Consider the following 279,911-nt stretch of genomic DNA (forward strand, 5'->3'; position numbering starts at 1 on the left):
GTATTAAGACATGAATTCATTCAACACAATCTTTTGAAAGTTTAAAGTTTATCAGTCTATGAAATACAATCTGGAGTTAACCTCTCACAAGTGACACAGACGCGCGCACACACACTTAAACAAAGATGCAAAGATGTTTACCGTCTCTTTAAAAAAAAAAAGTTATTGAAAAAGAATAATAGATATTGTAGTTCTGTCCAAAGATCCACATCATTTTAGAGCTCCCCACGTTTGATCTGCCTCACTCCCAGCTACAGCAGCTGATCCATTCATACGTCATTGATTAGAAGTAGGCTATGAGAGAGGAGTGCCTCATTAGAGTATTATCTATCATCTATTTATTGATAGTTCAGAAAGGCAGTTTCTGGGATTTCATTACAGCACAACAAGAACAAGCATCCCAACAGGTGATTGTGTTAAACTGACAGAGAGAAGCAGTTATTTCTTGTGATTACAAAAAAAGTAAAAGTACAGAACGCTTCCGTTACAAGCGACGCACAAACTAGCCTACATTCAGTCTGCCAAAGGCCACTGAACAACCGCCTCCTGCGAGTCACACTGCGATGGACAGCCACCGTTTGTTCAAATGCTTGTATTGCTTCTTTAAGAGAGATGTCACTCTCCGACAGGGCAACCGTCACTCAGGACAATGTTGTACACCTTCCGCGCTCCACCTCCTCCTCGGCGGTGCCTCCTTTACTCTGATGGCAAACTTAGTGCTGAGTTACATGAATTCAGCAGTGAAATGCGTTCATGCTTACAGGCTGACGCAAAGGTTCTCGAAACATATGTGTTGTGAGGTTCAGGTCTTTTAATGGCTCTTGGCACAAAATGATATAGCACTTTTACATCTGAGGGTGCTTTTAGGACAACCGGAGCCACTCATCTGTGGAACAAACACCCGATTACAGGCTTCATATTTGGAAGGGACAATCAACCTCCTGCATTAACTCACCCAGAAACTGCAGACAAATATTTATCACATGGCTTTGAAATCAATTTTATTCAACTGGTGAGATAAGGGTCTTTTTAAAATACACACATCTGTTTTTAACAAGTCAAATAATGTCCCTGAAATGCTATCCAGAAAAACAACTGTCAACACAAATCAGGCCATCAGGATCATTAATCAAGTATGATGCAACGGCATTTTACATTACGTTGTATTATTATGTTCATTATTATTTAACTGCAAATGAAGTAGTTCGATGTGCCACCAGAGTCGAGGTAGAAATACAGTTAAGTATTCCGAGTAAATTTAATATTATGCAACGCAAGTATGTGTGTTAAAGGAGAACTCCACTGATTTGACACATCAAAGTCTGTTTACAGGTCTTGTGGAGTACTACTGCATATGTGAAAAAAGCTGCACGAAGCCTTTTGTGGCTCCAGAGGGGGCTGCTGGAAGTCTGCCTTGAGTGATGTCACTTAAGGCAGCGTTGGTTGAGGCTGAAGGCGGCAAGTCTGAAAGAAAAGCTGGAGGTGTGGAGTTACAATCAGCTGCTACTAGCATAACACAGCCGAAACTCTGACTGAACCCTCAGCGGTTGAGTTGCATTGTGGGTAATGTAGGACATGGGTCCGACCATGTTACAGACCATGGAGTTCCCCTTTACTGACTTTCATACCAGGTGACAAAGATGCACAAAGCTTGAATTTGTCGAGCGATGATAATTGATTAATTGTCTTTGCATTCCCTAATTTCCACTAATCGATCGATGCACTTTTCACTGAAATGCTGCCTTTTTTGATTCACAATCCCAAAGCCAACGGCCAATAACCTCACAAGGGCCACTGCGCCCTTCACATCACAGCTGCGCCACGCGTGATGATCCCTGTCGTCACCAGAGCACATTAACAACCTGTCAACCCGACGGAGGCAATTTACACCCGAGGCCAGACCAAACAGCAATCTGTGACTCACCACCGGTGCCTGAATCACAGCCACAGTTGACTCTTCTGGTAACAAGAAGACAGACATTATTTTTCTGTTAAGATACCGGAAATAATTGACACTGTCCACAGCTGTCTCAGCGAACTATTCGATTCACTACGTCCACCTACTTAGACTGATTAGATACTGACGAATTCCACGACTGCTAAGTGAATGAGGGGAAAAAACAACTCCGTCTCTCTGTTTCACTCACTTACAGCTTTGATCTCTCTCTCCTAAAATACATTGTGCTTTGAGTAATAGAGCAGTACACATTTTTTATATAAATACAAATCTGTCTTATAGATGTACATTCACTTTCATTTCTCAATATAGACTAATTTACATATTTTATAAAATAGGCTCCTCAGAATATGTCAAGCTAATTTCCCCACTACAAGATCGCACAATCACCATCGTTAAAGAATAAGCGCATACCTCATCTTTGCTGCAAGAACCTACATTTTTCTGAGCAGACGTCACACACAGAGCTGTGCAAAGGTACTAAGTTTTCTCTACAAACACGTGTCATACGTATGGCTTTTCTCTATGCTGGCTCCCACTGTCAGTAGATCCTTTACACGTTACGCTGGATTAATGGGACATGTATTAACTTCTTCGTTATTGCCACTTTCTGAATGGATTATTGTCCGTTGATCGTTTTAGTTTATATATGTGGTGCCAAAAAAGCATTTCAAGTCCATCTACAGGATATTCTGGATTTGACTTAAGTGCACTTAACTGGCACACGATGTAAATCATAATGTGGGAGCAAATATAGCTGTGCCTCTTCTTCATGAGATTTCAAGTAAGAGACGGTGGGGGGGGGGGGCTCATAACCCATCCTTAAACCTCTCTCCTTCCCAACTCCAAGGCACTGCTTAAACTGTAAACATGGCAGATTGATAAAAAATTATGGTTTGACCATAAAAAGCATGAGTGCCAGAGCTCCTGGTGGATTGTAACTGTGTCATTTGAAAAGCAGGTCATGGCACGTAACAGATATTTAAGAATAAAAACACACTCGCTAAAGGGGAAAACAACTTCGATACAGTACTATATACTCTATTTCAATGGCTTACATGCACACCAAAGTATCTGCTCGAGATATATCTGTAAATGTATGTTTACTGAAGTGAAAGTGCTTTCCATGCCCATTTACAGTTTGTTTTATAATCTCACCATAGAATTAACAATCTATTTATATAATCTTTGATGAAACGCTCTCTGCCCTGACATATACTGCATTCTTTATAGATTTCTTTTTGTCTGTATAAAACATATTCCTCCTTCGCTCCTTACCCCCTTAAAGGCGACTTTCAGCAGACTGCCCCACTGATCACGAGCCAAGATTCCTTTCATCACATCCAGCAGCTTTTCATACTTGCAGCAGTTTCACAAAAGATTTACTGATGCACTCTCTTAACATTAACATGTGAGCGCTGGTGGTCTTATCAGTGCGCACTAAACTGGGCAATATCAGTGTTTCCTATGTGCACTGTGTGATGTCTGTTTTGCTTATTATTTATTAACTCCTGCATTTTTTTTTTACTTTTCTTACTTTTACACGACCCCTATGCTGCTGTGATACTGCAAATTCCCCTACTGTGGGATTAATAAAGGATTATCTTATTTATCAGCAGCTGAACTAAGGAGGAGTGAAGAAAAAGCATCTTGTCTTCTCTTGTTAATGACAAAGTGCTGTGGCAGCACAGTGTTGTTGTAACCAAGTGAATCATGTGCTGACCTACCCATGGCTGGCAGAAAATCACCGAGCTACTTCCTGAAAACGCTGCCTCATACTTATACCGTATTGCCTGGTGTATGAGAGCAGACAGTATCTCCCTTGTGCAGCAGTCTAAAAAAAAGCAGACAGCAAATTCCCCTAAAAAAGGGGAAAACCTCTCTACTGCTGACAGACACACAGAGTGAACAACTACAGGGGAGCTAATAAAGCATGATAGTCTAATATTAGTGAGACGTCAGCTGAGTTTTTGGATGCGCACACTGAAAGGAACATTGGTTAGTGATCAAAAGGGAGAGTTTCCTCTCAAATCCCTATCGTCGTCTTTTAAGCTCCACTCCCCTTTGGCCTTGATTAATAAACCCTCGTTGCAGAATATGCTGTGAACTTTGGCAGAATGTATAGATATAAAATATATTAAGTCTCGTGTGTTCCAGCCGTGTTCTCCAAAGTGCCTGGTGAGATGGAGCCCTCCGTGGTATTGCAGAGTCACCCCCACATTAAATCTTTCCACTGGCCTAAGACAAATATGAACACTAAGAGCTGTTCTACTGCAATCCCCTGGACAAACACTTCTCACAAAAAGATCCACACTAGCGAAATAGTCGAAGAACTGAAATATAATACAGTAAGAGTAGATCACTGTGGCAGGAGGGTGAAAGGCCCCCGAAAGTGATCTCCCTTAATCACTATGATCTCAGAGACACCCTCCTTCCACGTTTCTCCAACGTCCTCATATATTGTCATCCTACTCCCTAACACTACCAGCCACATACATGAAGTCCCCTCTTCAAACAAAGACTCCACAAGAATAGCATATATTGCAATATAACAGCAATATAGTTACAGTAAAATTAAGGATACCAGTAGGCTAATACCAATACAGAATCACTACATATAAATAACAAATTTTTGTATTTCGTAAATCTATGAAAAACAAAAAATTTAGGTACAAGCCTGATGGTTTCACTTAAACCATAGAAAATAAAGGCAAAGCAGGAGATTTCACAGTACTGATTATGTGTACTGTACATTGATGAGACTTTTGATTGGTTTTTATCATTTATTTCTTTTTTCACTGAAATTTATTTCGCCTATGAAGCGTTCAAGGCTTACTTGCCGAGATTAAGAGCTGCAACATCATTCAGGCCAGGAAAGGTTAGTCAAAGCAGACTGTCTACTACAGAGAACTAAAAATATTTAAACAAGCTACTTTGTCCTGACTTCAGAGTCCCATTGTATTATGTTTTGTATTAAATCCTTCTTTTAAGCCTCCCTGAAATCACGGGAGCCCCAAAACAATGGGGGGGTCCACATGCCACTGCAGATGGAGGTTCCACCACTTTATCATGTGGCGTTCAGGTGGCAACACACTGAATGGAGGTTATATTAGAGGCCTGCAAATGAATCAGATCTAAGTGTAAGGTGCTACGTATTTACAGCTTCATTTCAACATACAGTATAGGTAAATAATGCCTTCTTCAAAACCAACTGTAGAACCATCAAGGAATGTTTTTCACATACTTCACAATTAGGAACTAAATAATCACGACTGAACACAGGTCCACTAAGTAAAGTAAATCAAGACAAGAATATATACAGTACAAATTAATAGATGGTATCAACATTTGACTCTCATCAGTGATTTTTCGTGATGATTCAAGGGAGAATGTTATCAGGGGGCCTCGGTAGAAACTGTGTCTTAAGGAGTATAGGCTGGAATGAATTTAGAGATCGTGTTTGTGTGCCTATGAGAGTTTGTGTTTGTGTGTGTGTGTGTGTGTGTGTGTGTGTGTGTGTGTGTCTCTCTGAAGCATGAGTGTATGAGTGAGAGCGAGCTGGAGAGAAAGATAGAGAGCTGTTCACATTTGTGTGCATGCGTTTTGTGAGAATTTCAGATGCACTTCCTGACCAGAGCAGCTGTTCCTTCACCAGTTCATGATGCAGTTTCTGTTCAAGGTCATGAAGTACACCTGGCTGCTACCTCCAGAGCGCACTGAAGCAAAGAACACCTGCGAAACAACATGGGCACAAAGGAAATGTCAATAGCGTCTTTACATTCAGTTGCTGTTAGTGGCATGGCTGTCCCACGCGTTGAGTGTCTGCACTCTCTCACCTTGTCATTTCTCTCACAAAGGAACTTCAGCCTCTGAGCTCTTTTGTGCATGAAGACACCATCCAGATGGCCAGTCTCCACAGAACGGATCTCAATGGCCTTTTCTCCCCATCCCATGATCTGATTGGAGCAGATATGAGCTGCAAAGCAAAGTGTAATATTAGAATTGGCAAGCTGATTACAGTTTATATGCATGACGCATCCACTATTATCTCCTTTGGATTCAACCCGCACCAACAGATGTGGGCATCTCTCCCCACTGCAGGACCACGTCCTTGATGATGCGTCCATAGGTGTTGACATAGACACCCTCGTCCTCGTAGCACAGCAGCATCTCCATGCCGTCTGAGCTGGGCAGGAACACAATCGCGTGCGGTGTCACGTGACTCTGGATCTGTTGGCATGAAAACAGCAGGGATGAGGTCCTGTAGGCCACACGTCTGACAAAACACTGCTGTCTGACAGCTGCGCTACTTACATGTACGGGGATATAAATGTCATAGTTGTTTCCAGAGTCCACGTCAATGGCATGGAAGCCGGCACAAGAGCCGTAGATGACCTTCAACCTTTGACCTTCCTCCACTGTTAGATCGACCAGAACAGGCCTGTGTGGCAGGTCTGCAAAAGACTGGTGAAAAAGGAGTAGGGGAGTTTCGGGAGCAGAAAGCGAGTGTGAGAAGATAATCAACTTGAACGCTCGTCTAGTTGACTGATCTCGCATAACTAATCCAGCTCACAGGAAAGGGGAGACTTACCTTGAAGGCCATGAATTTGTGATAGGGTTTAGGCGCCCAAGCATACACTTCCACCGCATTCTTCAAAGCAATCACCAGGAACTTAATCCTCTCATATTTCACTAGACAGAACAACCACAAGGCCATCTGACATTAGATACTTGTTATCAATAATTCACTTGGCCAGATGCATTTATGAGAATTTGTGTGGAGTAGAATAGACAGCAGTGATAAACAGCCATCATCTGTCACTCACCTACTTTGTAGTGCACACAGCCCTCCATCTCACCCACAGTGGTCCAGCCCTGCTTCTTCTCCACCTCGGGGTCATTGTGGAGGATCTTGTTCCTCAGCCAGGCCAGGTAGTAGACACGCACCTTGTTTTTCTTGCCTTCATAGACACAATGGGGGATCAATTGCAAAGGACCTTAATTTCAGTAATTATTTAAAAGGTGCTTTGAATCATCTTTTGACCTTATCAAGCTTTTCAGACAATACAACTCTCATTAATTCCAGATGGAAATTTGTTAGATTTAACTATCTAATAACTATCTGTATTCATTTAAATTTAATATTCATGTTTCCTTGTTTTAGTACTCCTGCTGGCTTGACACCCTGATAAAAAGGAGGTATGTGAAGTGCAAAGTCAAAATGCAGTGCAAAATAATCACTCTGCAGGCCTGAGCACAATTTGGCATGTAGTAATTGGAATCCCATTAAAGACAGTAGTATTATGCCAAAAGCACAGACTGCTTTAACCAACTGTAGTGAGAGCAGGCTGGCGATGAGCAGCAGTAATGACCTGATATGGTGATGAGCAGGTTGAGGCCCTCTAGGACGTCCATCTGTTGGAACCGGCGGGAGTTGATGAGGGGGTAAACCTTGCCCTGACCACTACGGTCCAGCAGCTTCAAACCGTTCTCTGTGCCCACCAACAGGTTCACACCTGGGGACACACACAGGCACAAATATCATAACCTGCAGCAACTTTGATGCCAGTTCATTTTATTTGGTTGAGAAATTCAAAAAAAGATAGCTTTAATGAGTATGTGATGTAACTGCGTGTGGCATCACCCACTGACTACTGTTACCTAAAACCTATTTGTAGAAGGGCAAAGGGGACTTTACAGGTCATATTTTTGGGTTCATCCCACTTTTTAACAACGCATGCAGTTGGGCACAAAAAAGCATAACTTTCAGTTTAACTTTTTCCCCACAAGTGATCACTGGGGCAAAAACAGCATTTGGGACTGTGGTCTCTGAGGCTGGGGCTGGAAGGAATTGATTTGATAAAAATAGCTTTGATAATGAAAGCACAGACATTATGTTCTCTCATGATGAGTTATTCATGTCATACTGAGGCTAATTGGTACACCAGTGGCCTCAAATCTAATTTCAATGTTACAGGTTTTCAGTTTTGGTCATATTTGTAACCAGAGTCCTTCTGGAGCAGACATATTACTTCTATGTCAGGATGTTGAGCCAGAGATAAAACGTGTTAAAATAGGTATCTAATCTTGCTTTGTTTTTATATATTTTTTTTGCATTTACATTCAAGAATTGAATGTGTTCTCACCCCAGAGAGCAGCACACAGGATCTCAGAGTTGAACCTCTTCTTGTACTTGCGGATCTCAGGTGTGTCATTGGGGGGCCGTGTGTTGGTGGGATTGACATTCACCATGGATCCTTTCCTCACCTCCATCTTCAGCTGTTCAAACCTGGAGCCTAGACAGAGGCAGCAATGGAAGGTTTGGATTCAGACACAAATCTCCCATTCATCCTTTTTAAAGGGAAATACAGTTTATTACTAAGTTACATTTGTATAGAATTTATGTTGTAGTGTAGTAGAAAATATCCTCTGAGTCTCAAGCAAAAACTGCATTATTTAATTTCCCAAGGTATTTATTGCACAAGAAATACAGTGAAAGGCTAAAATACTGAATACTTTTGCAATCAGCTGCAGCTCACTTGAAGTTCATGTTGCTGCAGGATTGAAAAGCTTCTGACTCACCAGTGACAGACATGTTATCCCCTGTACTTCCTGGTGACTGGTACATGCCCAGATCCACAAAGGTGGTGAAGGAGGACTTGCCAGATGCTTTAACCAAACCTCTGGACTGATACTGGTGGAGCAGAGAGGGTGTATGAGTTGTACAGTGTTGTTTAAGTCAACACTTACTGTGTGGAGATTTCAGTTTGTCAGACAAAATGTAAAAAACTAATATTTTCTGTGCCCATGTGGTATTAAAACAGCAGTTCTAAGATCTGTATTTTTGATGATAGTTCACTAACAAGCTGAACTGACTGTCATGAAATTAACTGCGTTATGGGTGGGCTGTTTGGCTGGAATGATGGCAAATAAGGAACACATAAAAATAAACCAGGGATTTAGGACTGATATACTTAGCATCAGTAAAACTCACATCATAAACAGAGTCCTTCCCAGGGGAGGAGTGAGTGGCTGAATCAGTGGGGGAGTGAGAGGGTTGAACCACATCTGGCAAGTTAGTGTACCCATTATGGCTCCGCTTCTCTGGGGTCTTTCAGGTAAAAGAAAAACACACACGCATGCATGCGCACACGCACACACCTCCATGTATTACATAACGTCAATGACAGACATGGATGTAGGCTAATCTTCTGCACCAATAGCCAGGACATGACCTCGCTGGACTTGACTTTTTAAAGTGGTCAGTACTGTTACCACAGTAACCACAACAAGTGAAGTAAAAGCTGTGATCAAACTTGCTTTAAAAAGTCAAGTTCATGTTCTTAACACTGGGAGAAGCAGCCAGTTGTCGTGTCTTTTACGCCGCCGATGTGACACTGTTAATTTACATGCAGCAGGATTCTGTTGTGTTCAGTTAACATTGTCTAAATGACTCCATATTGCCTAACTAGTCCAGGTTCCAGCTGCCATGCACAACCACATGTCAGTGGATACCCCCCAGCCTCATAACTTACACAAAAAACTGAACATGCAAGAGTTGTAATGTTTCACTGCCACATTAAGAATAAAGGGGAAACAAAAAATAAAGCACTTATCATATGATACTGACAATCTGAAATACTAGTTTTGATACTGACTGGTGCTCTATGAAAAGACCTATTTACAGGTTGTAAACATTCAGATTAAAAACTGAAAGCAGATCACCATTTACTGTAAATGTCTGTTTTTACTCGTACTCATCATATTGCAAAAATGTATATCAAATGAACTTTATATGCAAATACATGATGTTCCTTAAGAAAGACTGATGAATTTCCTGAAGAAATTTAAATCCTCTAGTTTGAGTCAGTTAGAAACATATTTTACACACACAGTGGTAAATGGGAGGAATCTCATTTGCACAATGGTATGAAACATGGCCTCCTGAAGATGATGTTAATTGTCCTATCAGGTGTGTGACATAAATGTAGGACTGCCACTGTTCTAATATGATGCAGCTAAATTTCTGTGTTCTCAGAAAGACAAGTTTGAATACTTGCCTTAAAAACAGAGGGCAGATTTACTGTATGTGTAAATGCAACCAAAATCCCCCTTTTTTATTTACTGTATGATTGTCATTTTACTCATCATGCCAAATAAATTAACAACACATCTTTTTTTTTTTTTAGCAATGTAACTGTAGCTTGGCACAAATGTTTGACACTTATTGCATATTCAAATCCACACACACACAAAACTATTGCACTTCAGTGAAGGTGACACTTCCCACATTCAACTAATCATGAGCCACTTGCAAGATGTATGCTGTCTGTCACTGAATCATATTGCCGTCTCCCCAAAAATCTCAAACATTTCTGCTAACCTTACGCAGACATGAAAACTATATTCAGGTGCAGCATTACTGACACACACACATTTACAGAGGATCAGTGACTGTACAATCGGCTTGCAAACGTTCTCATGGTCAACTTTGGGCTGAGTTCCTGTTAGCTATCCAGCAGCACGACTTTTTTATTGGCAACGGATATGCAGCACTGAAGCTGTGGCTATATAAGTGGCAGTGTATTGTATGTCTGCTTAATTTCTACCTGAGTGCTTGTTGAATATTCATGGAAAGCGTTGAATCTACTTTGAGTGTGTAAAAGTAAAACCTGGGTTATCGTTGACATTTTAGACGTCATCATTTTTTCTGCTATCAAACTTCATTATGGATGCATGACAAATGGCTCCACATAACGTCATGTCTTCTCCATTTGGTCAGTTATAACACCAAACAACAACACAGTAATATTCTTTGATATGTTTTGCTTTGATTTCTCCATCAAGTCACAATGCATTTTAAGCATCATTACATATACAGATGACTCACCCTCTGCACCAGCATGGTCTGATCCCCATAGCCTCCAGCTTGCTCTGCCTCTCCCCCCTCGCCTTCATCTTCGTGAACCACCATAGTGTTGACTGAGTCGGTGTCTGCATCCCTGTGACTGAAATCGATAGGAATAGAAGTCAAGGATAACGTAGCACCTTAAGCTTGACAATGGAAAAGAGAAGAGCAAAAAAATACAGTTTTACATGAAATACTGAGTATTTTATTTAGAATGAAAATGACAAAAAAACAATTCTTTGCTTCCTGAACTGTTAGTATTTGTAGGTGTTAGTGTTACCGATCTGTGGGGCTTTCTTCCTCCTCTGCTCCCTCACCACTCTCACTCTCCTCACTGCTTTCACTGCTCTCTGAAGAGGAGGAGTAATCATTGGCCTTGACTGGGGGCCTCGGCTGCTCCTCAGCACGCTCCTTGGCAAAGAGGCCATGGTCCTACACACACATGCACCACCGTTTACTTACTTTTCACTTAAAAAAAAAAATTGTAAAGATAAGTTAAACTATTAAAGAAAAGCAAATAACACAATGATCATATATGCAATACTGATATTAAGGAATTTCCAAACACAGCTGAACATAAGGGGTGATGAGGTGGATGGGCCGAGAAACTGTCCAAATGTTCAGACTCAAAACTACCAGTACTCTCAGAATTAAGAGCCTGTCACCTGATGATAGTTAGGCATGATTTTGCAGCATGGTTACAAGGCCTCTGTTGAGTGTATGATGTCCACATAGTAACAGAATATATGCAAACACATTAAAAAGGGCTTCACAGAAAGCGTGTATTTCATTCAAAGACAAAATATGATTTACCCACCGGAAAAAAAAAACCATACAGCATGCAATTGTCTCTGTACTGCAGTAAATGGATGCAGAGAAAGATCATGCAAGAAGACTGAGCACTGTACAACACACAAAGACACAGTGATACTAACCTCCCCTATAGCTCGCTTGTAACTCTGCATTTTTAAGGTAAAGTCAACAAACAGGGATTTGAGAAGAGGAGAAACATGAGGGGAAACAGTGTACACTGCATTAAGTGTAAAGGAAAGGTAAAGTGAAGAGAAAACCCCCAGTTAGTACATTATATGTCAGTTTAAGAACAGGTGTGCTTGAGATCAAACTGAACATACAGCAAGTTATTTCATAACTTCTTATATCTGAGCAATATTACGTGTTGCATGCAGCCTTTCAGCAATGTTAAAATCAGTATTATAAGTCGGGAATATTGGAAAGACAGCCAATATAATGTCTGTTTGAAAGAGCCACTTACAGCAGGGCGCCCAGGGCGGGAGGAGGTGCGAGACTCCCCTGGCTTATGACGACTATCATGGGAGAGAATGGGTGAATCCATTTTGGAGGAACCTGCAAATAACAATGTTGTAGGGTGTACTTGTAATTCTGAAATCAGACTTGATGCAAAGGCAGTCTGCAGAGAAATAGCACTGGGGAGGCAGGGACTCACTGAGGATGCGATGCCTCTCTAGAGAGCCAGTCTGGGGCAGATTGGATATGATGTTCATACTGTCTCCTCTCTCCCAGCGATCATTGCGGCTGAGATCTGGATTGCTGCCATGAGGATACATTAAGGAGTTATCCCAAGTCATCATCAAAATCTAGCACCATTTAGGAGGCACTAATTTAAAGAAATATCTGATCGAATCATTTGGCAGTCTTCAGTACCTGGCTCTTACTGGATGCCTGATGCCAGAGGTCAGGTTGGTGTTGAGAGCTGTGGCAATAGACGCTGTCCTCTGGGGAATCTGAGGAAAGCAATATCATAGTCTTACATTTATGAGTAGATTGCAAAAACAGTAGTGAGCGAGTGACCACAGATGTTTTTTTTTTATTCCCTAATACCACCCAAGATTTGCCTGTTGTCGGGTAGATCAAGCAGCCTTTAATGCATCCAAGATATTTTCCCATAAACCACCTCTGTTTACAAAGTGTCATTCAGCTAAAATGGCACTTGTGGGAGTCTTGGTAAAAACAAATGCAAGGTGGGGTTATGCTTGGGGTTTGCACAATGAATGAATGAATGAATGAACCAGCAACTAGATCTCACCTTGGGTGGGAGTTCCACATCTGGCAGGCGGATCCAGGGGCCACGATCCTCTCTGATTTGGTGTGCCTGTGGGGCCGGGGTTTCAGAAGTGGGGTCTGAGTTTTGACGCACCAGCTCTCTAGAGTGGATGGGGCGGGGTGTGGGGGTAAGGGAAGGATCCTGGGTGGGGAAGGCGGACATGGTCTTAGTGGGCTGGTCACAGAGGGACTGGGAGCGAGGGACAGGGGCAGCATAAGGCTTCAGTGGAACCAAGTGAGCCATCTGGAACTGCAGAAGACAGGAGCAGTACACCAGGAGGAAGGAGCAGCCAAGTGGAAGGAAGAAAGTGCAAGACAGTTGGAGAAGCAGACCGAGGTGGAGAAGAATGCAAGGTTGTGTTTGTAATTCCAAGGTGATTTTTAAGGTTTTTTTTAAGTGATTACAAGGGGGCAGAGAGGGAAAGGAGGGAGAAGAAGGAAAGAAGCCATAAATAAAGTAGCATATACAATAAAGGGTGAAGCAGATAAAGAATTAGGGGCAGAAAGACATGAGCAGTTGTTTTTTCTGTTCTTTTTTTTTTTTTAAATCAACTCATTTTTAAACACTGGCAAACACCCACCTTTCCTTGACCCCCCTGTGGTTCAACAGGCCTCTGCATTGGTGGAGTCTGAGCAGACTGGACCACTCCTGATTGGCTGATTGAGTCAGAGCGTGACTGGATGGCAGTGTCAGAGACAGTGGTGCAGATCTTGGGTGAGCCCTGTCTGTTTAGCTTACTCCGCTCCTCCACCTTAAAGAAGGATGACAGTGAAAGAGGGTTTAGTCTGTAGGCTGACTGTGGTGTGCAACCCTTCAAATGTAGGTAACACTGTTACCTCACGGGCCCAAGTAGGTTTGTTGTTGGGCTCCAGGTTTTTGTTGTAGTGGTAGAGCTGGGGTTTCTTTTCTTGCTGCTGCTGCTGCAGAGACACCAGGTAGGCATGCTCCTGCTGCAGCTGCCTCTGCAGCCGCTCTGACTGACGCTGTTCCTCCAGCTGCTTCCGCTTATACTCCTAAGCAAAGAAACACACTGCACTCAAACCGATGCTTGCCTCAGACTGGACAACAGACAGATCAGGCAGGTCATAACTGAACCAACACATCTGCAAAACAGCAAGTCTGCATTCACTGAAACTACAGGCAAAGGTTTGCATATTTAGCTGAACAATACTGATTTCATCCACTGAGATAATACATGTTTTGGGAAGATTTTATCATCTCTCATGTACTCCTATTTTTAGTGCAGCAGTCAATTACCAACCCACATCAAAAGAATATTGATCCCGTCTGTAACTACACCTTTTTTGTGCTGTTTATTAAACACAGCATCAGAGTGAGTCAGTTAACTTATTGCTTTTTCATTGTGAGTCGTAGGCACAGGTCTCCCAGCCCTTTGATGGCCACTATGTTAATTAGAAAACAAGGAATTGCAGAAAATGAAAAGAGATTCATCCATGAGTCACTCATGTACACTTAAATTCAGATTACCTCTCACTGGAGCAGAGATTAGACTCTGAAAGAGTTACATACTTCTGTTAAATTGTCCTTCTTAACTGCTTATATTGCAAATCGCTATGGCACACAAAGCAAAGCACTAGCAATCTTCACTATGATGCTCACATATGGCCCACATGGTCTGGGTGGAGAGCGAACGTGTGAGACTGTGGATACAAATGAGCAAAATATGGTTTCTCGAAAATAAACCACTGTGAGGATGCCTCACCCAGGTGCTTCTCTGTGTGGGAGGGAACTTCAGAGTAGACTGAGGACACAATGGAGGGATTACAGTACAGTACATTGCTCAGAGGGACCTTGAGTAAGCTCCCCTGTAAAAGGAGATAAAGCCTTCCTGCCTTGCTGCCACCATGACCCTGACACAGATATGCAGCTACTGTACAATATGGATGTATTCAATTTTAGGGAAAAGGTGTTTTGGTTTTTTCAAAAGGAGGAATCCTCGACACATGCAAAACAGTTTTGAGTCTTGTTTTGTCTGAGGCCAGGCCAGAGATTACAAATATTTTCAGGTAAAATATGAGACCATAGCATTCCCACATTCCCTCCAGAGGGATAATACGGAGGATATCTCAAGGAATATCCCAGTTCCCTTTTTTTTTTTGTTCCTGTTCATACTTCATGACCATATGGTGTGTAGACTTCTATTCACAACTAATTACAAAGCTGTCCAGCAGTCCCTTTTTATTCAAGCCTTTTGTTCGATGTTATCAGATTTTTAGTGGTGGTTTAGTTTAGCTGACTGCTACCATCTTGGTTACATCTAATGGAGGGCACTACAGGGAAGACTTTTACTGTGAAACAGCAGCAGAAACAGTTAAGCTTGCATTAACGTATTTGGTTAAAATAACGGGGGACGAATGGAGTTCATTACACACAGGTGCATTACAGTTGGACACATGACAAAATTGCATTAAATCTCAATTATCTTGGGGTGCTTGTGGGAGTCAAAAAAAAGTATTCATAGACATTGGTTGTTTTAAAATTGCTCCTTTTGCAATGAGTGTGCATAGAAAAATGTTTTCAGTGGCCTGTGTACGCCAAATGATCCTGTAATACCAACTGTGGCTACTTCACTAGAATAGCCTGACATCACTGTTCCTAAGAGTTTGCTGCACACATCATCTCTGTTCATTGTTACTGACAGTGACCCCCTAAAACTGCTCCACAGACACTGCCCTGTGACTGTGCTCCGGTCCCTACGAAGATATGCACATACACAGGGATTACGTGTATGAGCAGATATATGAAAAACTAAAGTCTGAATAGCCTTATGCATGCAGGAGTAAGGATTGGGCTCTTTCTCCCTCCAAAAAACAGGAACAAAGAGCTAATGTTATGGCCCAATCCAAATTGACAGAAACTCCTGTTCTTCACAGGAGTTAGCCCAAACAAAGATGTCTGAGGTTCCCTGATGTCTTCCCATCAGTGTAAGCAAGATACATTTGCACTAATATACTGTAGTCTGCCCAAAACTGCCCCCAAAATCTAGGTCAGCGCATGCCTTTACAAGGCATACAATATTGTGGGAGATGCACCCACATTCTGCAAAATGTAGAGCATATCTACATCAAGGAGCTGTATATCCACAACCTGGATCTGTTTTACTTTGTTACAAATACAAGTAGAGCTGTTAGAATCTGATTGTTCATCTCAGCTGTTTTTTCCTCCACCTAAAAGCATCCACCCCAAAGCAGACATGTAACACTGCAGTGTCTGTTTTTCTGACGAAAACAGAAACAAGCCACACTGTTATGGGGACAGGCAGTATTTTCCTTTACTGATGCAGTATTACTGACAGGACAGTGAAACATCTGCAGTCAAAACAAGCAATGACAGAAGACTAGTATTGAGGACTGGTTACCATAAGCAGTGCTTGCTCCTGAAGCAACTGCTGCTGAAGGATTTCTAACTGGCGTTGCTCCTCTTCTAACTTGTGTCTGATAAACTCCTGGGGAAAGGTAAGAAGGGAGGAATGATGGGCATTAAGGAGGGAAGAGGAAAATGAAAGTGTAAGAGGACGGGGTACATGACAGGGGCAGATAACAGTTATGTAATGTAATTTCAGTAAAACAGAAAACACAAAAGCAAAACTATGTGTTGCCCTGATAAAAATCAACAACTCTAACACTGAATTTATGCAACAAAACATGCACTGTTCTTGATCAGACACTGGAAGAGACGAATCAAAGTTAACCATTCAAACAACACATCACTGTCCACCACCACATACAGATTGTGCTAAATTACTACCTTAAGAATAATTAAAATATTTAGCAGTACACTGTGATCATTGCATGGTACCATACTAATATAAAATCAGTATCTGGCACAACAAGGTGATGGTGCTATGATGCCAGACTCTTGTGTTCCTGAGGGTAGACTGGAAACAGAGCATAAGAGACACAGAGAGCTCACCCACAGAAAACTCATCTCTGAATAAATACACTAATTTAGACCCTTGCTGCTATGGCAACCTACTCGTGGAATTTCACCACCAGAGCAACTTGCACAGTGTTGCCGGTGGACACACCCACACTTCACACTGATTGGCTGATTACAGCCCCATGTCTCCTGTGGTTGGTTACCTGCTCCCTCTCAGCCAGCCTTCTATCTTCCTCCCGTCTCATATCGTCAAGTCTCCGATGGGGACCTTTTTCTTGCTGCCTCACCATCTCTCGCTCCTTTCTCTGTTGCTGGGAGAGAAGGGTGACAGGAAAAAGAGAAATGAGCACAGAGGCTATGTTTGCACTGGGGAATTTATAATGGATAGCCTGCTTATGAGCAAACCCTCCCCTGTTTTTTGTACAAAGAGCTGGGAAAAAAAAGAAATAAAGGGAGCAGGAGTGCAGGGTAGAGAATAGCGGCTGTGAGTCATTCTCACAAACACGCACAAGTACACGCACCTATTGCATCCTAATCATCTTCCGAGTGTGTGGCTTTGATTAAAACTCAAACTGATCACAGTTATTCATTTTCGGCATGGACCAGTGTTTAATCTGCTTGTTTAGGGGACATTGAAACGACATGGTTTGTGTTCATAGCAAAATGAGAACCTCCCACTTGGTAGTGACACAAAACACTCGGAGCTCTTTTGAGCTCACTCAATTGTTGTTGGCACTTTACAGTAGAACAGAAGAGGCAGAGAAGATAGAGGAGGAGGTAGAGGTATATTAGGGGAGCTCAGTCTTACCACAGTTAAATACCTTACCAATGCCGCACAATGCTTATAATAACAACAGCAATATAGAGTGTAATTATGTGTGCCTCATTCAAATCCCACATAACTCCTCAAACATTTGACAGCCGCACTTTCTCAGCCCATCAAAGAGCTGAGTTAGATGGGTATGTCTTTCAAAATCTTCAGCAGTGCACATAACCTTTATTTAAACAATGTCTAAAAGCATGCTGTAAAGTGTTACCTCAAGCCTAACAATTAGACCATAAACACAAAGTGGCTTGTTGGTAAACTGTGCAATATGTGCTTGATGCATGTGGTAAGATGACACGTAAAATGACAACAGTCATCTGGCTCCACCAGCCAAATACTAATTGCTAGTAGATGCTAATGGATACAGAGTGTGAGGCAGAGCCTTCCACAAGGCTTTTTCCCCAACTATTTGTCACTATGATGACACTCTCTTGTCAGCTCTATATGGGACAGAACTTCAAAGCAACTACATTTGCCTTCTGGAAGAAGATGACACGCTGCTACACACTCAGGGTTATGTCAAATATTTGCAAAATTTCAAGTATATATCAAGACTTTCAACTACAACAATATTTAACAATACTTGTACTGTGCAAGCATCTTAATCACTAATGTCATTGACAATATATATTACTCCAAACAGTGGTGTCCAAACACTGTTTACAGCATTATATCCAGACACTGTACAAACCAACATGTGGAGTAAAGATTGTTGTGGATAGAAAGGCTGTTAGTGAAGCTAATAAAAGATGACAAAATGAAATAAAAAAGGATAGGCTGATTATATTTCATATGTCTCTACATGTACTTGATATCTGTGAATGTCATTTCTTGGCTAAACTGTTGAGCTTGTTCACTGTCCTACTTCAATTCTTGTAGAGTGGAAGCCTTAAAAAAGACAGCTTGTAAGAAATAGTATGCATATTGTTTCTATGCATTGTGGAAGTCAAATAAACACATGCAGACTCCAGGGCTGGCTCACAGCCTCATAACAGGCAGATTAGTGGCTTTAGTGCAGAGAAAATCTGAATCTTGAGCCACTAATACAACTCACTAATCTCCGTACTACGTAAGGGCGAAACTACCTTTTCACAGTTACCAGGCATTTTACAAACTTCCTACTCACAAAACATCTCACTCTCGGTGAAATTTGCAGAATTAAAAACTAACACTTGTGTTGCTAGGAGCTGGACTTTCTTTCACTTTGAATAATCTCACTCTATTCCCCACTGTTTATCTATTTATTTAACTATGGATGTTAGTGAACGAAATGTTGAAAAGGGACTGGTGAAGGTGACCTGAGTCTTTGTTGAGGACTTGCAACTAGTTCTTTCGGTCATGGAGGCTTTGACTTGGATAGGTTAAGTGTACTGATGTGTTTTACACGAAGTGCACAGGCCTCATTTACAAATGTCAAAATCTAAGCTATTTTGACATTATTACTCTTAAATGTTGTTTGATTTTATTATGTAAAATGTACTTTATTGTTCATAGATATACAATCAGGCTATTACATAACAAAGATTTAGTAGGGCCCACAAAGACAAATATAAAAGACAAATATGCTGTGCACATATGACCAAAGCAAACAGTGGCCAACCAAATACTGAGCTGAAGACTGGAGACTTGATAAGGGGCAAACAAAACGGCAAAAGCAAGTAGTTGAGAGACTGAAGGACAGGACAAGAACAGACACATCACAGACAAGCAGCCGATTATATTAGCTGCTTGGTGCACTTTGGCTTTGAAATTAAAATGTACTCAATATTGGGTGCAGTATTGTAATAATGCTATGAATATTAGTGTTAAGTGTTGTATGAAAAACATCACAAAAACCACTAGACAGAAAGAAAATTATAATGAAAGCAGGAAAAATATCTTGAATTTCCTTAAAAGGAATAGTGTGACATGTTGATACCAGTCTCATGTCATTCTTCATCTACTTCTCGCACTTGTCATAATATCAAACTATTCGATGAAAAAATACCATTTCCCTGCTCGATTATTACCTCTTCAAGTCGGCGACGCTGTTCCTTCTGCTCTTCGATGCGCTTCTGTCGGTCATGCAACAGTTGCCTCTTGTGTTCTTCAGGGTCCCTGCGCTGAGCAGCCAGTTGGGCCTGCTGCCTCTTGTGAGCCTCCGAGCGCTCCTTGTTCTCCTGCTGCAGACGCTGGAAGTCCCGCCTCAGGGTGGACTCACCGGGCACATTGAGGATCGAACTGATGGTGAGGGAGATGATTTTGGAGACAATCACTCACACAGTGAACCCAAGTCAAAGATTCATCCAACTTGGACAGAGATGACACATCGCAATTACCTTGACTCTCTATCATCTCCGCGGTTTTCATCCTCTTCATCACTGCCGCTGTACTCATACTCTGTCTCTTCTATAGGCAAAATCAGAGTAACGAGAAGTCAAACATTAGATGAAATAACATTGTGTCATACTAAGCCACAGTATACTGCTGGTGACTGTTTGTGAACAGACAGTGTAGGCTGGTTCACACCCCTTTCGGCTCTTTCCATCTTATTTGCTTACCTTTCTCTCCCCTTTTCTTGCGCGTGCGGTCAATATGGTCTTTCAGCTGGATTCGGACCTGACGCTCGGTGGGCTGGTCCCTGATGAAAGAATGCTTGAGCAGCTGCTCTGTGGATGGTCGGCTGGGATATGTCTTCACGAGACAGCCCTCTATAAAGTCAATGAATTTTTTGGACCTGGGAGGAACAGAGAGGTCAGAGGATGATAAACTAGTGAAGGCGAACAGGAGAGTGGGGAGGCCTGGAACAGTCGTCATTGCCCAGAATCCTGATCCACCAATTATGAGAGGGATTCAAGTGGGACGGGGTCATCCTTTAGCCCCTTTCACATGTACAGCATTTCCTGAGCAGGATTTGTGTGTGTGACGTCCGTAGGAATCTTCTTTTATGAAGATTTTTTAACTAAAGCCACTGAAGTTCCCACTCCGCAATGTCTTTACAGAAATGGTTTGGTTGACAGGGGAGCTAGTAGCTGAGATTAACCAGTTAACAGAATGAACATTAGGTTAACAGTCTGAGAAAATACTTTACTACCAGCTGCTACCTTCCTCTCATTTAATGTCTCTGAAAAAATGTGAGCACAGCATGATTACTAACAAAATACATTTTAATGGCCTTTAATCAAGGGTGTGCAGCAAAAATCCAAAACACTTGTTTCAAAATGTGCCTTTGTGTACCAAGCAGCATTCTTTCCACTCGGTGCTGTTCTCATTAAGCGTATTTATATGCACTTAACCTGGTTATTGCTGCTCTGCAGTAACCTGTTTTCTCAAACATTAAGTAAACAGAGCAACCATGTTACCACAGGGCATGTAAATGTACTCTGCAGCCATGACTTGATTTTTCCTACTTGGGGATATCTCTGGTGTGTTTGTTGGATCTACTTACTGCAGAACTTATTTCAGTTTAACACAAAGAGATAATTGTCAAATGCTTGTCTGATCCACTACTGACAAATATTTTCACGTAATTTGAGGGAAAGACACTGGAACAGAATTTATCTACTGTGTAATGAACAGCACAGTTAAGACACTGAAGGAATTCAATAAAAGGTATGAAGTGTATTTTCTGGCCAAATGGAAGTTATCACTATATTTATTGTATGATTCCAGTGAATAATTTCCAGTGAGAAACATGCTGTCTTCTCTTAGGGACTATTCTTCCAGAGGAGTACAGAGGACTGATAGAGAACTTCGTCACATGGTGCGACAACAATCACCTGAAGCTCAATATCAGCAGAACCAGTGAGCCTGTGCTGGACTACAACGCTTCAAATATGGATGTTGCTGCAAAAAGGCTAAAGATTGTAAAACGTGGATGCTTCACACACATCTTCACCCCGGCAGCACAGAAGATCTAAACAATCAGCACAGTTTGAAGGTAGACACCCAAGATTAGTGTCACCAGTTCAGTATCTGACCAAATGTGAAATATGGTCACAACCTCTCCTTCTGTTCCTGAGTTATGGTGTTCAATAACAGCCAGAAAAGTGTTGTTGCAGAACATTATGTCACTATGAATTTGACAACTGACCTTCATCATGACTTCATTATTTTATCGTACGAGTCATTTATGCAAATTTTGTCACAATTAGTGTTTCAATTCTTGAGTTATGATCAAAAATGTGTTGACCTTTCACTGCCAAATTCTGATCAGCTTATCCTCGAGTCCGATTGGATGTTTGTGCCAAATTTGAAGAAACTCCCTCAAGGCGTTCGTGGCATATGGCGTTCACAAGAATGGATTGGACAGACAGATGGACAACCTGAAAACATAATGTCTCTGGCCATTGCTGCTGCTATTATGGAGGCATAATAATGTCAATGTTTTTTTCAATGTACTGTTAGTAGTTTTGAATGAAGAAAATTAAGAAAAAAAGGTCTTTGGGGAAGTAAATGCTTCCTTAGCCCTCAGCTGGCTTGAGGGACGTGTTGGTGTCTATATTTGATTCACAGCAGCTGGCAGGTTGCCAGAGTGCCTGTGCCACACCGCAGGAAACGAGTGACAAAGTGAGCAAACTTGTGCTGTAGCTACACGACATGGGCTGACAGTGTGTTGTTAGTAGTATTGAAGAGTAAGGACCACACCAGCATCGAACTGGGCCCAAGTGACATTTGCAAGTACATTTACATCCTGTTTAATATGCTGCAGCTATGCAGCTAATTAGCTATCAAGCCTGCAAACTAACATTAGCAGTGCACTTTTCACCAGTGAATGTTTTTTTGGTGGCAGGACAAGATGTGTGTTTGTGTTCGTAGGTTTGTTATCTGACATAGAACACTAATTTTACTGTTTTATGCACGATTTGATTGGCTGTATCAAAATAAAGTTTTCATCTATGCAGATGGCATTCTGTCAAATTAATGCAAAACTAGGGGGCGCCATCATGAAACCAAAAAAGATTTTTATGGAAATTTCTCTCTTTTGATGTCAAATTTTGCAGAGCAGATATGTAGGCGTGTTGTAGCAATCAAAAAAAAAAAAAAAACACTTTTTAATTTCAGTTGGACTTAAAAATCTGCAACTTTCTCTTCAACTTGCCTTTGAAAACATGTTTAAGTTTGGAGGCTTTAATGTGTGAAGGCAGCTCATAAAGTGTCTCAGATATATGTAAAGAAGACATGGAAGGACATAGCAGGATGGTTGACAACTCACCATTTTTTGGATTTAAGTTTCGGAGGGGGATTCCTGGGAATCAGGAAGAGGGCTCTCATCGGGTGCATATCACACAAGGCTACAGAAACAAAGGAGATGGTGAGAGTTGTTACGTATTATTAAATCCTCCTACCCATGCTGAGAGCTGCAGGATAAAGAAGGAAAAAGGAACATCCAAATAAATTTCATGTTAAACACAATATCATATATTCCCACACATGGTAGTTTGTAATACTATCTAGCATTACACAAATTCTTTGTATCCTCAAACATGGTTACTGCTGCTGTTATCCAATATTTCCTGGTGCCCCAGGCTTATTGTTACATTGAATGTAAGAGCAAGGCCTGTGAGTCATTGTGTTCCCAGCGTAGGTAGGCAGCTAAACCTGACTGGTTAGCTTTACACTTTGACAGTAAATAGGCTTTTGTAACACAGTCTTTTGGACATATGCAACGTGACTGAGACAGCCAGACAAGAAGGAAATTTCATTTCAGCATTTTAAGGACTACGTTAAAAACAGAGGAATCACAGGTATACTGATAATGTGTGCTTCACATAACATGCACGCTTAACATGTATTATACATAGTAATAATGCAAAATCGGTATTTATTTAGGAGGTCTGAGAGGCTTATTTTCATTTAAAGGGAATGGATCACCCACTGGCAGGATGCTGGCAGAGCAACCATGTTACCACAGCGCATGTAAATATACTCTCCAGCCATGACCTGGTTTTTCCTACTCGGGGATATCTTTGGTGTGTTTGTTGGATTTGGCTATCTAGTTATTGCAGAACTTATTTCAGTTCAATACAAAGAGATAATAGTCAAATGCTTGTCTGATCCACTACTGATAACGGGAGCACACAGAGTTACATACTGTTGGCTCGTTTAGTGTTTTATTAAATGCTTTGAGTGAATTGTTCTGTTTGTCTAGACTTTTAGCTAAATTAGTCCAAAAGATTGACTTCACCTTACTGACAGCTCTTTGTTTTCTTTTAAGTATTCATGCACAAACAGAAGAGGTATAGACAGTGTCTCTAACCCAGCGAGTGAACAGAATGCTCACAAGTGTGTGAAATGCTTCATAATTCATATGTTCAAACACAACTCAACAGTAAGCACACTGCGCAACCACAAACAAGACCATACAGCAAGGTAGGACATACGCTTCCTTCTATTTCCATCTAACACAAAACATCAAAAACAGTGTTGCACACACATCTTTGGCCAACAAATGCCATTTTGAGGAAAATCTATCCGTACACTTCCTCACACTCATTCTACATAAGAAACACTGTGTGTTGAACAATTAAAAAAGCAAGCTGAAACATGCTAAAAAAAAATCTGGTTAGCTGAGTCTGAGGTTTTGTGTGACACACTGAAAAGTAAACAATGTTGTGGCATGCCCTGTGAGGCAAATGAATACATTACTGTATCTGGAATAATGATGCATCTCAATGAAATGGAGACGTATATCACATATACATTTTGTAAGTCCTGCACTTTCATATTCTGTAGATAAACCGACCATAGTCCATCTGTCACATCTTCCCCAGTTCAGTCATGGAGGACAAAAGGGAACTTTCAGTAATCTAAAAAACTTGTAGAATGGTCAAATATCATTCATATCAATCATTTTCATTACGGAGATAAAGAATACGGAACATAAGAGAGATAAGAACTGAGGCTGCAAATGATCATGATTTTCATCACTGATTAATAAACAAATTTTAAAAAATGCTAAAACATTTATCATGTAGTTAATGACAAAGACCCATCTTGAGTTATCCGAGACTTATGTGGTGTCTTGACACTGTTTACTTTGTTTAGCAAAACATACATACATTTCTCATACTTGAACAGATTTTTTTTAAAGATTAACTGATTAATGCAACTGTCACGACAAAAAGCTCAACCAAACAAAAACTACACTCCACTTGAACGTTCAGCTTAAAGAGCCCCTCTAGACTTTCTTTTTTGAGACTTTTAAGTTAAACTAGTGGACACAAGATGTCTACTCTCAGCGTATACTCAATGGAGGCTTAAAGTTTCCACATTGCGCTGCAAGTGTCATGTTGGACTGGCTGCTTTCAGAACCAGTTCATTGTAATTGTAGGTCAACGCCTCAAACCACAGATTTAAGGTGAGGACAAAGAAACTTTCCTCCTACAGCAGATGAATGTTAAAACAGCCTTCTAGTCTCAAACTCTGCAGATATATTATTCTGCACAGTCAAGTACTAAAAAGTGAAAGTTCTGAAATATTTCAGTGAAGGAGGAATTTCAATTTGACTTTTATTCAACAGAGCTCACTTTGTCCCCAGCTCAAGAATTAGCCACAGGCAGCTTCAGGCAGAGTGAAGACACATTTTGTAACAATGCAGAGCTCATAAAACAATAGCACCATATTGCAAGTGTTTTTTGCTATTACTTTAATATCCAATGCAATACTAAGCAAACCTATGGTAAATAGTGCAAGTCATCTTTCTGCAGGTAGGGTTATAATAGTGGCAGTATAATAACCATCAACAGGTTTAAAGTAGCAGGATACCAGGCCAGAACTTACTCACGTTGATCCACTGTTTTCCATGGATTTTCTTTACCACAGCTCAAGTGATTTATTTTGCAAACATTTTTGCTGTTCCTCTTCAGTGAAATTTTCTTAGCCTCTTAGTCAGGTTTGACACCAAATCTCAAGGCAGACACATCTCCTCGCTAAGCAGACCAGAGAGACCTGTGCAATCAGCCTCCACACACCAACTGCCAGCTCACGACTACACTACCTTGATTAGAGTGAGTCAGCTGTCCATCCGAAGGCACAGACAACAAGGCCCCATATGCAACACAGCTCATTCATGAGGTCTTTTAGAATGGGCTTTGAGACGATGAGAAATTATCTATTGCTGAGGACATAGAAAGCATTATATAACCAAGAACAGGTTAAAAAAATAAAAGGCGCACTTACGAGGAGCTCCCTCCGCCATCTCAATGGCTGTGATCCCCAAAGACCAGATATCACTCTGCAAAAAACACAAGAGACCAGGTCAGTCTCCATCTTTCATATGCTCTCACAGCATAGTGCTCACACACAAATAAAGTGCTGCCGTTACCCTGTAGTCATAGGTGGAGTCCGGGTTCTCATCACAGGCAATAACCTCAGGTGCCATCCAGTAAGGCGTGCCAATGAAGGTGTTCCTACGCCCAACAGTCCTATCCAACTGAGCACTCACTCCAAAATCAACTGAATGTGGACAAAGGAATCAGAATAAAAGAAATGATTTGAGACGATGAGGGATTGCAAGTAGATACTTTTGCAAAACACTGGCCAAAAACTCCAAGCATTCAACATACCAAGTTTGACCTCTGCATTCTCTGTTAGCAGCACGTTCTGGCCCTTGATGTCTCTGTGGATAACTTTATGGGCATGGAGGTGAGAAAGGCCCTGCGCACAGACAGAGCAGACAAAATTGGTCAGTAAGGAGTGACCTTTGCTGTATACTTGCTTTGACTGGTGTGGCTCCAATTTCTCACCCTTAGGATCTCTCTGCAGATGTAAGCAATCCAGTCCTCCTTTAGAGAGCTGCCCTTAGTGTTTTTCACCAGGTCGGTCACTGACCCCGCCCCACAAAACTCCATCACCAGCTACATACAGACAAACATGAACTCAGTCAGCACAATTAATGAAGCACGCTGCTGCAAAAAGATCAGACCAGGTAAAAGGATGGACAGACCCAAAGTTGGTCATCATGTCCTGGTGGACTCTTCTTGACAAAGGCACCATAGTACGTGGCGATGTTGCGGTGGTGGCTGTATTTTTTCAGCATGTTGATTTCTGCTTTGATCTCCTCTTCTTCCTCCTCTGTAACATCCATCACCTTGATAGCAGCCAGCTGGCCCGTCTTCACGTGACGGCCCTGATTCAAGAACAATTTGGATCATTGTAGCAGTCGTCAGCAAGTTTAAAAAGGACCTCAGACTCCATGTTTCTGGAACTCTTTGAATTGCAGCCATTAAGTGTGGATAACTGTTTCATCACATAATTTCACCGTTTTATTTTACATTTTGTTCAGCAGAAGTCCTTTATCTTTTTTCACAGCTACTTTAAACTTTTCAAACTGACATCTGAAAATTTACTGACATGGCAGTAAGATAAATCTGCTGTAATCTGAGAAATGAAATCACAGAACATTTAACAGAGAGCAGGCACTAGAGCCTGCTCAGTTTCACAGTAACTCATTGCACAACTGACAACTTGCGTGCTGAACCCTCCAATCTCCAATAAAAGTCCTACATCATTCAGATGTGACACAGGCACCACGTCTCACCTTGTACACCTGCCCATATGTCCCATTGCCGACAACCTCAACCAGCTCGAAGATTCCTGCTGGATCCTGTGGGAGACACAGTAGATTTAGAAATCATACAACATGCAGACACAGCGGGGTCAGATACAACAGGACATTCATGTTGTCTGCCTTGGTGAGCCACATCAGCCAAATATGGTCAAGACACAAAAAGCTCCAACAAAAACAGAATTTCAAAAAACTCAAATTTATTTTGCCTTTTTTATTTTTTAGAGATTTAGGAGCAAAATTAAAGAGACCACACCCAAAGCACAGCACATTTATTTTGGTTTAAAGTGGGTGAAGGCTGCTTTGTTCTTTTTTGAATCCTACACATCCACACTACAATGCCGACCCTTAGTGGAAGTCGTATTTCATGTTGTTACACTCATGTTTCTTCAGTTAAGAGTGGCCCCTCACTACTAAAATCCTACTAAGCTGCACCTGTTCCAGTAACTGCTGCAATCTGGCTTCAATTATGTTGGCACAAAGGCTGAATTAAAACAGGTCTGAACATAAAAAACACTGTTGAGGACAAAAAATAAAACCAGGCCAACATAATTTAAAGTAGTTTTGCAGTCATTTTAATTTCCCATCATAACCAAGACCTCAAGAATTTTTGATTTAATAAACTCCGTACTTCGTATGACAGAGTTGCATGCAGAATTATTTACCTGTGCAACAGAAGTGTATCTATATTAAAATGAGTACAGCTATAGATCTATAGACTCCATCAAGAACACTTACATAAATACACAAAAAACGCAATCTGGTCTCAGTAGAATAGAAATCACACATAAAAACACCCGCAATGGTTTCTGCTGTGTACACTAAAACCAATTCAAATCCAACATTTCAATTCCATTTTTCCATATAAATCATCTGAACTCACCCACTCATACACTCACTATCCACCCACAAGACTTTACACGCAGGAAACACACAAGCAGATACACTAAATATTGATAGTAGATTAGATAAATGGAAAAATGGATTCTGAACACGTGGACAGGACTTCTGGCCTTTTCCTGATTTGGTCAATCAAAGTTTCAAAGCCCTGAACACATATTTCAATAATAATGAGTAGGTTGCTTTGACTTAATTATGCAACCCCCTCCCCCAAGAGACAAGGGAAAATGACAAGCAGTTCCACTTTCATGCAATTTCAATATGGCTTTAAGATGTGTGGGTGGTGAGACTGCTGCTTTGGGTTTAGAATGTACAGCATGACCTATCCTGCTTTCATCTGTTTCCAATGATGGGTTTTCTGCCTTCAACAAGGAGGGGAAAATTCCTGCAAATGCACATAGCTCATATGATGATATAAACATACTGGCCAGATTTCGAGGCATGCTATGAACAGGGACACAAAAGAGGGGGGACCATGACGTCAAATAGGAGGCAAGAGAATGACGGTATGAAGAAAATAATGTAATGATAGAGTGGGTGGCAAGGCAGGGGCGGTAGATTCACCCACGTCCAGTGCAGAGAGTGGGATGAGAGGAATGAAGTGATAGAAGGGGAAGGGTACAGTTATGCTCGAGGAGTAGCACCACCAGCACAGCATCAGCAGTCATAACAAATTGTCGGCAGTGATTTCAGAAAAGGCGAGGAGGCAGTAAAACTACTGGAGGAGAAATCTGCAGGCTGCCTGCTTAAATCATAATAGTGGCAGCTCTGATACATCTCGTCGATATCATGCTGCCATGTTAATGTGTAAACTCAATATATTAGAGAACCTCAGGGAACAATGAAATGAATTTTCCCTAATGTCAAGTTGCATCCAACTTGCCTGTCAGTTCAACAACGTATGAATACTAAAAGAGGTCCGTGGGGAAGCTGACCACACATTTCCTGCAGGGGTGTCAACTTGGCTGACAGAGGAAGTGTTTTTTAGAAAGCTTGTCCTATCTGTGGTTACACAGCTGCAACAATTGTCAATTGTCAGTTGTCAATTACTCAAACACTTTGCACTCCCCAAATACCACGGGGAGAAGGTTTCCTAATCAACTTCAAGAGTTTTTAAATGCCTCCCCAAATAATTGCATTTTGAGCTACGCAATCTTTTATGAACAATAAATCTTAATGTTGGAAGCAATGTCTTTTTTAAAATTAACAAACTGATCCCAACTCGTTTCTCAGCAACCTCACACAATTTGCACATCACAGTTTGGGATGAACAATGTTTAGATTTGTTAATGCACAAGGAGTGCCACTGTTGGACTATGCCACCATTATGGGCCTGGTGTCAGTAAACAAAACCATATGTTCTGTTCAGTGTCTGAACCGAATTGGCTATATTGCATCCATCCAAAATTGTACTGTCAAATATTGGAGAAAGGTCTGGATGCCATCAGTTGTTTTTGTTTGTTTTTCTTTTCTTTTGACATTTCTGCACAGATGATTTATTGTGTCCTGTGTACAGCGGACTGCTAAGTAATGCTGAAGTCCTTCTGTGCTCTGTAGGAAGCATGTTTCATGAAAAATGCTATGATTGAGCCACTTTAAGGTTACCTGTTGAGATTCTGTCCTCTAGTGGTGCTATGGAGCTGTTTTTCTATGAGTGGGTCCCATCTTGTTTATCTTGGGAACATGTAAAAGGACGCACATGCATGCACATGCGTAGGTGACATGTTACACAGTCCTGCCAGTGGTTAGACACCATTCCACTTATCAACAGGTGATGGAAACACCAAAGACATGCTGCAATGTGCCAAAGGGAAGGGAAGAAGAAGACTGCCAGCTAGTAAACACGGATGTACACAACACTGGATTAAAATCAGAGAATTGCCTTTGCAAATGTTTTATGAAGAAGGAAATGTGTTCAATGCATTTGTTAGTGCTCGACGATACACATAATGTGTTCTGTTGTATAACATTGAACATACACATAACTTTTGTCTGTTTGTAAGAAAACTCAAAGGGGCCCCTTTAAGTGGTCAGTTCACCCATTCATGATTATAGTTTCACACACTCTACTGGTAGCTGCCAATGCTGATTTTAGCATTGAAACTTTAGTACAATGTCAGTTAATAGGTTTCACTGGTCAAACTCAATGGTTTTATATATATATATATATATATATAGATTAATCATAAAGATCTGGGATTTTTAAAAATGAGATGAGATTCACAGGTGAACCCCTTTTAAGTCAGGGAAAGAGGTAACACAGACCCAACAAACCAGGCTTTGGATAAACTATTCCTGATCTCCTGTTAAGCCCCATAAATCTGTTAAAGCTACACCAAAGTGCTGCCGAGTTTCCTGATATTTTCGGAGGGCACAGGGAATTTGACTTTTCCTATTACATATTTTTTGGAATAGCTTGCATTTTCTGATGTGTTTTTAATTTTAACAGCAGTTTTTTAAGATGTGATTTCCTCAACAAAATTTATTTTGATGTTTCTGTTTTTGTGTTGTTTTTTTCCCATGGAGAGATCACCCAAAGGCAAAGTCACAGTTTTAACACTGGCATCAGGACCTCATATTACTAGAGGCACATTGTGAGTAACCTTTTGGTCATTTTGAATCGAGACAAGAGATTTAAAATGAGCACCTAAAATAAAAGAGGCACCTCAGAGGGGGAGACGGGGCTACAATCTATTCAAAAAAGCAGGGACTGAATGCATAAAATATTTCTTTACAATGGTAATAGGGGTCTGTCTTCAGGGGATTTACTGCTGCAAAAAAAATTAGACATTTTTGACACCTGCCTTTGAGATGGAGAGATACACCAAGGGGAAATATAAGAGCAGCGATCTTAATTCAGAAACTGCATCCAGCAATTGGGAACAGTGGAAAGCAGGTTTGTTTTTTCTATTTGACTTGAATCCCTGCCTGGCTAAGTGATCCTAATGTTAGAGGAGGGTGGTCAAAAAGCCAGGTAGGTTGTTAAGACTGAGGCCTTCAAGGTGGACCACAGAAAACACCAGGGAAGTAAGTCCAGACAAAGTCTGGTTTGTTGTCTGCTATAAATATACAACACCAGATCCACAATACGCAAGGTTAGGTTCATTCGCCATTCCACTTGGGATGAATATGAGGCCCCAGTATGAAAAAGCACCTCTAAAATGACAATAATTTACACAACAGGGATCCTTTGTGCAGGCAATGTCAGATGTTATTACTGGTAGATGAAAATAGAAAACAGCCTAATCGTTAAACCATGTAAATTTTCATCATGGCTTCTGTATGCAATGAAAAAATAACTACATGACAATCACAAAGTGTATCAGGTGCTGAGTGTTACAGCCCTGGAGACAGGAGCAGCCATGATTTTATGTTTTTAATTATGAACAAACCAATCTCGAAAAGTTGCCAAGGCTGAAGATTTTGGTTCTTTATTAGATGGAGAAATCAGAAAATGTCTTTGATTGGAATCTGTGATACTGACACAGTACAGCTGCCTGTAGAAATACCAGGCCAGAGGATGTTTTTCCCACCTCAACTTTGTTGCGTGGGTGTTAAATGGTCGTGCTTGTGTCAGAGGGAAACTGACACTTCAGTTCATATGCCAACATCGAAGGAGTCCGTCTGCCATAATTTTACATGAATAAAGTGCAGCACACTTATCTTGTAATCACAATACTCACCCTCAGAGCTGCGAGGTCTATGTCATCCAGGCTTCGTGTGGGGGCGTTTTCAGACATAGCTGGCGAAACTTAGGTTAGCTAACAAGTTAGCCAGTTATTTGATCAGAAGTACTCCGGGAAAATTTAAGTAGCAGCAAAAAAACGAGCTCGAAAGGGCTTGTCTATAGAGAAAATAGAGCAAACGGGCGATCCACTAAGCTGAAACTGTGGCGGAACAACGCGGTAGCACTTCAGGTTAGCAAACACATCGCAGATAGAGCTGCCACAGACGCACCCAGCTGGCTAGCTCACGTCAACTCTGGCCGAGAGATATGTTACCCGCAGTAGTTTTACAGAAACGCCGGTTGCAATTGCGGACCAAAACACATTCAACTTAAAATAGATTTCAACAAACTGTGAACGTCACCGTTAGCCGGCCATCGGTACCGCTCTGACAACTGGCAGGTTTTCAATGCGATGCACCTCCACTGTTGTTGAACACCTTGCTGCGTTCATTTTGACAAGACGCCGCGTCTCTGCTGCTGAACAACATCCCAGCGAATGTTTTCTGAATAAAATAATGCGTGTCGCAGAAAAAAAAACTACCAGATATTGCTGGTGTGCCACTGACACATTTCTTGTTCGGCGGAGAAAGTAGAAAATAACATTTACGGCTTAGCAACGCTGTGGTTGTTTTTATAGAGAACGCAACGTCTGATGTGATGGCGTCCGGGTCCGTCCGCACCGCACCAGAACCGACCGTCAGGCTGTCATTATTTGCCTTTAGTACATGTCCTCCCAGAATATTACTATAAAATAAGTGCGGAAATTGAAAATAATGGACTCGTTTGAAATGCAATTCTTTGCGAATGCAGTTGTTAAACTTGTTAACACGACTTAAAATATTCCTCAATTTTGGGCCAGAGCGCACGGTAATCCGAATACCGAGTCAGGTGCGCGTGATCAATAACGTTAACTGGCTAGCTAACGCGGCTAAGCTAGCGCGCTAAATAGTCTTTTCCAGAATAAACTTTCCGTCTTCATCCATTTTCTGTGTTGACAGTCGCGCCTAGCACTGCCAACCTTCCGGGGAAAACACAGGCAGACAGACAGGCACTATGTTCTCGCCAGCCACCGTAATACTTGTAAGCCGGGGCCCTCGACTATTTAAACTTAAGCGATGCTTTCGTTGTCCGGTGTCCAGATTGTAAGAAGTTGCAGTCGTAGTCCAACGCTACAGACACGGAGCAATTTCAAAGTGCAGCTAACAGCCAAACTTGTTATTTCGCCATGTTTTGCTTCCCAAGTCTCCCTCCCTCTCCCAGCCTTGTTGTAGTCTTGCGGGGTTGTACTGACGATTGGCTGCACATAACACTCCTCAAGTGTTTTCGCCTCTTGGAGGGCTACGGTGCTTCATCAGGGACAAATTACCTGAAAAATTACAGTGGCCCTCAAAGCGCGCGACCGCCTGTGTGTGAGCAGACAGCTGAGGTCATCCTCAGACATACCTGTCCTGCACTGACCTTCGTGGTCACACACACACCCCAGAAATGAGCTAAATTGTGCTGGATGACAAAAACACACTGCACATTCGTCGAGTGTCTTTTGTCATGTAACTTAGGTGACATCATCTCAGTTTGAAGTGTTTCCTTGGTTTTGCTCTGATGTGTCTGCCATCCTAACAGCTTCATGAAGGCTCTTGTTCTCTTTCCATTTAGGCAGACCTACCTTATCTCCAACAGATCATAATGCTTGTCAATAATGCATGATTCGCTTCCAAAGCTGTTCACCAAGCGCTCAAGAGAACAATCTGATATGTCATACGAACACAGACTCTATAATGGAAATAACCTGGGTGTCCTGCTTTAGTTCAGCCTTCACATAGAAAATGAACTTTAATTCATTTTTGCCTGAAATCATGTAGATTTCCTGTGAACTGTTCAGTCTCTATGTCCACTAAGTCTCCAGTTTGTTTGATGATAATAAATACATTATCCAAGCATACACAGATGGCAAAGAATGCTGCTGGAATTTACAAGAGCAGCGTCAACAGTGGTTTACAGAGGCATTGGTTTTCTCTCCCAAAATGTCTGTAGATGATATCGGTAGTTTCTGGGTCTAGGGATAGAAAACACGTGGTCTATAGAATCATGAAAAACTTGATTATCTACTGATATTAAAAACAGACATGCCATTACAGAAAACATATCCTTACATTCAATTTAAGTATTAAATTCCCCTTAAGCATGTTTAGATATTTACCTAAATTTATTAAAAGTACACATATACTGTGTATTCTTATATTCAAACAGCACATGGCAACAAGTTTTGGCTGACTAACATTTCTTATATCAAAATAAAAGTAGATATAGAATTTGAAACTCCTTTAAAAAAACAAGTTTATTGGGAGAACAAGAAAAGTAACATACCTTAATAAGTATAAGCTGGTCAAAACTGTTCTTAAGTGACTGAGTTAGAATATTTGTCATCTCTCTACCCCTGAGTGTTAGTAACTTATACATCAGAAACTTTAAGGTAACGACCTCGATCTACAGACAAAGGTTTTCACATGGTTAGGACTGTTAGGGATGATAAGGTTAAAAACATATATATTAGTAATAAATACATAAAAATGTACTGATAAAGCTGGTTATTAGTCTAATAAAAATAAAATCCATGATAGAAACAGTATAAAGTCACTTGTCAGTACATCACAGAAAGACATCTTCAAGCAAAAAGAAGCCATTTTGTGCTGTACAAGAGAGCAAAAAACCCAGCTTTTAGTGTGCAAGGGCTCATAGGGGCTTTTTAATATTTTCCAAGGCAAAGTGTGAATAGTTTTGAAGCCAGCAATGCTCCATTTCTAAACACAGATGTTTTACGAGCTCCTCTGTGAAAGGTGCTTCATGTAGAGCAGGGCGGCCTTCATGTGGGACACTCGTCATCTGTCACATTCCCAGACAAGTTTGCACTGAAACCACCTCAGTAGTGTTGACTTGTGGGCATGTCTCAAAAAGCTTATGAAGCAATGTGTACAACTTCACTGGCTCTGTCATACGTGGGCTGAGCAAGTTTCCACTTTTTTGGATTATGAACTGGACTACGGTAACGTCACAAACCTCACGTGCTGCCTATTGTCTGTGACTCTGCTGGTTGTTTTCTAAGAACTTTCATGATACAGGTGCTTTACAGAAACACCGATCAAACCTGGCATGGCTGTGTGACGTGAGAAACCTTCAAGCACAGAAAAATACTCTCAATAACATTGTTTTGCCTCAGTGTTCAATCTCAGTTTACAAAACTTTCATATTTCCCCCTCCAAACTCCTTTTCTGTCACGCATGTCGTACAGCTAAGGACACAAGCCAAGTCTTGTTTTTCTACACAAGGAATGCAGTACCTAATCGAAGTTGTTGAACTATTACATTATATTTCCAAGTCAGTAGTTGCCCATCTAGATTCACTACCAATGCTACATATTTGTCCAACAAAAGACTTTTCTAGACTGCTCAATAGTGGTCACTCAGGTCCTCATGGCTCAGTACAGGCTTCAGGAGAATAACTGACTTGAATTTATATCAAACAAAGCCTCAAATTCTTTGCGGCATGAATTAAAGCCACATTATATCACGACTCGGCTACAGTGTTATGGCTAAATCTAACGCACCTAAACAAATGCCACGTAATTTAATATAGGGTAGATATGTTAAGACACTTTATGGCACCTGGACACGGAATTACTGAGGCCACATGGAAATAGCTGAAAAATGCAATTGTCAAGCAATCTGTGTCTCTGCTTCACGCAGCTTTCTCAAAGCCAAGCGGATAGCAGAATGTTCTGTTCTCGACTGCCGACAACACGGTGAAATAATAATTCACTTGGTTGTCATGGTGACTGGAAAAAAAAAAAAAGCAACAATTAACCGTAAATCAACCTAACACCCTTTAATTATCTTGTCCTCCTTTTCTTTCCCTCACAGCTTTCCCACCTGATCACTTATCCAAAACTATTAAAATGACTTTGCTTCCACAGAAACCGTCTGTCCTCCTTCACCATATTACCTTCTATTTTCCGGCACACCATCCTGATTTAGTAAGTTATCCCTCTTATCAGTACTCTCTCTTTTCTGCCCCATCCAGCCTTTATTTCAGCTACGATCCAGTCATCTCTTTATATCCGTCACCATAACAACCACAAATGTTCTGACAGATTTGCTGGCACTGCAGTGAGAGGTGAAGCCTCAGAGGGAGAGAGGGAGAGCGAGCATGAGAGAGAGAGAGAGAGAGAGAGAGAGAGAGAGAGAGAGAGAGAGAGAGAGAGAGAGAGAGAGACAGAGAGAGTGCCACCCACCCACCCAAAAACCTTGCACCAATAACTGTACACTATGTTCCCAGATCATGTGAGATGCTTGATTTCCAATACAACCTCGCAATCCTCTCCTGACTCATACATTCATTTTGTTTCGCAGACGCCGCCATCGTGAACAAACTGGCCAGGACAGGTTCATCGAACAGATAATCATCACACAATCTACATTTCAGCGGTTACGTTCAGACTCGCCCATTGTCAGTCGGAAGACAGTATATAAAAAACATCAATGACAAACAAATTAATTGTGTTAAAGTCATGTCTTTGTGCCTTATCACTGAAGTGCCAGTGCTGCAACTACTTCAGCACACTGTGCTGGACATTAGGTGAGCTGGAACTACAAGGAGGCGTGCGGTGTGCCGCAGCCATTTAGCTGTTACGTAGTGGTCTGATCTGGGCTCAGCTGCAGCTATGTCCACAGCCCTACAGGAGCCATGCCTTCTTTAGTGCCCAGTGGAGGCAGCAGGTTCTCTTCACACAGGAACCTCAGGGGGAAGTGGACCAGCAACCCTCGCACGGCCTTCAGCTCCTCTTTGGCCTGCTCGGGGTCCGTGTCGCAGAGGCGATCCTCGCCGGAGTACTCCTTCAACCCTCGCATGTTGTGGACAGTGTTATAGGGCAGGCATTTGAAGACCTGCATCACAGCAGGACAGCAGCGCGGACAAAGCCAACGAGCACACAGGAGAGGCGAGACAGCCGTTAGTCACGATAAGGTCTGAATGAATGTCGTGATTTATGATACATCAGCTGTGGTTTCATTTATACCTTGTCATAAATTTTGGCGTTCAGTTTAGCAGCTGCATTCCACGCCAAGAAGAAGAATTCATCGCTGATTGGATCATCAACATTGATAGTGGGGTCTGAAGAAGCTCCGACAAGAACCCTGGAAGGGAAAATAGGTAATGACCAAAAATTCAGTAAACACAGTAACACAAAGGTTCTGTTAATGTAGACTGTCACACTGTGGCACAACAATGAACTTGTATTGTTTTTTCAGAGAGAGAATTATGACTAGTTTTGGTCAAAATTGTTTTCTGAGATGATTTTCTTCTAAAGCAGGAAATATATAGGCCATATCTCACCTGCCGCCAGTTTGCCATTTTGCAGCTGACAATTCCCAGAGCGTAGAAAACTAAGCTAGTCTTGATGTTTTTCATGACGCACAGGTGGCTGATAAACTCCCTTTAAAACTGTATCACACCTAGAGGTACAGTAGTAACCGTTCATGGTCATACACTGACAGACTGGACCTGCATGTTTTTCCCGACCTGAAACACTCTTTGCGCAGAGCGAGTGTAAGGGGTCCTGCCTGGTACTCCTCCCCTCCCATGATGGATGGCACCCGCTCTTCATCTTCCACAAACACTGCCATCTCGCTATCTCTACTGCCCAGCATGCTGCGGTCGTTGATGTTGGCTGATCCTGGAGCACACATGGAAAGTACACACATTCACAATCTGTCTTTTCAGAGTAATCATTCTTATGGAGTCAGTATCCAGCAGATGAAGCAACTGTGATATAACCAATGACGTACAAAGTATTCGACAGAATTAATGCTGCTTTTCAGGTGTTCTCTAGTTCAGTACATTCAGTACAAATGTTACAGACTTATACTCTGCATGATATGAAATCTGCCCATGATTTATGTTTCACCATTTAAAACTAGTTTAACATGAAAGAAATGTGCTAAAAACCCTAAGACTTACTGATGAGCAATCGCTGTTACAGCAAATTGGGTCACAAATGCAGTGCGTTTCCTGTGAATGCCACAAAATAAAGGCCATCCAGAGTTTTGTCAGCTGAACGCTTTTAACGTGAATGAGCAGCAGTAGGAAATGTTAGGTTTGCATTGGCAGTAAGCGAGTTCAGCTCCATTACGCCATCAGCAGAGTGAACGGTCAACAGTAAGGCTGGACCGCATGCGTGCATCATTTCCTGTGAGTCCCTTGTGTGTGGGACTGGCGGACTCCTTCACTGCTATCTTGTGAGGTAATTACACAATCAGTAAATACACTGAATAACTTCCTGAAAAATCTGAAAACAGCTAGTATCAAAAATGTGGTTTGAGTTCATGAAAATCTTATGGATTCTAACTTTGATGCTACTGAAATAGTTCAATTAATGACAGAATCTCAAAATGAGATCCTTATTATTTGTGCTTTTCAATACTTACATGTTCTTCATTACTTGACCTTGTTATTCCAGGGCCACTGTGCTCTTCATCTTCAAATCTATGCTCTTCATTTTTATACGTAAATGTCCATATATATTTCAACAGAAGTCAGCACTACTGTCAAGCATGTCTGAGTCTTGTGGAAGGAGATTAGATATTTTGTCATGGAGCTCCATGATGACTCAAGGCGACTCACCAATGATATAGCAGCGGTCATCGGCAATGAGGGTCTTGCTGTGAACGTAGATGAGCTCTGTGACAAGCGACTGGGAGAGCTGGGCGTGTGTCCTCAGGCCGCAGAGTGTGATGTACTCTGTCCACTTGTCCTCAACTGGGAGGGAGGGGGCAAACCAGAATAGCATCATTAACAAGAGATTGAAGGTTTATGAAGAAACTCACGTAGACATTTAGATTCTTAAAATGGATGTGAAAAGAAGGCGAACAAGCAAAGGATGAAAATGGAGCCCGGCGGGCGAATACCTAGCACCAGTAGCTTCAGTTTAAAGGAGCAACACGAGGAGAAAGAAAGACACACGCATTAGAGCAGAAGGAGGTGGTTTAATGTTTCGTCAGGTGGATTTTTTAATTGAAATGAAAGCAGATGCTGAGAACTCACCTTCACTGAGTCTTGACAGGATAGAGTGCTCTCCTCTGCACATGGTCCTGGGACAATTATTAAAGGATCATAATAAGGCAGTGAATCATAGAAAAGAGCGAAACAATAAACTTGGTAAACATGATGTTGTCAGTGGCATTACACAGAGCGTTCAAAACAAACAAATCTGATGGATGAATGCAAAGAGAGAGACCTTTTAGCACAAACAGGAGTGAGGGACAGACCTGCAGAAAATCTATATCGACTTAACACTTCATGATTGGAAACATGTCTGAGCCAGCGTAAAGTTCAGAGGTTGGTCGTTGTCAAGCTGAATTGATCTCAGTGCAAAATGATAATGGGAGGAAAAGGCTCTCACCTGTAAGTGAAGTGCAGAATAGCCTGGATGGCATTTCCACCTCCTGCGCTGATGTCTCCCTCAAATCCAGGAAGCAGAGGAACCACCACAAACACCCTGTACTTCTTCTGCTCTCTGCAATGAGACATAATTTAATGTAACGGACCATTCTTTTCACTCACATTTCTATTCTATGTTATGATTTGTGGAGCATGTTTTAATCCACTTTGAGTACAGATTTCACCAAAGGGTGCTTTGTAACTTCAAGTTTCAATAATGTGTGTACACAAAAAGAATGAAGCTCCACATAAATCTGGCGACAACACTCAGAGCAGACCTGTGTGCGCGCAAGATTCGATTCACGATTGCATCGCCGATCCCATTATGGACAGTCTTTCCATCGGCACAGCTGATGAAGAACTGGTTCTGAGGGCAGAGAGAAGGCAGATGGTGGCTCGGCATGAGGCGAGGACTAAAACAGGTAGGCAGGTAGCTGGCAAGGAAGGGGTCGAGCTGTGACCACATTCAGACTCATGAAACCTCACCATTAGACACACGACGGCTACAGAATCTCAGTGAAATGTGAAAAAAATGTGTCAAATGGCATGTAAGTAAGTAAGAATCACACACATGATGAATAAAGAGAGGCCAATGCACGTGTCAAATTAAACAAATATACTGTATCTTTCAAATCTCCTACCTTTCTACAAAACAGAAACCATTCTTAGGTGTGGCTAATAAAAGGATTTGAGGTTCCAATGCTATCACTATGAAGACTTTGGGAGCCCAACGCAAAGCAGGCTTAACTGATTTCAACAGGATTTGTCTGTTTACATGTTGAGATGTAAAAATCAGTCATTAAAAAGCATAGACAGGCTGCAACTGAGCCAGGTCTACTCTAAGAGGCCATATTTGTCTGTAACTAGCTGTGGCGTTCCTGCATTACTTCGATGTAGATGTAGTGCTCGCTGTTCTCGATGGTGTGGATGTAGGCGTTGAGGATGGAGTTCTCACACGTTCCCGTAGACCAACGATCGGCAGAGCGCAGCACCTGAAGAAAATGATACGTATGGTGCGTCATTTCACCACTTTTCAAATGAAATATCCTTCAGTTTTGCCTTTATTACACTAATAAACCATGTAATACTAAACATTCCTGGCAAAATACGTAACAATCAAAGTGAAAATGGAGAAAAACACGCTCTGGTATTATTTTTTGAAAGGCTTAACAATTGAAACTTTTATTTAACTAAACTATGCAATCAGTCCATTAACTCTTGTTAACTGATCCTAATTTGCTGTCACCAAATAATTACAGTGCAGTACAGAGAACAGAAGTATTATCACTTCATATACACGCAGTATTTTCTGAGTTCTTTTTAAAGCTTCCGCTGCATTTTATAATTGCAGTAACACGGACACGAGAAACCGCTGCCATCATCTTTGCAGTGCTTTTAGTTAGATGTGCATTAACGGACAGGGAAGCCTGTGTAAGCTCTACGGCTCTAACGCACAGTGTGACGACTGAGGCGCTGTCCCTGAAACCTGAATAAGGCATCAACAAAGCCTGATAGGAAAGCTAGGGCACAATAGGGAGCAAGGGTTAGGGTTACAAGGCCACCACCCACAATAGAATAAGAAAACACGCACAGCAAAACCTTTTGTTACCCAACACGCACTGCCTGAACACTTCAATGCCGTAGCATATGATGTTGAATGAGAGTGGACCGCATTTCCCATAAAGCCTGTTGCAAATATAATGCTTCCACTTGTGCTCCCTCCCTGTCTTTGGCAGTGCATTTGTTTTCTCTGGCTTTACTAAACAGGATAAACATGTTGGAAGTGATTTTTTTTCCTCCACAGGCTCTACTCTTGTTCTACCATCTGCCATTGTAAAAAAAATTCTGGATACTTCAGCTGCACTTCAAAAGCCAGAACAGTGTCTCTTTGTTGTATTGGAAAGAAATCCGTCTGATTTCCTGCTAGATCTGACTTGGTGTCACACGACGTAAAGCACAGAGCAGAAGTCAGCAGGGACCTTCAGTCTTCCTGACAATGGTCTTGTTTGTTTAGGTAGTTACAATTCACTGATTTCTCTAAATTAATATGGAGATGACCAGCAGTACGGCTTCTTTTAGAAATGCAAGATGTGTGAATTTACTGAAGAGCATTTTTAAAGATCCACAAACACTATGCTAGTTGTCATCATGTGTGTAAAGGGTTGATTCTCTATGCAGGACAGGTTTCTGGCTGGCTCTAGCATGAAGCGGCTCTCTGGCACTCTCTTCAATGTTTGGTGAGCTTGTTTCACAACTGGTCACTGTTCTCCGGCAGAGCTGCCACCCACGGTGAAAAGAAAGAAAGTCTGATTTATCTGGAACACTAGCATCACGTGGGAACAGTCTTAGTATAAGAGACTGCACGTACAGTATGTGCGGAGGCGAACAAGCACTACGTTTCCCAAATAAATGCATCTGGCGGTGTTGTGAGTTCCGCGTACGAGGTGAAATAAAAATGTGCCGTGACAAGACGAGCACTGCAGCTGACAATAATTAGAGGAAAACACAACTTCTGAACTTTCATCTGGCTCAAAGACATGTTTCCAATCACGAAGAATTGTAGATTTCCCTCTGGCCACTGTCACTGAGTCCCATTTGCACTAAAATGATGTGGATCACAGGTTTCATGCCAGCGAGAGCTTTTCATAGCACCATAGGCCGTGAACTGGTTGTAAGATTCACATACCCATTTTTTGTTTTTCTCCTGGCATAGAACACAACTTTCTGCACAGGTGCTGCACAGCTAGTGACTCAGTCTTTGCTGAATGTGTGTGCTAAATACCTGCACTTTGGCGTTTGTGGTCCCAGGCACAGTGAACGAGAACGAGTCAGCGGTACAGTGAGACTTGGGGAGAAGGTAAGGGTAGAACTCGTCCTTGTACTTGTTTTTGAAGATCTAGAGAAGACAAAACAAATGAATGAAAGCCAGATTTTTGACCTTCCTGTTAGCCATGTCATACAGAGACCTTGTGGAAAAGTTAAATTGAGTTTATTTTGCACACAACACAAGCTCTATTTTAGCTCTATGCAATGACTAGAAGAACAAATCTTTTTTGCTTTGCTTACACTTCTGAATAACGGCTTTGGATAGATACAGTATCTTGTCTATCTCTTGCCCCAGACTCTAAAAAGATGAGATACTCAGGCCAAAACTATGACAATAAACCCCGGTAGCTTTAAAAAGACATTTCATTTGAGTGTGACCTTGGTGAAGTTCCAGCGCTGGATGAAGTGGCGGGCTACATCTCTGGCAGCACTGCCATGAACAGCGGCAGACAGATCCCGCCACGGCATGCGAGGAACTTGAGTACGGTCGATGTTATCTGGAAAAATATAAAAAGCAATCCTTTCAGCTCCACGTACAGAGGGCTCTCTCAGTGTATCTGTGTGTGTGTGTGTGTGTGTGTGTGTGTGTGTGTGTGTGTGAGTGTGATACTGAAGGAGACTGAGATAAAACACCTTCAAACGGTTTGTCCAGCTGGACCCAGTCTTTCCTGATAAAGTTGCTGTAGTCTTTGCCCAGCCAAAGTTTAGTGTTGCCAGTCAGATCGACAGGGACCTGCTCTGCTGGGTTATCTGCTTCAGATGGTTTTGGACCATCAACTACCCCATTTTCCTGGTTAACAGAGACATCTGTTAGCTTCTGCAGACACTGTGACATATTCAAAGCACACTGGTTCATCAACTACTGTAAACATATTCATGCATGATAAGTGGCAATCAACAAGCTATAAAGTTGCACGTTCTTACTCCTGTTTCTCCTTTAGGCTCCTCCTCAGTTACACCGTTGGCCATCTCTGTCAAACCCAGGTCAGTTAGCCGGTACTGGCTGTCATCCCACCTCCCGAAGGCCAGGTCAATCCCCCCAACAAAGGCAACTGATTGGTCAATGGCCACCATCTTTTCATGGTGAGCCCACAGGAACACCACAGATGACACGTGGTCAGGGTGTCGCATTACCTGATCAACACAAGGGGGTAAAAGCGATGTTAAAACCTGAGATGAGGCCTCTGTTAATGTGTGCCCAGGTAGCCCGTATAAAGAAATCTGAGGAGATGTGACAGACCTTGATGTTTGGATGCATATTCATCAGAGTCCTCTTGCTGTGCTCACTATTGATGCCGAGTGCTAGCTCCACCTCTTTGTACAACAGAACGCACACTTTGACTCCTTGTTCCTGCAGGAAAAGGTTGAAAGATTGAAAGAGAGGCCACTCCATTTTAAAAAAATGATGAGCACAGATAATGTGAAATTTTAATTTCGATTCATGCAAATTGCATAAAAGAGAGGAACAAGACAGAGAGAGGCATTACTGCTTTGCGTTTGAGGATCTCATCCAGGCGCCAGTAGTTATCAGTTGCTGGTCTCTTTAGGAACACTTCAGGGCTGAGCCTGAGAGAAAAGACACACAACGCTCACCATCTATCTTCACATTAGAAATACACTTTATATGTAGCTTAAATATATAAATGGAACAACCCTTTGTTTGGTAAACTGAAGCCTTTTCATCACTAAATTACACTTACCACCAATCCGTGATGAAGATTTCCTCCTTGGCTTGTTCAAGAGCATCAGCCAGGTCTGCAAAGTAGCCACTTCCATTCACATACCTGCAAACAACAATAACGAAATAACAATAACAATAACAATAACGAAAATTTCTGAAGACAGAAAGCTGTAAATCTCAGGTAGACGGTGAATCTGACCACTTAGTGAGCGTGTTCTCCCGCGGCGGCGCGAACCCCTCAAAGCGTTGCACTTTGAGAAAGTCACAGGTTTCTGCCAGCCGGTTGATTTCATGACTCCACCAATGAGCCTGCCTATAGCTGCTGCATTTGATGATAAGACACCTGAACAAATAGAAACAGGCCATGCATGTATCACGAACACAACATAACTGCAGGCATGAATATATGCAATAACTGGAGCCGTCGGTGTGTGGGCAAACACACGGCTGACCTACCGGGTGAAGTTCTCGATGCAGACTCCGTATTTGGTGTCAGTGTAAGCACGGCCCACTTTCACTTTGAACTCTGGGTCAAACAGCAGCACAAAGTTGATTCTGCCATTGTCTCGGTTCATATACATCAGGAAGGAGTCTTTCACCACCAGCCAGCGGCGAGACCAGCGAAAGCAGAACTGATGATGGCCAATGCAGTTCAGGCCTTGGATCCGGTGGCCCCCCGACCTCTTGAAGATCGGTCCCTCCCTGAGACAAGTTGGCACATGTTGCACAATAAATCTCTATCATGCACTTAGTCATGACTTACTCCACTTTTTCTCGCGTCACACGTTCTAAAGAAGTTTGCTTACAAGCCTTTGGGTCCGAGATCGGTGACGAAGGAGAGAGCACCGACGGAGAGGAACTCCAGCTGAAACAAAAGCAGATGAGAAAATGTTATCATGCCACATGACTTCCACTTTGTATGAGTGTCTTTGTTTTAAAACTATTACCATGCTGTGGTCGTTCCTGCAGAACACGTTCTCCAGCAGACCATTCAGGTACTCCTCAAGGTATTTCTGCAACAGAAAAATATAAAAGTTAGAACATTTTTGACATACAACAGTCTGAAGGTGCGAAGTCATATGCAAGTCTATGGGACTGCCTGAAACTGACTGCAAGCCTTTTATTGCTTCATACCATTTTACTGGAGGTCCTTCTGGTCCGTTCGGTCCCGTGCAGGCTGGGCATTTCCTCTGACATGGCTCTCAGCTGCTGCCTGTCCTTTGCAAACCTTTGAGACGAATTTGAATATTCAAAATACTGAATTCTGACAATACAAACACCATCACTCGCATTTTTCAGAGCGAGAGGTTTATTTGCACGATGAACACACACAGACTGGAACACCGACCTTCCCAGAGGCAGCAAGTGAACCATCATCTTGTGCTTGTAAAGGTCTCGATGCAGCTCCTGGAAGTGCTTGTACTTCCTCTTCACTGTCCAGTGGAAGTGGCCGTGTGTTAGCCGCACTGTGTACAGGGTGCCTACATGGACCTGGGGCGGCATTATTGAAATGATATTCATGCAATGTGAGAAAAATCTAATACTGAGAAAAACCAAATGACAAAAGAACATATTCACTGGATTTTAAAATGATTCATTTACTTTATGTTGTGACTTAATCACCGTTATTCTTATTTCACTAGCGACTGAATAAACCTTTTTTTTTTAAACAACTGGGTCTTATTTTCATCATTTTCTGCACATTGGTAGTTTGGACAATATGATTAACATGTGGAACTGCTTAGAACACAATCACACAGGGAGAATTCTGAGCGTCTAACTCCCCTGACATGCATGTCTTTGGACTGTGTGAGGAAAAATGGAGCATATGGATACAAAGACAGAGGACGAATACTCAAACTGACTGAATTTTCTCAGCTGTTTTCAATTATTGTACATTCTCTGATGAGTTACTTAAAAAAAACATGCAACATCTGGTGCTTCTCTAATTCCATGCTGGATGATATATTGTACCATTACACCTTATCTTTTGCTTTTCAATGTAAATACTCATGTAGAAGCATAAAACTTCACGGACAGAAGGCTATGCTGGTGTGGATGTGTTATAGTTACACAGTGGGCTCCTGATAACTCAAATATTTTGTGAAATGAGGCTCCTACCTTCAGAGGCCCCAGCAGTAAAGCCAAGCATCTCTGAAACACCCACTTCCTCAAACACTCTCAACACTATACTCACTTAAAATTATATCCAACGCCAAGCAACTCACCGTGTCATGTCCAGCCTGCCTCTCTATCTGAACAACAGTGAGTTCAAACACACTTGATGGGGGAGCTGAATCAAGTTTGAGCTGCATGTTTTACACCTCTCACAGATTTCGTATGACATAATGCCATTATACTAAAGCGCAGTCCAGTTTAAGGTCAGGGTGTGTTCAGCAAGGCTCGAAAATAACTGTGACTTCAGATACTGAAAAGTGATCATGGGTTGGTCACAAGTTGTCTAAGGGACATTAAATTGTAGTAAACGCTTTAACGGTCATAAAAAGTAACTCATTAAAGTGAAATGTTTCATAGAAAGCTTTGGAAATATTGGAACATTTTTAACAACACTAAAAGAGAAAATGTCAATGATTTTCTGTGTATAATAAAAAAAGACAAACTTGACAGATGTACCTTTGAGCGAGTAGTGTATTTCTCTGTGTTGTCCACTCTGCATGTAATGGGGATACCAGGCATTAAATAGGGTATACCCTGCTCTTTCATGTCAGGAAGATGATGCACCACAAGGAAAGGACGACCCTCTGTGATTCAGAAGATTAGAACATTTCAATGAAATTCATATGACACAGCCATTAGCGTTTCAGCTCACACCTTAAGTTTAACATATGTGGAAAAGGACTGGTCTTCTCACCACTGCTGGACATGAGGCCATCGATCTCGTCTGGACTCAGAACGTGGAGGTCGTGCTGAAAGCGCCTTCTGCCCAGGTTCTGGGCTGTGGAGCTTTGAGCCACTGGCTCGATCACATCCTCTGGACTGGCCATCGCACTGTTGTTGCAAGTGCCTGCTGCCCTGGTGCAAAGACAAAGAAGAGGGAGTTTTACAATTGCAGCGCACAGTTTGTGCCACTACGCCACATCCATACATAATGTACACTACAGTGGCATGCGTGAAAAAACTACCAATCCTACAAATGTGAAACTGACACAGACCGACTCTTCACACAGACTTCACTTTTACTATCTGAAGGGATGTATTTGTGAACCATTTGCTTGTAAGAATCATTTGATTGAGGGAACGTAGTGGTACTTTTAGTGGTATCAGAACTACTGCTGCTACTAGTAGTTAATGCAGGACTAGCTGCAGTAGTACATTAGCTGTGGTAGTAATAGCAGTAGCTGCAGTGTCAGATGCATTTAGCTGCACTGAGTAGCAGCAGAAACACTGATAAAAGCAGTACCAGTATGAGCAAGAATCAGATGTAATAAAGACACAGATGCAGTTAGAGTATGTGAGGAAGCTGAAGAGAAGTAATCTGACAGCACACGCATGTTTCTGAAGCGAATCTAATCCTGGAGGAGAGCGATATCATGATCACACGAGAAGACTCATTCAAGTACGACTCAGTGTCAGAACAGACACCTACAGACTCTATAATGTTCAAGGTGCACAGTTAAAATTCCTAAAACAGTGAGCATTCCTACACTGCAGGCATCCTGAGGTGTTTACCTGTCATTCAGACCATAGACATTGCGACATACGAGAAGTCTGGAACGCGTCGACGAGTAAGAGAAAGGGTGTGTGCGTGTGAACCCTTTACAGTGTGCGGGCAGATACCTGTGTTTTTGAATGGATGAACGTTTGCTGGGAAACAAGGCAAACGAGGGGGAGGGTGTGTGTGTGACGGAGGGAGAGAGAGAGAGAGAGGGAGGGAGAGAGAGAGAGAGAGTGTTCGGGAATGAAGACAAACCATCTAAACCACATCTCAAATTTAGTGCACCCAGCAACAGTTTTAGATTCAGTTAGAAAACAATCAAGCAAATTTCAACGTTCAACAAAGCCTGAAACTATGAAGCCATTAGCTGCACATGACACCGCACTCTGTCATTTTGCTTAACTTCATAATGAGTTTAGGGTGAAGACACGTGACACCTGGCAGCAATAACAGCCAGCCAGTGCATTCAAAAAACGTGCTATGGAAAAAAAGCCTGTTTCCCATCTGCCCACAGCATGCAGCAGAACTGCACAAGAGCCTGAATAAGCAGGGGTGATACTCAACACTGGGTGGGTGCATCACCTGTGCTCTACTAGCCAAAGGCTATTGGCAGCATCTAAAGATTTGAGGAGTGGCAAGTAGGACAAGTGAGAAATGACTGTAATAAAACTATAATCACACCTTCTGGGATCATTCATCTCACTAAAAATGCTTTTTTGTTAAAGGTACACCTAACAGTTTTATTGTAGCACCCTGTGGTGACCAGAAAGTTTCCACCCACTGGGAAATATCTGGACTTTGAGACACTGCTATGGTATCTGATTTTAACATGAACACAATCACATGGGAGAGGGTGTGACCACACCCACACACCCACACACACATCACACTTTTTAGGCCATTCAACCATGTAAGTTGATAATAAATCCCGTCATTTAGATTTACTTCCAGACTTCAGATGAAAATCTACTCATCACTCAGCAGGCGTAGTTTGCATAAACACTGATCAATCAAATTGATTAGTGGCCACAGCAGTTTGAGACATTAACCCATCAAGTGTTGGCTTGACTTTGACGATTTGCTTGCTTTTTGTTTGTTTGATGGAGTGAAACTTTGTCGACACTATGTACCCAGGTTTCCTGCTTGTGGAATACTACACTACACCCACACAGAGTCCCCGAACACATGAGCCAACTTGGCCTGAAAGGAGAACTATTACTGAAAGCCAAGCCAAAACTTACACACTAAATAGCATATGAGCATAAATCTGTGAGTGTGTATCAACGGCGCTGGATCAGTTATCACTTAATGTTGCCAACAGCAGTGACGGACAGAGACACGAGAGATTTAAAGCTTCCTGTATGAAATCAGGGGATTTCTGACTAACAGCTGTTTTATCGAAAAAGACACCTGGCTGACACCAGGGGAATGCAGGCGTTCATGAAAGACACTGAGAGGGATCAAGGAACACACAGCCTAAACCAGTTTTCATTGGGATTGTCTGTTCTTTATACAAACAAAGACTTACACCACCAGGTCATTAAGGTGCTATAATCACATGAAAATACGACACATACGGGCTTTAAAGAGCAACTTGACACCAGCTGGAGATCTTGCTGTCACTGCTGATGATGCAGGGGTGCAGGTCACCCTTACATCACTGCTGGGTTACAGGTGAAACTGAGCACCTCAACGCAACGCACATAACACTTTAACAAGAAGACGACAATAAAACAAAGCTATTCAGCTTGGTCGAGTTACTCTTTAATGAAAGCCTTTGCTGCATAAAGCATTATGTTTCCATGCGTCTGACAATCACAAAGCAGGCTCAAGTTTAATATTTATTAAGCATTTCTTGACTAGGCTTTGCACATATCTGAACATGATCTGATTTATTAATTACTCAAAGTGGAGTACATTATCATCCTAAATGATAAAATGTTAATAAGCTAAAGAGCTAAGTCCCCCCTCAGACATGCCTGATTACTCTCTGTTTGCACATTCTTGTAGGGGCAGCAAGGTACATGCACCGCAATAGGATTATCCTGACCTGCACAAATGTTCGGAGCTCCAGGGGAAAGTTTTGCACTATTTACCTGAACTTTTACAAACAGTATAACCATGGGGCCTTTAACGAGCACAACACATGGCACCCAGCCCTGAAACGTGCAATCAAACCACAGGATCTGAATATGTGTCAGAAATTCCTACATGACTAAAACAACAGTGCTGAGTCGACTGTGGCCTGCGCTGATGCCCATCGGATTTCCCCAAAATCTGCACAAGTGTCGCCTAAAATAGAGATTCTTCGAGGCTGATTCACCATCTCGCCACATTTTAACCCCTTAACAACAAGATGACAATAGACTCGCAAGCGTCGTAACGTGTTTTTAGAAAAGTAAAAACACACTTTTGCCCGCTTTTACAGAGTTGATGAGAGTTTTCATATAGCTACTGCTCCATCCAAACACATTTTCCCCAGTTTCCACCACATGATCCACTTTCTTCACTTTGTCTTGTGAAGTCTTTTCAACACTCCGGATATCAAGGTTATTGTGCCTGTGGAGGTGGAAAAAGCTGAAGGCTCCCGTCTCCACCCAATCCCTGGTTTCCTACAGCGCCACATAACACCGCGAAACTCCACCTGAACGGACAAAACTACGCCACAAACGTCACCTGGCGAACCTGACGACGCTTTTTTACACATTTACCCGACAGTCTGCTCACATTCCTGCCCGGCTGCTGCAAAAACTGCAGCTGGACCGTCTGCAAGCGGCAACGCTGCGCCGAGTCAACGCAGAGGACAGAAATATGCGTCCAAGTGAGGCCCAGAGAGACACTTACTGAGTTCAACCAGCCCCGCGGCTCAGCACACGGCGATTCCACACGCAGGACACGAAGACAACACACACATTCAGGCTAAAAGTACTGTTTCATCGTATCCCGGCTGCTGTTTTCTCAGCTGAGGGTTCATTTGTATTCCCCGTAGGTGATGCACGCTTTAGTCCCTCCCATTGGGTGTCCAGCGGGACAGTGTGGAGGCAAAAAAGGAAAAGGAAATGTCTTAAAATGTGGCAGCTTTGTCACAAGAGGCAGGTCATGGCTAGCGTACATTGAACTCTCGTATGTATGTGTGTTTTAATCAGATTTTTTAAATCAAAATCACAGGGTGTTGGGTGTTAGGACGTTGTGTTTTCCATTTGTGCATCTGTGTAGAAATCAGACAATCAGGCAGGATGAAGTGGACTGTTCGTGTCGTCAAGTCTGCGCTGCGACGGGACGGATCATGGACTTTTTGGAGGACAGGACAAGTCCAGACTGGGTGCCATCAGGATAAACACATAGTAGACACACAGGAATGTAGGTAGATGAGGAGGAGAGGGGAGGAACGTGTGTGACGCCCTACTCAAAGCGGATCGCGTGCATAACACGGGATTTCCGGTTAGCAATTTCAAAATAAATGCGAAAATCTCACCGGGAAATTTCATCTAAATATCAAACTCAATACTGTCGTGAATTTTTACGAGTAGTGCTGTATTTTGTAGAGGGTAATTTTCACGAACACTATCGACAATCTTCGAATACCAAAACTAAAAACGACACAGCCATTTGGTGTTTTTAATGTTATACATAAGATGACACAGCGGAAGTACATATCGCGTCAGGTACCGGCTTGTTTAACTGTCCTGACACCTCTGTCTGCCTTAGTAACAAGGTTTATAAGAACTGCTTTTTCCGGAAAGGACATCATCTCTACGAAACGTTTAACGATTAGAGTTATGGTTTATTCATCCGCGTACATGTAATGCGAAACTACAGGCAGGTGAAGCAAATGCAAAACGCCTTAAATCTGGGTGGTGATTTGCATGTCACTATGGTATCACTGGCAATACAAAACAGCTCCAGCCACACCCTTAACAAGAAATAAAAATTATTTAGAAATGCTTCACAAAACGGATGAAGTTTTAAGAGGACTGGCCGAGTAAAGGATCGGAAAACCAGACATTAGTCTGCATCACTTGCCTGCTTAATTTTTTGGACATTATACATATAATGTAATCCTCCTGACTCTATGTTTCTATTATTGTTACAACATTGTGGTCATTGTTGGTACCTACCTGCCCTTCTTACATATCCCAGAAATGGTGCGTTCGAGTGTTTTTCCTCTGGCTCTTAATGAGCCTGTAAGATCTATGATCTATGATCTAAATTCCATATGAGGCTTTACAAATAAACTTGTTTATTTTGTTGTGACGCTGGTTGCGGTGGACTAGTAAAATAAACAGCACATGTAAGTAAATACTTACAAGATGTAAGTAAATACTGAACAGTCTGATAACATGATGAGCGTGATAAGAAGGAAATAAGCCCTGCCTCCTTTGTTGTAGTAGTTCTTTACACCACGTGGAGGCGCTCAACCACCACACTTACGCCAAAAGTCCAGCCAGGAATAAATCATTTGCTGGAGATAATTAACCTCATATTTGAATACACTGAGAATGAAATACATTTGTTATGTATCTATGTGACAAAAATAATATAATCTTGTTACATATTGAAACGTATTCATATGCCTTTGTTTTTCATATGAACATATGAATCACATTAGATAGAACAGGTGCATCTTATCATGACTTTACATGTGATCAGTTTTTCTTTTGCCAACTGTTTCTGTAAGTTTCCTTATATATTTGAGGAGATTTGCATTATATTTGTTTACACTTGAGCAGCTCCTTCAGCACAAGACTTTTACATCCCCAGTGCAGGAAGGAGCGCTACCGCAGGTCATTCCTGCCCACAGCCATTAGACTGTATAACAGTGCACAATAACATCAACTCAAATGCAAGTTGTACTGATCACATCTCACATTTTTCCTGTTTTCATGTGCAATCATCATTTTTAAATGAGTAGTACGTATAAATAAATAAGTGTACGTATTGTATATATTGTAAATTACCATAGGGTATATAACACTTGTGCAATATTTTTCTTGTCTTCTTGTTCTCTGACTTCTTGCACTCTGTCTTGTTGCTGCTGTAACATGTGAATTTCCCCCCATTGTGGGATAATTAAAGTCTATCTTATCTTATCTTATCTTATCTTATATTATCTTCCAGCTGAGCCTACTTGTTTCTCAGGTTTCGCACAACTCACACTTTGAAATAAATGAAATGAAAAACTAAACAAGTCACGATGCACAAAGTCAAATATTTATTTAAAAAACATGGCACAACGAATCAAGACCATATCCCTCAGAGCCATCTACTTCTGATAAATAAGAGTTTCTAATAAATAAGTCATAGTAGGAAGAATTAGTCTTTGATTCAGAGTTGGCTGCTTCAGTTAAATGCACAGGTTCTTTACATAAGACATAGTACATGCAGGGAACATTTAGCAGATACGTTTGCAGTGTGAAACACACATGGATGATTCTTCTAAGCTAATGTAAGATGGGCAGCTTTAGCACACCATGTGTAAATAAAGTTAATGAGCCTTCTTTATTGCCATATCTGAATGTATTTTCACACAGTGCTTTCAGCTGCATGTAATTCATCATGATGCCACAGTCGTTTCTATTTGAAAAGTTTTCCGCTGCAACTCTCTCAGTGTGGCGTGGAACTGCCTTCACCTGAAGTCTGAACTTGCTTCAACTCTTTTCTACCACAAAATAAGACAAATAATATGATTGTATGATTTATGATGGTGATGATTTAAAACCACTTTCTTAACTAGACCTGATCAACCCTCTTAACGTATACCGTATATCCACTAAGATGCAGAACTTAGAGCCAAGTTGCAAGTTTCAATACTCACCCTCAGCTGCCTGACAAATGTCCACAAAGAAAAGTCTGACACGTGAAAATGAGCACAGAGAGATTTGTTGTTAAGTCTCTGGTATTAAAGCCCTGCTAACTCAACCCTGAATCTGAGCCTCAGACTCAATGAGCAAGACCGCTCAGCTGTATAGACAGCATGAGCCACACTGACTCTTGGAAATGTTTCATCAGAGCAAAAAGTAGCTTTTTGTTTTTTTAACTCGGCACAAATTTTTTGGTCTGTCCAGGAAATGGAAACTCAGGTGCCCGGTTGAAGTGTCCTGTCAAGAAGATCCCCACTGTGCCGAAAATGAAGAGGAGAATGGCAGCCCAGAAGCACACCTTGTCAATCATCTTCCCAATCAGGACCCAGCTTTCAATTTCCTTTAAGTGAAATGAGATCAAAGAGCTAAGACAACCTAAAAACATGGACAGTAAAACATGTAATAAAAAGACATGTCCAAAACAGTGATATTGTAAGTAAAAAAAGGCTTAAAGTAACACTCACAGAGCCAATGTTATTTTGCTGCCTTGTACTCTCAGCAATGAAGTTGCAGGCATCCACACATTGCTTGATCTCAGGTGCAGCTTGGGCCAAACTCTTGTACAGGTTGGCTGTGCTGCTGACATCTATATTATCCTCTAGAGCGAAGGAGACACTGATAGTTAGACAACAGTATGCCACTGCAAAAGGTGTTGGACAACATACAATATGTCTGTAATACATATACGAGTGGCTAATATAAGTGATACGAATAAATGTGATGCAAATTCCACTGAAAAAAATTTAATCAGTTCATCCTTGAGACATTTGTGTCAAATTTGGAGGAATTCCCTCGAGGCGTTCCTGAGATATCGCTGACGTGGAGGCATAAAAACATTGATGTGTTCAGAGATTAGACTGGGGCTCAATGGCTGGTGAGATTTCAGAGCTGCGTCATAGTTTTAAAAATAGACATCTTACCAATTGCATTCTTGAGACCATGCCTCTCTCTCTGTTTGTCAAACATCATTTCACTGCGGGGTTGTTTCAGTACATATTCCTCTGCTCTCTGCATGAGGCCAAAGGAGCTGCGCCGTCGCTCCCTTATTCCGTTCATCTCTGTTGTCATGTCACTGTCATCCACCAGTGGAGACATGCCTAAAAAGCGAGGGACCATTTCCAGGAACATCTGCAGAGGTAGCAGAAGAAAATAATAGTTAGTCTTGTTGACATAAAACATCTCTTGAACAGGCACATTTGACTTGACTGCACTGGATGTACTTACATGTTTGATGGAATAGGACATGGTATGAGTGCTGGGGCTGCGCAGGGAGAAGTTCAGCACTACAATTTGATTGGTGGCAATGAGAGTAGTGACACACATAACGAAGATAAGGTACCTGAGGAAGACGTTAGACAAGATGTGTGTTGAGCAGAAGACTCAGACTTTACAGATTAAAGACAACAACCCAGCAGGGGTCAGCAGAGAACACATGCTGACTCACTTGCCGATGAGAGGGACAGAAAGAGATGTCTCAGGGACCTTCTGAGCAATAAGAAAGAGGAAGACAGTCTGAGCCAGCAAGACAGAGATGGCCACAGTCAACTTCTGTCCCCCCGCTGTTGAGGAGACAACAGAGACTTCAGAGACAGACCACCACACTATGCAGCAGGAAATGCTACATTATGCTATGCTACATACAAAGTAAACTCAGAAAGACTTTTTATAAACAGTAGTTATAACCTAATATAATAGCATCTGGCTTCAGTTAAGGATGACACAATACAGTGAAGCCAAATCCAGGCCTTAGACCCTCCTCTGCTGAGCTCCATTTTAATGCTTATAAGTCCAGTGTAAAAGTAACTAAAATGAATTTGTGATTTGTTCTATGTTTCATTATGAGACTTGTTATAACGTCCTCATAATAATGCTCCATTTGAAACAATAATAATGTGTGAAATAACAGCTGTAGGGAATGGCTTCGCAGACCTTGTGCAGGTAGAAAGTAGGCCAATACCACCAGTGAGGAGATGAGGGAGCAGGGCAGGATGACGTTGATGATGTAGAAAAGCGGCTTCCTTTGAATGATCAGGTTGAACATGATTTCTTGATACTCCAGGTCATCTGGGGAATACCGCGTGTTGATCATCTTCCTGGCTGGACGATGAACGATGGCCCACTCGCCATTCTCTGAGGAGCGAAAACATAACAAGGGGGAGATGAATTGTGCGCTTTGAATATTGGGGCATTGAATGCGGATGTACTGTACCTGTGAAAGCCTCAGGGTCGATGTCCACCCACTCAATAGTTTCGCCTGTTTCTCCAACAGCCAAGATGAGATCTACTTCATTGGCACTGTACGTCTGGGATCTAGGAGTCATGGCAGTGAAGATAGAATAGAACAGAAAATAGTAGTTACCTGGATGTAACTCCATTTCTATGAACGTGTGCCTAGCCTTCTAATGGGTTTCGCTAGTGGTTCACCCCATCCAGGCACCACCTCAGACAGATCTCTGCACTGGGCGGTGAAGCAAAGATCTGTCTCAGGGTGCTGACGTGGAGCCTGAATGGGGTAAATAACTAGCAAAGCCCAATAGAGTTGGAGGCACATAGGAAATAGAACAAACAAATAAATCAGCAATTATATATAGTGCATATATTTTGGTATGATAATGACCTGAAGGCTAGCGTGCAGTTTTGATAATCAAATGGGAAGTAGGTGATCTCAATGGCACAAGTGCTGCGATAGATAGCAGGAGGCAGCCAATACATCCAACCATTGGAGCTGATCAAGACATTGGCATAGTACGCCACGTCAAACTTGCCATCGATGCTGCAGAGAACACAAAAAAAAGCATGATGACACTGCAGACAGGGAAAAATGCTGTATTTCAATCTTAGTTATGATCTTACTTGTTCTCAAGGACAATGTCAGGAAGCCAAACAGTGTTGCATGGGACACGGATAATATCAATGCCGTGATATTCCGATGTGTCCCAGGCAAGACGATAATCAGTCCATTGCTGTAGATGACATTTGAGAGAAAGGTCATCAGTGACGTAAAAACGTAGACACAACTGAGGGATAGAAAAGTGAAAAGGACTGAGTCCTGCAGGCAAAATGAACCTGAACACCACCAGTCTATAAAGTATGAGTATGAGGGAACACTCACAATCTCAATCCACACATTGGTCGTAAGAGTCTCCTCCTTTTCATTCTGTGATATAAGAGAAGAACTGTATGAATATTTCAGCTGTAGGTTGTTGAACATGCACTGCTAAGTTACTAATCCATTAACCCAACAGCCATTATTGTGTTTATGTGGCCGGAAAGATTGATGACTAACGCCACTGTCCTGCGGGAGTGATGGTGAACTTGTGGTCATGCTCCTGTTTTAAAATCACGTGAAGGCCTATTTGCTGTTTGGAGTCATTGCAGCCAGGCTTTGTTGCAACAAGTAGGAAGATTGAGCGCTCACCAGAGAGATAAGATTAGTGAGGGTCAGCTTGATCTGAACCTCCACCTTGTCTTCAGGATGAACCACTGGGCGAATATTCTTATTGTAGCCTCGGAACAAGTCTTTGATCAGATGTGTCTCCTCGTTACACGCAACTGCATGAAAGAATAAACAAGAAATGAGTGAGTTTTTGTGCATAGGTGCTGCAATTACTTAAGATTAATATTTCTTAACAAGAGGGGGAGAAACTAAGCCATGTATGTGATAAATAAAAAGTTGGGTATCACTATAAGGCGCATGAATAGGACCAGCAACTTATAGCAGCTAATGTTAGCCAATGGCCGCAAACTTTAGATTAATATCACTGTTTTGCTAACATTATTCGGCCAGTTTGCTGACTGTTGATTCTTGTCTACGTGAACTACTTTTCGACTGTGTTCCAGCATTTATCTTGCAATCATCCCCTGTGGTCACTGTGTTGAGCAAACGTTACTGTGTGTCAGTGTGGGGGTGGCTTGGCATCAGCCGCGGGCAGCAGAGAGGGCTCAAGGGCTCGCAGGAAGGTTGACGCACCAGCGAGTATTTGGGCTGTTTGTGAGTTTGCCAGATTGTTAGTCAGTTTAATGTCCTTAAACTCCACAGTGACGTTGGGCCCAGGAGGAGGTGGAGGAGGCAGTTGCCAGAGGAAAGGGGGTTACAATTTAACATTTTTACAGTTTTAGTTGAGAATTTAGAGTACGACAGGCAGGTCAGTTTGGGCCAGACAATGTAAATATGTGCATATCAGTACTCTGAAACATGAACACACTGTAATGATTAATATTGTCGTTACAGTTCCGTCCTGTCCATAGCTTACTGAATAGCTACTTTGGACATAATTGAGTAGAAAAATATCTGTAACAATCCACAGTGGGCAAACCTCTAAGATGGCTTGACTTTATGTGATCAACAACAACCAACCTTTACCTAATTTTCCACATATTGTCTGGTAAACAGGCGAGCATGGTACACTGTAACCAACATCACCTCATATTATTCAGAAAACTTTTCAGTTTTTTTGCGAGGTTATTCTTTCTCAAGACAGTGTTGTGTTTATTGATTTCATCTACATGTACATTTTTGAATAAACTGCTGTGGAATTTCAAAATGCTTTCCAGAATGTTTTGTAGAAATATGACTTGTGTGTTTTATAGAGCCAATATGAAGAACACCAATAACCATGCCGACAACTCTACTTACTAGCAATGGTGTCATCACACCATACTCAGCTACACTTTATTTCAGTATAAACTTCAAGAGAGACAAAGAGAGAGGGAGGCAGAGGTTATTTCCGACCCACTGCCTCTTCCCTCCCAGCTGTCACTATCCATAGCTCAGATTACACAGCAGCTGGGAAACTCTAACATAGGACTTTAAGTCACACTCAGGTCATCAACAATAATCATCAATATCATCGTTAGGCAAAAATGGTGACAGTAACATACTACGAAGCAGTGCAGTACGATCAGTTCATTTCTTGGTCTGCCTGGTCCAATCAGGTACTAATATGTCGCGTAGCTTTGAGCTGTAATTGTTATTCTCCCCTGGGACAACCTGCGTAGAGGGCCGTGTAATGACAGTGGTGAGATGTCTCACCTCCCAAGGCTTTGTCAGTTGTTAATTATGTATTCTCAAATATTACACTCCAATTTCATCATGGAGGAAAACAAATGCTAATAGAGAGATTATAGACATTGCTTAGAAAGTATAAATAGATCTTAGAGAACGGAGGTCTTAAATTTTTGAAATGGAGACAGCAAATTCACAGCATGGCCATCTAAAATATGCTATCACAAATAACTGTAAGGCTCTAATATTCCTGTCTGTCTGTGGTAGATAACAATAAATACATAGTGACCCGACGATACCCCGCTTACTGTACCTTTTTTGGTATAACTACAATAACATTACATTAGAATGACACTCCATGATTTTTGCATCCATCTGCAAAACAGGCAGTCCAGTGATTGTCAGCTGCAGGTAATGCTGATGTTGCATACATTTACATTTCAAGCAGAATTCAAGCAAAATAAACAAGAGTAAAGAGCAAGTAATGTTGTTCTACAGCAGCACAGAGAGAAACACACTGACTTTTAAAGTGTGCCATGTGAGTTGCTCAGTGTGTGATGTAATTCTACATGTTCTACTGTTCAGTCAGCCAGCTCACATGGATAAGTGGTATTACTGTGGGAATACAAAGTACAGTTAATGTCTGCTGTCCATGTTCTGACCTTACGACTTTCTGCAGCTGACAAGCCTGCTCAGAGAGAGACAGGAGAGTGATGATGGGAAACTAGACCGCGAGAGGATGTGGGCTCTGATCAAAGTGGTTGGAGATCTTAAAACCTTGGTAGATTAACTAATTGTAACTGAGAAAATGCTGCTTTTTTATGATTTGGCTGAAGTGACCTCTTAAGGTGACCAGAAAGCAAGCAGCTCAACCGGTCAGATCAACACGGCCACACAGGTAAACATTGCAACATCATTGTTTTGACTGGGGGAAAGGCAAGCCGTGCTTAACCTGGTTGACTGTGCCCCACTGTCCAATGTACGCTCCTATTCACGTGACCGTTTCAAACATTAGACGGAGAGGGATTTTAAATTGATCTCCCAAGAGGAAGAAAGTGCCTGGTCCGTCTTCCTGCAGGCATCCTTTCTTTCAGTCTGTCCTTTGCATTACATTCACCACCAGTTGATGAACATCTGATCAATTCCAATTTATTTGTATGACTTACTTTTGCTTTGTTGTGATAATGTTTTAGTTCATTTCACCCAGCCACACCTTAATCATTACTGGGACCGATTGCTTCAAGTCGAAGTTGAAGTGTAAAGACACAAAATGGCTGACAACGGCTTCAACCCTAGTTCATCACAAGTGCTTCTTCATCTAATAGTAATAAACATCCTGTTTGCAAATGACACCCCAATCCAACAGCACTGTTCCCAAACTCCATGTGATATTCAAGTAACATAGTAAATGCGCCAGACCAATCATATGAAGAGTCTACATTTCAGGATGAGTCTTGTCCATGCCAGCACCTCGTCACGGAGGAATTTTTTAACTACTCTAGTGACCTCTGCCAAGGAGATAGACTCAAGAGGCATTTGTCCACAACTGTTGAGAGCAACTTGTCATACCTCTGTCTCCTGAGTGACCAAATGGATTTCCAGTCTCCTTTAAGGACCCTAAATCATATTTCTTTTAAACGTCCATCATATTATAGGCTTTTACTTCTGCTTCTTAGGCAGCTGTAGCCTCTCAGGCCTGCTGTTGCCTTCCTGTTGCAGAACCCTATCTGTGTCAACCTGAACAGCTTTATACACTGCTCTCATGACAAAGCACAGGTCATCTTCTGCATTTCTTTATGCTGACTTACTTTGTTTTGCCCTGATAAATGGCATCAACTCTACTAAAACTAATTCTAAATCATGCTGCACGCTACAGAACAGATGATCCTTGTTAGCATCAGTATCAACAAAAGTCTACTTACTGTATATGAGCAGAAATAAAGCCCACAAATGCTTTCAAGTACACAGATGTGCACAAAAGCCAGATCAGACAATGATTCTATTTATAGCCACTTTACAGCTTTATATACAGTACATATACTATATATTGTAGATATGCTGTATGTGTGCTTGCAGATATGCTGTCAACAGAAAGAAAAAAAAAAAAATGAAATTGGTTAAAATGTCCATCATCTCACCCAGATTGACCATTACAACAGTGTCTACATAAAGTATATAAAGTTTTATCTGGCATGCCAATTAATGTTGTAAGAGTCTTGGAGCTGGCGCCTCAATGATTTTATGCCTGCGCATGATGAGATTATTTTGACAGATACGAAGGCAGCCAGCCGGTCGATGAGGATGTGCCAAAAGGTGGCCACTGTGGCACTTACCCTGAACCAGTAAAGTCCCAAGAATAGTTAGAACTCCAAAAAATATCCCAAAACTGCGTGCCGCCATCGTGTTCCACGACCTGTCCACTGCACAGCACAGCTCTATACTGAAATATTAAGTTTGAGAGAGAAAGAGGGCAAGAGTAAAGACAGAGAGCAAGAGCTCTAAATACCCCCACCAAAACACCCCGACTGTTGCCCAGCCCGGCTGTCGCTATCCATGGCTCAGATTACACAGCAGCTGGGAAGCACTATACCAGGACTTCAAGTCACACTCCGGTCACCCACAATAACCATCATCATGATCATTAGGCAACAAATATCTGTGGGGATGCCAGATCGACACATGAAGGTATTTCTCCTAGAAAATGTATGCAAGAGTGAAACCTCATGCTGTTTATCTCCCATATGGTATACCTCTCTAATATTCCTATAAGTCATTATAGACAATAATACATGATATTTGTGATATGTTGGATTAGTGTGGTTGTTTCTGTTGAAGGGAAAATCACTAATGACACATTTTCAGAGTGATGCCAACTTTCTGTATTGTATTGTCCTGCATTTGTGTATGACTCATGTTTTGATCAAATATATGGCTCTGTACCTGTGTGTGGACGTATTGCTCATATTATGGGGACTTGCCTCCTTAAGGGGACAAAATACATAATGTAAATCCTTAAATTTTAAGGCGAAGACTTGGGTTAAGGTTAGGGTAAGGTTAAGGGTTAGGCCAGTAGTGGTTGTGGTTATGGTAAGTCTCCGGGAAATGAATGTAAGTCTATGTAATGTCCCCAGAAGTGATGAACACCAAGTGTGTGTGTGTGTGTGTGTGTGTGCGCGCACGTGAAACAGAATAACCAGAGACACATACAGCCACGGGTGCAGCAAGGTGTGCAGGCCTGCTCTCCCCCTGCTCTGTGTCCAGGGTATTAATGCATACAGTCAGGCGTCCCCACGTCACCAGCTGGACTCCAGCAGTGTCTGCAGTTCACAGTGTGTTGGGGTCAGAGGGCTGCAGGCAGACAATGCTCATAAACCTCATGGAGACAGAGACTTTTATCTGCATCGACATTTATCAGATAATTTCTTCCCACAGAAGTGAATCATGCTACAAACGCAGCTCTAAATGGTATAGACCAGACTGTGAGGACCTTTTACTCATTCCAAGTCCAGGGACTAAATTTGCTATTATAATTAGTGCTGTGAGTAATTTAAGTAGTGTCACTGTGCAGCAACAAGGACAACAGTCTGATTTTTGGAATGTGCCATGTGAGTTGGACAGTATGTGATGTACTTCTAAATATACATTTAGGGAAACAGAGATGAGCTTCTTTAAGGTAACTGGAGCCTCCACAAGGCAGATTATGTGTCTCACACTTGCTTAGAGCTTAGAGACAGAAGATCTGTCCAGCCTCAAAGACAGTCACTTCCCAGGGCAGAGCAGCACAGTGCTGGAGCAAAACTGTATGTATTTCAGATGTAGCTAAACATGAGAAAAAGAAACCATCCAGCAATATGTTCAGTTTGGATGAGTGTCTCCTCAAGACGATCAGTGCAGCATTTGCTTTGGTAGCTTCGTCAGTACAGTCAAAGTAAAGATTTCTTCTCTCTACTTCGACCAATTACATCCATCAATCCTTTAAAATAACTGACACGAAGGCCTGTCAGTGCAAAATATCAGACAGTCATGTGTAACTGTTTCTATAACAAGTGCTATAAATATAGCCACATCCAGCGAAGCAGGGGGTTCGAACTATTGTAGAGTTAATGCGGGTGGACCATGGACTGTATTTGAGAATGCAATGACAACATTTTTTAAATCGGCAGAGCCTGTGGTGAATCCATGGATCGAGTTACAATAACAGTTAAACTCAGATCAGTACTTAAAATGAAACAATCTCACAATGTAAATCTCTGCTTAGGTATGTACAGGAAATGTTGAATACTTGTTGCTAATAGAGAGTTGAAAGGTTGTACTATGGGGGGTCACACCGAAAAACCATCATGCATTATTCTTTTTCATTTGCTTTTGAACGTCTCCTCTGTTGCTGTTACATTCGATTATCTTGCTCTGGAGATGTCTGTTCTAGATTTGAATTTTATGGGCTGCTTTCAGTATGACTTAAACAAATTGGATTACAAGGGTATTCCTGGTACTTAAATGTTTTGACTGTGCAGATGGAAAATCTAGTGTGGTGGTATTTGACAGTGACAAAATACCTCTTTCCCGCTCTGCTGAACTTCCATACATAAACACACTCATGCAGTGTGAAGTGATACTCTATGTTTCAGTCTACTAGCATAACTATTTTACAAGATATGTAATTAATCAGAACACTGAGTAAGAGAGGACCAGCTGTGTGGAGTCAGTCAGTTCAAGTCTTCTGAAAGGGTCACATGTTTTCAGAGGGATTCAGTCTCCCTTTTTCAGTCGCTGCCTATTCCAGATGGGATCATCCATTGGCTGTACAGCGCATAAAGCCCCATGACTGGCTCCTCCCAACCAAGTCATTAATGCTCCTGCTTTCACTACTTTCCCGCTCCTCCACTACAAAATACCATTGTTAAGTCCCTCTCCACAAGCGCACATGTGGTTTGGCTTGAATGTGGAGTTCAATGTCTACTCACCTCCCCCCACAGAAGCAGCAGCAGCGGCAGCAGGAAACCCAGTGATAGGAACCAATCACTGGGTTTTTCCCTGATAGTGAGAATCACGGGAACAGCCTGTGCTGCATCGTCCTCCTGGTTTACTGGCACATCACAGACTTTAGACGTCAGTAATCCAGTGAATTCATGGAAAAAATTGCATTTAGGAGTCCAAAATTCCTATTAGTTGTAGAATATGAATCAGCTTTTGTATAAGACATAGTGACAAGAGAGAGGAAATTATTATTATTATTATTATTATTATTATTATTATTATTATTATTATTATTATATCTAATAGAGACTTGCTTCGTTTGCTCCCACTCTGATTTATCCAACTCTTTGTCATATCTAGCATTAGATTAGCACGCATGGACATCTTTGTGCAGTCTCAGCAAGGATAAGCTTTGTTAGACTTTGTTATTCATTGACAAACATGGATTTGGTATCTCTGTTCAGAGACTGTGTTGTTCCACAAATCAGTCAGTATGGAGGATTGCTCAAGGTTGTTCTGACTTTAACGTGTACATACATAAAGGGTGAGAGTCGTACATTTCACATCATACTCTCATTCTAACATGTCTTCAGAAATGTGTGTCAGCACTGCTCCAGTGTGTGGTGGTTGTGGTGGTGCTTCTAATGGTGTGTGTGAATGAGAGAGAGAGAGAGAGAGAGAGAGAGAGAGAGAGGAAGAAGGTGGGAGGAGGGTGGGTGGGCGGTGGTGGGAGGAGGGTAGGTGGCAGTGAGGGAAGAAGTGTTTACTCGAACTGACCAGGAATATAGCGCATATCTAGAAGATGAATCTGGAGGAAGGGGGTTATTGGCGGACAAGCTGCGTCGGCTCTGCTTTATCAGTCAGTGGCTGCGCTCAGCTGATCTCTGGACCCTCAGATTGAGCAACCCAACAAGAGACAGGCAGCTTCCAAATCAGTCAGAAACAAAGGCAGGATAGAGGAGAGCCGTGAATCTAGGAAAGTCAGTGAAAGACAAATAAAGAAAAGGCCACGGCGGGCTGAGTTGTAACAGTGTGACAGGTCAGAACAGCAGGCGTGAAGCAGAGCTAAACATTGATAGAGGGTCTTTGAGGTGTAATGGTTGAGAGAACTTTTTTATTTAGGGTTTGGGGGGAGAGTATGAAAGATTTGGGAGGACAGGGGGCGGTCAGAGGCAGGGGTCTAGTAGGGAGTAATTGTGGTGACAGCCAGTGCAAGGAGACAAGGACTCATGTGAGACACAGAGGAATTAAAATATAGACACAAAGAGAAGGAACAGAGAGGGACCGGCAGACCCAAAGCTGGAATTCAGGATGGGTGTTAAGAGCAAGGCTGCTGTAGCTATCGTAGTCCTGCTGCTGTTCCTGGGCTCCCTGTGGCTGCGTGAGTATTTCTGAGTGTGTGGGTGTGTGTGTGCACGTTGTACTATTAATCTATACAATCCCTCCCTTGTTTGAAAAGCATATGTTTCAGATCAGGAATGTGTCAGATGGTGTGGTTGCTGCAGAATCAAGCATGGTGGTCACACTACTTTCTGCTCACTCTTTTCACTCAAACTAACAACATGATAGGAAGTAGTCTATGTGTGATTTGACATATTATCTGAATGTAAGATGACAAAATGCCTTATTCTTAATCTGAGCTACTTTCACTCATGTCAGTTGAACAGTTGTCTTAAACAGAGTTGAGAATTTTTACACATGATGTTATTTTCCAGACAAAGGAATCTTTGTCTATTTGAGTGAGTCTCCCAAAATATTCAACTGCATCTTTCTTTATCTTAAAATTATAGTTTGACAGTCTAAAATGCGGCACATAAGAAGAAGCAAATAGTTCCCTGCACTGTAAGAAAATAACTTAAACGGTTCCTTTCCATTTCAAACTGGAAAGCAGTGAAACAATGTTCCACTGCGACCATGTGATCTTTTTCTCCAGCTTGGATTAAATTCTAAGATTTGAGAGACATGAGTCAGAGTGCAAAGTGAGCTGAAAGGAACAAGCAGCTCTGCCTCCACATGCAGGAGGAGCTCAGTTAGGAAACTTGCATTTAAATCTTAGTTTTGTTGTGGCAAGACTTCACATCCCTCTTATACACAATAATGAAAAAGAAAAGAAAAACACATAATACACTTTCCCCCTTGACATTTTTGGCAACATCTACAGTGGGTTAGAGCTACATACTGTATCTGACAGCAGTTAGACAGGCTCTGAGCTGAACTTGAACACTCAGTGAGGCTACCTGACAGTGACGTTGTGAGTAAGTGCTGCAGTCACACACCACATTTGCTGCTTTTGTGGCTTTTGCCTATAAGGAGGTGACTAACGTGTGGTCTGGAGGTCTGCAGGGGCCTCTGAGGGAATTCCAGGAAGTCCGAAATAAGATGAATAGTTTGACTTCAGTAAGCTGACCTCACTCAGACATGTGCCACAGTTGAACTGAACAAAGCATGCTGGGAAATTCTCATAGCTGCAACTTATCCCGCTGTGTCGTATGACAGTGGCGTGTGTATGGATCTCGTGGCCCAATGGGTTCGAAAAAGGCACAAAAGTGATTTCAGCAACCCGCACACATGATGCGCGCTGATGACGTCAGCGTTTGAGACAATCGGTTGAGTTCACAGGGTTTGCTTTGTCACAGGCTGGAATAGGTCGTAAAGGAGTAAAACTCACAATGTGCTGTCAAAAGACGGCTATTTGTCGGCTTAATGCGTGTCTTTGTGCTATTTGCTGTACAGAATGATCTTAAACCTCATGGAATTAATCAAGAATGCAGCACAAATTGAGTCAGCCTTCATAATCAGTTTCTCGTGTTAGCAACAGGAAAACACATATCTGTCACAAATGAGCCATTATGAAAGATGAAATTCTCTCAAATTAAAGCTATACACAATTGTTTTTTCTAACAAAAATATCAAATGACATTGCGAAAGCAGTTGAAGCTACTTAGAGTGACCACCTGAATCTGCAGCTCCCCTCAGCTTTATGGAGCTTAATTGTGAGTTTCAAGTCTTCTTTTAGCTGTTTTCAGTCACAACAGGACGGATCTCTAAAAACCCACCGCACACACTTGGTAGAGATGAAAAAAAGAGACTAAATATTGGAATTAAATTCTTCAGATGGACAGAGACTCAAAATGTGTAAATAAGGAACCGCTCATTAACAAGTTCACCATATCAACTTAAAAGGTGATGATATGTCAACGTGTTCACAACTTGTTTCTGCTGCCCCCAAGTGGCACAAAAAATCTGTTATTTCAGGTTTAATGTGTCCCACTGACCCATAATGCAAACCTGTACATATTTCAAAGTGTTATTAAGATGAGTTCAATGCACCAGTGCAGCTCAGAATGTCCTTGGGTTTGGAGCAGTATTATCAGAAAAAAAAATCTGTTTTCATGGGAAAGTCTCCGCAGACAAAAACTAACTGTTCTCCTGTTTCTCATTACAATGTCTCACTGCAGAGGGAGGTTTGGATTACCAGTGGGATGCTTGTTTAAAAGGTTATAACCAGCAGAATACGGTGAGTGCACAAGCAAATAACAAAGCAGTTCATCACGTACTCCATTTCCTCCGTGAGGTTGATTTTGTGAAGCAGATGGCCAATTTGAATGCGGTGAATCACTTCCGCGTTCTTTCTTTGTCCCCTGTCAATCGCCCCACACACTCACACACCTCCCATCCCCCCACTGTCAGCATCACCAGCTGCACAACAGCAGTGCGGTCGATGGGGCCGCCGAGGTCCCGCTGGTCCTGGAGGGGTGCCCTGGTCAGACCTTCCAGGTGTCACGACTGGTCTCCCACCTGCTGGCTGCACCGGCCTACACCTCCGACGTGCTGCTGCAGCCGTACCTGTCCAGCTGGGACGAGCTTGTGAGGTGAGATCATCAGATAAAGCAGGAGGACAGTGATAGTGATGAATTTACAGGCATTAGAAAGTATAAAGTGATTGGTGGTTTATGGTCTGATCTGGACTCTGTAAGATGACTCATCCTGATCTGTGTTACTCCTCCAGGTTTATGGAAGCTCTGGGTCCAATGGTGGGACTGATATCTAAAGAGATACAAAGCAAGACCTCTGTAATCCGCCAACTGGCCCTGTTGGCAGAAAAGAACCCTGAAGCAGAACTGGACCCAGATGTCCTCTCAGTAAACACTGAGAGCCCAGAGGCTGGGACAGAGAGTAATGTGAAGCCCACACAACACACTGGTGCCTACCATTCTGTGCGCTCCATGATCTCGGTGGAGCTGAACCGAGGGGTGGTGGACTTCAACCACCACACAGAGTCTGGATGCCGGACTCTTCTGCGTCTGCATCGCGCTCTGCTTTGGCTGAAGCTCTTCCTGGAGAAGCTGGCTGAGACACCGGTGACCGGCCGGCTCAGGAGCCCCTCAGAGCTGTGTCGCGAGGCCTACCAGAGCACCCTGGCCAACTACCACACCTGGTTCGTCCGCAGGGCTGCAGAGCTGGCCTTCATCGCCATGCCAGAGCGGACCTTCTTCTTCAGGCTGGTGTGCGTGGAGAACCAGGAGGAGCTGAGCGCAGTGCTGAACAAGGCGGTTCAGGCTATTGGAGAGGTTTATGACAGGACGCAGAAAGCCCTTGAAGAAAATGGCATGCTGGATTTGCCATAGAGAAGGGGACTATGAGGCTGGACACGCAGCCTCTCACATGTTTTGCACTGTCCTCATGATATTCCCGGGCACCACACTTAAAGCTACAAACAAGGTGTAAACTTCTCAAGGAAATCTATATGGACATTATTTTTTTTAGCTAAAATTCACGGGTGCTGTATTTTTCCTCTCAACCAAAGTGCTGTGTCAACAATCAACTAATACTGAAAGTTGGCTTGCTTTCTGAAGACATTCCTAATCATATTTTATGAGATCATGTGCCAACTTGTTAACACATTTATAGGGCAGCTGATAATGCATTGAGGCTGGCCAAACACAGACTGTGAATTATTTAAGCAGTTGGACACAATAACATGAACACTGCACATCCATTGCAACAACCTTCCAGTAAAAGCAGCATTAGTGAATCTTGTCATGTTCTTAAGAGAGTGTCACACTACACCAGATTGCATTGTTCATGTTTTTGTGCCCCACTCATGTGATTGATATATATATATATCTATATATTTTACATTCAAAATTCCATTGCAAATGACTGCTGTTATAATTGTAGTTATTGCTCAGTGATTTAGTATGCTACCTCAAACGGCCTGGGTCTAAATGCCTTGTAGAGCTAAAATCTGGGACCAATCTATCCTGACTGAAAACTCATTTCACAAAAAAATCAATATGTGCTGAACAAAGGACAACATGGTGCCTCAGAGTAACTGTGGTGTGAGAGTGGAGTATTAATTTCTCAGTTTTACACTGTAAGTTTTGTATCATGTTCAGATTGATTAAATCTCTCTAAAAACAGAGAATCTACTTGTGTATTTTCTGACGTACTCTTTCAGAAATGTGAGAACTTTGACATTCAAATGCCACTGAATTATTGTGTACTTTGATCCAGCACCCAGTAGAGGACCCAATTCCCTGCAACAGACTAATCTCTACTTTCATAACATCACGATGGATATAACCTGCTCTGTGTGACTCTCCCCTGGACACACTTTGTGGAAATGAACAGGCTTTTGAAGTCAAGGACAAAAGGTACATCTCTTTGTGTGGAAGAAAATTTTAGATGTTATGACTTAAATATTAGAAAAAGTCCTGATCTGAGGTGTATCAAAGGGTTGCAGATAATTCTGGATTAGAATATAGAGAATGTGTGCAACAGAGAGAATAGCAAGTGTGCAAGTATCAGACACCGGCACTACTCTTGATCAGACTATTTTAAACCCACAAATACCTCTAATGCTATGTAATCCTGGCTTTCTCCCCTTTCCTGCCCTGTGCTCTCTCTTTCTGAGGAGGAGGCAGCAAAGGAAGGAGAGCTAGGGACAGAGCCTGAAGCCACAGAGTGAGCAGGAGACAGGAGCTGGTTGAAGGTCAGCAAGCGGAAGCACACTTCAGCTGTAATCTCGTCAAGCAGTCGGCGGCAGACTGTATGAAAGCAACTCTCAAAGGAAACCAGCATCTACACATTTCTGAGCTTGGGCCGATCAATATTTCTGATTATGCGCAACTGTTGTGTTGTATTTAGAATCCAGCCAGGACTTTAATCTGTGACCTTTGGCCTGTGATGTGTTCAGGAGGGTGACGTGTCGGGGTGATATTTCCTCTCAATGCTCTATTGAAAATAAAGCGCAGAGATCCTCAGTGGTTCACTTCACACATAAGAGCCTAAGACTATCATGCCCCTTTTTTTTTTTATCTGTTTTAACCTTTCACTTATTACCCTGTACTGTTATATGGGGACAGGTTAACACTGGCGCTGTAGGCTGCGAGGATTACAGACAATGAGATTACATTAGATTATAACCAGCCGATGCTACTTTTGACGCTGGCTGTCTTCTTTCTCCGTCTCCTACAAAGGCCTTAACACATTAGACTACATTCACAACAGGCCATGATGAAAGGATCCACACTGGGATCATGGCAATGAATAATAAATCCCTTCTCTCATCCTATAATGACACCAGACAAATAAATTGAAAGAAGTGAGTCTGAGTTCCCTTCAATGACATTTATTTATTTCTCTATCTTGGTTTGCAGTAAACATGAGCAAAAATATACATACAGTAAGAGCATAAAATAAAGATCATCCAGAATAGAATTATCATCCCTTTGGGTGAGAGTATCTCAACAACTTTCATGGATTTCTTTCTTGACCTATCCTTTGACCATGGTCTTAGGCAATAGTAGGATTTAAGACGAGGGGGCTCGGTGGGGGTATGAGGTTTGCTGAGATGTTTCCTCATTTGAAAGCTAACACACTCTCTCTCTGACGTTTGCACTGGGCCTTGTTTTAGTTTAGTCCTCAATCGTTTCTGAAGGTTTTGAGCTTGAAAGTTCTCTGAAAGCTGCTCACTCAGACGTATTCACTGCATTACCGATTTACTTTTAATGACTTCATTCAGACACAGCAGAGCCCGGTGTTCAGAGAACTTTCACCCCAAGCTTCACAAGCCCAATTTAAGAACGTGGAAAGGACTCATACAAGAACAAAAAAAATGTCTCTCAATAAAAAACAAAAACCTGTCCGACCAAGCTGTTAACATTTTGCCATTCGTTGAGTTAAATGATGAAAACCTGCCAGATCGCTCCCATGACATGATACAATCCAGGCTTATACATTCTCTACTCTTTACAACAAAATAGCAATAAAAATACTCTTTTATAAACAAAACACTACTTTTCATACTCTTCCATCATGGTGATGCACTCCGGCAAATTTGCCTGAATGCAATTATCCATACGCTCTTCCCTTTTTCTTTCTTGCTCTTGATGATACACGTTGCACCGACTTTGTTGCAGCCTTTCCAATAAATACATCATACAGCCACAGAGGAAATAAATATATTGCTTTTTGAGGACATCTCCAAATTATCACAGAAAAAAAAGAAAACAGATAAATGGAGATAATAGGAAAAAACATTCTGACACTGGGGGAGCAACACTGTCTGTCCACCAGGAGGCACTGTTATTTTGAAGTGACACATGTTCCTTTTGTGCGTATTATTATTATATAAGAGTATGCCTTCTCACAACACTGGGTGTTTAGCATGAGATCCTTACTCTGCTGCTGAGGATGTGTCAGTGCTGCACAAAGAAATAAAACTGAAACTGTCATGGAGATCTTTGGTTGAAGAGCTAATCTTCACATGCACATGAGTCAAACAAGAATGTCCAATTAAAGGATGAAGCAACACATTCTATTCAGCTATGTTGTGATTTAAAGGGGCTTTGATTGATTTAGTAATGACTGGGGGAAAACAGGATTGGACGGATTGAGGGGAAAACTGAGAAATGAATGAAGCTCGCTTTATCCATTTTGAGCACGCTGACAGTGAATCAGCCGTTTGACACAAGGAGGAGGAGCGACAAAGTAGGGTAAAGAAGTTCAGCGTGCCTGCTCTGGATTAGTTGACCAGATTAAGAGATTACAGTGAAATTAAGTAACTGTTGCGGAAATGCCAGGAGACATGCATGTGAACTGGTTAGCGGACTGTCAAAAAGAAAAAGAAAAAGCAAAGAAAGCCTCAAATGACTGTTGGTGGCTGTCAGAGCACATCCTTGATTATTAATAATCCCTCGTTAAGAAATCAGAAAATCAAATTAGATCTAATTGTCTTTCTTTATCACGTCTGGATCAGATAATGGGGTCCTTTGGACCAGGGCGAGATATTTGCGAGCACATTGAGAAACGCGGTGGAACCGAGCCAGACCTTAAACATGAGCGAACAGCGGCTTGTGTTCCACATTTGCTGCGATGACATGGCAGGATCACAGCTGCTTTGGTACAGTTTTGTAGCTAACGTGTCCGGTTTTAACCTCGCAGATTTCTCCAGCTAAATATCTGCAGGTGTTTCTGACAGCGTCGTGTGTGCTGCACAATGACAGCAAGCCAACAGCTCCAGCACCAAATTCAGGCCTGATCTGTGATTTGTTTTTCGAGAGAGTGGTTGTTCAAACTGGTTGTCAAGTTACTGCAGTGACGTTGCCTTCAGACTGATTCGGTGGAGAATACAACAACAAAGAACTAATTAAATGAAAAAATATCATTTTCTATGTGGTTGAGGAAGCAGATGTCCTGTTCCATTTCCTAAAGGCCTATAAAACAAAACTCCGACGCACTAACGACTCACATATATTCAAGACTCTAGTCACCTTTAAAATAATATGTTTACTGTACATTTTGATATCCTGGATGAGTATTTTAGAGGATGATAATGGATATGAATGCAACAAAGGGAACAAACACAAACTTTCTACGTCATTTTTCCTCCAAAAATGTACAGTAATTAAATCAACTCACCAAAAAAAAAAGCACACTTCCAGTGCAAATCAATACAAAACATGAAAACAGCATCTATTTCTGATACATGAGATAGATGCAACACACGCAAAAAAAACCTCTAAATATCTATGCGTAAATTAGTTACAAATTGAGAAAATGGCTGTTGGTTTAACTTGAGGAATGAAATGACACAGAGAGAGGGAGCGTAACGCTGTTGCGCAGCAGGAGGATCGTTTTTGCTGTTTTCATTTGATATCCAGACGGATGTTTGGGAACCTGGAAGCTAAAATTCCTTTCAGCCGCTGACAGACTGAGAGCTTTGAGGGCAAATTATATCATGTTGTGCTGTCTGAAACATGACTGTTTTACTGTCGCCTGTCGTAATTCATCTGGCATTCCAAATGTGAATCGCTTTCTAAGCTGCCCTCAGGTCAAACAGCCAGTGTGAATATCAAATGATCATTTCATGTATGGTCCCTCTTGACTGAAGAACAGACCCAAGCATTCATAATCTACGCCACTTAATGAATATTGCACATTGCATGCAACTTCCCGACCTACAGTATGAAATGGGAGCAGTGAATGGAACACACACGCAAACGCGCACACACACACATGCACACACTCTTAAAGGTTTTGCCCTCTGCTGCTGGAGATGGCTATGTTACTGCACGTTATTGAAACACACAAACTAGCTGTGCGTGAGGTTTAGTAGATTAGAGTGGGGTCCCTCCTGGTGGCCAGTGGCTTAACATAACCTTACTTCACACTTAGCAGAGAGGTGGGACACAGGGGCCTCCTGCCCTCATAGCACACTAAAGACAATACACACATGCAAAATGGCGTCATCTCTGCATCCATCCATCAAGATATATGCAAGTCTGTTGGATTATTCTTTTAAGTGCAACAAAATAGACGTACTGATATAAGGTTATGATACCGTATAAATACTGGAGATATACACATTTTGTATTGTAACTTGTGTATATTCATATATAGAGGGATTCTCTATAAGGAGGCAGCAGGAGGGGAGCAGCAATAACGTGGTAATGTTGCTGATCCTTGCAAACTTTGAAAACACATGTTCACATCCTTTACATCCCCTAGTTTGTCATGCAGTATAAATAGACGTCACCTCAAACTAATTTACAGAAAAGAAATTTGTCCCAAAGCTCACAGACAGAAATAATGACAGGATTGCCACCCTTTTACTCTTGCCTCATCTCATCACACGACTAGACAAACAATTTCCCCCCAAATATCTGGGGGTTGTAAACAATTCCTACAAAGGGTGTGAATGCTGAGATTTGTTTCTGTGTATGTGCAATGTTGCAGAGAATGAAGGTTTTGAGGAGAGGAAAAGGTAAACCTAGTTATGAGTGTTGATCCTCAGCTTGAAAGACACTCTTCCAGCAAACTTGTCCCTTTCACTTCCGATGGGAATGTTGTTGGCGTTGATCTTGCACTCGATGTTGACATCTTGATTGGCAGTAACATTAAGGAACTTGACGGCAACCAAAGGCTGAGAGTAGTTCACCTGCAAAAACAGATCCAGGGACGTCTTAACACGGAAGCTTATGTATTCTGCCAGGTACGTCTTGTATAAACTGTCTGGAGATGTATTACGCAAGCTGCTCGCTTATTAACAGCAATGCTTACCAATTGAAGTCACACTTGGATTTAAGAGACAGCCTTACCTGAGCTTTCTTGCCATAATAAGGGTAATACATAAGGTTGAAAGTGCCATTTGGAGGGAAGTACACCAGTTCTCCAATTTTGTCAGAGTCTTCTCTCTGAGGGGGTGAAACAACTTCATCAGTTACAGTCTGAAAGATCCCTTCATATGTGTAGTAGGAGAGGAGGAGGTGAGCATCATTAATCTCCTTCTTTTCTCTAAATCTCATTTCCTAACATGCCTACACTCTACTTCAGGAACTATTTAAGGAAAAATACCTCACCTTGATGCACACGCAGTAAATAAACATATAACTACAATCTACGCAATGATTACACATGTTTAGACATAATCTTAAGTCTAAAGACACAGATTCTGCTCTCTTCTTACCCATTCATTTTTGCCAACTTTGTATCTCTGAGAGTGGGCAAAGTAATGGAACACAGAGGGAAAAAGAACAAAGAGGAGGCCGGCAACAAAGACAGGTGGTGTAAGTGACAAAGTGACATGTAATAGAGATCTGATAGATGAAACAATACAAACGCAGACATCAAAGGGAAAGGAGATGAGCGATAGGTGGCATATTGCAGATTAGAGTGAGACACAATGGCTATGAATGGGCTGAAATCCAAACTGTTATGCTGAGCCTTTCATTATGGAAGACAAAAAGGGATTACCTTTGCACCACAGGTGACATAGGGAGCCTGTCCATTCTTTCCTGGCAGCATCCCAATCACCTGGTGAGGCACAGAAGACAAAACATCTCCAGCAGCATTCCCATGTCTCTCTCATTCAAACACAGGAGTGGAAAAAAAAAATCAGCTTTAAAATTGCTATAAAATATCCCAGAAATCAGCGATAAATCAGATAATCTTGATGCTGGCTTTCTTTTTTTTTTTTTTTTTTTTTCGCTGGGATAATCTTTCCCTCATTCCCAACCAGTTTCATTTTCTCAGTCACTCCATGTCTCCTAGCAACACCATCCCCTTCCCTCTTTCTCTTTCATACCCGATTCAGCTTGATGATGATGCACGGCTTGCCCTCCTGGTATCCATAGTAACGGTCACCCATTCCAGAGCAGTCCTCCAGAATGGTGCGGTTGAACTGACAGGAACGCTTCGGGTTGTTCTTCACGTCGCCGCTGTCCTCCTGCAGGAAGTACTGGTCTGGGGTGCACTCGTCGTTTTTCTGGGCCTGCACGGAGTTGTTGTAGGCTGCAGGGGTGAGAGCGTTGGGGGTTTAGTTTGTTTGCAAGGGCTTATGACTCAACTAAAACCCTGGCGCAGGGCAATCTCCTACCCGCTGACTGTAAAGGAATTATCTCTTATTAGGTAAAAACAATTCATTCTCGATGGTAGGATAATCCCCAGCAGTAAGCTTTTTTAGTCACTGTACAAGAGAGCCAGACTTACGTGCCAGGAACCTGTCCAGGGCCTGAGCGTACATGTCCCAGCTCTCGGTGTTCTGGATGTTATAGACAATCTCATAGGTCTCGTCTGCTTTGGGTCTAATCACCATGCCTGTGAGTGACAGAGAGAGCAGGGAGTTCAAGACGCCGCGGCACAGAGCGTGACCAGCGTTCAGCAGCTTGTGTCATTAGTCACTGCACCTGGTGTGGAGAGCCTGTCCTGCCAGGTGGGTTTGTGGTCGTCCAGGGTCTGCAGCATGACGTACATGGTGAGTGCGAACAAGCCGGCCAGGAAGATGTAGAAAATTACATAGAAGAGAAGAATAAGACCTGCAGGCAAAGGAGAGAGAAGAGAATCAAGTGTGTGTAACACAAATGAGAAAAAGAGTGCGGTCACAGAGGTTCTACATCAAATTATTCAGTTTGATAGACCTTATGTACATTTTAAAGAGACATTTTGAAGGGAAATTATGCAAATGTAAAACATTAAGCAGATATTTCTGATTTCATGTAACACTGTACACATGAAACTGAAAAACTGAAAAACTGAAATGCTAGAAATAAACAGGCCTCACAAATCCTGTGTTCATATTTGAAGGCATGATCAAGCCGATGTGGCTAGTTGGTAGCTACTGACCAAAACAGCTAAGCTAACTAGTGCCCCTGCTAAAACCAAGAAGACATTTTTTTTTTCTTCAAATTGTTAGCTTATTGCATGATTTTAGAAAAGCTGCTTTACACATAATATCATGTTTTCACTCATATTAACATACTTGGTTTATCGTCTATATTCATATCTGTAGCTGAGAAACAAAGTCTTCATTTCACTTTCATTCAATCAGTTCAGTTCAATTGCATTTTTAAACCCATACGAAAAGGGCCGTTGCAGTAACTAGCATGCACTGTCTCACAACAAATGGCAATGTATTGAAATAAAAATTAATTGAGAACACAGTTTAACTAAGCAGCACACAAACAAGCATGCTGTTATTTCCACATGCTCTTGCCAGAGAAGCAGTACAGGCAACACCCCTGCCCTTATGATTCGACTTGATCAAACAATGTGGATATTTAAAAAATCTCAGTACTGAACATGATGTTATGGGGAGGTTCTCAGTTCTGCATCATGTCTGAAGATAACATAATTTCACCTGTGTTTACATGTAAACAGATGCATGAGCTTAGTGCAGACCCAGTCTTAACGATTTTCACCCTTTTTTTTTCCTTTGCAATGATTGCTGTATCCAGACTTCCGCGGCATTGAGCTGGTGGCTGTGCATTACAATAGAAGGCTTTTGATTTATGCATGAAGGCTACATTTGACAGACATCTGCACCCTTAGTTAAGTACAATCCATTTCATAATTACCATGATGCACAAACATGCTTTTAAGTATGAATAATCTTACATCTGAATTGATGATGGAATCACTTTTGATAAAATGCTGTGGCTGTGTTATGTCTGTGTGACCACTTTCTGACCAAACATGTTCACGGGAGGCCAGTTAATCCTCATTAAACTCATTCCATCTGCAACATCTGCCTCTTTGTCTCACTCACTCATGAACAACCCTCCATTAAACACTTAAAATACCATTAACTGCACAACATGGTCCAAATATGGTTACTTTTATCAATTAATGGGCAAAACATACACCATATGTTTACTTTTCTCACATTCTTGCACTCATTTGACTCCATCAGAACTGTGGTCTGTCTCTAAGCCTGAAATGGCCTTAATTAAACAGGACTGAATGGCCACTCTCTGAGCAATTTCATTAAAGAGTTGCCCTGTCCACAGAGGGAGAGGGACGATGACAGAGGGGGATACAGGAGGAGGGAGAACCAGGACCCCTGGAGACTAGGCCACAGGGTCAGGAGATTACAGGCCATCATAGAGTAGCTCTACTTCATTAACAGTGTAAGAACACCACAGTGATGGTGATACATTGGACAGCGAGTAGAGCTGCGACTAATGATTATTTTTCTCCTTCATATATGTTTTCTTTCAGATAAATGTAAAATTTTGGCTTTTGTGAAGCCAATATTGCTTATTAATTTTCTTGTTTTTAATTAACATTACCACGAAAAAAAAAACAAAAAAAAACGTTCCACTGTCACTGTTGCATTAGATTCAGTGCACAGATGTTCGATGAAGAGTGTCAGTCAACACACGTGGAATTATCAAATACCTTTGAAGCAGCTGTTTGCTCCCACCTCGGGCATTCCTGTCTACATCGAGAGCAGGAAAACAAAAATAGCATTTTCTCTGACACATCCCTCATTTTAATCAACACCTGAGGCCTGCACTGGGTAGCAACTGAGTGCCCTGACCCTGCGCCTCTGCTGGATGGCCCCCAGCATGGAGCTCTTCCACTCTGTCAGCAGTGCTGATAGCGCTGCATCTGCCTCCCCACACAGCCAGGCTTATAACAAAATGTCAAGGGGAAGCTGCTCTACGGGGGGGCGACTACAGAGGGGTCTCCTGAAGATTTAGAGCTTTACTGTGTGTTTGTGCGTGTGTGTGTGTGTTTTGCATGTGGAGTTCCTAGAGTTCCTTCCTTCCTATGGGAGGTGAAATGAATGAATGGTTGAGTGAGATGGCAGAGAGCATCCCGTCTGTTGCATGGAAAAGGTCCAAGCTGAGTCATTAAATATATACAGAGTCAGCTCTCTGGGCCCCGGACCAAGCCGGAGGCACTACAGCAAGAGAGGCATCAGAGATAAGATGCGACAAAACAAAGTGCTTAAGTGTTTTTTTTCTGTCATCCAGAGGGGTTGACGTGCTAACCACGAATATGACACCACCCGGGGGACACTGGCTGCGCACACGTGCACGCAGGTTGGAGCGTGCAGGCAGGGTGGCTTCCCCCCCGGCAAAGAGGGTGTTAGGTATACAGCGTGCCCTCTCAGCTCGCGCCGATGATGGACGGTGAAGCATCTCTCTTTCACCCTTCGTTTTGTTTGTGGACGGCAGTTGAAAGCGAAGAACAAAAGGCCAGGGTGGGATGGTCCAGCATCCTGTTCTTTCTTCAGCCATAATGGCAGGAGGTGTCGCTTTTCTTTCAGAATTAATTAGGAGGACACGCTGCAAAATTGCTTTGTAAACTGGTGATCAAACAGACCTCTAAGCTAAAAATGAAATGTTCTAGAGGACAAAAAAAAATCAATATCTTGGAGCTGTGGTTCTTTTAATCAAACCATTAATTATCTTGTATATGATCTGCAATCTTACACTAAGACCAGCATCGTGGTTTTGTTTCCTGTTCGGCCCTTTGAGGCTGTTTTCCGATGTTTCAGTCAGAGCCTTTTGTTGTTTTTTTGGAAGTGGGAGGTGCAGGACACTTAATTAGTCCTATTTTAAATAGAGGCGGTTGTTGGACCTTGTTTGCCTGGTGTCAGCTGGTGGCAATGTAACATCAAAATTGCAGGACTGTTCTACTTTGTCAAGGCTATTTCCATATCATTACAGCTCTTTGCACAAAGCAGAACACACAGGGAAGTGTTCTGTGTTTCATCCTCAAAGAAGCCTTTGATCTAATGCTCTGAACATACATTATTCTGCATAATTATAAGTGTGAACAACAAATTTGCTTTCTAAAGAGATTGGAAACCTGACTAGGGTGTTTTCTCAGCACATGCTGACATAAGTGGGTATAGGAAATGGATGGCTGGACTGTAGATCAGTGTGTGCGTCATTAGGAGAATGAGAAAGTGCGAAGGTGAAATGCCAAGTTTAGCAGACCTACATGTAGTGACAAACTCCAGAAATAGCCTAATTAACAAGCCTTAGAGAGCACAGCTTAAAAAGGCCACCAGACCTTAAAGCACCTGGGACGCATTGAGCTGGATTAAGTCGTACACTGCGGGGGGATTCAGGCAAAGGAAGATACAGTCAATGATTCCCTACTCTGCACGAAAAGCACAATGTCCATTCATGAAACATAAAATCACAGAAATACCACTAGAAATAAAATCACTTTCAGCATTATTCCAACCACAAACACTGCTGCCACTGAGATCACATCCTGGAGAAAAGATCAAAAACAATCCAAGTTCCTGAAAGTGATTTACTTCTCTGCATCCTATGCGCTGAATTGATACCTTCCTTATCAGCCAATGAAGCCATTAGATTAGGATTAAATCCCTCACTGATTTACACTCACTGGGAGGGGCCGGGTTGGAGGTGATACAAATAGCATTTGGCCCTCGGCTTTACCCAGATTAAAACGCTCCAATGTCATTAGAACAGAGCCATATGCGCCCTATCATTTCATGAATCTTTGAAATAGTTGCAGGCTGGTTGTGTGGCAGAAGCGAGGACCATATATGGCATTACTCCTGTTACACAGAGGCTGGGATTGGATTTTCCTTCAAAATCTCAGTGGGGAAATGCCTGAAAATGAATGACATCATGTTGAACGCTCATTAGATTAAGCTGCAGGCAAAAAACCCCATTTCTGCTTAACTTCGGTAGCCCCTCTCCCTGTGAGGAGTCTTCTCTGCAGCAGAATTCATCCTCCAGCTCTCTAAAGCTCTCTGCACACACAGGAGCTGATGACATGCACCTTGCAACAGAGTGGAACCTGTTTCAGCAATGCTGCAGTAATCTGGCTAATTCAAATGTAAAGTAAGACCATATGCCTCCACCTGTATGCAAAGCGCACTGCGGAGGGAAAGCGGTGCCATAAATTAATAAATAAATAATCATTAAAAAATAAATAAAGAGGCCGGGGGAATTTTCCCCGGCCGGCTTCCACAGGAGCGGTGCCGCATTCACATTTTAGCAGCACACAGTAATGGACCTTTCATCTCATCACCTGAACACTGACCATCAGGTTAAAACTGATCATCATAGTTACACACGAAGGATGCTCCTGACGCACCATGTCGAACCTTTAGGAAAGCTTTAGGAGACTATGACAGAGACCTGTTACGGAGCCCAGGGACCGCGTTTGCTGCATTGCTGTGGCTGGACGGCTACTCACCCCAGCTGCTCGCCGTCCTGCCCAGAAACTCCCTCGTCCTCGGGTTCCATATAAACTCCTTCCACTCGCCTTTTTCTCCATCCTTTGCCATTTTGTCATACAAGTTCGGACCCCAAGCCTCTAATAAACGCGCCCTGATGCAATGCGCGCCCGGCTGGAACAATTAGCCAGACAGCAGAGAGGGGGAGAGGGGTGAGGGAGAGAGAGAGAGAGAGAGAGAGAGAGAGAGAGAGAGAGAGAGAGAGAGAGAGACCTACTGTACCTCAGCTGCTATGGGAAGAAGAGAGCAATTAAACAAGTCTACTCAGACGCACAAATGAATTAGAATTAAAGTTAAGACACTTGCTTATCTAATATCTGCAGAATGGCAGGTAAGAGGCAGCGACCCTCCACTCAGCACAGACCTAATAAGTGCCCTCCCCCCCAGCTCTTGTCTGCATGCCGCAGAGTATTGATGAGTGGTGCAGAAATCTAGTGATACTGCGGTAAAGCGCTCCCTCCGCCTCCCTCTCTACATCCCCCCTCCCCACCAACCACCTCCTCCCCCTCCTCCTCCTCCTCCTCCTTCATCCCCAGCAGAGCTGCTCCCGCCTCCTCTTCCAGGATGGCCAATCGCCTGCGCCACGTTCTCCCTCCCGACGCGTGACAGACGCCGAGCACAGCAAACCGCGCGCTGGCTGAGGGCAGGCTTTAATTGGCTGTGAGGCCCGGATCGTCACGTCCCTGAAGAAAAACCCACATGTTATATGACTGAAAATCCCAAAGGACTCTTAAGCATCTGTGTTTAAATTATCCTCATATTCATTGTGAACGCATGTCGTAGATATTGTAAAGAGTTTCATTTCTTCCTGTTTTATAGTCACATTAATTAATTGGAAATAATGAGAAATAGACTCTTCAGATGATAATATAGATAACTATCTATATATAAAGTTTGACCTCAACATGTTAGACTGTAATGTGTTTTTTCTAAAACTCATATTTTGCAAATTGTGAGGTAAATCTGTGCTTTATTTACCGCATTTGACACACTATACAATTGTTCGCTTGTGCCATAATGAAGCAGTGTCTGTAATATTAAGCATGCAGCAGCCACAGCAGCAGCAGCAGCAGCAGCAGAGCGCCCTCACATGGACACTGAGCGTGCTGCAACAGCTGCTGCAGAAGTGCAGTGGGAACATAATGTCCACTTCCCCACCATTTCCACTGAAAAAAAAGAAAAAAAAAAAAAAAAAAAGGTGAGGCATGAAAACATGCGACAGTCCTGTTTGTTGTGTAAAGTTCATTATATAAAATTTATTTTTAATGACAATATCAATGCAAATATAGCACTACAGTGATTTCCAAGGTACACCGTATCTTACCATATCAATATAGTATGGCACTCATATAATGGCCACTGTTTTAGAAGACACACAAAACCAACAGCTTCTGTAAACTATGTTGGAAATGATACCTAGGGTTCCATATCAGTCTGTGAAAAGGAATTATAGTAAGGTGAGTACTTGGTATCTGAAATTAAATTGGGCACAATAATCAGTATCATTGGAACATTTTCAGTGTAAGGAATCTCTGCATGCATTGCACTTGCCCATTTCCTTCACCCTGATCTGTGTTTGTTTGAAAATGGACTCAGTAAGCTTGAAAAACCTCGACCCTCAAACACGAGCAGGTGGACCTAAAAACAAAAGGCCAAGCAGTGACTCTCAAACATTTAAATAGGTCTTCTTTTCACTGGGTGTACTGTACTGTACAGCTTGGTGCTAACTATCATAAAAACAACAACGACCAAGAGACATTCAAGTGCCTTAATACTATTACAGAAGGGCTCACTCTTCAAGGTACAAAACTTCATTTCACGTGGCTTTCAGAAATAAAACAAATATGTAACAATAACCACTATATTAATAATGTTTGTCATGGTAACACCGTGTAGTTGAATGAACAACACCAGTAGTTCAAGATAGCAGCAAAGTATTCAAAATGTCAAGACAACGAGCCATTGAAATCTGTACACAAATAAAAATGAATGTAGAAAATAAAGGCATAAATAAAACAATAACACAGCTTAAAGGGAGTCTTGCATAAATTTAAATAAACAACTGTTGGACTGTGCCTTTCTTTAGAGGGCTTACCGTTTATTAGTAGAACTATAAGTAATGCATGGACTGGCTGCAGCAGATAAAGTACTTAATTCTTTTAGAAAAAACAAGTGAACAAAGTTTATGTTTATACAGTATATGCTACATAATATGTATTGATTACAAGTATGAAAATGGAAATAATTGCTACATTTTCAATACAGTTGTACATATCTATTTACAGTACATTAGGGTTTAATTTCTCTGAAGCGTATACCATGTTTTGTGCAGATTGTTCCAGCATTCTGTTTGAGGTGATCAATACTCACAGTCTTATCAGTTGCACCATATTGTACAGTCTGTGTTGATGGGTGTCAGTGCTTGATTTTCTGTGTGGTGGAACAATCACTAATGTGCAACTGTGGATAAGCATGAGTGATGAAGTTTTTGTACCACTGATCTGTATCTATATTTGGCTGGACTGCACAGTATGTGCCATCGTTCTGTCACGCCACCTTTTCGAATGACACCCCAAGCGATATATTCATCTTTTTTTTTATACAACCACATGTTATCATAGTGAAGATCTGCTGTATGTAAAAGTCGGACATGATCATCTCTACACATATTCTTTTACAATACTGTATGTCTATCGTGACATGCAGAGAATGACACAGTAAATATGACTTATTCAAGTCTTAGATATGTATGTTAGGCTAGTTGACACAAGTTTTAATTATGTTGCTCCAGCACTGGGAGCATATTGCTATAAAATTGCAGAAACGTTGAGAAAGTAAATAGATTTACATTACAAATATGCAAACAGATACAGTAGGTAGCTTTTACTCCTCAGTGATGATTATTTGCATCCACAATGACAATCTATTGATACCAAGACATCTCATATGCAGTCACAATTTCAAGAAACACTTCAATAACTTATCAATGAGTCTTGCCTTTTCTCATCCACAGAGTGGCTTCTATGTGTGTTGGACAACTGTGTGTTGGAGAAAATACATGATTCCTTTATGTCTCAAGTAGTCAGGAAGAAATTTGGCAACACCAATCTCAGAAAACATCCCACTCATTATTGTTAAGTTGGTGTCTTCATTTTGTAGCAATAGTACTGGCGTTTTGTGGCAAAAAATCATTGGCAATTAGAACACATCAAAAAGGACATAGTACAGAGCAAGTACAAATCACCCGGGTAAGAGATTAATTTAGTCTGATTGTAACACTTCTTTATCTTCACCTCTTATCAACCCTTTTTTTTAACCCCCACCCCCCTCCCACCCCCACCCAAGACAAGGTCAAAGTCTCCAATTACCCTCATTACTGTTCTCAGATCAGTTTATCACACAAGAAAAGCAGATTTCTCTCTACTAAACCCATTTTTACACCTGTCTTTTATTAATTGTCCAACCATGTCGAACTCCTCTGTGTGTTTAGTCTCTCTTCAGTGCTGTACTTGCTGGCCTGTCTTTCCACCTCAGATAGCCGTGTCCCATACGACGGCCTGTGGCCTCTGACAGGGTGGCGTGCCAGTCTTACGAGGCTCAGGTGTCCGTCTCCAGCTAGGGAGGATGGGCATGCTGTCCTGCTTGCACAGGCTTTTGTCAGGGCGCCTGTGGGCCTTGATCTCTTTGCACAGGCAGCGTTTACGCTCAATGACTTCCAGCAGCTTGCCATCTCTCTGGGTCTGCGTTGCGGATGGGGTGGTGCCCCCGCTGACAGGAGGCTGTCCCTGTGCCAGCTGGGCGAGCTGCTGGAACTGCAACTGCAGGTGGTGCTGTTGCTGAAGCTGCTGGAGCTGCTGCTTTAACTGTAGCTGCTGCTGGTGGAGCTGGAGCTGCTGCTGCTGCCGGGACACACTGGGACTGCTGGGACTGCAGGGCGCTTGAGGCTGGGCCAGACCATGCAGCTAAACACATTGGAAAAAGTCAAGTCAGTTGATTTATGTAGCATTTTTTTGTATTATCCTGTCTCACTTTCTAAATAACCTGCATGATCACTGCAGTGCTGTCAGCAGTGGCAGCCAGTCATAGCCCACACTGAATGAAACTGCAGTTCCTCTGAGCTGCCACCAGGATGCGGCGCTGCTTCATCTATTACAAGTTGAGGGAGGGTCAACCAGCCGCATGAAGACAGTCTCTGCAGCACACTCAAACTGCGTCAGCACTTGCTATGCAGCCAGAATCTGGGCAAAATGTGCTGCGAGAAGACTGCAGCTCATCACTCCAAAACATAGTACAGCATGTTCTCTCATCCACCGCTCTCTCTCATTTCCTGATTACATATGAGCCTACGTCATATACCTTTGTGGCTGTTATTCTTTAGAGGCAGGCCAGAACCTTATTCTGCTCAGTGGGCATATCTAGGAGCTATAAATAGATCTGCTGGAGCACTGTCTCTAGCAGAAGGGGAAGTAATAATGAGAACAATATTAATGTTCACTCCCAAATCTACCATGAATGAAGTTAATAGAGTGTATAGTTATAAGGCTGGGTGTTATATATTCACCTGATTCAGGGCTTCTCGTGCTGGTAGGCTGCTCTGTCTCTGGACATCTCCTCCACCCACCTGTCTCACTCCGGCAGCAGAGGAGGAGCGGCCCAGCCGCCCCACTTCTGGAAGGAAACAAACATTACACCGTGCGCCTGCTAATGAGAACACTGGAATGTAACTTTTCATTTTAACACGCAGAGCTGTGACTATCTAAATAGGCTCATGTGAGCTGAGACAGAGCTTTTTGTACATTGTGTGCTCATTATATTTTAAGCTTCTAGACTATTACAAAGTAAGTTTATACATATGAACAATGAATATTGGAGCATAACATTTTTAGTCACACTAATATTAAGGTATGCCTACACAGACATTTGTCGCTTATCGCTGTTTCGCCCTTTCAATGCTCGTCTGTCAGCTGGATATCTAACATTATCTTCTAAACAGATTTCCATAAAATTGAATGAACAGGAACATGTAATTTAATTTTGGGAGCGATCCTAATCTGTAAATTTTGCTATTCAATGATTATTGTTTATCTAAATTTAATCACAATATGATCTCGATTCGATTTTCTGCAGAAATATTTGCACATTTAAAAAAATAACACTGAAGTGACAGAAGTGATGTAACTGAATGAAACTGAAATCTAACTGTTCAGCATCGGTGGGCTACGCTCTCCCTGTCTGCTTTATACTTTCATGTAATATCACTTTACTTTGTTTGCGGCAGTATAAACTGCACCCTGTCTGTAAATGTGCTTAGCAAAAGAAATTCAATTATAAAATGTTAAACAACCAGGTTTGAGACAATGCGCATTGTAAACACCATGAAATGGGACCAGGGCTCATGAATGTATGCGTGCAGGGATGTGTGCCTTCTGTTACTGGCTGTGCTTCAAGGAGAGTATTCTCAAGGTAAGCAGTGTCTCTGTTTCTGGGGAAAGGCCTTGAGTGCCGATGCAGAGAGACTGACAAAGAGACAACAAGCATCGAGGCTAATTTCAGTACAAGAGGATGTGATGGAGGGCAGGAGGTAGTCTCTGCTAGTATGTTTCTCCACTGGAACAAAATAGTAACTTAAGGGGAAAATATCCATCCTTTCCTAAATTCTGGGTTTTTAAAGTTGCATTTGATGTCAAACAAAGGCAAAAAACAAACAAAAAAAACAAAACAGCAAGCTGTCCACGACATCACAACAGAGCCAGCGGAGGAATCCCCATGTAAATCCAATGCTATAGTTCTTTTCTAAATGGGATGTTGTTGTTAGAGAGTATGACTAAAAGATTATGAACACTAAGCGTTTGCCTACCTCCGTTGCGACAGGCAGGGAAAGTCTGGCAAGGAAGAGGCAGACCAACTCTGGGCAGGGCTCTGAAACCCGGGCTGCTATCCACACCGGCCAAGGACTCACTGTGACCCAGAGCCCTGCTGGTGGCACCGCTGAAGTGGACTGGGATGCCTGAGTGGCCTCCTCGTGACCCCATGCCGGGGTCCTCCTTATCCATCCTTAACAAGGCATCAGCACTGCCATTCCACGCACGCCCTTCGTCCTCTGAGACCAGAGAGAGAACAGAATGAGTGTTTCAAAGAGTGTTCAAGTTTAAATACCTTCAAAAGCCTGATTTTTTTTAAACACAGCATCTGCAAATTCAAATTGACCTCTGACTTACTCTCTGTCTCTCTGCTCCCATGGCTGAAGGACAATTTCCTCTGCATAGGCCAGTAAGATCCCTCATCTGCAGCTAAGCTGGCACTGCTGTCCCAGGGCATGAAGCCAACTTTGGTCTGGAGGGACACAGACCCTCCGTTACTCTTGGATGCCCCCTCACCTACACCAGTGAGACTTGAGGGCTGCTGTAGAGACGGCGTCTGAGAGCTTCCTCTTAAACTCTCGTAAGCTGGCGGTCTCCGGAAACCACCGGAGGGGTAGGTCCACAGCAAGGGGCTGTCTGAGGAGGGGGGCTTGTATGCTGGCAGGCCGTGAGGAGTGTGAGAGCGAAGATGGGGCCGAGAATGAGGGCGCTGGGATGAGGATAATGGCGTAGGGGTTGAGCTGGTGCTGCTTTGACATGTTTGGCTGCTAGTGGAGTGACCGTGATCCATCTGTAGGGAGTACGGCCCTCCATCCCGATCCCGATCCCGATCTCGATCCCGATCCCGATCTCTTTCTCTGTCTCTGTCTCTGTCCCTTTCCCTGTCCCTATCCCTGTGCTTCTCCCTGTGTCTGTCGCTGTCCCTGTCTCTATCACTGTCCTTGTCTTTCTCCCTGTCTCTCCTACTATCCCTATCCTTCTCTCTATCCCGGTCCCTGTCCCTGTCCCTATCCTTGTCCTTATCCTTGTCTCTGTCCCTGTCCTTATCCCTCTCTCCTTTATCAGACTTCAAGAGGAAGCTAACAGACTTTCCTTCCCTGCCCGTACTTGAGGTCTGGGTCTGGACTGTGGAGGTCTGGGAACAGCTCTTGTTTGGAGCAGGGGAGTCTCCTCTTTCTGGCTTACGATAGTGGTGGTAGTGCGAGGGGCGATGGTGAGGGTGGTGGTGGTGATGGGAGAAAGGGGAGGTTGATTTGGAGGAGGGAGGCAGAGGTGTGGAGTGGCTCCTGGCTCTCAGTCCAGGTGCTGGGCCTAACTGAGAGTCTCTGCTGTGTTTGTCCTGCTGGGTTACACTTCCTCCTGATGACTCCTTGGAGCCTGACAGGGATACAGGAACATTAGAGGAGGTTGAGGAGGAGGTGCTGGCTTGAGTTGTCACGCTGGATGTTTGAGCTCCCATTTTAGTCGAGGTGGACGCCTTGTTTTGCACCCCGACCCCGCTGGAGGCTGCTGCTGGCTGAGGGAAGGCAAGCAGTGGGGGCCGGTGCTGCAGAAGATTGGGGAAAGGGGCGGGGATCTTGGTGTTGGACTCGGGCTCAGATTTACTCCCTTGCAGCAGGTAGGGAGTAGGAGCTCGTGGAGTATGTGGACTGGCGGATAGGACCTGGGGGACAGGGGTGGAGGATGCGGACGAAGGCAGAGGAGACGAATGAGAGATGGACACGGTAGCTTTGGGTTTGGAATAGGAAGGAGAGGAAGAGGAGGGGCGGGGCAGAGAGGAGGAGCTGCTGGAGGAGGAGGGGGTGGCATGAAAGTGTTTAGAGTTTCTCAGTTTCTCGTGTTTTGGAGGGAGGTGTCTCTGGGACTCTCTGTCCTCTTGCAGCGGGTATTTCATCTCCTCATAGATGGCCTCGCTCTGGTCTGAGTCAGAGTCAGGCGTGGTGGCCACAGGGGTGACGGGGTGGGGGGTGGCTGTCTGACTGTCTCTGGTGAACACTTGGCCCACCATCTCTATATATACTGGCTCATCCTCCCCGTCTCCTGTCTGAATCTGAGAGTCTGCTGCCTGGAAAGGCAAGGATGTAGCAGAGGGAGGCACGCGTGGAGGAAGAGGGTCAAAGGAAAGCTGGGTGCTGGGACTTCTCTTGGGCTTTAAAGGAGGCACCTTCTTTGCTCCAATCTCTCCAGAGTCAGACTTCTTCATGGCTGTTGGAGAGAAAAAAATGCATGTCAAGAAAAAAAAGATCATTCTTATCTGCAGAAAAGTGCGCCTGAAAACACATTTCTTACCATTTTTCTTCTCTGAGTGTTTGGACTGCGAGTGAGTGGACGGAGGAGGCGGCGTCTCGGGAAGTCCTCGGCTGTCAGCGGATGAGGAGCTGAGGCGGGTGCTGGGGTGACGTTTGGGTTTGGCCGGGGGACAGCGGCTGCCATGTTGGGATTGGGTGTCGGAGTAATCTCCATTCTCCAGACTCGTATCCCCGGCACCGACGGCGTGGCAGGACTGCGAGCGTGGCGCCATGGCAGAGGCACAAGAGTGAGGGGACAGGTCCTGGGAGGCCGGCATGGTCATGAAACCCATCCGGAAGTGCCGGCGGAATGAAGCCAAGTCTCTGACTTTGCCAACGGTGGCTGAGGGGTCGTTTTGGGTGGAGCTGCAGTTTAGGAATGGGGTTGGGAAGGTGTAGATGGGAGAAAAATGTTGAAACATAAAGGAATCATAGTTAAGTGCAAAACATTCATGTACTAGCCTTTATATTGACCTCCCTCTTTCCTCACTCTCTCTTTGGTCTTCAAACATCGCTTTTGCAATAAAGAAATGCCTGCAGGGCTTTCACTGCAAAAAGGAAAGCCCCGGAGGCTCCTCCATCTTTCGCATTCACATATCTTTCCATCTGATTTCCTCCACCTCAAACACATTCAATTAGGAAATCAATTCCCCTGTCAAAAACACTCGGCGTGTACACTGTGCTGCTGGAATTCCCCGATTCTTTATATCCTCAACCCACATCTGTAGTCTGCTCTCGTGATCGCCAGAAGCCTTTAATCTGTTGCCATGGGAACAAGTTTTGATTTTCATGCATTTGATAGTTTTTTTTCTTTGAAATCATCAATGATATGAGCTCCCACAACAATAAACAAAACTGACAAAGGGAATAATCTGACAAAACATTGCAGTGTTTCACCAAACCGAACAGTAGCTGGGACTGCATTCTTTTGGCTGATTGTGATATATTTGCTGGGCATGTAAAGAGAACTATATACCTTTTATTCCATTAATAGTACTGGAGTCAGATGCTTATTATGAGCTGTCATTATACTACTGGATACAAAAATGTATGAACTTGTTTGCAGTTTACAAAAAGCGAAATAACTTATTCCATAACTCCATTTTGAAAGGTACTATCCCAGACCCTTAAATTAGGCAAATTTATTCTAAATTAATGAGGCAACCAGAATAAAATCAAATGTGCTGACCATCACAGTTCAAGCATCATTGTCAAGAATATGTTTGAGTAAAGGGTTGACGCCCTGCTGGGTTCACCGAAGGCTTACAAAATGGCTTCTGATAACCCACTTCTCTGCTTTAGAGATATGTGCTGCAATGGTGTGGTGTCCTCTCCAGGGGTGTTGTGCTGCTTCACCCCACAGCAACACAAGACAAATCCCTGGCCTTTAAGCTGACTCCGATCGAACAAGGTTGACTTACTTTTCCCTGTGCAACTGACTTTTCATTAACAAAGCTACTGTAAAGTTACCGTCCTTACAGAAAATGTCAGAGGGAGAAAAAAGCGTTCACGTCTGCAGTGGAAATAGCATCAAAATGAGTAAAAGGATATTGGAATTTACTGCAGCGATGCAGGAAGAAGCCCCCAGCTTCTTCAGGGCGATTCTTATTCCACGTTTGTGTTGATCATATCTCAGCCACAGGGAGCACATCTGGATATCCACATCTGTGTCTACACGTTCGAGGCTGCAAGAGATTATCTTTCTGTGTGTGTAATTAAATCGCTCAAATGCACGATTATTCGGTGTGTAGGAGATTCATCATAATGCATAATGGTGACATATGACAACGGGTCACGCAGCGCTCTCTTAGATCATTTGCAGTCCCTGTGAGGCAGCGAACCACAGAAGAAGACAACTGGAGCTTACAATTTGCAGTCAGCATTGCAAGTGGGGAACACAGAGGCTCCTATTTTCCTCCTGTCAAATCACTGCATGTGAGGCGGCGTTCGTGCGTGCCTGTATATGTGTTTTTATGTGTGTGGTATAGCAACAGAGTGCGTTTGCATCTGTACAAGAATGTTTCTGCCCTTGAATGGCTTTGGAGACACACTTGTGAGTCCTCACAATCGACATAGTTACTACATGGCCAAATTTAGCCCAGAACAGAGGTTGAGCAGCTCCTCCTGGTCGCCTGAAGTGCTCTGTTTGTTGTTTTCTCACTTCTTAGGGCAGAAGAAGCTCTCAGCATCTTCAAACCAAGACCAAAGACGCAGCTGTTCAAAAAAAGATCTGGACTCTCACCTTTTTATTCAAGTCTCATCCTTGTTACTTTACATCGGGTCCCTAATCCATCGTAACCAGCACTTAAAAGAGTAGTTTGACATTTTAGGAAATACGCTTTCTTTCCAACAGTTGATGATAAGATTGATAGCACTCTCATGTCTCTCTGAAACTAGAGCCAGCAGCCGATGAGCTCAGCTTAGCAGTAAGACTGAAAAGAGGGGAACTGTTAGCCTGGCTCTGTCTGAAGGCAACAAAATCTGTCTACCAGCATCTCTAAAGCTTTTATCTGTGCAAAAACAGGAGGGGAAAAAAATGGCAATTTATGGTTTTATGGGGGGACAAGTGACTCCCCAGAGTCATAATGACGACAGTAGTAATAATAATAATAATAATGCACTCAGTTGAATGCAGAACTCCACCAGGTGTGTCTGGCTGAAACAGAGGAAGGTGAAATATCTGAGCTAATAGTTGGTGAAGCACCAACTCCAACACCACCACAACTGCATGTCTTTTGTATAGTATACTTCAGTTTTCATCTATTGTATGCCAAGTTTTTATTTCCAAAGTTTTTCATTGCAAAGCCCAACCTTCTCAATTTAAACAATGTTACCTTAAAGATGATGATAACGCTAACAAAAACGAGGATTTATTCATCTTGTATCGCCTACCTTCAGTGGATCATAACATATTGGGTTGGGAAATAATCTGCAGATGCTATGGTTCAAGATGAGCCCAATGTTTTGTATGGATGTCACCTTTCAAACCACGACAAAAGCTAAAATGTGGCCTGGTAAAACTTGTTTTTACGCAGTAGCTGGAAACACCTTTTGCTATGCCGTAATGCATATTGGAAAACGGCAAATGCAGCAGAGTGAAGCAGAATAAACCAACAGTAAAATACACACGACTTTCAACTACTGCAAATCACTGCAACCACAAGAGGCCCTTGAGCATACAGTCAAACAGAAGGCTGATGGGTTCAGCAATATGCAAGATTAGCTGCAGATAGATACACACACACACACACACACACACACACACACACACACACACACACACACACAATAAAATTCATGACCTCCTATCTCTTTATCTTTAAACTCACATGACTTGCAGCAGATGAAGGTTACATATTCATCTGAATAAGCAGTGGAAAGAAGCAGGGAGAACCGCACATCATGGTCCCCACCAGCCAAAACACACAAGTTCACCTGATGCTCCTCTTCAGCCTTCTGAACAACAACTTTGGTAGATTTATCTTTAGACAGACTCTTGAACACCACCTCCTCCTCAGAGTAGCAGATATTCCCAAAAGCTTTTAAGACTGTGGTGATAAAGCTTTTGCTGAAAGAAATCCAGTTTAGATCATTCTGCCCCTAGCAGCAACCGTCCTATTTCTAATTTACCTTTTTGGGGCAAAGTTTAAGAGTGGGTTATGTTTAAACAGCTGAAGGAGACCTGAGATCTGTAAGAACATCATCTTTGAGAACATCCAGCCTGGTCCGACGACAAAGCGGAGCAGTGAAGTCGTCTGCTGTGCAAAGTTTCAGAAGGGTTAAGGTCGAGCTGCTGACATTGAGTGTGTCGCTGTCCTCATTCTGTTGGACCTCACTGACATATTTGACACAGTACACGACACTTTAATTGATTGCCTTAAGTTATGGGTTGGCTCTAGCATGGTTTTAAACTGATCTGGAAGAATCAGGATGAAAATGACATAAAAAGCGAACCCGCCTGGCGCTTTGACTCAAAGCAATAAAGCACAAGCTTTGCCTATTGATTCTTCTAACAGTATTATTGTCATATTGTGTACCAGCATGTGACACACAGTTGTAGGTGCCCCTGAAGCGACCGACAGCCCAAATAAGTTTTCCTTTCATGATTGCATCTCCGCAACGAATAACCACACAGATAATAAGTTCTCGAAGCTTCCACAACAGGACAACACTTGTCTTTGTCTGCCTGAAACTCTTAACTTTTTTTTTATTTACGAAACAAAGGCTGTTTGTCTCTATTCATATGAAGCCTGAATGAACTCAAATCATTCAGAAAAGGTTTTCGAAGTGCTTCCAATCATGTGATCACGACGTTTTGGTTTGTATAACAACAAATAACGCTCTTCTGCGGGAAACAGGGATGTGAACCTTTGACTGAATGTCAGTTTGTCTAAATGCACTGTAGCTGACAATCCAGTGATTCACAGTATCAGACCAATGATTTGATACGATTAGATGTTTTCTTAGATTTCAGTTTTTGAGAAAATGAAGTAACATCTAGACACTCCCAAACATTCATCAACATCTGTTTAACATTGTCCCATATTGTATCCACATGAATAACGGTCACGTTGAGACAGACGTACCCAATCAGGCATCAATAAATTCTTGTTTCCACAGTGGAGAAATGTTCTGCTCCTGGTGTTGAAAACGGAAGCCATGACTCTTGGCCTCAAGACAGGAAGGAGCTGTGCTGTCTCCTCGCATTAAAAACATTTCCAAAGCTGTGTTGTTTTTCTTTATAAATATTAATACCAAACTCAGAGACAGTATTGTTTCCTACATTTAATCATTCAGTGCGTTTTATTACTTCACCTCCACCCTGTAAAGCCAACATGGCCTCCTCTTAAACACAGAGCAGACTGCAAGTCATTGACCTAAACCTCCATGCTCAGCTTCGGACTCACTTACCTACAGAGAACCAAGAGAGACTAATGATCATAAAACAATTTATAAATTGCATTCCGACATTCTCAGGAAAAAATATTCTTTATAGCATAAATTTGCCAAAACAACACCTCAAAGTCAGTAATACCAGACTTGAAATGCAAATAAACGGTTTAATGCAAGCTGAAAAAATGATCCTCTTACTTCTTACTGAATTATATGATTGTTATATTTGTGTGTTCCACCATTTATTTACCTTTAATTAGCTATACTGTCAACTTAATCTACATCCAGAATTTGGTTTATATGCTACAGCCCTCTGTGTTTTTATTTGTCTTTCATTCCTCTTAGTCAGATTGCCGAATTGAATATTAATTAGTGAACTGCTTTGAAGGTCCAGTGAGTAGGATTTAGTAGTGGTGAGGTTGCAGATTGCAACCAAATGAATATCTCGGACATCTCGGAGAACCTACTGCAGCCACATAAAAGCAGAGCGCCCTTCAGGGCTACTGTAGAAACATGGTGGCACGACATGGTGGGCTCCGTAGAAGCCGCTCTCTCTCTAGATATTTAGCGCTCCTCAGGAAACAAAAATTGATTCTTATATAAACATACTTATGAATTATATTACAATGTTCCATTTCTGCTGATAGATCCCTCTAAGTCTCACACAGTGGACCTTTAAAGGGATTTGCAGGGTTTGTTTCGTCCTCCATATATCTTCATGCACACTGGAGGCACTAGACTATACCCACAGCAGCCCATTCACACTGGCCTCATAATTCTGTGCAAGAATTAATAAAACCTCAGCTGGCAGCAAGGTTTTCTTCCACCAGTCGCCACTACTGGGAATAGTCTGTCTGCCTGTATTGGCGCCATTAGAAAGAGTCTCTATTTTTAAAACTCATATTGAAACTCACCTATTTACCGTTCTGTATCTCCAAAGCCGTCTGTGCTTTATAAATGTGATTTCTCTCCTGAGGGCCTGGAGATCTCAAACTGTCTGCCAGTGCCCTTCATACCACTTCCTTTGTCCCTCCACCCTCCCTCACACCCACCAGCTCTGCAGTCGATGCCGGTCCTGCCTCGAGTCCATTTGGTTTCCATCCCGTGGTCCCTGTGCGGTTTCATCCCTGACCCTGCCCTGTTCCTAATCATCACTGGTCATGTCCTGCTTCTCACCTCTGCTGCTCTGACTCTGCTTTCATCGCTCATCATGTCCTGCTGTCCCACTTGCTGCCCTACACCTCCGCTGGCTTGATGCTGGCATGACGTTGATCTCTGCTGCCAACACGAGGGCCTCCAATTACTGCTGTGAGTCAGAGCGCGGTGGACGGCGCTTCTAAACAAACTGAACTGTTGACTTTGATGTTCTCCCTCTCCTCTACCACACAAACAGCCCCGTACACAGCGTGCAATCTGGATTATGGGTGACTCACATTTGAACATCTCTCCTCTGTTGCCGAAACACACAGTCAGAAACAGGAGATCGCTCGCTGATGGGCATGCACACACTTTTCAAGACAATACTGTCACCAAACTGCGACGATGTTGTGTTCTTGACCTGTTTTAAAGAGTGCTTGAGTTAATTCTATCATAATCTAATTTGGTTGTTTTGATGCTCGAGTGTCTTTCAGCGGGTCTTTGTAAAATGCAGTTTCAATAAATTAGATTTCATTTTACCCTAAAATCACATAAAAATGTTTATCCCACATTTAATTACATTATCATCATTATTAATAATAATAATATTGACCAGCACTTGGTCTGTGTTGTGATTTATTATGATTACTTTTCCCTTCTGTTGGAAGACGTCCAAACGCAGAAGCTGGACCTGATACATCAGCAGCTAACTGTGCTGTAATGGTGGAGAAATTGGAGCCCTGAACACACACTGCACCCTGTTTAACAACAACTCTTCAATCCAACTGAAAGAGTGCTGGCAAGGCGCGGTGGAAGGACTCTTTACTTAAGTAAAAGTCCCAATACAACACGCTCCATTGCTAGTAAAAGTCTTACATTAAAAATCCTACTTCAGTAAAAGTACAGAGGCAGTACTAGCAGACTGTACTTTCAAGTCTTCAGGTCAGGCCCCTGCAGAGGGTTACAGTATACATCTGAGGGGTTGTGATTTGATTAATGGGGTAAGACTGAAATTATATATTTTTTTCTCTTATCTCTAATCTTTTCATTTTGGGCCCAAAACAATAATTTAAATTGAACCATCTGAGAAGTTTAGTGGTGAGTCCTTTATTTGGTGGAACTGCTTACAACTCTGAAACACCACAAAGAGACACCACACAGAGACTTTTTTTGTAAGGTGCCACAAGCTGAAAAGATTGGAAACCACTGGTTAAATCCTCAACAATGAACAGGATTCTGTAAGCTTTTTCTAATGTGAAATCTTAATTTGAAAAGTAACTGTAGCTGTCAGATAAATGTAGTGCAGCAAAAAGGACAATATTTCCCTCTGAGCTGTAGTGGAGTAGAAGTAAAAAGTGGCATGAATTGGAAATACTTAAGTAAGTACAAGTATATCAAAAAATGTATTTCAGAACAGTACTTGAGTAAATGTACTGAGCTTCAAGGCCTGCACGTCATATCATTACTACATATTCCATAAAGACTCATTACAGGGAACGTTTTCTAATCCTTTCCTCTTTGTGGGTGTGTGTGTGTGTGTGTGTGTGTGTGTGTGTGTGTGTGTGTGATAAATACTTTACCAAGTTTAATTTTTGAATTCTTTTTGGTTTATAGGAAAACTGGATTTTGTCATGGACGTGATTGGCCCACAGTCACATGGTACGCTGCTGTGAATGAAAACAAATGCCCTGACTGAAGCTTAAAGGCTTGAACCTCTGATGAAAGGATGTCATGTACGGACACAATAATCACACACGCATGGAGATACACGAGGCAACAACTCTATTTAATTTTCTTTTCATCGGTTTTGGCCTCCATCTGCCCTCTGACACTGTGGCTGACACTATAGTAGTTTATCTCATCTACAGACCATATTAACTTCATTATGAAGCTCCACTATGCAAATTCATCCAAGACTTCTCAGGCGAACCCCTCCAACTTCATGAACTGTGCTTGGAATTAAGATTTAGAAATTAAACTCATTCACGCCGCCTAAGAGGTTTATATCCCCATTGAACTGAACCCTAATGTAATCCCATATATGCAGAGCTCCTGTGAGCCGATCCTCTCACCTCTTTTTACTTCCCTCTTGGTCCCTCTGCCTCCAGTCCAAACGGCTCTTACGATACAGCAGGTTCATGTCGCTGCGGGGTCGCTCCTCCTCGCAGCCTATCACAGCGCAGTGTAGCCGCTTGCTTCGCCTCTCTATGTCACGCAGGAAATGCTCGACTGCCACATCCTGGGCAGAGCCGGAGCTCATGGTATAGAAGAAGACTCTGGAGAAGGGGACGTATGTGACAGGCAGCCTCCTCCAACTCACCTAAACAAGAAGAAACAAGGGCAATGTTTGAACTCATTAATCATTAAAAAACAGCTCCCCAGCCTACTTGCAGCTGACAAGATTAACAGTGATTACTTTGTGATGTGGTGACGCACGAGGAAACCAAAAAATCAAACCTAAATTACTGGCAGAACTTTAGGGGAGCCATTGCTTATCATGTTCACTGTGTCATAGCGAACAATCCTGCCCATTACTCCAACTGGCAGCCTTCAGAGCAGAGACACAGTGATGCATGATGATGGAGGTTGCAGTTTTGTTTACCACAACCTCTAGCGTATCACATGAAAACTATTTATATTTTCATTATCCAGTTATGAATATTTGAGTAAGCATGGTAACTCAGCTGCAGAGCGTCTCTGGCTGCAGGCCCTGGGATGGCCTAGCTAAGCCTGTCTGCTAGCCAGACAGTAATGTGGTTTGTCATATGTAGCGCATGCACAGCTTCCTACTCACGCTCACCCCATGAGAAGTCAGGCTTGTTGTGGGGCAGATATCTGAGGGCCCAACAGTGTTTTCACGCTGGAGAATGGGAGTGTGCAACGCAATTGGCTAAGAAAAGCGCAGCTGTCAGCTGATGCATGTTTGCAGCGTTTTTGAATCATAAATAGAAACAGAGATTGAACGTTTTTTTATTGGTGGACAGTGGAGCACTATCATTGGTGCTTTGGGCATCAGTTTGTTTTGAGTTGAACAGCATTGTAGAAGCAGGATTTTACTATTGTAGTTAGTTGATTTTTAACTATTCTGTACAAGACTGCAACTAATGACTTTCCATTATGGATTCGTCTGCTGATTATTTTACCAATTAATCGATTACAGAATTCTTACCCAGAATCCAAAGCAACACCTCCACAAAGTTGTTTTGTCCACTCAACAGTCCAAGTATTAACAAGATGATGATAAAATAAAAATGATTAAACAATTCTGCATACGCTGTTTATAACCGAGCATATTTTATAAGCTCTTCACATGTTTTGTGTGTAAAAATCTTAGTTTGTAAAGTAGCTAGTGACTAAAACCGTCAGATAAATGTAGTGGAGTAAAAAGTACAAGATTTCAATATAGTGGTGTAGAAACAGAAAGTTACCTCAGATTTGCACTGAAATACAGCCCTGGAGTAAATGCACATAGTTACAGTCCACCACTGGTTTGCAACATAGTTTGTTAGTAACTTTAATGGTCTGTATATGTTGACAGATTTTCTGTCTCATAAAACAGAAAAAGGTGAAATATTCTAAAACTTATTATGCTGTCTACTTGATTCTATTTAAAATCACAATGCTGCAATCAAACTGCACGTGAATCCAGTTTAATGAGCTCTAAATTATGCTTTTATTCTCCTTGACTAAGGACGCAATCAGCATAAAAAGGGCATAAAAAATGCACAACATTTACACTTTCCAACAGTGGAGCTCTTCCAATTTTGTACACATTCAGGAGCGCTCAAACCACATTTACCATCAATTGCACAGCAGCTTTACTGTTAGAACAATATCTCAACTATATCCCACTATAAAAGACAAAAAAAGCCACAGTGGGAGCATCAGGCACTGTCACCTGGACGAGGCGGCATGTTGAGCTGTGTAGCTGTGTGTGATTCTTTTGTCACGGCGCAGTGTGTCATCCAGTGTGTCAGCGTGGCTTCTGCTATTCTTGTATCCCACAGCCCTGACCACAACCTCGACCGCTGCTGCTGCCATGCTTGCTGACTCAATGTTAATTAGGTTAGGGAGCTGCGACTGTAGGTTGGGCTTTTGTTAACTGGAGCTTTGATTTGGGTTTCTAGGATCTGGCAGCTGAGCAGGCAGCCCTGCAATTGCCGCATTACATGCTGTGGGTTGGTGCACAATTAGCCAAGTAAAAGAACCAAGGGACCTTCGTGTTACATCTACCGGCAGGTTTGTCGAACGAAACTAGGCTACAAACACCATTTTTACCGGCAGACACAAAACATGCAGCACACTCATATAGGTTGACTGTGATCAATCCCTGGAGTCAGTTTAAATCCCAGATAAATTCAGAGCATTTACGCAGCAAAGTTGTTTCAGGAGCATCTGTAGGGTCAGGAGTCGCTTGAATTCCTCTCATTAGAACCTGGAGGCAGATGGAGCCATGATTCATGTGGCTGGATCTGCATGCAACGCTGCAGACTACTCACTCATGCACATAAGCAAACAGATCACACACACACACTCAAATCCGCCACACATGCTAAACACACACATACACACGGGGTGTGAAGCGGTAAATGCAAATGCTCAGCAGCTGATTTGTGTGTAGGTTATTGATGAAGGGGAATTTCGAGAGTAAGCAACAGAAAATTTGTAAATGCCAAAGATTTGGAGTATCATCTCTTGGTGTAAGACAGAGCAAAGTTATGAGTGAAATATTATGCATTCAAGGACCTTGCTTTCCTCCGTCTAAAACAGTCTTTCACTGCCACTTATTTCACACTTCTGGAACGCTTTGTGCTGCAGCCCGCTGCCATTCAGCCTCCACCTCAGCAAGTGGTCCTGTGGTGCTGCTGCTGCACCTCACTGCGAGTGAGGCAGTAACACTGCTGAGTGGAGGGACAAATCACAGCACTGGCCCGGGTCTTTACATGGGGCAATATTTCTGCGTGACATATTCAAAACACACATTTAATTACTCTGGAGTTTACTGTGTTTTACAGACATCCACCAAAAAAAAACTGTGATTTGAAACAAGAATATTGCTACAAATATCAACCTGCCTCCTTTTTTTTGATAACAGAAAATTCATATGATGTATTTGCCTTTGCAGAGCTGCTTGAATAGAAGCAATTAGACTGAGAGGGCAGATAGAACATCTTGTTCATTATACACATCATCTTCTTTCTTCTATACAGGCAGTCCTCAGACTAACATGCTCTCATACGTAACAGGATGTCCAGATTTGCATCCCTTCAAGGCTGAATTAAACAGCAAGCAAGCACAATTTAACTTTGTAACGTAGTATGTGAGAGAGCGCAGGAAAGAAACCAGTAGGATTTTGGATGTCCACAGATGTTCATAGGTTCTATATTTCTGAAAACACAAAATACTGTACATATGCTTGAGTTTATGCATTTCTGTGCACGTCGCTGTACAGTATGACAACTTGAAACTGCAGCCACATGGTACCCCACAGTCACAGCACTCGACCGGACACAGAGATGCAGTTCAGCCACAGAAACAAACGGGGAGAGAGGACGAGAGGGGCGGCGAGGAAGCAGTGCGAGAGGACAGAGCGAAACGTTCGGGAGAAGAATGAGCAGCTTGAGATGCACACAGCCAGAGAGGAGGAGAGATCGAGGCAGCGGGAGAGAGACGGGGGGGGGGGGGGGCGCGGTGAAAAATGGGGGAAGCCAATAAATGGAGAGTCACTGAGGGATCAACCGGGCTGAAGATAAATATGATTAGGCAGGAAAACGGGAGACAGACTGATGGAAGGGAATGTCGAGGAAGGAATATGAGAGAGGAAGGAATAAGCAAATGGAGGCAAGTGCAAGGAGGACAGAATAGGAAAACAGTGAAAGGCAGCCAGACTACAAGAATGGGGGAGGGAGGTGAAATCAAGCCTCTCACACGAGTCGCTGTGTGTGGTCTCCTAGCAACACTGTCAGCCATGCATCTCTTCCTTAGCTACTGAATATGCACAAAGCAGGACGTCAGCCTTGTCATACGTGATGATCCCGGGGTTAAACTTCATTTGTACCTGATCCTCCAGTAACAATATATCTCATGTACCTTGAAGAGAGATAGCATCAGTTTCCAGCAGCAACCATAAAACCTTGCTGCTAACATTCAGGACGTGCTGAGCTGCACACTGCACACAGGCTGCTGCTGAGCCAAAAGCAGTCTATCCAAGATAGGAAATCTGGCAAATGAACTCAAAGGAATAATGTGACATTTTGCTAATGAAGGTTTGAAAATGCTTTCCAGGTAGATGTGACTTCTTCTCTCAGCTGAATCCCTCCTCTCACTTCAGCTGCATGCCCCGATATGAGAAGCCAAATATCAAGCATGGAAATCAGGCGTGGATGTTTGCAGTATAGTAACATTTCATCACCTGTCAAAGCCAGCCAAAAAGAGGGCACTGAAGTGAAATAGATATTTACATGAGCTTGGAGAGTATCTGCACCAGCTGATAATAAAAAAAAATAAGAAGATCTGCAGACAGTTTATACGACCGAGTCACGTCTCTAAAGCAATATTTAGTAAAATGAGAATATGAAGCTACAGGCAGTACTGTTAGCTTAGCTTAGCACAAACACTGGAAATGGGAGGAAACAGCTAGCCTGGCTCTGTCCAAAGCGACAAAATCCATATATTTACCAGCACCTCTAAAACTCATGAATTAACATTTTATATCTTGTTTGTGTAATCACACAAAACCTGAAGTGGTGAGGCCGTGGTGACTATTTCTTGGCCAGGTGCACGGTGAAAGGAAGGCTTTGTTTTTTGTGCTGATTAAACAAATGAGATATAAAGTGTTAATTAGTGTTAATTAGGGAGCTTTAGAGGTGCTGGCAGGTGGATCTTCTTACCTCCTATGCAGAGCCAGACTGGTTCCCCGTGTTATTCGTGCTGCGCTAAGCTAACAGGCTCTACCTTCAAATTTAGCATACAGACAGTGAGTACTGTCAATCATCTCATCTGACTCTGAGCAAGAAGGAGAATAAGCATATTTCTCAAAACACTTCCTTTAAACACTTTATTTAATTTCTAGCTAAATGAATTAATGTTTTAATTTTGTCATTTAAACAATTCACAATTAAATAATGGAGAGCCTGCTGCTCTCTGACAAAGTGACAAAGACAAATTCACTCTCCAAAAGTGAACATTGTGCTGACATGCTTGCAAAATATTAATGGCCAGATGTCACACACTGTCTGTTCACAGACACTCAACTTGCAATGAGAGATACTCTCTGAAACATTTAGTTAGACAGATACTTCATGCTGAATCCCAACATTAAGGGTATATTATGCAGGATTTTCTTAAAAAAAACAAAACAAAACAATGCACAGACTCATACAAAAGTGGTCCCTCTCAATCATCACTTATGACCAACTAGAAATGTGTGGCTGCGACCCTTTCCTCTGTATTATCTTCTCTTTTTGCTGTGGTCGGGACATTTCTGGGCTGCATCCTTTGGGCAATGGGTGAGGTCGGGACATTATCAAAAGGTAGCACCCATGTGCCAGACCATAAGTAGCAAGAAACATAGGGGAAGCTAACCACAGCTGAACAACGGACCACTGGCACACTCAAAGCTAACAATCTACTTCATCTTCATCACCAATGTAGTATAGAGTTCGCCTGTTGTCAGTAGTGGTGTCATGATCCACGTATCAACTTACATCTCTTAAAGGACACACAAGTTGCTGCTGTCAGTTGTAGAAAACAAATTATAATCAATGACACGGTTCCTTGTTTGAATCTCCACTTTTCTTCCCATACATTATATTGTCCAAACACTATGTTGTGTTGTGTCTCTTCTGGGGTGTAAAGAAACACCTGCCCATGTGAACAGCTGTAAGAAGAATGATCATTTACCTCAACTTAGTAAAACATACCGTTCCCACATGTGATTCCTCCCAAAGAGAAGGTAAACTGTTTAAAGGTGTCTGGTTCTGTCATACACACAGGACGGTGCAGTCCTCTGACAGCTATAGTGCATGTCTGCTTTTAGACCTAACAGATATATCTGCTTTCAGACCAAAGTCTTTGAAAAGCTTGAACTCTACCAGGCTGACCTGTAGGATAGAAACCCTTTAAAGCATTAGCTATTGCTCTGTGGGCTTGTAGACACTAGTTAAACTAAACAGCATAAGCCTCGGTAACACCAAACAGTAACCTGGCTGAGGTAAAACCTGCCCCCCCCACCACCACCACACCGTCGAGTGCCTGACAGTCCAAGAAAGCAGGCTGATGCTACTGTTGGTTTGACCTGCCTTCTGTTTGTAACTGTTACTATGGGAGTCCTCCCTTCCCTCTTTGGTCCTGTTTTCTTCATTATCGCCTGCTCTACTAAAAACTGTGGACATGCTGGATATCATGATTTGCCAGGCTCAAAGGCATCGTGTGAATTATATATGGAGGGGAAAAAAACTGTGACTCTTTTTTTTTTGCACATTTAGTCCAATTTATATGTATTTGAAGTGTGTCTGTGGTAAGAGGAAAAGGAGATTATTCAAATAATTCCCTGACTGTGCATCACTAAACCAGAAGCCACGACTTTCACCTTTGGGTTATATGGGGCTCCTGCTGCCAGAGCATGCCTCAACTTCTCTTCATGCACTGCTGTTGTGTGCTGAATGCTCTACAATATTGCATTGTGCAGTGAAATGCCTGTGGCTGATGAGAATGGACAGGAGGAGGAGGAGGAGGAGGAGGAGGAGGAGGAGGAGGAGGAGGAGGAGGAGGCTGATGTATCACTCCAGGCCAGGGATAGAAGGCACATGAGAGGCGGAGAGGAATTTTGTTGAATTTTCCTCTGTACCTCATTCTGATGTTTTGGACGTAGGACAAATAATAACCTCAGTATTTTATAAGTATGGTCACATGGAATAAATCAAACCTTGAAGGCGTGTTTTTTTTGTTTTTTTTTAACAAAATAACACAGTAAAAGGCAGAAGGAAAAAAAAAATCAGAGGTCAAAAACCCAAACACACTCACTTAAATATACATCCACAAGACACTTGGTGCTCTTTGGATTCTCCTCCTTAGCGTTGTACAAACTGAGTGACTGCTAAATTTTTCATGGACTGCAACCAAAAATAACCTACAAAAAAGCACCCCCACCCCACCCCACCCCCCCACCCTGTGCTACCAGGACACAGCCTTGAACCACAACAAATGTGCAGAGATGCTCAATGTTTGTCTCAACCTTTCTATCTATTCTGCCGACAAATGCGCCTTTTATTGTCGGCGTCTGCGTGCATAAGTAAACATGGGCACAATGAGTGGATCATGCGTGGTTTGAAATGAGAAGAACTGCAGTTACAGAGTGTAACCTGTGATCAAGTGAATGAAAGAAAAAAAATCAAAGAACAGAACACTTATCATTAGCTTTCTGGTCAAAAAGAGACAGGTAGTGAACGACCTTCCAGTCTCTGTTTCCTGCCTCGGCTTACCCTTCCCTTCATCATCTTCTGCTGGAATCTGCAGTGACCAAGGTGACCCACTGCACTTAGCATACATGAACACTTAGCAGGCTTCCAGATCCACAAGCCTTTATACAAGAGTGGACACATTTTCAGTCTGTGTTGTTTATGTTCTGTCACACAGGGCTCAAAATATGGTGGAAATACGACAAGATATCACCGGCAAAAGGAGCACTCAGGGCAGACTTTGCCCTGAGAATGACACGTGGAGAGAGGCAAGGGGAAGAAGTGAAGCCAATGTGCTGGGATGCTCAGGGTGAGTGAAGCCCTGTCACTGGATGTGTTATGATGAAAGAGTGCAAAATCACTGTGTTTTCATTTTCACATCATATGCAAAGTCTCTATTTCGTTTGCTCTTTGTATTTGGATGTTGAAACTCAGACTGTGAGGTATAGTGCAGGGGGGGAAGGAGTGAGAATTGGAAAAAAAAAAAAACAAAAAAAACCCCTCCACGCTCACGCTCGTGCACGACGGGAAGAGCTCCTCTCTGCAGCTGCACACGCTTCACTGAGCCAGCATCCCTCTCTAACCGAGATCTGACTTATTTTAGATGTGGATTACCCAGCAATATTGCCTGCCTCCCTGTTAGTTTGTTCAGTTCAAAGCCTTTTTCTTTCTTAGATATTTATGAGAAAAACTGATCGTAAAAAAAAAAAAATCCAGACTGTCTGTCAGATATAAGTGCAGCTGCTGTGATGTACTATTAAGTAGGACTGCGTGTTCAACACTAAATCTTTACACAGTGCATGATGTTCTTACCTCTTATGGAAGTGAGAAATGTCTCATCTGCTTTGATAAACCTCTGCACAGACTGTGGACAACACGCATGGTCTCTGTGAGCGGAGTCAAACCTGGCTGCACCAAAGCTGTGCCTGTTTTTTACGATCCAGAGCAGACAGATTTAACTACATGGGCTTACTGAGTACTGATTTTGCAGTTTTGATTTATTTGATACATGTGCAGAAAAAAAGCTAAAAACATCATAGCCTGCAGCGCAGTAGGTTGTCCCTGCCCCAACATGACAAACCTCATAAACTATTCAGCAACAATTAAGCAAAACCCACCGACTAGCCCCAAGCAAAACAGGAATCAGCTGAACATCACTGTAAACTAGACATATGATTTGCCTCACAGCAGCTTGCAGTGGACTTGACTCATACCTTACCTTTTCAAATTGCCTGCAGAGGCTGAAGAACGAAAAGTGGACGTGGAGACTCGGGTAAACTCGGTTCAAAATCAATTCACAAATTATGGAAAGAAAAATCGAACGGAAACACACACATACATGAAAACATCAGATTTGTCCTGTGTTGATAATAACATCATAAACCTGTTGCTGCACTCGCTGAGCTGCCTTTCTTCTGACTGAAAGATGGAGCGGCACCAGCGTTGGTGTGATTAGCGAAGCCAGGTAGGCCACAAGTGGTCTTCCAACATTTGAATCATCCTACTCCTTGTGTTCAAAATCCCCCGATAAGCGAGTCACAGCGTAGGTTGCGTAGGATAAGCACACACACACACACACACACACACACACACACACACACACACACACACACACACACACACACACAAACACACACATGCCCACACACAGCTCACCCACTCATTCATCTCATTACAAACAAGTCATGTCCCTTATGGCTCGGCTATTTGCTCCCCACAGTGTTCAACAGCATGACAGTAACTCAGAAGAGGACATTTTGATAGTGTAAAAAAATGCACTGGTTTGAGAACATAAAGAGTTTGCGTGACAAAGTGAATTTCTGGTAAAGCATCCACACTGCTGCCTCCAAAGGGTTTTTTTTTTTTTTTTTTTTTATCAGGCTCTTTTGAGAGTTGTTGAAAATCAGTAAGTTAGACATGTCTAAGAGCATTTCAAGGGTCTGTACCACAAGCTGAAAGGCAAGAAAAGTGGTAAAACGTACAGGTTCATTGGCCTTACATGTGTGATTGGCAGGTTTTCAGCTCAGGGTTTCACTTGAGCAGTTCCTATTCCTGTTATTCCTGCTGTTCACTGCACTGACAGTTATGAAATGAAAAGGCACTAACTGGGACAAATGGCAGCTGATAGCAGATAATGCACCGCAGGGTGTCTGATTCAGGCAGTGTTTTCTTATATTGCACCCCTGCGGTGGGGTGGGACACGTGGCCAAAATAGCAGACGGAAAAATATCCCTGACTTTAACAAGATGATCATGAGTGGCAAGTGTGGAGACTTGCTTTGGCCCAAGTGGCTCCCATCCAGAAACAGGAGTGTAACGCTTGTACAGTCTCACCTCTGCAAAATCAGATGCAACCGCGTAATTGTTTTTGATAAACCAGTGTCTCCGCATGTTGCTCTGAGGCTTAATTTGCCAGTAATTGTGCACAAAAAATGGCAATTTTGAAATGTTTCAGGGAGATTTTCAACCTAATTTCACCAACATTGCAACTTGTTACAAGGCTAATAATACAACCCTGATCTCAAAAAAGTTGGGACGTTGTGTGAAACTTAAATCCTAATCCTAATCCTTTTCAACCTATATTCAATTAAAAACAGTATAAAGACAATATATCTAAATGGTTTTCCTCATCAACTTCATTGATTTTCGTAAATATGTGTTTATTCTGGGTTTTAATGCAACAACGCGTTTCAAACAAGCTGGGACAGGAACAGCTAAAGACTGGGAAAGTGGTGGAATGCTCCAAAAACACCTGTTTGGAACATTCCACAGGTAAACAGGTTGATTGGTAACAGGTGATAGTATCATGATTGGGTATGAAAAGGGGCATCCTGGAAAGGCTCAGTCGCTCACAAGCAAGGATGGAGCGAGGTTCACCTCTTTGTGAACACATGATTGTATAGAGGAAATTAATACATGATGTTTTACACAGCATGCCTGCTTTTTTGGAATCAGGGTTGTAAAAAAATTGCAATTAAAATAATTGCTAAACAGAAATTGGATAGATGGGCCTCCAAACGATGTTATAAAGACTTTTAAATTGCCTTCTGATCTACATGAGCTGCATTAGTTTTGGCTCCCAAATGAGTCTTGGTGCTTTTTAAGCCTCCAACATCTCTGTATACTAGGTCAGTGAGTAAAATGTGCTCCTGTTTCTGCCACCTAGCCAAGCAGCTGGGATTCTTCTCAGTACAAATGAAGATTGCTCTGACATTTACAACACATACTTAAGTTATCCTGCATTCAGATTTGCATTTCTGAAGTCACTGTGTACACTCACCCATTTCGCACTCTGTCGCTGAACCCTGAGTTTCTGCTGGTTTACGGTGACCTTTAGGTACGTCACAGACAATGAATTACCACTGCAAGATACTTCTACAACCATTATGTGCCACATCAGTCTCACGGTGACATGTTAAGACAACTGTGTTTGTGGAACATCAAATATATCTCACTGTTTGTGACACACAGCTGGCAGAAAAATACCATGTTACTGCCTTGTAATGATTTTTCAAGGTCTTTTGAAGGTCTCTGGCATAACTGCTGCACATTAATGAGAATAGGGTCATTAACACAATATTGTGGACCACATTGGTTCATCTATGCATGCCTAAACATGCATAATTCAAAATAAAGCTACAACGTGCTCCTCTGGTAATTCAAAATCTTAGAAATGATCGTCCTCACATAATGACGCTGAAATTACTTCGCTACGGGCTTCTTGAGAAAAAACAAAAACATAAACGGCACACAAACATATGTTAACATTTTTGCCTTCTGTCCCATATTGCATGTTCATCCATGTGGAACACAAAGCATAGATACAGATAAATGGAGATTAACATGGCTTGAGACTGGGACCTCTGTGCCAACAAGAGAGGAGTAACTGTTGGCTCCTAACTTTATTTATTTTGCGTGGTACCATGCAAATGGCTTTGAAAGGTTTAATGAGAAGAAAACAGAAGGGAAATGAACAAAGATGAGTTGCCTCAAGGAAATCATTACCACACATCATTACTCTTGACTACACACTGCAATGAAGACCGGATGCTGTAAGATGCTTACAGTCCAGAAAGAAAGCATTTAAAGGGAGCATTTAATTTGAATTTCGGCTGGTTAATTTGGCCAGAAACATCCCAGACATCCTCCAGTCAGACAAGGGACACGCATGTATGACCTTTCGAAGTGTGGAGCACCCAGCCAACCGACATCCAACAACGCGGCTGTAGAGGGAGCTCCCAAATAAAGCACCAAGAAGTCAGCGGTCATTTGTAGAGCACAGTAATCTCCTCGTCCCTCAGTGGCTGCAGTGGATATGAGTCCATTTAAATTTTGCCGTGATTTTTTTCTTTTTCTTCAGGCTCTGCCCTCCCCGCGCATCACATAAAAAAAAGAAAGCTATCAGACAAAAAATGACAACCATTTCCACAGGAGAGCAGGCAATCTGTATGCCTTTATGTTATCTATTTAGAGAGAGGGAATTCAGAGTGGGAGGCACAGCTGAAAAAGTCTAATGGGATTCAACTCCCCTCTTTACTGGACAGTCTACGAGTAAAGAGCCAGGAAAGATGGAAGAGAGGGGGATGACATCTACCAATGTCCAAGGCAGGATTTGTACCCAGGACATTGCTGGTAAATGGCGTGCCCTTTAATCAAGAAGCCACCAGAGAGAACCTTCACACCTTTCGACCTATTTATAACTCAGCACTGTGACAGACTCAAGTGCATGAAAAAGTTGATTTAATCCATAAGAAACACAGGGATTAATGCAGAAGCTGGTGGGAACTGGGGATGTGATACCGATTTGAAATTGAACAAACCAAATTGTGGATAACTGGATTCAACAGCACATCATTCTGATTAACTCATGTTCATATACAAAGCTAACGCAATACAGAAAAGGTAGTTTAGGTAATTAGATCAACTTGACCTACATTAGGAAGCACCTTAAGATTAAAGGGGAGCTCTACCAAACAGTTGTGTGATGTCGTCTGTGGCTCTCTAAGGAGCTCTGACATGTCTGAGAAAACAACCCTGATGATGTCATACTGATGTCACCAATGCAAACTGGGGGCAAGAGTTTTACCAGGAAGGGACTGTCAGGATTTATCTGCCTCTGCTTTGTCATTTTCATCAGTTTTCCTATAATGTGTCTCTTGCAAGTCTCCCAATATTGTGGAGGTGTAGTTTAAAAAAAAAAAAAAAAAAAAATCTTACTTAGCCCTTTGCAACCATTGAATGAAATATTCTCAGCTTTTTGAAACCAAAACATAAAGCAGCTTTATTAACTCCCTTTCGAAAAATTGGAAAAGTTATATGTTTTGTTTACAAGGAAATTTAATCACAAGATAAAATAAAGTGCCACCCCTCAAAGACGCCTGCCACTTCATCAATACATCAACCAGCCTGCTCATTTCAAAGAGTCATAGCACTTACCCAGCCTCCTTAATTATATACAATTTCAAGATATCGTCCAACCTCTACACACATGAAGAGCAATAATGCAAACTTTACGGCTCCCCATCACAGCACACATCTAAACACACATACGATCATTAGTATGATTGGAGTTACACTGATACCAGCACAGAATTTTAAACCCAAACAGCCATGTTATATTTTTTAAAAGAGGGCCCAAAGTGACATCTTCAAATGTCACATTTTTAAAACCAAAAGTCCAAAACGCAAGTTATTCAGTTTACTCTTATACATACCAAACAAAAGCAACAAATTCTCCAAAATGCTGCTTTTTTTCCCACTATCTTTGCTTGAAAAATGACTGAAACTATTATGTGATTATCAAAATAGTTCCTGATTATTTTTCTGTCAATCAACAAATTGATTAAGCGACTAATCCCTTCAGCTCTTGTGGGCCGTTCAATCACTTTTACTGGAGTGTTATTTACTCAGCATGACAGTACAGCGGGGAAGTAAAGCAGAGTGATGGGAGGGAAAACTGTGGCAAGATTCAATCCAGAACCACAAGGGACAAACTTTAACCGCCTCTGAGCTCATCTTTTCTACTCATAGTAAACAAAGCAAATTACTTTTCGGACCAAATGAACCTGAAATTTCTCCACTGTGATGATTACAGGACGGATGTAAACCGAACATCCGCAAGGCCAGAAGCAGAGTTTCTAAACAGTCGTCCTCCGTTATTTCTGATGCCGTCTCTCTCTGACAGAGCTGAGAGAATCAAGATGGTGAAAGCACAGATGGAAGAAGCACATGCTCTCCCTTTAAAAAAAAAAAAAAAAGAAAGACATAACAATGCACACTAAAGCCAGCTGAACGTGTCTACAGTGGTATTGATTTAAAAATACCTGCACGACTGGCCAGTAGTGGCCATTTCTATTACTTTTACCAACCTATTGACCTGCTGCGGCTCAAAGTCTGGGGAAACAACCTGTTTGGGCGCTCCTGGAAATCCACGAAAAAAAGCAAAAATCCATTACTGCTCATCCAGACAGGGGTATCCACTCGAGTAGAGCAATGGGCTTAAAATGTCAGCATCTGCCACGTCTGTCGCACATCCATCAGTCCCTCTCCTCCGTGGCCCTGTGTGGGCCTTCCCTCGCACTCTCGGTATATTTGCGTATTCAATCTTGCAAACTGAATTTCTCATCACTGCCGGTCAGAGCAACTGAATCATCCGCTTCCTGGAGAAAAGCTCAAATATGGTCAGAATCCTTTCTCCTTTACTGAAGACACTGGTCACTTTTTATTCTCTCTGCCAATACATCACAACAGCAAGCTCTGCCCAATAACATTAAGTCATAACCAAATTCTGTGGTTGTTCCTCGTAGATTTTAAAAGCTCTACATTCTGGTTAAGCAGGATAAATCCTCAAGGACTAAAGGTTGCCAATCAAATGTATTCCATTTATTCCCACACTGCACAGCCCAAACCGCCTCATAGAGCTGCTGTTTCCCAACTTAATCCCATTTCTGAACTGAATTTGGGATCACCAGGTGAGTGACGGCAGTTAGCGAAAGCTCATGCGAGCCCTGCTTTTCTTCTGCATTCAAGACACGCTGCACAGTATGTGTGGCTCACAGCCTGCACTCGATGACCCCAAAGTCGCAGCTGCTCTCACCCATCCCTGCTCTCCTCTATCTGTACCAACACAAAACCAACCAGCGCAAGAGACAGTCACATATCAGATCCTGTTCATCTGGATCTGTTAGCCTAAGCAACAAGCCACGTATAGGAGGGCTTTTGTCATATTCAACGCCAAGGTCAATCGAGACAGGATGGCAATTAGTTTCATTCTATATTTCAGTTCAATTCTGGGCAGAGAGTGAAGAGCCATGCCAGTGAATCATCCCTACAGACAAATCATATTTTTTCTAGATTCAAATAGGAAAGCCTGGAATATTCAGCAGGATTTGTGATATCCGCTTACATGCTCATGCTGTATTTGTTTTGTAACAGAGAGCTGGCTAACTGACATGAATGCCTCTGTCAAAATAAAATGTCCACTCAGTATTGATAGGACATTTCCTGCCAACTCAAGCAGCCTTCCCTGATTCTTCCAGGTAATATTGGAGGAGACATTAAAGCCAGTCGGCTGAAGACGCAGCTGGACCAAACGCTGTCATTTTAGCAGCCTGAATACTACTGTTTATTGAAATTTCTTAGAGCATGTGGTGGAGAGGTGAAGAAGAAAGCTCTCAGTGTGAGTGATGCTCGTTTTGAGTGGCTGTCACGCCCGGAGAAAAAACGATGGGGGGGGGGGGGGGGGGTGGCAACAAAAAAATACTGTTGACTAACCTTAATTTCACGTTGGATTCACAACTCCTCGACTCTCATAAAGGATCTAAGGTGGGATACTGCGGCAGTTTACTGGGTATCATCTGGTGGGTTCTCCTTTAAAACACATAGACACACATCTGATGAACTCGCTCCCCTCATCCAGACGCCTGCCTCTCCCGCACCTCAAAGACGCGCCAACACATCCTCACCTGGCTGCGCGCACACAGCACAGAGTAACTACCGCCCATTCAAAGACACACACACACACACACACACACACACACACACCATACAACCCCTTATCCGTAAACATGCAGATGTTTTCCATCATGGCCTTACAGAACGAGGCTCCTAACACTGACGCTGCCGTGGTGTAGGTATCTGATGAGCGCCGTGCATGCTCCAGCATCACCAGTCAGCTGATGGAGGCTTGTTTTTGGGTGAAATATTTATAAGGTCTTGTCACGACTGAACTTAAACACGGGCTGTGGGCTCCGCTGCGAGGCGGTCCGGCCATATCTTTCCATCTCTTTTGTGTTTTGGGGCTAAAACCCAGGCCTGAAATTCACCGTCGCGGGCTGCGAGGCTTCAAGGTTGAATAATTTGGCTTGTGGACGCGCGGCGGCTCAACTGTCAACCTCGCATTTCTCGAAATTTACGCGTAAAATGCCATCAGGCCCGACGTCTCCTCCGCAATACAGCATCGTATTTTTCTGCTGCTAATTAGGCAGCCTGTGCGTTTTGACCATGACAGCTGGTTATATAGGCTAGATGATGTCAGCAACTGATGCGGTGATTTATGGAGCAAAACATAATATTAGGCTGATGAAGGTGCGAAACCTACCTTAGTAACTGGGTAGCCTATGGCTGGCGCAGAGGCAGACTATGCCGATATCCAGTTGCCCAGGCTCGTAAAAATCAGACAACAACAACACCACGCCGGTTGTTGATGACACAGCTGTCTTGGTAGACAGGAGGGAAGGAAAAAACCGCTCTCCCCAGATGTGTCAATTGACGTGGAAATGAAAAATCAGTTATTCAGACGCATATCACCGGGATGACGCCTTTTCTTGACGTGAAAGGTCTTCCATTTTTATAATAAACAGCGCACTGTACTACCGAGGCTCGGCGTAGCCTGGCCGGCGTGAGACCTGATTGAAAACCGTGATGCAATTCAATGCGACGTTACAAAATGTTCCTCTGCAAACGCTCAGGTAAAACGCCATCCTTGTGTGTTTAAAAAAAAAAAGCCTCCTACGCGACCTCCACGGGGGGAAAAAAACTGCTTTCGTTTGAGGCATGGACAGGAAAAAAAAAAAAAAAAAAACGTCAACAGAAAAATGCGCAGATATCGGCGCGCTGTGGTGGTTCACGCGCTGGGCATCCTCGCGGTGTGTTTGCATCCATATTAATATTCATAGAGTACTTCCTGACAGCAGAGCAGCGGTTGTTTTTAGCGGGGGGGGGGGGGGGGGGGGGCATCCGACGTGGCTTTGAGTCCGAGGCTCCTGTCTTCTTGCTCTTATCGGCCCCGAAATGAAATTTCCCTTCACGACTCATATTTAACATTAGATTCAGCAGCAGACTCATTATACATCCGGATGGTTTCTGGATAAAGTACAGGGATTTTTTTTTTTCTTCCCAACTTTAATAAACTACATTTGTGCATCAAGAATAGCAGGATAGACACAAACAAAGCAAAACATGTCATATATGAGAATATTAAAGGAGGGTTATGGTGATGTAATAGGGGATAAAATACTATTAAGTATAAAATGCGCTCGAAATAAAGCCATGAGTAGCAGAGACATAAAGTAGGCTAAGCCGTCGGAGGAATACTGGTATGACATTTTGTCTGGACTGTGTCTGGATGACCAGTCATTCCAATTACAGCCAAAGGGAAGAAATAAAATAGGATCTTATCGAGAAAAGGACACTGTTGAGTCTATGTAAAGGAAAACAGGCTTACATGATGTGTTTTCGTTTCTACTGCTGAGGGGTGCAGATAATTGTAACTATACATAAGCATGCAAATGTGGTGTTTTTTCAGAGTGTGTGTGTGTGTGTGTGTGTGTGTGGTGGTGGTGGGGGGGGGGGGTCACATGACCAACTAGCCAACACATGGCCCGTGTGAGGCTGACACGCCCCCAGAAGGCTATGGGAGATTGTATGGGTGAGGACAGCTGAGAGACTGAGAGAGAGCCAAGCAGGAGAGCCTCAGGCCTGTCATCATGGAGGGTACTATCGGAGGAATCTTTGAACTGCCACGGGTACAGCTCAGAGTGTGACCACTGCATCCAAAGTCCACATGTGAATATTTCTCCACAGACTGCTCAGAGGGATTTACAACTGATCAGTGAATCGTCAGTATACAGTATGTGGCACTGCAGAGGTGTCTGGAGCAGCTGGATTCAAAAGATCGAACGGTGGACCCAAATATCCCACCTGGTGAGAGCGGCCACTGAGGGATGTGTAATACATAATCACTAATGGACAGTCCATACTAGGATGTTTACTGTCACCACACAATGTTTACTATGATTATTTAGTGTTAAAGCTGTAGGGTATAAACAGCCATAGTCCAGTCTCTTACACTAGCCTAATTATCACAGTGTATTTTCCCAAAGGAACTGTCTCCATATTCTAAAATAAATCAGAATTTACTAAAGTCACAGCTGATGGCATTTCATTTTAAAGTTGTTTTGTTAGTAAACAAATAGATCTCCCATGAGCCATTGGCAGCACCTCTGCATACTAAGACTCACATGAGGTCAAATGTTGGAATGCACACACCCATAGTCCAACCACACAGGTGCTTTCACTAGTTTCACAGCTCTCAGCAAAGCTCCACCCAAACTGAACCTGACCGGAGAGCTAACCAGACACGGTAGCTGAAAACACCTGTGCCGGTGTGCAGGGCCTTTAATAAAACAGAACCTTTTCACAGAAGACACTTGTGAAAGCAGGACAAGCACAGGACTAAATATCAACATCAACAAGTGTCCAAGTGAGTTCTGTCCTTCCTCTGGTTCAGGCTGCAGAATCCATTCACTTACAGCACGGTTTGCTTTGTGAAACATGTGCAGGAAGTGTTGAGTTTCATGCAGCTTAACACAGAGAAGCATATCAAAATGATCGAATTGTATCAGTGAGCAAGAATGATATTTCTGTTTAAGTATTTCTGGTAAGAAGAGAAAGTCTGACTCACACTTTGTCCTCATGAAAGTACAGCATGTATTGTTTCAGCACAGCTAAAACAGCTTATGGGAAAAAATAAAATGGGAAGTTTGTGAGAGATCGTTGGGAGTTAAATAGGGAAGTCTACTTTTTGCATTTTACACTTCAGACATCCAACATTAGAGGAAAGCAACAGGGCCGTGGCTGTAATCTTGTTCCAGATCCCTTCAAGCTGAATAAAAGCAGCCGAACAGAGTGATGCGTGTCTTTAATGGACACCAGAGTGACCAAAAGCAAAAGAAACGCACCACACATGATCCAATCATGACGTCATGGCATGTCCTCCAGAGGACGCTGCACAGGTCCAACACACCAAGTAACTATAAAACTTTATCATGTTTATCTCTGACTCTGCTTGCTTGTGTGTCAAAGTATTGGGGGAGTGGATTTGTTATCAGCAGCTTTACACGATCTGGTCAAAGTGCATCCTGCATTCTGCACTTTACCTGAACTGGTGAATCGACATCCATTCAAATTAAGTCTGGAACAAACTCGAATAAGGTAAAGTATTATGTTTTTATGCTCAGCAGTAGAACTGTTCTAGGTTGTTTTTATGACTTTTAGCCAAAGGTGTAGCACAAGCTTGGTGCAAACTTGAAAATCCTGCTGTCTCGGTTTGCCTGTCGGCTTGCTCATCAGGCTGCTGCTGCATGCCTTGCAAGTTTTCAAGTCAATGACTTCCCAAAAGGAAGGAAGATCACAAACTGAAAGGCTGATTACTGGTAGAATGTGACTTCTGTCATAGAATACATCCACTCTAAATGTTGTCATCTCAGATGAAGGATTAAGCAACTTTAGTCTTTTCTACAGGCATTAAGTACGTAACATATATACCTATAGACTTTAAAGAATTCTTGATTGCTAAAATTCAATGGTATGGCCTCCAGTTTGCAGGAATGACCACAGAAAAAACTCAGACGAAGGAGTTTATAGAGACATTAAGTATTCTGCAATGGGTGCTAACCTTTCTCATCGTAGGTAAGTTCCCATGACACTTATCATTCATCTCACCATCATGAACATGACACAAGAGTATATATGATGATGATTTTTGCTGAAGCTACATTAGCTCACCTGTTTATTCTCAAGCCTTTCACTGCATCTGTAAATGCCCCAGTATGCACTGACATCTGAGCTAATTTAAGACTCTTGTATTGTCCAACACGGCACAATACACATCCCTCTGCAGGAGTGGCCTGTATTATCTTGACGGTGTATCTTATGTTTACCTCGCTGTGGCCGCTTCCCACTCTGTACTTCATATGGCTGGTGACGGACTGGCAAACCCCTGAAAGAGGTAAAGTGAATGACATCATTCAAGTATCCTTGACAGTGGAATCCTGTACAAATACACTGTACGTCTAAACTACATGTATACTAAGTGTAAGCGGGGTCTGTAGTGTGTTCACACTGGAGGAGTGACATAGGAGTTTATTTTAATGAAGTCAGTATGTACAGTGAATGACGAATTGCATTGTGGGAGAATAGTGCCCAGGGTTTGTTAGTGTGTATAATGACTGTTGTGACTTTCCAGTTTGAGCACACTGCATACTCAAAACCTTCCTAGGATTAGATGTGTAATATGCGAAAACATTGCACTGCAACAATGAGTATATCACGCATACTGTATACAGTTAGTGTGTAGTGTCTGATGTCTCCATCAGGGGGCAGGAGGAAAATGTCCGTGAGGAGGTGGAGGGTATGGGAGCACCTCAGGGATTTTTTTCCAATGAAAGTAAGTTCCACTTTGTATCTTTTAACACCTGCATTGCATTCAGTGTTCTCTCCCTCTGATCTGATGAAATTTGATCGGAACACATGCATGTGAAAGTGATTTAATGTGATGTTTTTTTTCCTCCCAGTTAAGTGTTTTTTGGAATCTCTCCTTCAGTGATCTACAGTCAAAGTGGGATTGGTTTTATGGTTAACAGCAGAGACTGATCAACAACTCCATCGTCTTGTGTCACTTTTCTTGCTCAGTTGGTGAAGACAGCCGAGCTGAATCCCAAGAAGAACTACATCTTGGGTTGTCACCCGCACGGTATCATGAGCACTGGAGCTTTTACCTGCTTCAGCACAGAAAGCTGCGGCTTCACCGAGTTGTTTCCTGGGGTGCGGTCCACCCTGGTAATACTGGCAGGACTTTTCCGGATACCATTCTATAGGGATTACCTAATGAGTGCAGGTATTTACTTAAAACATCTATTGATATTAACTATATCTAACACTTCAGCCTTCGTGTTCAGCCTTTAAACAAAACCACTGCCTCAGTCAGTTGAACTGAATTGTTGTTGCCATCTACTTTGTCTGATCAGGTCTTCTTCCAGTCAGTAAACCAAGCATTTCCCACCTCCTCTCACAGAGTGGCAAGGGTAATGCAGTGGTGATTGTGATAGGGGGCGCTGCTGAGTCTCTGGCATCCTCTCCTGGAGAGAACACAGTGGTTGTCAGGCAGAGAAAAGGGTTTGTCAGGTTGGCCCTTGAGTTTGGGTGAGAATCCTCTTAAAAACACAAAGGAAATAACAGTCAGCAGTGGGTTTCAATGTGGCCAGCAGCCCACCACTGGACACACCGACATAACCTCTGATGATCTTCCACAGGGCTGATCTGGTGCCTGTTTACTCATTCGGGGAGAATGAGCTCTTTCGGCAGGTAATTTTCTCAGAAGGTGGTCTGGGTCGGAGATTACAGGACCTGTTCAAAAAGATTATGGGTTTCGCCCCGTGTCTATTTGTTGGTGAGCGCATGTTATTCATACCCTACAGGACTCCAATCACCACTGTTGGTGAGTATTCCATTATTCTGTGTACAAGCCTAACCTGCTGCACTAAGCCCATTTTATTTTAACACTCTGCATCTTCCAGTGGGAAGTCCAATCTCCGTGCCAAAGTGTGCCACACCCACTGAGGAGGAGGTCGACCACTATCACAGACTCTACATGGAGGGCCTGTCCAAGTTATTCCATGAACACAAGGTCAGCTGTGGACTCGCTGAAAGTCACAAGCTTCGGATCATTTAGACACTTGTCTTCCACACGAACTGTGCAGCTGCGTTTCTTTACTGCTTTTAATGGGGCTTCAACCCTGCTGGTTTTGTCCTTCACACTGTAAGCTCTAACCATATTTGAATTTATTTAACATGAATATGTGCCTTAAATAATTAAGCTGTGACATTATGCGCGAATGTTCGCAGAGCAGAGAAAACATCGTCTTGGTATGCTGTATTTTCAACAATGACATCACATCAGGATTTGCATATTTCTAAAGTGATTACATTTATCTGTAGAGACATGACAGCATTTGAATTAAATTGCACTGCTTTTGTCAAAATGTGTTTGCATGCTTACACTTTCATGAACTGTGCAAATGAGATCCCAATGGGAATGAGAGTATGCTGTGGTACCTGTGATTTACAGATATGACCAGGGCTAAATCACAATGACAGCATTTACATTTGACTTGTAATGGGAGTATTTGTACATGGTGTTAGTTATTTTTAATGAAAACAATGTTAACTATTTCTTGGACCACTGCAAGGCTTCTGCAGAGCTCTAGTCAGCAGATGTGACCAATGAGAAGGCCAGCAGACAAGCACATGTAATTCAATGGTTTACCCAGCAGAGGGCAACCACTCTTCAACATCTGCACAACACATCAGGGTATCCGTCAAAAGTGGAAATGAACTTAAAAAAAAAAAAAAAAAAAGACTGTTTTCAATCTATGAACAAAACGTAATTGTGCAAACACTATCAGACTCGCTCACTGACCACAGTTTGATGCTGACGTTGATGCAGCCCTGACCACAGACAGATACAGTGAGGTGTTTGGGACAAATCTCCTCATCAGTATCTTGTCCTCTAAAGTCTGACCGGCTGCTCCTCTGTATCATTCGGCTGCTCTGATCTGATCTTCAAGTCACACAATTTGATTATATTCGATAAATCATTCAACACAAATGAATTTAGTTGGATAACAACTTTACTGAGGAAACGCTTCACAGCAGCAGTTTGTTCTTGTTGCACAATAATTACAAATCCAATATTTCAGAGAAGAAATCATCTAATCTACTCCAGAAAGCAAGCAGAACACAACATTGGTAGAAAGTGAAGACAGAAGTCAATGCTCTAAAAGAAGTCCATGTCATCAGGTGCATCCAGGTCACGGTACTCAATGATGTTGCGTGGATCACCTCGTGACATTCTGAGAGGTTTGAGTGTGCGTGGAAGGAAAGAAAAACCCAGGAGAGAAGAAGAGAAATGAGCACAAAAAGAGGTTCAGAACTATTCAATGGCAAAAAATAGGCCGTCTCTGAGCAAAATAAAGGTTACACGTACAGTGGTCTCACCTGATGTTGCGTGGCTTCCCCAGGTAGCCACCTTGTCCCCGGAAGTTGTCATAGTTGCCTCTGCCACCTCCGTATTGGTTGGGGGGGTAAGGAGGTCCACCTGTGGAAAAGGAGGAGTCAAAATCAACACAAAGGCAGTGGCTGACGGACAAGTACATTTCCACTATTAGCACTAAAAAAAAAAAGTCAGGAGTACAGTGGGAGACCATACCACCATAGCCCATCAGTGGTGGACGAGGCTGCCCGAAGCCCATTGGACCCTGAGGACCTTGCGGAGGAAAGGGCATGCTGGGAGAAAGCAAACCTGTAGGACAAAAACAAATGTTCATATTGTTGTGGGTAAAATATGACTTTGTTATTTAAGTCTCGGTGCAGCGCAGTGACCCAGTTCCTTTACTCAGCCGGTCATTTGTTAAAGAGCTCAAGTCCTTTATTATGAATATTTGAGCTGATCAGAAATGATCTGCTGACCTTGACCTGGGCCTGGAAGAGGAGGAAGCTTCATCTCTGGCAGCGATGGTCTCTTGGCGTCCATGAGGAAATTGTTAAAGAACGACACTTCCTTTTTCACTTCTTCAATTTTGTCCCCATGTTTGTTGAGGATGTGCTTCCGTACGAACTCCGGGCCCTTGAAATGAATTCGAAATGCAGAAGACCAGAGCGTCACAATAAGAACGAGCAGTGACAGAGTGAATGACGAAGCACTAATGCAGATCACATAACGTGTCCTCTGACAGCTTTTCACAAACACTGTCCTGAATTTTTTGTCTTCCGAGTGCTCACCTTAAATTTCTTGCCACTTAGAGGGCAGAGCCATTTGTCCTTTCCCAGCTCTTGAGTGTTGGCAGACACAAACTTCTCCACCTCCTCCTCAGGATCCTTGCGACCCATCTTCACCGCCTCGTCCTCAGATAGGATTTCTTTTAAGCTAAACAAAGGACTCAGCTTCTCCTCCATCATCTTCTGCCACTGTTGCACTGTTCAACAATAGCAAAAAAAAGTGTGGAAAGGGTGTGATAAAGGCTATGAGAATGATTCAAAGCCAGTTCCTATGCACTCATTATGGGCATGAACTGATGCAGCCACCTGTGTCTAGTTATAAAAATTGTATTTTTACTACAACTGCATCTATGTTCAAACATTATATTACAAACAACTTTAATATTTAAGCTAGCTAAGCTTTGCATCAAAGCTACTTTCTCTCCTCCGCTCGTCCATGTCATATAGCACAAACGAGGCAAACGCACTGACCTTCTCCATGTGTGATGCGGTTTGGAGGGATGGGTCCACGTACATGGATCATGCCACAGCGATTGGGCATTTCATCCTCACTGGGGTATTCACAGGTGTTGTAGTAGTCAATTGAATGCACAATACGCAGATACAAGACAAGACGATCCAGAACCTGGAACGAGAGAGATGGCGAAGAAACTACTAAATTAGCCAGTTTTAGCCAGCCAGCTGAACGACAGGCAGAATGGATTACGGTAGTAAAGTAACAAGTAACAAAATCATTTGTACTAATCGTTGCAAAAGTCAGACCTTGGCTAGTTTGTCGTCCTTCTCCACAGTGGTCTCTGCAGGGTTTCCCTCCTTTGCACTCTCCTCAGGGTCCATCCCACTCCCAGAGCCCAGGAGCTCCTCCTCCTCAGCACTCACCTCCTCTATCAGGTAATCTGTGATATTCTTCAAGATGGGGTTCTGAGCGGGCAACTTGTCAAATCACAAACCACACATTAATTAATAAATTCAGTCAAAGCAGGACAAGTTGCTTTAAATTGTTCAAATGCATGAACTTGACAGATGAGAGCTGCACCTCTGTGCTCTGCCCCTCTTCCTGGAACTTGATGCTCCACAGGTCTCCTTTTTCATCCAAGGCATGGATGAGCTTGGCAGCCAGCTTGATGTCATTGCGGAGCACCTGCTTGTGCTGAGTGATGCCATTAACATTACGCACCCTCCGGGCCAGGTCCCTGTTCACCCCTGGTGCCAGTTCACAGTCTCGCAACTGTGAAGGGAAGAGAGTAAAACAGAATTTTAACGGCCTCATTTACTATTCAGGACATTATACAAGCAATAGCCGCACGTCTTCAATGAGAACAGCAAGTCAGCAACACATTATGCTTTACACATGCAGTAATTCACTGACACAAAACAGGCTAACTGAACACATAAATAATGAAACAGATAACCTGCTGCATTATCTTCGGCTCCATTATTTTGACACATAACACTCTGTAACACATTCTATGCTGCATTTTACAATAGCTTGAAAACAGGAGGGTCAACAGTGGAGAGTGGCACACTTACACGAATGTTCTGAAGGTTCCAACAAACTTCTTTGATGTTGATGCTACGGTCAAATGTCACCCAGCAACGTCTGAAAAACCTGCAGCAGCACAGGGTTCATTCCAACATTACTGTGCATCCACGTGTACTGTTCTTACTTCACACGACGTGTGACTACATGAATCCACAAGAATGTGGGCTCTTTCAACCAACCTGCGCTCTGGATGAGGGTCAGACAAGCAAACACGCAGAAAACCAGGGTATCGCCGGCAAAGCTGAGAGAGAAGAGCACAGCAGGATGTTGAGTGTAAACCATGAAAGGAATGACTGTGGTGATTCTACATGTCCACCGGTGTTCAACTCACAGCTATAATCTCAGCCTTGGAAATGGTGGGAGCGATGCTCCTCATGAAAAGAGAGCAGGTCCTGTGGAGAGGCCGCGGTCTGGGAGAGTCGTCTTTGGGCTTCTTTTCCTCTTTCTTGTCCTCTTCAGCGTTCTCCTTTGGTTTCCCCTCTTCGTCGTTAGAACAGCAAAGTGATGGGAACAATCTGAGTTACAAATACTGCGAATTGGGGACTGTACAGTGTTTCTGAAGACAAAAATCAGACATTTGATTCCTCACCTTCACCCTCCTCTTCCTCCTCATCCTTGTCCTCCTCCTCATCCTTCTTCACAGGTTTGTCTGAGCAGTTGGAATTTGAGTCTGAATCAGAGTCGGAGTCACTCTCTGAGGCGCTGCCTTCGTCATCGCTGTCTCCACTGCGCTTCCTCTTTCTTCTCGGCTGATAAATAAGAATGAGAACATCGAGGGCTTTCAGGATCTTTCCCGTCTCCAGTTAGCCAAATGTCAATAATGGAGGCAACACTTACTTTCTTGGGTTCAGGCATTTCTTCTTTGGCAGCTTCTTTCCCTGCCTCTTCTTTCACATCCTCCCCTTCAGTCGCAGCAGCTCTTTCTGTGCTGGCAGAGTCACTCTCCTCCTGTGGCACAGCGCACTCTCATCACCACCGCACTGTGAAATCTCTACAGCTCGGCAAACACCGACAGAGAACAAAACGTACCTTCTCGTTTTTGTCTTTGTCTGCTGAAGGTTTGCGATCACTGTCCAAGGCTTTGAGGTCTTCTCTCTTGGGAGGTTCGGGGCCCCCTGACACAGACGTCAACTTCTCCCTTTCCTCCTCCTCTTCAGACGGCAGGTCCAAGATGCGAAGATCATGATCCGTCCCTCCCTCCATCTTTATCACAGCTGAGGGCGAGTACAACAAAATATGGTTCAGCATTCTCCAGCATGCCAAAAATAGCAGGTTGTCCAACTGCATACGGACAGTTTGCAGTACGCAAGCGAGCATGCTTTTCTGGTTATTCTGACCCACAATCCCCTGCACAGCAAACAATACCTCACATCAACCAAGCAGCAAAGAGCAGAGTTCATACAAAGTCTTGGCATCTGTCCAAAATCACATACTTTTTCTTTTTACTTCAAATGTTGTGCTACAGAATGCGATGAGCGAGTGGGTCAAAGTTCAAGGCACAATGTTCTGTGTGGTGTAGTAGTATGTCCCAGTTACATGCACACTGCATGCAACAGGAAGTACTTTGTATAGGCAGAAGGTATCCAGTGTCTTTTCTTTAGCTACTATCCATGTGTGCTTATTTTGACAATGAAAAAGAGAAATACAATGCACAGAAAAGAAACACGAAGACTAACTCCAAATACAGACAGTACTCTTCAAATCATTTTTGGCATCTCACCTGCATCCAGAACCTTGATGATGGCTGGGGTCTGCTCAATGTCCAGGGAGACATTATCAAACCAGCTGTTCTCCATCAGGAACAAGAAGACATTCAGACGGTTGTGCAGGGCACTCTGGGCCTCTGCTTTAAGTCGACTGGCCTCATCTGGGTGATACTTGGACCTGAACCTGTGCCCAGAGTTGGGGGTCCACAAAAAAGCAGGGAAGGAATGATGGGGGTTGGGATGAACGGGATGTAAAAGTTAGAGAACAAATACATATTATATGTCTATGTTGCAACTGTGGTGTCATTCAATGGCACTGGAAAATATGATTTGCATATTACAATTTATTTTTACCACATTTTCAACAAAAGGATATTTTTCTTTTCCAGATGGTTTGTTGGGAATAGTTCAAAATGCCAAATTCAGTCAGTGGAATTTAAGTATCTGCACATACTATCATCATTAAGATTATATTTCTGTAATGTGTATAGTCCTTGTGTTAGGTCAGTCAGTGTGTGCATGGTTTGACTTTGTGATTATTGTAGCCAATTATTGTACAATATTAGAAAGGTTGAGATTAACTCACCAAAAAAATAAAGAAAAAAAAAAAAACAACAGAGAGATTATAAAATGAAGCAATCACATATTGAGAATTTCACATTAAAAATGTTAATCATTGAGTGGACTACAGTTACCTTTTCTTCTGCCACTTTATTAACAAATAAATACAGAGAGGGGGTCTCTTCTGTGAAAACGCGCTCCACTTCACCCCAATGGTGTGTCTGTATACACACAAATTCGGTTTTGGGATTCGATTTGATCCGAATATAAAAAGAAAATAGTGTAGAAAAAGGATAAAACAAGAAAAAAAAATCTCCGTGCGCGGAAGACTGCTTGACTGTCTATCTAAGATCCCTGATACTGTGTGTCTAAGAGCAACTGCATTGTGCGCAGTGCATACCCTTGCTGTCTAAGACCGATTCTTGCTGATGAGTTCCACTTTTCTCATCTTCAAAAAAAACGTTGTCAACGTGGTAGTGGGAATGAAGAGGGGAAAAAAAAAATTGGTTATACCAAAACAGAACAAGTTTGCATGATACCTGTGAAATAAGGGTAATAAGCATTAACAGGCATTATACAACTGTGAATCTTGGAATGGTTAAAACGCAAAGTAAGAAAATCAACCCAAATGATGACGATGACATTTTAGTGAAAGCTTAAGCAGAATCATAAAAAAAAATAAAATGTCTATCTTTCAGTTATGGGATTGTGAACAGAGGTGTGCTTTTACTGATTTACTGCACAACATAATGAAGAAGGCAGGTATACTTGCTAAGTCACAACATAGGTTTTATTTACACCTATGGGACCGCCTGCCCAAACTCCTACAACACATTCAGAAACCAAAACAATAAAATGTGCACTAAGGATGAATTTGGGTTGATTTTCTTGTTTAATAAATAACAAGTAGTGTAACAAAAGTCATTAGTAACAAACTCTGATTGTGGGCCTGCTCCTAATACATGGGTGGAACTGGGTTCGATGAGATAAGATGTAAATTATTAATCCCCCGCTGGGGAAATTAGAGTGTTACAGACAGCAAGCAATTGGGAATAAAAATTGGGAATAAAAAAAAAAAACTCAATTTTTTTGCCAAAAGTTACTTGGCGAGCACTTGAGACATGTTAAAAAGCTTAAACAGAGGTATTATATTATATTATATTATATTATATTATATTATATTATATAGTCATAAAATAAATATGACTACCTTAAAGTACCATGATACACCCACCATAGGACCAGGCCAAACCTAACCTAGCAAGTATATCTTAAATAATGATAATGAAATAAAAGCCAAAGGAGAGGAGCTGTAAAAAAAAAAAAGGTGATGACATTTACAGATTAAATGACTACAATAGTCCAATGAAAAGAATGACTACAGTGCAGCTACATTAAAACTAACTAATATTCATGATTAGGTTTCTATAAGTAGAGGCAACTGAGATCGTACCACTCTTCATCTTTATGAGCCAAAAAGAAGTCCTGCATCTGCTGTCGGCGGAAGTCAATCTTGTACTCATTGTATCGTTTGACCGCCTCAGTCTCATCCACAGAATCATCTAAGGACAGCAGGAACTCCTTAAAGCTCTTCATTATGGGAGGGGGTGGACCCAGATCCATGTCATGGATGTTGCCGAGCCTAACGAAAAAGAGACAGGTTGGATGGCGTTTCGGGTGGTCAGTTATATCGAATAGTTGCAGGAATTGTTGAAAAGTTAATAGTGAATCCTTAAAACAACATCTGACTTCAAAACTCAGGCTCAACTCAACCCTGATTCCATCTCTCACCTTGCCTGAATGGGGATGCCATGATGAGGCTGCATGAGGTGCAAGTCAGGGTGGCCCCAATGCTGCGGCGGGCCATAGCTGGGCCCTCCTCCACCACCATAACCCAAGTCATATCCTCCACGGTAAGGGTCTCCACCATGGTCATCCCTGCCAGAAACAGATAAAAGATCTTAAGCAACGGCAGGTAGCAGTTGCAAAAGACTGTGTTGCTGTTAAACTCACCAGTCTCTTCTCATGCGTTTCTGCTGGGGACTCATGTCGTGCCTCGGTGGGGTGAATCTCTCCCTGCGTCCTCTGTCATAATCCCGGTACTCTCCGCGGCTACGCCGTTCCCTGCCCCTGTCCCACTCCCTGGGAAATTGATTACAGGTAACAGGAAAGGAACATGCAAATGAAACAGATATTAATCTCCAACCTCAGATATACTCTGTTGCACTTTGTTGGAGATGAGGTTGCTGCATTGTTATTGACTGAAACCTGTTTGTGGCCGACAGTGCTGAGCTTCCCCACATCCATGTCTTACCTGTCGTTCCAGTCATCTCTGCGTCTGTCTTCTCTCTCTCTTGAACGGTCGTAGTCACTTCTCTCCCGCCTGAATTTGTCCCTTCTCCTGCGATCGTACTCGTCATCGCTGTCTCCCATCTCCATGAAAAAAGAAAAGCAAGTTCAAGTCACGACGTGGTGCGGAAGGATTATGCATAGCCTGACTGTGAGCGTAGTCATTTAAATGTATGCTAATTTACGTAGTCAGGCTAAACTGGCTAATAATACTTCCATATTGTCATTTCATGGAGTCTGCATGTAGCCAAGCTAGTGCACTTTAATTAACACTTATTTGTGCTGATTGATCTGATACTGCAAACGTGGAAAGTAGTTCTAAGGACAGAAACAATGGCTACAAGAGGAGGTTACAAGGAGAGCGTTAACGTTACTGAGATGACCTGCTAGAGAGACGGCTATCTTAGATTTTAATATGCTAAATAGTTAGGTCTTCGTCTCTTACAGAAGTTACTGGTGGCATATGATTTGTATATCCGAATCACCAAAGAATTTCGAGATAAAAGGTAGACTAATGTGAGGAAAAAGCGTGCCTTCTCTGGTCGATTTTTGTTGTGGTGTTTGTTAGCTAATGTTAGCGAGGGCTGCAGTTAGCTAATCGGCTACGCTAGCTAGCTAGCTACAAATGACTATTCCAGTCCGTCGTATGCAAGAGACCCTTGGTTTTCCACATCAAATGTAATCTCCTTCTTGCTAGTTTGCCCTCCATCGATACGGTACAATACAAACGACCACTTAGATACCTTAGCAATTATTTGCTTGGATGATCCCCGTGCTCCTCTTCTCCTCCTTCTTCTTCTTCCGCTTCTTCTTCTTCTTCTTCTTGATGTTTCTATGTGGCGGGAGGCATACAACAAAATGGTGCATTACTGCCACCAATTGGTATGAAGCGCGCATCAATTTTACCACCACCGCGTCCCTCCCCCTGCTTGTCCACCACCTCAAGGGCTGTGCCCTGTGACTCTGTGCCGAATTAAAGTGAGGGTAAAATACGCCTATTCATTGCGCCTGATAAACACCAACGGGCCGCGTTGTGTACAAACTGCAGCTCGGAAAAGATAACGCGCATAAACAGGAGTACACGTGCGCGTGCACGGCATGGGACTCACACTCGCCTGCAGCAGCCTCTGCAGGGAGCAGTGCAGACAATATATGGGAGAGATGGCAGTCCACATACGGAACACACAGTTTTTTAAATATATATTTTCTGTATGAAAATAGCATTAAATGTTAATAATCACTTATCTTCAGATTTTACAGCACATATTCTATTCAATAAATATAGTTTGTTTATACCTCATTCTGTTCTGTATAGGTCTACCTATTCTTAGACAGATGGAGCAAGCTGTTTAAAAGGAGGGAGATTTTGTAGTGGGAGCACTGTGGTGTCAGGGGTGACTGTGTGGCAAAGGCAAATGGTTTACACGGCTCTAGGAGGACCCCTACCAGAATTTTACTGAAGGCCCCACAGCGAGGTCAGGGCCGACTCTGTTATGGCTGCACCCCATCAAATGGAAATATTGCGGATGTTCATTATCTTATATCTTATCTTCATCACTGACATTTCTGTCACTACAGCTAAAGACTGCATGGGCCTTGACTTAGCCCTTGTTTTTAATGTGTAGCATTCATGTCTCTTTCAGATTACTTGTTGACAGCAGATGAGTGGTACTGTAGAACAAATGCAAGAAAAAAAGTCACAGTGAAAGGATTTGATATTCCAACAATATTTTAATAGATTAACTGTCATGCTGTTTTATTTGAATTTCTTTATCCAATAAACTAAGTATGTCCTTTTCTTGTGCTTTTCTTTGTCCTTCCTCTGAACCGTAACTGGTGCCTCATATAATCCAGGATGACACGTGGCCACACACGAGTAGTTGTTTCATCCTCCATGATAAATGAAGCGTCCACTTGTTGTTGGAAGGTATGGCCGTCCCTGGATCCAAATTCAAAGTCTCCTGCGGGTCCACCAGTGGCTTCCAAAGGACTGGAGATGAGCTGCGGCGGGTAAGAACTACCCAAAAAACGCTGGGAACATGTAAGCAATGATTATTTGCTCTTGATTTTACACAATGTTATTAACATACCGTTTAAAAATATAAAGGGCAATACTTCACAATTTGATGGACAAAAAAAAAAAACTTAGAGTAACTTAGAGTTGTAGGAAATGTGCTATACAAGCAAAGTTTGGTTCAGTTATTGATTTATTCATTGATTATGATACATTGCATTTTGATTTTCCATTAAATTTAATAGCATAAAGTAAACTATAAAATAATTCAAACACTATTTTCACTATCAACTTTCTTTGACAAAAAGACAAATCATATTTCAAATGTTAAACAGGGGATTCACATTTTGAAAAATTCTAACAAACACAGGAAATACAAATTATATAAATGTATACAATTTGTTGTTAATATACATTTAATCATTATGTTTGAATTTTCTGTGATGAAAGTCAGGTAGCAAATGCAAAATAAACTGATTTTTTTAGCATACAAGTATTATTTTATTATCATAAAAGAAACTATAAATTTGTTTCTTACCGCATTGTGGTCTTGAGGAGTTTCTCTAGAATCCAGCAGCACAAATACAGAGACAGTCAAGAACAGCAGGAAGGACGATCTGTACACAGAGGAGGACGACAGCAGTGATCCCCGCATGTTTCCTGACGCCGGCCAGTGGTCCAGAGAAAGGTCAAACGGTTCCAGTGTTTTTAAGCGCGGCACAGCGAAAGCAAGCTTGAGCTTCCTTATCAAGAATGACCCTTTACGGCCTCTTTTGCTTTCAGGATTCATTTATGTGATGTCACGTCACAGCCCGTGTCCATATGTCTCTGTGCCTCTATATTCATTTCTCATCTCGCACAGAACAAACGTAAAGAAACACATGAGCCCATAATAGTCCCATACATGCCATAATCCAGCCTCAGCACACACTGCTACCGCCTATCTTGCTGTTAAAAGGTTTATTCAGCTCAAATATGAATTGTCTTTTCTTCCAAGCGGCAGGTGATGTGATTAAAGGCACATGAATGGAGAAACTGAAAAGACACAGAGCTTGTTAGGAAGGACTGAAAGGAATCGGTCAACTGCCGGAAGTCTTAATGACCCACCATTACTCCTAAAGGTAGGCAGCTTCTTAAGGCCCATGTTAGCTAAACCAAAGTATGGATAACTTATAAACTACCACCGATGGTATTGATATATTTGTTCATTTAGTAAAAAACCAAAAACATATTTAGAATAATATGAGAGGGGATCAAATATCTAAAGCTTAATCAGGATTTGTCAATCTGAACATAGTGCAGTCTCACGGGGTGATGCAGTACGTTTTGTGTTACATGGAGAGTTGTCATTGTGCCACAGTGTTTTTCAAATGATGTATTCACCGATGAGAGTAACAGAACCTAAAAGAGGCTCAGCAGGGCGTCCCTGTTCTGGGCTAATTAGTTACTATGAAGCTCATGCCAGTAGGATCAAAGGCCGCGCATTAATTACAAGAACATTTTTTTTTAGGGGAGCCATGCTTTTACAGAAGCTTAGTCATTTCATTACTATTAATGAAACCACCTTTAACGTATGGCTCAGCACACAGGGAGCAGAAGGTGAGGAAGACAGCCCCTTCAGCTGTCAGCTCACGAGACAGGCGTCCAGTTCTGTTTGTCCACAGCTGTCCTCACCTAAAACTATAAGAATGGTTTCAAAGTACAGTGATGCCTCGCTGAAGCCTCGTCATCTCAGCTGTGCATTCATTCATTCATTCATTAAGATTCGTGATATGGAGTCATCATGTTTCTACAGCTGGCTGCTTGTCACTGTTGCATTTTACTACCATCTGCTGGATTTGAACATGTATAGCATTGAGACCAAATGTCCCATCTTGCAACATTAACAAAAAGGAAAAATAAGTCGTGCATCTGGCCCGTGATTTGGATCCGCTCTAAACTTTAATGGGCTCTTCCTTGGCCTGTTCTGCAAGCTTTAATCAATTTTCATGAAAATTGGGCCAGTAGTTTTTCCGTAACCCTGCTAATGCAACAAAAAAGATGATATTACATGTTATTGATTTCAGCTTTAATATTTGGTAGCAAACTGCTTTATATTGGCTTATATAGGCCATTGCAAGGAAAGGCTGTTACTTATTTTTCTTGTGTCATCTAAACAAAAACAGTGGCACCACAGTCCCATTTCAATATCATTTAATCTTCCACAAATCAGACATTAAATGCAGCTTTCCACACACTGTGTTTAGACATCCTAAGGATTCTCAAACCTGCTTTACACATGGAAATTATACTTGACACTGAACATTTATTATTTAAATGTGATAAACTAGGCACATTCTAAAAGAAGGAAAAATGGATAATTCGGGGATTATAGATTTTTTTCCATTTGTTTCAGTTAACAGCCTCTAAAATTGAGACATATAGAGCAAAGAAAAGTACAGTACAAAAAACCTTTGAAGCATACTGTCAATTGGAAAAAAGCTGTTCTATTTACAATACAGACTATATTGCCAACAAGTCCCAATCAAACTTTAATAGTGTGGAGTCTTTTAATCATCATCATCAGTCAAATGTAAAGGTGGAATGTACTGACTTCACAGTCCTACCGAGTCCCCTCTTTTACAGTCCAACACCAAAATGCAACTCCTCAGACACAGAATGCATTTGATATCATGTGCAGTTGTGGTGTTTGGGGGGGGGGGGGCGCACATTCGGCCCCCTCTCTGATGTGGTGCAGATATAAGTTAGGTTTCAAGTCGAGGTTATACAGTAGGACATGTTATTTCAGCTGATAAAACATTTTTAAAATCATCTGGAGCTCACGTTTGTATTATAGAGGAGAGTAGCTTTAAAGTTACACACCCTGTGAGATTATTACACACTAAAAAACAACAATTCCAGTTGTGACTTTCTGATATTAGATCAAGGTTAACACTGTGCATTTATTTATTTGGAGCAGTGAAACAGTTTGGCTGAAACAACTTCCTAAGGTTTCTATTTGTACTGCTCTTTATATAAATCAACAGCGTGGACCCTGCCCAGCTCCTTTTACAAATAGACCATATCTCGTGTGACAGTCGCCGAGCTTGTCCAAATTTTCAGGTGCAAATCAAGCATGTGTCAGCTGACCGTCTGTATCATCACTAGCACTGAACACGAGGAAACGCAGGCGCTCTCTTTCTTGTTCACCGCCATAAAAAATGAATACGGCCAGGGGGCGAGACCGAAGCTCTCTAACCAGCAATATCACATACAGCTAGACAAGAGGAAAAGAAAAGGAGTGTGAATTCTGTCCCTTCAATTTCCAAACATTTAATATAACATGTACATCAAGGCCGACGTAAGGCAATGCTCTTTTTTTTTTTCATAAAAACATCTCCAGGGTCCCACGATTCAACATGTAATCATTCTGTTGTGTATAAAAATGGAAAAACGTCCATTAAATATTCATGAATCTATAGCTGACCATTTCAAAAGAAAAAAAAACAAAAAGCTAAAACAATTCATAAGACCAAACGCCATTAATTCTCCCTATGTTATTCATCTAAAACACCAACTGACCTGTAATTTGCTGCTATGAACCTGAGTTTGTTCAACTTGACAAACTGGATAAAGCTAAAAGTATTTCTCTTAAACTGACCGCACAGTATAATCAGTAACAATTTAGAAGCAGCAGAAGTGGATAACATCTTGGCAATAGTCTATTATAGCGCAATTTATGGTGGAATTTGAGAAAAATCTGACATTTCAAAGAACTGAAATATAGCTTTAAAAAACAGGAAGAGAACAAAGGGGATTAAAAAATAAAATGAAGACAAACACTTCCCTCCACTTGAGCATCCTCGTTAGGAAACGATTCAAAGGTGGGAAGAAGGACTGTCAGGTATAAAACAATTATGATTAAGACAACAGAGAGTCTTCAAACTGCACTAAGGTTACTTAAACTTTACATACCTTGAAGATCCAATTTAAGTGTGAGCGTAGAATTTATTCTGTTTAGCAACACAGGCTTCATCTACCAGAGTCACACTCTTACTTATACAGCACATTAGATCACCGAGACATTTAAGTGGCCCATTCATTGTGTGCAGCACTAGTGGTTAGGTCATGTGGCGTGGTCAAGTTATGAAATACATAAAATAAGAAGGTCTACGGACAAATATAGGTGCACTGAAGTGACTCTGTGCGTAGAAGTGGGCTGATGCTCAGTGATGAATTGGGGTGAAGCCGATTAATGCAAGTGCTGCATGTGCTTTGACACCAACAAGTAGACCTCCTCTGGTTACTGGGTAAAAGATTCTGTGACAACGTCTAGCTAACCACAAATCTGAAGGTGTTTTAAAGTACGGTGCGATAACAGTACGTCCGATGACACAAAGTAATCTCGTTGCAGCTAAGTTCCAGTCATCAGATCTCCACTCTATCCCTACCAATGAGCTGAGCAGTGTCGTCATCAGTGTGGTGCCTGTCCTCTCCTGCGTCATCAGCTTCTGAGTCCGTGTCCTCCTGGGGGGAGTGGTAGCCTTCATAGCACAGAATGGGCGAGTCGCAGCGAGCGGGGGAGACGAGGCACTGGGCAGTAGTGGTGGTGGTGGCTGAGTAGGCCCCCGGGCTCCCTGAGGGGGACCCCGGGTTGGAGGGCCGGAGCAGAGGAGTGCGCTCCGTGTCTCCTTCACCCTCTGTCCCTTCTTCCTCCCCGCGTCCTCCGGTTTCCTCCTCGGACTCGGACTCCGAGTGCTCTGGGTTGTTCCGGGTGACGCGCTGTTTGCACACCGGACACGTCTTCTTGGTCTGAGTGAGCCACGGATCCACACACTTGCAGTGGTAGGCTGAAAAGCAGAAAAGAGGAATTTAGAGGCTTTGGGTTTGTAATTTGCTTTGCTGTAATGGGAAGCTGGTGAGGGATCATGACTTTGGCTGATCTGTCTACATTGACCCAGTTCAAGGGTGGGGGTTAACAACAATAAGTGCGGCGCAGGAGAAACTGGCAATTTCAAGTTTGGAGGAAAAAGGACAATTTTGCATATGAATATTTTGATCACTAGGAGTACTGAAGATACAAATACTGACCTGCAAGAAAGGGTACATTCATGTACGTCGTATTCAAATAGTATAAAAGCTTGTTGCGGCATGTTATGTGGCTCAATAGATGTCATTTTCCACAATGTTTAATAATATACAAATTTCCTAATAACACAAAATATTTACCATGTGAACAAGGTAAAACTCGCAGTTTGTCTCCCTCTTCATACTCATCCAGACAGATGGCACAAACATCATAGTCATCCCCTGAAATGAAGAAGAGGTACCGACTTAAAATCATTCAAAATTACGAGAAATATTAACAACATATTACACTAATTTATAGTCTACAAATGAGTATCATTCCTGTTCTATTCACCTGTTTTCTACGAAAAGCTCCACAGATGAAGAAACTTTATAGACCTCAATAACCCGACGCACCAGATGGTTTGTTACCTTGTTATATTGTAAATCCAGCTGCCTCGCAAGGTAAGGTTCTTAATATTCTTTAAAGCAAAGTATTACAGTAACAGAAAAACTAATTTTTTTTTTTTTTTTACCTTTACGGAACCGGTGGGTTGGAATCCGCTTCAGCTGCTCCTTAGACAAACGATTTTTCCTCAGTCTCTTTCTGTACTGCACACAGCGTATAATCTGAACGATACAAAAAGACAATGTTACTGACGCCATGAGAATCAAACTTACACTCAACGTGCACGGATGGGTTTGCTTTTTGTGTTCACTTACAACCCCACCGCTCATAAGTATGAAGCTGATTTAGAAAGCAGCTTTTCATGGCCTTAAACTTAATTAAAAAGATGTGTCTACTGAATAAATAGAGCCTCTCAGGAGGAAAATTAGCTGCCCTAAGCTGTGCTGAAATACCATTAGGTCACTGTTTTACAATACAAAGAGGCATATTTAAGGCTTGCTTCTGCTGCCCATGGTCCAATAGCCTATGATTGGAACCTGAATGACAGTATAAATGCATTACATGGAATTTCCCTTTCAATTTCAATGACTTCAAAAAGCTATATTAAAGAATGTTCAATGTGCTGAATTAAGACCCAAGGAGGCATCACATCTAAAGCATACTTACCAAGACAATACACATCACAAGAATGATCATGCCAACCACTCCAGTGAAGGGGATAAGGTAGTATGAGAGAGGAAAAGCAAACTCCGGCTTGAGGATCACATAGGCCCTGCAGGCCAAGGAAGGAAACAATGCATCAGATTACCAACACTATCGCAAGTACCAGCTCTGAAAAAGTCAATATGTTTTGGGCTGTGCAAATCTAATGACGACTGCTAAAAGGTTGGTTTGGTCTAGACTGTCAAGTTTAAAAGATATTTCTAAAAACGTTTACCCTTGTTCTGGAATGATGAAATTCCTGAGAATTTGGGAGGCGTAGTAGCTGGTGAATACAGAGGGGATCTCAATCTCCTCTGCAATAGTGTCTGCAACATGAAGGGAAAACAACACACGGTTTCAATTTGAGGTATTTTAGGAGGACGGTATGAATGTTTAAAGTTTGACATAGTGTAAATTTTAGAATGGAAAATTACCGTTGCTGTAGTTCATATTGAGCAGAGTGTCTGAATACATGTTGTGAACGATTGCAGCACTGTATCCAGCTTGCTGTGCATGCAACACCTGAAAACCCATTCCTCACATTAGACCAGTTTGCTTCACAGACATGTTCACATATTCAACATCACTCAAACATGACTGACCTTTACATCAAAATTGCACTCATAGCGTCTGATGAGGGCGATGAATTTGGTGGTGTTGGCATCATAAGATGGTGGCAGTGGAGGAGGAGGGTCGATCGCTGTACAGCCATTAAGCGGACGGGACACGACCAACACTCCCTTTCACACAAAGGAGAAAAAAATGTCATTAGGAAGCTCTGTGGTTTTTCTGTTTGCACTCCATTCTCCAATAATCTGCTCACCATTAGTCCTTCTTTAGGAAGTGGGGCGCCAAACAAGGCAGGCAGGTCCTCAAACAACATGGAGGTCATATTGCTATAATGCTGCCAAAACAATACATAAATAAGAATGACATAATCTCCGCAGGTGAATTTGAGGGATCTGATTTAGTTACAGCTCCAAGATTACTTACAGCATAGATATAGGCATGTGTGGGTGAGGGAACCAGGACGAAGCAAAAAAACACGATGAGGACAGACCATCGAGATCCGGTGCACCACACACCAAACTGAACCATCGTTGGTCACTTACAGTTGCACTAAACTGTGAAAAAGATATGAGAGTCAGATGTCATAATCAGGAATGAGCAGTCAGCTTCATGTAGTTGTCTGCAGTTGGTAGAAAATATCACAGAAGCGGTCCTGATGTCCTGCAGAAAAGTTACTCAACTGGTTTTTCTTGGTGCTCACGTTTTACTGTTTTCTCTTAAAATGAAGTCTGTAAACAATCACATGGTCTCTAAATCCTTGTAAATCTTTAGCTTAATTCTGTTTTCTCCTTAGAATTTGCTATTGTTGTTGTTCCCATTATTTCAACATCTAAATCTTCTTCTTCCCACATTTATGTTGAGTTTCTCAACTCAAACGAACAAAATCAATACAGACGTGGGTGTGCAACAAAACTCTTCAGATCATTTTCACACATTCAGAACAAGCAACATGCTTCAAATATTCCTGCTCAGACTGAAAAACAACTTCCAAATTCATAATATTTCTTTGTTTATCTCTCCAGTTGTACTGTGACGAAACCGTTAACAAAAGCGTCTATTCACATTTCAGCGCATCTCAATAACAAATCAACCACACTAACAATTCAGCTCAGTACTTCAGCATTCCTGTACTCCCCTGTAAAAAGATCTCAGGACAACCAGGGGTTGGGGCGGGCCAGATCTAAAGATTGTCCACATAGATGAATGCTCAAAAACTCAGTTGACTACGTCTGCATCTACACGTGTCAGTTTGATTTTAAATATCACAAAGCATCATTAACACAGAGTTTACATTTGGAGGCCCTCACGTAGCTATAAATAGAGTCAAGAAACTTCTTGACCCGAGATCAGTTTAGCACTGCTGTTAATGTGTGCACGTAACTAACTTATTTGTGTACAGATAATCAGGTTTAACAGGCCAGCAGCATTAGGATAAGGTAAAAGAAGCGCGATGCTTATGTTATCTGTGCTAGTCGGCAAGATGTCAACACAACAGTCAAGTACACGTTCACGTGCCCTCAGAACTCTATAGGCTACTTTATGGCACTGGTTAACAAGAGTGGGGCTCGTGTACTGCCTCTTTTTTCCACTTAAATAAAAACAGACTAAATCAAGTGTCCAGTATGATTAATCAACGTGGCTCCATCTACAAAAGAATGTGCTGCTATCGCAATGCTAAACCTGGTCAAAATGTAGCTCGCTGAGTCAATGCCTGAGACACCTTATTTCGCTAACGTTACTCCTTATTCCCGGCAGGCAATTAATTTGTTAGGGACAGTGAAGAACTGTGACTAGCTGGACTGTCATTAGAATATAACTACATTAGTCATAACGTCATTTTTTTGTTGCTATTAATACAAAAAATAATAACTAAAAGATACCAAGAGTCATCGGGGTATTGTTACTTTGTGTTGTTAGCTACATGCCGTAGTATCCTGCTAATATCGACACAGCGAAGGTTGTAACGGTAATCTAAAGTTTATCAGTTGTCTCACTTGAGTTTCTCAGGTCACCGTGTAAAAACGATTAACTTTTCGTGACTATGTCTCGCTACTTTCTCGACAATCCTTTAATGCCAGCAGAAAACGACAAAGACAGGAAGGATTAACGTTAGCTGACATTTGGCTACTGTTAGCAGTTACATACCAGTAAACGTTAAGTCGTCCCCGTGACAGATTACTGTATGTCTTCTTTGTAGTCCGTGTACATCGTATCATACACTGCTACTGGTGTATTAACCAATAATATGTTTGTCCACCGTTAAAGAGAAACTTTTCCGGTATGTTCGGTTTCCCAAAGTTGCGTTAGCTTGCTGCTAGGTTTGTTTGTTATTGCTTCTTGCTCCCTGGTTCTTCTTCCTGTTATGATTGCAGATCGACTCACCATCATCGCGACCCACAGCGCCACAAGCGACCACAAGGACAAACAACAGGCTGCAGAATTCATGCTCGCTACAGAAAACCAATCACTGTGCAGGCTCTTGGCTTTCCATCGCTCATTGATGATCACCTGTGGTTTGAATGAATCTGAAATGGTAAATCTAATGGGCACAAATTGGCTCTAAAAAGTCTGTGATTGTGATATAGTATAGAGTGATAACAATAAATATGTATGAAGAATAGATTCCATGTTTAGAATTTCAGGCTGCATGTCATAGAAATAGGACACAGACGCAGACCAGTTTCACTGCATTCAGATGCATAGATTCCAATCAGTCAGGCACCTTTGTACAGACCACAGGTCACATGAACAAACTCCCTGTTACTTTGGCATGCCAGTTGCAAGAGTTTGACCTGCAGCTACTGCTAACTTTCCCAGCCATCAGTTAGGAGTGCTCCATGTGAAAAGACATAGGACTCAGCTCTTCAGTCATCAGGCCACAACTTATTCAACACTGCCCCCTCAAGTGGTAGGAAGACTGTACTGTAGAAAAGAAGAAAAAGAAAAGAAAAAGGACTCCTGCAGTAAGGGAGTCATCAAGAAACCACAGCTGGACAAACCTTTGGAGGAAAATCTACAGCTGTGCTATAAAATGTGTCTATACATGAGATTTCAGTATGTTGTGGGCTGATGGAGATGAAGGAAGCAATGACATTTCTTTGTCCAGCAAATAGAAGTTGAGGATGCCGACTTTTCCCCCCCTGTGATGCCACCACACACTGAAGTCTAGTTATAGGAGTCAGATAGCCTGTTGAGTAATCCCTTCACTGTCGATGTCAAAGCCTAACCCTCACTGCAAGGTGTCTGTGATGCCTGCTGCAGTGGTTATATTTTCATGGGGTGCATGATGAGTCAGTGTCCTATCCCTCATATGATTCTCTGCACAGTCTTTCATTCCAAAGAAAAATAGCTATTTCCTCAGCACAAGGTCCCCATAAGAAAACAAGACCAAATGTTTTACGACAAGGAATCCTTGATTCAGATTGCGAACGCTTGGGAGCATGAATGTGTGCATACAGTCAGCTGAATACACCATTGTTATCATTTTAGTGGCCCATGACTTTGGGCCTCAAAAACAGACATTTCCAAACAAAGCACTGAGTGACATCTTCTGCCCTACATGTGTAGGAAGACTTAAACCCTCCAATTACCCTGAATGGGGAAACTGCTACATAGATAATAATATTTCCCTTGTGCTTTATTGAAAGAACAGTGTCTTTCTTGTAGCAAAGTGTACAATACAGAAAAACAGTGTGCTGCAATCTACCAGGTATGTCAACATGCACCATTGGCTAATTTTAATTGCCTTTGGCTAATTACTACATCTGGGAGTCAGACCCCCTTGTGGCTCCCAAAGCTGTATGCACAGACCCTGACCCACAGGGTTCCACAGTACCATCACACAATCATGTCACAAAAAAATGTAAGAATGAATATGTAAACATAATGAAAACGAATCTAACACCTGAATTTGATTTCAAGCAATTAATTTGCCAGCATGCAGCAGCATAGGGTGCATATCGTCTGCTGAATCAAAAGAAGGATTAAAGGATCTGAAGCTGAAGATCTGTACAATGTTTGTTGTCTCTAATAGTGATGTTTGAATTATGAATATGCATTTATGGTAATGATCTCTGGAAAAATATGTGATTATGTTAAACAAATAAAAATGTGATGTCAACTTAGAAAAACTCATTAACAGTAAGTTTTCATCTCCCCCTTCCTGCAGTCCTATTCGAGCCTTTAGCTGCAGCCATCTTTAACAATGTGACTCACCGTACAGCTCGTATAGATATTTAGGGTTGCTTCTTCTCTTATTGGCCCCTTTGGAAATGCAGCTACAATAGTGTATGATGCACAATACTGACATGTCCAGGATATTAGTCAAGTTGGAGAACAGCAGCAAACATCGGCCTTTTAATATCCCTCTGTTTCCACTAATGCTGTTTGTCCTTTTGTTTGTTCTGTTTTTCTAATAGAGTTAAAATGGATAACATGAGGTAAAAATAACACGTCAAGCCAACCTCTCCTTTTTCTGCAGCTGTTTTTACTAATTGCATTTTCTTAAAAGTCCAGAATGCAGATGCGACAGGTGAATGAGCCTTTATTGGAATCTTTGATGACATACAGTAAATAGCACAGTGGAGACTCTGTTCTCTATGCCATGTGTCTATCACGCATGCAGCTTTAGGGCAGACCAGCAAAATACATTTGAGTTTTCTTCACCTTATAATTTTACATTTTTAATACATTACTCTTAAGCTGAAGAAGCAAAATTGTGATTTCAATGAGACCACTCTGGATTCCAGCTTGTACAATGGAAAATGAATGGATTCCAAGGTGAAATTCAGAGTGAACTCAACCAAAATAATTCTGTCTTTGGTTTAAGAATGTGAATTTATGAACTGATGATGAATTATGAGAACCAAACACTGGTCCTTTTGCACGGTAGAGAGTGTAGTGCACTCTGTGTCATGGGCCTGTAACGCATTCAGCTCTGGCTCTCCACTTATTTTTCCTTGTACATAAGAGTACAATGCCCTTGCATTCTTCCGTCAACAAACATGCATCTCATGAAATTAAATTAAATTAGATGCAATTTGCCATACAAGTGGCAGGCTTTCTGCCCAGCAACATGTTCAGCGTGTACAAACACAACTTATGAAAGACTAAGGGCTGTTAACCAAGTAGAAAATGTATGATTTTCAATAAAAATCCATTGTTACATGTAAAAAATACAAACAAGCAAGAAAGTTTTTAGTATTTTTTTAATTAATCTCCATTTTAGCGGTATTAAATTTATTAAAAAGAAAAAAAAGAAAAGACACTAAAAGCAGTTCATTTAACATTTGAAAGGTCTTCTGTCTGTCTCATCATAGAGTGGCTGAACCTCACATGCATGTCTATCTCATGACGTTCAGCTCTCATAGAAAGTGAGACACACAGCATCTGAGAATAAACAGGAAACCATGTATTAGCAAATTAACATAAGCAATATATTCACATACTGTGTCTGGACATCAAAACTTACAAGAAGCCTTTTCCACAGCCCAGAGGTCCAAAGAACAGTTCTGTTGGGAGGCAAACCTTCCTACACACTCCACTTAGACTGGGGCAAGACCAGGGGAACGATGCAGCCTCATTCTCCACAACTGTAAAGATGGCAAATATTGTAGCTAAGTTCAATGTCAAATTTTTGCCGTGAAATGATAAAACCTGTAATTCTAAGCTCTAGAAGGAAAAATCGTCCAGTTTTGAGGTGAAAAAACACGCAGAGATATTATATCAAGACTCACCATTAAGCAGTAGGACAACCAAGAGCGCCAAAGCAACCACACGGTAACAAGCCATCCCTGCGTCTGATACTGATGCTCCAAAATGAGGATTTGGCCCGAGTGTGTTTATATTTTGGTCAGAGGGGAGGAGAGAAGATAATATAAAGCAGCGCACTGGTCACTAGGTTTTGTATTATGGAATTATAAGAATCCTTGAGAGGACGTTTCTTAATCACATTTGAGAAACCTGCATCAGTGTGCCCAACTCGTGACCGAGTATAGTCATGAGACAAGAGGTAAACATGGCCAAGAAACGTGGTTTTTCCTCTGATTTAAAACACATGCACATCCTTAACCCTCGTTGCTTTCTGACACTGAGGGCATGAGCACAGAGGCCAGCATTTTCCATGCTAGGCAGAAAACTGCATTAGCATTTTAATTCCAGGTTCAGCATGGAAACCTTTCCCAGAATAAATAAATTACCATCTTTAAGACAAATGATTGAAGGCTTGAATAACTGATTTGATAATACTGAGTGGTTGCCAGATGTCAAGAAGGAGTGTCTTATCTCAGATGAGCCTGTCAGAGGAAAACATGGAGGATGAAGGGAAAAACAAATGCAAAAAAGTTAGCAGAGAACGACTTTCAGTGAGACTGTGATGGACAATGTTTGTCCTCATGAAGTCGACAGTGTCTGTCTGCATGCACATGTTAAACCAAATGAATTGAAATAAACACAGAGCTATGAGAAGTGCACCATTGGTTAGCCTGGGGTTAGATGGGGGCTCCTTTGAGGGGCCTGTCGCAACCAAAAGCAGATGACACGGTTTAGGTCACTGTAAGCTTATATAGTTGACCATTACTAAAAAGCCACGCATTTGAGTAGATTTAATTTATGAATAAGTCTAATTCTGAGCCACAGTCACTGCCTCAGTGTTGAGAAGCAGATAAATCATATTAATAAACCAAATGCAGTTTACTACTGCTTTCACTTACATTGTTGTTGTTTAGGGCCACCACTAAAGTAGAGGAGCTGAATCTGACTGGAGATTCACATGTGAAATACTGGTCAAGTTTACATTATCTATAATATAGGTTGAGCCCAGGTGTGATTGGTTGACAGGCCCATCTGTCCCACCCCTGCAAAGCACCGTTCAGTTCATCTATCTTAACTTTGCCCTCTGCACTACCTGCCCCTAACGCACCACTGGCCACTTCACTGTACTCCTAATGAATGATTCGCTTCTTCTCATAGAAAATGAATAGAAAGCAGCACTTCTGTTCAGCCATATTTGGTGTTTTTCTACCCTTATGCATGCGGTTAGAAATTACAGCTGTTGGCTCAAGTTAATTTGAATTCATACATTAGATGTCAAACAAAATAAAGCTATTTTAAATGTAAATGAAGTGTGATTGGGTGGTGTGCATAAACTAGTTTGCAGAGATCCACAGAAATAAATGCCTGAACAAATGATTGCTGTGCTTTGCTTTGGCTCAAAGGTCATGATCCTTCAGACACGGTTTCATCAGTGTTGCATCAGTGTTCTCCAAAGGGAAGTCATTACTGTTTATCTCTCATTTCTTGTCTCTATTCTCAAGGTGCTGTCCAGAGAGGACTTACCTGTGGCAAAACAGTGGTGGCTAATTGCTTTCTAGAGGAATGGAAACACAAAGTGGACTAATGGCCTCTAATGAGTGTGTTTATCCAGTTACGGCTTGCGTCATCAGTCCTGAAAATCTTTCAACACAGTAGCAGTGCTTGCTAGTGACCCCATACTGCACCTTGACACAGAAAATAGATTTTTCAGACATTTTGTGGCATTGGAATAAACAATGAATAGTTTCCTCATTTATTTGATGAGCAGAAGTCACACAGAGAAGTTTCAAATGTGAGAGACATCGTAACATTCAGGAAAATTTGGGGATGAATAAAGTATCTATCTATCTATCTATCTATCTGCTCTTTCAAAAAACAAAAGACATTTAAGACCCAAACTGTTGCATGGCATGCATTTTTAATTTCCCTTTGCTATTTGGGCTGATTGGGACCTGATAAGTGTAAAAACAAAGAATTATCAGTATATATATATATATATACACACACACACACACACACACACACACACACACACATATATATATATAATTATTATTATTATTATCATTCGCAGTATGATGTCCTCGTATGTGGACACCAGGCCCTTGTAGAGCAAAACTGTTGTCTAGACCACAATACTAGGTCTAGACAACCCAAATTGTGATGTCCAAAGGTTAAACATCATCTTTTTCACCACACTTTCCCTTTCTTCTATGAGCCTTTGTAGCTTACAGACACATATCCATGTGGTCATACCTGTTCTGGGTAGCTCCTCGTGATCCGAGAATTGAATTACATCAATGGATGAATTCACCACCCATGATACGTTTATAGCAGCTGCACTATCCTTTCACGAAGCTAATTGTCTGGCCCTAAGAACTTTTGATGCAAGTCGATGCTTTCTGACTTCCCTCTCACGCAGGCAGGGGCAGGACTTGCGGACAGGCAACATATTTACAACAACGATTATTGATAGGCCTGGGCTTTCAGGGACCACTGTTGGTCCCTGGACCTCACTTTGAGAACCACTAATCTATTTTTTCAGTATTCATCTCAAATGTCCCAGAAATTGTGCATTTATGTGTGCAAAAACCAATTTTTTGCGGTGTTTAGGGAAAATGAGCTGCATTGATTGGTTGTATGTGTGCTTTCACGTGTTTTGGAGAAAGCACAGCCTAAAGGCCTAATTTTTGCCTTTAGTTTTTCTGGATCTGCAGGTCAGTGGTCAGTTTTGAATCCTTCAGACCTTTAGGAAAATCGTGCTCAGTCAACACACCAGCCCAACACACACGCACACACAATGTTCAGGTGTCTGTAACCACCTATGAACCACTAAAGGCACGTCTGAATGAAATGTACAGTCTGAACTGCAGCTCCTATTAAGCATATTAGACTTTAGATCGTTAAGATCTATCATATTAGTCATATGTGCTGCCCTTTGCAAAGAAGGTCAGTCTGTTTTGTCTTTTCTTCACATGTTTGCGATTGTGATGGAGTTCAAGAGAAGTAACACACTTTGGTAACCATGGTAACAAAACTAGTCCACCTTGAGAAACATTAAAGGGCGACACAAGCTTGGGAGGCGCACTCTGCTGCATGGAGAGAAGGACGACCACTCAGGTAACTGAACTCCACAAGAGTTTCTGAATGTGTGTTTCTGTACTCTGAGCCTGTCGTTAATTGGTTTATAGCTGAGCAACCTTTGCCTGCAACTAAGACTCAAATGCTTTGCATTTGCATGCATGTTTGGCATGGTCTACTCATTAGTACTTTCTTTTTACTTCTCTTTTTAGCGCCATCAAAGCATTGCATTTCCTATTTCTGTGTGATTCTCCTGAGCTTATTTCGAAATGTGTACCGTATAATGCAGTCAAAGTCTTTTTCTTTTCAGGATTGAACTGAAGGATGGACAACACAACAGCACTAACATTTACAATGACTGCATATGCTGCTATGGAAAACTACAAACATGGGATGTTTACCGTATTCCTCCTGCTGTATCTTACTACTATCACTTTGAACTCACTGCTCATCACTGTCATACACCAAAACAAAGAGTTGCATCAACCTATGAATGTGTTCATGTGCATGTTATCCATCAATGAAATATATGGCAGCACTGCATTGTTACCTGCAATTATGTCTGTGCTCCTATCCGAGACATATGAGATACCTGTGGAGTGGTGTATGGCTCAAGTCTTTTTCCTACACACATATGCAAGTGCTGAGTTTTGTGTTTTAGCCGTTATGGGATACGACAGATATGCTGCTATCTGTGACCCACTACATTACCACAGCATCATGTCCAATTCAAAGACAGCGAAGCTTGTTGCACTAGCAGCTCTGTACCCGTTTATTTTGTTTGGCTGTTATTACTCTCTAACCTTACAGCTGAGCTTCTGTAGAAAAACTATGCCAAAATTATACTGCGTGAACATGGAGCTGGTCAAAAATTCATGTTCAAATACACTGTACATAAATATTGTGGGACTTGTACTTATTCTGCTTTTTATGGTGCCTCAGTTAGTGATGATTGTTTTCTCTTATGCCCAAATTGCAAGAGTGTGTCAGAAGTTATCAAGAGAGTCCAAGGGCAATGCTCTGAAAACATGCATCCCGCATTTATTGTCTTTGCTAAACTACACCATTGGTTCTTTATTTGAGATTATCCAATCTAGATTCAACATGAATCATGTGGCTGTTGAAGCACGTATCTTCCTGTCTTTATACTTCGTCATCATTCCACCAATTACCAACCCAGTGCTGTATGGACTTGGTACTCAGACAGTAAGAGTTCATATCCTGAAAATGTTTATTCGGTACAAGATCCTACCAGCAAAGTTAATGAAGCCAGTGACTGCATCTTAAAAGACACTTGTTTCTTTTACACTGCAGTGACATTCACAATCATTGTGTTTCAGACACTGTGCTCAGGGCAAGACTCTTTTTTCTCTGATACTTAGATTGTATTGTATTCAAGTTCATGTGACAATAATATTTTTCAGTACCACTGCTCTTTATGAAGTGGCCATCTTGATTCCCTGAACCTTTGCTGCCCTTTTTTCCTGCCACTGAGTCTTCACCTGCACTTGAATATGATTTACTGTTGTAATGTAATGATATTAAATGTGTTTGTGTTAAGTCACATTTAAGGTAGCAAAACTTCTCAGTTTCAAGAATAAGTATGAAAGATGTAGAATATATGATATTTTCTGTACAGGACTGAATTCTCTTTTTTGTATTTAGCAATAAGGCATGATTGTGGTTTTTAGTCATTATCTACTGCACGTCTTTGTGTTTGCGTAATATTGCAAATGTGACTTGCCTTCAAATATCAGAAATTCGGATGCTCAGTGATTCTGATTCTGAGAAAGTGATTACCTTCCATCAAAGACGCACGCTGACAAAACAAAAAAAGGTTTTTAGGAGGATCATGATGTAATTGGTAAAAGGCACTTTGGCAAAATTTGACAGTTGTAGTTACACATAGCGTCAGTGAGACCTTCGCGAGTTTCTATCCATCCTCTCAGGTTTTTGTGTATCCTTCCCTTCTGCACTTTTCACATCTATAAAGTTTAAAATCATATTGTGAAAGGTTTTAAAACCTTTAATAGAGACAGAAAGTTTCAGACCAAATGCACAAAGTTGGAATCACCAATTCATCACATGTCCTCTTAATTTTTATTTCACCTGATGTTTGCTTGTCATTTGCTGCACTGTATTTGTTACATTTGTTCAGACAACATAATTGTGCCCTGTGCCTTATATAAAAGAAAATATTTTCAACTTTTTGCATTCATTATGTTATCACTAAACCCAGCACACGAATAAGTGCATGAATATACTTTATGTGTTTATATGATCAAAACTGTATTTTGCATTTTATACATTTTTTGCTGTTGAACTAAGATCACCTGTAACATCCCAGTTGAATGAGATCTTGATCTGGCAAACAATATATAATAATAAATACTTTAAATCACTTTTATGCAGTTTTAGTGTCACTGGCTGCCAAGATTCAACCATTTTGCTGCCGCCATAACATTTTTAGCAAGGCAAGGAGTTTATTTATGCTTTATTTATATACATTCATACTTCATATGTACCTTTACTACTTTAACTGTCGTGTAGTTGCATCATAAAGACTAATTTGCATCATCTTAAATTCAAAGCCTGAAAACACCTGCCATCAAGCATTATGGTGCAGTTTAACACAGGCTCATGCACTGTCAGTATCAGCTACAGCTAAGTTACCACTTACATGTCTTTTTTCTGAACACATAACAGTCTGCAGTAACCTTTGCATCATCTGTCTCAGATCACGTATCACACTAACAAACCAAAGGGGAAGCTCATGTACGTTTCCTGACTAGCATCTAAAGCTGTTCATGTTCTAAAATAACGAATGAAGCAAAAATGAACTGAGTGTAAATCCAAAATGTCATTCAGTTGAAATTCAACAGACTCACTCCACATGTGCATTGAAATAAATGATAGAAAGAGTGTTGGAGGAGTGGAAAAAAACAAAAACACACATTGTCAGATTACTTACAAGGCCAGGTAGTCACCCAGATTCAATTAATCCACTTCAAATATGACACATGTGGATAATACCTGTGCTACGTTGACAGGATCTGCCAAGAGGTTATCAACCTGAGAAGCAGGCGACGCATCTCAAATGTCTGCGATCGGGTCAGAGTGTCCTGCAGCACACTACATCAGTCACATCATGTCAGGGCCAAAACTTGAAATGAGTGGGTTATACTTCAAATACAGAGTTCACTGCAAGCCACTAAGGCTATGCTGAATGGATGTGTCAGTAGTTAGTGGTAGTTTGTAGGGTGTGTGCATGTAGGCCTAAACATGTTTAACAAAGCTGGACACATTTTGTGCTTTTTGCCTCTGCCGTGAACAGATGCTGCGCAAAGAGACTAAAGTTTTTTAACTGAGATCAAACAGCTGTCAGTATGGATGGTCTGTGTTAAAAGATATTAAAAATACATTTTGTACAGAAGCACAAGGAGAAGAAGAACAAGAGTTGTTGCTGACACTTTTTGGTGTAAGTTGAGAAAAACACTTGTTTCAACACTGTTAAACATGTATGTCACTATTTTGAATTCTTTATCATTGTTTTGTGAATTAGCAAGGGTAACCAGGAAATAGATACATGGATAAATATGCTCATTAGTGGTCAGAGTTTAACATCCCTTTGGAAGCAATTAGGAACCGCTTCATAATGAGAGGGAGACCATACCTGACGTGTAAACAATACCTGGAGAATATAGGGTCTTGGCGTAACTGTGATGAAAGTGTAAACACAGGTTATCATCAATATTGTTGTCAGAAAAGAGTGATCGAAAGGGGATTCGTTAAAAAAAGGCTCATTTTTCTGTAGGAGTGATCAACAGTTCGAATTTCCTTCTGCTTAATGTATGACCTCTTTGGAGGGGCTGCAGCTGTGCACTGGCTGTAGGAAACACAATCATGCTCAAGATCAAATATTCTAATAACTGTTGTTCAAAAACTAAAAGTACAATTAGTGCAAAAGTACAAAAAGTGTAAAATACAAATGTCTTTACTGTGTATTTGGGGTGCTGTGGTGTTTCTGCACGAGACAAATTAAAAATTAAGTTTACTGAACACACTCTGGTCAGTGGCACACATACAATTGTATCATCATACAGCCGTGCTACCCATCACTGTTGCACACACTCTATGGTGTCATACCAAGGTTGTTTCTGCTTTCATCAGCGCTGTAGACAAAAACAAATCGGTTCAGGAAGTCTCTGAGTACGCCACTGACAAGAGCCTGAAATATACCAGGTGCATTTGTGAGTCCAAAAGGCATTAGTAAATACTCAAAATGTCCAAGGGGAGAGTTGAAGGCTGTTTTCCATTCATCCCCTTCTTGGATTTGGACCAGATGGTATGCTTTGCAGAGATCCATCTTAGTGAAGATGGTAGCACCCCTGAAGAGGCTCAAAAGCAGAGTTAATGAGTGCAAATGGATATTTGTTCTTAATCATGACATAATTTAAGCCCCAAAAGTCTGTGCAGGGAGGAAGACTTTTGTCCTTCTTGGCCACAATAAAGAACCCAGCTCCTACAGGGGATGATGAAGGGTGTATTAAACTGGCTGCTAAGGACTCATGACAATGTATTTTTCCATGCTTGCTCTTTCAGGATGTGATAACAGGTAAAGGGGCTCCAGGAAGCAAATTAATTGCAGTCATAGGCCCAACTGTGGCCCAGTGATGACACTTGAGAGGTATAGCAGTTCAGGTCAGGGTGTTCAGTCCTGGGAGAGAACGAAAGGTCAGCAGGAGGATGCACGGCTGACTGGAGACGTGTGGAATGACACAGGGGAGACCATTCAATTATGCTACCCCTGGTCCAGTCAATGTGTGGGTTGTGGTGTTTTAACCAGCTTTAACTGACCATAATGTAGATGAGATTCAGCCTCTAAGGCTTAAAGGAAAAATGCCTCATTCCTGTCAGCCTTCCTGTGTGTTTGGTGAAAATATCATCATCAACTTTGCAGCCATTAAATGGCAACGTCAAGGTACTTCAAGATATATTTCTCAATGAAACTGTTGTTTATCAGTCAGTTGGTGATGTTTATGTTGGTTCTGTTCAATCATATTTCAATATACTAGATCAAATTGATTTCACCTGCAATATACACTTTGCCAAATTATTGGAACTAACATTATCATCTCCAGTAGCATAGGCAATGTGTGAGGTTTTGATATTTGTTTGCATTGCAGAAATCAAACAAGCTCATGTTGCAACGCTCTCACCCTGTGGAAATGCAGGACTTGACATACGAATCCTGTGAAATCATTGGTCAGACCACATGACTTCATTTAACAGGGGAAGTGTAAAGAGTATTAAATCTGCTCAGTGCAGCTAAATGCAGGTTTTGGGGGAGGGGGGGGGGCTGTACACAAAGGTAACGGTAACATTTATTTCCCCCTTAGGTTGTACAATATATTCTGGATTTCTCAAATGCTTTAAGGTACATTTGTGTCAGCATGAGGAATTTCTCTGAAGTGACGTCTTTTTATCTAGCAGATTACTATGGAATGGAGGACCTGAAGCCACTGTACTTCTGTGTGTTCCTGATTGTATACATAGCCATAGTTGCTGAAAATGTCACGCTAATCGGGGTGGTCTATCGTGAAAAATCTCTGCATGAGCCAATGTATATGTTGCTGTGTAACTTGGCTGTGAACAGTCTGTTCGGAAGCACTGCTTTGCTGCCAGCAATGCTGGGTAACATACTGTCCCGCTCCTATGAGATATCTCTACCGTTCTGCCAGACACAGATCTATGCTATACACACATATGCCATCATTGAATTCACAATTCTAGCAGCGATGAGTTACGACAGGTATGTGGCTGTTTGCTATCCACTGCACTATCATGCAATCATGTCACAGAGAGTGGCTAAGCTTATTGTTTTTACGTGGCTCTACCCCATGCTGGCATTTCTCATTGTTCTAATTTTCACTCTTCAGCTGCAGTTTTGTGAGAAAACCATAGAAAAGGTGTACTGTTTGAATTACTTACTGGTGAAACTTGCCTGTACAGATACATATATTGTTAGTATAGTTGGCCTTCTATCTGTGCCTCTGTATACACTTCCACAGATTATCATGATCTTTTATTCATATACACACATCCTGAGAATATGTGTTTTGTCGTTCAGTAAATCCAACCTCAAAGCCCTCCGGACTTGTACCCCCCACCTGCTTGCAATTACTAACTATGCTATCGGGTGCTTTTTTGAAATAGCACAAAGTCGATTCAATATTGGTTACCTGCCTTACCAAACCAAGTTGTTTTTATCTCTGTACTTTTTGATTTTTCCACCCATTCTTAATCCAGCAATCTACGGTTTGAGTATTCAAGTCATAAGGGTGCAACTGTTTAAGCTTTTCACCAGAAAAAGCAGGCAAGTAGCAGATAACTAAGTCACGAGGGCTGTCGCTATTGTGCATTCAAAGTGAGTCTTGCATGGTGCCATGAAGACTGATGCCTCTGGAAACACATGACTTACAGAATCTCCTGTCTCTCTGTGTTGTTTAATCACATTTGCTTAAATGCAGCCAGAGCAGCCAGGACCGAGACAAACATTTGTTGTGCTGAATTCATGTCTTGCCATATGGAATTCCTGAAGCATTAGCAGGCTGAAGCTCAGGCTTTGTGCACCTAACATGGTTTCAGTCAGTTTGTCTGTGCCTCTCCGAATCTGCAGGAATGTTGTAAAGACATATTTTTCAATCTTCACTGCATTCAGTTTGGTTTGCTGACTGAAACGTGTCACTGGAACTTTAAAACACACCTTTGCCTTCTTCTCTTCGTCCCACCTGCTCTGCAATCTCTAATATGACCACTGCTGGCTTCAGTTGTACTGGATGTTTGAGTGTTTTCAGTCGCAAATAAACACAAAAATGACTAATGCTGTTATTTGAGCAACATTTCATGTTTTCAAATAGTGCTTCGGTAGCGCAGTGTTTTGGTTAAGTGAATGTTGACTGGACTTATATGCTCTGTTTGTCCTTCCTGTTCAGTTAATACTGAGTGCCACGATGAGCTGAGCATATGAATGAACTTGTAGTCTGTTTTTGCAGTGACTGAAAGCTCAAATATGTAATTCAATAAACATGCAGATTCCAGTGTGCAACTGAAGCTCTTTTTGTAACATTTGTTGTGATTGATAAAGCATAAATATTCAATTTTGTCTAATCTTGTCATTTATAGAAGTAGGGACAATTAAAAAAAAAAAAAACATTTGATGAGGTTTTCTTGATATGAACAAACATTTGAATCTGTGCATGCATGTGAAAGCTTTACTTTGAGGGAAAAGAGATTCACTGCTGATTAATTCATGTCTATGGCAGCATATAGTCAGAATACAGGACTGATGTAATCATTTACTTACAATTAAAATGATAATAGCAATGATATTATTGAACATTAGTTGTGTAGTTGTTCTATTGATGAAACATCTACTACTCTATTTTCAAAAGGTGGCATCCAAATCTGCACTTTTAGCAGAATTCTTTCATTAGTCCTTGTTCATATAGGATCTAGGATCTGACTCTGACATCCAACTGAGGTCAATAAATATGCAGAATAACTCCTACCTTACAATATACAGTATAACACAACATGAGATGGCAATATAAAGGTCATTAATAGGGTGTAACATCTGTATATAAATGACACTGTGGCAGTGAAAACTGGCTAATTCAATGTGCTGTGTGTTGCTCTCTGTCCATTTGTGTTCACAGAGATAAAGAGTTGATCAAAACAGTGAAGTGGCTACACAAAAAAATAAAGACACTGTAAGACACGACACCGTTGCAATAATCAGGACAATGTGTCTGCAACTATCTAACTAACTGCTTTCCTGAATGACTGCAAGCAGCTGCAAAATGAATCTTTTCTTTGTGCAAGTCAGCTATTTTTGATCAACAAAGTCACGTGTAACAACATGGTTATGTACCCACAAAGGGCGTGATTTGGCATAAATGCGGCTACACCCTGCATCCTCTCACTGAATCCTCCCACCCACATATTCCTGCCTCGAATCATTGGCTGTCATCCAGGAAATCACAGAACAATAGTTCACTTCTCTGCATATCTGAAAGGACTAATTCAAAGGCGATTTTGTGCTGGATTTGCTGTTTTAGTCTTGAAGACAGCTTTAAACGTCTTAGAGGGAGAGGTCATCATACTGTGCAGGGATATAAAAATGGATCCTGGGCTGAGAAGGTGAATCGTGTGTTCTCTGTGAGTTAATAATATATGTGGGGAACACACAATGCGGTCGAACTGTCATTATTTTTGTATCTGGAGTGAGCCTTACCTTTCAGGACTCCGGCAAGTTCTCCACACTTTCACAACATCCGCCTGCATCTTAAATGGACAGTGGTGACAAAGATTTCTTCCTAACATGTTTACTATCTAAAGCATATTATGAGATTCCACTTTGGATATTTGTGTACGGGCTCACACTGCAGATGGGGCACTAATTTCCTGTGTTGATCCTCTTCTGTGTTATTCTTAATTATCATATCCTACAGAATAAGAACGCCTGAGGTTTCATATACGCTGAGTGCATGTGTTTCCATTTGCATCTCATCCTCTGAGTCAACCTTTGCCTAAAAATAGTCATCTTAAATGAGAAAGAAAACATCTAACAATGGCTCTTAGGTGTGCCCATGCCATACTTTATTCCATAGAAAAGTAATGTAGCTACAGTGTGGCACACTTGTGCAATGTCAGTCACTTTCCAATGGCATGGTAATGTGTTTTAGTTATACAAAGCATGCTTGTACATTAAACACTTAATAAATACAGTTATCCCTCTTCTTGTGGCGAACACTTAAAAAAATCAACTTCTTAGAAACACAATGTGGTGGTGGGCCGGGAGGGGGGGCGGGAGGGGGTCGACACCAGTGTTCTCCAGACCGAACGCACTTAGAAATACAAAACTGTTTTACAATTAGGTAGACGGCATGCATACAAAAATAGACGACTATTCTGATCATTCCTTGGTAATTTACAATACTAGTTCATTATTGCCAAGCGTTATATGTTTGTGCCCCTGTTTTGAGGAATAGCTTGCTTTCTGTATCGTCTCTCGTCTCTCTTGGAAAAGTACAATGTACATTCACAATCACTGAGGCACAGCACTTGATTTACAATTTGTATAAGTACCCCAAAACATTGTGTAGTCACTGCTGTAATAATGTTGTAATAATATATATGTGTGTGTGTGTGTACATATATATATATATATGCTTAACACCCTGTACACTCATAGAACAAACATACCCTTTAATCACACACACATGCATAACAAATTGTTGTGTACATCCAAGATAGCTTTGCTTTTAATTCCTCCATCGAGCCTGACTGAGCGGCTGTACACAACTCCAGCATAATGTTCAAAACGATTCAACAGAAGCGCGGGGAGGTGGCCATGCACGTGAGCGATGAATTACAAAGCCCTCAGACAAGTCTTGGACACAAAGTGCTGAAACCCTGTCATAAACCCTGTGAGTTATTTGTTCAAGCCAGACATCTCTTTAGCCTTTTGTAACAACCCTCGTCTTTAAAAGAGAGCGATCGGGTGGAGAGGGACACCAAGTCTTTGTGCTCCTGCACGGTGGGCGAGGTTGAAGGAGCAATAAAAGGAAAGCAGATGTAGAGCCGAGCAGGTCGTAGCAGGTTTTTGGTGCCTTTAATCTCCAGCAGAAGGATGCCGGCTGTGGGAGGCACAGGCAGAGGCGATACGTTTGAGGTTTAATCAACACACTGATCCTCACCCTAAAAATCCCAATGACCGGTTTGTGTCTTGAAGGGGGACATTCTGCAAGGAGATCAATGTATTAGTAATTAACCAATAAATAACACACGTATGGCAAGACATAAATGCTCAGAACATGTTTTACCTTAAGTGAGCTATGGAGGATCCGGAGGCGATGAAGCTTGTCATTGAGTAGGGGGTCATTGACTCGGCGGACAAATGAGCGCTTGTACTCAAGGCGGCTGGATGATCTGTGGTCACCCGAGGTGGACAGACTGGTCTGCTCCAGAGCCCGGTACAAATCTCCCAGAGAGTCTGCCTGGATCCTGCAGTCCTGCACATGGCCTGGCAAGAAGGACAAGCAATCATCAGCAAAGACTTTGTATAAAACTGAACTCAAGGATGAGATTTCTTAATGATTTCACAGCAAAATAGAAGTAAACAAGCCTGCATACAGATAACTCTTCTAAATTACTTCCTCTTTTCAACTGATTGAACTTCAGAGATATAAACTCAAACAACATCACTTTAGCAGTGAATCTCACACCACGGCACCATACGAAACTGCAGGCAGCCTCTCTCTGCCCACACGTTCACACAAGCCGATTGTGTGCTACCTGCCCAGCATGAAATGGCAGAGAGCCGACGCCACTGTAACGAGCAGCTGGCGACAGGATTCAAAAATATAGCACAGTGACAGCAAGGTCAGCAGATTAGCTTCGGCAACCAGGACATTTCTCTGGAAAGAGACGTTGCTGTTGAGTTTTTCAAATGTACAGCATTTGTTTCCTGGTGTGAACATCACGCTTTACTGATTTGAGGGCCACATGCAAAGACTGAGATGAGGCTCGGACTACGTGCTGCACACTGTATGGTGCAGGAAGTATACAGATCGAGTATCAATAATATCCCATTACAAGTAAAAGTGCATTGAAATTATATTTGACATTTTTCTTATTTGATTAATCCGTTATCAATTAATTGACTTTTCAGCTGATTTTTGATATTTTTGGGTGGTTAAATCTACAATATTGCATCACATTTTAGAAGCTCTTCATATGTTCTTCAAAAATCTTAATGGGTAATGTGACTAGTAACTATAACTGTAAACTGTAGTGAAGTAAAATGTACAATATTTCCCTCTGAACTGTTAAAGTAGAAGTAGCATAACATGGAACAGTTTTAAATATCATATGAAAGGCTTTACTAAAGTAAACAGTTTTACTGTCTTCAGACATTTCTGCTCTTTTTAACACTTCACTCTGTGGCACGTGTCTGTGCTACTGCATTTCTGCATTTTCTTCAGGGAAAACTGGCCTCAAAGCTGCAACACTGGCTGCACAGCTCATACATCATCCTTCTGAGCTACCAGGTCCCTCCTTGTCTCCTGTTTACACACACTGCCCTCTGTTGGCATGATCTTAACACTACACTGGTGCTCTGAATCTGTTGGTCGTCACTCTATTTTGTGTTTTGGAAGCAGGGTGGTGCGTTCTGAAGCTTTGGGGCTGTGCTTTGAAACATATCATCCTTTATTCGCCGCCTGTTTTGTGTTTCTTGCTCCTCTTTACAGGCAGTGGTGGAGAGAGCGAATGGTAGAGAACTAGACAAATGAGGACAAGAGGAGAGGACCCTTAGGCGCGTTTCTTTATCCTGTTCAGAAGTCAACGCTAACATGGACTGAAAGGATTCCTCCTCGCTTTGCCATTCAAACAGTGCCGGGAGGCACAATGACATCTCAATCGGACAAGAAAGAGAGAGAGAGGAAAAGAGAGAAAGAGTGAGAGTGTGTGTGTGTGTGTGTGTGAGAGAGAGTGGACTGCCGACTTCAATCCTTATCAAAAAAGACACTAAATTTCATCTCATTTAGACAACGGTCCTGGAGGTCTCTGAGGGACGGCAATTGGCCTGGCTTCAGATTCAATCCAATAAGGCAGTGATAAAGTGTATTCAACCTCTGACCTTTGCTGGCTCTGACGGCCTGTTAGCAGCTTTGATCAAATAAACGACGAGAAATAAGTGCACTTGCTGAACACTATGCAGATGAAAAGACTGATCTGCTTGTAACAGTGAGCAGGGACTCACTGCACTTTGGGATTTCAGGATAATCTCAGTGATACTGTGGAGTGAGCGATACCTTGGTCTCCTCTAATAGTCTGCTGCAGTGCTCTCCAACCTGTCTTGTCCCACATACCCCGACAGCCCCATCAGATCAGCTCAAAAATCCATTAATTGATTATATAAAGGGATATTGCTCAGCTTTTTTTTTCCCCACAAAAGACATAGTGCTCCAGGATTTGGTCCTTAAGTCATAATTGTTCCAGCGACACTTGAAGTGACAGACGCTGGACTTTTCAACACTTTATCCTTTCTTCTATTTTGACTTCTCTGATCACTAAACTAGTCTCCCACAGTCTAAATCTCAGCAGCGTGTGGTGTTAAGGTGCTACAAGTTGGTGAGAAGCATGTCCTGCGCAGCTTTTTTTTTTTTTTTTTTTTTTTTACTAAATGTCACTCAATTTCTAATTCTATTTCTTGTGCTTATTTTCCTTCCAAGGGTTTTGTTGTCGTTGCTGTTGTTGTTTTTCGTTTTAACCAAATCATAATTAAACATTTTTCAATTTAGCTGAGCTGCTTCACATTCTTTCCAAGTACCCTCCAGTAACTGCAAGAGCACCCCCTGAGGGTCGAGTGTGTGTGTGAGATGAAGGGTTGTAACTAATTGCTCTTACGATGATTTTTCTGTTGGTTATGTTTTGCAATTCATCAATGTATCCTGTAGTCAGAAAACGGTGAAAAAAGTCACCCTTTCCCAAAGCAACCACATTTTCGATAAATGACTTAATGGTAGACAGACTGTCTAAGTCTGCTGTAACATGCCGCATTCTCTGAATGTCCATGTTTGTGGTACATGTGAAGAGATGTCTCACCGGTGTCTCTGGCCCGGTCCAGGTGGTAGTGCTGGGGCTCTCTCTGATCCGACACAGTGGTGGCAGCCAGGATGGCGTGGAGCCCGCTGTCCCTGGGCAGCGTGAAGCTGCGGAGTTTCCCTCCGGCCTCTGAATCGATACTGGCCCTGAGGGGCAGGGCCCTGTACTGTTCCTGCAGCAGGCTGCGCTGTGCGGGCAGGGTGGACTGCCTGCGGTACTCCATGGCCAGTTGGTCTCGGTCCTCAGATAGCAGGGTCTCCTCCACGGGAAACGTCTGGAGGTAGTGCATCCTCGAGTTGCTCTCCATCTGGTCATGCCAGGAGTTTCGGTGGCTGCTCGTCTTCTGCCCGGGGGAGATGCCGTTGTTGCTGCCGCTACCGTCCAGAGGCTCAGAGTGGAACTCCTCATGAGAGGAGCGGGACTGGAATGTGTCAGAGGAGGAGAGATGGCCACGTTTTGGTTCCAGGTAGGGACTCACCTACACACAAACACACGGTTAGAGTAAAACAGGTCTGGCTCTTGGGTTGATATCTATGTATTAAACTACAGGTTGCCAGACTCACTGAGGACGCTCGGGGATAAGTGTCATAAGGAGGCGGAGGACTGTCCTGTTTGGACATTGAGGGCATCTCCATGTCCTCATGATCACTCTCACTCCAGTAATCTGTCATGAACAAACAGATTAAGGCATGTTTTTTTTTCCTATAGCAGAGTCAAAACCAAACCGTTTTATCACCTTTTATTTAAAAGCGGTTACACTACGCTACACCTGCATCACAATCTGCACCTGGATTTAGATGAACTGAGGCTCATCGTGGCTCATGAGACTTTCAAATGATACACATGCACACTTTATGATAGATTCAGCTTCTGAACTGCTGCGTCGGGTCATGGATGAGTGTTTTGAAAGGTGTTGCTGCAGTGTTGGTGTGGTGTAGGTGTGATGTAAGTCCAGGTTTGACAACTGTTGAGGCTGAGTGTGAAGACGGATGAATCTTAAATGTGATAACTTCCTGTTGAATCTTCTGGAGGTGTTAAGGGTCCAATTTAGCAGCATGCCTGGAAAGGATGAAGCCCCCTCTTCATAAAACTAGTGCAAACCCAATCTCACCCGCCCACCACTGAAGGTTTCTATGTAAGCTCCTCAAAATAGCACAAGGGTTAGTTACATTATTTCCTGTGCATTTATAAGAAGCCAAAGAACACCGGAATATGAAAATAATAAGCACGCCTTCAGCCCCCAAAATTAGCATTAATGTTCAGTACAAAGCAGAGATGATTGAATCAGATGTGAAGTGGAACTGAAACTGGGGAGAAGCGTTAAAAAGCCTCTACCACTGATCTAGAAATAAGATCTATTTATTGAATTCTCTCCATCAGGAGTTGCTCTTCCAGGTAACTGCATCACATCACACAAGGTGAGCCAAGGCTCTAATTTAAGCAATTCAATCCCATATTTAATTTCCTTATAACCCCTCTAACAAAGACAATCAACTAACAGCAAAGAGGAGACTATATCGATCAAACCTGAAGCCGAAAAACAGTGAGAGCTTATCTGCCAATGGAAAGAGTCATGACAAAAAGTAGTTTCCAAACTCCTCACTGAAAGCAAGTGTGCAAAAGCAAAGAAGAGATATGTGTATGTATATATATATGTGTGTGTGTATGTGTGTGTGTATATAGGGAACAGTGCTTTCTAGAGATGCATTAACAAGAAAAAAATGAGCAAATAAACAGATGGCCAAAATAATTATCCCTGCATTCATCATTACTTAGTTATATATGATTCTGCAGTCTAAAAGCAACAGCGTGATGTCTCACTGCTTAATGTCAACACTTTTATATAACTGTTGACCAGCGACCTGCAACAGACGAAGAATCCTTTGCAGCATCATGAACAAAGTCCGTGACTAATCTCACCTCGATCCTGGCGAATTTTCTCCTGCTCGGAGTAGCCTGCCACCGCCATACTGAGACGACTCAGCCACCTGTGGGGGAGAATAACAGTCATGACGCACAGCAGCTTGCCAGCCAATAAAACACTGTGCGTTTATGTGTGCATGCGTCTCCCTGTTTGACCACTCGCCTTACAAAACTGCTCTGTTTCAAGGAGAGTGGGCAGTCCCGTAGGGGGATTCAGTTTCCGGCCAGCAGGGGTTTAAATGTGGCCGCAGATGTGGGACTGGGGGAGTTTACAGCCTGACTATCACAGCCTCATTAACTCACCGGGACATGTCGTCTACATTTTCCGCTGCAAAGTAGAAGGTCTTTATCTTGGGATGGCAAGCCTTGAAAGCGCTGAAAGGGAACCAGGGGTATATTTAGTCACATGTAAGCACAAGAACAGGGACATATAGCACACATTAACATATGAATACAGAGGACTGCTGAGATAAGAAGCACAGATCACACATACGGTAATTCACACTGACACATAAACAGCAAGACTTTGCATCATAAGATAAACTGTTCTGCTTATTATTTGGAGCTGTATGTGAGTCTGAGTCAGTTTCATTAAATGTGCGTGTGAACACTATCCTGCTCCCAGAAACTGAGTGGCATGATTAAGACAGATATACAAAGGTAAAGCTGGAATTATGGAGTACAATGCCCTCATAGTCATTTTCAAAACCCCCAACTTTGCTGGGATTTAACCAATTGGTGAACAACATACCCATCAACAACTCATGCTAACAGGTACTTGCCACAGAGTACTGAAAACTACAGTAAAGCAGCAAATTCATGATCTGTAAGTTATTTGGTTTCTCTTAAATTGAATAATCAACATTAGGCTTCCTTAAACCAGATCAGAATCAAATGAAAAGAAAACTCCACAGGCAACCTTTCACTCAGCCTTTGGGCCACTGGTGTGCAGTTAGAGACAGTAGTGTCCACTGCTTAAGTAGAGTAAAGTTGCCATTCTTTGCTTAAGATGGAAAACATAGAAATAAAAAATGACCTAGTCCAACAGACAAGCTTCCCTGCTCTCCTTATGTCTAAACAGTGCTGTTGCTGCTCCTACTCTCAGATTATCATATCCTATATCCTATACAAAAGAATAATAAAGCCATACATGTATGTCATAAAATGTTGCTTCTCAATTGTGCAAGTGCGTATTGTTTGTGAGGTATCCTCTGTAAATTGTCCAGTTTGCATGGTCAGTCCCCTAAACTGGTCAATAAATATGTTTTTTCTGCCAAGAACCAGTTTACATCTGCAGTATCTCTGCACCCATAATACAGGATTGTGTCTTAACATGCAACATGAGTCGAAATGGAAAAGCAACACAAATCTAAGGAGCTTGATTCTTGGTGTCTAAGTGAAAATCACTCACAACTTCCTTCTGCATTCAGTGGCGCGATCAATCTTAAACTCTGGGAGGCTGACAAAGCCCTCTGCCTTCTCATCCTGTGAGGAGCAAAAGCACAGTTAAGCCACATAATGAATAAAGGCTTTAGGTGTGAATTGCTCTTTTGCATCAAAAAAAAACAACAACAAAAAAAAAATCACCATATTCACCTCCTCATTCATGTACCAATACAGACACGTGTCTTTCAGGATGAACCAGTACTTCTTCCACTTCTGCGAAAAATAGGTTTTCGCATCCTTCTTTTTCCACAGCCAGCCCTCACAGTCCCCCTGACCCAAGTCCCTGCAGGAAATCCGCCTCTTGCTGATTGAAGACATAGGACTTCCAGCTGCAGGCGCCAGCAGGGAGCAGAACAGACGAGTGGGTCAGAAAACACTCCTCGCGAAACACCTGCTCATGCTTGGGTTTAAGTGCTTGTGAGCGCTCGAGTAAAAGTCCTCAACCACATGCTCTCACCTTTACTCTTCTTCTTTGACCTTGACAGCAGCGAGGATCGTTCAAACACCTGCAACGTAAAAAAAAATGACAATGACGACATGCAGAGGACGCCAGTGCTGCTGCTTCTCCGCTAGTTTGCAATGAAAAACTCAAATCATGACAGAAACATGGCACTGACATGGTAGAGGGAGGCAGAGTCAGAGCTGGATGTGGACAGGGAGACTTCCATCTGGAGGGCGGGGACGAGCGTGTAATGGGTGGGGCTGCTTCCTCGCTCAGCCTTCCTCCTGTTCTGACTCAGGCTGCGTCCCAGCAGGAAGTCTTCCCCTGGGGTTTTATCTTCACTCGCGAAACGCAGCAGGGAATTCTCTGCAGGGACACAACACAGGCAAACTCAGCACTGCGCACACTTTATGAAATGAAACTTAAAAAAAATCTATCAAATGCTCTGCACAGTTCCACACAACGCATCTGAATTAGAAGACGCTGCACCATTTTAGTAAGCTTATTTGTCAGCTAGCATATTCGAATGAGTTTCCATCCAAACTGTGGACTTTTAGTTGCTACAACAGTCACAACAATGATCAAACGTTTTGTAATCTACTGTAAAACCAGTCAGCTTCCTGTGATTGAACCATCTCTCCCTCTGAGATCAGTGAATGCTGCCATTTCAAAGGGCTACCTATTTGAAAGGAATTAAAAATCTACAAACGAAGGCTGTTGTCAGGCAGAAGCCCTCAAAACTTCCAATACTGTCTCCTCCTGTAGATAAATATAGCACCATCACTTTTTCTGAAAAGCCCAAAGGAGCAACATATCAGCACCATCCCCAGAGGAAACAAACACATCACTCAAGTCTTTCTTTGAGACTGAAATAAAGCAATTCAGTCTCCTCCCACTCCATTTACCACCTAGCTCAACAGTCGCCAACAAAATGTGAAAATCTCTGGATATATTTCGACAGTTGCCAAAGCAACAGTGTACTTTTTATATCCAAACAGAGAGAAACAGCAAAGCAGAGAGCGAGAATAACAGGGAGAGAGGGATGAAGGGGAAAAAAACGGAGCAGTGATAGATTATGAGCATATGGAGGAGATAGAGGCAGGAACTGATATCCAGCATGTTATCAGTTTTGACAGAGCCGCTCATCCTTCCACTTTTTGGCTCGGAGATCTGAGAGGGTGAAGATATCATGAGATATCCACCCACTCACCTCACCTCCCTCTGTCCCTCTCTGTCTCCCTCCTTTCTCTGCCTCCCTTTCTTTTTCTCTCTCCCACTGCCTCCCACTCACCTCTCCTGCTCTCTCTCTTCAGCTTGGCCAGGTCTTCGTTGTCTCCCACCCAGTTGTATTCTACCGGCATTGAGATGGGCCTGAGCCTGCCTGGAGCAAGGAGGCGCAGGGAACGTCAATATCACACAGCTGCCCACACACACAAACACACACATCAAAACACTGCAGACGTCTCGAAAACATCTCGAGAGCATGCAGACGTCACATTCGCAGGGCTTTGAGCTCTTGGCTCTCACGATTACAGCAGCGGGTCGTCAGAGGAGGCCGAGGTCTTACCATAGGTGGGAGTGCTCCCCCTGCGGACCGATGACACCTCCTGGTTCTGGTCGTACTCGTAACAGTACAGTATAGCATCTTCCTCCACCAGAGGAAAACGCCCCCGGCACTCTTGGTCCAGGTAGGAGTTTGGTGACTCAGATCTATCTGCGACATGGACGTCCGATTGAGGGTCGTCATCTGGCAGATTTCCCTTGTCATCTCTGTGGAAATTGGAAAAAAGAGGAAATAAATTTAGTGTCGGTGAAAATCTTGGCTAACATGAGAGAAAAGTAGAAGAAAATGTTCTGTATATTACCTTTAGAAAGAGCCACATTTATAAGGATAAAGGATGAGGATGATATATTTGTTGCTGTCAATAAATCCCATTAAAAGTCCAAAACAAACAATGCATTAGTCCAACTCTCAATACTTTCTCACTTCTCACATCTATCTTTGGCTCTGAGCCCTAAGCCCATTAATTCCTACATAGAAGGCATAAATAGACAAAAATAAAAACAGGTCACCAATATATATTTTTAAAAGGGCTAAATTATTTCCTGAAACAGCTGCATACTGTAGGGTTTAACTCAAAAAGGAGATAATTTATTGGGGACTATTTTCAGCTGTGGATTAATACACATTTCTAGTGAGAGCTCAGAGCAGCCGTTCTGTGTACGTGGTGTCTGTGTATTGATTCAAGACAAAGTACAGTGTCCATTCAGGGTGATGATGAATATGTCACCCAGTGTTGCAATGACTCACTGATGTATTTATAATAGTTTTCCATCAACAATGCAGCTCTATGGCAAAGAGGAATAACACTTGTTAATTGATGCTGTCGCAATAGAATTTAAAATTTTGATTCAATACCAATATGAAAAAAATATACTCGATACCTGATGATGATTGATGTGTAGCAAAAGAAAAAAAAGAAGAAGAAGCAAAAAAGCCCTTGGCACACAAAAGGATTCATTTTATCCTTTATTTTATTAACAGCCTCTGCAGTGGTAGTACACAAAAATTCAGTGCCAACACATACCAACACGTGTGCAATAATGTTCATAATAATGGTTGAGGATCAATTGATTTTGGTGTTTTCAAGGGTCAGAGGGTCAGAGGGGTCAGAAAAACAGGAATATTACCAGACTTATTGTGGAAGTTTTAGTTTTACTGCTTTTAGTTAAAAATTTTCATTCAAACCTAAGAGTCAGCCAGGCTACGGGCTCTGCACAGCAATGCACTGTGGAGTTAAATGCAAACATCAGCAAGCTAACATGCTCACAGCCACAATATTAACATGTCGATGTTACACAGGTACAATGTTTGCAGTGTTCATCAGCTTCGTTAACATGTTGGCATGCTGTTCATTACTCTGTTATTAGGACTAAACACAAGGTGCAGCTGAGGCTGATGGGAATGCATGACCTGATTGTGTCTGGACAAAAGTCGGGATAGCCAGAGTCAGTAGGATTCATCTTCTGTGGACCCTGAATGTCTGCATAAAAATTCACAGCAATCCATCCAATAGCTGTTGATATATTTCAGCCTGGACTAAAAAGCTACTGGTGGTGAAAAACTCGACGGGGTACCTTTAATGTCTGATAAACCGAGCAATACATGTGAACATCTGTGTGTTTCACGTGTAAGTGTGTGTTCACCTGGGGGTGTAGGGTTCTGCTGGAGGAGGGGGGATGTAGAGGTCCTGCAGGGCACAGCTACTCCTCCTGGATGGAGTGCTTAAAGTGCTGGTGGGTGTGGCGACACTGCTGCTGGGGCTCTGAGGGAAGATTGGCTGTGTGTGAGTGGGTATGTGTGTGTATATGTGTAAGCATGTGCGAGAGAGGGAGAGACAGGCAGACAGACAGAAAGAGAGAGAGAGGAACAGTTACAGGGATTGACACATTGAAAACTCGGAGTTCGCAGCAGCTCAGTCAGTCAGAGACCGTTTGTTCGGTTCAGACTGTGCTGCTGAGCACCTCAAGCGTGAAATGAGCAGTGTACTGTACGTTTCTGATGCTCCAGTTCTAACTGGTGCACACAGGAAGATGGGTCGGTGTGCAGTCTAGTCATCCCTCTCATTCAGGTCAAGGAAAATCTGGTCATAGCCTACATAGTCAGTTTAACACAGTACATGGAGATAGATTGCTCCTTGTTTATTCATGATACCTTTGTAATAAAATATGGATGTAATATCCTTTTTAACTATGTCTCGTCACATTTAGGATATCAAAATAGGGGGCTGCAAGAGCAACTTCATTTGAGAGATGTAATCCAATCACAAGATGCCCGTTTTGCTGTGATAGAACATGGACTTCCAAACAAACCAGTTGAGAGTTTTCTTTCTTTCAACAAAAGAATACTAATTTCTCACTGCTCAAACTATGCTAATGTGTTGCATAACTCACAGCTGACTAATATCAGTGATGTATTATCGGGAGATGTGCTCCATCATAAGACCATTATGTGTGTCAGAGCTACTGCAGGGCTTCCACAGCACAATGTTCTTTTCACTAACTTAACAGACTACCTTGACAGTCTTAATTTTTGTCACATCTCGAAGCAGGAAACATTACACTACCTCTTTTTCCTCCTCTGTCTTTAGAAATGCCAGCAGGAGAGCAAATTTGATTTAGGTGGAGGAGAAGGAGGATGATGTGGAGGGGGAGGAGGCTGAGCAGGACTGTGCTTCAGGGCCTCGGGGGGGAGAAAACATTTTCTCTGGCCTGGGACTCAAAGAAAAGCTGGGCTACATTAATACACATCCCTCTCATTTCCACCCAATATGGCTCAGGCACACCATCCTAGTAATGTAACTAGTTTGGCCAGAGTGGAGCAGCAGATGCCAGGAAGGGCTGAAATGTCAACTTCTGAATGAATGATGCTTCAGCCAATTGGTGGCAAGTTAGAAAATGAGATGTGAGAAATGAGGATTAAAGGCAATACTTGTGTGTACAGTGCAAATCGAGTCGCTACAATAACTCACAGCCCCAAATTATCTTGAAAATGTTCTGATAAAAAATTGAAGTTTTACACTGCTACTGTTTGCTTCTGGGCTCTTGTATTAGATTGCATCTTATTTTAAAAGTGCTTTTTAAAACTTTTCCTATTTTTGGGACAGTCTCCAGCATTGGGGCAGTCGTATCTTTAACATGAGCACGGACAGAAGCACAGATATATACACATACAAAAACAAGTCTGCACACAGACAGATGTGCACAAACATATCTGTGGAGGATGAAGGCCGTCGTCATACCTGCAGAGCCAGCGGTTTCCATCTCATGTTCTTGAGCAGAGCAGGGGTTGAGGTGAGCGTGCTCTGCGGGCGTTTCTTCAGTGTCAGGGTGACACCTGCAGGGTCTCCACGCAACAAGTTCACCAAGTTCTTCAGCTGCCAGCCCACCTAGCAAACAACAACAGCATGATGAGGGTTTCCTCAGCCACACACAGGCACCGCCACGACTGCAGAAATAATAAGCTGTTCGTGACTGATTCAGGGATTCAACATACACTCCTTTCACATGTGTGTTTTTTCTTTATGCCTAATCCATGCTGAAGTTAGCCAAACAGGCATTTTATTCAAGGTGTCGGTGTCGGTCTAGGTGTAGCGGTCGTTACTTTAATTATACACGTGGATCCTGATGGTTGGAAGCTGCAGCACGGCCTGCAGCCTCCGCGGCTCATGCTGATGAGGATGTTAAGAGCAAAGTTGGATGCCACGGGGCGTCTTGTACACCTCCTGTGATATCAATCTGCAGGCGCTGTCCTGATGCGGTAAGCCCCGATGCTGTGCGTTGTGAGCAGCTGCGTGCCTTGTAAATAGTCTTTAACCCAGTTTTGATGACATTTGGCACAAAAAACATCCCGCCCAGAGAAACGCTGTCTGCAGCTGAACTAAATATGCCAGGTCCAGTTTGGGGAGAAAATATCTTCTCTTGCTTGGCTGCCTGCACTGAATTTCAGCACATCTTCGGTATCCCAAGCAGCCTGAGAAACCGGGCATTTTTCAGGCACTGACCTAGCAATCACTTTGTTGCTTTCCAAGTAATTTTTCACTTTGACAGCCACTACACAGAAATTCTTCACACAGAAAGTGCATTTAAGAGACAGACAGGCTGAAACAGACACTTTTATAATCCAAAGCCTGATTTATTCTATAATGAAAATATTTCATGTTTTACTGTGTCGGGTGAAGCAAAAATGTTTATTTAAAGTAGTGAAACCTCGACTGCTCTGCCTTGGTATAGAAATGTTCTACTTTAAGGTGTTTCTTAAATTACATCATGACACTGGTTTCTTCATTTTGTTTCATTTCCTTTAGGGGGTTCTGGCAGCACTCTCCAGTGTTCAAATTTATTGTCCTGCATGGAGCTTTTTTATGTGTTTGAAGCCTTCCCTATTTATCGACCATTCCTGCACCAGAGATTCCATCGTTGCAGCCTAGAGTTATTTATTTCTGACATTCTCTCTTTATTTTTATAGCCTTTCATTCTTGTGCTCAATAGCAACAAATAATTTGCCAGTTTTTCTTGAGCTTATTCTTAGCTTGTTCTGCGAGCATTCAAACAGTTTCAAAGTTAATCACAAGGCATATTTTCCCTCTGAGGATTTACCTTGATTCATTTCCTGTGTTTGATGTTGCTCCTTTGCCTCAGCAGCCATTCTTACATCTGCTTCCCATGAAAAGGCATGCTCAAATACAGTGAACTTTGGTCTGTGTCTTACTGCTGGACTTCTCCCAGCTGCCTTAATTATAGATCCCTGAGCTGTTTCAAGCGTCTCTTTTTTCCTTAATGGTATTTTTTAAAGCTTGACGTTTGCTTTATTGTCTCTCAGGTCTGAATATGTTTTTCCTTTACTGTTTAAAACCTTTGCAGTGCTGGTTCCTTGTTCTCTAGAAGAGATTCTGCAACAACTCCTGGGCCACCTTGTTTTTCTTCCTCTTGGAATTTGTGCTTAACTATAGGCCACGTTAAATTTAAATGCAGTAACAGTATTTAAGGGCAGTTATTATGACAGGATGCAAAGCCCCTTTAACAGTAATCAGTCGTAGTATTATCAATTGTACATGTCAGCAGTTCCTTTTTGATGTGTTTTAATTCCAAGTCGACGTATCCATAATGTAATTTTGACTAGTTGCAATTCTAATCAATGATATCTACTCTCTATATGGTGAAAACTGAAACGCTACTGGTCAGCTCTACTGACTAAATGCTAGTAGTGACAGTGCAGTGTTGGATCAGCAGACATCAGCTTGAAGTGAATTTACATATTGCCATCACCCACTTAAGCTGTCAAACTCCCTCAGCTGCTGCTCATTTCAGCAGCAGCAGGACATCTTTCCTTCACCACCTCCTCCCCAGCATCAACCTTTGTAACCGTATACCAGTTCCACACCACATACTGATATATACAGAAACTACAGCAATGACTTAAATGATACTTTCGTGTTTGGTACTAGCATTAGATGATACAAGACACGTGCTGATAGATGTCGATCAAGCGGCAACTCTGCTGTCAATCAGACTAAAGGAAAGCAAGATGCTCCCTGAAACGTACAAGTGTAATTAATAACGTCAATCATGGCCACAATCTATTAAGGCGTTTCAGTTCCAGGACCATGCTATTGTGCATGCGTCGCTTCTGAGCCATCATCAATGTTATCAATTACACTTGTGCTTTTCCTGCTATGACAGGTTCAAATAGCTGTCGGTTCGCCGTGAGGAGCACCTCCCCGCTCCCACTTCTGGCAGCCTTTAAACTACGCTTCAAAGTGAGATGAAAGCATCTTGACACCAAAATCAACTCTATATTTGCGCTTATTCTCCACAAAAAGGGCTGCATTCAGTGGGTGACTTGACTGACTGAAATGAACCTGACTTGAGCTGTGTAATTATCATATGTCTTGCTGTTGCACACACAAGTAGCAATTATTTTGGACAAAGGGTGCTATATTTGAATTGTGCACCACTGGAAGTTTTTGCTTTCATATCCTCTGAATTTAAAATATGCAATGTACACTTGAACAACAGGCAGTTTGAGCAGTTTTGTCTCTTAGCAAAACCCACTGAAAGACCAATTATTTTGCCTGACTAGTGCTCCACTCAGAAGACACACTGAAGTTGGGCACAACTGACAACACACAACAGTTTGGAAGTTGTACAACGAAACTAATTAGAATATTAAGGAGATGTCAATCAAGCACAGGGACATTGTCCTGAGGAGAGATCTATTTAATAAGTACAAACACTTGTGTGGGTGCATTATTGGTGTCTAACAGTTTAACAAAAATCACAATGAAAACAGTGGCTTTTATCCACAGTTGGCTAAGGGCCCTAAGCTGGTACTTCCTGATCGACTGAAGTGCTCTTGTCAGCACGAGTTCATTGACTTCCACTGACCATTCGACTGACCCTGTGACCGGCAAAGTAACATACCCATCCAGTCTGAGTAACACATCCACATCCTCAAAAGCTACCTACAAGAGGCACTACACACAGACACTTATGCAATAACAGGTCCAGCCGTGCTGCAGTGGCCCACTGAGGATGTGCTGCAACACAGGTATGAAGGTGCATAAAGGAACCAAATACACATTCACAGCATATACACTAAGGCTAGATATTTCCTCGAGCACAAAACAAGCACGTTTGAATTAAACATAATTTTGCATAAACAATCCGCAAATGCATAAGAAAAATGCACAGAAAAAAAATCACAGGCAGGAAATACATAAAATAAGCCCGAGAGCAAAGAATGAGGTCTCACCACTGTCTGATGATTGACCTGAATGACTTCATCTCCAGCGTGGATTTTCTTACAGCGGTCAGCCAGTGACTGATGGATAGATAGAGAGGCAGAATCATTCACTGCTGCTCCGTTTCACTGTCATGACACAGCTTACAGTGATAAAACCAAATCACTGTACATATTCCAGTGTGCAAAGATCTACATACAGTAAGTGAACACAAAGAGGCTTGTACTTACTCCCTCTGTTGTGCCAGTGATTACATGCAAGCCGTCATATGTTGACTTGATATACATGCCCTGCGGGAAGGCAACAGGAATATAAATTATTCCATTTTAAAACAAATTAACATAAGGCTCATGTAACACAATGCATCTCGACTCAACCACAGTCATTTGCAGAGCAGACCAGGGTCACTGCACAGTATTTGCAGAACTTAGCATTTGTTTTAATCTGCTCGGAGTCCAAAATGAGTAGGAATTTATCTCAGTTATGTTTTAGCGGCAGTGAGTGTTTTTCATACTGAGCTCGGATTTGCCTGATCAAATGTTGAAATACTACTACTACAGGAAGGTCCTTAAATATCTCATGGGTGTGCTTTCCAAACATACACGGTGCAATCTGAATTAATGTCATGTAATGAGTCCCAATCAAATGCTCCTTCAAGCAAATGGAACCAAACATGGAGGATTATTTATCTGCAAATGCTGTTTTGTCTGTTGCAGAAAACTTAAAATTCAGTTTCCACTAAAAGGGGTCTAAAGTTCATTACATACAAACACACAGATGTGCATGAGTACACACTCACTCACTCACACACACACACACACACACACACACACACAAACAGATACACAGAAGGAGCATGCCGGTCTTCAAGATGAGTGTAAGAGGTTTATTTTTAGGCCACTTGGGCCACTGTTGTGTTCGGGTTTCACTGAACGGATGAGAGAACTTCCATGCCCCCTGCTAGCATTTGTGTGGGGGTGGGGCTTTTATTGTGGCCCCAAGCAGGGCGCTCGTGTCTGAGTGTAGGTCAGTGCAAAGATGGAGTCCAACAAAGTGCTGATGGTTATACAGTGGTGGCATAAATAAGTGTCTTCTCTGCTGCTAAACACTATAGTTTGCTACTTTCATCCCAAAATCAGGTGCACAGACAGTCATATTGTTGCATTGCAATATGCAAATGTAAGCATGTTGTGTTTTTCTCATTTCAATATGGGTAACATGTTGTTTCCATGTTGCGTTTTATCAGCTGACTCATATGCCCACGAGCTCAGCAAAACCCAGTTTCAGGACAGCTGCAGTGAGCTCCATTAGACACTGTGTCTACAGCAGCACACAGCGTTGAGATTTTACCTCAATATTCTCGTTATTTGGAAATGTGAAATGATACCACGACTCATGTTTAAAGTGCCAATTTAAAAATTCAGCAGCCACTTCTCTTTCCAGAGACAATGTGCCGGATACTCTGGATAACCGGATGAAAACTGTTAGCGGCAAAGTCTTTGTATTAACCTCAGTATCAGGGGACACTCTTTCTGGAAAGAGATGTTTTTGAATATTTAATGCAGATTTTCAAGGCTGTGAGCACCACAAGTGAAATCCCCTTCACCTACATTGTACTGTGGTTAAGGCTGAAGTCTTAGATATTCGGATTTCTGAAAACCAGGGCTATAAAAGAAAAACTATTTGGTTCAGTACCTCTAGAGGTAAATGATCAAATATTAATATGTAATTTGGGTCAACCAAGCCTTTGAGTAAACAGCCTTTGAACTTGGTCCCAAAACACCAACGTAGGTGTGTTTGAATCACAGAAGAGTTAAAAACTGACATTACTGGAAGGAACAAACCAAGCAAAGTTAGAATCAGTGATTGAGCAACTGAATGAACTACTCTTGCACTGAGTGAGATTCATGCTGCCAGATCATTTCCACATGCCGTGTTTGAATCAAACAGAGGTCGATATGCTGTCATGTCATGCTGTTTCAGTCTCTGTAGATGGTAGGTTTCTCCATCATTCAGTAGTATTAGCAGCTTTGTACTTTACTTTTTTGGTATCTTTTTCCTGTGATCATTTCATCAAACCTGGAAAACAAGTATATTGAACTGTATTCAAGTGCTGTGAAAAGTATATTGAAAGTCTGTTTATGTGGAGGAGCCAATTGCGTAGTGTGGTATTGGGCTTGCGTACTTCCTCCAGATTGTTGTGTTTACAATGAAATGGAGTGTGTGTAGTGCGATGCTGCAGAGTGAAGAAAAGCCAGCACCAAAATTTGGGGAGTTTGGTCCACAGTAGCTACCTGTCATGTGACTGGATGACTGACTATAGATGCATCGTATCTCAAAATGCCAGTCTTCGTCATTATTATCCATTTACTCGCTACAGGTAGCGTTTCAATTTATAGACTGCTAAATTACAAGATGCTGCAAGGCCATAAGAAGGAATCTGCAATGAAATGATGTTCTATTTATGAAGCGGTATATTTCAATCAAGCAGGAGACTCTACATTTTACATGTAAAAGGTTAGCGATGTCTTTTTTCATGTGTAAATTACCAGTGCACTTCTAATGAAAATGATTTTTCCATTATAATTTTAATTACTGACTAATTGCTCAGTTATTGCACTACAACAATTTCCTATTACATCAATATTACTGGCTAATTGTTATTTCTTGCAGTTATTATGTAATTAACCATCCTCTGAAGACATACTGGGCAGGGTGACCAATGACAAAATGAGTGTGTTTCTAGAAGTCTGACTGAGGGATAGTCTCACCAGTCCTTCAGTGGATTTTATGTTGGCTAGCTGCACAACTTCCAAATGTGCCGCCTGGGACACCATGGGATCCGATGACAGAGAGATGATGTGGTCGCACACTCCGGACAGAGTTTTACACTGGGGAGGACAAATTGGGGATGAATGCAGTCTTTAAGTGTGCACATTAGCGCTTCATTTACATTTGATGCCGTGTAATAAAGTCAGCAACTCACCACATGCAGGATTTTGTTTTCTGTTTCATACACAGAGCAGTCCTGGGGAACATTGAGAGAGCACTGTTACCTCAGGAGAATGTGTCAAAATGGAGTTATTATTGGCATTTCTGCTGTAGGTGGATATAAGCAAAAACCGAGCAGCTTGGCACCTATAACCCCCAACACTCCCACACAGGCATGCACAAACACAAAACAAATGAATCACCAATGCGGAGGCATGTCTCTCTCTCTCTCTCTCTCCCTCTCTCTCTCTCTGCCAGTCTTCCTCTCTCGGCCTTCAGCTCTCTCACTATCGCCCTGCTTCACTCCCACCTTTCATTTTTCCCACTTTCATTTTTCTCTTAACTCCATATAAACATCATCCTCCAGAGAGACTGTCCTAACACCTATTAAGCATCACTTCTCTCATTATTTACTGATCTTGCGGGGTCGTGCAGGGCTGCCTGTGATCGTCAGCATTACATTTACAGGCTGACAGTCGATATTAAAATCGAGTGTGTGATAAGTTTCTCACATTTCTTGTGATATGAAGTGTCTTTAGTCTTTTATAGTTTGAGTTGCAACCACACAGCTGCATAACGTGATGCTTTATATGATGAAAAACAGCCCAATGTATTTCTGATGTGCAAAACTAGACAGTTTGTGCATGGACACAATGAAGCTCTCATGTCATTGATTGACTGACTTATACCAACCTATATGTGTCGCTTAATGACATTCAAACTGATTAATGAATGTCTTAGTACTCACGTGTATCTTCTGTTGTTTAAACCTTTCATTTACTCATGTTTGTATGTGTGTATGGATGCAATATAGGAGCTGTGTTAGGGTGTTACAAGCCCTAGACTGGATGTTTTTGCAAGGAATTAAGTGAAATGCTGCTTCAGTTTTCTCTAAATCAAGCATAAAACCAATTGTTTCTGAACCTTAGCTTATAAAACATATGCACAAATACTGTATATGTGTCATGTACAGATGTTTCCAAAACCATCAAATATACAAAAACAATGTGGACACAAGTGTACTTTACAACAATGCATTTTAGCATCACCATAATTCTCCAAGCGGCTAGAAAATAGCAGTAAATAGTCTACTGGATTTTAACTGTTGCAATATTATATTAAAGGCTACAAATTCATCTACCTGTTGTACGATTGTAGTGAGCTCAAGACACAGCTGGATCACATTGTTTCTGGTCACGGAGTAATCTGCCACCGCAGCAAATGGAGACCTGAAAAAGAAGGAGCACCTGGAATGAACCATTAGATCACTCGTCCTTTGAGACTGAATCATTGGTCAATCTGTGAGAACGTTTCCAAGCACAGTATCATATACAGCAGCGCACATGCACGCGCACACGTATAAAGATTCCTTTATCTCTGTCCACATTTTTTTCAGGATGTCACGTCAGATTTCAGAGAATAACACGATTGTTCCTTACATGTAGTGCATCATTACCTTTTTAAACAATTATGTGAATAAGCAACATTAAGTGGTTACTGCGAATATGAGCTGACACTGTGTGACGATTAGTTAATTGTTTCATTGCGTCTTCGCTGCACACACACTGGTTTGTTTTTATTTCCACATTTTTTTTCTCTGTTCTCCAGAGCACATTCAACATGACTCCGGACTCATTTCTAAACTGCAAACGGTAATTCTGTCAGCGATGATGCATTCAGACCTGAAAACCAAACGCTAGATGTTGAATTTTAATTAGAATGGATGCTGTAGATTATGTAGATGACGACTGTATGGGAAAAGAAACAGCAGCTCACTTTGTTATTTCTGTTGAATGCTGTCTGCTTTGAACTTCCAAATTCGTCAAACACACGCGCGCACACACAGACACAGACACACACACACACACACACACACAAACAGACGCAAACACATTGGCACAATCCCACAGAGAAGAAAGGGATAAAGCAACATATAAATAGACTTGCTCAGTGCCTTTTTGGCCAAACTGTCAAAATCGACTTATATAAGGCCTTTACTCATCTTTTCTTGTCAGCTGATTGGTCATGGACACAACATGAAAAACAAAACTGGTCTGTATGCTGTAAAAACACACCAGAATCCCCAAGACACACTACGTGATTGTCCCACTCCTTTTTGAAGCTGTTTTTTTTAACATATCTAAAGCAAAATATACATAAAATTCAAATGTATGGTCCATCATATCACATCCAGTCCCATCCAGGGTTAATATTTTGCTTCAAAATACAATTAATACTGTCATAAATATGTATGTCAGGTTAACTTCAGGGCTTGCCCGAGGACCAAAAGTTTAATTAACGTGGTGCAAGATTTGATTTAGTAAAAACCAATGCTGCTACTGTAACACTGAACTTCAAGAAACAAAAGGAAAACATTGTGCACGAATACATCAGTGTGTTTACGCATGCCTTTTGACACGTTTCAATATATCACAGGTGCACCTTTTAGCAAATCTCACCTGTCGAGCCACGCCAAAAGGCTTTTGGCTGCAGCGATCAGGTCCACCACGGAGGTAAGAAAGTCGTTGGGCAGCTTGCGGGTGGCTCGGCCGTCGTAATGGCCGCTGCGCCGCCTGCCTGTGATGAAGTTCTGCAGGTTCTTGGCAGAAGCATTAAGCTTATGAGAAAGAGTCTTCAGATTCTCAGTCTCCAGCCCATAATTCTAGAGGAGAGAGGAAAGTAAATTCACTCTGTTTGACCAGTTTGTCAGTGTTTGTTTTCACTGTGATGCCTCCCAAGAATTTCTGCAGTGTGGAGGCTGAAACATTGCTCTGTGAATAAAAAAAGACCACTGGAAGAAGATCCCACCGTGCTGCACTGTAGAAGATGCTGCTCATATGACAAACATGTGAGGAAAGAAGCCACTGACCCGTCCACCCAGCCCCGCTCCCCTCCAGCTGTCACTTTGCATGTCTGGGGATAGCAGAACATTCATTACTCTGAACGGCGAGCTGCACGTGCAGGCCTGTGGGCGTCTGTCACGTCAGAGTTTCTTGGGAGGGGAGAGCACAGCAGGAGGGCCGCTAATCATATTTAATACAGCAGTGCCTGAGAGACTTAAAACTAAATCCCAGTTACGTAAAGAGCTTTGGGGCTGAAGCAGGGCCCCCCGTGCAGCGATGCAGGATGAGAGGACTTTAGATTCAGATTGCATCTGTGACCTCAGTCCACTAAATCTCCATCCAGCCTCTCTGTGTGTCTCTTGGGCTAACATATCTTCATCTCTATTCCACCGTCTCTCCTTCATTTCTACTTCTCATTCATCCTCTACCATCTCCTCCTTTTATATTTCCTCAGTCGAACCGTTGACAGTTAACACCTCCATAGATGTACATTTTGATTCAAGAGCAGCAAATTGGTTAGGACAAACACCAGTAATATACTGTCTGATTGACTGACTGTCTGACTGTCCCTTTAAATGAGAGTCTGAGTCAGCAGTTTTCCACAGGTGGATGATATGCCTTCAACCAGTTAAAAATAAAAAATTCTTTAGCTGCTAACATGTAATTTCTCTTATCTCAAATAGACAACATGCTGCACTGTAGAAAGTGATATATAGTCAGCTGATACAGTCAAATTACCAACTATTCTGATAAGTCCATTAATCATTTTTTCCATCAGATATACCAAATGCTGCTCAGTTTCAGCTTCTCCACTTTGAGGATTTGCTGTTCTTTGTTCTATATTGTTGGAAACAAATCATTTAAAGACATCACTTTGGACATTTGAGGCCAAAATGACTTGAATGTATACGGCAGATTTTCTACATGAACGCACTATAAACAACATATAAAGTACATAAGTACACATTCCAAGACTATGTTCATTAATTCTCCTGAACAGCATTGACATTGCTTTCGTGTGTCACTGTGACCCTGCTGACCTAAATCACGAGGTAACACAGGTCTGAGGTCGCTGCACTGACACATGGAGTGCTACAGGCCGTATGAATATTAGGCTTTCACTGTTTCACATTAGCCCAATCAGCAGAGCAGCAGTCTATCATGCTGACACATGCAAAACTTGTGTTTCGGAGACTAAGAGCAGAAATCACTTGAAGAGGAGGCTGTAATCCATGTCAGCACTAATGACAGCTGTAAGACTTGCCTGCAGAGGATATTTTGGCCAGATTATTAACTGGTAGATTCGCTGTGATGTTTGAAAACTGAGGCCAATGAAAGCATTTTCCCTGTTGTGAAGTTTAACGGCCTCATATGTAAGACTATTGTGTTTATTTTGACAGCACAATCAAAATGATTTTCTTCCTGAAGTGGCTGACATTGTTAACTGATTGAAAGACTTCATGGATGAAAGCTATGGTTCAAAAACACAGCCAACGCATTACCACGTCAGCTGAAATACTTCATATCCAAAATGTCAATTTCCCAGAGCTAAAAAACAACCTTATTCTCTCGCTTGATGACGCCACATCTTTGGGGTTTATCCAGTGAATTTTGAAAGTACTTGATAAATTGAGGAGGCACCGAATGTGCCACAGAAACTTCATCCAAGAGCAATAGTCTGAGAGTCTTGGAAGTGACAGTACACAGTAGTGGGAAGGCGGCGTGGGAAGCTTGGACTCACCAGAGCACAGAGCAAGTCCACAGCCTCCAGTATGAGCTCCTGGTGGCCGATCCTGGACACTCCCAAATCCTCCAGCTCCTGGTGGGTGATCCGCAGCAGCTGGTCCCCCCCTACTTTCTCCCTCTCAAAGGTCTTGATGTACTGCTGCAGGCAGTCGTCCAGGCCTGAGGGAACCACACAGGACGACAGGATAACTTTCAGTATCGCACGGCAAGGTGAAAATTTTGTTTGGCTGGCGGTATCAGATTTTCCGATTTCTTGTGAAATTGCAATTTGCATAATGTGTTCTGATAGGGCTTGATATCACTTTCCTTGCCAGAATATGTGCTGTAAATCTCTAAAGTGTGAGCACAGGTTGTGTTTTGTTATGTCCAAAGTGTGAAAGCGTCCATGTCAGACAAGAAATCTGACAGATTCCCCGACATCAACAGTCCTGAGGTGCATTTTCGGCTTCAAACCACGAACAAGCTTTCAACTAAAAAGGGACTGTTTGTCTCTGCTCGGCTCGTTTTACGTCTTTCACTGCTGCAGCAGGTGTGAAGTCTTTCAGTGAAGCAGTTGATCAAGTGCACCGGACTAAAACAAACTGACTGATTCTGCATCTCGTGTCTGCATCAACGGTCTTCACAGTATCAGCTGAGGGTTGAATCTAACGCCTGCATCAGTACATTGTATACTGGAAATGAAATCATGTTGCAAAAGACTTCAATCTACTGCAACAGCATCACATAAGAAACTCAGGAATTACAACAGACTTCGACGAATCATTCTCTGCCATGAAGGTCAACATGAACTGCATGTAATCAGCACATAGGTGCTCTTTATTACAGACGCATTGAATGGGACTGCAGCTTCTATAGGGGATAATGAGACTGTGTCCACCCTCTGTACTGTTGACTGCACTCCCCTAACGATGTGCATCCACACAATGTTACTAATAACTAAACAGCAAATTCATTTTCCTTTTATTTTATTCACTTTCATATCAAGCAAACACCCTATTTCTGTATAAAACTAACACTCATTTCAGGGATTTTCAAATCAGTTAATCTGCCAATCATGTCTTTTGATTGTGACTATTCTGACAATTTTCTTGAAAATATCAGAAATTGGTGAATTGTTTTAGCCGACCAAGAGACCAAAAACCTCAAATATATTGATTTAATTCATAGATGGGGAAGAAAACTAGCAAATATTGTCATTAGACGGGCTGGAATCAGCACATATTTGTCGTTTTTATTCGATTCATCGAAATTTTAAAATAGTTGCCAGTCAATTTTCTGCCCATCAACTACTCGATGAACTGTCTAATCATTTCATCTCTATGTCACTTATAAAGGTATATATATCACAGCTGACTGTCACTAGAAAGTGCTCTGCATGCTAACTGGCTATCCTTTTACCACTGGACGCAGAGAGAGTAGCCTTTGTAAGGCTTTTTCTATACACTCGGTCTGTTTCCATCTCCTCAGTGAGAGAGGGATACACACACACACACACACACACACACACACACACACACACACACACACTGACAACTCTTTGCTCATCTCGTCTTTTCATCGCTGTGGACCAATCATGTACATGTGACTCAGTGCTGTGCCTAAACCTGATCAAGCATTCAGACCTGGTTTAGCTGGCAGCTAAACGGTGGAGAGGAAACATAGGGAGTTTCATGGTTTTGCATAAAATTTAAAGGCTTAACTAATCGGCCTCTTTACCAAGTTAATTGAGACTCATTATGTCAAAGAAGTATTCCCCGTGTTGCCATAGAAACCATGAAGCAGGGTTTTGGCAGGGATTCCCTGACCGCAGGACCAAATAAAGAAATAAGTGAGGAGGGGACGTGATGCTGCCCAAAAAGTGCCTACATGGTAGCATGAGACATCTAGCCAACATAATTATCTGCTGATTTCATTAGCAATAATTTTAAATGATATTGTTAAGCATCATGTAGCACTGTTTTGATGGGTGCTGTATAAATGAGGTTGTTAGTTAAGACTCACATCACAGACATGAAATGTGAGACTAATAGGATCCTTCTGGGTGATAAAATGTGGTGCTTCTCCCTGTTGACGCCGAAATGAAATTACTTGATACTCGTCGCCTTCTGACTTCAGCATCACATAATAGAAAACCCTTCCAGATGAAGCATCCTTCACTGCTTGCATTAAGTAATCACTACATCAATTTTCCTCTCCATTTAATGCACGGGTCAGATTACCAGGCACGCTGAGGAGAAATTAAAAGCACGGCACTGACACATCCTGATCTCCATTCCAGATAATCCACTGGTAGTGTGAGGTAAAACAGATATTTAAGGCTATTAGCATTGTTATCATGGATTTATGTTAATCTGACTTGTCACTGATCACTGTCAGTGTGTGCGCCAGACAGGAAGAGAGAGTGTGTGCAAAAAGGACTGACAGAGAACAAAGATAAAACTGATCAACTTCACAAAACATGAATTACGTTAATGCACAGTGTCAGGAAGAGATTATAGTAAACCTGCATTAGGTTTGTGCCTCACACACAGTTCATAAAAAGAACAGCGAAAACGCGCCTGTCATACGTGTTTGCACAGCTTCGACGCACTCGTCAGGAGCAAATTTTCAGCCGAAGCTGGAATTCTTTTCTCTTTTGTGACGGGAATCTCTTCTTTAAAGCGGCTTTGTCGCAGCTGGGAATAGAGCGTCTTGCTCACACAAAACACTGACGGAGGGGGGGGTGGAGAGAGGGATTGTGGGAAGGTCACAGGGTGCCCCTATTTGGCCTCCAGTGACATCACGGAGCAGTATGCTAATAATGGAACCTGTGAATGCTAACGACAAAACGCTGCCAGTCCTGAGGAGCTGAGAATGGATGTGAGACTAGAATGAAGCCCCCCTCTCTCCGTTTCCTCTCCCTCAGAGTGTCTCTCAGTACCACTCTGTCCCTCACTTTAAATTACCATTACTGGGCTCTGGGCACAGAATCGTCTCTGCTCCACTTGTCAGATGTGGGACACTGAAGAGCCCTCTCTCATATCCCGTCTTCACTTCTCCCTCCCTACATCTCTCACTGGTGTGACCAGCTTATTTACAGATCAGCTTAGATCTCATGTGGACTGTTGTGGTCATTCTGTCTTTCTCCACATCCTACCATCCCTGCGTCCCCTTGGTCTTTGTATAAATCCTCCATGAAGCTGTACACTTGTGTCTTCACTGAACCAGCATACCCACAAAAACACCCCGTTTAAAAGGCAGCGTCAGATTCAGGTACAATTTGTAGCACACAACTCATACTAAGAGAGGTCTGATCTTTGCAATCATAATATGTCTGAGCCAGCAGAAAAGGGCCTTCAGGCTTAGAATTATGACTAAGGCCTGTGCGTGTGTGAGTGTGTGTGTTTGTGTGTGTTGAGGCAGTAAAGATGTATGTGTATGTTTCATCCCGAGCGTCTCTGAAGGGCTGTGGCCTGACACGTGAGCACGTGGCTCTGCAAAACAACACACAATACTGGAACAATTACAGTACAGTAACAGACAAACACAGACTTGGAAGGCATCCTCCTGCTGAGTCTAGCATCTCCTCCTTCATTTTGTACATATTTGATAGTAGCAGACTGTCACTTTGCAATGCAAACGGACAGAAAGCAGCAAATCTAATGAGTTATCGGTGCCCTGAAAGTCAGGCATGTGTGGGCGCTTAAAGGTCTTGAGCAAACAATTTTCCTTTGAGGGACGTCTCATCCAAACACAACAAATCTCACGAATGATTACTTCATCTTCACAACTGCATGTTAAAATCTCCAACTTAAACTGAATGTCCAGGCCTCTGTTGATTAAGTTGAAAAATGCTTTATCACCAAACTGGATTCTGTGTGTGCATGTGTATTTGAACCTCTTTTGTCTGCTGTAGGGATGTTGTGATTTACAGCAAAATGCTCTTACATCTGAATAGTAACTTTAAGTCAGAGCTAATGTGCTCTTACATACTAATGGATGAGCATCACCTTGGATTTCAGTGCACTATGAGCTGTTTCAACTATTTAAGCTCATCTTAGATGAAGCTTTTCTAAGTCAGCTGTGACTTCTTAATGACTTCCAACATCTGTGGATAAACATTTCGCACAGATGGCTGCACAAGCTCTGATACTGTAGAGCTGTGCTCGCTCTTATTTTATATATTGCACGTATAACTTGAGCCTCCCCCCCCTACAATATACAGATTTTGACCCCCGATCCAGTGAGAGGGGTAATCATTCGTGTGTAATTACTGGATCTCCGCTGTGTCTCCCAGCTTCCTGCGAGGCAGCCCCGCGTTAACAATAACCACCGCAGGACACAATAGAGCTTTTAAAGCGTTTTGAGCTGTTTGAATACGTGAGGCTCCGGAGAACACGCTGGACTAAAAGGACAAGTCGTGTCCACGTCGAAGCTGGCCGAAAAAAATCGATCAAATGATCTGAGGCTGTAATTAAAAGCCTCCAGAAGCCGCTTGCGGATGAGGCAAAGAGCCCGAGGCTCAGCAGGTGTTTTTGTTCTCTTTTGGCATCATCTGAAATGCATCTCGACTCGCGGCTCTACACTACATTCATTGCAATACAGCAGTTAAGATGAGATCAGTTTCCATCTGGCTCACATCGAGCCTGAAGCCTTACCTTTCATCCAGTCGACCACTTGACTGGAGCTCCACTTGCTCACAGGCTCCATCACCAGTGCCATGGCAGAAGTTTGTCTTGTTCACGCTCGACAAAAGAAAAACACTCCCAACAAACCCACTCCACCCCCTCTCTCTAAGAAAATGTGAGAATGACAGATGAGAATTTAAGAAAAATTAAAAATGAAATATGAGAGAAGGGCTCTCTTAATTCTTCTCTGCTGGGTGTTTACAAACAAAACGAGGTAGGTCCAAAAGGTCCAAAATGTCGCTTTGAGAAGCCTGCGCGCAGCGCAGCAGACTTGAGCACATTCCTGTGCTATTTGCTCGCTTGAAAGAGCTCTTTTACTTGTCATTCATGTCAGGCTCACTGGCGGTGATGCTGGTGGGTCGCTGCTGCCCGACCCCCCTTCCAAAATACATCCCTGTACCATCCAGAGTAGAGGAGAACCACGCACAGACTGAGAGTACCTGCTGGTGTCTGGAAAGGTTGGGTTCGCTCTGAGCATCCTCCCTCACACACAGACATGGAGCCCTCACCGTGCGAAGCATGCGAGTATGAAGGGCGATTAATGCCACCAGGAGTCTGAGCTGGAGATGTGTCTTAATGGGAATTAATGAGGCCCGGATTAGACTGGATTTTGATAGGAATTAGAGCTGAGTCCATGAAAAGCTTGGCTGAGTGGCGCCACTGTAGTCCAGGAATGAACAAGCAGATAACAGGAGAGTGCCGACTGTTTCGAGGAAAAGATGTTAAGACAACCCGTTTCTTTTTCATTCATTCAATTGAGATTTTTAGATCACTCAGTTGGTTTACTGTTCATCCAAACACTCACCACAGCACAGGGAAGCAGTGGTGAGAGCACATAATAGCATTAACTGGTATATTTTACATGTATTTATTTTTACAGCCTGTTGGTTGACAGGCCGCCCATGGGCCCGTCATGAGCCTCAAGTTTGTGCTTGTCTAGCATGTGGATTTTTTAATGTGAAACATGTGACTTATGCATTCTCATTTGTCAGTTGTCTATTTGTTCCCTCAGATATTATTATTGTTATTTTTGCAATATTCTTCTAGTTTTAATGATGGCTGCCACACAGAATCCCAATCTTTTTAACTCAGTTAGGAATTAATTTAACTTTGGTTAGCTTGTAGGTAACTTGTGCTGGAGCACACAACACTCAGGTGGTGTGAGTACTTGCATGGCAGGCACATGGTGACAGGTGAAGCAAGGTGGTGATGGTAGAGGGTTGGGGCCTTGAAGCAGGTGGAGGCAAGAGGCTGGGTGGCATGCTGGCAGAGACGCTGGGGCTGAAGACCAATGCTGGTGAACTCACTAATCTGAAACAAAGGCAAAAAGACACAAAGGATGAGACACTGGAGAAACTACCACACAGTGATAACAAACACCAGCAACACTTGTAACTGGCCAACAATACCACCGAGGAGCAGAAACAATCTGGTGACAAGTCTTCAGCAATCCACAGTCTTTATAATGTGCTGATTATGATGAGTCCCAGCTGAGTAGGAGTCAGCTCCCAGCCACCTGGAGAACCACGCCCAGCCACAGCCCCACACCTCTCCACAGCACACAATACCAAGAGTTCTTCCAAACCACCACATCATGCCCTTGTGCGTGGGAGAAGTACTGATCATCTGACTTCCAAGTTTTCTATGCTCATGTGTGTCTTTTATGTAAAAATGTCTAACCCTGGAGATTCCATGTCCCTCTAGAAAGGACCCCTAATAACCAGTGGGAGTCACCAATGCCGCAAGAAGAACGTGATCCCTCACTGGCTTTCCAGCCATGGACACTGTGAATTGACCAGCCACGGATTGGGCTCAGGTCTGTGTGGCTGTTGGTAATTTTTTTTTTAACATTTTCTCTTTTTTTTAAATTTCTTTACATATGAGCATTAACAATTGCACACGCTCACCTTCATCTCTGTAAGCAGGAAAAGAACTGATGGCAGATATGCCACTTGAAAAAAGAGCAGCACGTTTATTCTCCACAGCGCGAACGACAACACTGTGAATACATCATAAACCACTAACAAATTTAGCACAATCACTCCTTTGCTTCTCCGCTGATGCGTCGGGCACTAATCACCCTCCATACACTTCACTGTTTCCTCCTGCCGTCTTTGTCGCTGCTCACGCCTCCGTCGCACAAAGCGCAGCGTAGCGGTCACTAACGAGACAAGGATGCTGACATGCGCCTCGCATTTTTTCATGTATTGGTAAACAGCTTCAGGGTGTAAGCCTATATTCACTGCATAGACACTCATTGTACTGCAAATATTACATTTAAACTGAAAGTCATAGCCTACCATATAGAACAAACAATAAACGCACACGCACTCTTTTAGTTTCTGCATGCTCTTCCTTTAGAAACACTACTGTGATTTCGTTTCTTAAAGTAATTTTGTTTCCAAAAGTAGGTCCAATAAGAATTTATTAGTTGGAATAACTAATTGTTATTCTACGGCGTGGAAAAAATGATGACAAGTGGCATAAAAAAGAACCGATTTATTGAATTCACATCAAATCAATAGGTTATATTCAAATTTCTAATTCTCCACAAAGCAAAGAGAAAAGACATGACTGTAACCAACAATTTACAGATATTTTCGATGGCAGTTATATGAAAACATCAGAAACCCCAGCAATGCTTGTACCCACATTCAAGATAATCCACAATTAGAAAACAGTACAGAGATAGGGGGCTGTCGTGTTCGATAATGCAGCCCATTGATGGAAATACAAACAAAACTGTATTCAAAAATGAATAATGAAATACAATCAAATGTACAGCTCTATGCTATACAAATTAACATTATTTTACCTTTGATACTTCATTTAAATTTGTACTTAAACTTCAGATTGTAGGACTTTTCCTTGTCACTGACGACATTGTGGTATTTTCTACTTTAAGTTGAGAAAAAGATCCTGGTACTTCTTCCACCACTGAGCCATGGAGCAGACGGCATGATGTTCACACTTCCGGCCTGTAGGTGGCAGAGTCTGCGCTGTCACGTCTTGCGCCTCACACGAATGGACAACAAAGAAGAAGAATTTTCGGCTTCCTGAATCGGCATGACACCACGGTAAGATAACCTTTACTCAATGTAGACATAAGAAAGTATCAGCAATGTATTTCCCTAATTACAAAAACAATTACATGCATATGTTTGACACCATGACAGTAATGTTGTACTTTTTGCGTGAAACCCTTTTACCTCATTCCTTGTTTGCGTCCTCCTGGTCCCCCAAAAGTAATAAGACAAGTGACGTTGCTAACTGCCGCAGTGGACGTTAGACCATAAACGCACCATAAAATGCAGTAGACGTAGTTTTCGCTAACTGCGTGTGAAGGGGCCGGTGGTGTTGAAACCGTCGACAGTTGCCGCTGACATATCAAGTTGAGAAGTATAGGCGGAAGTTTAACCCCCCCCCCAAAGCAGTCAGAAGTAGGCCATGTAAGAGTTGGCGTAAGTCAGCATGGTCCATCAGTCAGATTGAACGATATGCTGCTTCAGTTTTTGATGTGTTAATATGCGATAGTGTGTGCAGACTTTACCTGTCTTTTCATTTTAGCGATGAGGAAAAATATTTCGACACTTTTGACAACCTTTTTACAAATATATCTGCGCAAAACGTGGTTTACTGTTGCTATTCCCAAGTAATTGCATGTTGGCCCGCGTGCAGCAGTTCATGCGTTATCACCTGTTAATTGACGTGGCTCCATTTTCACAACGGAGCTGTAGCAACAGAGTGTGCGAAAAGCTAACCTCAAACTGTTATCCTCTTCATTTTGGGCTCAAAATCTTACACAACAGCATGCGGAACAAATAACTGTCACATGATCAAATTAGCCTCATGGAACAAGTTTATAACAGCATCACAACCAAGGCAAAATGTGTGTACTGTGCTTTATTGCATTTGAGTTTGTTTTTATGTTCTGTATCTGCCATAAACTCAGCATAAACTAGAAGAAATGGTGCACATTTCTTTAGCTAGAGAATTTGAGAGCTGATACGTTGTCTTGTTTTCATGTTTGTGCTTCTGCAGGTAAAGACAAGCTACTGTCCTGAGCACCTATGGAAAACAAGAAGTGATCACAGTGTGTGCTTATCATGTTCATCGAGGGCTGACCCCCCCCCCCCCACGATATGATGGACGAAGCAGAAATAGAGGGGATGGACACGTTGTCCGGCAGCTCTTCCATTGGGGATGCAGTGTCTGGTAGAGGGCAAAATGTGCCTGATGAAGATGATGAAGATGACGACCTCTACTACATCCCAGAGAGAAGACCTTCTCTGGACCTGGGGCCGAATCCAATGGATATTAGCCAGTGGTACTGAGATTTTTCACAAAGTTATCAAGATATTTTCTGACAGCAGTCTTTGTACCAGGTTTGAGGGGATGTCTGCACCTGTCTGTCTAGTTACCGCCCCAGTTTTTACAGAAAGATGAGATGTGTCATTAGAAAGCCTAGCGTTCACATGACCTCACAAAAAATAAGTATTCAGAGTATCAACGGAATCAAAATAAAGCCAAGAAGAGGAAAAATAATAATTAAAAAAATCCAAAGTGGGTTTGAGTCCATGCTTGTCCATCAACCTTCATAAGCCCTTGTAGTCTCCAATTCATTTTTTTTTTTGTTTGTTTGTTTTAGGCCTTCAGCAGAAAAGGCCTCGCCTCCAGTTCTGAGCTACTGGTCAATGACAAGTGAGGAGAACTCAGACAACATGGATGGCGAAGATGGGTCCTTCACGAGGTACAAACTTGACAAAGTATTTTGCAAAGCTTAAATCAGACTCTAAATTCATGCATTCATCGCAGTAAACTCTTGTAAGATGTACCTTTCAATATACTTTACCTTGCTATCAGAGGAGAAATGTAATGACATGTTTTAGTTACCCTGAATATAATTAAAGGCCTCTTGTCATCCTGGTTTCAGGGTCCATCTCAACAGAGCAGATTCGTTCTCTAGCTGCTACTCCTTGGATAGTGATGATTGTGAACAGAGAATCCCAAAGTAAGAAGTACATCCATATATCTTACTCTGTGTGTGTGTGTGTGTGTGTGTGTGTGTGTGTGTGTGTGAGATTACATACTCGATTAACACTCAAATATGTTCACATCTCTCCACCGTGGCCTCACTAGGGGGAAAAGCAAAGATGACACTGTCTCAGAGCCTTCCAACACACCTGAGTTAATCCAAGACCCAAGTGAGAGTAGGCATCCCTCTCTGACAGTGGCATTCACTTTTAAGGTCAGTCATTGTTCCTCTTTTTGTCTTCACCAGTTTGAAAGAAGTAGTTGAAAACAACAGGATTGAATGTTGTCCTTCTTTTGGAATCAGGCTATTTGTAAAACTCTCGGGAAGCTATCCAAGGACAACATTAAGAGATTCAAGATGATGCTGTGGAAGTGTTACCCGCAGTCCTTCAGCACCTCTCCCCAAGGCATGGACATGGTGGACCTCGTGGACCGGCTGCTCGAGTGTTACAGCCTGGACGTATCTTTGCAGATCACCAAAAGCCTTCTCGAGGAAATTGAGCAGAAGAAGTTGGTTGAATACCTCCAGACTTTGTGCATCAGAAGTAAGTGAGCTCCAGTGCCGCTCTGATGTGATTAAATGCCGTTTTGAGACAAATCAGAGAATCTTGCACAAATTTACACATTTTTCTTTTTTCAGATGAAGTACGTCACGAATTAAGTGAGATTCTGAAGAGAACATACGGAGGAACATGTGAGGATTCGGCCACGGAGGCAGAGAAGAAGCCCTTTGATGATGTCTTTACGAATCTCAGCATAACCTCGACATGTGATAATGGCCCAAATATTGAACATGAGGTCATGACCATCGAAAAGCTGGACAGCAACCGGGAAGAAGGGCAACTGCTTTCTACCAAGGATATTTTGAGCGCTGAAAGGCTGGAGCAGATGAACATAAAGCTTATGTTGATCACTGGAGTGGCAGGGTCAGGGAAGTCTATGACAGTCAGAAGGTTGGTCCTCGATTGGATTGAAGAGCGGTCCCACCAACACGTGTCTTTCTTGTTTCCTTTACCATTCAGAGAACTCAAACAGTTTGAGGGTTCTAAGATCTCCCTGTTGGAGATAATCCACACACTCTACCCACCAACAAGAAAACTGAGGGATGAGGATTATAGATGCGAAGACTGCAAAATCATGTTTGTCTTTGATGGTCTTGATGAGTACAACGGGAAGCTTGACTTCCAAAACACTGAGCTCCTCAGTGACCACACTGATCCCACCACCCTGAACGTCATCGTGGTGAACCTGCTCAGAGGGAGGCTGCTCTACCGCGGCCTGTTCCTGGTCACCTCTCGGCCGCAAGTAAGGCGCTGCATTCCTTGGGATACGCATTATGATGAGGTAGAAGTGCGTGGTTTCTGTGACCTTGAAAAGGACGAGTACTTCACAAAGAGACTTCAGGATCCAGATCAAGCTGCTCGAGTTATTGCACACATCAAATCTTTCAAAACCCTCCACATCATGTGCCACCTGCCCTTGTTTTGCTCACTGGTGGCCAGTGAGTACCAGCACGTATTTAGGGAACAGGGGACACAGGCAGAGCTGCCCAGGAGCATCACCTACATGTACACAAAGCTGCTGCTGGCACTCACGCATCAGTATCGCAGATTTCGAGCTCCAGATCGTAGCCCAGATGAAGAGAGAGACTTCCTCATGAAACTTGGAAAGTTGGCCTTCAACATGCTGGAACAGGGCCAGTTCAAGATTACCAGGTGCGACTGGAAGGAGGTTGGAATCGACGAGGAGGAGGCAGTGATTAACAGTGGCCTGTGCACGCAGTACATCACAAAGCCATTTGTCTTGATTCAAGAGAAAGTCCTCAGCTTCATCCACCCCACCATGCAGGAGTACCTGGCAGCTCTTTATGTGTTTCTCACCTTTAGAAACCAGGGGAAGAACACTTTAGAGCAGCAGCTGAAACACAAGGTCAGGGGAATGTTGAAGGGACACAAGGTGATGGAGCTGTACAAGAGCGCCGTGGACAGAAGCCTGCTTTGTGAGGACGGCAAACTGGACATTTTCCTGCGTTTCCTGTTTGGAATGGCAAATGAGACCAACCTGGAACTTCTCCAGCCGTTCTGCACCTCTTCTCTAAAGTGGCCAACAGTTGTTGAAGATGCTGCTGCCCTCATCAGGAAGAAGATCAGAGAAAACCAGTGTCCTGGCAGGAATGACAACTTGCAGTGCTGCCTGGAGGAGCTGGGTGTTTGCGAGTCAGAGGCGGCGTCCAGTTGATGCAACTCTTTAAACACTGACGGATGTTTTGTAATCCTGATGGAGAAACTTTTTTCTATTTCGAGAACATATCCAGTAATGGAGCCTTAGAGCCACACGTAATCACCTCTGAAGTTACACTGATGTACCAAAGATGGGGATGGTGTGGTTTAGTTTGTGTTCATGTTTTGTTGTTCATGCTATTTTTACACAATGTACATACAATCAAAGATTTTTGATAGACATTAATTATTGCTCGTTGTCCTACGTTTTCAAACTTCACTAATAACACATATTCATGAGGAATGTGAGTTAAGAACTCAACTATTTTGCACTTTTGTCTGTCAGGTATTATTCCTCGTCGGCTGTTTATGTTAATATTTTTGTGTTTGTCAGACTGAAGAGCTGCAGTTCTGTTATTGTTTGTCCTAAAATGTGTCCATACTTTAATCCCAGTAGTTCTGAGAGTGATACCTGCTGGTGAAAAGTCACCTGTTTGAAATAAATGGCTAATGATGAAGAGAATGAATTGACTCGGCTTGGTCTCATTGTAGAGTATATTTCCATGTGGTCACAGAGTACACAGATTTAAGATGGCTTATCGCCATAACACACAGACACTGGATTGACACACAGAAGCACAGAACATAACCTCCTTAACAAGAACATCAACATTAACAACAACATCATCTAAATATTCTGCAGTCAGTAGATTCGTAGTGCCTTTGTGTTGTAGAGTCATCTATAAATTACAGTAGTTTAGACAGTACTGCAGTCTTAAAGGTCCCATATTATGCTCATGTTCAGGTTCATACTTTATTTTGGGGGGTCTACTAAAAACTATTTGACGTTAATGTGTTCAAAATACACATTATTTTTCTCAAACTGTCCACGCTACTTTAGAATAAACAAAGCTGAAATGTGGGACCTTTAAGTTGTTTCCCTGCACTCGTACAGTTGAATTCTTTTGGTCTCACTGAGAGGAAGACATCAACAGATAATGATGCACCATAGTGGAACCAAATGCTCCCAAAGTTTTGTACATTTTCTTCATCCAACTCTGAACACAGTTCTCCCACTCAGCAGTGTCACATATACTCGGACATTCACAGCTAATGTTGACTCATCCTGTAAGTGAAACGTGGCTCAGAGAATTCCTTTTTTTACTACACTAACAGCATTTTCTGGTTTTGCCCACATTACAATCACGACTTACTGCTGGTAATTATTGGGCCTTTCCAGCAGTGTTTGTCTTAACACAGGTGAAGGTGAATATGATAAGAGTCCAGGAGTAGAGATTAGATTAGGTAGGGTGTGTGTGGGTGTGTGTGTGTGTGTGTTTGGATGTTTGTATGAGGCAGTGATATGTATCTGTGTAATATGATCCTGGATGGGAAGGTGAGTGGAGGAAGGAGTTTGGCTTGTGTGGCAGAGACACAGAAAGACATTGACAGTGTTAATGCTATAGTAATAATACATGATGTAAGGACATCACTATAATAATATGATAATGAGACTATAATAATATAGTTCCCTCATTCAGCTACACAACCACTTTTCACTGCAGAAGGATTCAGTGTTTTCTGCCCTCCTCCACATCACAATCGCTACTTGTTGCTGCTAAGGTCATGACTTTTTGGACTGCTCCAGCAGAGTTAATCACAACGCAGGTGAAGGTGGATTTGAAGTCCTCTGACGTGACGTTCTTCAACAGCAAACTCCTCTGTACGACTGCACCCTCCTCCAAAGTGGATCTAAAACAAACAGTCATCACAGCTCAGCCGCAGGTCGTTTTCAGGATCAGAAAGAAAAATATACACTCCAGCTTGGCAGGTGACACATTGTGCATTGATAATTGTACTTAAATATGATTATATGTCCTATTAAGGGAATAAAACTCATAATACTCACTCCTCTGACTCTACTATCCTGTCACTGCTGGATGCATCTTCTGGGAAAGAATCATTGACGAGCCAGTAGATGAGCGTCAGATCAGCTTCACAGTGTGTAAATGCTGTACAGTTTAGAAACAGCTGCTCTCCTGTAAGGAAGCATACATCCAGACCATCATATGTTACAGTATCCCCCCCGCGCTCTCACCCAATAACAGGCTCTGTAAGCTACAAAACACTTGATTGATGATGATTTCTGCATGCACACGTTACCTGGGTAAGCTTCCATTTCGACGTGATGTGGCCCAATGATCTCTGGAGCTTCATCCTCAGAAACTGAACAAATTTAGGTTAGCACAGAAGAAAAAAAAAAATGTAATGACATAAAAATGAAACTGTCACCCATAAAACAAACTGTACCTGGAAATCCATCTGCAAGCAGCAGACACAGATATCCTAAGGCTGATCCAGAGATACAACATATTCACAACCAATGCTATGACACAGTGTAAATGGCTGCTCGTAGTAAGCGTCATTACCTTGGACAGCAGATGACAGCTTCATGGTGACTCCGTCAGTGTTAGCACAAAACTGCAGTGACAGTTTTGTGCTCTTGACTGAGGCTTGGGTTTACTATATATACAAACTATTCACTTCCCCTACACCCACTCACCCACTGCACATGCCTTGGACATACAGCGAAGGGGGATTTCCTCATAAACAGGCCCACTCATGCTCTTTGTAGGTTGTTGATACTTCGAGTACATAAATTAAGCATGCTTACTAATACACAGCTCTTGTGATCGCACTTGTGTTAATATGTGATGTCATCCAGCGAACAATGCTTTGGCTGTGATGTTGGAAATCTCAAGGATGCATGCGCAAGACATCTAGACACCATGTAACATGTGACATTTATTCAACTGATCATGGTCAAAAACACAAAATAATCATGTTAGCCTTGTTGTGCCCAGTCCCTTTAGATGACAGAGAGGTTCAAATGAAACACAGTTGGTTATTATGAGGACCAGCACCTGCGAACACCAACAAACCATCACCTTCCAGCAGCTTTGGATGTGAAAATCCACAAACAAGGGACCTGAACAGATCACGTAAAGTGAGAGCGGCACCACCAGCACTCTGTGAGTTAAAGGATCATTGTTTTGTTTTCATGGTTTGAACGGTCTCTGGTGTTACTCAAGTTACTAAACGGTATCATCGCTCCATTTTCAGATCAAGTTAACAGTTGGCCAAAATGAGGAAAACATATTTTTGCTCACGTACCTCCAGAGGTATCAAGTCATGCGGATAATTTGGGTTTTGTAGGTGTATTACACTTAGCTGGTGGTGTTCACAGCATTGAAAAATGAGATTTAAAAAATGTCAACGTGTCGACTACGACTGAAGTGACTGATTGAAGGAAGGGTAAAGGTCAAAGCCAATCAGACTGTTTAGCCAGTTGGTAAGGATGAGTATCCACGAAAACAAAGAGGGCATTTTAAAATGCAGTAAGATTAAAAGTTCCACCTGAACAAGCACTGTATGAGGAATCCTCGGTTTAAGGACGATTCGCACTTCTTTCCTCATGATGACGAGGCCTCTCCTCACATGACGCATGACTGTCAGCGCTTAGGAAACTCTCCCTCTGAGGTCACTCCGGGATCAATGTCCAGCAAGCCAAGCAGCTCTATGAGTGATCACATTAAATGACGCAGTGGCGAAATGACTCCAGAGGAAGTCTGCTGAGACTGTTTTCACGCATTCTGGAGGTACAGTGAGCGTTTGTGTTGATTTCCACTGAATATTTATTACTCATGCGTGAAAGCCATCAGACATGAGGGTGAAAAACTCCTCTAAACCAAGTTTTAATAAACACTTAAGACATGAATTAGTAAAAAGCACCTCTCTAATGATTTTGAAAACCGCTTTACTAGGCCATAAGATGCACAAACCAATTATTAAGATGTGTGAAGCAAATCCTGGGAAACTGACAGACATCCAAATTCAGATTACCAATAAAATTCAAATAAACCGTAAATACAGATAATATGTGCCTATAAATATATACAAAAAAGTATAGACACTTTTTTTATTGGTGTTTTAGTTCAATGTTAGGCCCTCAGTCTTTTGAGCCAGTGCATATCTTCTCCGTATGGCGTGTAAGTCCATTTCTGACCGTCCAGGTCACTCCAGGCCCAGGACGTAGTTGATACCTTGCACAAATCCAATAATGACGGGCTGCCAGGCCACCAAGTACCGAAGCCAGTCTAAAAGTTGTCCATACATGACATGTGGCCTCTCCCAGCTAAAAGGAAAATGGGTGAAGGAAGAAAAAACATTGCACAGCGATCAAACATGGTTAATAAACACATACAGCTGACTGAACACGACCATAACGAGGTGGAAATGGCTTGCAGTTTCTCTAAAGGTCACCACGTATTTCAGTGTTGCACAGTTGACTCAGTTGTCTAAAGTGTCATTTCTGAACCAAAAAAAGGGAACAGGAACTTGTTATATAACCTATAAATGTTTAATGTCTTGTTCCAAATGGCCTGCAATGAGCTGCCTTAAAAAAAGTCCAATGAAACTTTAGTGCTGAATCTTTCTGTATTCCCTGTTTAGAAAGACGCATGTTTCCTGGAACTTCGGGTTTCATGAACGTGGGTTACGTGTCATCTGTGAAAAAGTCTAATTTAGCTTCTGTCCTCCTCCATTGGGTGTCTACACTGTGCATGCAGATTGCACATTACCATATAAGATCTCTGGCATTACACCGTTTACCCCAGGAATCGTTGATATTCAGTGAGAAAAAAACAGAGACAACAGGTAAAGCTTGCATGTGTGAGAATTACAGAATAAAAAGGATACGGGTTGCTGAACATCCTCTTCAGATCCACCTTCTCTTTGCAGTATGGGCACATCTGCTTCTTTCCCACGATGCACCATCCTCTTATGCAGAACTCGTGGAACCTGGGTGATGAGTTAAGGCTTGGCGGTGCAGAGTGTAAGCGACAGCTCAAACATACACTGACTCACACTTAAATAACCTTGGAAAAAATATATTTGTAGCCATCTACTGGTTAGATCAACATTAACGGCTTCATTTATGCAAAGGCAAAAAACGTCTGAGGTGGTGTTCGTATAGCTTCAGAGCAAATTGTAGACAAACAAAATGTAATTCTAGGTATGACAAATAACCAAAGGAAACATCACTGTGACCCTTAATAAGGCTGCGTGATATTTACGGTGTTATGTACGAGCAGCAGAACACACACTAATCATGGGGGAAGTCATGCAAATTCAGAAGAACATGCTATCAAAACACCAACAGCCCGAACGGTCAAGTTGATGCTACCAATTCCCCTTTGGGTTTCTGATTGAATTCCAGAACAGGCCGGTGACTGTACCTTTTATAGACGTGTAATATTCCACCGTGCGGCTGAACTTCTCTTTCACTGATAAGAAATACCGTGAAAACAAATCGACACCTCACAAGGAAGGATACACATGGTTGCAGGATAATCTGTACGTGTTCTCAATAATCCCCTCCTCGCTGACATCTACGAGGATGGGCTGACCGCACACTGCACATATATTGTCAGAGAGGTGCTTGGTTGGCATGCCAGACGCACTGTAATACTAAAACAAAAAGGAGGGAGGGAGAGAAAACAGTCAAAATGACATTTTATCTTACAACTGCTCCCGCCACGAGCTCACACAAACATGCAGCATCTGCAAGCTGTCTGCTCACCCCAACGGTTGAAGCCATGAAGTCCGCACACATCTCTGCAAAGTCTCTTCCGAGGACCCCGTAGTACAGCCCATAGAACAGCAGAGACACCCCAAAGTCCATCGCGTCCTCTGGCTTTATCCTGAACAGACAAGGGTACTGTGTGGGGAATCATGGCTCAGGTGGCGTTCAAAACCAACTTTTTTTTAGGTCCTAACACAGAAATGTGTCAAGCTAAAACCATTTTTTATGTCCATTCTTTATATTTTCTATACTCGTCCTTGTATGCAAAAGCTAAAAATCTCTTCTAATGATCAGCTATTCAATCAGTGCACAGAAGTAGTTAAACTTGGCGGCATTTTTAGGTGGGAAGTGTGGAAACTTTAAGGTACCTTCCTGTTAGCATATTTTTCTTCAGGCAGACAATCGAACAGCATATTGGAACATCGATTAAGAAGATGATAGTGTTCAATGGAAGTCCCAGTTTTGAATTTAAACTAAATGTAACAGACATCTTGTTAAAGGCTCCTTGTCAATAACATCCGACTGCTCAGTGGCTGAGGAACCTGCAGAAACCAGCCCTTTGTTCGTTCAGAGGCTTTAGTGAGTGGACTTATTGCAGATTTTAATCTCTTCATGGTTAAGAGTACATCTGCATTCGGATTTGTGTCTATCAAATATCGGTTTTCATCTAGCCTTCATTTTTAACACGCAGCCTCCCTTTGCAAATAAGAGCTGACCAAGACAGCAGCAGAAAAGCGACTGACAACACGATACTGAAGACATCAAAACTATGAAGGAACACATGTGGAATTAGGTGGTTAACAATAAAGTGTAAACAAACTAAAATACATTCAAAGTAGCCGCTGCCTTGACGACAGCTTTGCACATTACTGGTCTTATCTCAACTAGCTTCTTGAGGTAGAAATGTAGAACGCTTTTCAACTAACAGGCGTACACATTGACAGAGACAGTGCATGCAACAACATTAGCATTAAACAAAGGTTCATTTAAGTTCAGTAATTGTGTCTCATTTGTTATTACTATTTAATTGTTATGTTTATCAGATGCAAAAAATAACAACATGATATGGGCATTATGTACTGCTTCTTGGCCGCCCTGCTCTCACAATATTGGCATCGGCTGCTGAAAAAACGATATTGGTTGACCACCATTAAAGGCTGTTGGAAAAGCATTCCAGGTGACGACCTCGTGAAGCTGGTTGACAGAATGGCAACAGTATGCAAAGCTGTCATCAGAGCAACTGGTGGCTCATCTAAAATATAAAACATCATTTGCTTTGTTAACACATAATTCCATGTGTTCGTTCGCAGTTTGGTGTCTTCAGCATTCATCTACGATGTAGAAAATGATCAAAATAAAGGAAAACTGCTGAATGAGAAGGTGTGTGTCCAAACTTTCAACTGGAACTGTATGTTCAAATGAACAACTTCCACTTCCTCCTGCAGACGATGTGCCTGAAGCTGAAAAGGTAAAGGCTTTCTCATCTCTCTCTCTGACCAATAGGAAGAGACAGAAGAAACATTTGTCATGTCATCGTCTACATGGAAGTTTCTATAAGAGCTCGGTACGTTTGGATGACATTGTGGCTGATAATATCTAACAGTGGCAACACATTTTTAAACGGATCAGGTGATGTTTACTTTACTTGTCACACCACCAGTTTACCTTTAAATACACACACCTGAGGTCAGCTATGGATTATGTAAACATCGTGAGGCAGGTACGGAAAGAGTGAAAGAGTTTTCTGATAGTCAGAAAGATTCTGTATCCTGGTGGGTGCTGGATTCTGCAGAGCTTCAATGCTCAAAAATACAAGCAATCAACTACTATTATAAAAGACTACGTGAAGACTAGAATTACTGTCTCACAGGTGTTCCTCCTCCAACCAGTCAAGTTGCAGTTTACATTCATGTCTGTCCAGACTCATAATATATGTAGTGAAGACTTTGAAGGAATTCAATGAAAAGTATGAAGTGTATTTTCTGGCCACACGGAAGTGAGAAACATGCTGTCTTCTCTTAGGGACTATTCTTCCAGAGGAGTACAGAGGACTGATTGAGAACTTCATCACATGGTGCGACAACAATCACCTGAAGCTCAACATCAGCAGAGCCAATGAGCCTGTGCTGGACTACAACGCTTCAAATATGGATGTTGCTGCGAAGAAGCTACAGATTGTAAAACGTGGATGCTTCACATACATCTTCACCCCGGCAGCACAGAAGATCTAAACAATCAGCACAGTTTGAAGGTGGACACCCAAGATTAGTGTCACCAGTTCAGCATCTGACCAAATGTGAAATATGCTCACAATCTCTCCTTCTGTTCCTGAGTTGTGGTGATAATTAATGGCCAGAAAAGTGTTTTTGCACAACATTATGACATCACAATCTTATTACACATTTGTGAAATTTTGTCATAATTATTTAATGAGGACCACCAAAATCTAATCAGCTCATCCTTCAGTCCAAGGCATTCTTGAGATATGGCATTCACAAGAGTGCAACGGATGTGTGGACGACCCAAAAACACAATGCATCCAACCACAGCCATCGTTTGAGCGGAGGCATAAATGTAAAAAAAAATAAAAATAAAATCATAAAATAAAAAAAAAGAGGAAGAGAAAAGCACCTATCAAACAGGGATTCAGATCAACGGTGGACGCTGTGGGAGATAAAAATCTAAAACGGCAAAGCTGGCAGCAGCCAAGTGCTAAATGGAACTGACAATACGTACCTGAATATTAGGTTAATCCCAAAAAGTGTAAACATGACGACACTGTAGCCCACTATTCCTGTGGCATAGCTGATCTTGTAGAGAAGAAGGAACCACTTATACACCAATCTACAGTGATCAAAGACAAGGAACATGTCAGAATATGTTATGTACAGTTCAGTCCGCATTAATGGAAAGAAAGATCTCTCAATTTACAGGACGTGGTAAAGAGGAAAGGATGGTCATACCTCGGTGTGGTGCAGGCCAGGGGCTTGCGAGTGGCACGGTAGGAGATGTACGCTGTGATGACAGAGAAGATAAACCAGGTGGTCAGGAACCTCCACCAGTGAAGTTTGGTAGTGAAGTAGAGAGGAACTACCCACATCTGGAACAGAGTCACCAGCTACAAGACAGCAGAGTGTACAAGTTAGAAGATGCATGTACGCCAGGGATAAAAAGTTAGCACCATCAGACACTGTGCAAACATAAATACAACACAACTGACAATGAGTTTGGGACAAGGAGGAAAAGAACATGTTGCTTCTTATTTGAGGAAACAAGTACTGTACAGTCACATGGATAGAAAAGAAAAGAAAATGCAGACGTGAGGGACAAGACTGTACTAGTACACGTTCTCTTATCCCCTCTTTCACCATCACTTCAAACACACACACACCCATCTCTCAGCTGAACTGTATTTGTATCCAAAACACATAAATTTGTTTAATCACATGTCTTTAACTTTACACACAGAGCTTCAAACATTATGCGTGTGCAACTTGTGTGTCTTACATTGTATGACTTTGGATGCCTCTGTTTCCACTGCACAAGGACTAACTGGGCAACGACAAGAGTGACTATGAGGATGAGCACCATCTCTGCGTGCATGGCCTCATGGCCTTTGTGTTTGGCATGCATTCTTGCATGCTCCACCCTGTGGACAGAGAAGAACATGTTCAACAACTGTTTGGTAACTTACTAATGCCGGATAGGCGTGAACTTAAAAGAGTGCTGTACAGCTCTGTGCACTGGTGTCTCCTAATGGCAATGACAATGAACTGTCTGAAATGTTACTGGGCAATCTGGTTAGACAGAGATACCTCATAGCAAAGACAGAAAACAGGCAAATTACAAGTAGTAGAGTGTCTGATCCTGCACCCATATACATGCTGTATGTTACCAAAAATAATGTATGATCCATAAAAGGTGTGGCAAGGATACTAACCTCCACTTCTCCTCTGGTGAAAGTTTGGACATATCGAACTAAAAAAAGGAAAAGACAATATAATGACTATGTTGACAGTTTAGCAAATGAGCAGCTGAACAAACTAATATTAAAATCACATCTTGGCCATTTTGAGGAAAATTACACTTGTTAAACCACTGCAGTGTGGCTCAGCAGCGTGCATTGTATAAAACTCACACAAAATAATATAATCTGTCCTTCTGACCCAGATTCTATGATACTAGAGATCTGAAAAATACCACATAAAAAGACAGAAAGTCATGACTGCTCACTTGCACCAAGAACTCGCAACAAACTACTGTGTTGAGCATCACCTCGCACACATTTAGCTTTAAAGATCCAGCTCTTGCACAGCACACCAATGACACAGACAATAAGAGATCAATTCCAATTAAGACATTTAACTTTGGTAGAGCAGCAAATTGAAGCACAAAGCTGGCCAAAAGACAAACAACAAAAAAGTGATCCTGCATAAGAATTAAGAAAATTAAGTGTGTCTAGCAGTTACACTCCTTCACAACTTGTTGGGCCTGTTTAGCTATTTTACATGATTGAAATTAAAAGCCGGTGCAGTGTTCAACGGTTATTTGAGCTTCTTCTTACTACAATCACACATCCTGCTCATTACGTCACCTTCTCCTGTTTGAGTCATTATTTGCCCCAAATGTGGTGTGAATAAACAGTATTGGGTCTAGAGAGCAATTCATGCAGCTGACATGCCTGAGAATTGCAAAAAGCTCTCAATGCTTGATTAAAAATGATCTATTTGACAAGATGTCAGATAAATACATGTTCAAGTACTTGTAAGTTCTCTCATCACTTTACACAATGAGAACAAAAACAGGGCATCAGGGCACATTAAGTCACCCACTTACGCATTTCAGTTGAAAGCACTTAGACTTAATGATCAGCGAACCAAACACTAAGGATCTAATGTGCTTATCGTGATGCTAGCCACTCAGCTACTCTGCCTCTGCATTTAGTAAAAACACCTCACGACACACAGGAATAGCTTTTAGCACTCGTTACAGCTCACTCTGTGGTGTCTGACATCAGTTTGAGATCTAGATTTGGTTCCACCGTCAGACTGAAGTGCCACAGGAAGTGGCTTGGTTGCTTCCTCTGACATGATACTAATAAACCGGTTGGCCCTTAGGACAGAATGGACAAGATGTGACCTTTGACCCGATCAGCCACATCAGCTATATTTGTAGAGCCAATAAATCAAGCTGTAAGACATTTCTGAGCGTAGCAGTAAACATTTGGTTGCCGAAAACAGAACAAATATATGGTAACTTTATTCTAAAAAACCCAAAACATTTAGACTAGCTACTTTAATCAAATGAAAGCAACTAACATTACATGATTTGAGCATTAGCCGGCCGCCTAGCTTAGCTATAGCTAAATTGCTCTCGGGACGTTTCTCGCTTGCACATTTGTTTTGTTTAACGAAACATGATCATTTGTGTTCAATTGACAATGTGTTTTATCCATACCCCATACCTCTGCTTGGTGACAGATGGCTGAAAAGTGGCTAGCTGCTTACGGTAGGCTAAACCCGTGAGTGGAAGCTCAAGCAGAGCCCGAGTTTGTAGCTAGCACCGCAATATAAATTCCCCCACATCTGTTTTATCTGTCATAATACCTCGATGTGGCCTATTACTCTCACCTGGTTCGGTTCATTGTGATGCTCCAGTCCATGGTCGTGCTCTACACCATCAACCTCCACCTCAAACACCCCGGCCATCTTCGGAGTGCTGCTTTACCGTTCCGGGTCCATTAGCATTAGCAACAAACCCAAAAGGATCACTTCCGGTGTTTTTTTCTTCTTCTGCTTCTTCTTCTTCTTCTTCAAAATAAAGGTCGGAAATAATGCAGGTCAAATTGTAAGCCTCAGCCTGTGGCGTTCTGTGTTTGTTGGTCAAAGTGTGTGACTCACAGCTTGCAAGTTGTAATTTGTTATGTTTATGATGGTTCCTTGAGTTTTTCCTGTGATAGCGAAGTATTAAAGTTGAGCTGATTATACTTGTTGTGCCTATACTTCTTACTATATCAAATTTAATTATCTTTACGTTTCTTGAAATGTGCAACTTTTTTTTCACTGAAAAATACTGAAATGCTAATGCTGATGATTATAATTGTTACGAAAGTCACCCAACTTGTACAGCTTTAATACCTTAAGGAAATTGTACACATACAATGTACATACAGTCTGTTTATATTACAGAATTTGTGTATTAATAAAACCTTAAAATGGACTGGTGCAATTATAATGTACGGAAGGGAATGTATACAATTCTGTGAGTCTTATTTCTAAATTGAGTGACACGTATTTTGGTTGTTGGAGCGTTATAGCTTGTATTTATCAACAAACACCACAGCCCTGTTGATTAAATATAGCCGGTCATTAAATCTTATCAGACCTGCAGCATCCCGCCAGATTTCGTCCGGAAATACGGACCGGAAGCTGAAAAAGGACCGTGGGAAGGATTATGATTGGTCTGAAAGTCTGTGGGCGTCTTCTCTGATTGGCTGGCCAGCTGACAGAATGCAGTGTAACCGGCTCGTGAGCTGTTGGCGCTCTTAGTTTGAGATTCAACTGTATCAGCCGGTTGCTCGCACAGTATCACAATCAGCTACAGCAGCTTCGTAGCACAGACGTTTTATCCGTTTCCAGCGCGCAGCTGAGGAGAAAACACCAACAACTGCTGACTTAGGAAACCAGCTGCTTTGTTGCCATCATGCATGTGATCAAGAGAGGTACAATAGCTCATTTTAATATTCTTGCTGTAAAATACTGTCGAATAATGCAATGTTACTATGCTGAGGGATATGAATGTCTCTTAAAATGTCTATTAGCTGTGATAAATGTTAATGCTATAAATTAATAATGCACTTTAGCCTGCAGTTTAATTTCATTCGTCATATAAAAATGTGCTTTTTTTGTTTTCCTGTGTGGTGTGTTCCGGTCGATACACCAAACAAAGACTTGAATTATAATGAAACGAAAGCTGACTATTTATTTGCGTCAGCTGCTCGTTTGTTGACTTTTCTTTTGTTTTTATTTGGAGTAAAATTTGACGTTGAGCATATGTTTTGAAACGGATGCAACACAATTAATTGTCGGGCTTGTTGAGCTGATTTTGCTCTCCAACTTTTGACGTATAAAGTATTTTTCCGCTGTTTTCCAAAGTGAAGGCTTTGACAAACTTCCCTCTATCAGGGCTGTGTAAGAAGATGGTAATTATAGTTAATTATAGTCATGTACTGACATCTATGGTAATGGCGCGAAGTAGCACGGTGTCCCTTTGTTGTCATAACTGGTTGGACAGCTGTTCACCTGACTTCACTGATCAGTGGAGGGAATCCAAATAACAGCTGATATATATGAGTGTGTACTCCTGCAGGTGTTTTCACCAGCTATCCTGACAATTACCATCAGAAACTGACCAAATAAGATTGAGGGCTAATTTATCTTTTTGTATTTCAGATGGACGCCAGGAGGGAGTTACTTTTGATAAAATCACATCTCGCATCCAGAAGCTTTGCTACGGACTCAACTCTGACTTTGTGGACCCTGTAAGTACAAACCGCTGTAATATTACCTACTGATGTGAAAAGAGAAACATCAAGCAACACTGTGACACAGTTGGCACACTCAGATGTTGGATCTGTGTTTCTGCAGGCTCAGATAACAATGAAGGTGATCCAGGGTCTGTACAGTGGAGTCACCACCGTGGAGCTGGACACTCTGGCAGCAGAAACTGCCGCCACCCTCACCACCAAACATCCTGACTATGCACTCCTGGCTGCACGCATTGCCGTGTCTAACCTGCACAAAGAGACCAAGAAAGTATTCAGTGGTGAGGAAAAGTTTTAAGTGATCATTAAAAAAATTGTGTGTAATAGATGTATTTATAAATGTGACTTTGCACAGAAATATCTAACTTTTAAGTCACTATACTTTAATTTAACCTTCGTAATGCAACATTTTTGGTACATATATCGCACAGACTGTGTGAAATATCGCCCCTGATCTTTTCCCCTAATATTTTGCGTTTAATTTCATTAAATGTAATATTCTTCATCATGGTGGTGGAGGTGGTCTTTACACAAACCTCAGGTCTGAATCATTATACATTGTTCAAGTACTTAAATTATTGGCACTGATGTTCCACTTTCTTTCCTTTTTGCTTTTGTAGATGTGATGGAAGACCTGTACAACTATGTGAATCCCTTAAATAAATGTCACTCTCCCATGATCTCCAAAGAGACGCTCGACATTGTCATTGAAAACAAAGCTGTAAGTCACTCTTGATGACATATTGTGTTTGCGTTTTCAAATTCAAATTTTAAGTCACACAATTGTGTTCAACTTTTATGTTATAACATCCTGTATTCTTTGCAGCGCCTCAACTCTGCCATCATTTATGACAGAGACTTCTCCTACAACTTCTTCGGCTTTAAGGTCACTTTTCTTTTCGTTTAATACTCAATATTTCATGCAAATACTTGAATTATACATCTAATTTGTCCTTTTGCTCTCACAGACTCTTGAGCGGTCGTATTTGTTGAAGATTAATGGCAAAGGTGAGAGTTGAGAGGCAGGTTTACGGGTGCAGAGACTCACTTTCAAGTCATTTGTTTTTTTTGATTTTGTTTTTAATGTTTGATTGCTGATGAACCTCTTTTTCTGTAGTTGCTGAGAGGCCACAGCATATGCTAATGAGAGTGGCAGTCGGGATTCATAAAGAAGACATCGATGCAGCCATTGAGACCTACAACCTGCTGTCAGAGAAGTGGTTCACTCATGCTTCACCTACTCTGTTCAATGCTGGCACCAACAGGCCACAGCTGTCCAGGTACAGACTCTGAGCGACGCTGACCAAAATCTCTGATGCTTATTTTAAATGCAATTTTTTTTCCCTAATCTCATTTGTTTGGGGTTTTTCCAGTTGTTTCTTGCTATGCATGAAGGACGACAGCATCGATGGTATTTACGACACACTGAAGCAGTGTGCCCTCATCTCCAAGTCAGCTGGAGGTATTGGATTGGCAGTTAGCTGTATCAGAGCCACAGGCAGCTATATTGCTGGGGTGAGTCAAATGCACACCACAGGGACTTAAATCAAGCAGATATAGAGGAGGTTTGATTGACACCATGTCATTTGTTTGCATTACTTACTTACTTACTTACTTCTTGTTTTTCAGACTAATGGCACTTCCAATGGCCTGGTTCCAATGCTTCGAGTGTACAACAACACAGCACGTTATGTTGACCAGGGTGGCAACAAGGTAAAGACTTACAAGAGTTATAAGACACAACATAATGCAGCGTGACGTTGTTGCTCTAGAGACACCTCTGGCAGTAAGTTTCATCACCTTGCTCTTTCTGTTCGCTTGCTCAGAGACCCGGGGCCTTCGCTGTGTACCTGGAGCCGTGGCATTTTGATGTGTTTGACTTCTTGGAGTTGAAGAAGAACACAGGTAAAGAGGAGCAGAGGGCCAGAGACCTGTTCTTCGCCATGTGGATCCCAGACCTCTTTATGAAACGAGTGGAAAGCAATCAGGTGAATACTCAAGAATCTCAAATCTCATGTATGTTACAGTCTGAATTTAGCTATGTATTCTATAATCTACTATGTTTTCTGATGGGTTTGATGGTTTGAGGCTCCTGCTTAATCTTGAACATTGGTCCTCTCTTGCTCTTGCAGGACTGGTCTCTAATGTGTCCCAGTGAGTGTCCAGATTTAGAGGAGTGCTGGGGAGAGAAGTTTGAGGAGCTCTACACTCAGTAAGACCAGCACAACAAACTCTGTCCTTAATAAATGACTCATATCTCAGTGCTGACCTCTCCCATGCCTCCTGTTTGTCCTCAGATATGAGAAGGAGGGCAGGGCTAAGCGTGTAGTGAAAGCTCAGCAGCTGTGGTACGCCATCATTGAGTCTCAGACAGAAACCGGTACACCGTACATGCTCTACAAGGACGCCTGCAACAGGAAGAGCAACCAGCAGAATCTGGGCACCATCAAATCCAGCAATCTGTGCACGGAGATCGTAGAGTACACAAGCAAAGATGAGGTGAGGGGCAGGAGATATTACATGGGCACCTATAGATTACATTTGTTTCTGTAATATTAGCATGTTTTTTTAAATACTCATTTTCAATTTGGTTTGTTCTTTCTTCAACTCAGGTTGCAGTGTGTAACCTGGCGTCCATTGCCCTCAACATGTATGTCACTCCAGAAAAGACCTTTGACTTCAAAAAGCTTGCATCTGTCACCAAAGTCATTGTCAAGAACCTGAACAAGATCATTGACATCAACTACTACCCAGTGCCTGAGGTTTGCTTTGTTGTCTAGTGTTGCTTCACTATCAACCATGCAGCAGGGTCTTAGGTGCTCTGTATGAACAAATGGCCCCTCTTTCCTGCCTTACAGGCTGAAAGGTCGAACAAGCGCCACAGGCCGATTGGAATCGGAGTGCAGGGTCTGGCTGATGCCTTCATCCTTATGCGTTATCCATTCGAAAGCCCAGAGGCCCAGTTGCTCAACATTCATATCTTTGAGACCATCTACCACGCTGCCCTGGAGGCCAGCTGTGAGCTGGCAGCGGAGCACGGTGCTTATGAAACCTACGCCGGCTCTCCTGTCAGTAAGGGGGTGAGTAGTTTTCTCAATGTCTCAAATCCATCTTGGGGTACAGTTTAGTACTTCAGATCTTCACTGATGTTGTTTTCCAGATTCTTCAGTATGACATGTGGGACAAAACACCAACAGATTTGTGGGACTGGAAAGCACTGAAGGAGAAAATTGCAAAGTAAGTCCTCCTGAATGTCTTCCTTCTTGATATTTCCCATGTCATGTCTAATGCAGAGATTGATTGTAGCTCATCCCTCATTCTGCTCCTCTCTTGTCCCCGTGTGTCCTCAGGCATGGTGTGAGGAACAGTCTGCTCTTGGCCCCCATGCCCACAGCTTCCACCGCCCAGATCCTGGGCAACAACGAGTCCATTGAGGCCTACACCAGCAACATCTACACCCGCAGGGTGCTCTCGGGAGAATTTCAGGTCAGCACTGACAGCACTCGCTGTGTCTCCAAAGTCGTGTGTCAGAAGAAAGAAGGGTTGCTGAGTGTTTTCTGCTTCTCCCATAGATTGTCAATCCTCACCTGCTGAAGGACCTCACAGAAAGAGGACTGTGGAGCGACGAAATGAAGAACCAGCTGATTGCTCAGAGCGGGTCCATCCAGGTACAGGGTCACACTTCATAAACTGATGAAATGATTCAGTATCACATCAAGTGCTACTATAATTTAAAAATGACTTATTTTTTGGTGATCTAACATTTAACTTCTTGACTTGTCTGCAGGATATCGAGGGGATCCCTGATGATCTGAAGCAGCTGTATAAAACTGTGTGGGAAATCTCCCAGAAGACTGTCCTCAAGATGGCAGCAGATCGTGGTGCCTACATTGACCAGAGCCAGTCCCTCAACATCCATATTGCTGAGCCAAACTATGGCAAACTGACCAGCATGCACTTCTATGGCTGGAAGTTGGTAAGTCTGGACAGAAGAATGCAGGCGTGATGCATCATAGTGCCATGAACAAGTATCTTAATGCCCATCTTCTCTCCCGCTGCAGGGCCTGAAAACAGGCATGTACTACCTGCGGACAAAGCCTGCTGCCAATCCCATTCAGTTCACCCTGAACAAGGAGAAGCTAAAGGAGGCCCAGTCAACCAAGAGCGAGGAGGAGGAGACCAAAGTGCGCAACACTGCTGCAATGGTCTGTTCCTTAGCGAACAAAGACGAGTGCATGATGTGTGGTTCCTAACTGACATGTGGTTCAGTCAGACAAACACACTTCCCCTTATCCACAAGCTTAAATGTATATTTTAGGAAACATGTGCAGTGTACATATCTGTACATGTCATAACAAGTGTTTTACACAGTGTGCCGCTGTCATCAACTCACAAATCTTTGCAGTTTTTATTTAATATTAATGGGTTTTTATCTTGAATTATGTGTTTTATGCATGTTTGTATAGAATTACTGGGGTACAAGGAATTAATATTTGCCCTTTGTTTTTATAATATGGAACATTTCTGCATTAAAATGTCTTTAAAAAACGAGCAGACCTGTGTTTTATGGTTTGTTGAGTTGTGTACATACATTATCCCAGATGTTTCCAGCAATGTTCAAACCCAGAGAAATCTCTAATTTTATTCAAGCTAATATCATCAAACTACGTCTTTTTTGTTTTGATTGAAAGTGGGATAAATTATACACTTCGTTTAATGATTTCCATGTTTGTATTTTAGATGTGTGGAAAATTAAACTTTAAACTCTCATTACGCTATTGACAAGACTATGTGAATCTTGAGATGCATCTAAAAAACAGCATATATGTTTATTAGGAAATGAGAGGCTGGAACATCACGATTTTCTGTCACTGGGGATGCTCCAACCGGGTGATGCTTGTGATTGGCTGGTGGTATGACGTGCCTGTGCGTGTCAGACATGAATTTATTTTCCTGGTGGATAATGTGGGGACGCTTTTGCATCAGATAATATAAAGTATGTGTTAATTATCTGTGGTGAAGCTGGCAGACCAGGAGTGCTGCAACAAAGGGCAACATGCCCAGGTGTTTTTCCAGTGGAAGAGTCTGGATGCTCTGTGTCTTGGGACTGGTGATGCTGCAGGTGATGAATTAATGAACTGGTGTGCTCATGCATGTGGCCTCATGGGATCAGTATGTGTAAAGCAAGCTGAGACCTGCACTGTCACTGTAGCAGCCAGGCTGCAGGTCTGCCGCTCACTGTAAAGAAATACTACAGCAACACTAGTTCATAACTTACAGAGTTCATGTTCCCCTGCAACATGTTCACGAAATACAGAGACATGGAAACAAATGTATTTTTAAATGTTTAATTGAACACAAGGCTATTTTCATCTGATATTTGAATATTAAGTGAAACCAGAATGGCCAAAAGGCTCTTCGCTATTGAACAGTGACTTTAGAAAAAGGCTGTGAGGAAAGCGACGGCTGGCACAAAGCAGCAGTACACCTAGTGTGTGAACCAGTTTCATTTATTTCTCACAGGATGTGAGTAGAATCAGACAGGAAGCGACAGGTTATTGCACACTGATTGGCTACACCCCATGAAAAGATGGAAGGAAGTGTACATGTTTTTTGGAGGAAAGTCAGATACCACTATTACATCGGCTGCTTAGCTTAGCACAACTGGAAAACAGTGGGAAATGTGCCATGTGGTGTGTTTTGAATAAATCTTTTACCGGACCCTGACTGTGCTTCACTGCTCTTCTTCCAATCATGGTGGAAATCCACCTACCAGCACCTCTAAAGTTCCCAAATTAACACGTTATGACTTGTTTGTTTAATTGGTACAAAATCCAAAACAATAAAAATGCCATTCTTCAGGTTGTTATGTGCAAGACTATAATTCCCAAAACGTGGACCTTTTGCTTGAAGAATTCATTTTGTGAACAAGCCCAGAAGCTGTGTCAGCGGTTCCAAGATGTTGCAATATTCATTATAGCCTCACAGTATGAGTGAGATCAGGAAATGTCATGACAACGGGCTGATTAGATTAGGAAATATTCTGTCTGTAAACACATTTTATTTGTTGGTGCGTGGTTTTCAAGACACCCTGGCAAGGACATGCAGACAGGAGGTCGAAGGGTCATAAAAATCTGAATAATTCACTGAGGACAATCAATTATCTACAGTGGGTTTTAAGGCAATCTGGCCTGTAGCTGTTGAAATTTGTTTCTTTGGACCAAAGTTTGGATGGGCCAACTGATAGACACCACCATCCTTAAACCCCATCTGAGTCAAAATTATGACGGTGCAGGACATGGAAAATCTCCAAATTGTCAGTGACTCATGTGCAGCTCGAGCACAAACCTTCTATTGCGTAAAGTGACCGAAGGGCTAATCCCTGAAAATGTCAGTGTGGCCTTAAAAGGGGACATTACTACGATTATGGTCTCACTAGGATCCCATCGATCGATCCCTCCCCTTCTTGGGAACCAAAGCCCGTGTCCTGGGAGCTGCTGCTGCCTGTGGGTGAGGGAATGGTTTTCTTGGCTCCAGGTTTCTCATTGCTCTCCCTGACACCAGCCTTCTCCTCTACGTCATGCTCAAACTTCCTACCCTTCATCCATTTTGCCTCCGCTGTTTTCTCTTGCAGCTCTATGTCTTTGAGCTTGTTTACTACACTCTTTGTGTCTGTATTTTCACCGATGACTTTGATGCTTTTAGCTTGTCTGGGGCTCCTCTCTGTGTGTTCTCCCCCCACCTTCGCCCCTGTGAGCATCTCTCCTTCCTCTTTTTTTTCTGCCTCATCCTGTGTGGCCTTGGCTCGTACCTCGTCTTCTACATTATTAAAACTTGTCCCTGCCACCACTTTCACTTCACTGTCATTTTTTTCATTTTTGTCTGCTTCCACCTGCTCTTTTTTCTCAGTTCCCTTATTATCTCCTAGCTCTGCTGTAGCTCTGCCTTCCTCCATTTTCACCACATCACAGTCTGTTACCTGCTTTGATCCCTCTGTTCCACATTCACCCACCTGATTCTCTTGTGTGACTGACTCTTGTTTCATATCAGAGTCAACCTTTTCTTTATCCACCCCTTCCTCTCCGTGGTGCACTGTCACTTTAAGTGATGCATTTTTGTCTTCGTGTCTGCTGTTAAAACCTCTGAAATTGTTCTTAGCACCAATGATGTATTTCCCCAGTACAGAGGATCCGTCCCTGTTGAATGCATCCGTTGCAGTCTGTCCATCATCCATCAGAAGCTGATGGACCACTTTCATATCACTGTGCATCCTGAATACAGCTTTGCTCAGCTCAGTGATCCGATTACCAATATCTGGGGGAAGAGAGTACTCCAGTCACAACACAGCATGCAGGCACTTTAATGATAAAAAAAAAATATTATCCAGTTTCTCCAGACAGAGTGTTTGAATCTAACTCTTTCTCAGTGGAGAGCAGGTTCATACAGTCACAGCTCTGTCTGGTTTTGCTGTTTGCTGGCCTTTTGTTGTCTGGTTCCACTGTTTCCCTCCTGTGCTCCTTCCCAGCCTTCTTTTCACTCCACACCTGATCTGCATCAACCTCATTAGCCCTGCCCTGTTTCCTGTGTTCTCCCCAGCCAATCAGTCCCCTCACCTGAGCTTCTCTGCCCAGCTTTCCACCTGCACCTCATCAGTGTCATGTAGATTTTTGTCCAGTTTATATTCAGTCCTTGTCTCTTCCTGCTCCCATGTCTCAGTTTTGTTATTTTTAATAAAGAGTTCAGCATCGGATCCTTGTCCTGTCTGCCTGCTGTCCCCTGTGTTTGGGTCCAAATGCTCCACTCTCTTTGTGACAAATAGTTCAGAAATTGTGACTCTTTTTTCTAGTTTTTTCAGCTTAACTTGCTTTTCAGATCAATATAATCATGTTTAATTCATTATTTGGATTTGAAATCATTTTAGTTTTCATAATTTATTCAATTATTTCAAAAGTGTTGCTTCATTTACATATTTTATTCCTGTTAATTCCCACTGTCTTTTTGAGTATTGAACACTTTCCATAGTTTACTGTCTGTATCGCAGTCCTAAAATATTACTCCAAACCACAAAAAATCATATCTGATTGATAAAGACTGGAATGGTGGAAGAGAGAAGGGATTGGACATGTAACAGACCAGGCTTGTGAGACAACAGGACTATATACTACATTACTGTCTGACAGTCACGTTACCTTTCCTCTTGGTCTCCTCGAACTCCCTGCGAGCTGACTCGATGTAGCGCTGCACCAGAGCTCTGATCACCTGCTGCCGGTAAGGTAACTGGCTTTCTTCAGATCCCTTACCGTTGATCTTAGAACACATATCAACATCATACATGTCAGCGCAAAGTGGTTGTCAAGAATATGTAGATTATTTTTCTACTACACTGTTGTTTGTGAGCATTAAACACACACTTACCATAGAGGCTATTGGGGGATATTTCGTCTCAGAATTACAAGTGCAGCAGCAGCAGATTCGTCTGAAGATCCCCCTGGAACCGAACTTAAAATGAATAAATAAAGCTATGGACAAAAAATAAGGTGTCTTGTGGGTTAAAGGTGCTTTGAAGTTTTAGAGCCCACCTTAAGATGTAAAAGACAGCTTTGGGTGAAGGGATGATGTTGAAGGGCACAGGCATGGTGAGGCCCTCTCTGAAGTAACTGAGGTACAGCTTTGACCTGGCAAATTTCCACTCAACATCTGCATCATCCTGAAATAAAAATGTCGAGGTGTCAGTGCCATCCTTTGGTTTCTGCTTTAATTGCAGGCGTGATGTAAAAGCTCAATTTTACCTCAATTTTCTGAAAGGAGTTGGTGATCATAGCAATAAGCATGTTGAGCAGGACGATGACGATGACGAGCGTGAAGATACCGTACAGAATCCTTCCGACAAACTCTGCCAGCACAAACTGTGGCATGTCCACATAATCCTGGTTGGCCACGCCGAACATGGTCCAGAATAAGAAGTGGAATGTCTCATTGAACCTGCAGCAGTGCAGTGGAGAGCGTTATCACAGTGAGGCTGGTGATGGACAGTATGCTGTATCTTCTTATTTTCAGCCGCCTGTTCATTTCACTCTCTCAGCTGAAGAAAAAGTAAACTCTACAGAAACTGCCTGATGCCACTTGTGGGTTTCAGATGTTATACTGTCTTTAAGATTTTTCCGGGTGCTTCTCACAGTTTTCACACTTGGGTGCCAAAGTAAAGAGAGCTAATTGTTAAGACTCATTTTCTGTACATGACTTGAAAAAGATTTCATTGATTAACTGCCTGTGGAAACTTGAAATTAAAAGTCTCAGAAACAAGAATTCTAAACAGTAGGAAAATAAAAAGAATTGAATTTAAACATTATTGTACTTTGCACTTTCTATACATTACTAAATGTCTGGTTTAGGGACAAACACTGCCCAATATATTCACCAAACAATACTGAATTCTTTTGAATGACACTGATATTTAAGAATTACAAAAATCTGATAATCATAAAGCTGAAATATAGAATACTGTAAACATGTTTGAAAAGGATCCCTGAAAAACGTTTGATTAATGAATCGTGACCAAGGTATGTGCAGAGTGGGACATTTTACAGCTGAAAATACCTTCGTCAGTGCTGTCTGGTTGTCAAACTATGTAGCTGCGACACTGTCCTAATGATCTCAAACATATGCTGTTTCTGTATATTTCTTGTAACTCAGTGGCTGACATACATGCTGATACCAACTAATTTGCAGTAAGCTAATATTAGCTGACATACTGACTCACCTGATTTGACAATCTAGCTCCAATATGGTACAAGTGCTACGTAGGCAGAATGTTACTTATTCCTGAAAGGAATAGCTGGATGTGTTGAAAAATAGGGTTATTCTGGGCACAGTGGCTGGAGTCTCTGCTGGCAACCTCACACCAAGGACAAGACTGCAGGGCGTCACTGTGACTTCATGTGGCTTCATATTTACCATACACATGACAGTGGTTGACCCTCTTATCGAAATCCACACAAGTGAAGTAATGAAGCTGAAGATGTCAATCCGTTCCTTAAAAAAGGCTAATGCATCTGTTGCCATTCTATCCCAGTAAACTCATATTTGTAGTCAGCACATTTTTGGACTGTTTTTTTTAGACTGTCTTTGCCTTACTGCCAACTGTAGCATAGCAGCTAGTAGATAAGCTTGAATGCTGGTATGAGAAAAACTGAGCTGACGCAACAGTATCGAGGAAGCTGAAGGTCTCATTTTCTTACCTGCCGAGGTGTGGAGAGATGACATAAGGAACATAGACATTGTTGATGCCACAGAGGAAGGCTGTTCCAATGATCATCAATATAAACATAAATCTGAGCAAGAAAAAAAGCATTCTCAGTGGCTCTGTCATGCAGATGATGAATACAGGAGACAAAATGAAGACAGCTCTTACCTCATCATGTCATCAATCATCTTCCCTATGGAGATCTGCAGAGTTCCCAGAGACTCATGGGCGGGCAGGATGTACGCCAGCCGTGTAAAGCTCAGCATGCTGGTCACTGCAAACAGCACCTCTGCAATCAGCTGGGGGTCCTCCTGATGCCAGTCTTTGCGCACTGCAAGACAGTTTCACACAACCAAACAGACCAGGTTCAGATTTAAGAGGTTGACTCCAACAAGTCTTCTGGATGTAAGATCTGATGGTATTTTCTCACCAGTCTGAGTGAAGTAGACGCACTCCTCTGTGCCGTTATGATCGTGGCAGAGGAAGTGACCTTTGAGCATTATAAGCACACGCAACGCAAAGGATGCCAGATACATGCTGAGCACCATCATGTCCAAACAGTTCCACCAGTCAAGGAAGTAACTCCGCAGCCCCTCGATCCACACTTCCTTGCACTCATACCAGAAGAATCCTACATGGGACAGCATTGTGTAAACACTAAACCTGACTTTAACCATTTCCAGACATGAGTTTTCTATTTGTACCTTAAAGAAGGGAGTGAGAGTGAACCCACCGACCACCCACACCATGTGGAAGGAGCTGTGCAGGATGTTCTGCTGCCGGGACGCAAATTTATCTCGATATAGCTCCATTGTGATTGATTCTCCAAGTAATGTGATAAGAAACCACAGATAGGAGGCTGAGTGAAGGAGAAACTTGATCACAGGAATCTTTAGTATCTTTCCCACCTGGCGAAAGATGATATGAGCTGTCAGGGCCAAGACACACATGTGATACCCTTCTATTTTGTCACTGGATGTCTCTCATGACAGTCTGTCAAGCATCAAAACTTCTCTCTACATTTGCCAACTTTTGCACCTTTGACTTGGGTGCGATCCAGTAGACGAGGCAGAGTAGGGGCATGGTGAGAAAGATGCCCACAGAGACAAACAGCTTCCAGGCCGTCCTGCTGCCTCTCCAGCCTGCCAGGTTCCCACACCAGATAGACGACAGCACCTGCTGGCAGATTGGGTGGGCCACAAACTGCACAAATACACAGAGAGGGAGAGACAAATTATGGACCACGTTTGTGTCTTATTTAATTCATCTCCGGCTGACAGGAGTTTCTGCATCTAGCTACCTGCTTCTGATTGTAGTTGACAGCAAGCCGCAGACGCGACAGGTTGGGTATTCCCTCCTCAAAGGCCTGCTCGTCCAAGGAATCCTGGCTCTCGTCTCCACAGCTGTTCAGGATAGTGGTCACCTCGCTCTGGTTGCGACACATGCCCAGCAACTCAACAGCAAAATCCTGACAAAGCTGCTCCAGGCTCAGGTACTGAGGCTGCAGGAGAGAGAGGCACCACATCAGAGTCAAGTGACAACAGACACCCAGCATGAACATAAGTGGGCATAATATCTGCCACTGTCATCAGACCTTGAACTCTGGCTCTTTCTGCGAGAGCTTGCGGAGCTCTCTGCTGAGACTGAAAGCTCTGAGCATGGCGTCGTCGGAGGTAACGGACAGGTAGGCACGGCTGGCGATGCCGCGGTAGGTGTTGATGCGAGACAAGGAGAACTTCAGCAGGTCGTACTGCCGGCCGTTGCGACACTCAAGACAGGCACAGGATATCTTATGAGGCCATGGGATGATGTGACCTTTTTGGGTAAGCATGGTGACTATATCATACAGGTCTTTCTGGCAGGCTAAGGTCAGAGGGGTCACACCTGGGGCAAACTGGGAGTTGTCAATAGAGTGGTCAAAGATGGCCTGAGAGAAGGAGCGCACATCCATCTTGTTGCCTTTCTCCTGATCCAGGCGGTCCAGCAGGCGCTTCACCACTCTGGGCTGGTTGGTGTCCACAGCAACCAGTAGGGCCTCGTGAATCTGCCGGAAGTCAAACTTGACCCCCTGCAGGAGGGTATCCATGGCGTCCTCGCTGCCCAGACGGATGGACAGGTTGAGGGCCTCCCTCCACTGGCGGTCCTCAGACTCATCCAGCTGGCGGATGATGCCGTCACCGGTCTTCAGCAGCCCACACAGCAGCTCTATTTTCCCTTCTTGAATGGCGCTGATGAGCTCCGGAGGGAACTGCATCTTCTTGTTCATTATCTCTCGCCATTGTTCCGGCTGAGGGGCAGGACAGGACATTTAGCAGCAGTATTAGATGTCCATTCATGCATCTTTATGAAATTGACATCAGATATCAGGGAAAGAGAAAATTAACACATGCATAAAATTCTACAAGAAAATTAAGGGATGTACAAAAAACAAAATGGGAGGCGTAATCTAAATGGAAACAAATTTTATGACATCAAGAAAAACACATTTAGCCTCATAACGACAAATATTTATATCTATTAAATGAAAAAATTCTACAAAACTCTGCTTACCGTGAGGTTTTCCATTCCTGATGAAAAAGCACAATTTTGAGCAGTGATCCTAAAGTGAAACCACAATCACATCCTGTGGAGGCATAAAATATATTTTTGCCAGATATTTTGAGCTTCAGAGACAAAAGCGATAGATATCAGTAGATTCCACAAGCAGCTCCAGTCAGAGAACTGAGCACTTTGGTGTCCTGCAATCATGTGCTACCGGCTGACTGCATGGCATCAGCACCCACAAACTCAATAACACACTTCAATCCCCCATGGGCCAAGGCCAATTAAAACGTGACGGGTTCAACGTGTTTCATGCTTGGCTGGGCCCAAACCAAACTGTTTCTGCATTCAAACAGAAATTAACTCTGGGCTCCCAATTGGAAACAGTGGCATGGCACAATTAAGGTAGCTGTTACTGAACAGGCAGCAGCTGTCATTATTTCCCCCAGAGGAGCTGGAAGGAGTGCACAGCAGAGGGAAAAACAAGGAGCTGCACTAAAAGATACGCTGATTATTTTCACTACTCTTTTTATCAAGTTCTGTTTATGGAAGTCCATTTCTGTCTACTTACTCAAATAACACATTTCTATTTTCATCTTGAGACTTTTGTGAAGTTTTCCCCTTGCTTTTCCATCTATATGGTTTTGAAAAACTTCTCAGATAATGCTTATTGGCTCTTCATCATCAAATTACCTGAGCTGTTTGCAGTGGTGGGATGTAAGTAAATACATTAATGTGTTTGTAATAATTTTTAAGTTTGGACTGTTGTTTAGCCAAAACAAGCATTGAGAGGGTATGACGTGATGAAAATAATCATTTGCAGTCCAATAAAAAGTAGTTCAAAACGATCTCCACCTCAACCAGTTACAACAGTAAAATCCTGCTTTTACATTAACACAAGTAATAATAATGTAATGAGAAGAACAGTCACAGGACAGTTTTCTGCATTGAGTCTTTCAATGCTTTAAGTATATTATCCTGATTATACTGACATAGTTCTAGTGGAAGTAACATTCTTCTTACTATACTATACTTATACTTGCAATAGAGTATCTGTACAGTGTGGTATTAGTACATAAAGTAAAGGAATTGAATACTTCCACTGCTGACTGTATGGGTTTGGAATATATTTCCATCCACACCACAGAAGTTGCATTTACTTTAGCACAGGGAGCTGAGCCATCAGCAGCAGTTTGCCAGTTCATGTAAAATACAAATATTGCAGTAAATGATTGTCTATCAGACATTTTCAGAGAGAAAAAGAACAATGAAATGTTATGTTCATGAGATGGCTAAATCCATTTTTCATGGTGAAATCATGGAACAGTCAAAGATGATCATGTTACACAAGAGTGTATCAGTTTACTGTAATGTTATGTGGAAATGAAGCATGGCTTTGCTACTGACTCTTGTGAGCATAATGTTGCACAGCAGAGGGAGGAAAAGGTCCACTGTAGACTTCAAGCTCTCTGACATGACTGTATTTCTTTTGGAGATCCAGGAGGTAATAAAACATGACTGATGCAAATGACCATCTCTTTTCTGTTCAAGTCCAGACTTTTAATGGTTCGTTATCGCTGCTGAAATATACAGCGATAACAAAAAAAAACAGAATTGTTCTGGTTGTAATTTTTCTGCAATCTGCCAAATGTCATTATATATCTATAATAACAGCCAATGAACGGTATTGAAGGACGAGAGTACCCAAGTGTCACAAGTAAAGGTTCTTTAGATGGATTTACAATTATCTTTGCCTTGAGATGCTTTTGGGAAATGGAGGTGATTCCTGAGACAGAAAAACTCAATTTTGTCATCTTTCTTTTTCAGAACCAACAATCAAATGGTATTTTTCTCTACAGGAGGCCATCACAAGAATCTCCAGAACCCTCCACACATCGCAAACCAAAGCCAACAGCATGCCATGGTGTATGAAAATGGAACAAAACAGAACAGCTGCCTCTAAAAGCAAAAAACCAGCACAATTCTCTTCAGCCAATCAACTGGTTCACCACCACATACTGGCACTGCCTACTGTTGACAGCAAAGGCAAGGAAGTCATGTGACATCTACGCAAAGAAGTACAAAAACAAAATATTTTCAAAAGAATATTTACGAGACTTTCCCCCCCAAAAAAAAAAAAAACTTCAATGAAGTACAATATAAACACATTTTAATTTAAAAACTCTTGTAACTAACATTTCTTGCAATGTTTCACCTCGGTAAACTTTCCTGGAGTGAAGTCCACGTATCCATTTGCTGCGTGTGGTCTTTATTCATTGCTGTAAATTTCCCCCCCTTTTCTTAGTTCTTAATTCTCCAATTCCAATTTTCAAAGATTAAAATTAACCATTAATTAACCACCAGAACATGAAAAATATTCCTTTAGTTGAGAGATTTAGTTTTCTTTGATGTACAATGTATATTTTTAACAAGCCAAAAGTAAAAAAAAAAAAAAAAAAAACTACTATAAAACTATATATTACACCAAAGAGGCTTTACCTGCAACCAAATCCTCTGAAACTACATGGATTTGGGTGCAAATCATGTAGGATTTTCCTTCAAGTGATATTTGATTTGTTTTGTTTTTTGTTCTCACTTTATGGAACAAACTTAACTTTCCCAAGACGTCATGCAAGTTCCAAAGTCAACTATCACTTTAAAAGTAAAGCGCTGCATGGAAAGGCATATTGATTTCTCTCTGGGGCTGACATTTAATCCTTTCTGAGCAGAGTAATCATGATTTTACACCTGAAGCGTTGCATCATGATTGAAACACTGGAAATGTCAAACTTTGAAAAGCCTCTGTCGAAAAGGAAAAGGTCAACACGTGGAAACCAGCAACACTCCTAACAGCTGAGAACATTCATGAGAGTGAAAACAATTATTCCTTATAAACACCTACAAATTAATACCACTCTTAAAAACAAACACACTTAATCTCCAGCAAGTCAAAATCCAAATGAAATCAATGACATCACTCATTATTCAGTTAAAACACTCAGTTAAAGCATCAACAAAAAGGAGGAGAAAATCCTCTATATTCACATATTACTCCTCGAAGACAAAGTTAAATACAAACTAAAATCCAGTACTTAATGTACAGAGAACCTCGTCTTTCACTTTGTGTGTGAACGAAAAGTGGAGTTCACATTGTGAGAAACAGTGCAGGCCAGTTCAGTAGGTTTTACAGTTACTCCTTCCTTGATTCTGCGTCCTCCTTCATCTTCTGCTCCTGCATGCGACTCCGAGTGGAGCCTGCGGGAAAAAATGATGAGTACGTTAGAGGATCATATGACTGACAGTGAGGAGAACTGGGAATATCAAAAGGCAGTTTTCACTTACTCATCTCTGCCAGCTTCTGTATCAGAGTGGAATCTCCTCCAGATTTGCTGTAAATTAAAACATATAAAGTGTGACTGAGTGTTTCTGACTTTGACTGAGTTAATAAATAAGGTGTGATAGTTGCTAATACGCTCTGACAAATAACACCACGTGAGACCAACCTGCCGTCGGCTTCATCTTGTCCATCCACATCAAACCGCAACCTCTTCAGAGGCTTTGGAGTGGAGCCCAGATCCAGGCTCCTCTTAAAGGCGCGGTCGCTGCTGTTGACCATCTGGTTGATCTTCTGGAACCGATTTGAAGGCTGCAGATGAAAACAAACAAATGAATGAGGAAAAAAGAGTCGCTGCATTTGCACTTGTTCAATGGAAATGATCTTTTAATATGCTGCGATGCAAACAAGAGAGGCACGCACCCCAAAGGATTCACCGATTGATACCAGCATTCTGTAAAGGCAAAAAAAACACACGTGAGGAGTTTTTTAAACAAATCACTTCAGCTCTCCAAGGAGAACAGCGAGCTGAATGTGCATAACTCACCTGGAGCGAGGAGTCATGATACCCGGGGACATGCGTGGGCTTTTCAGAGGGGAGATGTACACATTGTTGCTCCCAGGCACACGCAGAGGTGAATTGGGGAACTTGTAGGGGCTGCGTGGTATCTGTGGGATTGGAGAGAGGGTGGGCGGCTGCAAAAAGAAAACATCAACAATGAGACGTTATCGTAGGTCCGTTTATCTGAATGTTCATGTGATTCGAGTCAAACTGTAGATCCTTCGTGGCGAGGTGTCTCACCCTGGTGGATGCGTACTGCAGGATGTTGGTTTTCAGCTTCTGCATGAACACTTGGTTGTAGAAGACAATGATGGAGTCGTAGTGGTCCTCAGTGATCAACACATGCTTAAATGTCTGCAATGTACAGAGTGGCACAAAGAGATGCAAAGTCCAAAATAATGAAACCCAACACAAGAGCAAAAAAACAAACCAAAAGGTACAGCAGTTAACATTAGAAAGCCTTACCTCCTGGTTGGTGTTGGGCAGGTTCTTGTATGCTGTGACGATGGTCTTGAAGCGCAGATCAACACTCTTCACTTTACATATGGCATACATGGCTGACATCATCAGCTGCGAGAGGATAGCGCAAGAGGAAAAAGATGCAGAGAGAAGACAGGAGCAGTGAGATAAAAATAACAAAGAGCAAGAGAATAAGCGCGAATGAGCGAATGAAAAACAAAGTCGGAAAGAAGCCTGCGGTCAGGTCACCTGGTCGAGGTGACGGTCTCTCATCAGCTCCTGCTCATGCTGCAGAGTGTGCTGGAACAGGGTCCATATGATGGGCTCCAGCTCAGGGTGGGAGGACAGCAGGTAGGAGCAGAGGATCTTCAGCCTCGTGTAGGCCAGGCGGTACACTACACAGAGAGGATTGTGTTTGTTGACACATCTGTTATTAACAGCAGTTACTCAGAGACACGTAAAGTTTTGTACACCTTCCAGAAAAAAACACGTGTGTGTGTGTGAGCTTGACCAACATCTCACATTTCTTATAGAAGAGGCTGAGAGAGTTGGACTTTGGGAGTCGTGGAGTCTGGCTGGTAGGTTGGGTCGGAGGCTGAGAGGACGCCTGAGAGGCGGCCGTGGCAGGGGACTCAGGAGGCAAGACGCGAAGGCCTGGACGCATGGGGGACAGATATCTGTAAGGGAAATGGAGAAGCCCACAGGGCTCCATCAGCTAAAGTAATCAAGCAATTAAAATATCCATTAAACGTAAACCACAAATAAACAATTAACAGGTTTGGAACATGGTAGAAGAAGTGTCACCGATACAGAAAGTAGGGCTCATGGTGACTGAATCATGGAAAATTTTTTTGTTTTAAATATCATGACGCAAGATCTTGTACTTATGACTAACAACAGTTTCACAACAGCCGAAAAAGGCTGTAGGGTCCAAGAAGGTCTCTGAGCTGCTGCACACAAGCAAAGGAAAGACACAGACAGATGGTGGGACGGGGGACTCACAGGTCAGCTGCGGTGTGGTTGTGCTGCAGTGGTTGGCTGAAACAAGCTGGAGTCTCCACCTGCTCTGCTGCTCCGCCCTCATGCTCCTGTTTCAGAAGCTCAAACAGCGGCGAGCCCTGCAGAGACACAAACACGACTAATTACAATTTTACCACGCAGAAGTAACATTTGGACAAACAGGAGAAAAGCTGATATGATGGAAGTTTTCCAAGCACCCAAATTCAACTTTCACTGATGCTAATTCTCTTCCACAGACCTGAGCAGCCAGTCAATACCTCAAAGCTTTGCTAATATCAAACATCAAAGCAGAATTTCAATTCTTTCAAGTTTGTGAGACCTTTCACTACTCTGAGTTGCATTTTTATTTGAGAGTAGAAATTGAAACAAACATTTTGTTATCTTAAGCACAATCACTGGAGTTACTGCTGTCTGTGTGTCTGTCAGATACCTCTGCAGCCTCACAGGCATGAAGAAACCAGAGGAGGAACAAGACGTTATGAGGCAACCAACTGTAAGTTTCCACCGCATTTCCACCTACTATTAAAACAGGATCTGTGCCCTTATACTTTGGAAAGGGCGGCCTTTGCATTTATGCCTGGTATTTTTAACCCTTTCTTGTTTTCCTCATTAAGATCGGATCTCCTGTCCTTCAGATCAAAACACCTCCTCTGTGATGAGATAAATGTCTTGTTAACAGCAGATCAGTGCAATGCACTGTCACACACACACACAGAGTTATTTCTTACTGCATATCATTCATGTCCCATCAGTGCTGCTTTCATTTTTCCACACAATTCTCCTGAACAACGCATCTTTTGGCACATTCAAGGCCCAGAGCAGACATATAATCAGTAATTAGAGGTGTGTCTCTTTCTTCCTTCTCACTAGCTCACTCTGAATTTGAACAGCCTATATTCATAATGCCTGCTCACTGCACAGAATGTGTTTACACCTAAGATCTAAGGAAAAAGCGAAGCAGACTACCTCTAGATGTGGTCAAGCAGATCTGGTCACATTACGGTCACGACGCATTTACACCTTGCATTGACGTGCTTTTTTCCCTCGTCTGAATAACATGTCTGCATATGGATCACATTTTAATAGCAGGTGTACGCAGGGTGTTCGTGCTTGAACTGCAGTGTACTTATTCTATTTGGAGCAAATGTTAATTTTGTATGAAAATACACGCAAAACACATTCCCACAAAATACCAACACAGCAAAATACACACAGTTATGTCTGGGCAAGATTTAAGTCTAAAAGACACGCAGACCAGGGGCGCACGTGAATATCAGCATTCACACACCGAGACACAAAAAAGCAGCCATGGGATCATATGGGGAAGTGGGTGTGGTTTAGCACGCATTTTGCACAGTGGCTGCAGGTAAAGACTTGCTATTCGAGCATTCTTTGTGTGACACATGCCACACCCGGCTGACGCCACAGACACGTTTCAAAAGTTCACTTGGTAGTTTATTGTTTTAACAGCATTCAGTGACACATAACAAATACTAACGCTGCACTCTTTTATGAGCAGTAGTAAAGGCATTGCTTAAGAGTCCCATGTTCGATGTCAGCTGTAGATTCATGTTTAACTTTGTTAAATTAGATGATTATTTGTTTGAAAATGGAAAGAGAAACACAGTGACGTGAAGGAAACACAATAAAGCTTTAGCATTTTGTTATGTTGTTGACCTAAACACGCCTATGACAGTCAAGTCAAATTTAAGTTTGGAATAAAAAACTAAATGTGAAAAACGACGCACCACATCAATGTCTGAGAGTCTCATTATTCAAATATCAGTGCACAAACCAAAGAGGCAGGGGGAGGACTTTGGCCCCCAGTGGAGGCTCCTCCCTCTCTGTTTCAACACTCCAGTGAGCTCTTTGTGTTGGAGGCTCTGACCTGTAGCCTGCTACGAGGTTTCTGATTCACACTCAGACAGGAGCAGAGTCAAACATTTGGAGCATACGAGTAACGATCGCCATGCCCCCCCCAGGGCAGCTGCAGGAACAGACGGGATAACAAGAGAAAGGGAGAACCACTCGCCCGCTCACAGAGTTGAGGAGAGGCACATGACTCTTGTCTCAAAGGGGATACACATTTCAGCTGTGAAGGACAACTGGAAAAGGCGAAAAGCTTCACTTAAATGAGGATTACTGGACATGCAGGAAACTGATGTAAAGGACTTTGGATACTAATACAGGTATTTTGTGGTGATGACACTTTCCTTCTTGGTATTTCTTAACATGAAACCACACAAACTGAGCATGTTGGATTAACAAGTTGAGCCTGGATTTTTATGACTGCCACGTGAAGTATACTCAGTAAATGTTCCAGCCTGGTCTAAAAATGTATAACAGCACCATACAAACTTATAACATCAGCACAGTGGGTGTCACTCAAAATTACATGAACTGCAACAAGAGTGATGACTTCAAGTACCCTCTGTACAGCTCGGTTTTCAGCCTCGTGTTTGTGGTTGGACTTTTCTTCAATATGGTGGCTGTATACATCTTTGGCTGCACGCTGAAGCTGCGGAACGAGACCACGACGTACATGATAAACCTCGTCGTTTCAGACTCTCTCTTCGTCTTCAGTCTGCCTTTTCGGATTGTTTACTTCATTAAACGGGACTGGCTATTTGGGAGCGTGCTGTGTAAGATCTCCGTGGCCTTGTTCTACACCAACATGTACGGCAGCATCCTCTTCCTCACTTGCATCAGTGTTGACCGGTTCCTGGCCATTGTGCACCCGTTCCGGTCCCAAACCATTCGTACTAAGAGGAACGCCAAACTGGCCTGCTGCACAGTATGGGTGATGGTCCTCTCTGGAAGTGTACCCACTGGCTTCCTTTTGGACACCACTTCACCCAAAAACGCCAACTCCTCTGCAAACTTCTGCTTTGAAAACTACTCCAAAAAACAGTGGAAGGCTGAGCTGTCCAAGGTGGTGGTGTTTATTGAGACGGTGGGCTTCATCATCCCACTGATGCTCAACGTCTTCTGCTCCGTCATGGTGCTACGAACGCTGAGGAAACCCCAAACCATCAGCCGCGGAGGGAACCTCAACAAGGCAAAGATCTTGAGGATGATCATCGTGCATCTGCTCATCTTCTGCTTCTGTTTCATTCCCTACAATGTTAATCTCATCTTCTACGCCCTGGTCCGCTCCAATGTCCTGAAGGGATGCAACGCGGAACATGTGGTCAGAACCATCTACCCCATTGCCCTGTGCATTGCAGTTACCAACTGTTGTTTTGATCCGGTCATTTACTACTTCACTTCAGAGACCATTCAGAGCTCCATCAAACGCAAGTCTACAGTTTGGCACAATGGCGCCAAGCTGTTCGACAGACTACAGATGGACAGCGCACAAAGCAGTCCAAATACAACACCCAAAAGCCTGACCCTGAGGACTTTGAAATCCAAAATCTCTGACAATGAGTCTACAGTCTAATGGCAACTGTATCATGGGATACGGTCATGAATTTAATGAGCACTGCTTGAAACTCAATTTGAAATCGGAAGACGTAGGTGGAAGCAGACTGGCCTTGGTGATCATTAACAACACATCAGTACAGTGGTTACTGAGGAGACACTCCCTCATCTGCTGGACACCACAGAGACTTTAGACTGGGACGGAGCTCTATTCAGTCAATAAAAAAGTGGAAAAAAGGAAACATTTGAAAACATTATAGTGCACCATGCTGGCTGTCCACAATGTCCGAAAACTCTTCATTCTGTCAAGAAATAAGTTTGTAATGTGTGTTAGTGGAAATGTCTAGGTGTAAGCTACAGTCATGTCAGTGCTTGGTGCTGCATGTAGTTCTCAGCTTTTCCACAGAGGACATTGTAACTGTAGTCTAATTCCTCAGAGCAGACTCTCCTTTAAGAAAACTCTGCTTTGGCATGCTGAACCAGTATTACAACTCGTTTCATGTACTGTACTGCGCTGTTTCTAAGCAGATGTGGCCTCACTAAGACTTTTATGCACTTTATAGAGCAGCATGGTCTATAACGGCTTTAACTCCTTATACTGAGAGCAAATAAATGTGTAAACTTACAAAGGTTTCTGAGTTTGAAATTCACTACATCAGCAGGGTGTCAGTTGTTCATATGCCACTGTCTTTGGGTGCAACAGAATCATTTATCTACACTGATTAGTCATACAGGTACTACCAGCACCACCACTATGGGCTCTGTGATTGGCCACTGCCACGAATGCACAATGAGTCAAACTTCAAAATGTAGATTACAGGTGTGGTCAATATTTGACAACTGCACCGCACTGGCCAACAGTGCACTCTCACTGCCAGTAGTGTTATCTAAGTAAGTGGTCATTCCTGTGTAAAACTGAAGATCTGTCATGTCAGAATATTCCTCAGAGTGTTTCATGCAGTGTTAGAACCAAATTTTCCCCAAAACTCAACTGAGACTACATTTTGCAGGTTTGATGAGAATCATTTAAAAGAAAACGTCCACCAGTCTGACGCCATGTGATTCCTATAAACTGTATAACAGTGAAGTGAAAACACAGCTCACAGTGTGACGATGGTGCAGCTTGAATATTTGCTCCTTCTTGTAAAAGCGGTGTGCTGCAAGACTGAGCACTGCTGCATTCCTGTTAGGAGCCGATAGCCCGAGGGTCTGCACTGACAAGGGTAGACTCATCACCACCACAGCACTGATGAGGAGGATTGTGAAACCAAAGCAGGCGAGCGACAACATGCCTCTTGAGGTAGAAGTACGCTTACAAAACAGGTGGCTGCTGCAACCCTGAGACAGACCCGGTGATAATCCAGAATACAAACTTAGACATGGCATCCTTACGACAAAGTAAACAATTAGCAGTTTCTAAAAGACTCATTTTCCCATCTTTGGACTTCTTACACTACTACATGTAATGCAAATAAGCTTATATTAAGGATTCAGCTGGACTTTCTCCAACCAGCACAACTTAAATATTTGCCTTGGATTAATGGTTTTACATAGGGAAAGTCATTCTGACTCAAAGCCAACATGATAATCACAAAGCTTCCATATGTGCAAAGAGGGATTCTTGAATTAAACTGTAAAAAAAAAAAAAAAAACACCATCTCATTTCCATTTGTAATGATAATCATAACATGAAGGTAAGATTTATTTTTTACATGCACTGGAGTGCACTGGAATAAATCTTAATCAGTTATTTTGCGATCACGTCGTGTTGTCCCATCTATTTGCAGATCCCTCTTTCAGTACAGTACCAGCACAGTTAATGATTAACTTCAGTTATTTGTGTAGGTTTTAAACAAGCAGCCATAAACACGACTCCCATCATAAAGAAAATGAAACAATCGGTGCTCAATGGTGAAGCTGATCACAGAATTCAGCTCAATGAGAAAACTGCTTGGTTAAATCCGGATAACGATCAAATCCTCAAGATAACCTAGCGATGCGTACTTTTAAGGTTCATTTAACGTTCTGAATAAATGAGCTAAAAATTAGGTATTAAGCACAAACCACAGGAAGTGTGTGTAGGAGAGGGAGAGAGAGAGGCTGACCTGTGTGTGAGTGTAGGCGTGAGCTGCTCGAATCAGTAGCATCTGTTACTGTTACAGCCTCTGAACATCCTGCTGCTGAACACCAGCTGACTGGAAAAATAAACTGTCACACTGTCACACCGCATCGATCCGATCCCGATACCGGTGAGTGATTACGTTTCATCTGTTTTCTCCTCAGGTGTTCTAATTGAGCTTTTGTGTACAGTATATAATTAAGATGAGTCATTTCTTTCAAATGGTGACAGCAAATGCATCATCTTATCAGGATTTAGTAGTGACATCACATCAGTTAGACAGTCATCAGACACTTCGAATGAGTGATGGCTGGATTATTACACAGGAGTTGTGTCATGGAAAAAATATTAATGCGGTGTCAAATAATGTTGCTGAGAATTTGAAAAAAAAAAGTTAACTAAAAGATTATCTGAAAGTTGGCTGAAAGTGATCGTATATTGATGATCAATGGGCTTGCATTCAAAAATAATTTCACAATTGTATTGTTGAATGAATGTTCAAAGGCAAAGTATGTGGACATCATTAGTCAGCAGGAGTTTCATGTGAATCTTCAGTCAGGAGTGTGTGAAGTTGTTCAACAGCACAAATGCACAGTGAATTGGTCACAAAAAAGGCGGGAGGGGAAAATCCCAAAAATCCCAACGTCATATGATGAACACAGAGAAAATGCATTAGCAATCACCCCCTGTGACAGATGCTTAAGCACAACGAACTACTGGCTGACAGAGTTTTGATTAATCCCTCCTACAGTCTCAATAAAAGATTTACCTTATGAGCTTCACCAAATCTTCATTTACTGCAGTGCAACAGTATCACATTGTGAGGTGCTTCTTGTTTCCCCCACTATGCATTTAATGAAGCCAAATGTTTGCTTGTTTTATGAGAGCAGGAAGTTGCAGTTAAAACTTTATTGACAGCATTCGCCTGACCGTCATCTTGCATATGAAATTTTAATTCAGCAGTGTAGTCATCTCACCTCAGCAAATTTACATTCCATAAACCAGCAGACTTCAGACTTTATTAAGCTCTTACTCGCCACAGGTTGAACTGAGCTTGTTTCTTCCTTCTAACTTATGTTTCCTTAACCAACATAATTCCATCCAGATATGAGAGCGACGCAGTGACTCAAAGTGTTGAAGCGGCAGATCATTTTGGGACATGGAGCTGTGGAATATGACCGATGTGCAAGCCAAGCCATTGTCACCTCTGTCAAACTGCACTGTGGACACCAGCTACCGCTTCACCTTCTACCAAATGTCCTACAGCGTCATTTTCCTGCTGGGGTTGGCCACCAACAGCCTGGCTCTGCGCAGACTGTGTCTGTCTCCCTGCACCATGAACAGCACAGCCATTTACATGGTCAGCCTGTCAGCTGCTGACATGTTTTTTGTAATCTCTCTTCCAATGAGAATCTACTACTACCACCAAAGGGCCAGAGCATTGTCCCTCAAGACAGGAGACATGCCCAGCTGGACTCCGGGCGTGGTATACTGCCACCTCACTTTCACCATCAAATACATCAGCTTGTATGGGGGCATCTTCTTCCTGGTGTGCATCGCTGTGGACCGTTACTTTGCTGTGGTGCACCCGCTGGGATCAGCACTCCGCAGGCTGCGTGCTGCACAGCTGGTGAGTGGTGGGATCTGGTGCCTGGTACTGGGGCTCAGTGTGAGTTTGCCTCTGCTGCGCTCTGCAGCTGCTCGCCAACACCAGCCCTGTCTGTTGGACCCATCCTCGCAACACCACCGCATCATCATCCTCGTTGCTCTGGGCTTAGTTCTTGGGTCATTTCTGCTGCCCACTGTGCTACTTCTCTTCAGCTACTGCAGAGTGCTGAGTGTGCTTCGCCAGCCAAGGCACCGCTCACGCTGCCAGCGCCGCATCCGTCAGCACACTCTCACAGTGATTTATTGGGTGCTGGGCGTCTTCCTGCTGTGCTTTGTCCCCTATCACATCAACCTCCTGGGATACACCCTCACACAGGTGGGGCTGCTGCACCACTGCGGCCTGGCCAAGATGACCAAGGCTGTGCACCCCATAGTGCTATCGCTAGCAAGCTCCAACTGCTGCCTCAACCCACTCATCTACTATTTCTCCAGCAGCATTTTGCACAAGGAGGTGCCCGGTGGTTGAGGCAGTGGAAGCCAATGACACAGATCATCTCACAACACAACTGACAGACTGTATCTTAAAAAAGAGCTATTTTGATATGCAGTGACATTTTACATATGTAGTGATTGTCGAATTTACGTGGAACCTGACTCATTTTACAATTAAGCTGGTTCAATGTTATGAAGTAGTTTATATGTTGATCTTATGTCATTTATGTTGTTGTTGAACTGTAGAAATACTTATTTACAGTGTCTGTCTGTGTCTTTATGTTGTGCTTGAATCTTATTAAAATGCTGTGCTATTATCACTAGCGTGCTGTAGTGGTGATGAGAGATCAAACTGACCGTTCTCCATGCAATCCTCTCCATGATGAGGTTCTCGCAGGTCTCCAGGTGTTTGACGATATCTTTGCTCAGAGTGGGGTCGGCCTTGATGAAGCTCTCGATGACTTTGTAGAAGTCAAAGGCGGCGAGGTTGACCACGTCCAGAATCCAAGGGAAGCACACGTTCGTTTCAGCTGCATCGCCGCCACCATGGCTGTATCCTCCAGTCTTAAAACTGCTCTCTAATCACGAAAAGCAAACATTATTATAACTTATCGCACATCTACAACAAGTGTAAACATTTACCCGTATGACTGAGAACCTAGATACAACATCCCTATTTCAGATATAGCACGTAATTGCATCACTTATCAACCTGCAAGCAAATGAAGGGACCCACCTCCATATGTTGCCATGACAACCTCCAAAGCACAGGCCAAAAGTGATGTGTGGAATGTGGAGTCATTGAGGAGTTTACTGTGATGGAAATCATATGACTGAGCTCAAGGCAAATGACGCTTCACTTCCAATTCAAACACAAAGGATGCATGAATACAAACACAACAACTGACTTCAGCTTCATTACCTCCCCCCCCCAACCCCCCCTCTGATTTAGAAAAACCTGAAAAACACATACCTGAAGTTTTGCACAGACAGTCGCTTCTCTTCCTACGAACCAGAAAATGAATGAAAAAAAAAACAACAACATGAATAAGAGTAACTTCAGACACTGTATGCAGTCGACAGTTCATGCAAGTTGCTTCCTTTCAACAGATTTCATTTGCTCTGCAGTGGCATGTTAACAAACGCTATAAGGCCATCGACAGTGAAGTGTAAAGTGTGTTTGTGATGATGTCAGTAATACACAGCAGATTATAAACTGAATTAACTAAATAAAATCAAATAAGTACCGATTTCAACATGGCCTCCATGACTTTGTAATACAGCTTGACACCAAGGGTAAACCTCTGAAAGACAACAGAAATATATAAATCACATGTAGAATAATTTCTGCAGAGGAAGTTTTGCCGTTGTTGCTCATTGTTCTTTTGAGTGTTAGTTCATACCTGTCTGCCAAGTACTACACAGTGCGGGCCGACCGCCTGACCGAACCTTTGGCTGAACATCTGTCCGAGTGTCTCTAAGCGCTTCAGCACGTCCTGCGTGGGGTCCACGGTGCAATTCTGATCACAGGAAAGAATAAAACAGGAAATGCATCAAATTAGGGTAGTAAGATCATTAGAGCATTTTAATTTGTGGCAACACTTCTCGAGACCCACTTTGAAATACGTAGCCAGGTTAGTAGATGGTTGGTCCCCGCTGGAGGTGAGATCACCCCTCAACTGCTGAATGGAGTTCATGGCAGCTCTGATGAGACACAGGAAAAATAAGACAGTGCTGAAGGACACACTAAGACAAAAACTAATCAACACAATGATACAGATAATGAGTTAGTCCTCCTCCTCTGGGTTAACACGGACTTAAACAACGCTCACCTGATTGGAGTCTGAGGAGGGATGAGTCCGGCATCTTCATCTGACAGGTTCTTCTTTGGTGTTCTCTCCACCTGTGATCTGAATGCAGGAGAAGATTATTAAGCAGCTTTCTTTAAATTCATCATTCATTTAAATTCAACATCAAAAAACTGAATGGTGAAGAAATTACATCTCGACTTTAGGTGCGAGAAGAGTCTCATCTCCGTCAAAGAACAGCCGTCCATCAAAGTCTCGACTCTTGAGGTAGTGCTCTTCATATTGTTGGTCGAGGTCGTTTACCTGTGGTGAAAAAGGCAGCTCACAGTTAGGCGCCTCTCTCCGAAATATAACATAAACACCACCTTGGTGTCTGACGTAACTCGAGCCTTTATAGTCTCGTGGTCATTGTGCACACCAGCCAACTCACACCACGAAACACACAGCGAGTCTGGAGTCCTCACTGCACTCGTACGAGACTTGTCTAAAGATTGATTGACTGTTATGACTGCAAACGTGCCAGAGTCTGTCTGTATCTGATTTGATCTGATCTCTACACTTGTCTGCAATCAGATTAGGAAAACAGGCCTCGTCTGAGACATCTGTTATAAAGTAATCTGGGCTAAATCTCACGCACAACATTGTTCATTTTTTAATGTATTTGTTTACACAGGCCCCTCGTGGTTCGAATCTACACCCTGAAACTACACACACGTCATCTATGTAAGACACTTGTGTAAATGATACACACCGCCTGTCCATTACTGGGGTAATGCAACAGTAAAACAAACATGCTCCGTATCCTTCTTCAGAGTGTGTACGTGTCAGCAAACAGTGGCAACCTGTCTCTATTGTTCTCTTACCTACCTCTGCAATATACTACCCTGACACACTAAGTAGGATCCCCTGCCTGAGTACACATCTTCCTGACATGTATGTGAAAACAAACATGTATCAGCAACAACGAGAATAACCAACAGCTGTCACACACTCAAACATTTAACCACAGCAAAAGCAAGCAGGAAGAGATAACTGATGGAAACAGTAAGTGAACGGCAGGACAGTGAAGCCAAACAGTGGAGCAGGTGTTGGGACAATCGCCCTCCTACCTGAGGAAAATCTGGAGACCTTGAAAGATCCAGTGAGTCCAGGAAAGCTGAGAAACTGGTCTGATATACATTCTTCACCTGCAAATAAATTAGAGGGCGAATGAGGCCAAATACACACAGAGCCGAGGGCACAGAAATGTGTTTGGGGGGGGGTGGGGGGGGTCGGACCTCTTCTGCATTGCATTCATTCTCATTGCACAAGGTTTTGAGAAGCTGCAAGTCCACCTCCGGCTCCGGAGGTCGGGCTTTGACTTTGCTCTGGTTGCGACGTGATGTCCGTGTCGGAGGGCTCTGAACTTTGCTGACAGCTGATTCTGAGAGAAAAACAAAAACATTTAAGGGACAAGAAAATCTCTGGGAGCCAGAAACAATACATCCTTTCATAACACAGAATATCCAAAGTTCAGACTCTGTTTTCCACTTTGTCTGCCTGGAAAACATTACGGACAGACATTACACAATGCTATGACATATTACACAAACACATTTAGGCAAACAAATGAAAAGGCAAAAAAAAAAAGTCAAAAATGTGCAGTCAGGTTTACATCCTGGCTCAAAATTGTTATTCCTGTCTTTGTATGTCAAAAAAGATTAGCAGTTTATCACACTTTAATAAATGAACACAGAGAGTTAACTATTTTGAAGCTTACTGTAAAGAGGCTGCAGAAGGTCTGGAGGGCAGCGCTTGATGCATAACTCCAGCGTACAAAGCAGCAATTGGAAAGATATGACCAGGTCATCCTCCATCTGTAGAGCCCTTCCTGCAGACATCAGAGATGCAGCACATGAGAAGCATCATCACAATACTACTGCTGCAAACTGGGAACAAGAGAACCATGAAGAGAAACATTTGCCAATTCATTTGAGCCCTACAGTCAAGCACGAAGGAGGAAGGAAGGATGGGAAGAAGAAGATGGAGCAATGAGAAAACTGCTCTATCAAGTGTGTTAACAGCTGGATCCTCCCTGTTTTCATTGTGTTCAAAGGCTTGACCTACCCTTAGCCAAAAGAAACATTGTCCAGCAGCTGCGAATGGTCTCCCTCTCCCTTGGAAAAGAGACAATGAATCATTCATCATGCCCCTACATCATATCTTGTATAAAAAGCACACAATTATTCAACATAAGACCATAAAGATACTAAAAAAAATGAGCGTGACATGTATATTTCCCTCATGTGGTGGATAGTTGCCAACTTACTTGTCATCAGAAACCAAAGCAAAGATCTTCTTGCATGTTCTGAAACAAAAGAAACATTATTATCAAATGCAAATTTGCCCTCCACAGCTCTACATGCATCAACCACCTGTGCTGCACCGACGTGCTCACTCACTTCTCAAACCTCTGGTAGAGAGCCAGCGTCACATCGTACTTCTTCTCCAGCCGTGTCAGTGCTGAATTCACCTTGGTGCTTATAGTATCCAAGTTCACATCCAGCTTCCTGACCAGAGCCAAAAACTGCTTCACACTACAAAAAAAAAGGTGAATTTGTGTGAGAGATAATTTGTGAATGTGAAGATTTTAAAACTACTAGTAGTCTACTTGGACCATAATGCTTAGAGCAACCATGTGTTATCCTTTAACAGATTGTCTATTCAAATTAATTATATCACACGCATGCATGTGGATAGGGAAGTTGCACTATTCATGCCAAAGAGCGTTTGCCGACAGCACGCATCATGAATGGCGAGTACTCACTTCAGACTGACTGCTTTCAGAACCTGAGTTAAGGTGAAACAGGCGACATCCATGTCTGTCGCTGACACGTACAGACAAGCCCCCCACAGCCTTTTCTGACTGTCCTGAAATAAAATGTAAAAACAACAGCGTTTAAAAGTTACAAATGTAATAACACACGTTTTGTTTCAATCACTGACAAGAAAAATCCAATCCAGGTGGGAGACATTATCATCATGAGGAGTGACAACAGAAACCAATAGAGCTGTTCGAACAAAGCAACACGACCCTGTGTGTATAGCAAAATACTTCTGTCCAACCTTACTATAGATGGTTTAAAGTTCAATTAACAGAGGGTAAGAGAGACGACTAAAACACACACAGGCACCGTGCCACAGCACCTGATCAGTATTAAAATGTTGTGTACAACTACGCCAACAATAACGTCAAATTTTACATGCAACCTCAAAGACAATATGAATATACAGTAGTCTACCATTTTTGTGTTATGCCACAATTACTGTATGAGAATAATGCATTGAAGTAAACACAGTTTCCCCTGTGAGGCAAATTTGAGAAAGATGCTCTAAACGCATCACAGACACAATGAGGTTTACTTTGAATGGCTACCGTTTGGATGCCATGCTGACCATTTAATTCTGACAAATCAGTATAACAGTACGTGATCTGCTAAAGGGATGCTTTTGTTATCTTACTGGATTGTTTTCCACCCATGACTCTTCCTTTGCTAAAATGGGACAGCCAACAGGATCACAGCATTACAAATCTACTCTCACATATCTGTTTATCAATACATACAACTACTTCTTCCATGGAGTCTTGAACCGTTTTCCACAGCGTCCAGGCACGGTCACACAACAGGTCTGTCACATGAAGGCTCTTACACAAGGTCACAAACTCAGCGTCCTTGTCTCTGTGTCTAGAGGATGGAGGCCATAAATCAACATCATGAAGAACACAAACACTGTTTCAGGTCATCAAATCATGCTGCACAGATGACAACAGTCTCTCAGGCTGTTAGCCAAGGTCTGTCACACAAAGGATGTATTTGTGTATTATAACAGCGTTACATCTTGTGTTACTGAGTAGCGCTGCTGTGATGAGTTGTGTACGATTGTGAGACGTTCAAATACGCTGGTATTAGCTCTAAATACAGGCCTGACTTTGTTTGAAGCAGCTAGCGTTTTAGCCTAACGGTCAGTCAGCTAGCTTACATAAGTGTAATACCAGCACAAATTAGCTAAGCATTAGCCTACAGTGTAAACAGTTTGTACAGAGTACCCAACTAATTTGCTGAGTGCTGGTGTAGTGCTGAGGCCTGAATACGGGAGCATGACTTTTCTTACTTTTTAACAGATAACTCTGGACTCTCCTTCTTGTCTGGAGAGCCACTTTCAGCACTGGGCTTCAGCTCCTTGCTCTGTGTCGTCCCAGAGTTGCGCTTTTTAGGTGGCATCTTGATATCCAGTTACCTTAAAGGCAAATATAATAAGTAAAACTAGAACTTTGATTTGAAGGCAACAAATACAGCTTACTAAGTTACTAAAGCCCACTGCACGAGTTCCGTGGCAACAATACAACAAAACCTGACTTACTTCCTGAACCCGTGGTGAAGCGTATGTTCGTTTTTATCACCGAAGTGTGCGGCGGTGTGCGGGTCGGCCGGAGTCTCAACTTTTAGACGCCCTCCACAGTTCGTGTTCACAACACCGAGTAAACTGACCCGTCCACTGAGTTTTTCTGATCGCTGTCTGGATTTAATACCTGTGCTGTCGACACTAACATTAGATAACCGGGTTATAGCTTTATGTTTCTCTCTGTGGTGATAAACTGAGCGCAGTGTTCCTTCAGCGGGATCTCGTGGCAACGCACAAACGAACTAACCCAAACGCAGAAGATGAAAACGCGGGAAAATATCTACGCAACATCCGCTCATTAGCATTTATCCCGCCATCCAGACCAGATACATAGTTACCGCCCTATACTGCACTGGACTAATCATTTCAGCTAATGTAATATAATGCTATCGTTATTATGATGAGGTAGACCGTGCGTGATTATTCTCTGTGCCCCCATTTTACATTGCATATGTTTGTTACACGTCTTGCTACATGTTGCACGGATGTCTTAACTTTCTTCAAGGGAACCCCTATTTCAGCATTGTCTATAAACTGTAAACACTTGGCCCTGCAATCGACTGGCGACCGATTCAGGGTGTACCCCGCCTCTCGCACGTTGACAGCTGGGATAGGCTCCCCCCGCAACCCCGAAAGGGATAGGCGGTATAGAAGATGAATGAATGAATGTAAACACTTGTCTTCGAATAAAGTTACATTTTCTCTTTCATATAATGGCAACAGCAAATGTGAAGTCAAAATGAGTGACTGTGGATTAAAAGCACCCCACTCTAATGGAAGCATTGCCCTCTTGTGGTGAAAACTACTCATTATTTCAAATAACTGAACTCTGACAAAACTTTGGGTCATGGTCTGACATTTAGAAAACAATATTAGTGCCTCAATTTAAAATATGATGTTCTTTTCTTCCTGTGTGTATTTCTTCTGTGTGTCTCACCTCACTAAATTTGCTCACCGGCAGGCCACCCCATCACTATTAGTAAGGTAACTATACATTTATTGTGTCAAAACAATACTGTATAGGTAACTCAGTAAAATGAATCAAATTTTAGCTATATAATCATCTCACATTTTTAAATAGTTTTCTTCAGACATCTAGGAGAGAAAACTATCCTAAACTATCGTATAAACTACAACAAATGAATACTTTCATAAAGACGTGAAGACAATGACAATATTTAATTATTATGCACAGCAATATACTATACAAGAGAATGGCAACAAGGTGTGCAAATACAAAAAGATTAGTTAAAATTAGAAGAGTGTCATGAAATGACAGACAATCCTAAAACAAAAGATAATAAAATGTTCTTAAATGAAGGTTTGAAAGGAGCAATCCTGCTTGGAAGATGTCTTGAAAGAGAAAAGTGATCCAGATCTGGAAGGTTTTTGTCTGTCATCACCTCATTTGCAATGGGACAACAGGTAGCACACACACAGTGCCCTTGAAAACTGTTTTTGAATAAAAAGACTAGAAAACGGTGAGAATTTTCATCAGCTACCCCAATTTAAATCTTTTGGGACATTTAAAGTCAAAAGGCCTCTGTGAGAGAAGTGCTTCTAGTTTGTTAACAAATGTTATCTATCTGGTTGTCTGGGTGAGGTCTTTTTGTAATTATTCACATTACTCTTTCCTTTCAGTCCCCAGTTTAATAAACATTTGCACCCTGAAAAAGTTGTGAAAAATAACACCGTGGTACTAATCATGTCATCATACATATAGTTGAATTTAATCTTTTATTTTGTATCCATTTTATTGTCTTTCTATGTCTCTCTTTTATTCTTTGCTGGCTACAACAATTTCATTTCCCCAACGTGGGATTAATGAAGTTTTATCTTATCTTTAACTACAGATATACAATGACTTAAGAAGGGCTTTCTGATCAGAAATAGCAGAGGGGGGAATCGATAGTGAAGGATCGTAAAAGCCAAGCTCCAGTCAACATAAACAACTAAAAACCCACATCTGTGTAGCTGGCCTCTGACACCTATCACTGTCTATCTAAAGATAACAAAGGGCAGTCAGAAACTTCTAGAAGTCCCACTTAAAAGACAGTCTACAATAATACTATAGACTGTAGTAAACGTAACAACATCAGTTTGATCAATATCAATATTCTGAGCGACTAATCGGGAGTAAATTTGAAATGAGATGGTCAGACAAGACAAGACACACTGTGTGTCTACTATCAAACAAACACAGAGATAGTGCTTAAATGTTCATTTGGCAAGATTTTTTTTAAATGTATTTATTTAAAGCAATAGTTTCGGCAATCATTCAATTAAAAAGTAAAAAGGACTAAAAGCATTCCTCGGTGCAGCTGAGTCGTCAGCACCATTTAGTCTGGCAGGCTGATGATTTGAAGTCACCTCTCCAGGTCCATCAGAGCTTGTTGAAGGTAACGGTCAACAGTCTGTGCACAGTGTCTTTTGTCCTTCCTGTTTGTACATGAAAAACGGAATCTGGTCCCCCCGCTGCTGTTGACCGCTGTCAGTGAAAATTCATTACAAGCTAATATGATATCAAGATCAGCAGATATACTGCAAGATCAGCATCATCCAAACGCCTGGGTAGAGTCCTACTATGCCATCTAAGACACATATATTCTACACAATGTTAAAAAAAGTCAACAAAAAAAATACAATAATAGTATAAATAAAGCAATTAATCCACACTGCCCTGCAGGACACACAGTCTGGCCGCCAGAGCCAAGCTGGGGCGAGTAACATAAAAATAAAATCCTGTCTCTCGACAACGTAGTTTGCTCATCACTGCTCTGTCCAGGCCGTCACGCCTGGCTTCAAACCTCCCATGTCATTGCAGTAAAGTCCATGTCTGTGAGCGTGACAGTGAACGGAGCCTCCACTCTCTCGGGCTCCATGTGCACGTGCTCTCTCACGGAGCTGTTCAGGTTGTTTACCCTCCAGGAATTCAGAGGTCGAATCGATTTCTGGAAACGCTGCAAAAAAAAACAGGCGGGAGACAGTCGTACATGAGCCGTTTCATCTACTAATACAATGATACAACTTTAAACAGGTACAGCAGTGACAATCTGTTTGAGCTGCATAGCTAAAGCATGACAGAGGTGTAACAGTGACAGAATGACATAGTGGTGATACTGACGTCTTTCAGAGTTCCAGTTTCCTTGCTGATGGCCACAATGGCCCAGATGAGGATCTGCAGGCAGCAGGTCGCGCCGATGCACACGCCCAGTGCTTTACCCCAACGTGGATACACATAGGGCCCGTAGTGGAGCGGTGTGTTGTACATCTCAATGAAGATGTAGGTCAGGATGAACTATAGCCGCGAGGGGAAAGGCACAGAGTGAGCAGAGGAACATTTCATCCGAACAAAAAGCCGCAACAGAAGAAGAGTGACCGAGAGGGCCAGCAGACAAACACTACAGGGGGAAAGCAGATTGAATGTCAGATTGTCCTCTTGAATTATTCACAAGTGTGGATGTGAAGATGTCAGCACAGCTGGCTACATTTGAAAGCAGTGATGTTATTTTAGTTTCCATGATGGAACTTTTCTGTCAGTCGGTAATTGAGTTATTATCTTTGTTCTCCATCAGTTTACGAAGTCCTCATTCATTTAATGTCATATTCTTCACTCACTAAAACAACACCCTCATCAGATTACTCTCTGACTGTAAGTGCAACAATGCATTACAATAAAAGGTGGCATCAGATGGGTATTTATATCAGTCAGCCTTACTGTGAATCCTATTTCTACTGTAGGTGACGAGGCTGACAGAAATAATAGATGGAGCAACTTAACATGGATTGTGCAATGGACACAATCAACAATACAGTAATATGAACTTTAGCTCAGTGATAACAAGTTCGTTACTTGGACATACTCGTAATTATTAATTTGGCGAAATAATCTTCATGTTTTGCTTCTAACCTCACATAATACATTTTTGACAATCAGTGAAAAGTTCTTGAGTCCTTCAAAACAAACAAGCTATGGATTTTTTTAGTTTCGGCGACTCAGTGGTGTCTGTACTGATTCTTATCCAACAGTGAAACCAGTGATTTCATGAGGTTTTGAAATGCAAAAAGAAAATCAACAACAAACTCTTGCTAAATGAAATAAATGTGTGAATCACTGAGAACCAAAAGGAGGAAAGAGGTGACACCTAAATGAATTACTGGCCCCAAAACAGATGAACCAAACTGCTAGACCATTTAAAAATCAATACATCTGATCAATATGCTGCTCTCCATGCTCACTGTACCAAAAAAGTGAAAATTCCTCATGAGCAGCCTTACAGCTCAAAGATGCAGGGTTGTTACATTACACCACAACCACCCTGACAAACTCTATAAATCATATCAACTTCAGTGCATTTGGATTTTGTAAAAGTCAACCGATGACACAACAAGCCAGCTGCATTTACTGAAGTCTAAGAGATCCTGAGAAAACCATTTGTCATACCACTTATGGAGAACCAGTGCTGATGTCACATTGTACCTGAGTCTACTAACAAGTATGAATACTAACACTGATGTGTTTACTCACCAGAAGAAGAAACGGAGTGCAGAAAACCCAGCATGCTTTGAAGTACAACAGCACTTTGCTGCACCAGGGAGGGCAGCCGCAGATCATATCAATAATGTCTTGACAAAACTGGTTGACTCCTAATAGAAAAGTTCATGAAGAGGTGCACATTAGGAACAAGCAATCATCATGACGAGAGGGCATGACAGATAATGTGTCCAATGTGTCATTAAAAAGAATAAGAAAATGGTGAATATATAGAGCAGTAGCTAAAAACTGCTCCATGTCAGTGCAGTTGTAAAGCAGACACTGGATTTGATGTAGCGAATCAAGCTTCTCTTCTTTTACAACATGCTCAACATCACATGTCCTGCATGAGTGAAGGAATGATGTGTTAGAGGAGTTTCATGTGAAGGTTAGGGGTGTGAGATGGACTACCATAGAAGAAGGAGATGCCAATGCACATGAAGAGGGTGATGATGATGAGGCCGAAACTAGTGCTGAAGGAGTCAATGAGAGTGAACCAGTAAATCCCACCCTATGAAGACACAAACAGCATGGAAAATGTGGGTCATGGGATCACAGAGAAAGATGCATTTTGTAGCAATGCTAAAAACACACTCACGTTGGTCACTAACAGGAGACCCATTAGATAGAAGCCAAAACACAGGGCGCCCAAGAACAAGGACTTGTGCATCGTGTTCATTCTGAGCTGTGGAAACTCATCCAGCACGGCTGTAGTGATGCCCTCCATGTTGCCAAACTGAAAGCAAACAACAGCAGGCATCAAACATTGGGAGGCAGACTTATGGCTCTTTATTTCTGTGCATATCTTTGTGTGGTGTGTGCAGCCTTACCAGCGTATCGATCCCCAGCATAAAGAGCATGAGGAAGAACATAATGGACCAGAAGACCGAGCCTGGCAGCAGAGCAAGGGCCTCTGGGTACGCGACGAAGGCCAACCCAGGACCTGAAGGCAAAAAAGAAGACAAGTTCAAAAGGGCAATGCACAGCAAGGACTTTAAATCAGTATTGATTTAAGCACCACTTTAAGTCTGATTTCCAATTAAATATTGCCCTGATTTTAGATTATAACTCATAATCACAATACTGGTTTTGCTCAAAATGCTTTATTCAGTCAGTTCATGTCTAGATGAATGAAGATCCACAGGATTACTGAGCAAAATGAGCACAGTAACTACCTGTATCTGCCACCTCTCCGACAGGCACTCCCTTCTTCCATGCCATGTGACCCAGGATTGAGAATATAGCAAATCCTGCAAAGAAGCTGGTGCTGCAGTTTCCTGTGGTGATAATCAAAGTGTCCCTGAAACCAAAAGAACCGTGATTAGAACAACTGAACCCATCATGGCTGCAACAACAGAGCGAACGGCACAGCAGAGCGCACACTCACCGGATGACGTTGTTGTCAAACTTATTGTAAGAGGCCATAGAAAGCAGCCCCCCGACTCCAATTCCTAAGGAGTAGAAGATCTGTGAGGCTGCATCGTTCCACACCTGCAATGTACCAGACAGAAATGTGCTTTAAACAACACTCTTATTTTGAAAGCAGCATTAAAGCATTGTGTTCGCAGACTCCTCAGCCTCATCAGTCTTCCATCAGAGTTACCTGTGCATTTGCTAATCGGCCCCAGTCTGGTGTGAGGTAGAAAGCGACGCCCTGAAGAGAGCCCTCCAGGGTAGCACCTCTGATGATCAATACAATGAGCACAAAGTATGGGAAGGTAGCTGTTACATATACCACCTGAAAACACAAAAAGCACAGATGCATATTAGCACAACAAGGTGTGGCAGCAAGGGCAGGATTGTGTGTGTGTGAGTGTGTATATGTGTGTGTGAGTGTGAGTGTGTTTTATGGGAGCAGACAATAGCGACATTGTGTTGATTAACCTTTCCAGAGCTGCGGATGCCCTTGAGCATACACAGGAAGATGACGATCCAGGCAGCCAGGAGGCACAGGGCCAGGGGCCACCGCACAGGGCCCGGGTCATGAAGGCCCTCGCTGTGTACAACACCCAGCACACGCTCACTGCAAGACACAAAAGCCAAACACATAAAAAAAAAGCCCAGCCCAGCTCCTACCACACCTATTGACACAGTGATTACACATTAACTGAAGAGAAACAAAGCATTCAAATATTTTTCTTCATTGTTTTGCATCAGTAAGTCTTAGTCCACTTCCAATACATCATGAGTGCTACGGGACAGTATAAGGCATAAGGCATTATAAAAGTTGCTATAAGCCTCTATAATGTATAATATACAGTATAATGTAACATAGAATGTATTACCAGTCAAAAGGCATTACACATATGATCATTACACTTTAAAATGTCCAGTATTGCTAATGCTTATAGTTACTTTACCCATTTTGCATGAAAGGTTATAAAGTCTTATGAAAACAGTGCTCTGAGTGTTTCAGGGTGTGGCTGTCACATGCCGCAACGCCTCCACACATATCTCAATTGAAACATACAGTAAAAAATGCATAGTGGCAAGTAAAAGTGCTGCATGTTGGGTACGTCAGTCAGCTGTGGGAAGATTCCAGGGGGGGAGGGGCCTAAGTTCAATAGAGAAACGGCCTCTCTCAGTGTCTCTGTATGTCTGCCGTGCCCTTTTTGAGAGTTGGCTCTGGTGATAGGGTCAGCAAACAGGCTGATCTACATGTTGTATCTAGCCTCAGTCTGAGCCCTTTGGTTTGTTTGCTGTGTATCAATAAACCTACTTTTACTCCAAGCAGTCAGTAAGCTGTCATCAAGGCACTGTGGATGACCAAAACACCCTTTTCACCATGTTCACAACACTGTGCGACCTTTCATGTATTCAGACAACTGAGAAATAATAATCATAATGCCTTAAACATCATAATGATGCAGGTGTTATACAATATAATGGATTATATTTCCAGGTGTCAAGTTCTGAAATGGGGGAGGGGTGCTCCACCGGGGGGGCATAGAGCCACAGCAGTGTGTGACATGGATAACTAGGGGAAATATATGGACAGAAACTATGTTGACTGATACAAATCGCGTGGATGGGGGGTGTGAAGTTTTTCCAGGGGCTGAAGGGGGGCTTAACAGAAAAAGTTTAAGAACCAATGATGTAAGGTGTTGCGGCAAAGTCCTCAGTCATATCAGCTGAAAGGGTGACAGTTTAGTTTGAAGTTTCCAGTCACTGTGAACAATACTTGTGTTTACTGAAGAAAAGTACAAACAGAGTGTGTGCGCACAGCATGCTGCTCGAGCCATTTACAGGTATGTATAAAGGGAGTGGACACACACAGTATGTAAAATAAATAACATTAAATTGCATGGAAATGCACAGTTCACATTTTACAGTCTAAAGAAGTCTATGGTGATGAGGCACTTTGGGTAATCCATTTCAGAGCAGGCGATATAAATTTGCAAAGCAGGCTTGATTGTTTTAAATAAGAGAAGTGAATGACTGTGCAGACACACTTACTTCCAGAAAATTTCTGTGGGGCTGAGGGCTTTACCAGTGGAGCTATTGCCAGTGGTGCCGTTACCGCAGAGAGCTATATTGGCTGCAGCATCACAGGACCAGGGCAGAGGGCTCTGGAACGAGCTGCCCAGGTAGTAAAACGTCCATGCTATAATAACGTTATAGTAGAGACACACCAACGTGGACACACACAGCATCCCAATGCCAATACCTGCAAGAAGAGACACAGCAATATATCTAATCAACACTTCATCAACCTTAAATACAGCATTGCAGACACTTCATGTTGTGCTTGTCAACCAGAAACTGTTCATTTCCTTTTGTAACACTTGAGGGAGCTCCATCTCAAAGTGCTCCTCATTCAGCCTGCTGACCTGCTGCTTACCTTTCCAGTTTAAAATAAACTCGCCTTGTGATAAAACCTGATGTTCTGGCTCTATTTTTGTTTCTAAGACCGTTCCTGCAGGTTTCTTTATCAGATGTTCATATTTAGCAACTGTCCTCCAGAGCTCTCTCAGGAATCTTGCGTATTCACAACACGACGTAGTGTTGTGAGGTGGCAAAATTATGTGAGTCAGCCAGTTATTTTCCTTGACAATACAGTGCACTGACTGGTAACAAAGGCATTTTTCAAACTGGACACTCAACATTTCTGGAGAACTAATATAGTGACCTGTGATTCCATATTTGTGTACTCTCAAACACTGTGCTCCTGATCAGAATGAATTAGAATAATAGTAACAACACACATTACGTCACCACGAGGCTGTGTCATTGAATTACAGTGTATGTAAGTGTGTCCTTACTGGGCTAAAAAGCATGATTACCTTTGAGCAGAGGGCAGCATTTCCACACAGTGATGGGGCCAGCTGCTCCGTACTGGCCTAAACTCAGCTCCATGAGGAAGAGTGGAACACCCGTAAAAAACAGCATTATGAAGTAGGGGATGAGAAACACACCTGTGAAGATTAGAAACAGTCTGAGGAAGGGTGGCGGTGGTGGTGGTGGGGGGAGACATCCGGTGCAATGACTTGCTTTGTGCAGGTAAGACTTGTTTAACTTCTGTCTAGGTGGCAGCATCACAGACAGATGTTATTCTGCGTTACAGTTAGTCAAGCTCCAACATGCTTGATTTCAGATGAAGACACATAGCACATAAGGCTGGGTTAGAAAGACTTCATGTCAAGTGTGTAATCAGGGAAAACTCTGTCTCTACTTAGAGGATTAGTAAATGCTTTGTGTTCTAGCTTCCCGTCCAAAAAGGCTGCCATGGAGAGCTCTGGACAGAATGTGCAAAATAAGCCGGCATGATTAGGAGAAAGGCGCATACCCAAGGGAAGGGCGAAGAGTGCCTCTTGTTCAAATGGGTGTAACAAATCATTTCAGACATACACACACCCAGGCATTTAAAGCATCTGAGACTTCAGAGGGCCGTGCTCGCAGACTGCTCACCTCCTCCATTGCGATAACAAAGGTAGGGGAACCGCCACACGTTCCCCAGTCCCACACAGTATCCGATACAGGAGAGCAGGAACTCGTACTTCCCTCCCCACTGCTCCCTCGGGACAGCTGGGGTTGGAGCGGGTGCAGGACTCGGGGATCGGGATTCAAACTGTGATTGTGGTGCAGGTGTAGCTGCTGGGTTGTGGCCATTTTGAGTGACAGTATGCCCGTTCAATTGAACTGAATTCTAGAAAGAATAAAATCACATTTTTAAGACAGTGAAAGAAACGGTCAGAGCAGAGATATACAGTGACACAGACATCAATGCAAATCTGGAATTGGTCAGTTCCCTTTGCTCAGGGAGTCAAGTTAGCAAAATGTGGATTATGTAGACGAGCGTAGAAACCATTAATCTAATGAATCAATTTTAATAGTTCATTATTGTTAAGTTCATTACCAAGTAAAAACACCAGACATTTGCTCAGAGGAGCTGCAGGTGGTCTTTCATTTTAACTGTCGAACAAGCTTTGTGTAAGGTGTAGCCTGTCTATGTTACTCATGAGGTGTTAAAACCACCAATTGGACTTCCTCTTCCTCCCTGCAGGCTATCCATCTCGAAAGATGAGGAACTATTTTCTCACGTCAGGTCGCAGGGAGGAAGTCCGATTAAGATAACAGCAGGGCTTCTGCTTTAAATGCTGTTATGTGTTCAAAGATGAATAATTCATCCAACGGCACGGATACATATTCATTAAAATGTAATGTCTTTGAGATTTCTTGTATCTCCAAGTTTTACATGCACAAAGAGAGTATATGTACATACATGGAGGCATAGAGAGATCAAATAGGGACAATGCCCAGCTGAGTAGTTGTATCAAGATTACAGAGGAATATGTCAAACCGAGTATGTCTATGTCTTATGTCTATACCAAATAATGATTATTTTCCAATGTCAATTCATTTGCTGATGATTTCATTAGTTATTTTCTTAATTAATCGATTAATCACTAAATATTCATACACTGAACCAGAAAGACAATCTCTGCAGCACCAAAGAGAATTTTTAACTTAGTTTTCAAAACATATATCACAAAATTATCCTTAAAAAAAAAAAAAAAAAAAAAAACGGCACTTTGTCAGAGTTGAGAGGATGGACCTTGTGTTTGGTCCAGTCACGCTATTGTTGTCGATTCATGGTCTGTCCTTCCACAAAGCGACAAATCAACCAATGGTTTCAGCTCTTAAAACCAGAATAAGTAAAACCTTTTACTTTCTCTACCTGCTGAAAATAACTGCTCATAATCAGCTGAGGTGTACAAACTTGAGAAAAGTCAGCACAAACACATCTGTTGATCAAGTTTAAGCTGTATCTCTGCTGCTTACAGTGGGTCTGTAGACAAGCCTGATAGGTGAGAGCAATGTGGACAGACAGGTTGGACTGCTTCATCTAAAGACATTTTTCTGTCCTGCCACCACCGCTACACCCCCGGGAGCACCGGAAGGTGACGTTAAACCGCTCATAAAGGGGTCCCACGTTGCTTTCAGGGACTGCTTCGTGCCTTAAAGCGACACACGGGGGTATGTTTGATGTGAACACACACGAAGCGCCATAAAAACAAAGCTCCGCTCCTACCTGCGCTGCGGTTGCACTGGCTACTGCGGGGCTGCCGGCTGCTGCTTTGCCGCTTTCGTCCTGCATTTCCCCGCGGCACAGGTGCTGTTTCACTGTTCGACTTGTCGCTCCTTATTCCACATTTTACACGGTATAGTCCTGTTGGAAGTACGCCATGTTGCTGTGGTTTGTGGTGGCAGCTGGAGAAGTGCGGTCGGCCGGTGTAGGTGCTAATCGAGCGCAACTCAACAAGGAGACATCAGCGATGACGATAAGGAAACAGGCCGGTGGGAGGCGAGGTGAAGGGCAGGAGGCAGGGCGCAAGTGCAGCACAGGCACGGAGGAGGAGAAGACACCTCCTCCTCACCTGCCCTGTTGATGCAGCCAGTGGGAGGAGTAGATCAAGTGAGTCAAGGAGAGGCAGCATCTTGGGATATGAAAAGTATGTAAGTTTGTAAACTTAGCAATAGCTTCTTCTTCTTTTTCGTCTTTAATAATGTAGCCAAATTGTTAATTTTATTGAGATAAGAATTTCAGGTAAAATGTTCACCACAAAAGTGCGTCATTGCAAGTTACATGAAAACTATGTATTAAAGTTGTCTATGGCAACTTCAGATGTGCTTTGAGCTCATTAACAGCAAAGGCATTGTTAAAAATAAGATTAGTCTTACACTATATCTGAAATGCTATTTCGTATTGTTTCGTTGCCAGGACCGAAGACCCCATCACCAGAAAATGTCACAGAGAAATTAGTCTGCGTCTTCTCGCGGGTTAGTCCCAAAGGCTTGGTGACGTGTGTTTACAGAGCTAATTGTTGAGCTAGCTAGCGAGCTAACTGCTAATATGCTAGCAAGCCAGAACATGCTAACGCTAATCAGTTACAACAGCTGCCTGAGCTTTTTATGTTTTCCTTTTTAATGTCTTTGTACTATGGTGTAAAATTGGAAACTGACAATTTTTTTTAATGATTTTGCTGCCTTAAATAATTTCAGTTAGTTGCTCAGTAAATTTAGTGGCTTCAATTAAACACGATTTAAAATATGAAGTAGTTGTCACATTTGTTTTTTGTCACAAACAGTCAATGATAAAAAAAAAAGCACTTTATCTCTGGGTTTTGGGTGAGAAGGGAAGATATTTCAAGGCTCTAAAGCTCTAAATCTCGTGTTAATCTGCCTGTTTGTGTGTGTGTGTGTGAGAGAGAGAGAGAGAGAGAGAGAGAGAGAGAGATACCACACTTCTCAATGCAACTTCCTCATGTGTGATGAGTGACTCAGGTACATTTGAAAGCAATTGACCACAAACATCTGACACAAGAATCAAACAGCTGCACAGGAAACAATATCTTCCACACCAAAGCGAAATGAACATAAACTGCTGTACTGTCATTGTTAGTCTTGATGGTGTGATGTTCAGTGGGTCTTTTTCTTTCTTAGTTGCGACTCTAATGGACTCTTTAATCCACATAAGCTCATGATGCTTCTCTAAATCCATCCAATCTGTTGAGTGTCTATACTTAACAGCCCTACTCAACAAATGTGGGTCAATAGATGGTATGGTGAAGCTGCTCAGTCGCTGTTTGGGCAGAGCAAAATTAACATAAGTGGAACTTCAACTTGAATTTTGCCCAGTTGTTGAAGATTCTGGTTTGGCAACATCCTCATGATAGAGGGTTGAGGTGGAACAACACGTAAACTGGACAAGAGCTTTCACTGAGAAAAAATGGAGCTCCAAGACCAACTGAAGAGCGATTGGAGCCGGTATTTTTGCGATTGGCCGCCACTGGAGTTTGACACAAGTTCAAACCATCATCTTCTCTGCAGTGAGTTGAAAAGCAGCCCTGTGAGGCCGGAGGGCGACTCAGATCCTTACTGCAGCATCTGGAAAGACGCAGAGCGAGCGAGAGTCAAGAATTGTAACAATCGGTCGTTTGCCTTGGACGCTAGAATGAGACTAGATAGTTTGAAGTCAGGGTGTAATTCACGCCTGCCTTGCAACGTCATGGGTGGGATGTTGCACAACTATAACTGTCAAAAGGATCTCTGGGACAGCGATGAGTCACAGGAGGAAGAGTCTGCTCTGGACTTGGTTGAGCTCCTTGATGTAGAGGACGATGTGAAGGATGAGGAGAACTGGTAGGTGCTGTCAGACCTCTGAGAGTGGGACTTGTGGTCTGGTTTGGTCCTAGTAAGGATGAAGCAGTGGTAAATGTAAAATAAGAGACATGAACCCAGGGTTGATCTATTGTCCAAGTCACCATACACCTTAGAAGACATGTTGGTGCTAGTGGGTAGTGTGGTGGATGCTAATCTCCCCATCTGACTGGTATTTGACATGAAAAGCCTTTTGTAAAGGTCTTTACATAGCAGCACGAGTGGGATATGTTCTTAATGAATGACGTATTCCTCACAGGTTATATGAGTCTCCGAAGAAGCAGGTGTCTGTGGATAGCACTGAGTCTGCTCTTGCGTGGTCTCGACACATCCTGGATAACCCCAGTCCAGACATGGAGGCGGCGTGTCGTTCACTGATAACTAGGCTGGACCAAAGTAAGCAAGCAGCACAGTCCCACTCAATGTTCGGGAAATGTTTTGGATTTAAAAAAGATTCTTCTAAGAGGGATCAGCTTGGTTTACCTTACCTATGCCAACTGTCTGCACTGTCAGGGTCAAGCAGTCATTTCTACAGACATCCTGCAGATTTCCAGCGTTCTTGCAGTGTCTCTGTGGGCTCCTCTCTGGAGAAAACAACTGTCAGCATGACACACAATACTTCTGACAGTACAGGTAATATAGTAATGAGAGATTTTTTTTATACAAAATAGTGAAATAAAGCCATGAGTCAACATGTTGAAATGTACTTTTAAGGACAAATCCATCTCTTCACACAGACAACCTTTATGTGCATCCACAACAACAACTGTCTTTAATATTATGGATTTTAGTAGCACATGTTTTGCATTTATTCGTCTGCACAGATAACAATGAGCTGAGCATCTCCCATGACTCCATAATCAAAAGCTACAGACTGCAGGACATCACAGATGTCCACATTATGGCTCGCATACAGGAAGCCAGTAAGTACAGAGGAGTGTTTTTAATGATCTAGTGTGCACTGCTTACTGAATGAAGGTTGGATTTGCGATAACTCTGGTCCATATTTTTCAGGTTTAAGACAGGACTATGTTTCCACACCTGCCACTGCTTCATCCAGGAGAGGCCCTGAGTCACCAATGATGTTTCCATCTTATCTGAACAGCACTGTTGAAAATATTGATGGCTTCACTTCAGGAGATAACACTGAGGCTTCATCTTTATCTTGGTGCCAACCTGGTTTGTCGTCACTGAGCTCTTCCCCTTGCCAGTTGCCAACATCAGTAGCTAAGCAGGGCTGCCAAAGTCTAAAACTGGCCAGACTTCATCAGCAAGTCACCCAGTTCAAGCTGCTTAAACTCGCTCAGAATCAAGGTACACAGAGCGCACGGTTTTCTAAGTGATCTGTATTTTTGGTCTGACGGCTGCAGACATTTTCTATTCTGTTTTCATGAACACCCCTCTGTATTATCAGAGGCCCTGTTCAATGTGAGTAAGAGGCGATGATTAATGATCTTCTTGTGTGATTGTGTGAAGAAGAGAGGACTTTCTGTTCTTCAGTAGAAATATACCAAATCAATATAAATGTCACCTCTGTTATTTTTTAGGAAACTTTACATTCTTGCAGTAGAGATTGTTGGTGTGAGCTCGATATGACCCCTGATGTGTTTTGCAGCAACATCACCAGGCAGGACCAGGTCACCTTTGCGGACCAGCCTCCGCTCCCTCCAGGCTGTCAGGAACAGCCGAAGTTTAGAGACCGACGACTACCAACCTGCAGACTCGCAAATCACTTACCCACCATCAGGTGTGGATCTGTTTGCTCACATAATACCCTGCAGATAAATATCTCTCTGCATCCTTAATGTCACATCTGTCCAAACAAACCAAACTGCTATAATTTTACATAACAGCTGTTGTTTTCTCAGGTGCATCATCTGTCAGAAAGCAGTCCAGCTGCTGGTCTCCATCACTCTCTGCAGCGTCCATCAACTCCAGAGGCTCATCGCACTCGTCGAGAGACTCCTCAGACCGGACGGCCGCTGTGAAGAGACTGCAGAGGTCTCAGTCGGTCAGCCCCTGCAGGATCCCGCACCCTGCTAAGGGATACCTGTCTGTTCATGGACGCATTTTTGCCTCACCTGAGAGGTCGACCACTGTGGCGTGGGCCAGGAATGTGCCATCCACTCAAAGATGAAAGGTGTCACTGGTGAATCCCTGATAGTGATGTAATAATATAATGAGGTAGATTAAAACATGAAGACAATTATGTCATATTTCGTATTAATTTACTTGTATGGTTGCTTTTGTAATCACATAAATAGCTTTGGACTGTGAAGGAATGGATGTCCTTGATGGCATGTTGCTCTGGGTGAAGATAATGTATGTTGTGTCATGTGATGTTTCCATTACATGGGCTGGGATCTGAGTCTTCTTCGTCTGTAACGGATTGTAAACAAAGACGCAAGAATGTGTAGCTGACAGTGTTTTAAGCAACCCGACCAAGGCATCCTGTGCTGTGAAATGAGACAGCAAAAACCTCAATAATATGGACTATTGTAAGTCATAAGAGTGTAGAAATGTCAGATTTTTTCTGTGGTGTGAATAAAGTCTGATACTGTTGAAGTAATGAAAGTGAAAAATAATGCTGTGCAGCAGCTATCAGTGTGTGCTGTTCAGTGGTTTTGCAAGCATGCAGCAGGGCACATGCACATGCAACTGACTCCCAACACTGAACAGAATATGTCTGGTTTCACAAAGTGAGGAATTCAAAGTTTATCTGCGTAGGTCATTAAAGGGATTCGTGTAGATTTCAGTGCTGGTCTGAATGCAGTCAGTCTTCACTTTAGTGCAGCTGATTGCAGAACAGATTTCTGCAGTTCTGAGGCAGAGACAGGAAGTGTGCAGGTTATAATACTCAGAAATGTATGTGGGTGTCGGCATGGGTGTTTATGCTTGTAGCTATGTGTGTTTGGAGGACACTTTGCTGGGTGTTTGTGTGCATGTATCTATATATGGATGTAACAGGTGGACATGCGTGCCTATGCATGTAGTGCTACCCATGCCCTCCTGGAAAGAGGACCACGATGCTAATAAGTCACCCTTTAACTTGACTGTTATCCTCAACATTTTCAGTGACTATGTTTTGCATGTCTTTTTAATGTCAAGTAAAACAAATCAGCTGACCTGTGCATGACAGGTAGAGTGCTCCTTATTAAGAGATAGAGGTGTGGTTTCGTTGCAGTTTCTTCCTGCACTCCTGTGATGGGGGCTACATTTTGCTGACAGATGATAGTCTAACCCAGCCGATGCATCGCAGTTTCAACTGTTTCCCAAACTTTTTTTAAATTCATCACCTGAACTACTTGAATACTCTGCAAAGTACAGTTTGAGCACTTGACATGTAGTTATCCTTCAGTGGCCTACTGGCATGATTATTTAAGGGGAAACGATTTTAGATGTTTATAGGTCAAGTAGATGTAACTTCTCTCACATTTCTCTTATTCAGCCTGTCACCTGACATCCACTGCTGTGGTTTTCAGCTTTCCTCTGATTCATAACACATCTATCAACAGTCAGTTTCTGTTCAGCTCTCTTTGATCTCATCTGCTTTTTGAGTCTGAATGGGATCCTTTAACGCGCTCTACGTGCAGCACAAATGCATCGTTTAAGGACGTCATTGAGTAAATGTTATAGTTATACTAGTTTAGAAAATACATTTAGTATTTGGAAATTGGCTAGTTACTTTTCACTTGACAAAACTACCGTATAGTCTCCCACTGTATTGATAACATATGTTTGGGTTTTGGACTGTTGGTCAGACAGAAAAATGCAACTTGAAGAGTTCACCTTACAAAAAAATAGGATTAATCAGTTGGCATAACACCAGGGCTTTAAAATAGGCTCACCTAAATAAAATGGAGCCTTTAATGAGATGACTTACACCTGTGCATGATTTCCAACCACTGACCACAATAAATAAAATCATATAACCCAGCCCAGTCATGTTGGACCTTGTAATCTTTTGTTTGCTGAGGCGATATGAACCTTGTGGTTTGTGACCTCACCTGCACACAAAGCATCTGTAATTATTATATGTAAATAAACTCAGCTTGTCCCGAGTAATATCTTTTTCCTTTCAATGTAAGGACACGTCTGAAGCAGACAGGAAGGAGAAATATCGATGCTATATTTTTAAAGAAAGAGTTGATTGTTAATCTTCAATATGTTTATTTTGGAGTCAATCAGTTGGGCGTAATCAACTGAGTTGCTTAACTATTTGTGAGTGCACAATATGAATGAGTGAAAATGGACGAAAGAGCTGAACACACACCACCATGTCAAGATCCATCATAATATTCACTCAACATGTAAAAGGCAAACTTAAATTTACAATCTGCTCTGTTGTATCCTTCACTGCAGGTACAGGCAGAAGCCAGAAACATGAACCATCATTTACAGAATAAGACAATGTACAAAACATAATCCTGAGAAATCTCTTTCTCAGTTTTAAAACTGGGATTATAAACAATGTTTTCTTGATGCTGCTTCTTAAAAAAAGAGAGAAAGAAAACTGAGCTAGTTGTCAGAGTCCATGTCGCTGTCTCCTCCTATAGATCTGAACTCTTCGCTCTCCTCGTCTTCACTCAGCTGGACCTGGGAGAGCACAGCTGGGCCTCTCCTCCGCGCTTCATCTTCTTCATCTTCCTCCTCCTCCTCGCTGATGCCGTAGTCTTCTCCGTTTCCCATGCTGGAGGGCTGCAGCTGACTCCGGCTCTCTGTCTCCTCGTAACTGCCGTAACTGCAACAGATGCATAAGTTACTGCAGATACAACATTTCCTGCTGCTGCTACTTCACATTAAAACTGTTCCACTGGTGAAACATGGTGGAAGTACTTCTTGAGTACTGTTATATAATAACACTGAGTATTATTGGCTCCTCGGCCAGTTGTACCTGACGTTGCTGTCCTCCATGTGGTGCTCATCAGGCACGTCCCCTTCATATGACATCATGCTCTCGTCCTGCTCCATACCCATGCGAGCCGTCTCTTGGGCTCTCCGTGGAGGTGCAGGTCGCACATCCAGCTCTCTGTCAGAGTCGCTACCACTCTCTGACAGGTGTATGGCTGAAGGGGACACACGACGGCAACGTGTGAACATGTGCAGCACAATATATTCTACATTCACGCATTTGTATTTTTTCCTTTTTAGGTTGCTTTATTCTTCCGTACAGCTGTGACTGCGCTCGGTGCTGAGGGTGGACTTACAGGAGAAAGGGTTGTCGCCTTCCTCTTCGCTGGCATCATCCTCTCCGTCAGACATGAGCAGGTCCTGGTACAGAACGCTGGCTTGGGCTGGCCGGTTGGACCTCCCGTCCTCTTCTTCCTCCTCCTCTTCTTCCTCCTGGTCATGCACCCGCCTGCGAATTGGCAGCAACATCTCCTCTTCATCATCTTCGTCCTCTAGATCTCCATCTGCATCCTCTGCCTAAAAGGAGAGGGTAGACAAATTACTCGTAGGTAAATAAAATGAAATGAAAATGAAAAATGAAAAAGAAAATTATTGACAAAACCACATCTCAGCTGAATCAGGCCACCCAACTACAATGATGTTAAATGGTCATTTTAGGCTACGGTAATGGCATGATGTGAACATTTAATCAACTCTGATATACAGTAGTTACTTGCATAAATATGTAAATGTACAGCAGTGAATCAGTAAATCTGGCTTTCTTACAGGAGCGGGAGTCTTGGGTTTGCCGTCATCTTCCTCCTCAAAGCCCTCAATGTCCACATCTGACTCCTCCTCTCCAGGTCTTCGAAGGTGGCGACCCTGAGGGGAAAAAGGATAAAAGTCTGAGAACAACAGAAGCAAAAGAACTACTCTCAGTTTACACTGTAAGGTTATCTGTAATGTTCTAGTGTGAGAAAGGTGGCTCTGAGGATAGTTTGAGGAGGGGTGGCATGTGGTTGCAAGCCTTATTTCTGTCTCTCTCCATACCTGCCCCCCTCTCTTCTCTGGAGCAACCACTAGAGGTCCCTCAGAGAAAAGGCTGCTGGTCTCTCTGGGCAGACTCCCTGAAGCCCCGCTGTCAAACAGATCAGCAGGCTGGCCAACACCACACAGAGCGGCACACACATACGGAGAAACAGGACAGGACGGCAGGAGCGAAGGAGAAAGATTGGGTGGGAGAAATGAGACGCTAAAGTGAGGAAACTAGATTGTGGAGATGAAACGTGAAAGTCTGGAAAAGAGTTAGTGCAGAGAACGAGCAAAGAAATACAAGGGCTGGGAGCACTACAAGGTGTGGCGAGGAGACGACTGCAAGGAGGAAAGCTGAGACTACCCGGTGTGGCACGTTACAAACAGCCGGAGGCCTAAAGCCAATTGTCAGCGTCGCAAGATACCCAGGAAACCACCATCTGCCAAGCTAGTAAATAAAAAGGGGGCTCTGGCGGCTCTCCTACCTGCGGTGTGTACGGTCCAGGCGTCATTGGGTCCAGACACTCCAAGTCTGCGGCATCGAGAGCTGCTTCTTTAGCAGTAGAGATGTCCTTCTCCAACTGGGTCAAGTGCTCATCATACTACAAGGCACAAAAACAGGCCATTATAACACTGACTGGTGTTTTTCCCGCTCAAAGAAATAGATAATAAATGTGTCACTATATTTCAAGTAAACCCCTCTGTAAGTTTACCTGCCAGTATATGCTTTTTAAACTATTTTCTGTACCAACCAGGAGGGATAACCACTCATTAGATGAAGGCTTGCTATAAAGTTGCGTTATTAAAAATGCCTTCACACTGTTCCCAGCATTGTTTTGCATCTGCTCTAATAATATGCAAAAGCCTCAGACTCAAAATACCTCTGCCAGGGTTTGCTTGCACACATTGACGATCTCCAGGGCTGTTTTGGTGTAAGGACTGTCTGGGCCTGTGAAAGACACACAAAGAGTATTTTGGCTTCAAACAACAGCTTTACTATAGAACTGTAGTTCTGGCAGTTTTCAAAAAGACCATCCTCAGAGGAACGATAACAGTGATGATAACACCTTTACCGTTGTACTTTATACTGTTGGTGTGGATGTGGCTGACATCTGACAGGAACGCGTCTCGGTTCTGGTATTTGTGTTTGGAGATGTTCTGTTGAACCATGACATACAAATACACACAGAGGCATATTTTCGGTTGAGCTTCTTTGTATTGCTGATATCTGAAATATAAATGAATACGTCTGGTTCGAGGTTGACCCCTTGTATGACTCACCTTGCGGATGCTCTCCAGATCCATGGGGTTAACGATGACCTTATAATAATCAGGCACAAACTTCTTGTTGACAGGATGGTGAAACGGCCATGACTGCAGTGAAGGGAGGAATCAAAAAAACACAAGCAGATCATTAACTTTTTCTGCACATGATCTTATCACTGCTCTCTAATTAAGTGAGTTAAGAAAATAGAAGAAAAAAGGACGACTCACATCAGGAACCAGCATCATTTTCTGGGTCACGATGTTGTCCAGGATGAAGGAGAAGGCCACCTGATCGTCATCGTCCAGCAAGGGGTTGATGGCTTTCTCCAGCCTCACCAGCCTGTCCTCCTTCTGCACACACACATGCACACGCACACACAGGTTTAATGTTTTATGTGGAAATTGGCAAGAGGGCAGGAATATGTGAAACAAGACAAAACACATGAACTCTCACCTCCTTCAGTTTTGCATCGCACAGGTCCAGCATGGACTGTGCGACCTGTGTTATTGGATGTTTCGCACCTGTCGGCACAAAAACAGAGGCGTCTTAACACTTTGATGTGGGTTTAAACTGAAAGTCTAACTGAAACCAGAGCAAGACCTGAGTCTGTTTTCAAGAGATAAACATGCTCTCATGACTTTACCATTGTAGGTGGCGCTGTTTTTGACGATAACTTCCACCGCTTCACGGAACTCCTCCCTTGACGGGTACATCCGCTTCCGTACATTCTCCCTCAGCGTCTGCAGGTCCATGGGCCGCGTGATGATCTTATAATAGTCCTTCACGACCTTGGCATTAACGGGTGTGTGGAAGGGATATGTCTACACAGAAGAGGCAGAGGGAGTAACGATGAGACAGCAGAGCAGTGAAAGGGGTGAGCAGGAACACTGAAACGCTGTGGTGGATGAGGGAGTGTGTGCCTGAGAGATCTTACGTTGGGGTGATCCCGCATGTCATTGATGATGCTCTCTAACACAGAAGACAAGGTGACCATGGGGTCAGTGCGTCTGCGGTGGATGGCCTTGTGTGGTTTCTACGGATATTCAAAGAAAGAAAGTGTAAAAGATCATCGAAAAGGTCTCTCAGTTCAAAATGTGCTGGAACAAGCTGTACAATACTGCTTACATTGAGGTAGTCACAGTGCACAGCGCTGCCTACACGTCTCTTCTTCTTTGGTGGGAGCTGTTGCTTGGGGAACTTGAGCACTAAAGACTTTCGGCGCACCTCATCAGCACTGTAGGAAGAATAAAATTGTAAGGGTGCAGCTCATACTATCTCTGATAATGTTAAGGGAGGAGGAACGAGGACAGTCCGCTACCTCTCAATGAGCTGTTTGCCCAGCACGATCTTGGTACCCTCGACCTTGATCAGCTCCTCGTTGTCGTTGTGGATGACGGTCTTTTCCAGCTCCTCCTCCTGCTCCTCTGTCATGGCGACTGGGTTAGAAGGCGGGGCGTTGGTCTGATAGTACAGCGGGCAGAACTTGTTGGTCCTCATGTGTCCGATGGCTCCACACGCTCCGCACTTTAGCTAGCGAAAAGAGGCAAACATTAAGGAACATGACAAATAATTTGCCTGTGCCCTATGATGATATCAATGGAAAGCATACTGCTATAGGTTTGCATTTAACTGGGCACCAAAGAGCTGGTGAGGAAAAAGTAAGAGTATAGTACGAAATCAGCAGGCTTACTTTTACCTTGAGGTCTGGTCTCTCTTTGACCTTCTTGGCCTTCTTCTCTGGAGGTCCCTTGATCTTGTCTTTCTCCTGGTTTCTCTTCAGTCTCCTCAGCTGCTCCTGAATACGCCGGCGCTCCTTCCTCATCTCCTCTCGGTGCTGCTCATCAAAGAGGGCAAACTTTCGTCTGCAGTCACAAAGATGCACAGTATCGGCTGTTTAGCATTCACTGGTTCAGTTGTGATCATGACATGAATCTAATGATGTGGCGTCTCTACAAAGTAAGCTCTCTGGCGTTCTCTTTAATGAGCTCCATTCATCTCCACCACAGAGAATCCAGTGACATTAGGCTGACCTGCTGCTTCACATTAAATGCTTCACTATTAACAAGCCAGACTTTTTAGCAAGCATATTTATATAGAGAAGCACTAATTTAACATTTAACTGGGTGTTTTAAAAAGTATGCTGTGTGCAGCTGCATCAAAACTTATTTGCATACTAATCAAAAAAAGTACTGAAAGAATGATAAAAGTAGCAGAGCAGACTTTTCAAAATCAGTTTTTGAACTATGGCATTATCATCAAGCAACAATCACCAACAAGCCGTACAGATGCCGTGGTTACAAAACAGACCGACGGGATCAAATACCCACTGTGAGACGAGACGGCTCACTGTTTGATCAGTGACAGACTCACATGAATTCATCATCCTTGGTGGTTCTGATCCTGGTGTAGGCGTCGATGACTGAAGCCTTGCGTACTGTCTCGCAGCGGACATATTCCTTGCCGTCCTCATCCCTGAAGGTGCGATAGATCTTGAGTCGCCGCCCTGTGGCCGAGGAGTTTAGGCTGGTGACGGAGGACGTGTCATCGTCCTTGTGGGAGCTGGTGGATAAGGAGCTGGCTATAGAGTGAAGGGAAGTAAAGCTTACAGTTAGAGACACGCTAATGTGGATATATCCCCAGCGCACTCTGTCAGAAACACAGACTCACACAAGCCTTTACGCCGCTCCTTCCGTCCCTTGTTGTCACGATCGCTCTCCTCGCCCATCAGCATCCTCTGCAGCTCCTTTCTCTCCTGCTCCTCCCTCTCACGGGAAAGCTGGGAGCTGGTCTTCTTGTTCTGCAGCATGTTCTCAATGTTCTTCCCCATCTCCTCAAAGTCACTGTCCTCTGCCGAGCTGCTGTCTGTGTCTGTGGAGAGCACCTCTGTCGACTCTAACACTCTGTGGTGGAGGTGCAACAAGGAAAAGGACTCAAGGGATGTTCAGACAGAATCCTGAATAACATATAAACCTAAATAAGAGCCTCACTTGTTCTGCAGGTCAAAGATCCTCTGGCACTCCTCCTTGTAGCGCTCCTGGTGCTCGGCTACGGAGAAACGAGAGCCTCTGGCAAACTTGCTCATGGGTCCCTCGCCTGAACGCGCCTGCTCTGTGGACATGGTTCTCACCACATCAATCACCTCCCAGCGTGAGAGCTTCTTGATCTGACACACACAAAGACACAAGCAATTGAACAAGCCTGAAAGATAAGGTGAAAAAACCCCACCCTCAAAGCAAATCCACGGGCCTTTCTCGCATTTGTGTCCACTAACGAAGTTTTTGCAGATGTCCCATGTCGAGTAAATAAGACATGTCCCACAGGAGCATATCACTGTGGCCTTACCTCCTCCTCTGGAACACCGAACTTGCGCAGCAGCTGCTTGGCATTCTTTAGCGAGAGTCTCCTCAGGTCAGCGTCTGTCCCCGTCACCGTCTTCTTGGCAGGCTGTGGCTCTTTGTCATCCTGAAAAACCGCACAGGGCAACAAAGACTTCACTCTCTATACTCACACAAAGCAGAGCATGGGGTGTCAGACGTTTGCTTTACGTGATCAGACCTTCTGTTGGGTGGGCTTGTTGGGCACTTTGACGTAGGAGAAACCCTCTCCACAGCCTGTGGGGTCAGCCACACCTGTGACCTCCAACAAACATTTCCCCTTCATGGCAGAAATGAAGGCTCTTGTTGTGTTCCAAGGAGCAGTCCGCACCTAAGGTGTGTGAGACAGGATCAGCACAGTTTACATCTGAAGGGTTTTTTTTTTTTTTTAGTTATCTCAGGTCTGGAACACTTGGCTTCATTATGAGGGAGCACTCAGATCAATACCTCATCATCAATCTTCATTTGAAAGTCCTCTTCGTTCTCCTCTTCTGGAGCAAAGAAGGACTTCTCACCGTATCCAGCGTCCTAAAAGGGGTAACATAACTTGCAATGAAACTGCGCCACAGCACCCACTTGTCTTACCCATCTGAACTGATTTCGAGGAAAACCCTGTTACCTTGAGTCTCTGCTCTGCCACCAACATGCTATAATAAGCGCAGCACTGCTCTGGAGACACCATGGCCCTGATCTCCTCCTCTGTAGGCAGTCTAAAGTCAGGCTTCAGCACCCACCAGTTGGAGTCCATCCCTGGCATGAAGACACTGTTAGACATGTTCTCTTACCCGCAGCCTTATTCTAGATTAAAGAATGCAGTATTATACGCAAAGATCACAATCTTGTCCTCATCAGAGTTTCCATTACAGATACATGTTTGTAGAAAACCATGACTCAATGAAGTAAATGCTAAACATTTATGCCCTGTGTGCCATCCTTAGACTACATCTTACCTCTGCAGTAAAATCCGCAGTAGGCATAAAAAGCTCTTTCCCTACACAGATTCCTGTCTGTCAGTTCAAGGCACACATGGTTGAGCTCCTGCAGCTTCAAACTGCACTGTTTATAACATCAACATTGTCCTGCTATAACACAGCTGGGCTAAAGATTAGTCCAACAAATGATTATGATCACTGAGTGGTGCACATACAGGGCGCAGAGTAAACCGCTGAGCCTGCTCTACCTGTACGCTTGAAGTCAGCGCAGAGTTTTAGTCGTTTCCTGATGCTGCTCTCCGAGTGAGAGGGGAAAGCTTTCTTTATATCCTCCATGCGGATTCTCCGGGGCCGATCCTTGCTCTTCCAGAACAAGCGGTAAATGAACACCTGCAGAATACGGATGAGACAGTTGAGCATTTGCGACAACAGCGGCTCAGGTTTGTGGGAGAGCTCAGGCAGATAAACACACCTGTAGGAAGTCTCTGATGTGAGTGTTGGCTCGTTTGGAGTTTGGTCCTGGAACTTCGAACAATGGGCACTCCTGACCAACCACAATAATGTCCACAATCTCTCTAATGTAGTACCCGTGTCGCGTTCGTAGAACCAAGAAATCAGTCTCTGGCATCTTGTGCAGGTAGATCGGAGCACGGAAAAGGTTGTTTTCAAACGCCTAAGAGAAAAAGACATAGAGTCTCAGGGTTTTCCACAACAACAGACCAGCGTTCATATTTATCTCATCTCAACACTGAATCTTTGACTGTGACATTGCTGACCTGGAGCAACTGTCCAGGATGCAAAGAACCCAGGAAAGGGGACGTGTGGCAGTACACAGTCTCTCCATATTTACAGTCAGGTGCTCCAGGATCCTTTCCAGGTTTCTGAGGAACACAGTAACAAAGCAATTATGTGTTTTGACGCCATCCAACAAACAAGTGACAAGCACAACATTTGGGATCTGCAAGTTTCATTAAGTTGAATCTGATGATCTGAAATTTACACCAGAATGAAAAACATTCTGCAAATTAAAATAAACATGACAATTAAAATTACTTTACAAAGGCTCCACTATTAGACAAACAAAAACAATATATTTACATTTAGATGATGAGTGGAAAGCAAAGACTAGGCTCACCCTTTTGTAGTAGTTCTTGATCTTGGTGGCCATGCCAACCTGCATGATGAGAGGGGCGTATTCCTCACTGTACTCTGCCAGGATCAGATCTCCATCTTTGCCTGTCAAGTCCTGTGGGGTGCGCATGAAGAACATGTCCCCTCCTCCTGATGCCTGTCGCTCCTGCTCTCGCATCTACACTCAAAATAAACAAACATCCACTCAGTACACCCCTGGTCAGAACACTACAAACTGAATGTTAACAGAGTGATAATGCTTGTTTTGAGCAGGGCTCCACCTTGGCCTTCTTCTTTATGTGTTTGAGCAGCGGCTGGACAGCGTGGGGCCCTGGCTGAGCCAAAGCTCCAAATGAGTACTTCTTCAGAGTCGGACGATGAAACTGGCGCAGCTTCATGGGCCCCATGTGAGTGGGGAAGAAGGGCTGCCTCAGCTCCAGAGCCGGGATGGAGTGCTGTTATGAGGACAGAAAATATAGATCAAATGACACGCCTTTCTAGACCTCAGCTGCCTCTGCTCTAGATGATGTGGCAGGATTCTGTCACATTTTTTTGTGTCACTTACAAATCAAAGCATCTCCTGGATGATCATGTCCTGTCAGCTTTATCTTTCTAGCATTTATTGAGTGCGTACCTGAATGATGTTGCCACCGAAGGTCCCCCTCAGGCCTTGCTGTTTAGGATAGTAGAACTCATCATTGGAGAGGTTCCAGGGGTCTTTCACTTCAGGCTGGGACATGTTCTGAGTTGAGACAAACCACAGTTTTCCACTTTAAGTAATGCCATTGAAAGCTACCTATCTAGCTTTCTACATTTCAACTGAATTGTTAAAATACCACATTTCACAGCTACTGCTCCGCATAATCATATTTTGGAGCCTCAGGCACAAGTATTGTGTTAACTTCATTTCACCACACCTGCTCCTTCATTATGCTGCCTTGATCTTCCTTATTAGACACATATTTTACCATTTTCTGTTTCTGTCCACAACTCCACTGAAGACGCAGACCCTGAAATCTGTCTTTTCATATAATCAAAGGTGCGTCTTCGCCTGCCCTGATGAGGCAGCGTACCTGCTGTGGCTCATCTTTAATCACCCCAGTCTTCCCCAGCAGGATGCGGCTCTTTTTGATTGCTGTTTCCTTCTTATTCTCCTTTGATGGAGAGTGGGAAGTCATCTCCTCCTTTTCATTTGGAATTTCTGCAAGAAACATCAGTGTGTAGCTTGTTAGCAGACTAAAAATGAAAACATGTTTAGCTTCATGAAAAGTATGGCGTGTACCCATAATTTGCACCAATAATGCAGATTCCCCACAGTCTTCGCAATGCTGGTCTACATGCCCCTCACCTAGGATGATATTTTCATCATTAGGGTCCAATGTAAGAACTGGTGGTGTGAGCAAGTGATCCATCTCCTGGTCATCCCAGATGATGTTATCTTCCCAACGTCCGTACACTAACTCCTCATTGTCAATGGGGAAAATGGAGAACCAGGGGGAGTCTTCTTCCTGAGAGGCTGGGGTGGGACAAAAACAAAGACAATACAGAAAATGAGAATTTAGCTTGAGGACATGACTCTATACTACAATACACATTGGCGGGTACCAGTAATCGACACATGCTCAGACTTCATACAGAGGGCAGGTTGTTACAGAGCATTCAAGGACAGTGGTTTCATGGGAAACGTAAATACACCTAAATGTCAACAGTCTGCATTGAACTCCAACAGAGATATTAAGGTAAAATGTTCAAACTTTATTCTTCACGAGAACAAGAAATAATATGGTTAAGTTTGTGCTTGCAGATTTGTGTATGATAGAAGACTGGACTATTGGCCTTGGCGGAGGTCTGCGCTCGAGTGCCGTTCTAGTTTGTATTGCGACCAACAAATAAACTCACCTTGATTATCGTGGCTGTTTTTTTCCCGCTTAGAGCCAGAAATTGAAGATGCTTTGGGCATGGGTGGAGGTGTAGGTGGCACCAGCTGGGAATTACTTCTTGTCAGACCTGTGAGATTAAACTGATTAATTCTTTTAGGCACATGAAATATTACCACATGCTGCTCCACCATCAATTATCCCTGTACGCTCATACAATGTCTATGATGTCCTTCAGGTTGTGTAAACATCATCTGGGTAAAGTATGCTATTTGCAAGATTTACTTCTGTATTTTTCCTCCTGTCTCACCCTGCTGAGCATTATAAGCGTTGGCATTGCGGGTCATGCTCGAGGGCAGCCACCCCGCCAGGCTGGCTCGCTGAGTCTTGGTGCCCTTGTGTTTTACTTCCTCCCCGTTCCAGATAATATCGTCCTCCCATTGCAGCTGAGTGACCATCAGGAAGACTTCGTTCTCAAGGGCTTGTTTATTCTTATCTCCATCTTCATTATCATCATCTTCGGCATCACTGTCTTGCCTCAGAAACTAGAGATGCAATATGCACAATATCAGCGACAAAATCAGTACAATTGTCATGTTATGGCTACAGATGTTAATGTCTGCATACCTCAGGTGCGCTCTCAGTTATTTCTAAAGGCGTGTCTTGCTTCTCAGCCTCACTGGAGTTCTTGTCTTTTAGCTTGAAGCCGTAGTTAAAGTTGCTTCCGTCCTCAGAGACACCGAGCATGTCGTACCAGAGCTGGGCTGGACCATATCTCCATTCTGCTACTTTAGGTCGGGACTCTGCTTCCTTGTCTCCATCACCACAAGTTTGTGAGAACTTAGATTCTATTGGAGCCATCATGGTTATCTGGATGGCAGAGAGAAAGGTGTCAAGTGCTGGATGCAATGACATATGACACATTACAACCAGCTTGCATTATGAGAGCCTACAGTAGCTCATAACACTGAAAGAGTTACCTCATCATCAGAGAGACACTGTTCTGGGGGTGGAGGGGCTGCATGCTCACAAATCCATCCAGACTTCTTCTCCTGGCTTTGCTCTGTGGGCTCTCCTTCTGGAGGAGGTGTCCCAGGCTGAGGGTCTCGGTGCTTCCGCTTCTTCTTCCTGCGGGCACTCCTCCAAACTGACGGCATGTTTTTTCCAGGACCAAACAGCCGCAAGAAGCGAAGAACCTGGTGGACAGTGGGTATCAGTGAACCCTTCATTTTAAAATGATGACTAAAATAAACATTCAGCATGTGGAAGGACATATTTCAGCTCAGGACAGTGCCTGTAAAGCCGTATGAAATCTGTTTTCATTGACAAATTCAATTAATAAACAAATTCTGTGCTTTCTATTTAAATTTTTCTGTCTTTAATTTTTCTGTGTTTCACATTTAAGCACACTTTGTCATCAGAAGGGGCTTTTTATTTTGAAATTCCATGATTCCATTTATTTTCTGAGTTTTCTGAATCACAGAAATCACAGGGCCTTAAAGATGCTTTACCTTTCCAGGCCTGAACTCTGGGAAGAGCTCTGTGACACCTGGCAGGGCTTTGGCAGCATCTTTCTGCATGATCCCAGCAAGAGGGAGGTTGAGCCTATCTGGGGGGCCTCCAGACCCCAAGCCCTGGCAGGGACGATCAGTTTCTGACTCAGAGTCTGAGGAGGAGCTGAAGTCAACCTTATCACCCGTAGAAGATGGCGCAATGATGGAGGGAAGGATGATGCCATCACCCTCTTCCCCAACTGTGAGGAGAGACAACGAAGCAGCAGGAAAGACAATCACACGTTATCTTCAGAAAATTTTGATCTAAAATACTTGAACCCAGCCTGAATTACAATTGATTTTAGGGACTAACTCTGAGTATACATGTCCTTACCATTAGTGGTCTGAGGGGAGGGTTCCTCTTTCTTAGCTGATGTAGGAAGACTTGGTGGTGGTGGAGGAGGCATTAGCTTAGAATCAATATCCTCGCAATCTGCATCATAATCATCCTCATCATCTAAGTAAGGAATTAGAAAAAAATCTAATTTTTAGCATCTTAAAATATGAATGAGAATAATGATAGTGGGTTACTTGCTACAGCTGCATTTCTAGTTTTGATGAAATTGGGAAAACATAAACAATGTGTACAAAGAGTGTGTAGTTCAGGGACAGAGAGAGATGAGAGAGACTGGCAGAGTGATGGTGAATATGAGTGGAGCAGAGAGGGGACAGTTTGCACCGCTGCAACATTTTCCTGCAAACTTCTAAAATCATTTTGTGTCGTTGGGAATCTTTGGTCTAAACTGGGCTGAAGGAGCTGTAAGATGATCACCTGTTTTCCTGCTGGGCTGCAAAGACCCCATGGCCTGACGGTACTTCTTTGTCTCATCCTCAGCGACCTCACTGATGTCAGAATAATCAACTGCATCTTCAGTGCTTTTCACCCAACCTGGATGAGGAGAGATATTGAAAATGTCACTCCATCCTGTTCCTGGCTAAACTACTGCAAAGACGCTTTATGTGTATTCATCCTAACCTTCAGCATCCACACCACCAGAATCTCTGCTTTCCTGTTGATCATCCTCTTCATTGGCAGTGATCTCTGTAATGAGCGAGCCCAGACCCAGAGTACCCAAACCAGCCAAATGCTTTTTGGACTCCTGGGGTGAGGAAAAAGAGGTGGGAATAGGACAGAAAGTTGAAATAAGCAGTGAAAACAGGCAGCTGGCACAGTTCTAATAGTTAATCATAGAAAACACTGTTGTATATCATTTCCACCATAAAGCATAAAAGCTATCTATAAACACCCACATTGTCCAGAACGCTGTCATCCTCAAGCTGTCCATCTTCGTTGATATTTCCAAAGAGGAAGCCAGTTAGAGAGAAAGGGCGATCTTGGTCCTCGTCACTGTCGGAGTCGGACATCCTACATGGGTAACATTAACAATTTAGGCATTCGATTCATCTTCTTTTCCTGAGTGACCTGTAACTTCAGTGGGAGACATCACTGTGATCCTTGAATGAGGTTGCAAGAGCAATGCAACCATTATCACCTAACGTTACAGCCTGTTTCGGTCAAGTTATTCATTCTTTTCAAAGCATCAAAAAATATGTGGGAACAATAAACTGCTGAAGATTTGTGACAGTAAAACGCAATAAAGTTATCTTTACTGTAATGGAGCGCAGCGTTAGCTGGTTGCGTTCGCTAACATCAGCTAGCTCGCTAGCCATGTGATGAAAACAAAGTCTTAAACATGTTAGAGATGCATCATACACTTACCTTTTTCGACCCGACTTCAGATTTTATAGACTCGAACGTTGGCCAGCTTGCTGTATCTGCTGAAAGCTAATGTTAAGTATAGCTCATTAGCAGCTAAGCTTGGCTAAGTTAGCTAGTTACCTAAACAAAATAATTTGGAACGTTAATACATTAACTGAAATCTATGTAAACATCTTTTATACGTGTGCCCGTATCAGCTGTGTGAGGTTAAAAGAAAAATCACAAAAGGCATTTAATACAGTCTTTACACACGCTGGTTCGGTAGAAACTTGTTTTTATTTCTGACTGTCGGCCACTGCTGCACCATTAGTCCAGCTAGCTAGCTGGCGGATAGCGTAATCACCCGGATGGACAGGGTGAGGCGTTCAAGCACCCCCTGTAACGTGGTAAACTCTCGTGTTAGCCACAAGGAAGCGGAATATCCACACAATAATATTTGGCAGTCTAAAAGTATTCATAACTGGTAACATTTGCCTTTCCTCGAGAAAATTTAGTCAATTTCTGCCCATAATTATCTCAGAAAAGCTTCATTTCACTGTGCATTTCATTATTTCATTGTGCCTAATATCCTCAGCTGTCCTTCCTTAGTGATACATTCAGGTAGCTCACGAGGTAGACAAAATCTTGATATATAAAGATACAAAATATAATAAACTCTCGAGGCTATGTACATCATATACAAAGAATATAAAATATATGCTTTGTGATTAAATTCTTTAACTCAAGTATTTAATGAATGTGGTTATGCACTGAAAACCTCCTTCAGTCATTGCAGACCTGAGGACAGAGCGTGTCTGTGCTTGTTGTGACTTTTCTTATCTGTCTGAACCAAAGGAGTGCTTCTTGTAAATATTTAAGTGGGGATGACATTTTCTTCACACTGAACACAGAAACTCAGCAGAAACAAATTATTCCTAAGGACTGCGCTTTCATTCTTGTGAGACGCAGCTATCAATTTGCGAGCACCAGATGTGAAATATGTTAAATTTAAAGGATTAGAAATCCTACGTGTTTAATCCTACTTCTTTAATTAACCTCTAAAGAAAATACCATTCTGTCATAACTGTAGAGGTAAAAACTAAAAAGTTTAAAAGTGACAACAGCTAAATGGTCAATAAAAACAAACATACAGGAACAGTTTAGCCAGTTTTAATAGTTTTAAAACACTTGGTTTGGAAAAAAGTACAAAAGTGATCCTGGACTCCACAGTATGAAACCAGTCCAATAATGCAAGGTGACAGGTGTGTTCCTTTAAAAAGCATCTTCTACAGACATGTTAATTTCAACTGGCCTTACCATACACATACTTTACTCACTAAAACAGATACAAGCAATAGTTTAAATACAATGGCTGACCCCAGTAATACATTTACAAGTGATTCTTAAAAAACTAATTAAAAGGAGGGGGAGGGGGGGAGGGAGAAGTCTGACCACAATGCCAACCGGCGTATGGCAGTAACGTCATGCAGTATTGCAATCGTTCCACTAAAGAGAAACAGCAAAGCACTACAGCTGTCACACAGTGAGAAAGAGGGCAGCCGAGAGGTGTCTCTCAATCGGGCAGCCTTCCAAAGTGTTCACTGGTCGATTGATGAATTGTTACTGAGAGATCTCTGCTGTCTGTTGAGCAGCAGCTCAGTGGTCACCCTTCCCATGTTTGCATACATTGTAAAGTTGCACAGGGTCTCCACTAAGGAGAACTTGTCTTCCACAATCAATTTAGAAAAATATAACTAATTGCTATTGAAGAAAACCCCAAAACGTGGGATATTCTTAGTATGTCGTGAGGAAATAAAAAAAGCTAAGAAATACAGTCGAATAAATAAATTGCATGACATCCATAAAAATGAAGTGGATACACTGAGTCGACAGAATGCTATCCACATATGCACACCATGCTTTTTGTTTTGGCCCGGCAGTGTTAAAAATGAGGGCTCCATCCTCCATCCAAAGCCACGTCCTATGATCCAGTGGAAAAGTTGCCATAAAATATCTAAAATAAGTTGACATTTAGAGAAAGGTTTCTTTGATTCAACAACTGACTTCCATGTACAACATGGTCTCTGGCTTTACCAATTAAGAAATAATCGATGTTGATGGCAATGAGGAAACACAGGAGGGAGACTTTCACAGTGTTACAGCAATGAAGCCGCTCTGTGTCGTAACCCGCTGGCCGGCCTATTGTTAGGGCAGCAGCAGTGAACTTCCTGTCCGGTCAAACTTTTTTCCTTTAGAGAGGGCAGCCACTTGTTTCATCAGCTCTCTGTTCTTGGCCTGTGGAAATAAACAATTCAAAATTAGATGCATAGCTCTGAACTTTAGTGGAAGCATTTGTGCAATCTCAACACGCCGGATTTACAATTGACCTGATACGACTGTGATTTTAAAATGGCAGCAAACACGCTAGCAGTGACTCATCCGACGCTGCGTGCTAAAGGCTACATGGGCTACCTTCAACTGCTGATAAAAACACCTTTGGTGCATCAAACGCCAGCCAGAGTCACACTTACACAACAACAACCGCGATTAAAAAAAAATAACGCCTTGGAGTTTGACAGGAAATGGCTCAACTTGCGCATACATTGTATCCATAACAACAGGCTACAACCTTACACAACAAGTGACTCATACATGTATCACACTGGCACATATCTGGAACACAAGTGAGATTATATGATCAGATACTGATAATATATGACTGATAGCACAATATGGTTTAAGTTGTATCACCGTCTGTATGTGAGAACATTTGCACTCAAATCAACATTAAACACTGATACAGTGAATACAGCGTGTATGTCTTGAGATGTTTTGTAACACCACCTGTTAGCTGTAGGATGTTTCATGGTGGTGGAAACAGAAAAAAAGGAAAGAAACCTTGTCACAAAAGCATCGTGTGTTTTCCTACCTGCTGCTGCTCCATAGCCTCTTTGTGCGATTTCTCCATTTGGTTCATCTTCACCCTCATGTTGGACTCCTGGTACTGAAAGTCTGCTTTCAGCTCTGTAAGCTAGAGGGGAATTTAACGATCAATACATCAAACAAATGAAAGCAAACGACAGTGACTCATTAGCTTTGGCTCATTGGCGCTGCAGGTCGGGCAATGCTGACAAACGTACCTTTCGGTCCTTCTCTAGAATGGTTTGATCCCTCTGCTGCAGAAGTCTCTTGAGTGACATCACTTCCTCTTTCAGCTGGCTGATGAGAATAAAGTTGTCTGTTCCTCCAGAATCCATTGACTGGGTGATGGAACTACTGATGGGAGAGAGGGAAGAGCATGAGGTCGGTCCTGAGACGGGTGAGTCCACACGTGGGGGAAAAAATTTAGAGCTGTGCCTACCTGTCCCCGTTGGATGGCTTCATCTCCAGTTTTGGTTTCTTCTTTGGAGTCTCCTTCTGGATTGAAGACGATTTATGGCTGCAAAAAAAAAAAAAAAAAAAAAAAAAAAAGTCACAAGGGCGATGTACAATTTGGGCCTAAAACCTCAACCATCATCACACTAGTCTGTTCAAATGAGAAGGAAGGGTTTACCTCTGCTTCCACAGTCCCTGCTCCTGCTCGGGACTCAAGCTCCCACTCAGTCTGTGAAAGGCAAGTTAACTGTGAGTTGGCTGGATCAAATTTTCTACTTTTCATAGCCGTAAAATGGCATAAAACACACACAGAACGTTTCATTCCTCTGTCAGAAATCAACAGTCTGGCTGAGTGGCACAACAGGGACAGAGGAGGACATACTTGTGATGAGAACTGCTGTGTCTGTGTTGGTGGTGGTGGTGATGATGGTGAGGTCTGGAGTGGTGGTCTTTCTCGTTCAGGGATGAGGAGTTGGACGAGCCGAAGCCTTTCCTCTGCTCCTTGGTCTTCTGCAGGACACGGCGGTAGGACAGGGTACAGAGCCAGCACAGCAGTTTGCCGTCCACCTGGAAGACAGGTAAGAGACAGGAGTTCATAAAGCTCCCTTTAACACATTCACTGTCACATTACACTGGATGTGTGCTCAGTCCGTACCTTTCTCCTGCCCTCCTCCTTGCGGTCAAAGGCGCATTGCTGTTTGCACTGCTCACAGGTCTGTGGAGGTCCGTATTTCTTCTCTGAGTTAGTACAACGCTGGCACTTTGTCCCGATAAAAGCTGCAATGATGTTACAGTACTGGCAGGGTTTGGGCTGTAAAGACAGACAAAAGCGCCATGATGTGTGTGAAAAGGCTCCCTCTGCACCTTTTCACGTGCCCAGATTTCCTCATCAGGCTTTCACCTACTGCACACAAACTGGCTATTTTTAAAAAAAACATGTGGCCACCTAGATCAAGTTAGGCACAGGATGAAGCTTATTAACCAGGTTCATATGCTTGTCTGAGCGGTCTGTGTTAACCTTTGTAATGTTCTCTAACTGGGATTTTCCCTCTCTCTGCTGGTGTCTTTGTGGTCACTGGAAATCTGTGCTGAAGAGGAGGGGGGAGAGCCCAGCAGTCTCTTCCTCTCTCAGTTGTGAGAGTTGTTGTTGATAGTTTTTTTTTCCCCTTTTTGCTCCTTGTTAATTTTCCTGGGACTTTTGCTTTTCTCCTCATTTCGTCGTCATTTAATAAGCTACCACCTTTTCTGCGTGGATTTCTGCTTCCTAAGCTTTTCCTCAACTCATTATGGTTTCTCACCTCCAGTGTCAGACAGCCACATTCATCTATGCAGAATTACCACCAGTAATTGCCACACTGTGACTTTATACAAAAGTGCACCGAATACAACTTGAATCAGCTGAAGTTAAAGGTGCGTCGGGGAAGACAAAAAAAAAAAAAAAAAAAAACAGGAAAAACTTGTTACTCACTGTTCCAAACTGTTTGACGTTCTGGGCACATTTCTTGCAGATTGTATTGGTTTTGCTGCAAACAATAAACAGGAGTTCACATCCAAAACAAATGACATGAGCAGCGTGAACAAACGCTGAATTTCATCTCTGGGTGCACGTATCTCACCTCTCCTGCTGAAACTCAGATCTGCAGTATGTGCACTTCACTATTGGATGTGCGATGCGACACTCCTGTGGTGACAAAGCAAAGGAATGCCAGAGCTCTCATGAGCGTCAGTCGGCAAACGCTGACAAATAAATTGCGCAATGGACACATTTGCAAAACAAGACTGCCTCGCAAGTTGTTGTGTATATCAGCACAACCTGATGCTCACTGTGGAACACCACTTGGTCACAACATCTGTGGAAATACCAGCACACGACACCGTGCAGTACAAGTGCTTTTCTTAAGTCAGCCCAACACCTCATCACAGTAGGGCTGGGCAGCGTGGGCTCAAACTAATGACTGTTTTCATTGTTGATTAAACTGTTCAGTATTTTCTCTATTGATCGATTAGTTGTGTGGTCAGTAAAATGTCAATCAGTGTTTCCCAAATGTCTTGTTTTGTCCACAACCCAAAAATATCCTGTTTACTGTCATAAAGGGGCGAAGCGACCAGATTTAAGAGTCTGGAACGAGTGAATTTTGACTTTAAAACAAATTACTAAAAATTGATTGACTGATTCTAAAAATAATTGGCAAGTGATTGACTAATCTTTGCAGCTCTACAATCTCCAGTACTTTCAAATCCCATCTGTAGCTGCATTATAGTGTCGATCAGTTGATCCTGTCTGAGGAAAAACTCTCCTCAGCGCTGGAGGGACACTTACAGAGTGACAACACTGTCCCCAAAATATAAATATATAGAATGCATGAATCAGCGCTGGATGACAGTGAAGCAAAAAAAAAAAAAAAAAAAAAGAGGTGGGAACAGAAGGCTTGTTAGAGGACCAAGGCGCCCAGACTGCCCCCCTCCCCTCCATTAAAAGATGTCTGTTCCTCAGCTCAACACTGTTCAATTCTTCCTTTGAGGCTCTATAAGAGCAACAAGTTGGCAACTATGCACATTAACAGCATTTATTTCAGTGGCTCAGCCAGGAGGTAAAGGCGTGCTATGAAGGTGTTACTGCTCTTTAATGAACAGCATGCTCGTGTGATCTGAACTAAACAGGACTACAGTTATTATTAGTTTTATTAGCGTTTCCACGTTGGAAAGCTAAAAGCTTGTTACATAACTCGAGCCTAACTTGCTGTAACACCGCCACATCCAGACGGCAATAACACACTTCCACACTGCTTGAGCTCGGGACTGTCTGTGTGCAGCCATCCTCGATCACACTCACACATTGAAATACCTTGCACAGCTGCTGGCCCTGCGACAGCTCCTCGAAGGGGTACCGCTGGTTACACTTCGTACAGGCGTACAGAGCCGACGTTGCCATTCTCGCCCAACTAATGTCACCGAGCTAGAGGAGGTTAGCGGACTCCAGCTGCAAACTGACCGGATTAACGGCGCGGTATCCTTTATAGCCGCTTGCTAATTGAGAACTAAAATACACACACACACTGTGTTGGCATCCAGCGTTAGCTAACGTTAGCTAGCTCGGCTAGGTAGGGCAACACAGAAATAGCTTAGCTGGAGGGAGAAGGCGAAGAACAATAAACTCCAAATATCGGTGATCTTTCGCTGCACGCACGTTATCCTGTCAGGCTGACTTGAGGTTAATCGTTAGTCACGCGGCCATATAAGCAGCCCGTTCATATGGATCTGGCTATTTATATTAACTTTCCACTGTTCTCGCCAAGAAAGGTATTTTCCTGTTTTCCTTCTCTCTTTTCATATCGACGCCGTCGTCGTCATGTAACCGGAAGTGGCTGAGGGCTCCAGAAGAAGAAAGGAAACCTATCGCGACACAACGTCCATCCGCGGGATTCACATTTTGAAATGCACGGAGCCAATCACGTGTCTGCGTTCATCCAACGCAGCCCCACATCATGAATTATCATGTTATTAACTTCCTTAGTTTTTCACTAGTTTGGTCACTTAAGTAACGAATAGAACAACTGAAAGTTTAGTCACATAAAGGCTGCACATGAGTGTTATTTTCCACCTCGTGGGCCTTGTTTTGTGCCTTTTTTTTATATCTGTAATTATTGAGTAGTTAATGTCCTACTCTGCTAATTCTCTACAAATGTTTATTTCCTGTCATGATGGCACTCATAGGCAGCATAAAAACCAGCCATGCGTCAGTTTTGTCAGTAAGGTTCTGGGACATTTTCATGAGCTGTGAAAGTCACAAGACAGTCACAAGATAGAAAATATATTTGTTACATCTCAAAAGATTTACAGTATGTGGGCATGTATTTTAAAGGACCATTAAGAAGAAGGACTCCAGGCCCTGAAACTAACAGCAACAGAAACTAACACTCCTTATTCAAACTGGTTAAATGTCAGGTTATATCAGGTTATTGGATGGTTTGTCTATTGTTTTCTGTAATGTATCCAGTGAGGGGGCTCCTGGTTGACATGCTTTCAGGATTATGTAATTCTGTGCAGCACCTACATTAAGTCTCACTGTGTTATTAAAAACAAAAGACTTCTAAGATGAGTTTGAACTATTTGGTGTGACATCAGAAGCTCTAGTGGTAAAATGAGGGGTGCTTAAAACCTGCTTTACCTCAGCTATCAGGATGGATGGAAAGACAGACCTCGTCAGTTTCTATCTCTGTGAGTACAAAGTGACGTCATCCATTGGTTTGTGGACTTTACTGTCTATTTCACTCTTAGTGGGACCATAATTTACAAAATGAACATCATGCTGTATTGAAGAAGTCTTGAAACTAGCAATTGAGACAATAAACTCATTAGGAAATTGTTTACGGATTAATAATTCAAGCGAGAAGTAGGCCATTTGCTCATAAGCTTCCATACAATTGGACTTCTTTTTGCAACCGATGGAGTCGCCCCCTGCTGGCCATTAGAAAGAAGATTAAAGGCACTTTTGCGTTGGCTTTGACTTCTCCTTTCAGACCTGGAAGCCCTGTCCACGGTTAATTCAGTATATGGTGAATACTAACAATGATTATGTCCATTGTCCATGTTCATTATGTCAGCCGTTTTTGAGACGTGGCGTAGTCGGATAAGGTCTCGTGGACTCGTCCTCCAGCAGTACTCTGGCAGTGAGTGTTCATGTGTTTTGGGGGAGTGGCTGTGGAGGCTGGCACAAATGGAGGGGATGGGATTTTTCACCCTCTGTAAACCTCATGTTTAGTCTCCACTTTCGCACGCTGCATTTGCGTCTCTGATCTCACGTCTTTGTGTGACTGCTTGAAATCAGCTGCACGTTAATTATAAAAACACACCCGGGCCCACAGACAGGAATAACGTTTACACGAAAAACCCTCCTAACACAATAAAAAGAGCCCAAAAGTTCAGCAAAAGTTGACTACATAGTGTCGGCACTTTTATTAATCAAACAGTTTCATAGATTTTGACAGTTGACAGTACAGTTTGACTCAGAAGATCAGCTTCTGAAAAACAACTTGTGAATCAATGAAGTGCATACAGCACTGCAGCGTCGCTTAAACCGCGTGGCAAACTCCTCATACTTTAGTAGCTGTACATTTTAAAGTGATTCAATAAAAGCGGCAATACAAATTAATTTTCACAAGGATGAACTAAAAACAAAAGTCGAGGGAACAGTAAGTCTATTAATGGGTAAAGGATACCTCAAATCCAATTCAAAGCTCGTCATCTAATATGGATGAGTTAAATGCTAATGTTTTCAGAGCCACTACAGTCTAATATTACTCTCCAGCACAGTCAGTCACTTCTAAATCACCTTCATACTCGTTCATTTATGATAAAAGGCACTCTTTTTCTTCACATGCTATGGGCAAGACCACATTCATAATCAGAGTTAATTCGTGTAATGTCCTTGGGATTCAGCTACAGTTTGAACTCCTGATTGCTAAAACCAAGAAACAGAGTGGAGGGCGTCGTGTTCACACCGTGCCAGGAAAGGATAACTAACACTGTAATTACCATTTAACCTTGGCTTTTAAAGACTGTGCACACTTTTCTTTAGTTATTCTCCCAATCAGTTACTCAGCAAGGCACAAATGTTCATTCAGATTCACTAAAAAAAAAACAAAAACAAAACCCATCCAAAGCAAATAATTAGTCGTTACACATTCTGCTGCTTTGAAAAGCATCTGTAAGAAAGGTTCACACCTAAAATACTTTGAGTACGTGATTATTAACTGGGACAAATGTACTGTTGCATATTCTGTGTGGCTTATTAATATTGCATGAGGACATCGTTAATCAATTCGCGATGACACAAGAGTGTGTTTGTGAGCCATAAATACAAGTCTGGACTAGAAGCATAATAAATAACGAGAACTAGTTAGAAAAATGAAACTTAAAAAACTTTACTCGCTCCGTGAGAGGAATGCTACACACGACACATTATGCATTCATCAAAAAGATATTTGGTCACGACAATCTAAGAGCACTGACTTGTGAGGACGACCCACCAGCTTGTTTTTTTCTCACTACTTTTTTTTTTTTTTAACTATTAGAAGAAGCTAACGTTACAGCCCTTTAGCTACTCCTGAGCCATGAAGTCGGTTTTAGTACTACAGAGCTCAAAGTCTTTGTTGCATCTTTAGAATTGCTTCAGCAGTATTGCTTTCAAATCAATATCTAACAGTGTCGAGGAATGAAGCGAGTGTTCCTATGAAGTGTGTAAGGCATAAATGTTTTACCCGCGTAGTATCTTAGTGTACTTCAAAAACTATTAACGCTGACTAGGCCGGGCGATATGCTAACAGTACGCACTGTTCTGGTTACATGTCCTCTCAGCTGTGTATAATATGGCTGTCGTAAAGTCTCAGACTGCTGCATGCAGACTCTACATGACCTGTGAGGGATGCAAATACAGTGATCTGCTTAATCAGACTTTTGGTGGTAGTGTATGAACGCATCGTGTCACTCGAAGAGGCAGTCTGGTGCACAGGTCCCTCCTGACGCCAGGCGCGGCCCACTGATTACTACTGTGTGGCGCCATCTTGCAGGATTGTGCGACCGCCGTGAGGGTTGAGTTGTGTCAAACGAAGGTCTGCACCGGAGTGATGGAGCGCGTCGGAGAGCCCGCCCGTTCGGAGGAAGAGGAGGCCGAGCGATTGGTCACCTCTCGCTGTAGCTCGTCCACTCTCTTCTGGAGCTCAGCGCGCTTCGCCAGCAGCTCCTTGTAGCGTTGATGAACAGGTTCCTGGCAGAGAAAAAAAAAAGTGAGCGTAAAGCTCAACTTTAAGGCGTGAACCGAAGCAAGATGGAGTGCAAACAGTTTCCTCTGACAAAACAGGTCCTCACACCTGAGGTCTCATGCGAGGATTCCAGCGGATGTAGTATCCAACCCAAAGCTCCAGGTGACGTAGGCTGACGGCAGGGAACAGCACGTGGTTGGAGTAGTTCACATACAAAGGGTTGGTAAACTCCTCCAGCTGGCTGTTTATGTAAGACCACAGCGACACTGTCCTCTTAGGAATCTCCTGTTAAAAAAAGGTGTCCTGTCATGACACTGAATGTGCGACAAACCTTCGTACCAGCAGTGGTGGAAGAACAACAAAGTGTTATCTTAACTTTACAATAACACATCATCATTTCTTTGTTTAAGTGTCGTGGAGTAAAAGCAGAACGTCGCCAAAAATGGAAATACTCAAAGCACCTCAAAACTGCACTTCAGTACAGTGGTTACTTTCCACACTGCATATTCAGACACTTCCTGCTGAAATATTTGACTTTAAAATATCTAATTTTGCAACAGCAACTACTGACCTCCTTCAACCTCTGCTGTTCGCTGTTACACAAGAATGTCCCAAACAGGCAGCTGTACAGGTGGTCCAGGATGGTGACCAGGAAGTATTCGTTGAACTCAAATGCTGCAGGAAACTTCAATAAAAAACAGCTCCATTAGAGTCCACGTTATTCTCGAGAACTTTTCCACATATCAGCACCACTGATCGCTTACCTGCCGAGTCAACTGCCACACACAGTCAATGAACTGAATGAAAACAGGCGAGCGGTCTGCGTCTGTGTGGTTCTTATCGCCATGGCCGATACGCTTAAAGACGTGACAGGAGAAGAGAGGACAATCAGTGATGCGGCTGGACGAGCCACCACGTGGTTTCTGAAACACGTGCGGGAGACTCTGTTTACCAGCTGGAAGCGGTGACCGAAGCTCAGCCACTCTTTCTCAAGCAGCACCTCGAAGCCGCGGACGGTGCGGTAGTAACCGTCCAGCATGAGCATGGCCAGGGAGGTGAGCTGGCCTGTGCGGTCCCAGCCGTCGCTGCAGTGCACCACCACCGAGGTTTTCCCAGACTCCACCTTGTCTGCGATCCGTAGTGCTCCTGCCAGGATCAGCTACAAACACACCGACAATGTCGTGTTTTTTAAGCCTCGCTCTCCTCCTGGTTCACACTGACAGTAAAGCATCATTGATCTCACCTTGATGTGTTCAAGCCAGTGAGTGGACTCCAAGTTGGAGAGCCAGTGGGAGTCCTCGATGTTGGGGTAGACCACGTCCTTCAGCTTGCGGAGCGACTCTCTCATCACGTGGATGTTGTGGATGTCCAAGAACACCAGCTCAGCATTTTGATACGCATCTTCACTTTCATAACCACCCCCTTTCATCTGAAGAAAATAAATCACAGGGTGGGTGGTACGACGGTTCATCCACTCACCCTGACCTCTGGCAAAACAAGATCATTCCCTTAAAATACGATATAAAGACAAACCTTGTTGGCAGCGGCGTTGACACTGGGCCTGGCATCGAAAATGAAGAGTTTGTGGGACTGAGCATTAGCATCCATGATGGCCTGGAGGTATTTCTCATCCTCTTTGCTGCGCTTCCCGTTCACTCCAACCATGGGCTGGCTGCAGCGCGTCACCGTCGCCTGGCTCTCTGGATGGATCCACGACAGCACCTGCACAGAGTGCGACAGGACATGACCACAGGCAGCCCAACGACAAACCAGCTGCACAGCAGAGGATGACTGGATTCAGGCTGAAGACTCACAGGTATCCTCCCCTTGGCGCGGAAGGCGGCCACTCTCTTCAGCTCTTCGTCCGGTATGTTGACCGGCACCGCCAGAGTTGATGGGTAGGTGTCACAAACCTCGTAGTGATCGTTTACTTTTGTTATCCTCCAGCTTTCGTTGGGTATACCCTGTAGAAACACGCAGGCGACAAGCATTGGCAGTTCTATTGAAGCCTATGGGAGATGCTTGACGAAGCACACTCAAACCCAGCATGTCTACGTCGTGTGACCTTTGATGAAGAAACGCCTCAATCAAATGAAAGAAGACACTTGAGAGCATAGCGACTGACTGTTTCAGTTTCAAATACCTGTCTCTTGTACTCTGAGAGGGCGTCGTACACCTTCCATCCATTCTCAGGGAAGACTTGCCCATATTCAAAGGCAAAGATTTGCTGCAGAGAGAGGGACAGACATTCATTCATCAGTCAGCAGACAGAGCAGAGCAGAGCAGAGCTACAGTGTCCGTGCGGCTGAGAGTCACTCACCAGCCCGTTGGAAACAGGAAACGCAAATTTCATCAGCACTTCGAAAATGGACTTCCTGAGCGTGTCGTCCAATTGTTTGTGTGAAAACCGAAGATTCCGCATATCCTGCACAGAGGCAGAGCAGCAGGTCATGGTCGAGCTCGGGGGTCAACAGCAGTGAGCGCAAAACAAAAGTAAAGACACAGTATGCTATTGTGCACTGTTTCACTGTCATCTACTGTGCATCTCCAACCTGCACATACCTGAAACATAAAAACATGTGTAGTCACCATTTCCAGATATTACTCACCTTGCAAACCAGCCCGTACGACACGTCACCGCGGCTCGACGCACTGCCAATCTTTTCCACACGACTCACCACCCCAAGAGGCAAATCCAGCACAAACACTGGCTCCTAGAAACCAAACGACACGTTTACAAAAAAGAAAATGACTCCTTTGACAGATTTTTTTTTTTAGAATTCGCTCAGCGTACCCTGTCCATGCATCTGAAGAACAGTCTGTAGTTCGTGACTGTCACTGTTCCCCTCAGAGCTCCAATGAAAGGACAGAAGTAGGTGACGTCTTGAGCTGTGGATTAAAACAAGAAAAATATTACAGACTGTTTTGATGTGGAAATAAGCCGCTCTGCTCTGCCTGCATGCTAACGCAGGCCAGCCGTTTTGATCTGAACCTACCCATGTCTTGCACCGTTTCATTTGGAAGTAACTGTGGTTCCTCTTTGTCTGAATCTCTCAGCGCCTGCTGGAAACATGACACACATTTCAACCTGAATATCTACCTGAACCATTGAAACTTGCTAAGATGCTCATCGTAAAGTCACTAAGATTCATGAGATGGTGTGCAGTACCTTGGCATGAGTTTTGGGTTTAACCTGAAGGGTGCAGAAAAAAGAAGAGTCATGCATGAGTCATTATCATCAGTAATTAATGAAGCTGCAGGATCTCAGTGAAAAGACTACTGACCCTGAGCTCCGGGGAGAGCTCTGCAGAGGTGGCCACAGAGTCAGAGGACATCACTGAGGGCGGCTTGGCCTGGGCAGACCGGTCAGAGCGAGAGGTGGAAGTACTGCTGAGAGATAACACAGCAGCTGTTGAGAGGAAATACTGAGCTGGAGCAGCGTACAACATCTCTCTCTGTAGTCGACTGAAACTAATCATTGACAGCTATCAAGCAACGACGCCAAGCATGAACTGCTTCTCAAACAGTGGCACGGTGGCAACACTGTCGCCTCACAGCAAGAAGGTCCCGGGTTCGATTCTCGCTGTGGGCACCGGGGGTGTGTCCTCCACCATGCCTTCGGTGCCTGCTGCTTGAGTTTGTGTGGAGTTTGCATGTTCTCCCCGTGTTCACTTGGGGTATCCTCCATAAAAATATACCCCCACTAAAAACATGCAAGAAGATCACCACCTGACCAATGGTGACACAAGGAACTGGGTCCCCGGGCGCCGGTTGGATGGCAGCCCGGGGACTGGTCTGCTCCTGGTCTGCCGTGGAGGAAGGACGACCAGGATGGGTTAAAGGCGGAAGTTAAATTTCACCAGTGCATGGCGTGTTGGGCATGATGCATGTATCTGTGTGACCAATAAAGGGGATTGTCCCTCTGATTCTTCTTCTTAAACAGAAGGATCTGCAGCTTTGTCCTGTCTAATTACTTTCTAAGTTGAATATTTGAGTTTCTGACTGTTGCAAAGGCAAAACAAGTCACCTTGGGCCCTACAAAATTATGATTAGCACTTCTGTCATCATTTTCTGATGTTTTGTAACCCAAATGTTTAATTTAGCAATTGAAAACATAATCAGTACCTCCGTCAGTAATGTTGCTGTTTTAGGGTTTTCAGCTGTAGGGTGGTTAGTACCACAACAATTAATCAATTAGTCGTCAACTGTTAAATTAATCAGCAACTATTTTGATCATCGGTTTGAATCATCTCTAAGATTTAAAAAAAAAAGTCACAATTCTGATTTCAGCCTCTTAAATGTGAATGTTTCTACATTTTCACTCCTATTTCACATTAAGATTAATATCAACAAAGACATTTGAAGACATCACCTCGAGTTTATTCTGACATTTTGTAGACCAAACAACTAATCGATTAATCGAGAGAATAACCAACAGATAAATCAACATTTACTATAATCGTTCGGTGCAGTCCTAAAATACACGTTACTCTGGACTAACTTTTTGCGCATATTTGCTTGTTTTCTTCGCGTCTCAAAGTGTCAATAATTCTTATCAGCCCAGAATGACCACAGCCTCTAAATTTAATGGTTCCCTCATTCACGGTCACCATCAGTGGTCGCTTCATGGCTGTTTGTTCACCAGATTACATCATCTGTGGATTAACACTCACTTATGAAGGGTTATAGAAGGGGCATAAGGATTAAACATGTTAATTTAAATGGTAAAACCTAAATATGCAGCCTCCTGTTAGTTTGAAAACTTTTAGCTAGCTTAAAAAGGCGATGTGTTGTGGTGGGTTTGGCTACCTGGACAATGAATCGACACTCGGCTGTCGGGAAGAGGAGCGTTTCGAGCCCAGACTGTCGACGCTCCCGCTCTTCTCCATCTTCTCCTGCTCAAAGTGTTTGGATAAACCGCAGCGTGCGATGGAGACCCGAGTCTCCACTGAACAATGTCTTTAAATGCCCCGTCGGAGTCCTGTAAGTCCCCGCACACAAAAGGAAGCTGCCATCTTTTCCCAGCAGCCTCACAATCCTCAATCCCTGTCGCAAGGAAGCGATTGTCGGTAAAGGCGCCCCCTGTCGGACGCTTCTCACATCGACTCGTCGCATGATGCCTTCACTGCGTTTTGTACTTTTTGATATTTACCCGTTTGCTCTGAAACGACAGAAATGTTTCGATGGGTAATGTTTGAGGAGGAAACCGCGGTATGCTATGCGCCAAAAAAGTGGATCCTATCATATTTCGAAATATTCGTACACATACATTATCGTTTAAATCTTTGCACGTTGTCCAAGTTCCCTGTCCCATGATTTTAATGAATGCCACATCTCTGTAGCTTCATACTTTGCTTCTATTGATCTACTTGCTGCT

General features: G+C 42.6%; 25 protein-coding genes across 48 annotated transcripts; 9 read left to right on the forward strand and 16 right to left on the reverse strand.

Moving 5' to 3' along the window:
* Window positions 1–3,498: 3,498 nt before the first annotated feature.
* mink1 (misshapen-like kinase 1) lies at window positions 3,499–33,163 on the reverse strand. 4 transcript variants are annotated; one of them, XM_076750878.1, is made up of 32 exons: window positions 31,805–33,163; window positions 27,195–27,260; window positions 26,601–26,783; window positions 26,401–26,511; window positions 26,221–26,311; window positions 25,980–26,110; window positions 25,835–25,889; window positions 22,869–22,947; window positions 20,215–20,390; window positions 19,993–20,062; window positions 19,684–19,894; window positions 17,052–17,159; window positions 16,328–16,414; window positions 13,785–13,961; window positions 13,529–13,699; window positions 12,931–13,089; window positions 12,549–12,628; window positions 12,331–12,434; window positions 12,139–12,230; window positions 11,801–11,824; window positions 11,146–11,297; window positions 10,848–10,965; window positions 8,952–9,068; window positions 8,540–8,651; window positions 8,104–8,253; window positions 7,330–7,473; window positions 6,784–6,918; window positions 6,549–6,649; window positions 6,272–6,421; window positions 6,028–6,187; window positions 5,794–5,933; window positions 3,499–5,689 (listed from the first exon to the last, which is right to left on the reverse strand). In XM_076750878.1, exons 1-32 carry the CDS (start codon window positions 31,859–31,861, stop codon window positions 5,606–5,608), a joined length of 3,795 nt encoding a protein of 1,264 aa, XP_076606993.1. In that variant the 5' UTR covers window positions 31,862–33,163; the 3' UTR covers window positions 3,499–5,605. The 4 variants fall into 4 exon arrangements, with proteins under 4 accessions (XP_076606993.1, XP_076606991.1, XP_076606994.1 ...); XM_076750876.1 differs by having other exon boundaries at window positions 12,931–13,197; XM_076750879.1 differs by lacking the exon at window positions 11,801–11,824.
* Window positions 33,164–34,164: 1,001 nt separating this feature from the next.
* On the reverse strand, window positions 34,165–51,700 carry pld2 (phospholipase D2). 2 transcript variants are annotated; one of them, XM_076750848.1, is made up of 24 exons: window positions 50,364–50,539; window positions 46,716–46,876; window positions 46,478–46,605; window positions 45,192–45,334; window positions 44,978–45,071; window positions 44,791–44,856; window positions 44,650–44,708; window positions 44,300–44,545; window positions 44,043–44,186; window positions 43,863–43,946; window positions 43,650–43,728; window positions 43,403–43,513; window positions 43,087–43,296; window positions 42,796–42,952; window positions 42,541–42,659; window positions 42,119–42,232; window positions 40,224–40,328; window positions 39,615–39,703; window positions 39,299–39,412; window positions 38,941–38,987; window positions 38,521–38,655; window positions 37,420–37,573; window positions 36,917–37,034; window positions 34,165–36,785 (listed from the first exon to the last, which is right to left on the reverse strand). In XM_076750848.1, the coding sequence occupies exons 2-24, from the start codon at window positions 46,846–46,848 to the stop codon at window positions 36,561–36,563; spliced, it is 2,874 nt and encodes a 957-aa protein (XP_076606963.1). In that variant the 5' UTR covers window positions 46,849–46,876; window positions 50,364–50,539; the 3' UTR covers window positions 34,165–36,560. The 2 variants fall into 2 exon arrangements, with proteins under 2 accessions (XP_076606963.1, XP_076606964.1); XM_076750849.1 differs by lacking the exon at window positions 50,364–50,539 and adding an exon at window positions 51,638–51,700 and having other exon boundaries at window positions 34,171–36,785.
* Window positions 51,701–52,783: 1,083 nt separating this feature from the next.
* chrne (cholinergic receptor, nicotinic, epsilon) lies at window positions 52,784–60,839 on the reverse strand. The gene is made up of 12 exons (XM_076750699.1): window positions 60,719–60,839; window positions 56,799–56,932; window positions 56,493–56,537; window positions 56,234–56,343; window positions 55,998–56,153; window positions 55,590–55,690; window positions 55,310–55,510; window positions 54,825–54,939; window positions 54,605–54,719; window positions 54,301–54,508; window positions 53,845–53,978; window positions 52,784–53,720 (listed from the first exon to the last, which is right to left on the reverse strand). Exons 1-12 carry the CDS (start codon window positions 60,783–60,785, stop codon window positions 53,553–53,555), a joined length of 1,554 nt encoding a protein of 517 aa, XP_076606814.1. The 5' UTR covers window positions 60,786–60,839; the 3' UTR covers window positions 52,784–53,552.
* Window positions 60,840–64,152: 3,313 nt separating this feature from the next.
* gltpd2b (glycolipid transfer protein domain containing 2b) lies at window positions 64,153–68,745 on the forward strand. Its single transcript, XM_076750867.1, has 4 exons — window positions 64,153–64,743; window positions 66,821–66,879; window positions 67,053–67,234; window positions 67,372–68,745. Exons 1-4 carry the CDS (start codon window positions 64,674–64,676, stop codon window positions 67,988–67,990), a joined length of 930 nt encoding a protein of 309 aa, XP_076606982.1. The 5' UTR covers window positions 64,153–64,673; the 3' UTR covers window positions 67,991–68,745.
* A 1,235-nt stretch (window positions 68,746–69,980) lies between these two features.
* On the reverse strand, window positions 69,981–80,816 carry atp1b2b (ATPase Na+/K+ transporting subunit beta 2b). Of its 2 annotated transcripts, XM_076750829.1 has the most exons (9): window positions 80,686–80,797; window positions 80,340–80,493; window positions 75,554–75,682; window positions 75,357–75,464; window positions 74,953–75,158; window positions 74,622–74,681; window positions 74,335–74,361; window positions 73,967–74,062; window positions 69,981–73,806 (listed from the first exon to the last, which is right to left on the reverse strand). In XM_076750829.1, the coding sequence occupies exons 2-9, from the start codon at window positions 80,428–80,430 to the stop codon at window positions 73,639–73,641; spliced, it is 885 nt and encodes a 294-aa protein (XP_076606944.1). In that variant the 5' UTR covers window positions 80,431–80,493; window positions 80,686–80,797; the 3' UTR covers window positions 69,981–73,638. The 2 variants fall into 2 exon arrangements, with proteins under 2 accessions (XP_076606944.1, XP_076606945.1); XM_076750830.1 differs by lacking the exon at window positions 74,335–74,361 and having other exon boundaries at window positions 80,340–80,816.
* A 790-nt stretch (window positions 80,817–81,606) lies between these two features.
* On the reverse strand, window positions 81,607–113,178 carry nyap1 (neuronal tyrosine phosphorylated phosphoinositide-3-kinase adaptor 1). Of its 3 annotated transcripts, XM_076750827.1 has the most exons (8): window positions 112,615–113,177; window positions 111,789–111,884; window positions 96,631–96,878; window positions 88,530–88,894; window positions 86,598–88,445; window positions 86,237–86,479; window positions 84,941–85,047; window positions 81,607–84,341 (listed from the first exon to the last, which is right to left on the reverse strand). In XM_076750827.1, the coding sequence occupies exons 3-8, from the start codon at window positions 96,816–96,818 to the stop codon at window positions 83,910–83,912; spliced, it is 3,183 nt and encodes a 1,060-aa protein (XP_076606942.1). In that variant the 5' UTR covers window positions 96,819–96,878; window positions 111,789–111,884; window positions 112,615–113,177; the 3' UTR covers window positions 81,607–83,909. The 3 variants fall into 3 exon arrangements, with proteins under 3 accessions (XP_076606942.1, XP_076606943.1, XP_076606941.1); XM_076750828.1 differs by lacking the exon at window positions 111,789–111,884 and having other exon boundaries at window positions 84,941–85,044; window positions 112,615–113,178; XM_076750826.1 differs by lacking the exon at window positions 111,789–111,884.
* Window positions 113,179–116,216: 3,038 nt separating this feature from the next.
* On the forward strand, window positions 116,217–118,244 carry mogat3b (monoacylglycerol O-acyltransferase 3b). The gene is made up of 6 exons (XM_076750162.1): window positions 116,217–116,304; window positions 116,672–116,742; window positions 116,988–117,192; window positions 117,323–117,497; window positions 117,608–117,792; window positions 117,872–118,244. The coding sequence occupies exons 1-6, from the start codon at window positions 116,229–116,231 to the stop codon at window positions 118,024–118,026; spliced, it is 867 nt and encodes a 288-aa protein (XP_076606277.1). The 5' UTR covers window positions 116,217–116,228; the 3' UTR covers window positions 118,027–118,244.
* Window positions 118,245–118,968: 724 nt separating this feature from the next.
* On the reverse strand, window positions 118,969–127,174 carry srrt (serrate RNA effector molecule homolog (Arabidopsis)). 2 transcript variants are annotated; one of them, XM_076750160.1, is made up of 20 exons: window positions 127,034–127,174; window positions 126,256–126,374; window positions 125,955–126,083; window positions 125,733–125,879; window positions 125,395–125,583; window positions 123,395–123,564; window positions 122,704–122,888; window positions 122,512–122,622; window positions 122,264–122,423; window positions 122,006–122,154; window positions 121,854–121,915; window positions 121,662–121,740; window positions 121,168–121,359; window positions 120,894–121,064; window positions 120,603–120,756; window positions 120,135–120,328; window positions 119,823–119,979; window positions 119,563–119,655; window positions 119,352–119,451; window positions 118,969–119,206 (listed from the first exon to the last, which is right to left on the reverse strand). In XM_076750160.1, exons 2-20 carry the CDS (start codon window positions 126,372–126,374, stop codon window positions 119,131–119,133), a joined length of 2,637 nt encoding a protein of 878 aa, XP_076606275.1. In that variant the 5' UTR covers window positions 127,034–127,174; the 3' UTR covers window positions 118,969–119,130. The 2 variants fall into 2 exon arrangements, with proteins under 2 accessions (XP_076606275.1, XP_076606276.1); XM_076750161.1 differs by having other exon boundaries at window positions 119,341–119,451.
* A 3,306-nt stretch (window positions 127,175–130,480) lies between these two features.
* Window positions 130,481–137,395, reverse strand: rnf167 (ring finger protein 167). The gene is made up of 10 exons (XM_076750875.1): window positions 137,177–137,395; window positions 135,455–135,585; window positions 135,285–135,365; window positions 135,064–135,201; window positions 134,896–134,983; window positions 134,697–134,787; window positions 134,426–134,531; window positions 133,887–133,980; window positions 133,513–133,593; window positions 130,481–133,133 (listed from the first exon to the last, which is right to left on the reverse strand). The coding sequence occupies exons 2-10, from the start codon at window positions 135,557–135,559 to the stop codon at window positions 132,712–132,714; spliced, it is 1,206 nt and encodes a 401-aa protein (XP_076606990.1). The 5' UTR covers window positions 135,560–135,585; window positions 137,177–137,395; the 3' UTR covers window positions 130,481–132,711.
* A 6,852-nt stretch (window positions 137,396–144,247) lies between these two features.
* Window positions 144,248–145,210, forward strand: LOC143332367 (olfactory receptor 52D1-like). The gene has a single exon (XM_076749732.1). It carries the CDS (start codon window positions 144,248–144,250, stop codon window positions 145,208–145,210), a length of 963 nt encoding a protein of 320 aa, XP_076605847.1.
* Window positions 145,211–149,376: 4,166 nt separating this feature from the next.
* Window positions 149,377–150,318, forward strand: LOC143333303 (olfactory receptor 4K15-like). The gene has a single exon (XM_076751361.1). It carries the CDS (start codon window positions 149,377–149,379, stop codon window positions 150,316–150,318), a length of 942 nt encoding a protein of 313 aa, XP_076607476.1.
* A 2,244-nt stretch (window positions 150,319–152,562) lies between these two features.
* On the reverse strand, window positions 152,563–181,428 carry LOC143332697 (connector enhancer of kinase suppressor of ras 2-like). 4 transcript variants are annotated; one of them, XM_076750439.1, is made up of 22 exons: window positions 180,927–181,428; window positions 176,285–176,448; window positions 174,160–174,362; window positions 172,842–172,929; window positions 171,696–171,737; window positions 171,481–171,600; window positions 168,940–168,999; window positions 168,721–168,789; window positions 165,209–165,355; window positions 163,614–163,732; window positions 161,974–162,176; window positions 161,698–161,787; window positions 160,582–160,772; window positions 160,422–160,470; window positions 160,115–160,293; window positions 159,930–160,003; window positions 158,822–158,893; window positions 158,516–158,583; window positions 157,159–157,259; window positions 156,596–157,073; window positions 153,811–154,010; window positions 152,563–153,728 (listed from the first exon to the last, which is right to left on the reverse strand). In XM_076750439.1, the coding sequence occupies exons 1-22, from the start codon at window positions 180,988–180,990 to the stop codon at window positions 153,681–153,683; spliced, it is 2,829 nt and encodes a 942-aa protein (XP_076606554.1). In that variant the 5' UTR covers window positions 180,991–181,428; the 3' UTR covers window positions 152,563–153,680. The 4 variants fall into 4 exon arrangements, with proteins under 4 accessions (XP_076606554.1, XP_076606553.1, XP_076606552.1 ...); XM_076750438.1 differs by having other exon boundaries at window positions 163,614–163,747; XM_076750437.1 differs by having other exon boundaries at window positions 172,842–172,947; window positions 180,927–181,388.
* A 2,567-nt stretch (window positions 181,429–183,995) lies between these two features.
* Window positions 183,996–188,734, forward strand: nlrc3l1 (NLR family, CARD domain containing 3-like 1). The gene is made up of 7 exons (XM_076750516.1): window positions 183,996–184,033; window positions 184,998–185,283; window positions 185,605–185,706; window positions 185,890–185,967; window positions 186,096–186,204; window positions 186,295–186,535; window positions 186,631–188,734. The coding sequence occupies exons 2-7, from the start codon at window positions 185,099–185,101 to the stop codon at window positions 188,226–188,228; spliced, it is 2,313 nt and encodes a 770-aa protein (XP_076606631.1). The 5' UTR covers window positions 183,996–184,033; window positions 184,998–185,098; the 3' UTR covers window positions 188,229–188,734.
* Window positions 188,735–189,640: 906 nt separating this feature from the next.
* LOC143332747 (interleukin-1 receptor accessory protein-like) lies at window positions 189,641–190,742 on the reverse strand. Its single transcript, XM_076750518.1, has 5 exons — window positions 190,639–190,742; window positions 190,520–190,561; window positions 190,373–190,435; window positions 190,119–190,248; window positions 189,641–189,961 (listed from the first exon to the last, which is right to left on the reverse strand). Exons 1-5 carry the CDS (start codon window positions 190,661–190,663, stop codon window positions 189,781–189,783), a joined length of 441 nt encoding a protein of 146 aa, XP_076606633.1. The 5' UTR covers window positions 190,664–190,742; the 3' UTR covers window positions 189,641–189,780.
* Window positions 190,743–190,994: 252 nt separating this feature from the next.
* Window positions 190,995–199,663, reverse strand: rnf121 (ring finger protein 121). The gene is made up of 9 exons (XM_076750517.1): window positions 199,484–199,663; window positions 197,794–197,831; window positions 197,361–197,502; window positions 196,817–196,971; window positions 196,590–196,697; window positions 193,851–193,971; window positions 193,605–193,738; window positions 192,968–193,069; window positions 190,995–192,404 (listed from the first exon to the last, which is right to left on the reverse strand). Exons 1-9 carry the CDS (start codon window positions 199,559–199,561, stop codon window positions 192,284–192,286), a joined length of 999 nt encoding a protein of 332 aa, XP_076606632.1. The 5' UTR covers window positions 199,562–199,663; the 3' UTR covers window positions 190,995–192,283.
* Window positions 199,664–200,494: 831 nt separating this feature from the next.
* LOC143332778 (ribonucleoside-diphosphate reductase large subunit-like) lies at window positions 200,495–205,834 on the forward strand. Its single transcript, XM_076750566.1, has 19 exons — window positions 200,495–200,574; window positions 201,305–201,393; window positions 201,500–201,677; window positions 202,017–202,117; window positions 202,223–202,282; window positions 202,365–202,404; window positions 202,514–202,676; window positions 202,770–202,911; window positions 203,026–203,109; window positions 203,223–203,384; window positions 203,529–203,608; window positions 203,694–203,895; window positions 204,009–204,158; window positions 204,255–204,476; window positions 204,557–204,633; window positions 204,747–204,882; window positions 204,969–205,064; window positions 205,184–205,372; window positions 205,458–205,834. Exons 1-19 carry the CDS (start codon window positions 200,556–200,558, stop codon window positions 205,647–205,649), a joined length of 2,382 nt encoding a protein of 793 aa, XP_076606681.1. The 5' UTR covers window positions 200,495–200,555; the 3' UTR covers window positions 205,650–205,834.
* A 973-nt stretch (window positions 205,835–206,807) lies between these two features.
* On the reverse strand, window positions 206,808–214,818 carry LOC143332985 (short transient receptor potential channel 2-like). Its single transcript, XM_076750882.1, has 14 exons — window positions 214,190–214,818; window positions 213,234–213,926; window positions 212,940–213,140; window positions 212,678–212,842; window positions 212,373–212,547; window positions 212,070–212,270; window positions 211,808–211,970; window positions 211,635–211,727; window positions 210,186–210,378; window positions 209,976–210,103; window positions 209,812–209,884; window positions 209,586–209,703; window positions 208,114–208,710; window positions 206,808–208,014 (listed from the first exon to the last, which is right to left on the reverse strand). The coding sequence occupies exons 1-14, from the start codon at window positions 214,202–214,204 to the stop codon at window positions 207,821–207,823; spliced, it is 3,009 nt and encodes a 1,002-aa protein (XP_076606997.1). The 5' UTR covers window positions 214,205–214,818; the 3' UTR covers window positions 206,808–207,820.
* A 130-nt stretch (window positions 214,819–214,948) lies between these two features.
* rb1 (retinoblastoma 1) lies at window positions 214,949–233,471 on the reverse strand. 3 transcript variants are annotated; one of them, XM_076751259.1, is made up of 28 exons: window positions 233,407–233,471; window positions 233,158–233,283; window positions 232,610–232,730; window positions 231,812–231,915; window positions 231,447–231,581; window positions 231,314–231,352; window positions 231,112–231,161; window positions 230,765–230,875; window positions 230,283–230,428; window positions 230,115–230,192; window positions 229,199–229,308; window positions 229,030–229,107; window positions 228,814–228,901; window positions 228,601–228,717; window positions 228,445–228,501; window positions 228,171–228,202; window positions 227,934–228,010; window positions 227,555–227,775; window positions 219,538–219,653; window positions 219,058–219,212; window positions 218,785–218,930; window positions 218,542–218,646; window positions 218,317–218,430; window positions 218,062–218,210; window positions 217,938–217,968; window positions 217,684–217,826; window positions 217,523–217,569; window positions 214,949–217,435 (listed from the first exon to the last, which is right to left on the reverse strand). In XM_076751259.1, exons 2-28 carry the CDS (start codon window positions 233,265–233,267, stop codon window positions 217,371–217,373), a joined length of 2,745 nt encoding a protein of 914 aa, XP_076607374.1. In that variant the 5' UTR covers window positions 233,268–233,283; window positions 233,407–233,471; the 3' UTR covers window positions 214,949–217,370. The 3 variants fall into 3 exon arrangements, with proteins under 3 accessions (XP_076607374.1, XP_076607373.1, XP_076607375.1); XM_076751258.1 differs by having other exon boundaries at window positions 233,158–233,422; XM_076751260.1 differs by lacking the exons at window positions 227,555–227,775; window positions 227,934–228,010; window positions 228,171–228,202; ... (13 more) ...; window positions 233,158–233,283; window positions 233,407–233,471 and adding an exon at window positions 219,986–220,053.
* Window positions 221,485–223,578, forward strand: LOC143332881 (lysophosphatidic acid receptor 6-like). Its single transcript, XM_076750712.1, has one exon. It carries the CDS (start codon window positions 221,870–221,872, stop codon window positions 222,995–222,997), a length of 1,128 nt encoding a protein of 375 aa, XP_076606827.1. The 5' UTR covers window positions 221,485–221,869; the 3' UTR covers window positions 222,998–223,578.
* LOC143333334 (lysophosphatidic acid receptor 6) lies at window positions 226,242–227,231 on the forward strand. Its single transcript, XM_076751405.1, has one exon. It carries the CDS (start codon window positions 226,257–226,259, stop codon window positions 227,229–227,231), a length of 975 nt encoding a protein of 324 aa, XP_076607520.1. The 5' UTR covers window positions 226,242–226,256.
* Window positions 233,472–236,120: 2,649 nt separating the features above from the next.
* On the reverse strand, window positions 236,121–244,662 carry slc6a7 (solute carrier family 6 member 7). The gene is made up of 14 exons (XM_076749983.1): window positions 244,515–244,662; window positions 242,891–243,128; window positions 242,266–242,397; window positions 241,439–241,649; window positions 239,867–240,005; window positions 239,586–239,720; window positions 239,370–239,473; window positions 239,158–239,282; window positions 238,813–238,925; window positions 238,581–238,718; window positions 238,394–238,493; window positions 237,977–238,095; window positions 236,573–236,746; window positions 236,121–236,408 (listed from the first exon to the last, which is right to left on the reverse strand). Exons 1-14 carry the CDS (start codon window positions 244,578–244,580, stop codon window positions 236,250–236,252), a joined length of 1,953 nt encoding a protein of 650 aa, XP_076606098.1. The 5' UTR covers window positions 244,581–244,662; the 3' UTR covers window positions 236,121–236,249.
* Window positions 244,663–246,094: 1,432 nt separating this feature from the next.
* Window positions 246,095–248,898, forward strand: LOC143332485 (SLAIN motif-containing protein-like). Of its 2 annotated transcripts, XM_076749984.1 has the most exons (7): window positions 246,095–246,625; window positions 246,903–247,039; window positions 247,157–247,276; window positions 247,468–247,566; window positions 247,658–247,957; window positions 248,259–248,390; window positions 248,512–248,898. In XM_076749984.1, the coding sequence occupies exons 1-7, from the start codon at window positions 246,213–246,215 to the stop codon at window positions 248,778–248,780; spliced, it is 1,470 nt and encodes a 489-aa protein (XP_076606099.1). In that variant the 5' UTR covers window positions 246,095–246,212; the 3' UTR covers window positions 248,781–248,898. The 2 variants fall into 2 exon arrangements, with proteins under 2 accessions (XP_076606099.1, XP_076606100.1); XM_076749985.1 differs by lacking the exons at window positions 247,468–247,566; window positions 247,658–247,957.
* Window positions 248,899–250,793: 1,895 nt separating this feature from the next.
* taf1 (TAF1 RNA polymerase II, TATA box binding protein (TBP)-associated factor) lies at window positions 250,794–264,772 on the reverse strand. Of its 7 annotated transcripts, none has more exons than XM_076749978.1 (41): window positions 264,420–264,772; window positions 263,951–264,065; window positions 263,676–263,799; window positions 263,472–263,588; window positions 263,034–263,156; window positions 262,658–262,899; window positions 262,127–262,342; window positions 261,774–262,016; window positions 261,457–261,691; window positions 261,169–261,276; window positions 260,618–260,785; window positions 260,343–260,470; window positions 259,904–260,011; window positions 259,551–259,724; window positions 259,274–259,447; window positions 258,915–259,019; window positions 258,611–258,811; window positions 258,387–258,528; window positions 257,826–257,956; window positions 257,654–257,734; window positions 257,388–257,537; window positions 257,175–257,294; window positions 256,820–256,995; window positions 256,500–256,732; window positions 256,203–256,410; window positions 255,529–255,694; window positions 255,151–255,362; window positions 254,958–255,066; window positions 254,767–254,865; window positions 254,476–254,653; window positions 254,286–254,353; window positions 254,060–254,182; window positions 253,847–253,939; window positions 253,639–253,723; window positions 253,447–253,514; window positions 253,051–253,167; window positions 252,584–252,691; window positions 252,320–252,415; window positions 251,851–252,070; window positions 251,538–251,709; window positions 250,794–251,384 (listed from the first exon to the last, which is right to left on the reverse strand). In XM_076749978.1, the coding sequence occupies exons 2-41, from the start codon at window positions 264,062–264,064 to the stop codon at window positions 251,162–251,164; spliced, it is 5,958 nt and encodes a 1,985-aa protein (XP_076606093.1). In that variant the 5' UTR covers window position 264,065; window positions 264,420–264,772; the 3' UTR covers window positions 250,794–251,161. The 7 variants fall into 7 exon arrangements, with proteins under 7 accessions (XP_076606093.1, XP_076606092.1, XP_076606091.1 ...); XM_076749977.1 differs by having other exon boundaries at window positions 253,633–253,723; XM_076749976.1 differs by having other exon boundaries at window positions 255,523–255,694.
* Window positions 264,773–265,552: 780 nt separating this feature from the next.
* Window positions 265,553–271,126, reverse strand: fam76b (family with sequence similarity 76 member B). Its single transcript, XM_076751140.1, has 10 exons — window positions 270,619–271,126; window positions 269,390–269,454; window positions 269,242–269,296; window positions 268,429–268,584; window positions 268,156–268,340; window positions 267,952–268,002; window positions 267,760–267,837; window positions 267,539–267,674; window positions 267,328–267,429; window positions 265,553–266,693 (listed from the first exon to the last, which is right to left on the reverse strand). Exons 1-10 carry the CDS (start codon window positions 270,703–270,705, stop codon window positions 266,604–266,606), a joined length of 1,005 nt encoding a protein of 334 aa, XP_076607255.1. The 5' UTR covers window positions 270,706–271,126; the 3' UTR covers window positions 265,553–266,603.
* Window positions 271,127–272,700: 1,574 nt separating this feature from the next.
* On the reverse strand, window positions 272,701–279,575 carry mtmr2 (myotubularin related protein 2). 4 transcript variants are annotated; one of them, XM_076750961.1, is made up of 16 exons: window positions 279,344–279,575; window positions 277,819–277,921; window positions 277,704–277,727; window positions 277,531–277,597; window positions 277,329–277,423; window positions 277,144–277,248; window positions 276,855–276,959; window positions 276,678–276,761; window positions 276,349–276,498; window positions 276,068–276,256; window positions 275,778–275,963; window positions 275,487–275,693; window positions 275,299–275,391; window positions 275,106–275,219; window positions 274,643–274,819; window positions 272,701–274,539 (listed from the first exon to the last, which is right to left on the reverse strand). In XM_076750961.1, the coding sequence occupies exons 1-16, from the start codon at window positions 279,421–279,423 to the stop codon at window positions 274,375–274,377; spliced, it is 1,944 nt and encodes a 647-aa protein (XP_076607076.1). In that variant the 5' UTR covers window positions 279,424–279,575; the 3' UTR covers window positions 272,701–274,374. The 4 variants fall into 4 exon arrangements, with proteins under 4 accessions (XP_076607076.1, XP_076607077.1, XP_076607075.1 ...); XM_076750962.1 differs by having other exon boundaries at window positions 277,531–277,594; window positions 277,819–277,924; XM_076750960.1 differs by having other exon boundaries at window positions 277,819–277,924.
* Between the last annotated feature and the right edge of the window lie 336 nt (window positions 279,576–279,911).

The sequence above is a fragment of the Chaetodon auriga genome, chromosome 15 (assembly GCF_051107435.1).
Source record: "Chaetodon auriga isolate fChaAug3 chromosome 15, fChaAug3.hap1, whole genome shotgun sequence".
Taxonomy (NCBI): Eukaryota; Metazoa; Chordata; class Actinopteri; order Chaetodontiformes; family Chaetodontidae; genus Chaetodon; species Chaetodon auriga.

Coding starts and splice junctions, on each gene's coding strand:
- mink1 (XM_076750876.1), bottom strand. CDS start 31,861: ATGTCTGAAAACGCCCCCACACGAAGCCTGGATGACATAGACCTCGCA. Junction 12,435..12,548: donor AGGCATCCAGTAAGAGCCAG/GTACTGAAGACT, acceptor TCCTCATGGCAG/CAATCCAGATCTCAGCCGCA. Junction 6,650..6,783: donor CTGTGTGCACTACAAAGTAG/GTGAGTGACAGA, acceptor TGTTCTGTCTAG/TGAAATATGAGAGGATTAAG.
- pld2 (XM_076750848.1), bottom strand. CDS start 46,848: ATGGCCAGTCCAGAGGATGTGATCGAGCCAGTGGCTCAAAGCTCCACA. Junction 43,947..44,042: donor GAGAACACGCTCACTAAGTG/GTCAGATTCACC, acceptor TGTTGTTTGCAG/GTATGTGAATGGAAGTGGCT. Junction 42,660..42,795: donor GCTGGACAAACCGTTTGAAG/GTGTTTTATCTC, acceptor ATATTTTTCCAG/ATAACATCGACCGTACTCAA.
- chrne (XM_076750699.1), bottom strand. CDS start 60,785: ATGGCGGCACGCAGTTTTGGGATATTTTTTGGAGTTCTAACTATTCTT. Junction 54,940..55,309: donor CTACTTTCTACCTGCACAAG/GTCTGCGAAGCC, acceptor TCTCCTCAACAG/CGGGGGGACAGAAGTTGACT. Junction 53,979..54,300: donor TGGTCTCAAGAATGCAATTG/GTAAGATGTCTA, acceptor CCTTCGCTCTAG/AGGATAATATAGATGTCAGC.
- gltpd2b (XM_076750867.1), top strand. CDS start 64,674: ATGGGTGTTAAGAGCAAGGCTGCTGTAGCTATCGTAGTCCTGCTGCTG. Junction 64,744..66,820: donor CCTGGGCTCCCTGTGGCTGC/GTGAGTATTTCT, acceptor GTCTCACTGCAG/AGGGAGGTTTGGATTACCAG. Junction 67,235..67,371: donor AGCTGGGACGAGCTTGTGAG/GTGAGATCATCA, acceptor TTACTCCTCCAG/GTTTATGGAAGCTCTGGGTC.
- atp1b2b (XM_076750829.1), bottom strand. CDS start 80,430: ATGGCAAAGGATGGAGAAAAAGGCGAGTGGAAGGAGTTTATATGGAAC. Junction 74,682..74,952: donor TCATCATCAAGCTGAATCGG/GTATGAAAGAGA, acceptor GTGCCTCACCAG/GTGATTGGGATGCTGCCAGG. Junction 74,063..74,334: donor AAGTTGGCAAAAATGAATGG/GTAAGAAGAGAG, acceptor TCACCCCCTCAG/AGAGAAGACTCTGACAAAAT.
- nyap1 (XM_076750826.1), bottom strand. CDS start 96,818: ATGAGCTCCGGCTCTGCCCAGGATGTGGCAGTCGAGCATTTCCTGCGT. Junction 88,446..88,529: donor ACACTCAGAGAAGAAAAATG/GTAAGAAATGTG, acceptor TCTCTCCAACAG/CCATGAAGAAGTCTGACTCT. Junction 84,342..84,940: donor CACGAGAAGCCCTGAATCAG/GTGAATATATAA, acceptor CAATGTGTTTAG/CTGCATGGTCTGGCCCAGCC.
- mogat3b (XM_076750162.1), top strand. CDS start 116,229: ATGTTTACCTCGCTGTGGCCGCTTCCCACTCTGTACTTCATATGGCTG. Junction 117,498..117,607: donor AGGTTGGCCCTTGAGTTTGG/GTGAGAATCCTC, acceptor GATCTTCCACAG/GGCTGATCTGGTGCCTGTTT. Junction 117,793..117,871: donor GACTCCAATCACCACTGTTG/GTGAGTATTCCA, acceptor TGCATCTTCCAG/TGGGAAGTCCAATCTCCGTG.
- srrt (XM_076750160.1), bottom strand. CDS start 126,374: ATGGGAGACAGCGATGACGAGTACGATCGCAGGAGAAGGGACAAATTC. Junction 125,584..125,732: donor GGCATCCCCATTCAGGCAAG/GTGAGAGATGGA, acceptor CTTTTTCGTTAG/GCTCGGCAACATCCATGACA. Junction 122,424..122,511: donor AAATGCCTGAACCCAAGAAA/GTAAGTGTTGCC, acceptor CTTATTTATCAG/CCGAGAAGAAAGAGGAAGCG.
- rnf167 (XM_076750875.1), bottom strand. CDS start 135,559: ATGGTTCAGTTTGGTGTGTGGTGCACCGGATCTCGATGGTCTGTCCTC. Junction 135,366..135,454: donor CACATGCCTATATCTATGCT/GTAAGTAATCTT, acceptor TTGTTTTGGCAG/CATTATAGCAATATGACCTC. Junction 133,134..133,512: donor AGTTTTACCTTGTTCACATG/GTAAATATTTTG, acceptor TCTGCTTTTCAG/CCTACCACTGCAAGTGTGTG.
- LOC143332367 (XM_076749732.1), top strand. CDS start 144,248: ATGGACAACACAACAGCACTAACATTTACAATGACTGCATATGCTGCT.
- LOC143333303 (XM_076751361.1), top strand. CDS start 149,377: ATGAGGAATTTCTCTGAAGTGACGTCTTTTTATCTAGCAGATTACTAT.
- LOC143332697 (XM_076750436.1), bottom strand. CDS start 180,990: ATGGCACTGGTGATGGAGCCTGTGAGCAAGTGGAGCTCCAGTCAAGTG. Junction 160,773..161,697: donor GAAGAGAGAGAGCAGGAGAG/GTGAGTGGGAGG, acceptor GTGTCCCTGCAG/AGAATTCCCTGCTGCGTTTC. Junction 158,584..158,821: donor AATGTAGACGACATGTCCCG/GTGAGTTAATGA, acceptor TCTCCCCCACAG/GTGGCTGAGTCGTCTCAGTA.
- nlrc3l1 (XM_076750516.1), top strand. CDS start 185,099: ATGATGGACGAAGCAGAAATAGAGGGGATGGACACGTTGTCCGGCAGC. Junction 185,707..185,889: donor GAAGATGGGTCCTTCACGAG/GTACAAACTTGA, acceptor TCCTGGTTTCAG/GGTCCATCTCAACAGAGCAG. Junction 185,968..186,095: donor TGTGAACAGAGAATCCCAAA/GTAAGAAGTACA, acceptor TGGCCTCACTAG/GGGGAAAAGCAAAGATGACA.
- LOC143332747 (XM_076750518.1), bottom strand. CDS start 190,663: ATGAAGCTGTCATCTGCTGTCCAAG. Junction 190,562..190,638: donor GCTGTCATCTGCTGTCCAAG/GTAATGACGCTT, acceptor TCTCTGGATCAG/CCTTAGGATATCTGTGTCTG. Junction 189,962..190,118: donor AGGATAGTAGAGTCAGAGGA/GTGAGTATTATG, acceptor TGTTTGTTTTAG/ATCCACTTTGGAGGAGGGTG.
- rnf121 (XM_076750517.1), bottom strand. CDS start 199,561: ATGGCCGGGGTGTTTGAGGTGGAGGTTGATGGTGTAGAGCACGACCAT. Junction 196,698..196,816: donor CTGGCCTGCACCACACCGAG/GTATGACCATCC, acceptor TGATCACTGTAG/ATTGGTGTATAAGTGGTTCC. Junction 192,405..192,967: donor AAGAGGATGTTCAGCAACCC/GTATCCTTTTTA, acceptor TTTTCCTTTTAG/CTGGGAGAGGCCACATGTCA.
- LOC143332778 (XM_076750566.1), top strand. Junction 202,118..202,222: donor TTGTCATTGAAAACAAAGCT/GTAAGTCACTCT, acceptor TATTCTTTGCAG/CGCCTCAACTCTGCCATCAT. Junction 203,896..204,008: donor AGTACACAAGCAAAGATGAG/GTGAGGGGCAGG, acceptor TCTTCAACTCAG/GTTGCAGTGTGTAACCTGGC.
- LOC143332985 (XM_076750882.1), bottom strand. Junction 213,141..213,233: donor AGAAAGAGCCAGAGTTCAAG/GTCTGATGACAG, acceptor TCTCTCCTGCAG/CCTCAGTACCTGAGCCTGGA. Junction 210,379..211,634: donor ATCTCTCCACACCTCGGCAG/GTAAGAAAATGA, acceptor GCACTGCTGCAG/GTTCAATGAGACATTCCACT.
- LOC143332881 (XM_076750712.1), top strand. CDS start 221,870: ATGTTCCAGCCTGGTCTAAAAATGTATAACAGCACCATACAAACTTAT.
- LOC143333334 (XM_076751405.1), top strand. CDS start 226,257: ATGGAGCTGTGGAATATGACCGATGTGCAAGCCAAGCCATTGTCACCT.
- rb1 (XM_076751259.1), bottom strand. CDS start 233,267: ATGCCACCTAAAAAGCGCAACTCTGGGACGACACAGAGCAAGGAGCTG. Junction 228,502..228,600: donor GTGTAGTACTTGGCAGACAG/GTATGAACTAAC, acceptor GTTGTCTTTCAG/AGGTTTACCCTTGGTGTCAA. Junction 217,827..217,937: donor CAATCGGTGAATCCTTTGGG/GTGCGTGCCTCT, acceptor TTTCATCTGCAG/CCTTCAAATCGGTTCCAGAA.
- slc6a7 (XM_076749983.1), bottom strand. CDS start 244,580: ATGCAGGACGAAAGCGGCAAAGCAGCAGCCGGCAGCCCCGCAGTAGCC. Junction 242,398..242,890: donor TTGTTATCGCAATGGAGGAG/GTGAGCAGTCTG, acceptor TAATCTTCACAG/GTGTGTTTCTCATCCCCTAC. Junction 238,926..239,157: donor CGGAGAGGTGGCAGATACAG/GTAGTTACTGTG, acceptor TTTTGCCTTCAG/GTCCTGGGTTGGCCTTCGTC.
- LOC143332485 (XM_076749984.1), top strand. CDS start 246,213: ATGGAGCTCCAAGACCAACTGAAGAGCGATTGGAGCCGGTATTTTTGC. Junction 247,040..247,156: donor GATAACTAGGCTGGACCAAA/GTAAGCAAGCAG, acceptor CTGCACTGTCAG/GGTCAAGCAGTCATTTCTAC. Junction 247,277..247,467: donor CAATACTTCTGACAGTACAG/GTAATATAGTAA, acceptor TCGTCTGCACAG/ATAACAATGAGCTGAGCATC.
- taf1 (XM_076749975.1), bottom strand. CDS start 264,064: ATGTCCGACTCCGACAGTGACGAGGACCAAGATCGCCCTTTCTCTCTA. Junction 261,277..261,456: donor CGCTTATAATGCTCAGCAGG/GTGAGACAGGAG, acceptor TTAATCTCACAG/GTCTGACAAGAAGTAATTCC. Junction 259,448..259,550: donor ACATAAAGAAGAAGGCCAAG/GTGGAGCCCTGC, acceptor TTTTGAGTGTAG/ATGCGAGAGCAGGAGCGACA.
- fam76b (XM_076751140.1), bottom strand. CDS start 270,705: ATGGCAACGTCGGCTCTGTACGCCTGTACGAAGTGTAACCAGCGGTAC. Junction 269,455..270,618: donor AGGGCCAGCAGCTGTGCAAG/GTATTTCAATGT, acceptor TTGTCACCACAG/GAGTGTCGCATCGCACATCC. Junction 269,297..269,389: donor TCTGAGTTTCAGCAGGAGAG/GTGAGATACGTG, acceptor TATTGTTTGCAG/CAAAACCAATACAATCTGCA.
- mtmr2 (XM_076750960.1), bottom strand. CDS start 279,423: ATGGAGAAGAGCGGGAGCGTCGACAGTCTGGGCTCGAAACGCTCCTCT. Junction 277,424..277,530: donor TGAAACGGTGCAAGACATGG/GTAGGTTCAGAT, acceptor TTTAATCCACAG/CTCAAGACGTCACCTACTTC. Junction 276,499..276,677: donor TCTCAGAGTACAAGAGACAG/GTATTTGAAACT, acceptor GTGTTTCTACAG/GGTATACCCAACGAAAGCTG.